Raw genomic sequence first — 288358 nt, 5'->3', positions numbered from 1 at the left:
AGAAAAACTTGAAGGAGGCTGTTAAGGTTGCTCAGAAAATGGGATGGTGTGGAGAGCAGGCCCTTGAGTCTAAGGCCTTAGTATCCTGGTGGGCAACTTCTACTAAAGTGACCAACCATGTCCAGCTAGAACCAAACATGAGGTCGTTTCCACAGTTCCCCGGAGTAGCAACGAGGATCTCAAAGGCCCCGTTATGAATACAGTGTAACCTTCTGTGGACTGCATAGAAAATATTATTTCTGGGTTTTATGGTCTTGCCACTTAGATCCTCAACTGTATATCTCCTTGGTTGTTTACTGACCCTTCTCTGACTTCACAAAAACCCACACAGAGGCTCTTCACTCTATCCAAATGCCCAAAGTCAGGTCTACCACCTTTAGCATAGCTCAAGTATCCTTAATCATATAAAACATCAACTGTATGGCAAAAATAGTCTTGCCCAGGCAAGAGGCCCTCAATTGATTATTCAATGCTAAGTTGTCAGCCCTGAAATTTTATACATGCAACATTAGACAATTTGAGTCTGAGAGAGAGAGGGTGGTGTGGGTGGGACACATGAAGAGAGTTGAAGGGAGGAAAGAGACAACGAAGTGATATAATCTTACTTTAATTCCATAAGAAATGCTCACAAAAATAAAAGTGAAAACAAAATTAAAAGGATTCCATTGCCTGTGGCTAGAATGAAACAGACTTAATGTGAGTCACCGTTGCAGGAGTTTGGATGCAGGCAAGGGGACACAGTCCTCAAAGTACAGGCCCTGTATTCAGATGTCATGGTAGAAGATATCTTTAATAGGTCACTGCACCCAACCCTGCCTCGTCTCATCATCTCTGATCCAGTGAATGGCACCCAGCTTCATGTAAACAGTTTATGGTTGTGTCCAGTAACTGTCCAAGTGCTTACAATAGGGATTACTATTGTGCTGCTTTAACCAGCCTACAGATAATTCTAGAGCGCTCTAGATGAACTCTGACCACTGAAGACCGTTTTCCTTTGCAACACTTTTGACTTCCCTTTTTATGGTGAAGAAAGGTGAAGTAAAGACTTACGTGGTTTGTTCAAGATAATACACAGGACATGATCTGTTCAAAGAAAGTCAGAGAATGACTCAGGCCTCCTGAGGACTTTGAGGGACTTGAGGAAAATCTTTAGGTTTTAAGGCTTGAGAGCACCACCAAGGACTTTGGGAATCTAAACATTTGTATTGCTAAAAAGAACCTGTAATGACTGTAGTAAAGACCTGTTGTTAATTACATTGTAATTCGGAGTTGCGTTTGTTTGTTTGTTTTGTTTCATATTACCTAAAATGCCAATCAAGTTACATAGGAACTGAGGTACCTGTCATTGAATGGCTGTTCTAACAATGGTTAATGTTAGAGAAGGAGAGAGATTCTGAAGACAGTGGGCAGAGAAACTTACAATTCAAAGAAATTAATATAAGGCACATACACTCAGAGACGTGTCTATTAAGAAACCCTCAGAGTTCAGCCTCAATTCTTGCTGACACAGCCAAAGAGAACTGCTGATTTGTGTGAAATAAAAGCACGGTTGGTGGGAACACCTCTGCATGGCCGTCACCAGAGTCCTTGTGTAGACCCTACTACACCAACATCCATATATAGAGGACTGGCTTCGGAAGCCTGTTTCCCTCAGTGGGAGCAAAGTGTGTTCTAATTACCACGATCCTTAGAAATAGGTTCTTTGCCTCATGCTGAGTTAGTGTTGTTTTGATTCCATTGTCTTCTGCTCTAAGAGACTGGAGTTATTCAAGACATCACTATTTTCTGTTAAAAAACAAACAGCAGATTGGACGTAATTACTGTTCTGTGCCTCCTCAGATTTCTTTCTCAGAATCAGTGTGGAGGTGAGATATTGGGGTTCAGGGCATGGACTCACAGTGCTGCTCTCCTTGGAGAAGTTAGCAAGCCAACCCCTACCCCTACCACATTTGAAGTGGCAGGAGTGACTGATAGTCTCTATGTGAACTAGGTGTCTACGGGTCAAAGGCTCCCAACTCCAGTCTCAAAAAATGGTCAGTTATGTTAAAAATTAGAATATTATATTATTTTAAACAAATACCAAAGAAATTGGCAGACTCAAACAACTGCCTTGGAGTCTCTTATTAATTCTAATTCATCACAGGAACCCAAAGATCTGCTGAAGTTATGCACTGACTGCTCTTCCAGAGGTTCTGAGTTCAATTCCCAGCAACCATATGATGGCTCACAATCATCATATGGGATCTGATGTTCTCTTCTGGTGTGTCTGAAGACAGCCACATTGTACTCTATAAATAAAAAAAAATAAATCTTTAAAAAAAGAAAGGCACACACAGTTTGAGGTGAGGTGATACCTGCCTTAGAAATTATGAACTTGGTAGCACAGCATTTCATTCATGGAGGAGTGAAATGGCTCAATTCCTTTCCATATGCAATGGGTGACAAAGTTTTCAGGATTCATCTATTTTCATGACCAAGGGTAAAGGGGGAGGAGTAACAGAAGAAGAGGTAGTGCTGTTCAAGTGAAGTCAAAGCCTCAAGTCCTACTATCTGATCGGATACCAGTTAGGAAAGAGTTAGATGAAGAAAGGAAGTTTGAGGGGAAGGAAGTATATATTAGATATAAAAGCCAGTTTCAAGCAGTCTCACTGGAATAGTGGTTGTACTGATGTGGTGCATTTAAACTTAGTTGTTGTTAAGGAAACCCAGGGATCCTTATGCTTTCCTATGGTTGAATAGAACACGATTCCAAGTAGTGTTTTTAGCTTGATGCTAGTTTTTACAGGTTAAATTACTACATGGCTTTGTGGCTTTAGATTCCACATGAAATTTGGACAATCAAAATCTTGAGGAAATCTCTCTGTATCTATGAGGACACATACCCATGATCCCAGAGAGTAGTTGCCTTTCTTTGAGCTGGGCTTAAGTCATCAATGACCCCAACATCCTCACTCAGATAGCACCACCAAGCCCTTGACTCAGTATGGCCAGAATACTTAGAATCCACCAAGTTCAAAGTCTCCTGACAACTTTTTAAAGCATTCCTCCAGTCAGACTTGCAGAGCAATTTGTCAAAAACTACAAAAACAAAATTCAATAAAAATATATCTGGATTGTCCTAATTTTAATATGCCTATTAAAATTTCTTGACTATTTATTTCTAATATATACTATATTTTTGTCTATACTATATTTATATATTATTTTTATATTTGTGTATATACTATATGTATATACTATTATTCATAAATATTTATATATCATATAGAATATATAGCTTTATATATAATAAACATATACAATTATATATATTAAAGTGTATATTTAAAAGTGATTGCCTTGTGTATAAGGTTCACAATCTTCAATGCTAAATTAACCACCATGAAGGTGATGGTGCATCTCCAAGGAAGCTCTTTTGCATACGCTTCCACGTCTTTTGAACCTTCAGAATGTTGTCTGACTCTGCTCATTACACACTTATGGACAGTTGGATGCATTTTGGGCTTCATATAAATGGAGTCACCCAGTATGCACTCTTTTCCTTTGTGGCTTCTGTAATCCCACAGTATGGTAGTTGTCCACACTGCCAGTGCATATCAGTGGCTTGCTTATTTTGAGGCTGGATCTGACTCACTGTTATGAATTTACTATGCATTTCTCTCCTGATTTTTCCTGCTGTTGGACTTGCAGGCTGTTGTTATTGTGAGGTATTGTGTCTACAGCTGCTCTATACGGAAGTAACAGTGTCTTTACTTCACTGGGCTTTTATTTGTCTGCCTTCTTAGCTATGGGGACATGGTCTAGCCTTTGTAAGCCTACAAAATAGCCCGAGTGAGGTAGATTCCAGGGCTCTCTCTTGTCCACTAGCATAGAAACACCTCCAAGGCTCCTTCTCCAGGGTCCTTGATCCTGATTTGTCCTAAGTAGTCTTCTGTGGCTAGGGGCTTATATACCTAGATACAGCTGTCATGGTTAAAAGAGATTGGTAAGAAATGCAAGATGTATTTTGTTACACTAAAAACAGGGAATTAAGAAAACTCACAATTTAAAATAGTACCTAAACCATAAAAACAATAGTTTTTAGTTACAAAACAACTCAATTTGGAACAGAAACATTGTTTCCTCCATGATCTTAAACATAAATTCTACTTTAAAAAGTTCCTACTTGAGTTAAGAGCCAGGTAGCTGCTCTGTAATTTCTTCGTCCTAAATAAATTCAAATAGGAGTTAGTTTGCCTTATTTGCACGTTTAGAGGAGTATATATAAATTTACACCAATGTGCGTATGTGCATGTATGTATATCTGTGCACGTGTGCATGTGAGTGTGTGTACGCATGTGTACATGTCAAAGGTAACTTACTACACTTAAGTGCACAGGGAACTGGTAGAGCACTGGCAGCTCACTGCTTCCCTGCCGCACTGGATCACTCTTGCCTTGGTAAACTCTTTCCTTGTCCATGAGCTTGGTTTTAGGCTTTCGTTTCTTGCCCACCTTGAGCAGCACACCTGTTTTCCTGCTTCCGGTTGTTCCCCCAGAACTGTGTGTTTCTTCCAGGGTCTGAAATGATCTGTGGGTAGCTTCTTCTTTTGTTCTCCAGGTACTTCAGAAAGTCTATCCAGTACTCCATCCCCAAAGCTCTGGCAGTTGAAAATAGAACCTTGCACACACCTCTATAACCCTGGCCTCCCTCTTCTTTTAAACCAGTTTACACAAGGTTAATCCCGTTTGCTTGAAGGAGTTCTGACAGTCTAAAAGGCAATATTTCTGTGACTATTTCTACATGATCTATTTAACTCAGTGAGTATCTGTTGATTCAGCAGTTCTTTCTCTCTCAATAGATGTACACACGCACACACACACACACACACACACACACACACACACACACACATTTTCCATGGAGGTGGCTCTTAAGGGATAATACGACAGAAGGAGTCTACGTGGAACCTTGACAGTCAGTCCATTTTGTTGCGCACAGTGGTTCTTCACAGCTCTGGAGCAATGTCTCTGCGGGTTGGACATCCATCTGCTGTGTTGCTGTCTAGAAACTGGGGTTAATGGTGGCATTTCTCCTCTAAGAATTTCTTGGGTATTGCGCTAAAGGCTTATGATACCTTGTGCTAGAAATGAATTAACTACTTCTGCTAAACAAGTAAAGCGGTTTTTTCTTTCTTGCTGAATTTCGCTTGCTTCCTATCAGACTGCTGCCAATCTGTAACATCCCTATGCTGGTGAGTCTCCTAATAAAAGATACTTGACAAATTTACCTGATGAAAATCAGCCAAATCGTATAGCAGAGTAGTATGTCAGGACATTCTTTCGGAAAGCTTTATTTAATGAATGTAAAAACGGTGATGATGATGGTGATATTAACAACAACAACACCACCAACAACAATAATAATAAACACATTCTTAACGAATAATCAGAAACTAGTTCAACAATATTTAACTTTGGGATTATGCATGATAGCTTCATATTTAAATAAGGATTTTTCCACCAATCACAAAGCAAATTAACAAAAAATACTCAAGGCCTATATTTGTGTTAGTTTTATTACCTCTTTGAAGAAAACAAAGCACATGATTGATTCTAAAGTGAACACTGTAAAACTGTTCAAAGAAGAAACATCATCTAGGCTAGAGATATTAATGTAATATATACTTCAAAAAGTTCTACCCACAAAGAGGGAGGGCTGTTTATTATTCTGCAGTATGTAACAGCAACTTCCTCACAAACCAGGAAACTTTGCAAGTACTGAATAAACTGAAGGGAGGAGGAGCCAAAGAAGGAAGTAACTGACTAGAAGGAAAAGAGGAACAGTTCTCAGCTGAAAGGGGCTTGATAAAAAGTAACAGAGAGAACTGGACACTCCCAGGCTTCATGTGAGTCTGACCTACTAAAACTGTTTGGGTAATGAAAACAGGTAAGAAATGAATTCATGTTTAACCAAGTAGCAATGTTTTGTTACATCAGAAACAACTTGTTTGCCATTGTTGTTGCCATTGTTGATGGTGGTGGTGATGGTGGTGGTGGTGATGGTGGTGGTGGTGGTGGTGGTGGTGGTGATGGTGGTGGTGGTGATGGTGGTGGTGGTGGTGGTGATGGTGGTGGTGGTGGTGGTGATGGTGGTGGTGATGGTGGTGGTGGTGGTGGTGTTGGTGGTGGTGGTGATGGTGGTGATGGTGGTGTTGGTGATGGTGGTGGTGGAAATGGTGGTGGTGGTGATGGTGGTGATGGTGGTGGTGATGGTGGTGGTGGTGATGGTGGTGGTGGTGATGGTGGTGGTGATGGTGGTGATGATGGTGGTGGTTATGGTGGTGATGGTGGTCGTAATGGTGGTGGTGATGATGGTGGTGATGATGGTGGTGGTGGTGATGGTGGTGGTGATGGTGGTGATGGTGGTGGTGATGGTGGTAATGGTGGTGGTGATGGTGGTGGTGATGATGGTGGTGATGGTGGTGGTGGTAATGGTGATGGTGGTAGTGATGGTGGTGGTGATGGTGGTGATGATGGTGGTGGTGATGATGGTGGTAGTGATGGTGGTGGTGATGATGGTTGGGATGGTGGTGGTGGTGATGGTGGTGATGGTGGTGATGGTGGTGGTGGTAGTGATGGTGGTGGTGATGGTGGTGGTGCTAATGGTGGTGGTGGCCTGTGTGTGTGTGTGTGTGTGTGTGTGTGTGTGTGTGTGTTTAATAGATGATTTTGGCTTAATGATAGGGGGAAAGCAATTTGCAAGTTTTTGATGAAGTTGGCGCACCTAGGGCCATGCTACACTAATCAGCTCTTTCCTTCTACCTGACAGAAATGCATGGTCTACATTCCCAGGTCTTCTCTACAAAGAATGTGTGATCTGAAGACAAGTGAATAGCTTTTAGTCAGTTTGCAGAAACTGTTCCTTTCCAAAATGAAAAGATCTTCTAATCTGGGCAAAGGGAACCGCCTTTATGTATTTTGCTAGAATGTTTCATTACTACTTGAAATATGTTGCTATCTCCCCTTTTTATATCTCAATGTTTCTCCCATAAAGTTAGCTTGAGGACAGGGAAAAGATGTGTCTTTTTTGGCTCAGTGAGTATTCTTTACATGGTTTTTGTATTAAGGATGTGTGCTCTGCATAGAACTAAGATTAAACTCTTTCAGAAAGTAAGAGGGAGCCTCTTCTCTGACCAGCCTAGGGGATGGCGGTCAGTCAAACAGAAAACCTACTTCCATTTACTTGGAGGCCTAGCACATTCTCAAAACACCGATTCTCTCCACTTGATGGTTGAAATCTACTCCGGAAATGTATCCCACACATTCTGGATAACATGTCTGCAATTATGTATGCTACGACATATTAAGATCCATTCTCATCTGTCCACAAAGGAAACGAGGCTCTGTTTCGTAGAAGTCACTAGATAAATGTCTGGATATAGCCTGTGCATCATGTCTGCCCTTGTAAAAGTGGGAGGGCTTCATAGACTACAGCTCTAGTAATTCTCAGTTAGTATATGCGAACATGCATTTCACCGTGACTTTTCATGCCCATATCCTTGCATCTTGCTCATACTTGCTTGCTCTTGCTAACTCCCATCAGTCTGCATGCTACCTGTCTCACTTTAACTGTAGTTTTGACACAGTGCCATTCTGTGTCACATCCAGCCTCAGCTTCCCAGTACCAGGATTACATAGGCAGGAGCCACCATGAACAGCTCAGGCTGTGAACACTACATGGTGACTAGATACTTCTATACTCAGCCCTGATGTACGACCCCACCAGGGACCCCAAGGGACTTGAGAGATATCTGGATTGGTGGTGTTTGGTGCCAAGTAGTTATCAGTGTTTATTATAAACGAACTACGTGCCGTGCTCCATTTTGTTTGTATAAAATGCAAAACTAAACATTTGTGGCACGGTATAGTCAGACCTTGACAGATTTCTAAGAAGTCGACATTAGAAATGTTCTCCCACTGAGGACAGGGGACTGCTTTGTGGGGCTTCCCTTCCCTGTTCACTGTTGTTAGTGTGGCTCGGAATGGATTCCTCCATCTACTCGCAGATAGTGTATTAGCTCGCCTGTGCTCAGTACTGGTGCTGGAGCCTAGGGGATAAATGTGGCTAACTCACTCTTGGGAGTTAAGATCTAGAATCTTCCATTGTGTCTTCCATAATGTGAGGCTAGCAATAGTACCCCATGTGAGAGCTGTAGGGTTAAGTTCCACAATCCACAAGAACGTGCCTGACAGCTGATTTAAAGTATGCCCCCAACTAAATACCACTGATGACGATGCTCTGGGGCAACGGTTAGTAGTGTGGTCACTACTGAACTGTCAGTATTCCTGTGTCGCACTTGAAATGTATAGTAAGAATACTTTGTGGACACAATCGCCTTAGAAAATTCTGTCTGATGGAATGCTTTGCGTTTCCCTCCTTGACACTTTAAAAGTTTCAAAAGAATACTTGGAACACCACTTCATTATGTGAAAAATCATTTGCTACATCCGTGGTTAAAAATGTTCAGAAAGACACGTTTCCTCCCTTAAGAAGATCTCCTTAAGACTTCAGAATTATCTGTGTGCCCTTTAAAACCTTCCCTCTTACAGTGCCAGTTTAGAAGTCAGTTGCTTTATTTGGGAGTCACTTAAAAATGCCCTTTTTATTCAGTTAAATCCTGACGGGGTTCGTTTTCTGTGCTAGGTGTTCCGATTCGCTCTAGGAATCTAACGATGGAAAGAGCTGACCCCTGCTCCCCTTTAGACCAGGTAGGAGGAAAGAAATTCTTGCCTTAGGGAGCCACCCTCTGTGAGAGAACGGGCTAATTAATGGAAGAGTCGAGAGGGAGGCATGACTAGGGAGTAGACAGAGCTTCCGTCCACTCCAGTGGAGGAATGATGGCTTCACAGAGAGGCAGGAAGCAATGGGCAGAGCGCACGTGGATGGCTTTATCATCTTCCTCCTAATGCTGGAAGAACTCATTGACCAACGCAAGCAACTAGACGCGGGCAGGGGTAGACGCCTCACTCTCGTTTCAAAACAGCTTATGTTATATTCAATATTAAAAGCAAGAACTGACAACACAGGAATGTTGAACACACTTGGTAGATGTGGTAAACTTAGAATCTCAGCAGGTACTAAGAGTATGGTTAACATGTTTCTAATTTATATCAGGTCTCTGGATGGCACCTCCTTTTTCTTGAGCTTTCTACTGGGCTGTTTATTGTCGGCTCAACCACAGCTTTGCTTTGTGATCAGCCAAGAGAAAAGGAAGTGGAAAGGATTAAAATCTCCCCAATTCAGCACCAGAGTTCTGGGACGGTGAGACAGTAAATAGTCACCTTCAGAGACTAAGTTTGTTCAGTCTCACCTCCAGTTGCCTCGGGATTTAGTCAGCCATGTCCTTTGCGACCTGGAGAAGAAATGCCTGAAGGAGCCTTCCAGCTCTGTTTTGAACGGCAACCACAACAGGCGACCAGACTCTGCCTCTGCGTGTGATTGTGGACTGGCTAAACCACACCAAGCTGCTGAACCACACTGTGCTGAAATGCTGAAAAGCTTTGTGAGTTCTCCCGTGGGTGTGGCTGCGGCCGTTTGCCTCCTAGTACTTTTGCTGGCCTGCGGGATTGGATGCGCTTGGCACTGGAATCGCCGGGAGGCCACATCATTTACCTTATCGAAGTTTATGCAGAGGAGAAGCAACAGGAACAAAGACCTCGTGAAAACCGTCGGCTTGAGTGCCTACGTGACTGGCCCAAGCACTAAAACCTCAGTGGAAAGCAAAGGCCACAAATCTACTGCCAAGAGAAATACGATGCCTGGCAACTATGAAAATGTGGACGTGTGTGCTCCCTGCACAGAAGGGACGACTGAGAAAGCACTGTACGAAAACACGCAGCCGTCTAATCTCGAGGATCATGTCTACGGGAATCAAACAGACTCCCTCTATTATAACTTCCAGAAACCTAGTCCTCCTCCTCCTCAAGATGAAGACATATACATCCTTCCAGATTGCGACTAGCTTTTCAACAGAGACTTGTTGCTGGAGGACAAAGGACTGCCAGGCCCCGGAGTGGAGTGACGTCATCATGATCAAATTATTCTGATGAAATCAGTGGTCTCTTTCCTTTCGCCACCCTTATAAATCCTCACCAAGAGAACCAGTGTAGACAAGTTCTAGAACACCCTCCCCGCGTGTGCCCTGCCGTTAATTAAATCTGTGCTGTATTCTAGTCATTTTTCTTTTTAAATGTTTCCTGTAACAGCTTTCCTTCGCTTCTTTCTCTACCCTCTTTGAGGCTCAGCATGATCACAGTCTCCTAACAGATTGTCCTTCTCCTGTGCTGAGGGCTAACCCAAGGCCATTCACATACGAGGTAAGCACTCAGCCACTGAGCCATAGCTCTAGCCTGGTCTTCTGAGTCACATCCAATCAATAACCTACAACGTAGCAGGTTGATCTCCCCAAAATCTTCTAGGTGGTCATATCATTACTTTGCCAAAAAAATAATTTATGTTGTTTGCAAAGACATAAAGCTCAAAATTCTAATTCCAGGCCTCATGATTTTTCAGTTACAACTTCCTTTGCAAGTTATTTTCCATAACCCCCACTTCTTTGCTTGCATCTAAGTTATCTCAAAACTGCCAACCCCCTCTGCTTCACGGTTTACTTGTCTGCTCCTCAAGCCTGCCTCGGATCACAGTTTCTTCCAGCATCCTCATTTCAAACCTACATTTCCTGTTATTGATCCTGCTGCCTGTTTAATTCCTTGAGCATTTAAAGCTATGAATGTTTTCTGTGCATTCTTTTACTAATATCATAAGAGGATGTCTTCGGTTGCAGTTAAACAGAAATGAACTTGTTCCTAGTGATACTTTTAGACCCAATGACATCATATGAGGAACTAAAAGTTTGGTTAACTGAAAAAGATAGGAATCTTACAGTTTGTCAAGTAGTTTTATGAAAAACTAATAAATTTACTAATTTTAAGTCTTAATGAATTTTTGTTGAATGTTTTCTATTGTGTGTGGTGTGTGTGTGTGTGTGTGTGTGTGTGTGTGTGTGTTATTGCACTGGGAAATTGGGAGATAAGAAGAGGAACTGCAAGCAAGCAAGGAAAGAGAAAGATAGAGGGAGAGGAGAAAGAGAGGAGGGGGCGTGAAAGGAGAAAGAGACACGGAGGGAGACAAATCCTGAATATATACTTCCTACACAAAAGGAAAGACAATAGACAAATACTATGTTATGAGTCTCTAAATACAGGCTCTAAATAGGAAGCTCTGGGTTACTTGGCTCGGTACCCAGCCAACTGCTACTTTTGCCAAGTAAATCTTTACTGAGCTATGATGACAGGAAGTTTTCATAGAACAGAAGTCAGAAGGAATTTGTTCTTTCTTGTCATCTCTGCAGAACAAAGTGCAAAATTGTGACTGACTCCAGCATCCCCAACTGTTGGCAGTTTCTAGTTTCTCCTAGCTTTATCCTCTATTAGGGATTCTTCAGAACCAGAGGACCAGCTCTCAGATTCTACTGGGTATCACCAGTAGGCAAGAGCCATTCTGAGTTCTAGGTACCAGCTCTGTGGGGCTCTGAAATTCATATCTTAGTTCAAAGTTTATAAATATCTGCAGTTACCATCTCTATGTGCTGAGGCATATGGTATTTCATCGAGTTATCCACACCTGTATAAGTGTGTGAGTATTGTGTGTGTGTGCATGCACATGTGTGTATGTGTATGTATGTGAACATGTGCATATATATTCTTGTGTCTGTGTGTGTATGTGTATTTGTGTGTGTGCAAGCATGTGTCTGTGTGAGTGAGAGTATGTGTGTATAGATTTGTATGTGTGAACAGTACTTGTTCAATTATGTATATTACATTATCTCTGATAAATCAAAAATGTTCCTTCCCCAACTAGACTCCACTATCAACATTTCTTTGTGTAGGGCTATCTAATAAGAATTCCAAACACCAGGCATAAATTCATTCTTTAAAATAATATTTCTGAAACATTTTAAACCTTGAAACTTAAAACATTCATCCATGACAGATAAAGATAATAAAGTTGTTTACATCTATGTGGGACAAAATTTTTCAATTGTCGTATACTATTAGAAGATACAATTGCCTACTACAATACAAGAGAAAAGAAGCTAGGGCAGAGGAGAAGACTAGCTGAAGCAAATACACCTGGTGTGATTTAGCTGTGGACTTTCAGCACATGAAGGTGTAGTGACATCCTGTGACTTACAACAATCATCAGTTAAAGTCTGGTTCCAGCATCTAGCAACAGTGATCATATGGCTTATAGACCTTTCTCTCTGCTCTGTATCTTACTTCCTAACTCATTATTGATCCCTGTCACAAGGAAAGCCTTGCTTATCCCCCACCTCGGATTACAGCCTCCGATTATTGCTTCGCTAGAGAGTAAGGCTAAGGACCACTACTTAAGCCAAGGTGACAGTTGAGATAGTTGTCTCCTTGCAAAATAGGAAAGGGAAAGAAGCCAAGGAGAAGATGATTTATTCACATTGTAATGGTCCAGAGAAGTTCTCAACCTTCTTACTGCTGTAACCATTTGATACAGTTTCTTATGTTGTGCTGTCCCCAGACCATAAAATTATTTTCATTGCCACTTTATAGCTGTAATTTTGCTACTGTTATGAATTGCAGTGTAAGCACCTGTATTTTCTGATAGTCTTAAATGACCTTGTGAAGGTGTAATTCAACCATGAAAGGGGTTGCAACCCACGAGTTGAAAACCTCTAGCCTAGACATTTGTACTTCTTTAAAAGTATGCTGAAACTGTACATCCAATACCATGGAGTTTGGAGGTGAGCCCTTTGGGCCATGATTGACTTTAGATGTGGTTAGATGAGAAGGGAGTCCTCTGGTTAGAACAACGCCTTTACAAGAAGATACCAGAGAGCTGCTGACTTGTCTCAGGGGCAGTGCTTGCCTGACATATGGATGCTGGGTGCTCAGTCCCCAGTATGAATGGAGATGGTGAACAAGAAAGTGGAGGAAGAAGGATGAGGAAGATGATGAGAAATGAATGGAGGAGAATCTTCTACCTCCTTTCACACATCTCTTCTCTCTATCATGAGAGAATATTGGGAGGTAGAAATTTCTTGTCAATAATAATGCTTTGATACTGAATGTCTCAGCTTCCATGACTGTGAGAAGTACCTCTGTGTCTTAGCCCTCCATCCTGTGACATTTTGCTTTAACTATATAAGCAGACATTTTGGAGACATCTATGCCATAACAATTAGCCATTTTTTAACCTTTTTAAAAAAATTCAGTGCATAGGGTAAGCATCTATTTTTAGTGCCTATTTTATCCTAAGGCCTGGGGTCATTGTTCTTTTGATCTCTGTGCTTCTCTTCCAGGGTTTCTTTTATACATCTTACAAGCATTCTAAGTGGCACTTTATGAGTTTCCCTTTGTTTCTGGCCCTTTCCATAAGGATAGGTATTCCTTTTGCTTCTAGTTGGTGCTTTTCAAACATCTGAAACTCAATAAGATGCAAACTAGTAGGTGTATGGATTACACTCAGAGATAGTTACGCATGTACTTGGGATGGAAGACAAAGAGAGGAAAGAAAGGTATCCACTACCCTGGTTACTTGCTAATGGCTAAAAAATCTAACAGTCAAAAGTGTTTCAATGTCAAAACACCTGAAACATGTCATGATAAGAACATGTCATCTGCTCAGTCTGTGTCTTCAACAGCAATATTTGACTCAAAGGGAAATAAGACCTTTTGGCTTACTAATCCCCAGACACGAACCAAGAAAATTGTATAGTGTGTCTCTTGTTTTGTTGCCTCTGAGTGAAAAGGTCTGAGCTGCATGACAGTGGGAATGTTAGAGTCAGAGCTCATGAAGCATTTGGCTAAAAGACTTGTTTGAAAACAGATGCCTGACATGGCCCTGTGGTTTCTATAACTTCCTTCAACGCTTTAATTTACAACATACTTAACTCTTCCTTAGAATAGCTACACTGAGGTGGACTTAAAAATCAACTGTACAGAATAAATGGTTTGAAAAGAACTGTATCAGGAATTTAAGAATTTCCAAATACACAGTGAGTCATTATTAACTTGCATTTTCCTGAAGGACAAGATAACATCTTGAATAGATTATATCTTAGTTGTAATTACATTTTCAATGAAGGGCCCTTTGTATTCCTCCGTTGGTTAGACATGAAGTTATTGAACATCGAAGTCATGCATATTCTAAATGACTTTATTGACCACATAGGATGAAGGAATAGAGTAAATATCAGTCAAGTGTCTAAGCCCTGGAAGGGATCTGGAGCGTCAATAGTGGGGAAGTATGGGTAAACAGATAATGCCTCAGCAGTCGCATGGCTCGTAAATGACAAATGTATTCCTAAACCAAAGCTATTAAAAGGTCTCATGATGAAGCATGTGGGGTAATGGGAGACTGGAGCCAGGTTTGAGTTAGGAAAGGACAAGACAGGACAAGTCAGAGATAAGCTCTCAGAGACTGAGGAAGTGATGTCAGTCACCTGAGCTAGATCATATGGTGTCAGAAGTTGCTCTAAACCTGCCAAGGCAAGATATCACCAGTGGTGCAATGGAGGTACTTATATGTTTGGAGCAAACAGCAGCTGTCTAGTTAGATACAAATCCCACTCAATTAGAGGGAGTCCATGCCTAGTAGTAAAATTCAAGCCACAAACCTGTTGTTGAAGATGTCATAGACCCTAGAAAAGTATTGCTGCCACCATATTTCTACAGCAACATGGTTTACATCTGCCCTCTAAATATTCATCTGTTTGTCCATAGATAAGCACAGATCTCACAGCTCATCAAAGATACTTTCTTTTTTGGCAGGAAGAGACTATTACAACCACAACTGGCCACAGTGCAGAAAATAAGTGACCATGGAGTCCCGAGCCAAGACAGAATACCTGTAACACTTATAGCTCAGAGAAAGGCAGGAAAGGAGGGGCTAGGCAGAAAACAATGTAACAGTCTGGGGAGCATCATGGCAGGAAAGGAGGGGTGAGGCAGAAAACAATGTAACAGTCTGGGGAGCATAATGGCTGTTGCATCATAAGGTTCTTTTAGACAGGACAGAGATGCTGTTCACATAAACTCTCAACATTATGATTCTCTGAAAATGATCTGGAATGGCCAAAAACGATGCACCAATGTGGACAGAGGGAAATGCCACAAGATTCCACACCTGGATCAAGCACTACAGGCAGTCAGCGGTGGCTCACAGAGAGGAAACAAGTTTGATTTTTTTTTCTATTTTTTAATTTTTTCTAAGAGATGAGACTTTAATCCTAAGGAGTCAACCTTAGAAGCACACAAAGAAGAGCAACGCTAACTGGACTCAGTAAGACAGACAGACATATAGATGGATGGATGGATGGAGGGATGGATGGATGGATGGATGAATGGATGGATGGATGGATAGACATACAGACAGCTAATAGTCAGATGATGATGGATGGTAGATAGATTATAAAAAGATATCCCAAAAATTAATATAGAAGAAGAGTCATGTGTTCAAATGGGGATAGTTGTGGCCACATGGGAGGACTTAGAGAAAGGATATACATACTTACACTCCAAAGTCTCAAATTAAAAAACAAAGCAAAACAAAAACAATGAAAAAAAAAAACAAAATAAGACAGATTGGCATATGCAGGCTGGGGGCAGAAAATATCTGAAGAATCCAGAAGAAGAGGAGCAGTGCTGTAGAAGGTGAAAGGGAGGGGAAGAGGGGACAAAGCAAAAGCCACAAGTAGCTGTCTGATAACTCACAAATGGATGTTAACCTAACACATCTGTTACCGCTATTGGTAAAAGGCAGTATTGAAGGCAGAAGTGACACGGGTTTTAAACTGTTTTTAAAACAAACAAACAAACAAACAAACAAATAGCATATGATATTATGAACAAAAGCATTTAAACTTTAGTGCAATAAGAAAGATTCTATTTGAGTGTGTGGGACTTAATTTCTCACAGCACAGACCTAAGCCTTAGAAGATGAACAGGGTTCCTGGATGTTTGAATAACACCTGCAGTTTTTAATCTAAATTCAGCTCCCCTGATGGTTGCCATTTGAGGATTCCTAGAGATAGGATTTAAGCAAATGAGAGATGCACAAACAAAAGGGGGCACAGAGGATGGTAAATTGCCAACCAATCAAGCCAGATGGAGGTGTGACTGCAGCTATTGACCTCCAGTGTTGCCATGGAAACCACAGCTCTTCTGTGCTGATGTGGTTTCTCTTTTGAAGGCCAGATTGGCTATAGTGAATAGTTATGGCTGGAAATGAAGGAAGTTAAACCATCTTTTTGACAAATGTTCTCTAAATCCTTGTTAGTAACAGAGATTGAGGTCTGAGATTCCCAGAATCCCAATACCCGTCCAAAGCTCAAGATTGAAACTCAGTAAATGGCTGTGTTTTAGACCCACTTCTCAGGCGTCACCCTGTGATGGGCTTGTATTTTAACTCTAGGCAACAGCTAGAATTTGATTGGGAAAATAAGTTTCACACACTGGCATAAGATCTTTTAAAGTGTATCGGGATATTTGAAAACCCATTAAACAAATATATATATAAATATTTTTGGTGTGTCTGGCTTTTCTCAGTAGGCATTTCTGAGAAGACTCTAGACCATATCAGAGAGATGCCCAGTATCTGTGTGGCTTCTCTGCATTCACACCAACGTAAGTGACTTTTCTTCACTTATCACAACTGTGACTCTAAAACTCTTACAATTCCCTGTTTACAGACAATGTGATTGACAACTAAGAGAATGAAATTTTAACCAAAGATCACAGAATTAGTGAAATCAGTAGAGGCAGAATTGAAACCTGTTGTCCAGGTGGGAGCACCTTACTCAGAATATTTTGTTAAAGTAGTCTCAGTAGATGATAATACACTCCACTGTGGCATCATAGATTTAAAAACAAAATCAAAAACAAAAAAAAAAAAAAAAAAACAAAAAAAAACTACTTTGATGCTGTTTGAAAAGAACTTTCCCATTCAAGCTTAGAAACTTTATTTACCTTCCCTATTGTTTCACACAATCAACAATCAATCAGGACCAGAATTCAGGGCTCTGAGCTCCCCTGTGATTTTCAGCATGCTTTGTTACTTTTCTACTGGCTTGAAATTACATTATACCTTCATATTTTAATGGGTGTGTGTGTTTTGCCTGAATGTGTACCTGCCTACCCCCTGCATACCAGGGATCTACAAAGGCCAGAAACAGGAATGGATCCCCTGGAACTGGAGTTACAGAGGGCTGTGAGCTTCCATGTGGGTTCTAGGAATCAAAGTCTGATCCTCTACCAGTGAGTGCTCTGCGAGCATCAAGCCAATCTCTCCAGCCCCTTGTTTGAGTTTTTTAATTCCAGTGTTCCTCGAAGTACCACCTTCCTTAGGAAATGATTGAGCTAGTAAACAATTCCTTGAACCAGTGTGGATTTTCTGTGGTTACCAGAGGAGCAGGAGTGAGGGGCTAGTCACACGGAGCAAGGGTAATTCAAAAGCAGCTGCATCACCAGAAGGCACACCCCAACATGGGTCACAGCTTCCCCGAAACTGCAGTCCTACTCTCCACAAGGCTTGGAGGCAAGTGACAGCACAGTCTGTGTTTCTGCCACCCGGTTGCTCAGTCACTTCCGCAGCAGCTCTTTTCTCCTCTTATCCATGTGAGCAAAGCTCAAGGATCTTTCGAGTCTCTGTTCTCCCAGGTGTGCGACCTTCTCCTTTCCTCGTGTCTATAACTTGAGCTGCCTCCCTCCTGGAGCAAATGTAATGACCTGGAGGGAATGCTGAGGGACAACGATTGACAAGACAGGCAAAGACAGACTTAAGAGCAAATTACATAGATTTCCTTTTCCCCCTTTCCTTTTCTGCTCCAAACCTATCCATATATACCTTCTTATTCTCTTTCAAATTCTTAATCACGGCCACTTATGTTCCTGGAGATTAGTCATGAAGACAGTCAAGAAGGGAATGGTGCACAACATGTCCTGTTCTGGCCATTATTTCTTACACCACAACCTTTTGACATTCTTGTCCCATCTGTCAGGATTTGTCTAGCCCATGTCTACTTCCACTCAATTATCTGAAAAGAAGCATAACCAAGAGTACTGTTCTTAACGAGAGCAGAGACATCAGGAGGAAGCACGGTGCTTACGACAGCAGCATTTTAACAAGAACACTAAGAAAAGATTTGAATGAAGAACAGCCAATAACCATCTCATCCTCCCCTCAGGGTCAGCACAGGAAGAGCCTAGAAGCTAATTTTGCTCTCTTTTGTTCTGGAAGATCCAGGAAACATATTGTGAAGTATCCAATACAGGAAGGACTGATGTGACATTTAAAATTAAAGGATGAAAAGAAAAAGCAATAGCCAAACAAGAAGAATAAGAAATATTAACTTGTTAGCAGACCCAGCTAAAGCTTAGAATAAAGGCTTAAGAGAGTTCTGGAAAAGTGCACCAGGAAAAGAAGTTTTAGTCAGAAAAGGAAAATAAAGAGATATATAATTTCGATAGATTTATATGATTTTCTCTGTGTAACTAAAAGAGAATATTATGTATACAGTGGAAATGGTGGTATCCATTACAAAGGGGGGCCCATAGTCCTGAACTAGATATGGGGGAAATAAAAGGAGTTGGACAATGAGTCCTTACACTGAACAGGCGAAGAAGGTTTCTGTCATGTTTCCTTTTCAGATATTAGAACAAAACAAGCATGCCTCTTGGCTAGATGGTGAGGCACAACTCTTATTTCTAATTCCTTATGCAGGTAAGTTAAGTGTGCAAATGTGGATGTATTCAGTGGGGGAAATGTAATTAACATTTTCAGCATGTGAACTGAGATATTACCCCTCCTTCAAAGCCTGGGTTAAATCCTAGCTCATTTGTGAAGCTGTCTTCAATACGAACAATGTGAAATAACTCATCTATTTGTGGATTCCTTACCTTATCCCTCCGTTCATCTCTCTGCCAAATAGCTCCCCAACCCACAGATATTGAGGGTCTATTAACTGCCGGACATTATAATAAGACCTGAGGTTTCAATGATAAATAAAAATATCGAAAACATGAGTAGAGTCTAGATGAAACACTGAATGAGAAACCACATAAGTGAATTCATAGCTAGGAGGAAAAATGAATACTGTGAAGAAAGAAACAAGGTTGTGCTGGCATGAAAGCTTGTAGTAAATTAACGTGCACTTGGCTTATTCAAATAGCCAGATTAGGCCATTGAAACAAGATTACTAATGTACTAATTATATAAAAGAATTTACCTAGGAAGAAAACAAGAATTAGTGACTGCTTTGGTACAAAGGAGACCCATTATTAGAGAACATTAGCATTTGTATTAGTTTGCTTGTTTAAAAGAAAGGGTAAATCTCAAACTGTTCCGAAGGGGTTTATACACTGCTGCTAACATGATTAGAGAGGAATATGAACATCCTGTTGGGCACATTTGCTGTAGGCTGATTTTCTACATAAGTCTGGTCTGAACATGACCATGTCTAGCAATGTCATCCAGAGGCAAGTAAACCATTGCATTGTTTAGTGGACCAGAATTTGATTCACAGCTCGGGTGCCTATGAGCTGTGTGATTTCAAAACATCAGTCATTCTTTTTGAGCTACAAAATCCAAAGCTGAGAAGGAATAGTAACAAGAATTTTCTGAGGTTGCCAGAAAAGGAAATGAGAAATACTTGAAACCATTTCAGACACAAGCATGTGCTGGGGTAGTTAACCGTGGCTGGAAACTTGAAAGCATTTAGGATCACTTGCTTTACAATTTCCCGAGTGTGTCTATGTGGGTGCTTTCAAAGACATTTAACTGAGCAAGGATATCAGCAAAGAGTGGCTTGAGATACCAAGCCAAGCAAAACAGAAAATGGATAGAGCACTGCATACTGCTCTCCGTCCAGTTTCTGACTGTGGATGTAATGTGCCTTCATCACATTTTACATTCATAGCTTCCCCAAAGTGATGTTCAGTACAGTCTACAGCCGGTGGTACCCAGAGCAAGTGCTATCCAGAGTCACAGCAAACGTAAGCAAAGACAAGAAAGTCTAATTCTTTCTGAAACAGCAAAGTAGGTGTCTTCAGAATGACATGCACGTTGAGCTCAGTATGAGAAGTTACATCAGACCCTATTCCTCTGGAATGTACTAGAAACACATACAAATTGCAAACTAGATACATTAGTTTGAATGCAAGAGCAAATTTGAGCATAGCCAAGAGAATGTAAATTCATGCGTGAGTATAGATAAGAATTTTGAGCAATGGAGAGCTAATAAAAGAATGTGTTACAAAGGCATTGGAGGGCTCTGGACCTAAAGAGAGTATCTATACTCAGATGATCAGTAGCTCTAGCAACTCACCCCCTTTCAATTATATCAGCACATATTCATTGTACAGATGAACAGGATTCACTGTGACAGTCCAAACACATGGATACCCTGCTTTGATCATATTCATTCAATTCGATATCTATACTTTTTATTTTTTTAAATTGTTTTGCTGATTTATTTGGGTTTGTTTGACTGGATGTGAGAGAATTCAGCTGCAGGACAGAGGTACAAGTTGCTGTCTTTTCAATCATTCTCTCCATTAATATTTTTATTTACTTTTCCTTAAAATATTTTCCAAACAAGATACTTGATCACATTTCCCCTCCCCAACTTCTACTCACTTCTCTACCCATTCAACTTCATGTCCTTTCTGCCTCTGTGTCTCTCTGCCCCCCTAAATAAATAAAATAAATAAATAGATAGATAGATAGATAGATAGATAGATAGTACATATAAGTTCAAATCAGGCAAAAATCTCAGCAGGTAGTTAAGGAAATGGACACAAGTTCCACTCCTACATAAGAAGCTATTTGCAGTTGATTTCTACTAGGAAAAAAAAATCAACGTTCCCCAATGGAATGTCACTAGATCAACCAGCTGCTTTCTAAGGCAGACACCATGTCCAGGGGTAAAGTCTGCATGCTATTTTTTGAAAAAGGGTTTCTCCCTGAATCTGGAGTTCACTCGCTGAGAACCCAGGAAGCTTCTGTCTCCCTAGGCTTGGGATTTCAGCACTCACAACCACTCCTAGCTTTTCACACGGGCACTGGAGATCTGAACTCTTAGCTCTTCACGCTCGTGCACTGGTCCCATTACCAACAGAACTTTCTCCTCAAGCTTCCCGCTTGCTCTTTCTACATCCCTAATGTCTCCTTTCGCGTTTCTTCCCTCCTCTCTGAATCTCATTCCTTTCTGTTCAGCAAGGGCTGGAACAAAGAAGGCAGAACGGCCAGGAGCCCACGAGAGCCACAAACTGCCTGGTGAAACGGGACTGTGTGAGCAGGAGCCCAGGAAGCCACATTCGCAGCCACCACTGTTGAGCCATAACCACACGAGTTTTCACAGAAGACCGAACTAAAGTCTTCTGATTTTATCCCATGGTTTGATCAAACCAGAAAGCTGCTGGCAAGGTTGTTTGAGAAATACGAAGGTTTCCGCCCAGGAAGTGCAGTGGAGAACAGATGGAGAACAGTGGACAGAGACCCGCTGACTCCGGGCTTAGTCTCTCCACACATGTCCTCTCTTAAGGAGCTCTTACCCAAGACTGAGGGAATGGCCACTCAGTAATCAGCCCAACTTGAGACCCATTCCATGGACAAGCGTCTGTCCCTGACGCTATTAATGATACTCTGTTATGCTTGCAACCAGGAGCGAGTTGTCCTCTGAGAGGCTCCACCCAGCAGCTGACTCAGACAGATGCTGACACTCACAGCCAAACAATGGATGGAGCTTGGGGACTCAGAACAGGAGGAAGGATTGCAGGCCCCAAAGGGGACAGGAACCCCACAAGACCAACAGAGTCAACAAACCTGGACCCTTGGGGCTGTCAGAATTTGAACCGCCAACCAAAGAACACTTTCAGGCTGAACCTAGGCTTCCACACACATATGTAGCAGATGTGCAGGTCTTCATGTCGGGCCCGACTGAACAACTGGAGCCAGGGGCTGTCCCCAAAGCTGCTGCCTGTCTGTGGGATGTGCTCTTCTAGCTGCTCTTCCTTGTCTGGCCTCAGTGGGAGAGGAAGTGCTGTGACTTAAAGAGCAAGGGGTGTACAGGGGGATACCCAGGGGCCCCCATCTGCTCAAAGGAGGGGAGGGAGGAGGGGAGAGGGAAAGAATTGTGAAAGAGGGTGACCAGGAGGGAGGAAGTGAGCAGGATGTAAAGTGAATAAGTAAAATAATAATAATAATAATAATAATAATTTTTAATTAAATTAAATTAATTTTTTTCTAAAAAGAGGCTCTTGCCCCATTCCTGCTAACATCTTCCTCTTTCATCATCACTAGCAACGACTATGTATTAGAAATAAATACTAAGAGAAAATGTAAATGTACAGGAATAATAGAGATTAAAGAATAAATCTTTTTAAATGATAAAATCTAATCCTAATTTATTTCAGAAGAACAATATTCTCATTTATTCTCAATCTCTTTATTCACCAACACAAATACAACGTACACCCTTTCTTGATAAATTTATGTTTTAAAACTGTTTTTAAGTAGTTCCTTGTCTCTCGCCATTGAGAATTTTGAGAAGTGGCATATATTTTCTCAAGCCAATGATTGTTCCTAGTGAAATACGGGCAAGGTAAATCTAAAACAGCCTGTTATTCAGGCTGCCCAAATATGCTTTATTGTACACAACTGTGAAACCATTTGTTTCAAGGGTAGATTGAATGGATAAAGACAAGAGAATAATAAAACAGAAAACAAAATTAGAAATAGAAGAAGGGAAGGCTTAAAGATTTGTAAATATGACTTAGAAAAAACTTATAATTAAAAAATCAGTTAAGGGGGCTGGAGAGATGGCTCAGCGGTTATGAGCACTGGCTCCTTTTCCAGGGGTCCTGGGTTTGATTCTTAGCACTCGAATGGAAGCTTGCAGCAGACAGTAACTTCTGTTTTGGGGTATCTGACACATTCACATAAAGACATACGCCAACAAAACACCAATTACACATAGAATTCATATACACATTTTAAAAATAATTAAATAATTGGATCTTTTGCTGCTTGACAGATTAAATTAAGAAAGCATAAAAAAAGCTAAGCCCAGCAAAAAAGTAATTTACACTTCGGCTTTTTTGTGTATCTGTTATTTTCATTGTAACATTTTTTAAGACAGTCTTTTTATTGGGTATTTTTTATTTGAATTTCAAATGTTATTCTCTTACCTCATTTACCCTCCAGAATTACACCATCCCCCTGCCTCTGTGAGGGTGCTCCCCACCCACCCACCCACCCCCTCTTACCTCCCTGTCCTGCCATTCACCTATACTGGGGCATTGACCCTTGGTAGAACCAAGGACTTTTCCTCCCATTGATACCCAACAAGGCCATCCTCTGCTACATATGCATCTGGAGTCATGGGTCTGTCCATGTGAACTCTCTAGATGGTGGTTTAGTCCCTGGGAGCCCTGGTTGGTAGATATTGTTTTTTATGAGGTTGCAAACCCCTTCAGATCCTTCAGTCTTTTCTCTAACTCTTTCATTGGGGACCTGTTCTTAGTTCAGTGTTTGGCTGCCAGCACCTGCCTCTGTATTTGTCAGGCTCTGGTAGAGCCTCTTAAATAATACTCTTACAATGGCCTCCCAAGTTGAGAGATTACAGACATGAGCCAGCAGGTAACTGAAACATTCCTTTTAAAATTCATATTCACATGTGACACACAACTACACAGTGTGCTTTAGTGTACATTTTCTTTATTGATTTATTTTTGCTTTCTCATTGTATATCAATGTATGGTTTTGAACTGATTTTTTTTTATGTGTCAGAGAAATGGTTTGATGAGAGAAACTCCCGACTGTGCATAATTACTTTAACTGTCATATTTAAGACATATACACTTACATTTTGAGCTGAAGTAGTAGAATGTGACATAAAAATTACCAAAATTTATTATGTAAATGTATAAAACTGTCAAACAGTTTTAAAAGACATGAGAAAAATAAGGATATAAAATATCTGGTTTAAAAGGAGCATGGTGTGTGTGTGTGTGTGTGTGTGTATTGTGTGAATATATGTGTGTGTGCATGTGTGTATGTGTGTGCATGTGTGTATGTGTGCATGTGTGTATGTGTGTGTGCGAGAGTGTATAGCAATAGCAGTGTGAGTTAAGCCAGAGTCACAAGGATATTGATAGATGCTGTATCATTATGTAAGGAGAAATAGCAAAAAATCATCAGGCTCGGGAGGTAGCTCAGTGGTGAAGCATTCACCATGCAAGCCCGAGGACCTGAGTTTGGGTTCTGAAAGGCCAGATGCTATTGCACATCTGCAATTCCTGCTCATCTATGAATAAATGGAAGGAGGATGCAGAAGAAACCCCAAGAACTTGTGGGACATCTAGTATAAACTATGCAACAGTGACCAAGGTCCACTTTGTCCCAGGGTAGGAAATGAAGACTGATGCCAAGTGTTGACCTCTGACCCCTACCGTGCATGGTGGGACACACTCACATATACATTGAATAGTGGGATTTTAGAAAGAACAAAGATAAACAATAAATGGATGGTTTAAGTTCTTATTAACTTAAAACACACTTTTCTGTGATAAATTTGTTTGAATTCTTCAAAAACCCTAAAATGAGAATACACAGACACATTTCATACATGCACACACACACACACACACACACATGCACACACACACACTTATCATATTTGTTAACTTCCTAGCTCTCAATAAAATTTTATAGCTTCAATATTGTGGGTTTAAATCACTTCGCTGTTTAACACTCTCTGTTAGTATCTTTTATGAATATTGCTACAATCTTTTTGTTATCTACTATGAGCTACAGTAATATTATTCTGATAACTTCTGGGAATGAAGCAATAATTCGAGATCCAAAAGAAAGAAATGTACCTTTCTCTAATTATCCAAGGGATAATTTATTATTATTACTATCATCATCGCTATCAATAAATGAAACAGAGAAGTTGGCTACTTTCCCCAGTGAGATTTCTTTTTGAATGGCCATGTTTTAGTTGCTATTTTGCCAACTCATTTCCTGTCCCTTTTCCTTGTTACTGTCATTATTGACAATATTATTATTATTGTCATTTGCCTCCTGGTATCTTACTCTAGACATATTGTACTTTTCAACACTCAATTTGCTAACATTACACAGTCTGAAGTCTTGCCATTATTATATGTTGACTTAGCATGTACATATTATTAAAAATCGATGCTTATTAGAACCTTGTTATCATTAGAGCAGTGATACGACATATGGACTTCCTGTCCCAGGACACACAGGATAAGCTCCAGTTAGTCAGCGTTGCTCCTTAAGGGAACCAGCTCACTAATGAGGGTCTCCCTCTTTAACTGCTCATTTGTGGACATTACTGTTGATGATTCACAAGTACCACTTCCCCCTTCATTCAGTCCTGGTGTGGGTTCAGTTTGTTTCTTTTGTTTCTGTGGTGTGTGTGTGTGTGTGTGTGTGTGTGTGTGTGTGTGTGTACATGTGTGTATCTATGTGTGTGCATGTACATATGGGTGTCTCTGTGTGTGCATGTGTGTGTCTGTCTATGTGTGCCTGTGTTTGCATGCATGCATGCATATCTCTGCATGTGGTGTGTGTGCCTGTGTGAGCATTAATGTGTGTGTTCCTAGCAGTTCTTGGCTTTCTTTAGGCTTTTCTTTTGATTTTTTTCTGTTATGCACAGATGAAAGCAAAATAAACTTTATAAACATATAAGCAGGTATATGGTAGACAAATATATAAGAAACTAAACACCCTTTTTATATATAGTATCTTCCACACCTTTGAAAATGAGTATAAATCCAAAGACATTCTTATTAATCACCTTTCTTCTATACTCCTTACAAGGTTTACACAAACCATCTTTTCTGGAGTGGCACTAAATACAACTTTTACAGGCAACCATGTTCAAATTAACAGTACACCATCTATTCTAATTGCTTGAAGTTCAATCCATCACCATCAGCCCAATGAGACTCTTCCAGCAAGATTTTTATGCTTTTCATATTTTTCAAATTTAGGGTAATAATTAGATATATCCAAATAGTTTTCTTTGTTAGACATAGAATTGATAATTTTCAATAGAAGTCTTGTCTTCCTGAAATTTGTGTGTGGACCTCACAAAAGTGTTGACAAGCTGAAGTACTTCTGCATTTAGTTCACTTGAACCTGTGTGAGTGTGTGTGTGTCTGTGTCATGTGCTCGAGCACCTGGTGCCTATGTATATTTGCTCTTTTTAATAGTTACTATTGTTTTTTAAAAACCTGGATCTGTACTTATGTGATGACCCAGTGTATGGGAATGCCAGGGCAGGGAGACAGATAGAGTGTGTGGGTGGGTATGGCAGTACCCTCATAGAAGGTCATAGAAGCAGGGTGAGGGGGAATGGAATACGGGGTTTCTGGGGGTGGGAACCAGGAAAGGGGGTAATATATGAAATGTGAATAAAGAACACATCTAATAAATGAACAAAGAAAAAAACCCAAACAAACTTAAGGCCCTGGTTTCCTTAGCTCATGTAAGGAGCAGGGAAACCTTTACAAATTCGTTTTTTTTTTTTTTTTAAATCCCAATTATTTTTAATATCCTACCTGCCCTTCAAAACCTATATAAAATGATTTTTCATGAAAAAAAAACCACGAGATTATAACCATTTGACTAATCCTAACAGTCTTCCAAGAGACTTAAATCTGTAGGTTTTTGAGATTCTCTGCAGACTGAACCGAAATCCCTCCGTGTGAAATAATGACATTTACAGTTTCAAAAAATCTCATTTTGTTTAGTTTTCTTTAACTTGTTGAGTAAAACCTTCATTAAACTGTTAACATTTATAATGTAGGAGGTCGTGCTGCCAATCAGGACAATTTTATTAGAAAAAACTGCTCATGTTTGGTGAGAGTCCCAGCAGCCACCCACAGGAGTTGGGGGAAAAGGAATGCCTTTTAAAAATTTTGTGTTTTAAAATTGTGCCTTAGTCAGGGTTTCATAGCTGTGAAAAGACACCATACCCAAGGCAACTCTTATAAATAAAAATATTTAATTGTGGCTGCCTTATGGTTTCAGAGGTTTAGTCCATTATCCCCATGATGGGAAGCATGGCAGCATCCAGGCAGACATGGTGATGGAGAAAGAGCTGAGAGTTCTACATTTGATCTTTAGGCAATAGAAGGGAACTGAGTTCTATGCTAGGGGAAGCTTGAGCATTGGAGACCTCAAAGCCTGTGCTCACAGTGACACACTTCCTCCAACAAGGCTACACCTCCTAATAGTGTCAATCCCTATGAGCCAAGCATTCAAACAAGTCTGTTGATGTTATACCATTCCAACAACCACAAACAGCACAAATTACACACACAACACACACACACACACACACACACACACACACATTTATGTTTTTAATTATAGAACGATACCACTTTCTCCTCCCTTTTCTCCCTCCAGCCCTTTCCGGGCAACCTTCCTTTGGTGTCAACCATCTTGAATTGGTTGTCTTTTATTTATTTTACTTTTTGTTTAGTCATGGAAGAGAAAGAGAGACAGTTTATCAAGAAAAGACAAAGCATTTCTATGAATGGATGTGGGTAAGTGAGTTGAGAAAGAGCCCAAAGCCTGAATCTTCATGTTAATCTAGTAGAATAAAACTAAACATTGTGACTCAAGCCAAAGTGTTGGAGAAAATAATTGGCATACCTTCATCTGATGAAGGTCACCATCTTAATTTTATAATTAACTTGGAGCTCTTAAAAAGATGAAAATCCCAACTGAAATGGCAAGACATTTAAAGAAATGCTCAGGTGTCAAAGAAGCATACAAATAGCCTCTCGACAGTCCTTGTCACTAGAGAAATACAACTTCAGACAAGGTACCACAAGCCTGGCTTCTCACACTGACTCTGTTCAAGGCGCTGCACACCCAGGTCTGGCTGGGCTGCTGAACTGGGTCTCTGTACATTGGAGGGATGTGAAGTGGTACATGACTTTTTAGAAAGATTTGCCACAGACCTCCTAAAAGTTTAATATATATTTACTAGAAGATGCAACAATATGTTTACCCAAAACAAAAATATTAAGACCAGCTGTGGAGTTAAAGTCCAGGTACTGAGTCAAAGCTATGTGGGAAGCAATGCTGGCTGGTTTTATGTCTACGTTCTCCAATTAAGAAAAATTTCCCTCCAGACCGGGTAGTAGACAAAGCTTATGAGGCATTTTCTTGATTGATATTTGATGTGAGAGAGCCCAACTCACTGTAATTGGTGCCATCCCTGGGCTGGTGGTCCTATAGAAAAGAAGGCTGAGCAAGCCATGGCGATCAAGCCAGTAAGCAATACTACTCCATGGCTCTGCATTAGCTCCTGCCTCCACATTACTGCCTCGTTTGAGTTCCTGCCCTGGCTTCTCTCAGTAATGGACTGCACTGTGGAAGTGCAAGCTTAAATAATACCTCCCAACTCAAAACAAAACAAAAGTATATTCATACTCTGTATGTGAGCATTTTCGATGTTTGGTTTATAAAAGTAAACCATTTGAAATGTCTCAAACATCTACTGTTTTATGTCATCATGTTGCTCTAGCAGAGTACCCGTTGCTGGGTACTTAATGGGAAGAAGTTTATTCAGCTCAGAGCTATAGAAGCTGAAAGCCTGAGATGGAGGGAATCTATGTAGCCTCTGGTGAGGCCGGCTGGCTGCAGCATGGAATAGAAGAAAAACCTGTGAGGTGCCTTTGCTTTGAAACAACTCACTCTCCCAAGAACTAACTTGCTTCATGGGATCATCTAAAACTTCTGTGGGGCAGTGCCTTCCTGACCTAATTACCTTACACTGAGCCTCAACTCTTAGAGGCTCTGCCACCTCCGTACCACCATGCTGGGGTGCGGTCTCTAACACATGAACCTTTAGAGGGCAGCCCCTAATACCTCAGCATCTACTACCCACTCAATGGACTAAAAATCTGTGTCACCTCAGCATCTACCGCCACACAACAGTTCAAGCCACTGGCTGAGACAGTAACACAAACAAACTTTAGTATCATGTGAAGAGAAGACAATGTATTCTGTCCTCTATATGACCTTCTGGAATATTTTTCAACTTTTCAGTTGCTCTGAGCATCATCTAATTAAGAGTTAAATGAAAATGGTCCTATTTTACTTTATTGTTGACCAAGATTATTTTGCCCCCCTTTCATTACTCAATCCCATAGTACATCCCAGGAATAGAATCAGGCATTCACATTTTATTATAAATTTTTACACAAGATACACAATTTATTTTCAAGTAGAGGTTATCTCTCTGTGTCTTACCTTTGGAACATAGGTCTAGGTGACCCAGCTCTGAATATTTATTTACTTGCCTCAGGAGAATAGAAACTCAAAAACAGACAGCAGAATTGGAGATCCCTACATTTGAGTTTACTGCAGGCTGTTGTTTAAAAGTCAAGTACTTCTTCCAGGAGGAAATATTGTGTAAAATATTTTAATGCATGTTTGCTTTGACTATGACAAACTCATTACTTACTATACACCCAAGGGCAAGTCATGCAGCTGGCTCCATGCATGTTCTTTAAATAGGTACTATGAATTATTAATAGTGTTTTCCAAGTTTATTAACTTTTGTGTTTCTGGTTCTTGGTTACCATACTCAGAATAATTATTTCCAGCTCTATCCAATCACCTGTAAATTTCAGAGGTTCAGTCCATTATTATCAAGGTGGGAAAAAAGCAGCATCTAAACAGGCATGGTGTAGGCAGAGCTGAGAATTCTATATCTTCATCTGAAGGCTGCTAATGGAAGACTGATTTCCAGGCAGCTAGAATGAGGGTCTTAGAGCCCCACCCACAGTGACACACCTACTCCAACAAGGCCACAACTTCTAATAATGCCAATCCCTGGGCCAAGCATATTCAAACCATAGAGGGACACCCAGGGGGACCCCCCAACCTCTCAAGGAGAAGAGAATGAGGGAAATGGAAGGAATGTGGAAGGGAGTGACTGAGAGGAGGTCAGTGAGTGGGATGTAAAGTGAATATATAAAATTAATTAATTAAAATTATTTTTTTAAAGTGGCATTATCTAGCTACACAAATTGTGGTTTCTATAAATTCTTAGCTTATTCACATATCTGGGAAAGCTGTCCTGCCTTTATGTTTGTATTTACGTTAAGCCTGGTTTTCTTGGGGAACTGTATTCTTGATACATTTTTTTTTCCTACCCAAAATGTTACCTTTACTATTTTCCAGGGTCATACAACTTGAAAACACAAATTGTGTTACTTTATAGCCTTGCCCGATTTTATTAGGGGAAGCTGTGAAATGAAGCAAGCAATGTTAACGTTTGTCTGTGGAGGGTTGGCCCTGTGCCCAGCAGTGTATGGCTGGCACAAAATGAGCTCAGTGGTGTTTTTGTAAACTTCCATTTTACATCATTTTGTTTGGTTGTGTGTGTGTGTGTGTGTGTGTGTGTGTGTGTGTGTGTGTGTGTGTGTGTGTGATGCACTTAAACGTGTGGATGTATGTTAAGTGTGATTGAAGCGTCTAGATTAGAACACAAAGGTTACTGACTACATGACTTGACTTGTACTACTCCCCAATTCTCTCTAGTAAATGCTTAATTACATCCCTAAACAATGAGGTTTTGCTTCATGTGATAGCATATGTACTATGTGGAGCCTGAGTCCAAAGCAAGAAGGCAACCCAGAGTCTGCTTTCTCTTGGGCCTGGCTGGGTAAATTGTGTCTAGGTCTTCTTTCTGTTGCTGTGGCAAAGGCAAAGGGAGTGGGAGGACAAAGTGTTCATTTTAATTTACAATTCCAGGGTGCATTTTTATTGTGAAGAAGTCAAGGTATTGGGAACATGAATTAGCTGGTCACAGCCTCAGTCAAGTATAGACAGAGAATTGATGCATGCTTGCGAGTGTTCGGCCGACCCTCCCCCTCACTCAGTCTAACTCCCAGCCTTTGAAATGATACTGCATACATTCAGGGTATTTTCTCCCATATGAGTTAACTCAGTCAAGAAAACATCTCATAGGAATGCCCAGAGGCTTACCCAATCCTAATAGTTTTTCACCCAGACTCTCCTCCCAAACGATTCAAGATTATAGCAAATTAACTATATAGAATGACTAACCATCATATGTAGACATTTTCAGTTCAGCCAGTTTAGTTGGTATTTCAGATAAGGATAATTTCTATCATGTTTGGTTTAGAGAGACTATCAACATTTCAATATTTATTACTGTCATGTAAGCCTTAACTTTTTAAAATAATTTTTATTAGATATTCTGTATTTACATTTGAGGTGTTACCCCTTTACCCCGCCTTAACTTTTATTCTACGGTTATTTGGGTATTTGTTTTCAAAATAACTGTTTCGACGGTTGCTTTCCTATGTTCTCAAAATGTGGCCATTGTAAAGAAGTGAACATTTGTGCTTTCTGAAATATTTAAGCATCACATGGCCACCGTGTCCCATTAACCTATTTTAAGTATTAACATGATGCCAATTTATTTAATCAGCTATTCTCTGCCTTTGAGCTTTTATAATCTAGTGAAGTTCCCAAAAGATAGGAATTATATCTCTATCAATTATTCATCATCACAGTGCCATCATCAGAGGAGTCAATGATTCTTAAGTATGAATAATCACATGGTTAAAAAATACTAATTTCCTGTCATCTTTCATCTAAGTTCTTTGCTGTGCTTCTTTCTCTTAAACAACTATTCTTTCTTGTGAAAGTTCCTCTGACACTACAGGCTTTCTGGTTTTGTATAATTTCCTGCTATAAATTTGTGGGCTAGGATGTAATCCTTTTCTATTTCTTTCTACATCATCGAATCTCTTATAGACTTTCTAGACTTGAAATGCAGCAACAAAGAGGGCCAGAGTTTCTGTCAGAGGAAAAGGATTGGGTCTAAAATATGTGTTGTAATGCTTTAAAATGCCGGCTTATACAAATAAAAAATTCAAGGTACCTAAGAAGTTAGCTTATACAAAACAGCTTACACTAAAAGCAGAACAGAACAAAACAAAATAGAAATAATGAGTCATGGATATGTCTAGCCCCATATCTCTTTCTTACAGTTTTAACTTCTACATTTTAAAATATTTTATAGACATTTCCCCTTGCCCCTTTAGTATGGTCACGGCATGAGTTATTGGCCTTCAGTATAATAGATATGATGCTACTTGAGTTGTAATCTCCCGCAATCTCCTTTCCACTTCCTTCCACAATTGGATGGATTTTCCACTTGTTACTATTGTAAGATTAGATGATAGGACACACTTTTACACTTTATACTTCACCAGCAAATTGTACTTCTCTGCCTTGTAAACTGTCATCGTGTCCTTCAGACATGGGACCAGCTAAGAGTACACACAGCATTTTTGTGTAAACGAGGAGCAGATGTTCTTGAATGGATCACAGGACCAGGAGCTCCTGATCACAGAGAACACCTGTCTGGTATCCCAGGTGAGAGAACAGCTGTCTGGTATCCCAGGTGAGAGAACAGCTGTCTGGTATCCCAGGTGTTGGCTCTCAGTCCTCCTGGTGCTGATACCTGGGCACTGTCATGCAGTGAAATCTGTATCATGTATTGAACCCTGACCTGAACCCCCTCCCTCCTCTATTGCAGTCCATTTGCCTTTTACTTTTCAATCTTCTTTACATTTTATTTTGTAACAGCAATATTCTGTACTTTGTATACAGATTGAATAGCAAAGAATTATTTTATGATGCTACTGTTTAATTTCATGCGTACATTTTCTTTTTGTTGTATACCCTTTAATTTTCCTGACATTGCTATTTTTCATTTTTATTCTTGTCCCGAGTCCATTTCTCCTCATCGGACATCATCCAGCCCTTGCTCCAAACCAGACTAATTGATCTTGGCACCTGCTGTGCATGCGAGCTTTTCTAATTGTTTTCTTGGGTTGGAGCCATCATTTCCTGGACTCCTGCATCTAACATATATTTATTTATTTCTCTGATTTGCCTTTGCCAGGTTGGAGCACAGACTTTAGGAACTACTTACAAGACAAGTTAGCTTTGTTTCCTACATATCTGAGCTGTCTTTTCATTGCCTTCAAATGTCATTTGACTTCTAGCAAATCAGAAGACCACTTCTCAGATCTTTAGCTATGTCTCTAGAACTAAACAATAAAGGAGATGTCTGACCTTTTTTTTAGCCAGATTTCAAGTTGAGCATTTGAGAAATTCTTCATCAATTAAGAGTCTTTGTTACTTTTCCAGAGGACCCAAGTTCACCTCCCAGGACCCACTTCAGATAGCTCAGATGCTCCAGGTGATCAGACACACCCTTCTGACATTAACAGCAGTAGAAATGAAAGAAAAGCAATCAATAGTTCTACTCAGCCGTAAGGTCCATGACTCACAATAACTAACATGGCAGGGTAGCCCCATCATACAATAGTGCTGCTTATATATGAGGGGCAACCAACAGTTGTCTAATTATAGTCAAGGAGGTTGTCTAATTGTAATTGTGACTAATAGAGAATTCATTCCTGGTGTTGTAACCTAGCCAGTTACATTTGTCTGGTGAGATCACAGCCCCTGGAAGACAACATGATACCACTACTTTCCTAAATAAATATAATTTCTGTGAACAAATTATAATTATAACAATTATAGTTCTGATTTCATTCTAAAAGCTTAACCTTACAACTATAGATAAGTGTATTTAAGGCCCCTAATTAAAGAAGCTTCTCTTTACAGCAGATTGAGACTATGATAGACACCTACAATGTGTCAAAATGCAGAGGATTCCCAATACTAGCTAGTAAATCTATAATGTAACCCCTATGCCTAAGACGCAGAGACCATTATGGAAAAGGAGACAGAAAATTATAATAGCCCAAAGTATATGCTGCAAGATACTGTCTTCTACACATAATGAGGAAGCTCATGAAACATGAAACAAATAATTGTCTGAACAAGACCTAAACAATGACAATAGCAGCTGACATGGTAACATGAATAGAGAACTTTTTCAGGGCCCCAACACTAAAGAAGGAGCTACAGACTAGTTAATGGCTACTGGGAGAAGGGGGAAGGCAATCTTCTCAAGAGAGGGGTCCCAACTGCTCAGTCTTCAACACATATGTATGAGATGAACAATAAATGAACTCAACAGCTTTTGCATGTATGTATGTATGTGTGTGCGTGTGTGTGTGTGTGTGTGTGTGTGTGTGCACGTGTGTAACAATAATAAGATGCCATGAATTTAAGAAGGAGGGGGACTTGGGATGAGTTGCAGAAAAAAGAAATGGCAGAAATTATGTGAGTGTAGCATGTGTATAAGAAAGTCTAAAATTTAAAAAGAAAATTCTGTGTTCTTGTTTTCCTTGAAAGTCAAGAGTATGTTGTTGTAGGTGTTGTATTAGATGTTTCTCTCATTGTTCATGCCTTGTGGACACCAGCAAATTTTACCATGTTGACTTTATGCCATATTCAGCCTCTTTCATGGCACGCCCAGGAAACTATAATTCTCAGGATATTGGTAATGTTCCTACTTTTACTATTTACTCTTGTTTCTAATCTCACTTGCCCAAGGGTTCATCTCAGTTCACTGTCTTATGATAATAGCTAAAAGTAAAAGAACGTTTTAGAAGAACCATCCCATGATGTGGGGAGCACAGTTAACCCCAAGAAACAAGTTGACTTTGAAATTTTTTATTACCTAATTGGGAACAAAATGCTTTGAAAACCTTTAGTGTACGAGACAGAGGAGGCTAAGTCTCTCTCAATGTACAGTTTCATTCTGGAGGCTTCCTGACTCAGACAGGTCTGGTCAGTACTGGGTGGAGTACTTCTCAGCAGAACACACCTCCAGATCTCATTGTCTAGTCCAAAGTACAGTCTCCAGGAAGAGTCAAACAGAAAGGGCTTGGTGCATTTGGCTCTCCAGCCCAATACCTGCATTGTTATTTGCTATCTATTTTTATGGAGCCCCTTTAAGTGGGTGACCACTGAGAAGCAGATGGAACCCTAGAAAACGAAGAGTGCTTAAACTTTGAGGAATATCGCCCCCCCCCCCCATTTTAAAGTGGATGATGAGAGGCAGGTAAATTTCACTTCCGGGAATAGAGTACTTGCCTGCCTCTTTTTTGTTTTTATCATGGAACGTCTTGTACTAATTCAATAGCACGTAGAACCAGATTAGGAGAGCCAACGTTGTTGTTTTCTGATTACAGGCTTGGCTCACCAGATTGTCACTCCAAAGCTTCCTAACTGTCACAAAATGGGTCAACCTTAGAACTTTTCCAGTTTAAGCTCTGTGTATAAGTTTCCTCAGTTGACACGGCAGCTGTTCACTCTCCTCTTAATGAGGCTGGCTGCAGCCACTAGAGGCCCTTCAAGTCCAGACTCAAGCATGGAAGTAGAATGCTAAGCAGTTCTGGGCAGCACAGACAACCTGCAGCTAAGTGTCAATTACTCATTCCACAACACATATTTGTCTGTCACCAACAGAACTGGCATATCAAAGACCTGCTGTCTGTTCAATAAAAGGAGGCTTCTTTTCTGTAGGGCACCGTGCAAAACCAACAACGACTTCTGTGTTCATTTGTTTACTTTTTATGGCTCTCCTGAAATACTTATATGGATAGTCAGTCTTCGGCTTAAAAACTAACTTGCCGTGTCCCCTGTCTTGGGAAGGACGTCACACACTGACAAAGATGGCAGTGCTCCTTTGCTGTGAGTGGCACTGGTGGCTGTTCCAGAGAGGATCTGGTGAATAGGAATGTTGAGCCGAGCTAAGCCCCATGATGCTCTAGATGCATAATGGTGGTTGAGGCTTACAGTCCTGGGCCACGCTTCTGTAGCCTGCCTTGTGTATGGCTGTGTGTTCTGGGATTCTGAACTAGTTTAGAACAGAACTCAGTGTTTTGTCTGGTCCTCTACCTGGACTCTAGGGAAGGAATCACATTTGTGTGGGTTGGATCCTTCAAAGCTTACAAGCCAAACAACCCGTTGAAGGTACTGATATGGCACAAGTGTGGGGCATGAGAAATCTTTCAACTCAAAATTTCTCAGACCCAAGAAGGAAGAACTAAAACCTTCCTGCTCCGAACCATCTCAACACTGAGTGTTAACAGTACCAGTGCTTTCCTCAGTGACCTTCATCCTCCTTCCAGAACAGCTGAGAACAACACAGATCCCTAGATTCCAACTTCTCTTTCCATCCTTATTGCCCGTGACTTCACATTATCTTCCTTTATCAGCGGTTAAGAGCACTGGCTGCTCTTCCAGAGGTCCAGAGTTCAATTTCCAGCAACCACATGGTGGCTCACAACCATCTGTAATAAGATCCGATTCCCTCTTCTGGTGTATCTGAAGACAGCTACAGTGTACTCATATACATAAAATAAACAAATCTTTTTAAAAACATCATTAATATGACGTTCTTTTGTTCCCTGACCCTGTCCTGTAATCTATTATCACTTAATGAAGTTCAGTCACCTTCATCATATGTTAGTCAAAGGTTCACCATTGCTTTCTTTCCAACCACAGCTCTCCTAGAATATTTTCCACTTCTCTCTTCTCTAGCCTTTCTGAAAAAAAAAAGCTCATTGCCTCTGATTCTGTTCACCTATGTGAAATTATCCCAGCAGTTCTCAGCCTTCCTAATAATGCAACCCTTTATCACAGTTCTTCATGGTGTGGTGAACCCCAACCATAAAGTTATTTTCGTTGCTCCTTTATAACTGTAATTTTGCTACTGTTATTCATCTGATATAAGTATAGGATATGGATGCAGGGTATCTGGTATGTGATTCTTCCAGGGGTTGTGACCCACAGATCAAGAACCACCACTTCTGCAGTAAGGACTGTAGTTGCTTAGAGAGGCTCAATGTTCGTCATATTCTCTGAGTTTCCTTTGGTATGGGGAATAAAACCTAACACGCAGGAGCAACTTTTCTTTCTTTTTTATTAGTTATTTTGTTTATTTACATTTTAAATGTTGTCCCTGGTCCTGATCTTCCCTCCACAAACCACCCACCCCACCTCCCTCAATTTTTCCTCTAAAAGGGTGCCCCTCCTCCCACCCACCCACTCCTACCACACCACTCTAGTATCTCCTTATTCTGGGGCATCAAGCCTCCACAGGATTAAGGGCTTCCCCTTCCACTGATGCCAGATAAGGCCATTCTCTGTTACGTTTGTAGCTGGAGCCATGAATGGACTCATTTATGTATACTTTTTTGTTGATGGTTTAGTACTTGGGAGCTCTGGTTGGTCTGGTTAGTTGATATTGTTGTTCTTCCTATAGGGTTGCAATCTCCTTTGGCTCCTTCAGTCCTCCCCCCTAACTCTTTCAATGGGGTCCCCTAGCTCAGTCTGATGGTTGTCTGTGAGTATATGTCTCTGTATTTGTCAGGTGCTGACAGAACCTGTCAGGGACATCTATTCCAGGCTCCTGTCAGCACTTCTTGGCATCAGCAATAGTACCAGCTATGGTGTCTGCATATGGGATGGTTCCCTAGGTGGGGCAGTCTGTGACTGGCCTTTCCTTCAGTATCTGCTCCCGTTTTTGTTTTTTTTTTTGTTTTTTTGTTTTGTTTTGTTTTGTTTTGTTTTTGACCCTGAGTTTTCCTTACACAGGAACAATTCTAGGATAACAATTTTGAGATGGGTGGGTGGACCCATCCCGCCACTTTTTATCCTTATAAGTCATCCTTGCTCCCTTCTCTTCCCTTCTAAGGCTCAAGAATCTCTGAGGACCACAAATGAACTCTGTAACTGGGAAGTTAGGCTGATGTATCTACTTGTTCATCCTTTGCAAGACACGCTAGAGCTTGTAGTTATTGCCACAGAGGAGTACGATACTTCATATTTACTATCAAGAAATCCCTTTATTAACCATTTGCTTTAGTCTCCGTAATTTGAACGTGATTGCAAGAATTTACAATTTCACTAGCAGGTAACTTTCTTCCCATTACCTAGACAAATTAATTAAAAAATTAAATAAATTATTATGCTGATTTTTGGGTCTTACCTGCTGCTCATGTCACTTGACAAAACAGTATGTCCATAATTCTGTAATATTCAGACATGAATAAGTCTGAAATTCTGTTCTTGACACTTACACTTTGTCCTTAGAAAGAGCTTTTGGGAGTATCTGGTTCATTGTATCTTAAGCTTTCTGTGGTGTTCGAAACAGTGATGTGTAGGAAAAGGGTTGGGATGAAAAGAAGGAGGGCATATGCTGAGGGATAAGTAACACCAATAACCTTGGAAAAAGTCATATGGGAGCCTACTACCTTATGTGCTTTCTAAAACATACATGTGTAAACATACATGTATAAAACATACATGTATAAAAATGTATTTAAATAGAGCTACCCAATAATGGAGACTGCACCATTCCCAGGCAGCATAAGCTATCAAACAAAAAGCCCTACTTCCATATGTGGGTTGTTGTTCAGTGAGGTCCCATAGACTTCTAAATGGACATGAAGAAATCAAGCTAGTGCTAATCTGGAAACTTCATCCATATTGGCCAGCTTTAATAGTGCTGGGCAGGTCTATATGCTACAGGAGAGAAAAGCAATTAACAGTCATTCAGTTGTAAAGCTGCAGTATCTACTGGCCTTGCAAAAAAAGCCCACCAGTGCAAGAATGGGATGAATGGTTTGAGAATAATCAATTTCTTTCAGCATTGTTCCAAAAGGCTTTTGCTTCCTCAACACGCGAATAATCCTTTACTTGTCTCCACAGCTAAGATGTATAAAATTTAAAGGAGCTTCTCCCCAAAAGGTTAAAAGAGCAAGGTTTGTGTTGTATACATAACCACACCACAAATACATATATGTTTTTTAAGTATCTAGAGGGCATCTCTGCAAACAGCTTGGTGCATTGACACATGGCTGTCATCCTCGTACTTATAAAAAAAAGGTAAAGCATTGTGAAGAGACATAGGTGGACCCTCTACCACAAAAGGAAGAGAAAAGAAAGAAATAGAAAATGAAAGGAAAATAAAGAAACAAGAAAAGACAATCAAGAAGGAGGAGGAGGAGAAGGAGGAGGAGGAGGAGGAGGAGGAGGAGGAAGAGGAGGAAGAGGCGGAGGAGGAGGAGGAGGAGGAGGAGGAGGAGGAGAAGGAGGAGGAGGAGGAGGAGGAGGAGAAGGAGGAGAAGGAGGAGGAGGAGGAGGAGAAGGAGGAGGAGGAGGAGGAGGAGGAGGAGGAGGAGAAGGAGGAGGAGGAGGAGGAGGAGGAAAGACAAACAACCTTACCTTCCCTCCCAATGATGTGATTTGATTGCTCTGTGTGAAAGGCCCACAGCCTACTCAACATTCTATAGGACCAGTTGCCTGCGGGTTGTTAACCATGACTCTTATTGACAGCCATTTTCCTTGTAAGTTATGCTACAAGTCACTGCTTTAGAAAGCCCCAAACTGTTCTGTTCCATCACTGCCTGATCTGATACCATCACCTGCTCCTCATTACTACACTTCTATCCACTGTCCATTGTTAAACTCCACGAATGTCGAAGGCTCTGTTGCCTTCATAGTAAATGTTCATTACTAATTGGAATGATGGCCAAATAACTTAAATAATAAAGACAGATAAAAGAATAGTATAAATCTGTATTCTTAGGGCTAGAGACAAATCCATACTTGGAAAACTATGAGCTTGTGCCTGTGTAATGTACAGCTTTCTGTTGTGGGTCATGTCCAGATGTGAAGTCTCAACATCAAAACATCATTTCTTCATGCTGAAGAAATAGATATAATTAAATGTAAATATTCACAAGAGAATGGTCTGATGGTACAGTTTTTTTGGTTTATTTTATTTTATTTTATTTTTTAATTGAACAACTTTATTTTTAAAAAACAAAGATAAATGTACAGATTTTAAAAGCATTTCTTGCATAACAGTACATAAATACAGTTTTGTCAGTACTTGTTTTTTTTTTTTTTTTTTAAGATTTGATAGTATGCCTTAAATTGTTACTAGTTACAATGAGCATAAAGTACATGTAAAACAAGATGTAACCTGGAATTAGTCAAAGTTTTCTTGGTGTGTAAAGATTAAGCATAATGGTTTTTCCATTTTCTTTTTTTTTTTCTGAACTGACTGTATCTTTGGTTCATGAATAGGTCACAATAAAGGGACAATAAAAATACTCCGTGTCTGCCATTCACTGCCTTTGTCGGGGTGATGCTTGAAATGGACGCACATTAACACTGACCGGTGGCGAGGTGGACTGGGACATGCCGTGGCCTGAGAGAACCACAGAGCAGTAGGCAGTGCTGTTCTCCCACTGGCTTGTATTTCTTTTGCTCAGGGGACTGTGCAAATCAGATAAATGTCAAACTCCTGATTCACCCAGACACGCCTTTTACTGCAGTGAGGCCAATCTAATTATCGCAGAGCAGGGACAGTGAGAGGAGAGATGAGGCAACTTTCCAGAGGGAAAACAAGCTAAAGAAACACAGAGCTCCCCAGCATTGTCTCTGGCGTGAGTACATGGGTCCCAGGCGACCTACTGTCTAACTCCTGTCTCCAAGCCCAAAGCTGCCTCTTGCAAAATGACAAGACCAGCTTCCTGCTAGAGCTAGACCGAGCTTCGAGTGAATTAAGATGCATGTTTTTTTCTTACTTCATTTTATGATTCAGAGAACGGAACCGAGGACTCTACCCGTACTTGGCATGTGCCCTGTCACCTGCCCAGTATATTCTCATCCCATGTTTGGCTTGCTGTTTTGAAACAGGACCTCACTAAGTTCCTCATGCTGGCCCCAAGGTTACTCTGTGGCCCAGGGAGGACTTCAATTTGCAATCCTCCTGCCTCAGTCTCCTGTGCAGCTGGGGTTTTAGAACTGTACCACCAGGCCTGGCTCTATGCTAAATTTTTACTGAAAACGAGGTCTTCCCAGGTATCAGAGCAGCTCCAAGACTAACAGACAGCCACTGCTGTGAGCAACTTATGATTCTGAACACTTACTAGTCAATATTCAATCTGTCCACCCAATTATATCCTTTCTATGTCTAACACAGAGAATAAGAAGCTCAATCTAGTTACACAGCTAATTAGTCTGGGACACTCGAAAGCCAAGCTTTTTTTTACAGCCACGTTGTATTTTGCGAAAATGGCTTGTATAAACCTGACGAGATAGAACAATACTTTATCTTCTTCATGGCAAGAAATGAATGAGCTGAAGAGGCAAAAATAACCAAGAGAGGAAAGAAATTGGGGAATGACTCATGAAGAGTGGGGCCCACTGCGGCTCCACCCTTACAGTAGAATATGACTCGGTGAGAAAAGGCAGCACACACCTGACCCCAACATTGCCACAAGGATGAAGTCTCAAGTGCTGAGTGACAAGCGATAGAAGCCAGCCACAGAGGCCGCACAATGTAATTGACATGACAGTCGGGAGAGAGCAAACCGTAGAGAACGGTGGCTTCTAGACTTGGGGTTACGGGTAGGGGCAACTATAGAGTTGTCTGAAAAAACAGGGGGTGTGGGTTTTACATGTATTGTCAGAAATCTTAGCTAACACATTAAAAAGAGGGAACTTTACTTCTCGTAATTTAAACTTTAAGAGAATTCAGATCATGAAACACAACAACTGGATAACTCTACTTCCTTTGTTTGGAATCAAATTTCTGTGCAGCTTTTCTATGAACACCATGTTTATGATGCGTAGTCAGATAAGGGTTGCTTTCATTTGACCTGAAGTTGGTTATGATGGATAGGCAGAGAAGGGTTGCTTTCCTTTAACCTGGAGTTAGTTGGGAATTTACTTCAGATCATGCCTTGAAAAATTAGTTCTAACTGGGCTTGGTAGTACAGGACTCTAATCCCAGCTACCTCAGGGGACTAAGTATAGAGGATCACAAGTTCAAGGCCCTTCCAAGTCTAAAGAGTGAATTCGAGGCCTGCCTAGGCATCTTAGCAAAGCCCTGTCTCAGAACAGTATTTATATCTGTACCTGTGGTTGTGTCATCTATCTCTAATGATATAAAAACACACATGTAATAAACATGTCTGTCTATCATAGATATGTGTCTGGGTATATAGCTCAGTTGTAGTAAGGCTCTTGCTTAGAAGCACAAGGCCCTAGGTTTCAATCTCTAATTCCAGGGGGAGGGAAAAATTTAATTCTCCATCAATAGATTATAACCCATTAGAAACTTACATTGATATCTAATACATTAATATCTGAAGGAACAGAGAAAGTCATTCTGTACAGTAGGTTACAATTTATGACAGCTGACTTGTCAACCTGACTTGGAGGCCTGTCTGTGAGAGCTCTGTAGAGAGAGGGTTAGCATAGAAGAGAGGAGCCCCTCTAAAGTAGCAGAAACTTTCAGCCAGCAGCCTGGACAAAGCAGTCTGAGTTTGTCAGCTGTTGTTTCTTCTTTCTGAATGTGTGTGTGTGTGTGTGTGTGTGTGTGTGTGTGTGTGTGTGTATGTGTGTGTGGGGGTGTGTGTGTATGTGTGTGTGTGTATATGTATGTGTGTGTGTGTGTGTGTGTGTGTGTGTGTGAGTGCATGCATGTCTTACTACTGCTACCCTCTGCTGATATCAACCTCTACCCACCTGTCCTTTAGAATGCAGACTCAATGCCAGTGATTCTCCCAGGGCTCCCCGGCTTTCAGCACTCAGGTAGGACTGCTGGAGCATTATAGCTTTGTGCGATGAGAACTTACCCAATTCTCTGCCCCTGCAGCCTGTAGACAGCCATAGCTGGATCACTCAGACCTATAGTGGAAGCTAATCTCTTTAAGTAATGTGTATACTTTCCACTCTCTTTCTCTGGACTGAGACTTAGTAAACTTTCTCCACTTTGACCCCTCTGTGCCTAAGACATTTTTTAGTGCAACTCCAGGTATATACAGGTACACAGAACAAATACTGTTAACAAATAACACATTAAATACACATTACCAGTTATTAGAGACAAAACAAAATTCCATGCTAATGGGGTGGGTTCTTATGTTAATTTCTACATAAAAAATTAAATCCTGGCTGGATATTTGATACCAGAGGATGTAAATCATCGTCAGTGGTTTTCACAGTTGATCAGATTTTCAGTTTTCTAATCTGTAAGGCTGAGAAAGTCACTTCACCCTAAGTACATAGCCCAAAATGGCAGAAGCTTGTTTAGAGACATTTCAGAGATGGTTGGAAATTCTGTCGTAATCCCAAGTCAAACTGCATTTAACAACTTTAAAATTACAATTTAATTTGTGTGTGTGTGAGTGTGTGTGTGTGTGTGTGTGTGTGAGAGAGAGAGAGAGAGAGAGAGAGAGAGAGAGAGAGAGAGAGAGAGAGAGAGAGAGAGAGAGAGAGAGAGAGAGAGGCTATTTGCTGTGGTGCTTATGTGGACATTAAAGGAGAACATTCTGGACTTGGTTCTTTAATTCTGTCCTTCCTCCACATGAGGCTTGAGGATAGAATCGTAGTCAGGATAAGCAGTGAGCTGCTTTGGCCACTGAACTATTTAGTGGATCCCTTTAGATTTCTTTTAAAAGAAACTTGAATCAGCAAATCGAGCATTATAAACTCACCATTATAACATGATACCATCTGAAGACACACTAATCAGTAGGTTCCAAACAAGTAGGTCAGAATAGCCCTACATGCTTCTCAATGTGCTCACTGCTTTTAGTAAGGGCTAGAGAGAGAAAAAAGACATAGGTAGAAACTTGAAGGAATAAACATGGTTACTAACATCCACAGTGCTGAGATAAATTGACATTGCATGCTCCCTGGTGTAATATGATATGCCAAGTCCATCTTACCAGGTCCTGTTTCTGCCAAGAATGCATAAACTACAACTGAGCAACTGAATCTAATTGTGAGAAAAAAAGTGGACAAAATAAAGCCGAGGACCATTTTATAAACTGGGCTGTGCTTGTCTAGAATGTCAGATCACAGAAAGTTAATGAACCCAGTACCAGAAAATGAAGGAGAAATGACAACTGCATACCGTATAGGAGCCTCATGATTAGGCCTGATACTGAGGGAAAGAGCAGTGAAGAACATCACTGGAGCAGTTGATGAATTCTGAAAACGTCCTGTCAATCAGGCAAGAGAATTTCTGTCGGGGACCAGCCACAGCTGAGGGCAGAGCTTGGAGTGGGTGGAAGCCAGAGCAGCAGGGGAGAGTCAGACACAGGACATCATCAGTGTCTTCATGAGAGACATCTCAGAATAGCCTGACCTACTCTGACAGCCTGTGTCTCTCACAGGCTTTATTTACACATCATTTCCTCAGAAGCCGTTCATTGATTACACAGGTTTATTTTTTAATTGAACAACTTTATTTTTAAAAAACAAAGATAAATGTGCAGGTTTTAAGCATTTTTGCATAAAGGTATATGAATACATTTTTGTCAGTATTTGATTTTTTAAAGGTTTGATAGTTTGCATTAAAATCTTACTAGTTACAATGAGCATAAAGTACATGTAAAACAAGATGTAACCTGGAAATAGTCAAAGTTTTCTTGGTGTGTAAAGATTAAGCATAATAGTTTTTCATTTTCTTTCCCTTTTTTTTGGCCTTTGTTTTTTCTTGAACTTCATATGGTCTGTGAGTTGTTTCTGAGGTGTTCAGATCTTTCTGGGGTTAGTATCCAATTATCAGTGACTGCATATTATGTCTGTTCTTTTGTGACTGGGTTATCTCACTCAGGATGATAGACTCGATTACACAGCTTTTAAAGCTGTATTTTCTTCTGAAGTCTTCCTCGATTACACAGGAATCCTGAGAGAGGAACAAGGCAAAGTAACAGCACATCCAGGAGAACTAAACACTAACATTATGGTAAACTCAATTTTCTTCTACTCAGTTTCTAGTCTCCCTATGCTCGGTGTCGTAAAGCCGTGCAGATACAGACATGTTAGACAGGATGACTCTCTTTGAATGTGATTCTGATTCACTTTGGCACAGAACTGATAGATCAAAAGGTATTCCCCAAAGCTCTGTACAGCAAAGGACAAAACGGCAGCCCACAGATTGGGAAAAGATCTTTACCAACCCTAGATCACATAAAGGGCTAATATCCAAAATATATAAAGAACTCAAGAAGTTAGACTCCAGAAAACCAAATTACCCTATTTAAACGTGGAGTGCATTGTATCTTGGGTATTCCAAACTTTTAGGCTGATATCCATTTATCAGTGAGTGCATACTATGTGAGTTCTTTTGTGATAGTGTTACCTCAGTCAGGGTGATATTTTTTAGTTCCATCCATTTGCCTAAGAATTTTATGAAGTCTGTATTTAATAGCTCAGTAGTACTTCCCTGAGTAAACATACCACATTTTCTGTATCCATTCCTCTGTTAAAGGACATCTGGGTTCTTTCCAGCTTCTGGCTATTATAAATAAGGCTGCTATAAGCATGGTGGAGTATGTGTTCTTATTAGAGTATCTTTTGGGTATATGCCCAGGGGTGGTATATCTGGGTCCTCAGGTAGTACTATGCCCAGTTTTCTGACAAACCACCAGACTGAGTTCCAGAGTGGTTATACAAGTTTGCAGTCCCACCAAAACTGGAAGAGTGTTCCCCTTTCTCCACATCCTTGCCAGCATTTGCTGTCACTTGAGTTTTTTATCTCAGCCATTCTGACTGGTATAATGTGGAATCTCAGGGTTGTTTTGATTTTCATCTTGATGATTAAGGATGACAAACATTTCTTTATGTGCTTCCCAGCCATTCAATATTCCTCAGTTGAGAATTCTTTGTTTAACTCTGTACCCCATTTTTAATAGGGTTTTTGATTCTCTGGAGTCTAACTTCGCGAGCTCTTTGTGTATATTGGATATTAGCTCTCTATGAAGCCCAAGAAGAAGGAAGACCAAAGTGTGGGTCAAAGTCCTTCTTACAGAAGAGAACAATATGGAGAAAATATAGAGACAAAGTGTGGAGCAGATACTGAAGGAAAGGCCATCCAGAGACTGTCTCACCTGGGGATCCATCCCATATATAATCACCAAACCCAGACAATATTGTGCATGCCAAGATGTGCATGCTTACAGGAGCCTGATATAGTTGTTTCCTGAGAGGCTTTGCCAGAGCCTGACAAATACAGAGGGGGCTGCTTACAGCGAACCATTGGACTGAGAACAGTGTCCCCAATGAAGGAGTTAGAGAAAGGATTAAAGGAGCTGAAGAAGTTTGTGACTCTATAGGAAGAACAACAATATCAATCAACCAGACCTCTCAGAAGTCCCATGAACTAAACCACCAATCAGAGAGTACACATGGAGTAACCCATGGCTCCAGCCTCATATGTAGCAGAGGATGGCTATATAGGGCATCAATGGGAGGAGAGACCCTTGATTCTTTGGAGGCTCTATGCCTCAGTGTAGGAGAATGCCAAGGCAGGGAGGTGTGAGGGAATGGTTGTGTGGGTGAGAGAAGCACCCTCATAGAGGCAGGGGGAGGGGGTATGGGACAGGGGAATTCTGGAGGGGAAACCAGGAAAGGGGATAACATTTAAAATGTAAATAAAAAATATCCAATTAAAAAGAGGAAAAATTGGAGCACAGAGCTAAACAGAGAATTCTCAACCAAGGATTCTCCAATGGCTGAGACATACTTAAAGAAATGTTCAACATCATTAGTCATCAGGAAAATGCAAATCAGAATGACCCTGAAATCCCCCCTTACACCAATCAGAATGGCTAAGATCAAAAATGCAGGTGACAGCAGTTGTGAATGCTTGGAGGCAATCCTCAGACTGAGCTCAGGGACCCTATGGGGGAGCTGCAGAAGGACTGGAGGAGCAGAGAGGGATTGCAACCCCATAGGAAGAGCAACAGCAAAGGTGCCCAACAGAAAAACCTCTGTGCTGATGACAAAAGGTAAAGAGGCATGTGGAACAAAGGGAGGAGATTAGAAGAGAATGCTAAATCTGATGCATCCTTAACTTGGGTAGCTCAGGAGGAACAACATGGAAATAAGCCAGGGTTAGTTACATCACGACGGCCTTGTGACTTGAGTTTTATTGCTTGGCATAGAGAAGGTCATTTTAAAAATTGAAGAATAGAAATGAAAAACAATTGGATTTTTTTGAAAGATCATTTAACATGCATTGTGGGTAACATGAAGGTGAGGGAAAGTCCATAACACTAGAGACCGATGGGGTTGAGTTAGTGAGGGTGGAAGCAGTGGGAGTCAGCGGAGACTTGGTTAGGTGAATTTGAGGAATGATAGCAGCTGAAAGCCATCAAGCCAAAACCTTTGTGGCAAAAACATTTGTGAATGATGGGATCATTCCCATAGAAGAGGGACACAGAAAAGGAGCACATGTGGAATGAGGGAGGACTGTGTATGACCTGCTGTATTACCCATGAGCACACAGATGGGGCTAGCCAGTCAGCCATGGGTTGTAGATAAGCTTGCATATGGAGACTGTATAGAAATGACAGGAAGGAGAATAATTTAATCCAGAATAACCCTAATATACTTGTTGAGGGGAAGGAATAAAGTTTTCCACGCAACAGACACTAGCCTTAAAACCAAGATTAAAAATCATTTAAATTAAGACCTTCCTGAAGCTTTCCATCATAGTTGATGTGATTAGGAAGTCAAGTGAAAACATAGCCACCAAATGAGATAGTTGTACATATTCTCCTTTTCTATAATGTTAGGCTCTGGGTAGCATGAGGTTTGACTGCTGAGAGAATTTTCACATCGATGCATCTTTTCCTTAAATCTGAGGAAAGGGGCTGCAATGAGATATTGTTCTAATTCAGATGAGGACACAGACTTAGAGAAGCTAACAGCTAGCTCAAGCTCACTCAACTATGACTCATCATCACTGATCATCAAATACAGTGAGAGTTACTGTTCTTTATGGGGAGCTGCAGTCACAAACAGTCCTGAAACCACATTGACCATGAATTACAGACAGAAAAAGAGAGTCAGGGCTTGAGAGATAATTATTGTTTCTTACTCTTTCAATAGATAGGCTGAACTTTCATTCTGATCTATGGATGCTGTACAATCAACATTCAATGCCTGCTGACACAGAGGAAGTGGGTACTCAATTTACTGAGTATAATTTTATGGTAAGTAACTTAATGATGTTTTGATTTCATTATATTAGTTTGTCTAAGCATAAAATATGCTCTTGATCTTTCCCACCAAGTGTCATGATTTTCTAAGAACACACATTTTCCAGAAGGTGTAAATTTCTTCTAAAAATAAGGTTCTACATAAACATTAACCAACATGATTATTCCTCTCTCTCTGTGTGTTCCAGAGTTTCTGATGCTACCGAGTTACAATGTGGGTGTGCTATTTTAGAATTTTCAAATTATTAATTTTTATCAAGAAGTTTCTATCAGCTAGTGGCAAAGGAATTGATGAGAAATTGCAATATAATTCAGAAGCTAACACAATAATGAGTGTCAAGAAATCCTTGAGATTTTTATGTATAAACTTATTCAAGGAAGAACCCACTTATAAATATCTTGTGGGTCTATTCTTCAACAAAGAAGGACAAGATGGAATTAACAACAGTGGGTCTTCCACCTAAAACATTGTTTCGATAATCACTGATAAGTCTTAATCAACAAAAGTAATTTCAAAATGGCAAATAATCCCGTAAGAGAGCATCATTATCTTTTTATTGATGAGAACAACCAGAATTCTACATTAGCTTGCCAAGATCCCCTTGCCAGAGTATGTAATTATGCTAAAACCTTCTTCATGAGAGGTAATATTTTATCAAATGAGTCCTATCAATTCTAGTGTTGAGGAAGATAATATACAGATTCAGGGCTCAATACAGAAGGTCGATGCTGTCAGGACAACAGCCTTGGAGTTTTGGTGAATGCTTGTGGTTTAATAACTGATTTTCTTTTAGTGGTGACATTTATTACTTTAAGGTTCTAACTGCTCAGTTCCCATAGCAACACAAGTGCTGAAGTGATGACCCAGCTAGTCACCTTGCATTTCTCTGGATGGTTATTATGTTCCATGGAATTTATTGATTCTTTTATAAAACTGAGTTTCAACTTGGGGTATTTCACTTATCTGATGTGTAGCCTATGCCACTTTTCACCTTTGGTTTGTCTCCTCAGCTATCTAATGGAAAAAATTGAAAATTTTATAATGTAGTTGCTAGGAAAGTATCAGAATGAAATAACCACATTAGTTTTCTTAATATTTATATATGCCCAACTTGAAATGAATGATTCTAATGAAATATCACAGAATATAAAAGGACAGTAGTTTATTTGGCCATAAAAAACAAAATGCAATAAAAGGAATATATGAGTTACATTTTTAAGACCATGAATATAACGAATCCTAAAATTGCATACTTTCTTTCATATGAAGATGCTATCCTATAATGTATACATGTAGGTTTCTTATGTGAGCATCCATAAGTATTAATATACTGCAACATTTAAAGAAGAGAATTTTAAAAAGTGATTGTTGGGTGATGCGGAAGAATGGAATGTAGACAAAAGGACACATAATTAATGAAAGATGTCATAAAGCTAATTGGCTCTTCTGCTTTCAATTCTAAATTTAATGCTTTTAATTTTGTGGTGGATAAATTCATAGATAGTGATAGATAGTGAACGTATGAATCCCAAATGAACCCTATGATGGCCATTCTAGCTTTACAGAGTTCACTGAGATGCCCAGAGTTTGGATCCACATGTTTGTTTGAATAGGTGTCTTAATTTAGCTCTGGATGTTTTTGTTTTTCAACTCATTACAAAAATTACAAGCTTCTTTCTTTCTTTAAAATTCTTATCTCACTGTTTCTATCTTTGCAAGATATCATTATAGGAATTAGGATTGAGATTCTTGAGCAAAAAAGCTACCAGATTTGATTTCTGAACATACACTTAATTAGGACATTTGGCAATTTGTGCAGGCATATCATGCTTTCTTTTTTTTAATTCAGAAACTTGGAAATTCTGAAGTTGAAAAGCAAAATATCACACCTACTGAACTGTTGTTACACTCTTGTTGTTATTGTTATAGTCCAGGAAATTCAAAGGCCATTTTTGCAACCATTTCTTTTAATAAAAAGTCAGTGATATTTGTTCTCATCTGTGGCCTGAGGCAAAGTAAGTATGATGTCCTTCTGAAGTAGAGAACTGGATTTGACTCTTTATGTTTGTTTACAAACACATATTTTTTTAAATTTTATTCCATTTTACTTTACCCGTGAGTGTGTGTACATCTAGCACACGACTTATCATCCACAGAAGCATTAGAGGGCATCAGATCTGCTAGAGCTGGAATTGTGAGGCTCCTGCCTTGTCTGGGATCTGAAATTGGGTCCTCTAAAGAGTATCAAGTGCTTACTCATGAAATAGAACCACTTGCCTAGTTCTTCAAACAAACACATTAAGAATGATATGCAATAGCTGATTTAATCACCTTGTCTTACTTTTCTATCACTTTGGTAAAATATCATGACCAAAAGTAACTTGGAGATTTACTTTTGGTAAAAGTAGATTTCCGATTACAGACATAGTCCATCATGAAGGGAAGTTAGGGCAGGAACTCAAGGCAGAAATCCAGAGGCAAAACCTGAACTAGAGGGACACTGTTTATTGGCTTGTTTAGCCTGTTTTCTTACAGCATCTGAGACAGGCTGCCCAGGGGTCACACCACCCACAGAGGTCTGTCTGAAACCTCCCATTGCAATCACCAACGAAGAAAATGCCCCACACATTTGCCAACAAGCCAATCTAGGTAGGGCATTTTCTCATTTGAGGTTCTTGCTACCCAAATAATTCTAGCTTGTTTCAAGTTGACGTAAAACAAACAAACAAAACACTACCTAACTCTTAATTAAATATTATCATATTATTGTGGACTTCATATGAAAAGAAAATTATTAAAATAGCATATATTAAAAACCTTTCCAAATCCTTTTAGAAGGCCAATTGTTCAACTCATCACTTAGCTGATATGTGAATGGAATCTATAGGATTAAGTCAACTACTAAACTAACATCCAGGGCTCCAGTTATTCACCAATACATGGCCTATACTGTAAACAGGGAATATGTTTCTTTGTGTATCCTTATTTCTGATGTTCTAGAAAATCATTTGAGCAACCTGAATTAAATTTATAATTGTTTTATAGATTCCTAGCTATTGAAGATAATATCTATTCTAGCTTTGTTATACTGGACTCCTTGTAGCATTACAGAGATTCCACTGACTTCATAGTCGGAATAAGAAAATCAATTCCTCAAAATTTCATATGTCTTTCATCTTTCCACCAACTCCACCATCTACTTTTTCTGCAGACAGAAATGAAGAATTCAATAAGAAAATAATGGAGTGCATTGAACTGAAATTCAATTCACTTTGGTTCAATTCAAATAACACTAAAGTCCTTGAATCTGAATGATGTCTTCCAACCCAGTATGTCCCTCTTGATGGGTGATTCTTCATGAAGTAGCTTCTGAGAGTTAAAAGCAACAAAGCAACAACTACAGAACACTCTACAAAAATCCACCTGTAAAGAAATATCTAAAGGGGAAACATTCCTACTTGAAAATTCTTACAGTCTTTTATATGGCAAGGCATGAAGTCTGACTCTGAGAGAACCAATTATTGCAGTATGCTGAAAGCAACATAAATTGACATTCTCAGATCTCACAGCCTCAGCTGGCTGCTATTCACAGGATGAGTGCTTTCCTACTAACACATAATGTTCCATTAGCCAAGAGATAAAACACACACACACACACACACACACACACGATAAGAAGTTTTATTGTGAAACACTTGTATAATGCCAGGTTGACTCTCAGACATAGAGCAGTCTGCAGAAAAAGCTTAGGATTTTTATTTTCCCACCAGGTGGCATCAACTCAGCCCTTGTGAACATTCGGCACTCAAAACTCTCAATTCCAAAGACTCCAGTGTCGCTGATTATTTTATTTTCAAAACCAAGTTAGTCCTGTCTGTAGCTATATAAATGCAAGGTAATTTTCAGAATTCTTAATGCCATTTCTCCAGAAGACATCCTCTTCAGTTTAAAGTGCAGTGTTGGAGGGGAGGAATATTATATTTATAAAATAGCCTAAAACTCTGAATGCTATTAATATCATATGATTTTTGTTTTAACCCCAAATGACAACACAATTCTACCAATGAGGAGCCTGAGAAATAACGTGCTAGAAGGATTGGTGACTTCCTTTCCCTGCTGATTCTATGTTCAACAGAACCTATGTTCTCTGCCTCCAATAAATTCTCTTTTCCTGGTGATGACCTTCTGAGTTAAATATCTCACTGGCCTCTTTTTCTGTCGAGAACTAGGGCACAGCTTCTCTTGTTACCTCCGGGAAGCTCTTCCCATGGTTCAGTAATATATCCCTTTAAAACTCTGAATGAATTACTGTTTTACTGTTCCATTTTTCTTACCATCAACACTGAAATCAGTCATATTCATCTTTGATACTGTGAATATAAAATTAACATATGTTAATGATTTACCACCATTCCTACTGTGACACAAGTACTGGATAAATTCAAATTTAGCCTTCCCGTACACCATCAGGGTTTCCTTAAGACATAGTGCCTAGCAATGATAACAAAATATGTGTTGTGTAACTTTAATAGTTTGATAAACATATTCTTCAATGATGCTTTATAATTATACAGAAAATTTTTGTTTATTTAAAAAGTCATTTTTAAATAAAATCAAAAACTTGTACCTTGGAAAAGTCACAGCAGAATAAAACAAACTGTTCTTCAGCTCTAATTTAAGTTGCACCTAGAACAGAATGAATTCACTGTAGTGATCTGCTTTTCTGACTGGAACACACTTAGACTTGGACAGGAAAATCACATGGAAAGACAGAAGAAAGGTAATTTGTGAAAGAGCAGATCTACTTGAATAAATATATGTGTGGGGACAAAAGGCTGATTACAACTTATTTCAGAAATGACAATTAATATTTTATGGTCAAGTTCCTTATAAACTTTGCCAGAAGGATGTATGTTAGAGTTTTCTTCTCTATTGTAAAATACCTTACAAGTTACTAGAAGAAAGATGTATTTCAGCTCAGGACTATTTATTTCTTATTACCATGGTAGGCAAAGAAGAAGAAGAAGAAGGAGGAGGAGGAGGAGGAGGAGGAGGAGTAGGAGGAGGAGGAGGAGGAGAAGAAGAAGAAGGAGAAGGAGAAGAAGAAGAAGAAGAACGAGAAGGAGAAGGAGAAGGAAAAGAAGGAGAAGAAGAAGAAGAACGAGAAGGAGAAGGAGAAGGAGAAGAAAAGGGCAGAGTCAAGTCAAGGCGTTTCCTTCTAAGAAAATAGTCTCTGTAACTTAGTTCCTCTTCCTTCTAATGACACATAGGTAAGGCTGGTACTTACTCTCTTAGACTGTGGCCTCTCAATAGCACCACCAGCTGGGATGAGCTTTCAACACATTCTTTCCTTTGGGGGATGTTTCATATCCAATTCACAACACACTTCTGGCTCACTAAAGCTTTCCGTTCAAATTGTAACGCACAATGCTGTATTACTCAAAGCAGTACTCAAAGTTGTAATACACTTAATTATTCCAACAGTGTTCAAAAGTTCAAGACCATACATTCCTTCAAGACTCAAGACATAATAGCGCAGACTAAAAAATTCTACTCTAATGCTATCTCAGTATCTTTGTGGCTTAGGAAGAATGAAGCTACCTGTGCCTAGATGGATGGGTCATACATACCTGGCCAGGAGCTGCTAAGCATGTACAGAGCACCCAGGACCCATCATTTTCTCCCTTGCCAACTTATAAGTTCTTATGAAATCCATAAAAGAAGAAGAGTTTATTCTTGGCAAATTAGTCAACAGTAGACATTATGACTATCTTAATATGCGGGCAGCTAGGTTAACTGTAACTCAATATAACCTTGTGTTCTGTAGCCGAATTAATGTTTAAACTCATAATAAAATTGAAAATGTCTTCAGCCCTTATTTGAAGGCAAAAACATTATACTTTAGCAATTCTTGTTTTTCAGCCAGCAAAGAAGAGCTAAATATCAGGCCCCTTATTCCTTTAAATCGTTAGTGAGGTTTTATCCAGTGAGTAGTATTGCATAATTTTAAAGTGATAGTGTGGTCAAGTTGTGAGAAAGCAATCGCATGTTAACCACAAGACAGCGATGTTGTATATTAAATTGAATATAGACTTGAAATCCCATGAGTTGCATGCTAGTGTTGACTAGATTATTAACTAGTGTGATATTAGATGGGGCATAATTCACCTTTGGGCTTTATTCTATTTGCAAACCTAGAAAGAGAAACCAAATAACAGTCGTGATGCTCGCTTGAAGTTCTCCTGCGTCTCCCTTTCTGGTCTGGCAGTTGGATGACCTGCTGAGTTTACTTCACAGTGTTCCCCCAGCTGAGTTCTATTTCAAACACTCCTGTAAGGCAGTTGTTAATAAGCTGAGTGTCGGGCACTGCTGTTACTTTTGAAGCTGATGTCTATGGTAACTATCCCTTGCTTGTTTAGGTACTGAGCTTCTTTGGAGGGAGTTTGGTTTTGACTGTTGTCTTTAAATCATTCAATTAGTTTGTTTTATGCATATGAGTGTATGTCTGTGTAGCACTTGTGTGCTCTGTGTCTGTGGAAGCCAAGAGAGGGCATTGAATCTCTCGGTGCTAAGCTTACAGGTGGTTGTGAGTCACCATATGAATGCTTAGAATTGAACCTGACTCCCCTGGAAGAGCAGCCAATGTTTAACCACTGAGCCATCTCTCTGTCCCTGATTCTACACTTTAAGCTATGAGTCATAAATCTAAAGTGTTTGAATGAATGTTGCTGATAGTCATAAAAGTTATGTATATTAGCAAATCATAGCAGTGCTGAAGATAAGTGCATCTCCCCTAATGTACCGAATGGCATCAGATGACCTGTGGTATGCTAAGCTTGTAATTGTACATTTTAGGAATCTAATTCTTATCTTTATGAACTAAAGGGTTGAGTTATCTTATTGACCACACTCTTCCTAGTGTGCCATTCTGTGATTTTGTTAATTATATGGAATTTCAGAAAAGTTATATCAGGAGAGTCATATTTTTTTAACCTAGACTTGGTTCTGAAGCTTGGCTTAGATTATAAATAAAAAACTCTAGGCTCCCGTTCTTCTGAAGGCATGTAGGATGCCTGTCACAAATATTCTGGGTGGTGGCCAACAGCATGCCATTCCTTCTTCCTTCATCAAGCCCATGCTGTGTCAAGTGTTCTGGAACATTTTGCCTAGGGCTTCTCTCCGCTCAGAGACTGGGTGTTGAGTTGCCTAATCTGCCATCAGATCAACCATCTGCAGGAAAGCTTAACATCGGAAGTTTGCACAGTTAAGTCAGATCTTAACAATAAAACTTCCCAACGTGTCTAAAGGTATCAGGAGATTATGAGAGCAATGGTTTTTAAAGTTAATAATAAATCTCTGGTGGAGGTGTCTTAAGAACTAATAAAGATGTGGGACACGCATGCTCTTTTAAAGATAGTGATCTAAACCCTTTTACTGAGTAAGTCCTTGGAGTAAAATGTGAGCATTGGTTTTTAATACTTCTCTGATTTTCTTCTAATGCTTAATGCTCACTATTTTCGATGAGCTGGAAATATAGTTACGATACAATATTTAGTTAAAGATCCACATTTAATTAAGTTACATAAAATATTTTCAGAAGATCAAATAGGTTGACATGTGACAGAACAGGTCGGTTGATAGTTGCTTCCTTTTGCCTCTGTGGCTAAATATTTGAGAAAAGTAACTCGAGGGAAGAAGGTTTATTTGGACTCACAGAAGGAGGAAAGAAATCTCTTATGGTGGGTAAGGCATGACAGTGATCAGAGAGAGGGGAGAGGCAGGAATAGCTGTATTTCTCCTCTTTTTTTTTTTTAACTTGGTTTTCAACCCATGAATGGCTCATCCTCTGCTTTGGTCAAGCCTGTCTAGAAACACACTTTCCAGACAAACACAATCATGTTGATTATGAAAATTAACCAATTACAACATTTTTCTAATTTAAAAAATGCATTAAAAGTTTAAAATAGGGGCTGGAAAGGTAAGTCAATGAGTAAGAACATTGGCTGTGCTTCCAAAGGATCTGAGTTCAGTTCCCACACGGCAGCTCACAGCTGTCTGTGACTCCAGCTCCAGGGCATCCGATACCCACGTGCACATAGGCATGTAGGCAAAACACCAATGTATGTGAAGTAAACATAAACAACCCATAAAAAGCTATATAAAATAAAATACTTATTAAAGCTTTAAGTAACCATACAATTTCATAGAAATGTTATAAACTATTTTTTGATCCCAACCAAACAAGACCAAAGCCTGCCCAAACTTCTAAGAGATTGTGAAATTTGGCTGTTTAAAATATTAACTCTTCTGAGAAAAACTAAGGTTAAAAATCTGGGTTTAGGATCAAATAAGTCTAAATTTTAAAGCCTGGAGCAAATCATTCTAGCCAGTGTCTTTAAACAAAATCCATATCCTCTCTTAACTGTAAAATGAGATTGTAACATTTCCTTCTGGATGTATTGACAATTAAATGGAATAATATAGACAAAGTGCCTGCCACAAGGCTACTAAAGCCTTGGTATTCTTTAAAGGGCAGCCATTGCAAATAGTATCTATATTATGGGGAGAAAACATTGTTTCTATATCCACTTAGAGGGCAGTTTATTTATATGGATTATGTATAATGTTGGAAACTTCATGAGCAGAAATGGGTTAAAATAATTCTTCTTTTAATTTTGAACAGATCAATAGTGCCTCGGGGATACTTAACTTCTTCTACAGGAAACATGAGAGAATCAATAGCATTTTGTTGTGTGGATGCTTCATAGATTGGAAGCAAAGCCAGCTCACGATGGCCCAGACAGGCAGAGGTAATAGCACCCAAGCAGAAAAGTCTCCCACCTATTTATATATGGTCCCAATCACGATTGAGGTTAGACACTCGGGTACAGCATCAGACTATAGATTCAAGTTAGACTTAGGTGATGGAGATAGTAAGTTGTAAAGAAGTCCAAGCCTCACTGAATCTTAACTGGGATGTCATAAAAGTGGTGCTAATAAAATGTGATTTCTTAAACAGCCGATAGCACCGTTATTATTAGCTTAGCTCTCGGCTCCTTTTAGCAGAGAGATTAAACAACAGGGCTCATGTGAGATAGGAAAGATAGCAATGAATGAATAATACATATATTTTATCTATACAAATGTCAGTTGTGAATACTATTAAACATCATGGTAGAAAAATCCCGGAACTGCGTGGTCGGGTGAAGCAGTACAAAGAAACCTGTAGCTAAGGCAAGAACGTAAGTGCTCTCACCTTGTCCATCCTGTGAATGCACTGTGCAGTCTCTGGGGTGTCACTTAGTGTCTCTGGGCCTTCAATCTTTCAGGCCTCCCCACACACATTAGCATTAGCATCTCATGCCACACAATTTTGTTATTCTCTGCTGGGTCCTTTTCTTCTCCTAACTATATTCAGACTAATTTTTCTAAAAACAGATTTATTTATCTGTTTCATATGTGTATGTGTGCATGAGTGCATGTGTGTGTGTGTGTGTGTGTGTGTGTGTGTGTTTGTAGCTCGAGTGTATGCCTTGCACTAGGTGCATGCAGTCACTCACAGAGGTCAGAAGAAGCTGTCCCATCTCCTGGAAATGGAATTACAGATGGTTGTGAGACACTCACTGTGGTTGCTAGGAACCACACTCCAGTCCTCTGGAGGAGCGCAAACTGCGCTGACATGCTAAGCCTTCTCTCCTGCCATCTTAACATATTTCAATACTGACTCATAACCTCAGATTCAAATGTAAGTGGGATAGACTTCCTTTTTATATTTTCTGACTCTAAACAAGAACAACATTTCAACTTTGAGAAATTTCTTGCTTTTAAGGTTTTGGTGCCTGTTAAGTTACACAGATCCCTGGGAATGACTGTGTTTTATATCATACACTCACTTTTTGGTACAAATACAGAAGAAAGCAGCACATGGATGGTTAAAGTCACCCAGATGCCCAGCTGTTCTATCAACGACCTGCAGATCTGGTGTAAAACTCTCAGCTACCGCTCCAACACTGTCTGTCTGCTTCCTGCTCTGATGCTCATAGATTAACCCCATGAAGCTGTAAGCAAGCCAACAATAAAACCCTTACTTTTCTAAAAATTGCATTGGCATGGTGTTCCTTCACAGCAACAGAACAGAAACTAAAACTATAATTTTTCATTACATGTTATTTATCTATTTACTTATTTATTTTGGGTTTGTGTACGTGAAGTCAAGAGTATGCCCCCAAACATATGAAGTCAAAGGATAAGTCAAAGGATAATAACTCGCGTCATCGGGCTTGGCAAAAGACACCTTTACACACTGAACTGTCTCAGTGACCCTGCCTTCAGTTTTTATGTTAATTTTCTCTAGTTGTCACATAACTCACGTAAGAGGTGATGATTTTAAAATGTTCTTTTGAGTTGATAGGAAAAGCATTCACTTAAGTGATCAAAGATTAGAAAAATTAAAAAATTAAAAAAAAAATCTCACATTTTTGAGAAAAAAAAAAGAGAAACGTGTATGTATGTGTGTTACTGCATCAGATATATATTACATTGCTGTTGCATAAACAGAGTTTAGAGCGAAATTCTGAGGTATGTATCTTTGGAGAAAAATACTTCATATAAATCCTTTAAAAGCAGTGTTTTTGTTGTTGTTTTTGTTCTCTTGTCTTTTGTGAGTTACAGCAAAGTAATTTCTTGCATAAGAATGGTGGGGAAGGTGTTGGAAATGTAGATCCCCAGACCTTTTGCCAGTAGACTATCTAGCATGGGAGCTGGGAATATGAAAGATAATTGTTACTCCCAAGAGATGTTTCCAACACATTTAATTTCCAGAACGTCCTTTCTGCTGATCTCTCCAAGGAAATGAAGTTTAAAGCTTACTTGAATTAATCTTTGCATGACTGTAGGTGAATATCATGAGGGTTTCATCTTTTACTCAGCCTCTGCCATAAATCTGACATCCTGGAAAGGTGGGGGTCACAGAAAGATGAAGAGCTTACATTCTGAAGGGGAGAAGACTTGTTTCAGCGACATACGGCACAGTCCTCTCACACATTAGAAGTTGACAAAAGAAAAATAAATGTCTAGTTCAGAGACTTGAAGATCACGTTCTGAACCATTTCTGGAGGAGAGTGATTGTGATATCAGTGAAGAGCTGCACATTATAGAAAGCAGCGGCTAACTTAATCGAGGTCTCCGATCTCATTCCGTCAAGGTGCTCCTGGGCTCTGGTGATGAATGTGTTCATTTTGTGTGGCTTGCTTTGGGTAAATAACCCAGTGCCCTATCATCTCTGCAGCCCTCAGGTGGTGTGTGTGCTGGGAGGACCGGGGAGGGGATGCCTGGCGCGGGTGCCCTGGCACTTCCTAGGAGAATCACAGCCCCTTCTTTGCAGCTGTCACTAGAAGACTTCTGGGCCTCCCTCTGGAAGAAACCCTCCTATCTAAACCGCTGTCCATTCCGTCCCGCATTCGCTCTCTGCAAGCAGCTCCTCCAAGCCTTTCCATTGTGCTCTGCCGCCTGCAGAAGACCTGCACCTCCTTTGTAGTGAGCAGACTTACTAGAGGCTATCCGGAACCTCTGGCTGCAATGGAGCTGTACGGAAAGGTAAACAAAAAGGAGTGCCTGGCGGGATCAGTCAGAAATCTAGCTTTTGTGGGCGTGTATGTGCTTGTGCGTGTGCGTGTGTCTCTGTGTGTCTGTGTGTTCGCTCTTGCTTGTGTGCCGATCTTGTCAATTCAGATGAACCGCTTTTCTTATGTGTGTGCCACCCATCGTCGTTTTCCCGCGTGAGTGTTGAATAAGACTGTAAAACTACTCCACTCAGGGTACGTATAAACTTTCCGGATTCAGGACAGAGATAAGGTAAAGCGCGTTTTCATTGGAAATTAGAACAAAGTGCTACGTTTTCTAGCCAGAGATACAGTCTAGCTTCCAAAAACGATAATGTGAAGAGAACGACCTTGTTTGGGATGAACTGGCGTTATTTTCACTAGTGCGCTTTGAGGAAATGGTTAGGCAAGCTGAGAGCTATAACAACCTGTGTAACTGGAAAGAAGGGAGGGTTTCCACCGCCCAGTGCAGCTGGAGGGGCTTGCCCGAGGGAAACATACTGGGTCTCTGGGAGTTGTAGTTTACAATTTTCCCATTTGAGTATTTGCCTCATAAGATTAAACTACAAGTCCCAGAAGCTCACGGGGTTCATGGCCAGAACGCCTGTGCGGAGTCAGGAGTGGACAGCTCCGGTGCTGATGTTGGAGCGGGCTACAGAGCCCAAGGCGTTCAGAGTGTTGCTGGGAGCGCGCAGGCTGTGCACGCTTGACCAGGCTCGGGGACCAGCGCTGTCCTAGCAAGAGAGAAAGGACATTTGCCTACAATGAGACACGAGGCGCCCATGCAGGTGGGTCTACAAAGAAAGAATGGTCTCAGAGAAACTGAGAGGGTTTCTCCAATCGCTCAGGGGACTTGATGAAAGATAGATAGGGTTGTTCATTTTCTTTCCCAGCTCCTTAAGGATGCTGAGTGTGGAAAATGATAACCTGAGCTAACAAAGTGAGGACAGCCCATCTCTTATTGGCTTTGATGGTTTTGGCTTCCTAGGTTAATGATAGCGATGTGAACTGGAGAATTTTCTGTCACATCAATTTACTGAGAGTTCTCCACTGCGACCGGGTAGAGCAAATTCAGCTTCCTTAAAGCCATTAAGAAAGAAAGGCCAGTGCCAGTACCCACCCCCCAAAGTAGTCTAGATAAAAAGAAGAAGAAAGAAAGAAAGAAAAGAAAGAAAAGAAAAAGAAAAAATATTAGGGTTTTAGCATCAGCGGTAAAGAGCAAGACCCATTTTCAGTTATCTCAGAGCTATGCCATCCTTGATCTATGTCTACTTAACTGGCTGGCTCATTTTTAAGGACCCTCTCTTCCCCAGTATTCCTGGAGAGAGGTGGCCATTCACTGTACCATCAGAGTCCCCCTTTTAACTACATCCTTCAGGGTTGCTTCTTTCAGAAATGAAAAGTACCCTTGTTGGATCTGGTCACCCAAGTTATGCTTTTAAGTAAAGACTAGTTTTGTTTCTCCTCTCTGTGTACAACTGGTTAGGGCTAAACCTAAGTCTATGTTTGTTAACGAACCTAAATGGGCCCATTGCATAACAGAGAGGCGTTTTTTGAATGGGATGAGAAGAGAACATTCCATTTGGAGTGTATGGCTTCCCTTCAGAATCCACCTCTGTTGGTAAACTCAGCAACATAAATATTTGACTATCCAGCCTCAAACATTTCCTGTGGATTCCTCATGAATCAAGGACTTTATACATCAGTGTTCATTTACTTTTAATTTGTTTTACAAGCTATATATATTAAGGAATCCTAGCTGGATGGTTAAATGAAAACACCATAGAATTTCATTGTTTTCTGGAGTATTATATAATGGAAGACCTCAAATTACATTAAGAGTTATTGAAAAATTGATTTGTGCCGGGGAATACTGGGCCCTTTGTGTGACATCGAGTATTTCGGTTTGTGAGCTGGCTTTTTATTATAGACCTTGGGCAAAATGAGTGTGGACAGACAATAAAGACTGTTGATATCAAGGTCTATTAGCTTATGATAATTTCCCTTTCTGGAGGTGTTGCTAAGAGACACTAGCTGAATTAATAATATTGGATGAAAGTATATATTGGCAGTTGCCTTTAAAACTGGGTTTCCATACTCCACTGTGCACATTCATATGAAAATATCATATTATGACCCCTAAATTTATGGCTTTCCAATATTTTTCATTAAAAAATGAAAAATAATAATGTACATTAGAATTTAAAGTTGATGCTCTGAAATCTTTCTGTCAAATGACAAATAAAATAGCTGTTGCATATTGATAATATTTTTCTGTGTTGCTTAGACTGTTAAGAAAGGTAATTAAATGTAACAGAACTGTGTGAAGTTATTACTTTAGGACATATCTTAAATCATTGTGGGCATGTCCACTAGATATATACTAGATATTGTAAAAGGTATATTCCAGTGGAAACTCTAATGGCGAATAAATGTAAAAGTTAGATAATGTGGAAATAACTTTCTGATGGATACAGGTACTTTCTTATTCATGCTACATTTTAATACACTGAATTATATCTTTAGAATTTAATATATAACCTCCCCAAAGATATTGTGATTATGTCAGATTTGTAAATAGTGTACTTAATCCAAGAAGACACAGTCATTTAAATAGATTATTGTTATAGATACGTCTATCATTTTAATATTTTTTAAATTATATAATAATTCCAAAAATAAATGTAATTTAGCTTTTCTTGAGTAGTAATTACTCTTTCAGGGTCCATTTTCTAAACTATAATCATATTCCATGTAATGTTGAAGCACAAATATGCAACATGAGAAATACTGGATATTTCTTTTTTCCTCTCAAAGAATAAGTTCTACCATCATTCTAAACATATTCCCCAAATATTTAACTTACATCTACAAAGAATGAATCATAAGGCAAGCTTCATTTTATACTTCCCTTATCTCAGAGTTTTTCTCCATTTTAAAGTATTTAGTTCAGATGCTGAGACAAAACAAAGTAAGCTTTTAGTTCATTGTCTAGCCTCCTAAATAATATAATTTTTTCTGAAATAAATTTATTTGGAAAAGTATGCAATGTCCATTATAAAGCATTTGCCGTTCTTAAGTAGATGGCTTTGTGTTTAGCTCATTGTATTTGTAGTTGACACATGAATATTTTCTGCAGAACATTCCACCCTAAGTTGATAGAAAATAAGGCAATACTTGTTCCTTGAAGTTACTGCTGCAACAATGTGCAGTGATAGCCTTGGGTTCTTGTATTGTCTTTCTAAGTAGATAATCAAGGATAGCACTTAGAAAATATGATGAGCTGAAAGCATTCATACAGGAGATGGTCATTTCAGAGAACAACTTTGACGCAGGAGCCAACTGAAAAACAGCCCCAGCCTAGCCAGTGCTTGCCTGTGCTGACCAGTGTGCTTTGCACTCAGATGCCACTTGTACGTATGTATAAAACACTCAAACGCATTATATATGTGGGTCAAAATAAAAAAATAAGTTGTAAAATTCTACAATTCACTATTGCCAACTAGATTGATTACTAGAGCTTATGAAGATTCAACAGCTTCTCTTATATGGAAGAGTTCAGATTCTTCCAAAGATTTCTGCCTAAAAAACCTCTTGTCGTTCCTCCTATTATTTTAATTTCTCCTGAAGGGATAAATGAATGGTGTGAAGAGTGAGAACAACTGGATAAGTGTTATTCACTCATCTGATTGGGAAGAAAGAAAAATTTATTGGCTCTATTTTATGTTTATAAAAAAAGCTTGTATAAAACTAAGCTAAATATTTGAGGAAGGTCACTGTGTTATGAGTTTTGCTGTCTTTCTTCTTTGTAATTTCCATTTGTCTTTCACATCTTGCATTTAGCTTGGTCCTAGGTTTCTCTGATAAAAACAGAGCCTTCATGTTGATAAAGGAACTTCAAATAAAACTATATTCTGGAGCAATGGGACAGATGGGAACGAACTGGCTAAACATAAGCAGAAGTGAGAAAAGAATGTAGATACAGACCAAAGGCAACTCTGAAATGGAAGCAGTAAGACATACATTCAACACAGGCCTGTTCTGCACAAACCAAGTAATAGCTAATTAGTGTCAAAGTATTATTACTCTTGTGTTGGCTGTGGAAAAGTTGTGATAGCCCTGCACTTTATTATTCATGAATGTCTCACCATTTTTATCCCCTGCAACCACCCATCTCTTTTGGGCAATGGACACTTAGTTCTTATCTTTTACAACACCAAAAATTTGTTGCAGATGTTGGGGAGACAGTCTTCCCTATTTCCTTTTGGCTTGTCACTTAGGCATCATAGTTACAAAGAGTAGGAAGCTAAGAGAATTAACTTAATCAGCAAATAACTTTGGGTGCCACTAGGATGGGTTTTCATCTTTACTGGTTTATGTTCAATAACTTTTGGATTTATTATGAAGTCACTTCTCAGGTGAGGAGTGAGAAATTCAGTAATCTATGGGTAAAGAAAGTAGTGGTTAGAAGGGAGTTGGTATGATGTCTATTTAACAAGATAATAGTAGACTCATGCCCAGAGCTCCCCACGTGCAGCTTCTTGGCCAGATGTGATGTACAGTACTAATCATGAGTTCACTGCAATGAACTAAACTTCAAAGCCAATACCAGAAAGCAACTGGTTACAGCCATAACATTCACACCGTTACTACATTCAGAGGTGCATCTTGCCAGACCATTTTTGTGATTTGTAGAATTCACAGATGTGTGAGATTGCTGATGACTTTCTTTCACCAGTATCCCGAACAGCATCTTCCAGTAGAGTGAACACTAACAGGCAGGTGGAAGCTGCCAATCAGGATCAGCTTCTAAGTCCTTATAAAAGTTTGGCATCTTCAGCAACAAGTGTCTTACCATTGGCTCCTTATGGAAATGGAAGAGCAATGCTAATGGTCTGTATTGTTTTGGGAGTCCCTGGGACTGATCACATGACCAGTTAGTTGAAGGGATGTGTGGCAATCCTTGGGAAGACCAAGATCTCACTATATAACCCAGAGACACCTTGAACTTGAAGCGATTCTTCATGAGCCTTGGGATCCATAGTGTTGGCTGTGTTTGTTATTCTTCCTGGATAATTCCTAGTGTTACTGATATTTTCTCAGAAAAGCCTTTAGCCCTTTCTCTTATTTTGTATTTTACTGATTTGGGCTTAAAAACAAACTCATGTTTATTATACTTACATTACTAGAAAGTTAGCTTTTTTTAGGGTAGAACTAACATCACTGAATTTGGTTATTTTTTTTCTGCTGATGAATATAAGCATTTAAAATGATAAACATTTCTCTACAGATTGCTATGAGCTAACTCACAGGTTTCTGAATATATTGTTTGGCTGTATATCACTTCAAACTCTGCTCATTTCCTTAGAATGTTTTGATGACAAGTTTGTATATTCAGATCTTGCATTAGTATTGAAAATTCATTAGATTTTACTTATATATCATGTGGAGGACATTTTTTAAGTAATGTAATCTTTTGAAAAAATCAGCCTATTTTAGATCAGAATGAGAAATAATGTGAACATTCTCTGTCTTTCTGTGGGCTACAGTTGTGAAGTGTAGTGTCTAAATTCCAATCTGGTCATCTTTGGTGTCATGAAGATCTTAGATGTTCTTAGTGAGTTGAAATATACTTAGCATATCAATTCCTGAGAAATATATTTTTCAATTTTCAAACACAGTAATGTTTCTCTCCTTTTTGGTTTGGTTTCACTTTTAATGTATACTGAGCCTTTGTTACTAAGTATACCAAGGTTTGTAATTGGTATCTTCTTAAAGAATTTCTCTATTTCTATCCCATAACCTTTTTTATTTTTATTAATACTCCTTATTGTTTCATATTGTCAGTACAGGTTTTATTGCTTTTATGGTGTTTTTATGGTATTTTTATTAACTGATCCTTATACAGCCCTCCACTCCTATTCTGATAATGCTTACAGTGACTTAAAGCATCAATGCACAGCAGGTTCTGACTATTACAGAACATAGATGATTGAAGGAGAAGACATTTCCCAGAATCAGCTTGTCTAGAGAAGCTTGGCACTGTAGGGTGCTGAGCATCCTCTGACACAGTCCGTGTTAAAATAGTGGAATGTCACTGTCACCAGAAGGGGTAACTGTTCAAGACAGAAGATGGTAGGAGCCTTTGGAGTCATATTCCCGTGGTCCTAGAGAGCTCAGGTTAAATGCCAGTTTACTCAGTATCATTTTTGTGCAGATGCATGAGAACTTGACCACATGGACCTGCCCAGGCGTCTGTATGAAGGCTTTTGCAAATGGGTTGCACATTGGATTGATGAAAAGAACTATGCTGGGGGTCTTAGAGATGATCTCTTCCTGGCCCCACCCTGAATATCTTAATTCTACATAAATTAGGGTTCATTTAGACACATCTGTTGCTCTTAAATCTAGTGTAGCCTATAAAGGTTTAAATTTATATCCCAATATTAAAATATATAAAATAAGATAAATATGTACTTGAAAACACAGCATTGGATGTGCTGCCAAGGAATGATAAGAAAACTTACATGAATTCCATATCTACAAGGAACCTTTCCATGTTCCCTCTACCCTTTGCTGCAGGAAAGCATTTTCATTTTTAGGAATTGATAACTGTGTATAGAAAATAAAAATATGGAGATTAATTGAGGAATTTCTCTTTTGTTAAACTTTCTATTCCTCTGTCAAAGCTGCATATAAGGAGGATAGTTCTCTGGCTCTTAGGAAGAATTTGGAGTTTGGCATCACAACATCTCTTTTGTTTTATGTCAAACACAATTGGGGTGATTAGTTATGTGCTGAGCTTGGTAATGCTAGCACAAAAATAAAACAAAACATAAATCAACCGACTAACCAAACAAACAAAAAACCAACTTTGCTGCATGTGACAAAAGCCTTGGGCTATAGGTAATCATGGTCATTAAGGCCACACCACAAAACAATATTGTAAAAATATATATTATGTAGAAAGCATATTTTAAGTTTTGACTTATTCTTGGACTAGTAATATTAGTATGAGGTGTTATGGTCATATGATACTAATCAACAGCATCCTTGCTCCCTTTTAGCCACATAAATCTGAAGGTAAACAGCTGATGTGCAATATACTATGCTCACTGGGTAGGTCTGGTTTATTACATGGATTTTTCAACCTAACTATAATTTAAACTGATGATGTGTTTATCAGTATACACCCCACTGTACTGTGTAGGGCACATCCTCATTTGTATAATATACTGTGCGTGTACAATATTTGAGTTTTTTTTTTGAAAATGTACTCGATGTTTTTTTTTTTTTCAGGAGAAGTTCACTTACCTCTTCCAATATTCTTTATCATTTAAATTTTGGTTTGATTTGGTAAGGATAAAATTAACTAGCTGAGCCTGTAATATTGTTAACTCTTGAAAGGCACATTTGGTCCAGGCAGTAAGGACTCAACACTCAGGCTGAGAAGTTAAGATATCCTATATTATGTAGTTGCTTTCACTTGGCCTTCTTTTTCACATCTTAACTTTATTTTCAAAATTGGAATGGTAATTTCTGCTACTGCAGGGAAGAAGCTTGGATATCATTCTTGTCTTTATACCACAACAACCAAGTTGACTTGCATTAGTCAGGGTTCTCTAGAGAAACAGAACTGATAGAATAAATGAATGAATGAATGAATATTTGTACATTCAAATATATATGTGTACATATTCATACATAGTATTTATTAGAGTGATTTACAGGTTGTAATCCATCTGGTCCAACAATGGCTATATACCAAAGAAAAATCCAAGAATCTAGAAGTTGTTTAGTCTACAATCCTGCATGTCTCAGCTGACATTTTGTATACACTGGGATCCCAAAGAAGTAGGCTCTAATGCCAGTGAGGGAATGGACTTGCCATCAAGACCAAGATAAGAAGATAAAGAACAAATGCTTCCTTCTCCCTGTTCTTTACGTAGGCTTCCATGAGAAGGTGTGGCCCAGATTAAAGGTTTCTCTTCTGTCCTCAAGTAATAGGGATTTAAGAGGGGTCTTCCTACCTCAAATGACTCAATTAACTAAAAAGCCCTCATAGATGTGCCCAACATCTTGGGTTTTTGGTTAATTCCAGGGGTTAGTCAAGTTGACATCTGAAAATATGGATAACAGTACTAAAAATCATTAGTAATAAGTAAATTACCACGTACAGTGGGAAGATAGAGAAACAGTGATCATAACAGTTAACAACATTACAGAAAAGAGTGCAGTGTACTTCAGGAGACTTTGCTGAAATGTGTGATGGACAGGATGTAATACTCTCATTGTACTGTGTGAATACACAAAATAAATATTGGGAACATTCGGCTGATCCTGGGACTGCACAAGGGAGCCAGACAATCTACAGTAAAGTCAGTTTTAATCAAGTAGGATATGTGGGATTTTTCAGGTCTGTCCTGGAGTAGGAAGAGGAGCAAACAGAGCTGAAATTATCAAGCAATGCCTTAGTTAGTGTTTCCATTACTGTGAAGAGACACTGTGACCAAGGCAACGCTTATAAGGACAACATTTAATTGGAGCTGGCTTACAGGTTCAGGAGTTGAGTCCATTATCATCAAGGCAGAAAGTATGGCAGCCTTCAGGCAGGGGTAGTCTAGGAGAAGTTGAGAGTTTTACATCTTCATCTGAAGGCTACTAGGAGAAGACTGACTCCCAGGCAGCTAGGTGGAAGGTCCCAAAGCCCATCCCCACAGTGGTCAACAAGACCATACCTCCAACAAGGACACACCTACTCCAATGAGGCCATGCCTCCTTACAGGTTGCTCCCTGGGCCAAGCATACTCAAACCACCACAAGCAGGAAGAAGAAAAACACATAGAATGAGTTTCTTAACCCCCTCAAATTCCCTCAGGTGCAAAATAAACTGACTCCTAATTCTTAGGCATGGTCTAAAAACCCTGAGGCAGAGGCCATAGGGAGATGTGTTTTAGCTCAAAACAAAGAAGAATTTCAGCGTGTGGAGCTGTTTTGCAGCACAGCAGACTATCACAGTGGCCCTACTGTGTGCAGTGTGTGGCTAGGACACTGACTGGATGACTGGAGATGTAAAGAGAGCACAGAAGGGTCTCATGGCATTAGGGGTGCACAGTCCTGTGCTGCAGGGTCGTTGTAACCCCACAATTCTTTCTTGTTTTTCAACTTCAAAATCAATGTTTTTGTGGCATTAATTTATGTTTTATGAAAATTGGATTGCTGTCTAATAGATAACTCCCTTCCTATCCATGTTTTCAAGTTTCAGTTCCATTCTTCCATAAAATGTCTAGAACATCTACATAGCTTAGTATTTAGAAATGTCAGTAAATTCACATTGCGACTGTGGCTAAGCCCCAGTGACATTCAAATGCAGCTGTAGATTGATCAAATGAACGTTTGTTCTTAGCAAGTTTAAAAATGTCTCGTTCTCCAGGATCCCTGGTGGAGGAGTTAGAGAAAGGATTTAAGGAGCTGAAGGGGTTTGCAACCCCATTAGAACAATACCAACCAACCAACCAGAGCTCCCAGGGACTAAACCACTATCTGAAGAGTACACATAGTTGGAACTGTGGCTCCAGCTGCATATATAGCAGAGGATGGCCTTGTTGGGCATCAACGGGAAGAGAATCTCTTGGTCTTGGCAAGGCTTGATGCCCCAGTGTAGGAGAATATCAGGGTGGGGAGGTGGGAAGAGGCGGGAAAAACTGAAAAGGGGATATAACATTTGAAATGTAAATAAAGTATATCCAATTATAAGAAAACAGAAGATGGCTCATTCTCATCTTTTGAGCCAGGATTTATTTCATTAGTGTGAAGTTGTAGAAAACACACTTCTGTTTGCTGTGCCCATATTGAACCCCTTCCCATCCTGTGATTCACTTCCAAACCACAGCTATATTAACCCTTGAATGTACATCTGGAGCTTCCCAGATAAATCTTATGACCGCAACTAAATCCTCATAATTACATTTAAAACTCTATGTTCGTGATGCTTAGATTGCTCCAATTTTTGAATCAATAAACCTTATTACTAGTGGTAGCTTGCACCATACTTTCTTTTAAGGCATTCTGAGGAACACACTATCCTGTTAGTACACCTCCTTACTGCTATAGGCTGAAGAATGTGGTAAACTAATAGGCCAAGCAGTCCTGTGAACTTCAAATTTAAATTAAACTTTTGTGATACACACAGAAATTCCCTTTGTGTTACTTTTATACAATGATTGCACTTTCCTGCAGGCATTAAATACGTGGAGAAAGGCAGTGTGTTCTCTTAGTATCTCATTCCCCATTTTCTGCTGTGAATTCCTCCTTAGCTCTGTCTCTCCTGGCTTCAGGCAATTAGTATCATCCTCTCTAGGTGACTTAGATGAGCTCAAGTATTATTTATGGTTTTGGCAGTCTACCCCCCCCAACTGAAGCTTCTTTTGTACCTTCTTCTAGGATTATTCTATTTTCTGTTTTGCCACAAAATACCTGTGCTGGATACTTTATAAAGAGACAGGACATATCTAGCTCACAATTTAGAGGTTCAAGTACATGCTGTCACCCACTGTAGGCTCTCTAGGGATGCTCTCCTAGTTCTTTCACGGAATGTGGGATGGCATCATCCTGTGAGTATATGTAAGATTCTGATAACTGGGTGAGATAGGAAGCCAGAAATATTCAAGGTCACGTTTGTTTTTGTGGTAACACATTGCTGTGGAAATTAAGCAAGGTTCCTTGAGAGTTTGCATTATTCTCTTCCGAGAGTGGGGTTCACAGTGACTTGTTTCATACCGGGTTCCATCTTTAAAAGCCTTTCCACCTCAGATGAGGAACCAAGTTTTCATATCAGAAACCCCAAACCACACTGAACTCATAGCGTTTCTCAAGAGGAGATACGATGGATATTATCCGGCTTTTATGGGATGATAGACTGCCTAGCCTGGCATTTCAGCAGAACTTGCAGCAATGGTTCCATTGTTTTTTATATCACCATCCAGTACACCAGCTGCTGAGTATGTGTGGTGGGTTTTCACTCTCCAGTACGCCAGCTTCTGAGTATGTGTGGTGCATTTTATGCTTGAAATGTATCTCGTGTGATTTTAAAAACTACATTTTAAATTCTGCTTAATTTTAGTATAAATCACCGTATGTTCTTTGTGGCTAGCACATTGATTAACAGAGCAATTGCCAAATAATTAATAGCAAAAGCAAGATTCTGAAGCAAGAGGGCTCACTGTTCTAAATGCTTCCTTTCTCTTCTGGGCCAGACTGGTACTTAGAAATGATACAATACTGCTCAGATAAATAGTAAAATTCTCAAGAAAACAAAAACAAATAAATGTCTATTTAAGGCATCTATACTTAACAGCAAACTAATCTTGACTCTACCAAGTTACAAATCTGATTTACAAAAGTAGTTCTTCTATGACCTCCATGAGCACTCTGGGTAGGTACTGTGTCAGTTTCATTGCATGTGATATTGGAAACTATAGGGTATCAATTAAAATAAGTTCACAAGATATATTATGCTCATGTACATGTTCTTATACAGTAAAAGAACTATACAATGAAAAAATGAAAATCAATAAAGTTCACAGCGATAGTAAGTATTGGAATCAGTGAGACCAGATATGGTTCACCGTGCTCCTGTCTAATAATGCCTCCCACATGGCCTTTTGGATTACTGTGCTTATTATATAGATGTCATGGGAAATAGGGCAGAGGTCAGGAACTATTCCCTGGCCCCAATTGCCTTCACACATTACTTACAGTGTGAATAAACTTGAGTGCAACATCTCATAGCGCTCTAGCTCATTGTAGTAGGGATAAGGTACCTACCTCCGATTTAACCTTCACATGAGGGTTAAGTCAGTGAGCAACGCCTGGTACGTTTGGAACCATATAAATGTATTGTTATCATTAATTTTAATCTTAAGGACACTGATATGTAAGTTGGAATGCTGATTGGATGAAATAGAGATAAGCTTAGATTTTTTTTTTCTAGGAAAGACTGATAATCACATTTTTTGGAAGAGAAGCCCTGTTTAGTTAGTTTGAGTCCTCCTAACTGAGATGACAAAGCTTCAGAGACCTCATACCCTGCAAATTCCTCCTGGCTTTGCTTTTCATGTTACTGTGAGAGATGGTGCCTTTGGTGCCTTTGATTGCCTGTGAATGCTGGAGAGTGACACACACCAACACAGCTGGAAAGAGCTGTGAAACTTGCTATTCTGTTTTCCAGCTGGGAATCATTGCCATGGATACCAGCATCAGAGGGGATTGGGGAGTGCTTTATATTGCTCCCCAAGTCTCTGACATCTGTTTCTGGCAAGGGCGATAATGAGTCTGCTTCATAACAAATAGGAAACTGATCTAAACTCACTTTCCCCACAGATGGCCTCTGCACAAGATGCCAGGTTGGGTCAGAAAGACTCTTCTGACCAGAACTTCGACTACATGTTCAAGTTGCTGATCATTGGTAATAGCAGTGTGGGAAAAACATCGTTCCTGTTCCGTTATGCTGATGACTCCTTCACATCTGCATTCGTCAGCACAGTCGGCATCGATTTCAAAGTAAAAACTGTATTCAAGAATGAAAAGAGAATCAAGCTTCAGATTTGGGTAAGTGACTTTGAACTGACATCGTCCTTCACTGTGGGGGGGAGTGTTGGGGAGTCTGCAGGGGAAAAATTCTACTTTGTCAGGTCTCCATGGGGTCCACAAGCTTTGATTTCTAGCCTTTTTTGCTGGAGAACATTGTGTTCCAGAGAGTGAGGTGATGCTTTTGAAGGTATGGGCCCTGACATACTTATTGTCACAAGATGCTGTTCAGCAATCTTTAGAAGAGAAAAAAAAAATCTAAGCTCCTGTGCTTGGGGGAGAGGCACTCAATGAGAGTTTGGCTCTGCCTTGATCTGTGTGACCTTGAGAAAGTCTGGAAGTCCTTCTGTGGTTCATTTTAAAATATGTACTTAAATAGATAGTGAATATATATCTGGTCTTTCAGAGGACAGGGGTCAGACTGACTTGGGCATTGCACAAGCGAAGATGATAGAATAGAGGGGAAAGGGCTACTTCCTAGGAAGTCCTCAGCCTAACTTTGAGAGTAATCTTTATATACTTAACAATATTGGTGTTTCGAATGTTTGTATACTCAAATAACAGAAATCACAAGAAACAAAATGCATAAAAAGAAGGTTCCTTACATAATTCTGAAACCAGTTGACTAGTTTTCTGACCTTCCCAGTGTCTGAAGTCCAAGGGCTTCTTAACTGAATTGTTGGCATAAATTTAGAAAAATAGAGAGTGAGAAGCAAGAAAAGTAACAGCCCCAAGTAATACACTAAGATACTGGATTTTATCACACAAATTCTACATAGTATATGCCTTATAAAGAACCCAGTGTTCCTAAGTTCATAGATGGAATGGTTTACTAGTCCGTTTGGACCCCCTTCTGTCACTCAAACTGATTGAAGCAATAGACAAGTATTTTCCCAGGAGGTGTTGTCTGCCTCCTGTGGACACAGTATCATTTGGTGTTTGTTGATAGAAGACTGATCCACAGGGCTCATGCCTCTTCAGTTAAATATAGAAAGTTAAATAGAGACAAGTCCCAGACTGTAGCATTTAGATCTTAAAAAAAATAGAGCAACCCATATTATAATGTTTATATAAACTGCATGAACTTTAACCATCTTAAAGGTCTTAGGGATAAAATTTTAAAATGCAAAGATTCGGGAATATACATAGACAACTGTCTAACAGAAGATTGACCATTTGACTTATGTTAATTCTGGAATCTTCTATGTCTAACTAGAACTCCTGTAAAAGCTTGGGGTAGTTTAGCTCCAGGTTTAGCTTCTTTCCGAAGTCATTAGAGGACAATGATTGTGTGTGGGTACTTGTTTAGGAACTTGCATTCAGTTGATGGTCACATACCCTCAGTGCATGCAGACAGAAAGATGGAATTCATGGCTTCACATTCAGGGCCTGTTTTATTCTCTACCTTTGTAGCCTTGAGCAATCAGAGTCATAGGATACGTTTCATATTCAAGCTTAAGAATGCTATTTTGATTTCCAGGGGCTTTTGTGGGTTGATAAAAAGAAGGTAATCTGGTTACCATATATCTTTAAATATCGTCTTAGTATACTCCCTGCTCATCAGAAAGAGCAGCCATTTTCCAGTCAGAGAATCCTAATGTTCTCTTCTTTGTCTTTTAGAGATATTTAAAAACAATCTTTGTAGACAGCACACTAGCATTGCATGTTAGATTGCCCTTGTAGTTATTACTGATTTTCTAAATCTAGGATGCTGACATAATCACTTGTGGAGATATAACATTTTTTGTCCTTAATACAAAGCTGATATATCTCAAAAATAAAAATGATTATTTTTATACTTACATAGGTATTTTTCTTAAAATACTGCTGCTTCTAGGCCAGAGCTAACTTTTTGTCTGTTCTTGGACACTAAGGCTTGGCTCCTTCTGTGTTTTCTTACTTTGGGGTGATGCTGTACCACATAGAGCTGGCAGAGGCCAGCTCAGGTTCTGCATCCCTCCTACCCTCTCTAACCTCATGCGTCCCACTTCCTGTGACCTCTGTGTAGCTTTTGACGGCATTTTTCTTGGACTTTTCCAGATAATGTGCCACTGTTTGTGAAGCTGCCTTGTGTTCCCAGGGGCAGTCCAACATTCTGTTTCATTTCAGAAACTCCACTAACTTATCCTAGAGACACCCCTACTCCCAAAACCAGCCACCCAAAGCTCTTCACCTTTCCTTCTCCTTATTCCTGACACTAGTTTATTCTTCATCTATATTTTCAGAATTAAAACATAATTTTGTCTGTCATGGGAACATACCTGGGAGGACAACGGCAGTAGGGTTGTGAGTTTGAGACCATCTTCAACTACAATGTATAGTGAATATCTCTTTAGAAGAAAAAAAATCAAAAAACTATAACTCCCAAATCTCCCTAAGCCAAGCAACTAACAAAAGCACCATCCCCTTTCTTCTTGTTTGGCTATACTAGGGGCTTTCGATACACTTATGATTTTAGGGTGTTAAAATTAGTTTTGCACAGATAGAGCATCTAGAATACTGAATAGGAAATATTCAGAAGTACTTTTGAAAGATTTTGTGCTTTTGAAGGTGCACTATAGAGAATTCAAGACACATCCAGAAATTAAACACTTCTATTAAGCAAATACTGCACAGGGTAAATATAAATATCAGTTGTTGGGTGAGAATTGTTTATGTCTTTTCTCTTTAGTGTCCTGATGATTCCACTTCAAGTTTTTTATCTTCCCTAATGAATCTAAAAATAACATATGCTAAATAGCTACCTCGGGGTCACACATGGGGGATGCCTAAGAGGATTTTCAGATTTGGTCTATTATCTTCTCCTCTTGCACTTGTTGAACCTCCCTGCTGTGGTAGACTTTCTTGACAATGACTGATAGTCTTGGACTACACATCCTGCTATACTGAGGACAATTGGAGAGGAGTTTGATTGTCATATTGGGGAGAGGTTATGAAAAGGAGTAACATGGTCTACACTTCAGTGTACATGTTCCTATGATAAGTTCAGGAATTCTTGTCCAATGCAGTAAGTGCACTGGTAAATATCACAGTATATATAGTTACTGCTGCTTAGTAACACCTTCAATTTCTTTGTGACTATATTTAATACAATGGGTTGACACATCTTGGCCATTTAAAAAATTTAATGTCCTTCAGAGCCCCTTTTATGCACTTATGCTAATGTCTAATTAATTTACTAAAACAACACCAATAACAAAACATATCATCTCTATTATATATTTCAAACAATAGGAGGGGAGGAGTTTCACAGTTTGGGAGCCATTGAGGATTCATCCTCTATACTACACCCTTTTCCAAGACAGGCTGAAAAGACTGTGGTTTTATGAGGAAAATACCCTGAAGTGTTCAGGCAGTGACGTGGCCATCCAGAGCTGAAGACTGTACACATTGGACAAGGGCACCAGCCAACAGCAACTGAGGCATCTTTTCAGTCAAACCCCTGTCAGTATTTAATTTCCAATGAAGACACCTAGTTAGGAAACAAGATCTGACAAACTTCATATCTGATTGTCAGTGAAATATACTAGATACAGACAAATCAAAAGAAGCCAGATTTCAGATAACATTCTATGTCGAGAGGTCAGAAATTTCATGGGAAGGGGCACAGGAAAGCTTCCTGCTCTTTCACTGTGGTGGTTTGCTTTATCTTCATGTGCTTTTTGAGATTTCATTTCTCTACAAACTGCCTGCTGGATTGTCAACAGCTGACCATGTAAATAAAACCCTTCTCATTTTAGCCTTTAAATAACAGCTATGAGAAACATGGGCCGCTCTTTCTGGACATTTTATACTTCTACTGTACAGACCTTACCACTTTGGATATACTTGTTGAGAGACATGTCATCCTTCAGTTCTATTTACTTATAAAGTTTAGATATATTAGCATATTAAATTCCCTTTATTCTTAATCACATTAACCTTGCTTTTTTGCAATTAGAATTCTTTTATTTCTTGTTTTATTGGATATTTTTTAAATTTGAATCTCAAATATTATCTCCTTTCCCATTTTCCCCTCCAGAAGTTCCCCTATCCCATCTCCCTCCCATTGCTTCTGTGAGGGTGCTCCACTGCCCACTGCCCACCAACCCACATCCTCCCACCTCCGCGACCTGACCTTCCCCTACACGGGGGCATCTAGAATTGATAGGACCAAGGGCTTCTCCTCCCACTAAAGTCCAACAAGGCCATCCTCTGCTACATATAGCTTGGAGTTGTGGGTATATCCATGTTTGCTCTTTTCTTGGTGGTTTAGTCCCTGAGAAATCTGGGGGATCTGGTTGGTTAATGTTGTTCTTATGGAGTTGCAAAGCTTCTTCAGTCTTTTCTCTAACTCTTTCATTGGGGACCCCATTCTCAGTGCAATGGTTGGCTAAAAGCATCTGCCTCTGTATTTGGCAGACTTTGGCAACTATATCAGGCTGCTGTCAGCAAGCACTTCTTGGCATCCAAAATAGTGTATGGGTTTTGTGTCTGTATATGGGATGTATCTCCAGGTGGAACAGTCTCTGGATGGCCTTTCCTTCAGTCTCTGCTCCAAAATTTGTCTCTGTATTTTCTCCTGTGAATACTTTGTTCCCCTTCTAAGAAGGACCGAAGCATCCATACTTTTGTTTTTTATTTTTGAGCTTCAAGTGGTCTGTGAATTATATCTTGGGCATTCAGAGCTTTTGGAGTAATATCTACTTATCAGTGAGTGCATACCATGTGTCTTAGTCATGGTTTCTATTCCTGCACAAAACATCATGACCAAGAAGCAAGTTGGGAAGGAAAAGGTTTATTCAGCTTACACTTCCATATCTCTGTTCATCACCAGAGGAATTCAGAACTGGAACTCAAACAGGTCAAGAAGCAGGAGCTGATGCAGAGGCCATGGAGGGATGTCACTTACTGGCTTGCTTCCCCTGGCTTGCTAAGCCTGCTTTTTTTTAGAACCCAGGTCTACCAGCCCAGGAATGGCACCACCCACAATGGGCTGGGTCCTCTGCCCTTGATCATTAGTTGAGAAAATGCCTTAAAGCTGGATTTCATGGAGGCATTTTCCCAACTGAGTCTTCTTTCTCTTTGGTTAACTCCAGCTTGTGTCAAATTGACAGAAAACCAGCCAGTACACCATGTGTGTTCTTCTGTAACTGGGTTACCTCACTCAGGATGATATTTTCTAGTTCTGTCCATTTGCCTAAGAATTTTATGAAGTCATTATTTATATAATAGCTGAGTAGTAAATGTGCCACAATTTCTGTGTCCATTCCTCCTTTGAAGGACATCTGGGTTCTTTTTAGCTTCAGGCTATTATAAAAAGGGCTGCTGTGAACATAGTGGAGCATGTGTCCTTGTTCTATGTTGTAGCATCTTTTGGGTCAGGAGTGGTATGGCTGGGTACTCAGGTAATACTATGTCTAATTTTCTGAAGAATGTCCAGACTGACTTCCACAGTGGTTGTACCAGCCTACAATCCCACCAACAATGGAGGAGTGTTCCTTTTTCTTCATAACCTCACAGCATCTACAGTCACCTGAGTTCTTTAATCTTAGCAGTTCTGACTGGTGTGACATGGAATCTCAGGGTTGTTTTGATCTGAATTTCCCTGATGACCAAGGAGGTTGAACATTTCTTTTTTTCTTTTTTTAAAATTAGATATTCTCTGTATTTAGATTTCAGATGTTATTCCCTTTCCACCAATCCTAATGCCCCTCCTTCTCCCATTGCCTCCATGAAGGTGATCCCTCTCCCAACCTCCCTCTCCAAATTCAGCACCTTGGCATTCCCTTACACTGGGAAAATGAGCCTTTCCTGGACCAAAGTCCTCTCCTCTCATTGATGCCAGAGAACACTGTCTGCTGCTGCAAATGCACCCAGAGCCGTGGGTCTCTCCATGTCAACTCATTGATCAGTGTTTTAGTCCCTGGGAGCTGTGGCGCATTTGGTTAGTTAATAATTTAGTTCTTCCAATGGGGTTGCAGACCCTTTCAGTTCCTTCAGTTCTTTCTCTAGCTCTCTCATTGGGGTTTCTGTATTCAGTCTGATGGTTATCTCCAAGCATCCTCCTCTGTATCAGTATGGCTCTGGCAGAGGCTCTGAAGAGGCATCTTGGGTTTAGTGGCTGCATATAGGATGGATCCCCAGGAGATACAGTCTCTGGATGATCTTTTCTACAATCCCTGCTCTTCTATTTGTCCCACTATTTCTTCCCATGAGTGTTTTGATCTCCTTTCTAAGAAGAACTGAGGCATCCACCTTCTGTCCTTCCTTCTCTTTGAGCTTCATAAGTTCTGTGAATTGTTCCTTGGGTATTCCAAGCTTTTTGGACTAGTATCTGCATATCAGGGAGTACTTAGAAGTACCATACAATTTTTATCACTATTTCTCTGTAATACATATTGAGGTCAGGGATGATGATTCCCCCAAAAGTTCTTTTATTAATGGGAATAGTCTTCAGTATCCTCGATTTTTCATTATTCCAAATGTACTTTCAAATGGCTCTATTTAACATTATGTAGAATCTAGTTGGAGTTTTGATGTGGACTGCATTGAATCTGCAGATTGCCCTTGGCAAGATGACCATTTTTACTTTATTAATCCTGCCAGTACATGAGCATAGGAAATCTTTCCATCTTCTGAGATGTTCTTCAATGTCTTTTTTAAGACTTAAAATGCTTGTCCTACAGATCATTTACTTGCTTGGTTAGAGTCACACCAAGGTATTTTATATTATTTGTGGCTGTTGTGAAGGGTGTCTTTTCTGTAATTTCTTTTTCAGCCTGTTTATCTTTTGAGTAGAGGAAGGCTACTAATTTGTTTGAGTTAACTTTATATCCAGCCACTTTGCTGAAGTTGTTTATGAGCTGTAGGAGTTCTCTGGTGGAATTTTTGTGGTCACTTAAATATACTATCATATCATCTGCAAATAGTGATATTTTGACTTCTTCCTCTTTATTTGTATACCTTTGACCTCCTTTTGTTGTCTAATTGCTCTGGCTAAGACTTTCAGTACTATATTGAATAGTTCTGGAGAAAATGGGTAGCCTTGTATAGTCCCTGATTGTCATGGGATTTCTTCAAGTTTCTCTTCATTAAGTTTGGTGTTGGCTACTGGTTTGCTGTACACTGCTTTCACTATCTTTAGATATGGGCCTTGAATTCCTGATCTTTCCAAGACTCTTAAAATGAAGGGGAGTTGAATTTTGTCAAATGCTTTCTCAGCATCTAATAAAATGATTGTGTGGTTCTTTCTTTGAGTTTGTTTATACAGGGGATTATATTGGATTTCTGTTGATTGACCCATGCCTGTCATCCCTGGGATGAAGCCTACTTTATCATAATGGATAATCATTTTGATGTGTTTTTAATTTTGTTTGTGAGAATTTTATGGAGTACTTTTGCATCAATATTAATAAGAAAAATTAGTCTGAAGCTTTCTTTCTTTTTTGGGTGTTTATGTTGTTTATGTATAAGCATAATTATGGCTTCATACAAAAAAGTTGCTTTCATTGTGTCCCATAAGTATGTTGTGACCTAATCTCATTAAATTATAAAAAGTCTTTAATTTCTTTATATTTTTGTCTTGACCAAGTCATCACTGAGTAGAGCATTGTTCAGTTTCCATGTATATATTGGCTTTCTCTTGCTATTGTTTTTATTGAAGACCAGTCTTAGTCCATGGTGATCTGATAATATGCATAGAATTATTTCAATCTTCTTGTATCTGTTGAGACCTGTTTTGTGATGGATTACATGGTCAAATTTGGAGAAGGTATCATGAGGTGCTGAGAAGAAGGTATATTTTTTATCTTAAAATGGAATGTTCTATAGATATCTGTTAATTCCATTTGGTTCATAACTCCTGTTAGTGTTTTGTTTTAGTTTCTGTTTCCATGACCTGTCCATTGAGCAGAGTAGAGTGTTAAAGTCTCCCATTATTACTGTGTGTGCAGTATATTCTTTGATCTTTATTAAAGTTTCTTTTATGAATGTGAGTGCCCCTGCATTTAGATCATAGATGTTGAGAATTGAGAGTTCATCTTGGTAGATTTTTCCTTTGATGAGTATGAAGTGTCTTTCCTTATCTGTTTTGATAACTTTTGGTTCAAAGTCAATTTTATTTGATATTAGAATGGGTACTCCATCTTGTTCCTTGGGACCAGTTGCTTGGAATTTTTTTTCGGCTTTTACCCTGAGTTAGTTTATGTGTTTGTCACTATTGTGTGTTTCCTGTATGCAGCAAAATTCTGGGTCCTGTTTACATATCCAGTCTATGTCTTTTTATTGGGGAATTGAGTCCAGTGATACCAAGAGGTACTAAGGAAAAGTTATTGTTGCTTTCTGCTATTTTTGTTGTTTGAGGTACAATTATGCTTGTGTTTCTATCATCTTTTTGATTACTTGAAAAAGATTACTTTTTCTAGGGTGTAGTCTCTCTCCTTGTGTTGGAGTTTTCCATCTATTATCCTTTGTAGGGATGGGCTTGTGGAAAGCAATTGTATAAATGTGGTTTTGTCATAGAATACCTTGGTTTTTCTATGTATGTTAACTGAGAGTTTTGCTGGATATAGTAGCCTGGGCTGGCATTCATGTTCTCTTAGGGTCTGTATGACATCTTCTGAGGATCTTTTAGTTTTCATAGTCTCTGTTGAAAAGTCTGATGTAATTCTCATGGGTCTGTTTTATATATTACTTGACATACTTTCCCTTACTGTTTTTAATACTCTTTCTTTGCTTTCTGCATTTGTGATGGGAAAATTTTCTTTTCAGGTGCAATCTATTTGGAGGTCTGTAGGCTTCCTGAACATTTATGGGCATCTCTTTTTGGGGTTTGAAAATTTTTCTTTTATAATTTTGTTGAAGATATTTACTGACACTTTAAGTTGGGAATCTTTGTTCTCTTTTATACCTATTATTCTTAGTTTTGATCTTCTCTTTGTGTCCTGGATTTCTTGGATGTTTTGGGATTAGAACTTTTTGTGTTTTGCATTTTCTTTGACTGTTGTTTTGATGTTTTCTATGGTATCTTCTGTCCCTGAGATTCTTTCTTCTATCTCTTATATTCTGTTGGTAATGTTTTTGTATATGACTTCTGATCTCTTCCCTAGGTTTTCTATCTCCAGGGTTGTTTTTCTTTGTGATTTCTTTATTGTTTTTGTTTCTATTTTTAAATCTTAGATGGTTTTGTTCAATTCCTTCAAGTGTTTGGTTGTATCTGGAATTCTCTATGTGATTTCTGTGTTTCGTTTTTAATAGGCATCTACCTATTTACCTGTGTTTTCCTGTATTTCTTTAAGAGAGTTATTTATGTCTTTCTTAATGCCTCCTAACATTAAGATGTGACTTTAAATCAGTATCTTGCTTTTCCAGTGTTTGGGGGGTTATCCAGGGCTTGCTGTATTGGGAGAACTGGGTTCTAATGATACCAAGTGGCCTTGGTTTCTATTGTTTAGGTACTTGTACTTGCCTCTTGCCATCTGGTTATTTCTGGTGTTAGCTGGTCTTTCTGTCTCTGACAGTGACTTGACCTGCCTGTAAGCCTGTGTGTCAGCAGTTCTGGGAAATCAGCTTTCTCCTGGTATGATCTGGGTACAGAGTGCACAAGGCCAGCTCTGGGCACAGATAGAACCCAAAAGGAACCTGTCCCAGATTTTTTTCTACGTTTGTGTGTCCTGAATGCTTGGGGCTGGTTTCTCTTGGGCCAAGAAACTGAGCAGAAGTGATGGTCTCATCTGTGCTCTCGGGTATGTCAGCACTCCTGGGAGATAAGCTCCTTCCCAGCAGGATCTGCACACAGAGAGCCACTGCCAGCTCCTGGTGCAGATAGAAACTGAAAGGCCACATTAACCTTTCTTATAGCAGTTTCATTCCACCATCCTTTTCATGAGTCTCAAGTTAAAAAAAAAAGAGCATTTTAGAGATTACAAATGTTTAAGTTGGCTTCCCCTTTTCTTAACATATCTTTAATGATACTTGGAATAAACTAGGAATGTACTCACTGCATTTAGTTTAGGTTTCTATAGGTCTATCTGGGGTGAGAATCTTCCCAAGGGAAAGATGAAAAAGTATGTGGTATCCATAACTGAAAAAAACATGACCCATGTTTATTTTCAGGTTCTTAAAATAAGGCAGAAACTTGGAGTATTATTTGTAAGATGAAGAATTCTGGGAGGCTTTGAAATTAGACATCGAAGCAGCCACACTCTGACAGTAGGGTCTTGTGAACAAAGTACAGGTCTGTCTCATTCTGTCTAATTGCTTAAGCCCACAACTCACATGTTGACTTCTAATGGAAGTCTAATTTTCTCAGCTAGAGAATATGGTTCATACACAGGAAGGGACAGGTTGGGAGACAGGGTTACTATTTACTTTTAAACTACTGCAAGCATTCATACCTTCCATTCTTCATGGCATTCTCAGTGTTCCCAACTCCGGTAAGGTTTTGCTTATTTGTTTGTTTTAGTTAGTTGATTCGTTTTGCTTTATTTTTCTTGTTTTGCTTGTTTGAGTTGGTTTGGTATGTGTCTTTTTTGTCTCCCTTGAGCCCTTTACCTCTCCATATTTGTATTATTTTGAACCAGGAAAGTCTCTCATAAATATCTGGACACTTATACCCCAGTTGGCAATAATATTTGGGAAGATTATGGAGGGTATAGAATATGGGGACTTGCTGGAGAAACCGCTCCGGGTAGCCTTGGGAGGTTGAAGTTTGCTTCAGTTCCAGTTTATTCTGCCTGCATTATTTTGAAAATGTGTCCAATTCCATACTATAGCTGTCTGCTGTTATGCTTTCTTGCCATTATGGACTCCTCCCTCCTGAAACCATAAGCCAAAATAAACTCTTCTAGAAGCTGCTTTTTTGATAATAGTACTTTATCATACCAAGGAAAAGCAAACTAAAATGCTAGTTATGATATCTGGACTGTTGTTTGTTATTAGAACACATGTTTTGAATTTTGGATATCAGGCTACCCTCCAGGGCAGAGGAGGACATTACAAACTGGCAAGGAGAACCTTGAGGGAACTTCATGTTGACACCTGATGCTTTTGCTCAAATCTAGTATGTTTCCAGAGAGGTTGATGCTACTATTACAAAGGTACTGTCTGTCATTTATCTGCTATTCAGCAAGCGATGATGGTGGTCCTGCTTCTGACTAAAGGTCAGACAAAATGACATTCATTATTTAAATGTTACAAGGTCAAAAAATGAAAAGATGGCTCTGTCATTAAAGAGATAGTTTGTTGTAGCCAATGATTACAAGACAATGGCACTTTGATTCTGGGAAGGAGAAGCAGATAGTCAAGAGAAGGAGGATGAGGAGCTATCAGCAACATCTTTACTGAAGAGTTCTGCCAGATAAATGAATGGAAAAATAGTTTCTGAAGTGGCTGTTTAGGATCATGTCTGCAGTCTCTGTGGTAACCCTAATGGTCTGGCATGCAATACACATGTATAGAGGCTGAGATCCACATATAGGAGGTAGATGTGCAGTGAGCTCTGAACTGGTTGACTTGTTGTTTTAAAGCTTTATTCAATAAGTTCTTGGCCTCAGTGTTGACTTACCTAGAGAAGAACAACCTCTCTGAGAGGAGTAAGGCCTCAGAATGAAAGGGAAATGAATGAAATACATGGGTAATACAGAGGAAGATATTCACTCTGACAGAGGCTGGAATTCTAAATAGTCTCACCCATGCTCCATATACTTCTGGGTCTTGGTGTTTGTGGACCTGAAAAGCTAGATCAGAAAAAGATATTGCAAACTGTTGTCATTCATACTAATAGTATTACTGAGAGCAACATTTTTGAGCCCAGCACTGACCACTGAGCTATACAATAAGACACAAACATGCACATACACATACACACATGGACATATGTACATTTGAATTACATAATAACACAGGCTTTTGTTTTGAATTTCTGCTTAGACTGGAACTCCCTATGTAACCTCAGTGATGCTTAAACTCCTAAGCACTAGGATTACAGCTATTTGTTATAATGACCACTCTAGGTTCTTTCTTTTTGATATAACCCAGTGGAGAAGGGTAGCATGATAGTCCTATTCCATAGATAAGGTAAAATAAAGCCACAAAAATAATGGCATTTGCCCAAGGACACAGGTGAGATATGCCAGCAGCCATCTCTCACCCTTGGTACTACATTCTCAGCCCAGGTATTTGACCATACTGTATAAATGAGGTCTGCAAGCAAAATAAAATATGTTTGACTCCTTAGGACATCTAATATTAGATCTTGTATGGCTTAATCCCCAGTGACTATTTTTCTACACTGCAAAATTGCTTATTATCTTCCTTACTTGTTTCAAGAAAATTATAGTTCTGGAGATGGAGGGAATCAGTTATTTTGCTTAGAATTTACTGTGAGCCAGAGTGCACAGATATGTAAGCACAACAGGACAAACTGGAACACAGGTGGCTTCATTTTTTGCTACTTCTGGGGAGCATGTATGGCATCAGGAGTGTGTGCAGAGCAGAGTGTGAGCAAGATGGAGTTGGTGCTACAATAGCCCTGCCCCTAGCTTTTCATAAGGTGCTTGTTTAGGCCAGTCCTTCTGCTCATTGACTCGAGGCTGGTCTTAGAGTCTTCTAGTTTATTCTGAAGAGCCAACACACTTTGTTCAGACAAGGTCTTTAAGAGAATGGAAAACACTGGTAACGGCTGCCAGGGCCGTCCTTGCTGTTGTCATTTGTAGGGACATCCTTGCTGTTGTCATTTGTCTGCTCCTCTCCCCACCATGATGCTTTTAACTTGGCACTTGCTCTTCCTCAGAGGCTGAGAGAGGGCAGCTTTCATTTTTCTCTCTAGAGAAAGCTGGTGTTGCCTGTGAAATGTCAAGACGCGTGAAGCCACTCACTCTGTTGGTGGCTGAAAGCAACATCCTTGTATCCCACTGTGTTGAAACCAATTTCCAGCTCTGACAAGGTACAGAAGGTGGCAAGGACTCTGCTCTGCCCTAATCAGGTCTGCCTGATACATGGAAAACAACTGAGGTAGAAACGGTGGCCTGGTGCGATCAGTAACTGGTTTTGGCAACGAAGATGGAATGGTCCAATGAATGGCAGGAGTGGGGATTCTGGAGTTTAGTAAATCCAGGTTCTAAATTCTTCTTAATTCTTCGCAGATGGACTTCAAGTCCTGAGTTCTTTTTGTCTCCATTTCATTTCCGAAATGGTGTGGCATACACACAGCCCTCAAGTGCCAAATGTCAGAGCCCATAAACATCTGTGCTTCAATCTAAGCATAAAATACGTACTTAATAGATGTTACTGTGCTTCATTTCTAAAAGCGATATACCTCCACTGAAATGTACGTAACTGATACAGTAATTTTATGTTATGGAATACTTCTTGAGTACCTACTGTGTACCTATCTTAGTTAGGGTTTTATTGCTGTGAACAGATACTATGACCGAGGCAAGTCTTATAAATGACAACATGTAATTGGGGCTGGCTTACAGGTTCAATGGTTCAGTCCATAATCATCAAGGTGAGACCATGGCAGCATCCAGGCAGGCCTAGTGCAGGAGGAGATGAGAGGCCTACATTTTTGTCCAAAGGAAGCCAGGAACAGACTGAGCATCCTCAGGCCGCTAGAAAGCATGTCTCCAAGTCCACCCCACAGTGACACACTTCCTCCAACAAGGCCACACCTTCTAATAGTGCCACTCCTTGGGCCAAGCATATGCAATCCATCACAGTACCACAGCAGATTCTAGGAGTACATTAGTGAAGGGTTTCCAGGAGCCATTACAGAGGCCATCCATCTGACAGGGTTGTAGATATGATCTGATACTACGCAGAGCAGGTAATATGCTTGACCTAGTCTTGGAGATTCTGAAAACCTTTACTGTACCTGAAGTGACAACTGAGAAGTGAAACAAAAAGAATCATTTATTTATTCATGAATTCAGTGGCATTTATTCCATGTTTCAATGCCTTTATAATATGGACTTGAGAAGGGACTTGGAACTGATGCTAAATACACAAAAATATCAATTACAGTAAATACATAGGGAGAAATGGAGCACTGTGAAATTGTAAAAACACAATGGGGGTAGAGCTTTTAGGTAATTTCATAGGGGATGGAGAGTTTATATAAAAAGATTCCTACACTGAGGCCTGGAGGTAGTTAGAGCAGGAATAAGCTTTTAATTTGAAAAGGGGGACAGAATTTTTTTTCTATCATAGCTTCACTTAGCATATTCATGTCTACTTCCTGTTTATTAAATACTGACTTCCTTTGATCTTGTCTTCCATCCGAGTAATGGTGAATGTAGATGACTGAAATATGAGGCTCTGGCATTCAAGGGAAAATAAACAAAAATAATAACTGATATTCAATAGTTTCTTATGTGCTAGTTGGAGTTATATGTGGTAAGTGTCCTAATATTCACAAAAGTGTGTAAGATAAAAATAACAAGAGCAGAAAGTAAAAACCTCACCCAACTTTATTGATATCGTCTTGACATGATGTCTCTTTCAAAAGTCTTGTGGGTCAAAGGTTTGATTCTCAGCTAAAGTTTCCATTTAGAGGGGACTGGATCTTGAGGGTAACAACTGCACCAATAGATGATTCCATTGATAGGTTCATAGCTGGATGGACTGTTAGGTAGTGCCTAGTCACTAGAGGTATCTTTTAAGGAAGAGTGTGTACTGTCTATGAGCCTTCCTTTCTTGCTGTCTCTACTTCCTGCCAACCATAAGGTGAGCTTCTTAGTTTGCCACACACCATACTTGTGCCTACATTTTCACAAGCCCCAAATCCTTTGAGCCAGTTAATGTAGAGTGCAACCTTTAAAGATGGAGCTAAAATAAGTTTCTCCCCCTCTGTGTGGTTTTTCTCATAGTCATAAAAGCAACAAATGGGTTACAGTGTTTTCTCTCAACCTCTTCTTCTATATCCTTTCTTTCAAACCATTGATCTCAAATCATCTCTGGTCCACACAATATAGCTTTTATTCTTGATACCTATAATAAACACAATGAAATGATGCTGTGGACACTGGTCCTTGGAAAGCAAACTAAACCTCAGAGCAGGCAAGTGATTTTCTCCAGGTCATAGAATTCTTGCTGTGACATCAAACATTATGTGGATTAACAAAGAAAGGCCAGGAAGCATAAACAATCAATGGCAGAAAGAAATTAATACTGTACCCACCAGATTGGTGTCCCCCATGATGCTTCAGCCAATGTCCCATAACACTTTTCTCCCAAGGCTACTTGGTGGCTCACACATCTTCTAACAATCGACAGACACCTTCCATAGGAGAGGCAATTCTGAATAACTGGTTTCAGATAAAAGAGGTTTCAAATGATCAAACTTGGAAAAATCAAAACTTGAATAGAAATCTTTTTATGAAACCATAGGTAGGAATGAGAAGGGGAAAGAAAAGGAAGAATGTGAAGGATAAGCATTTGACCAGCAGAATCATCAGAAGGCTCTGGAAAGAATCCCCCAGTTCCTGGTGGCAAGGTGATGTTTTCTGTGGTCTTGGGTCTACCTACACTTCCTTTTTCCTTTTACAGTGGCAGACTGCTCCCTGAATGTCTCCTCAGCATATATCTCTCATTACATTTTCCCCCTGCTTTGGTTATAATTCTTTCCTATAAAGAAATCTTATCTTGGCAACCAGATGGTAAGGAAGTGTCTCAGGGTGAGCATGGCTACTGTTGATGTGTGTGGACTCTGATGTCTAAATACTGTACAGAGACCCCCTCCCTCCTCTTTGCTACTGTATTATAGGGATTGTGAATTTACCAACAAAAAATGTTGAGGCTATCTGGACACACTGGCTAGCTTGACTAGAATTCTGTTCTAGATTTACATGGGTCCAAATTCCCCTAAAACAATAGTACCATGCAATCCTTTTGTGATAAAAAATATTCTTCAAAATCAGCTCTCAGAAATTTTAAATCTTTGTTCATTAACTTCGACAAGTTGATCAAGTTTTTCATATCTCAGTTTTTCCAACTGTAAAACCGGGAAACCATTAATACTTTAGCTATAGTCTTACTGTCAAGAATAAGTAGAATTTTTACAAAGTTCTTACCATAATTCTTCTATAAGTTTGCAATTTTAAAAGTCATTATTCCTTACAGCCTTTACCGTAACATCATGAACCTCAGGCACCATGTTATTTTCTGGGTCAGACATTTTCAGTTCTGAAACATATAGGCAATGATATGAATAGCTTAATTTTGATGTTCTGGTGTGTAATAAGACAGAAAAGATGTAAAAATGTTTCTGAGTAAGAGTGAAGTGACCCAGTCACAAAAGAACACACATGGTATGCACTCACTGGTAATCGGATACTAGTCCCAGAAAGCTCTGAATACCCAGGAAACAATTCACAGACCTTATGAAGCTCAAAAAGAAGGAAGGTCAAGATAGGTATGCCTCAGTCCTTCTTAGAAGGGAGAACAAAACACTCACAATAGAAAATATAAGGTCAAATAGAGGAAGAGGGATTGAAGAAAAGATCATTCAGAGTCTGTCTCACCTGGGGGTCTACCCCATATACAGCCACCAAACCCAAGCATTGTTGCTGATGCTAAGGAGTGCTTACTGGCAGAAACCAGACAGAGATGCCCCCTCTGCCAGAGTAATACAGATACAACTGAGCATGTTTGCAGCTAACTATCGGACTGAACACGGGGACCCCAATAAAGGTGCTAAAGAAAGTACCTAAGGAGCTGAAAGGAGTTGCAACCTCATGGAAGAACAACATTATCAACCAACCAAACCTTCCAAAACTCCCATATGGACTAAAACACCAACCTTTGTGCACACATTGGGACCTATGGCTTCAGATGCTTATGTAGCTGAAGATAGCAGTGTCTGGCATCAATGTGAAAAGAGGTCTTTGGTCCAGGGAGGACATGTTTTTCCAATGTAAGGGAATGCCAAGACAATGGGGTGGAGAGGGGGATTAGGAGGGAGTGCACCTTTGTGAAGAGATGTGGATAGGGGGGATGGAAGCAGGGTGGGGGAGGGGATAACATTTCAAATGTAAATACAGAGAGTATCTAACAAAAAATGGAGAGAAAAAAAAAATCCCCAGGACAATGGTGTTTCTCTCTTTCCTCTCTGTCTCCCCCCACACACTGGTAAATTGTAATCTACCCAAATACAGTCTGCTGCACTGTTGATATATGTCCTGGTGCTTTTGAGACATTCATACATTTAGAGAACCATTAGCTACACAGAGAAGTCAAACTCATATACGACTTGTTTATTTAATGCCTATAAAATTGACGTCCTACCCCAGAGCAAAACAACTATACATCAGTAGGTTCATAGAAAAATGTAATTAAAATCCTGAGATGTACTTTCTTCTCAGTACTGCCTGGTGACTTTGGCAGTGTTTTATCTAATATTTGAAAGGAGTTGTGTCTATGTCACTTAACCACCTGTTGGTATTTTTCTACCTGGTTCATTTAAAGTTATACAGGATTTACTATCATTAAACACAGTTCAAACTATGGTACAAGTTAAACATTTAATTACCCAATATATTTCTCTAGACATATTTAAGGAAAAAGCACATACTGTCCTTAATGGATAGTAGTTAATTTTATTGAAGCAATATTTTTCCCTTCTGTCATTACTTCCATAAAACTAATTCCACTGACTCTCATTGTGGTGGCTTGAGATGAAGGAGATAGAAAATCAGGATGAGTGGAAAGCCAGCCCATGCAAATTATTCTGCTCTATATGCCAATGAGTCTGAAGGAATAGAAGGAAGGTCAGTTACGGTTTGTACTTTTGGCCAACTTGACACACACGTAGATATGCTTAGAAAGAGGGAATCTCCATTGAAGAATTACCTTCATCAGATAGGTGTTTGAGGCCATTTGTGGAATATATTCTTGCTTCCAGATTGATGTGGGAGGGCATAGCCCACTGTGGATGGTTCTATTCCTGAGCAGATGGTCCTGTTTGTGAAGGAAAGGTAGCTGAGCACACCAGGAAGTAAGCCAGTAAGTGGCACTTTGATCTCTGTTTTAGTTTCTCCCTCCAGGCCTTGAGTTCCTGCCTTAGCTTTCATAGATGATGCCTCTATTAATCAAACAATGTGTTTTTATTTTCCACAAAACTAACCTATTACATTTCAAGACCTATTTTAAATTTAGACAGACACTATTCAGGTTCCTTAATTGTTTCCTCTCTTCTTCGTAATACCTTTAAAGTCAGGAGACTGAAGCAAGCAGGTGTCTGATTTCAAGGTCAGCCTGGGACAAAGAAAATTCCAGATCCAAGCATGGTGGTTCACACCTTTATTCTGAGCCACACCTTTCGCTGAAAACCTACATAGGACATCAGAAGAAGGAAGACCCATTATTCTTCACCTGCTTGCACTTACTTGCCAGTACTTCTGTTGGAACCTACTTCTTCAGGATCCTAGTTATATAGAAGACCAAGTGAGACACCTAGACTGAGCAACTATTAGATTATTTTTTTTTTTGATTTTTCCATTCACAGATGCGCATTGTTGAGTTAGTTGGACTACAGACTGTACGGCAGTCCAATAAATTCCCTTAATGTATAGAGACAGTCCATAAGTTCTGTGACTCTAGAGAACCCTGACTAATACAACCAGTAATTAAGTCCAGATCCATTTGGTTGCTTGATGAAGCTCTTGTCCAGCTTTCTAGACTATCACTTGATCAAATAGTTTGGTTTCCTTCAAGTCTGGCCTGCAGCTGACTTGGAGATTATCACAGATAAAGAGGACAATTTCATTGTCAGGTTGATACAAATCATGGACTAAAGTCTGTGTTTACATTTGGTCTGGTGTTCATTTGTTTATATATTAAGTCCCCCACAGTGTGCCAAACACAAGGGTAATTCAAGAGCAACAGGAAGAAGAACACAAAGAAATGCAGTGAGTCCTATGAGTCATATAGTTTGATTTTAGACAATGGAGCTGTGATAGGCTTTGTTTTGATTTCCTACAAAATAAGGATACTGCATTTTTTTTTGTAGAACTGTTTTGAGAAATAACATGACAAGTACAATGTACCTTTTTGAGTGGTCTTATGCTCTTTAGACCCAAATATAACCATAAAATCTATCCAAGGCCCAGAAGAATTTATATGTACCTGAATCATACCTATAGTTACACCCATTGTTGCAGCTGCATAGGAAATTAAGCCTGAATAATACTTAAAATATCTATTAATTCATCATTAAAATGCTCAGCATACACCCTTCATATCTCCCCACTAGCAACAAGGTAATTGTTAGTCTTAAGAATTAGAGAGCTGGCCTCCTATCCTTGTCACTCAAATGCAATTACCAGGAGCAACATTCTCCCCAGTTCACACAAGCAAGGAAGGTAGTGCGCATGACAAGTTCTTCACCATCTTCAGCCTCTCCTTGGCACCACTAGTTTCCTCCATTGGGATGTCTGGGAAAGTTCTGAAATGAGCCCAGATAATAAAAGAAAACTCCTGGATCCTGACATTTGTAGGCATAATTTTTTTGCCATCTACTTTTAATAAGTGTTCATCCCTTATTAATAAGACTCTCCTCTAGCCCATTACTCAGCAGAGGTAGTGGATGAGAAAAGTTATTAGGACATGGGGGAAGTGACCTGTTCAGCAGTAGTTCTTTGGGGGTTAGCTTGATCTTCTTTGGCAGCAGTTTAGTCTTGCAGCAGACACCAAATATGAATCAGCAGCTGCAGACAGCACACCAGCTGGCAACTGCACACCAGTCCTTTAGGTGGTCGATACCAGGTATGAACCAGCAGCTGTAGTTCAATCCTGAAGGAATCATGAGGCTCTCCAGCTGGACTGAGGTGAAGCTGCACAAACCAACCAAAGGTTGAAAGTGATGATTAGAGGAGAAAGGCTTCATGTTCAGGCACTGGTAGAAATGATGTAAGGTTTGCAGAGGGCTTCTTTTGGAGTGAGTGGGACATACAGGGAACAGAGGAATGAAGAGTCTTAGAAGACAAACTTATTTCATGGGGTGTGTGAGCACCTATGTTTTTCCAAGGGGATAGTCTAATCTATGACTTCAGCATAGATCACGGTCTTCCCAATCATGGTCTTCCCAATCCCAACCCTTCTCTGAGGGTTTTGTTTCAAATGCAGATTTTAAGCCACCTTCCATGTTTACCAATTCAGAATTGCTCTTCCAACAGAAGCAAGGTCTCCAGGTTTTTAAAATAACGTTCTAATTTGGTAGCTACCATTCTATAAAGCAGGTACTGGGTGCCCTAACATATTTCTTCTAACACTGTTCCTGATGAACTGGGTATGAACTTGAGTTCTGAAGACCACATAGATCTGGGAAGTGGAGTAGTCTCTTTGCCAAACTCCTCCTGATTTCTGGAGCCAGACAGCAGTCTTAGCTTGGCCTAGATATAGCTGTCAGCTAAAAGCCTTTCATTTGAAAGAGCTTCCGTCAAAGGTTTGTGTGGCTGGAAAAATTGCATCAACATTTCAAGACCCCAGCATAATGTGATAGAAGATCTTGCTGCCTTTTGTCTTTTCTTCTACATGTATCACCATGTCTTCCAAACCTCTGTTTAAGAATACATATAGTCTCTTGCTCTCTTGCTCTCTTGCTTTTCTTGTGCTCTTCTCCTTCCTTCCCCCCTACTCTGTCCATGTGCTCTTGACCAGCCTCTACTTCTCTACCTCTCTACTCTTCTCTCTCTCTGCCTCTACTACCCTATTAACTTCTCCATGACCTGAATAAACTCTGTTCTGTACTTAAAAAAAAAAACAATAAAACATAGATATAGTTTCTTTTCTTGTACGTTACTAACTTTGCTTTTGGTCTTTGCTCTTTTCCCTCCTACTTATGATCCTCTTGGACCTGGACATTTTGAAGGATTTTTCTCTAAACTCCCTTCAGCCTACTTTTCCATTTTGTATCACATGACAGAAAGCAAGCAAGTCCAAATACCATCTCTCCCCATCTCAAGCAAAGAAAGGCTGTTTCTACAAGCTTCTACATTTGCAACAGCTATTCCTACCTTTAAAAAGTCATGTCAGGATGACTTCACAAATCCCAATGAGTAACAAAAGCTGATCTTTTTGGAATCCCAGAACAGCATTCATCCAACTTCTTAATTTTTACCTTAAAAAAGATAGCAACTTAAGTCTAGGAAACTATTGCTCTACCATACTTTTTAGAGCGTGAGTTAAGAAACATAGGTTCACATCTGTCCTTCACTCCTCCAATAAGATGAACCTCCTGGGAGATGGAAAATTTTATGGAGAAATCCCAGGGAATCTTAAAGCTAGATGATACAAAGAAAGGTAGGAGCAACAGAGGTTTAAGACATTACACATACAGTGTCATCAGCCATGACCTGATAACATTTTTCTGAGAAAAAAATAAAATAGTAATTAGTGGCATGAAAAACATTTAACATAGACATTCCTGATAGAAAGGGGGAATGAAGAAGATGACAGCAATAGTTAAGTCTTGACACACCTGAATGGAATCTTGTCATTGACACAGACACATGAATAATCTATCACTTTAATGTTGTCAGTGGAAGCTGCTTCTTCTACTAACTCTGGGCTTCCATAAGCATCATAATAGAGACATGGGAGCCTGTCAGCTAGGTGCTGGCTGTCTGAAGGCATGTACTTGTGTTCAATGGTGTGAGCCTGTGCTCATTTATTCTATAAAGAGTTCGTTGAGAAGTGTGCATAGCTTTCCTCCTAAGGTTTATTCATGCACTTTTAGTTCTCATATTAATTGCCATTCTTTTCTTCCCATTATCTCCATTGTTCAAGTTGATGGCCATTTATTCTTATCTTTGAAAAGCTCAAGAGGAAAGATAGCTTGAAGAATTCACCTCTCAAGAACCAGTGCGGCACTCTGGTTGGATGCCAGACCCTGATGTCAAGCTGCCTGAGTTCAGCTTCTTTGGTAGTTCTACAACCCAACACACTCCTTTCAACTCCAGCTTCTTCAGTCATAACCTAAGCACAAACAGAACACCTACCTTATAGTTATAAAGAGCAATCAGAGGAAAGCCTGTGCCTCTCCGGCATAGATACTCTACTAGTTTTTCTTCTCAGTGTAGCTAGGATCAAGTCATAGGCCAAGTAATGCTTTGCTATTCTGAAACTACTTCCTGCTTGTACAAGTTTTATGAGGCATGGTACCTCACTATCTTCCTGAAGAGATAGAAGCTCTTCCAGCTGCTGGGCACCTTTTAGTTGAGTGAACTCCACACCCCCCGTGACCTGAGTCCACCCTGGCAGTAGAGCTGTGGGGCAAGTGAGAAGGCAGTGTGCGAGCAACATGGTGGAGGCTGTTCCTTCTTTTCTGAAAAAAGACTAGCATTTAAAATAAAGATGTTGGGCTGAAAGAGGATAAAAGAGACAATGAGCACAAGGGTGGAAAATAAGTTATTAAAAAGGGCAAAGTATGTGTAAAAGCTGAATTAAATTCAAGCTTCAGAGTCGTGTGAAGATCTGATGTAGGAACCCTCTAAGAGAGGTGGGAAAGTTTGTTGCCCTGCCAATCAGTTGAATTCCTATTTGCTTTGAAGGAGTACAATACAATACCTTAGCCATCTCTCTTGGAGAAACCACAATGGACTGCATTCGGCAGTCAGTAGCTGAAGGTTCTGCATCTTCAAATTCATTTCCTTGTGCTAGAAAATATCTGAGAAAAAAAAATTAGGTTAGTACTAAACATGCAGGGGGTTTTTTTCGTTATTGTTATCTCCTAAATAACACAGTACACATAGCATTTCGTTTTTATGTGGAATTGGGCATTCTAAGTTACCTGATATAATTTAAGTGTATGGAATAATACGCTTATTAAAAAATAACATTGTATTTTTATATGAGACTTAAACATTAGCAGAGTTTGGGTGCAAACAGGCAGTTGTGGGTACAATCCATCTTGGATCCCACCACTAATGAATGTACTTATTTATACATAGAAATGTTTAATTCTTCTCTTTTCCCTCCAGAGGACAGAATATTAAAGGTATAGAAAGCAAACTTGGTATTTAGTTTATGTTATAGTGAGAACCTGGCCTCTGTTGCCCAACACACCATGGGTGGGGTCTGCAGTCCATCCTTAATGTGAGCTCTATGAATAAAGATGTCTAACCCAGTGGCTCCCTGGGTTTATAGGAACAGTTTCTAGAGAACTGGATATATTTAAGTCAGACAGAGAACTGTTGTCTGGGATCACATTCAGAGTCATTGTGTCTAAACCTGGAAATCTGGGATTCAACTGGTACAAGTGTCTTTATGGACCAGGGTTTGTGTGGCTGTGGATTCTTGCTGGCCTCCCTTTCCAGCCTCTGTGTCTACTCTGAACACTTTGCCTTAAAACAGCTGTCACTTAATGTTTGCTTTCTTTTCTAATGTAGAATATGAAATGAATGACTGGAATCCTAACACGAAGACTTCATTAGATGCTAGGCAGTGGGTAGGTGTTGACATTGGAGTCAGAGAAAGGCCTGAATTTTGTTTGGATTAGCATGTTATCGGATTCTTAGCTAAGTGGTAGCTATTACCTCTTAGGACTGTATTGGAAAAAAAATATATTGAAACTTTCTGTGCATGTTAAAAATGAAATGTTTATCAGTTCTAGAAAATTAGACAGAGAACCAAAGATAACTCATTATGTTAATTTTATTTCTTTGTTTGGTTTCTGACCTGGAAACTCAGTTCAGTTGAAACACCTACTTGATATTCTGGCTGCAGCCAAGCTTGGGTCCTTCTTAAATTCCATGAATATATGAAATCAGAACATTTCTGTCCATACGTGTACATCAATATCCTGATGTTTCTGGTATCTCAGTTTCCAAGGAACTGGCTTGTTATCGTAGACCCAATTCTTTATTCATAGCTTCTACCCTAGCATCTCAGTGCCTTTGAAAACATGGCCCCACACACCAAGTCTGATGATTAATCTCTATATAGTGTAGAGTCCACTTGAGTCTGTATTATACCTTAAACTTTGAGCCCTGTCTTCCCCCTGATGTCCCACTGCAGTGGCAACTTCATTAGCTCTCTTTGATGTGGCACGCTTGTCCCTGCACTTCTTCATTGATCTGCCTACACTCATGCCCCTGAGCTTTCTGATGTGACTCCTCAGTTAAACTCCACAGCTACCAAGCTCTTCGTTCCACCTATTTCCAAGTTTGCTAAATCATCTTGTTGAGTCTTATTTTACTGTTGAAAGGTCAAACAAGCAGAGCGACAACGTGAAGGAGAAAAGCACCCCGTACAGAATATTGAATCGAGGTTCTTGGGACTGTCTCCCTCTATTGCACAGGATCACTGTGACAATGAGCAGGTGAAAGCAGACCACCCAGATGAAAGGAGGCCAGAGATGTCTGCTTGGGATTTGGGCATGTCAACTCCTTCCATGTGCACGTTAAACCCCGCATCTTTGTCTGTTTTTGGTATCTTTAGCATGTATTGTATACAACATTAATATGCTGAGGGTGATGACCACATGGAGTTTAATGGTGTTATTAAGAAAAATGGAATACATCAAAAGAGTTCTGCTATGTAAAGAAAACACTATATTCATTTGCCAATACTTTCTTTTCATTTTTCTTCCTCTATGAACGGCTTTTAATATTTCCCTTCCAGCCAGTTAGCCTGGTGTTGATTTACATGCATAGAGCCATATTTTAAAAAAACACACAGAAGATCTACTCCTTTGTGGCGGTTTTTTTAAGACTCCAATGGAAAGACGAAACAAATATTAAATAAGTGAGCTCTGCCCTGCACTCTCTCCTTCACCTGCACATTTCTTCTTCTTAATGTCTCTCCCTCCCTCTCTCTTTGTTCTTCCACACAGCCTTTATATGCTTAATCTCATTCTCTCTATCTCTCCTTTCTTTCATACTTCATACACACACACACACACACACACACACACACACACACACACACACACACACTTACACAATGTAGTATATGTATTTGGATTTTAGTCTACTGTTCATATATGAAAAAAGTTTAGGATATTTCTTTTTCTGAGTTTGACTTATTTATTTTCTTATAGGGCATTTGGTGTATATATACATATATATATATGTATATATATATTTATATATATGTATGTATGTATTAAAATTAAATGCTTTCAAAAGATAGGACATAATAATAGTAAACCATGGATCAATAAGTATATCTTATCATTTTGAAATTATAAACCACTTTACAACTCAAGTAGGTGTTGCAAATATAAACACTGGTGGGAAACTCTGTGAAGACTAACAACCTGCTAGAACAACAATGTCAGTGTAAGGACAGGATTCAGAATTGAAAATAGTAGGAAGAAGAAATTACACGCCACTCAGGTCTTCAAGTGTTTATCAGTCTTTAAAGGGAGGAAGGTACAACGCTGTTGGATACTGTCAAATCAGTTTAAATCATCCTTTATAAATGTCCTTTCCATATTCTGGAGATGTGGGAGGGAGGCTGTATTTCTGATGCCCTTTCAGACTCTGTAACCTGCTTCTGATGCCCAGACCCTGCAGGAGCTTGTGGTGGGTGACACTAAGTGTCTCCCCTCCCCCAAACAAACCACATAGGCGTTTGTGTCTTCTGCAGAGACTTTCTTGGAAGGCCCAGCTAACTGCATCCATTGAATTCAGGGACATAAATCTCTTCCTGCCAGCCATAGTAGCTCCCAATTCCAAAATAATTGGGGCTATTAGGTAAGTTCTCCAGTCTTTCAAGTTATATAAAATGTCTGTTTGTTTTTAGGAAATTATAGCACCATTGAGACATCTTTATTCACACACACACACACACACACACACACACACACAATTATACACACACAAGGAAAAGACAACACTTACAAATTTATTTTCGTCTGTAACTTTGGTAATTATCTTTATGAACACCCCATGAAACACATCTTTCCATTTCCCTTTTTGTTTCCCTGTTTAATATAACTAGTTTGCTTCTTCTGCCGTGGAAACTACCAGTCTAGGTGCTGGAACAACAGCTGTTTATTCATTCATTTATGTGCTGCTATTCAAGAGGCTTGGAAACCAAAGGTGAAGCATGCATGTGAAATCAGTCCCTCTGGTTGATAGTGAACTCTTCTTGCTGTGTCCCTGCAGAAGGGGAGAAAAAGGGAAACGTGTCAGGAAGGGGTATGGGAGGGGCTTTATGGAGCATGACTACTTTCTCTTTCCATAAGGATGCTAATCTCATTGTGGGGCTACCTACTCACAGTGACCTCTAAACTGATCATGTCCTAGAGGCACCACAACCACATACTGTCAGAGTAAGGATTAAGACTTCAAGACCTACACTGGAGGAGGCATAACCAATCAGGGAATAGTATTACCTTCCATGCCCATCAAATAAGCTACCTTCTCCCCAAATTTCTTTTCAGGCTAGTTGTATAGGATGGGCATGGAAGCACGATATTCTTTTAGTTGTTGGTTTGCCTTTGGTTGTTCAATTTTGGAGCATGGTCTCCCTATGTGTATATGCTGGCCTTGTACAGAATATTATGGCCCAGATATATTGTCCTTGAACTGAAAATCTTGTCTTTATTGCTCGAGTGTTAAGGTCACAGTTCTGTGCCACAAAGTCTGGGTACAGGCTATGTCTTCTTCGTGATATATGTGCTAACCTGACTTGGATAATATGAAATTTTTCTCAAGATCTATGTTGTAACCATAACGTGTGACCTCTTTCTTTCTCAGTTATATTTCATTGTCATGGCTTCCCAGTATCTCCAGTCTGTGTGTCCAATATCCTGTTAAGTAATCAATGGTTTTCATGAGACTGAAACACTGCCAATCGTGTCAAGGGGGCCACATGGGCTTTTTTTAACAAAAGCTAGAGAAACTCTGTACTTATAAGTCATCTCCTGTACTCCCCCAAACAGTAAAAAGCAGTGCAGATGCTTGAGTGTGCAGTGCACTCCTTCTGCAAAGACACAGTCAATCCCTGTTGCCTTCTGTCAATGGGCTTGATCTCTTCCCTGCTCCCTTTTCAGCCAACCAGAACGAGGGAAAACAGGATGCAGATTTCTCAGTCCATTGCCACCATTCAGCTCACTCCTGCTGGAATGAGTGATGCTCCAGCAGCTGGAGCAGAATGTTCTGCCTACCCCGGGCTCTTCTGCCTGTTTCTTGGCCAGAAAGACAAATATCAGGAATTGCGGTTTAGAAAACAGAACTTGCAAGACTGGGCAGCAGCCACTTCTCGCCCCATCCCAAACCTACACCACAAAAATAACTTCAAGCAGAGGATGAGAAAGGAAGACTGGGGCTGACCAGGACATCTCTTCAGACTGTATAATTCCTGCTCAGATAAACATTTATTCCACAGATGGTAGGAGGCTGGCAATCACCGTTCCAGAGAACACTTCATTAAAATGTATGAGCCAACATACCATGAGGAAGTAATTATAAGTAATAATTACTTCCATGGAATTCAGTGCTGCATTTATTTGAGGCTGCTTTGCTTCAGGTGGTGGATAAGACGAGACTGAAATATCTAACACCCCAAATGACTCTCATAAGCACCGAAAGATGCTGAAATGGAAGAAGAAATATAAATCAGGTGTCTTTTGGGTACGGTATTGCCAGATAAGGTGCCTTCTCTAGCAGGATGCTGGTCATACTTCATATTATTATAGGACCATGACAGCAACTGTCTGGCTAGGAATCCAGTGCAGTATTTTAATTATTCTAACTTCACAATGGAGACAAAAGAGGCTTCTAACTTTATAAGAGCCACATTGTTAGTATATTACATCCTGCCTTTGGGAGAGGGTCTTTCACTGAATTTACCTGTCCCACTAAACTAAGCATGCCCCAGTCACATTAACAAATGAGCTGATGTTGCTGCTCCTCTCTCTAACATGTCCACTATTTGTCACTGAAACCAAGTTTACAGACTATGTTGTGACTTACATTTTCATTGACTTCAGTGATAAACAGATAAGCAAAACTTAATAAACAATTGATCCCTTTCAGAATGCAAGGTGGAAATCGGCAGGCTTGGTGGGGGAATCATGCGAACATGGTAGCACTCATTACGAGTTCTCCCCCCTTAAGTGTTTCCTGAGAATGACATCAGTCAACACTTCTAACTTCCTGTAAGTAAACTCAGACAGGACGTCATCTCCGTAGTAATAAAAAGGGGTATGAACCCACATTCTAGTTATTCTTTACTTCTGTGTCATATTCCACAATTAGTCTCAGAATTCCAGGTAAATATCTTCCTCAAATAATACAACAATATTTTGAGAATAAGTTTTATATCTTTCTCTTATGGTTTGTCTTGTAAATGCACAGCAACTTTGAAATTTGCATATATTTTATTTTTAAATGTTACAAAGAATGAGGAGCTTCTGGGTAGATCTACACAACACTATATAATTTATACTTTATATAGAGATAAAATTAGATTTGACAAAAATACACGAGAAAAACAGAATACAGACTGTGCCTTACCTCTCCCCAGTAGTGTGTATGTATGGCAGGTGAACAGTGATTTTACATATATATCTATGACAACATATGCGGTGTATTTCCTAAGGAGCCTTTCTCCTCAATGCTGTTGTAGAAGAAGTCATGGAGCTTAAAGGACAAAGAGAACTGCAAGTAAGTAGCCACAGCTTGCTGGAAGCTGTGGAGAAAGGCACTTGTTTTTGGAGACCTTGGAGAAAGCACATCTGGTTCTGTAATGATAAGTTTTTATCATCTGCTTAACACAATCTCGAATTATGACTGTGACAGATGATTTTGATTACCTTAATTGACAAAGGAAGGCCTGTCCATTTTTAGCAAGAGGTTGTGAACAAGTGTTAGGGTAGAGAAAGTGAGCTGAAAACTAGAATGCATTCATTCATTGCTCTCTTTTCCAAATGTTAATATAGTGAGAATACCTGCGTACTGGTTTTTGGTTAGTGACAGTAACCTGTGCCTTTCCTGTCCAAATCCATGAATGCTGCCTTCTTTATGGATAGTGACTAACTACTATGGCTCACCTTGTACTTGCTCCTTATTTTTATTTAGTTTGGCTTTTATTTCTACCACCAACTGGAACTTCTCACAGTACAGCTGCCAATCATATTGTAATAAGCACAGAAGGCTCATCTACTTTCAAGTACCTTTTCCACAGGCTTATTTTTGTTGTTGTTTAATGGGGGGGTGGAGGCTTTGGATCACTTTAGTTGTCTTCTTTATTCATGTTCCACTTTATTTTTGAGACATAATTTCTCATTAGACCTGGAGCTTTTGAATTAGCTAAACTACCTGGCTAGTGAGGTCTATGGAGCTTCTTGTCTCTACCCTTGTGCCCCAGCGATACAGTTATAGACATGTACAATGCCTGGTTGTTATGTAAGGACCTTGGATCGAACTCTGAACTCTATGCTTGTACATCAGGAATTGTCCCAGCCCATTCCACAGGTTTCCTTTGGGCTTCATGACACTAATTTCACTCTTTCTTCTTTGGCCCTCTGCACATATCTTCTACTTTCAATCATGTATCCCTTTCCTGATAAAACTAAGACTTCCCAACCCTTGTACCCCACTTCACTACGTGATTTTGCTGAGTGACTTTTTTAAAATTTCTTTTGTTGTTGTTATTGTTGTTGTTGCTCAAAATTGTAACGAATCATGTGTGAGACCATATCCACTCGAATCAATTTCTAAAGTGGAACTAAGTTTTATAAAATTTGATAGAGTGCTAATCCCTACTCCTGGATTCCTTGGGTATTAGGATGACTTACCTTCCACTACTGAGCAATAGGCTAGCTTCCTACATTTTCCCACTGAAAACCAGCATCGTGTCCTATAGTCACTGTTAGATTCTCCATAGGGGGTAACCTTACACTTGTTAGTAAGTGGCAGGGCTGTGGTTTGAGTAGAGTTCATAGAATTAATGGTCTGCTGACCTGGTCTGGCATCCATTTACTACCTGGAGTTTTTTCTATCTGTTATTCCACACACCCTTTCCCAGAATATTGGTCATTTGTGGAAAATTAAAATGTATCTGGCTTTGACAATTTAAGCATATTTTATGTGAATGGGATCCATAATGGTTATGTAACTTTCATTTTCTAGACTTATTTACTTTTATGACTCGCTATCAACGTGACCAATCTAAATTGGTTCTTATTTTTTACTTAAAATATTCACCCGTGGGCCACTGTGCTGACTCCATTAGTAAAGGCATTTGCTGATTAACGTTATGACCTGAGTCCATTTTCCCTGAGACCAACATGGCAAAAGGAGAGAACTAACACCAGAAAGTGTCCTTTGACCCCCACACATGCTGTGCTATGTATACAGCTCATAAAGAAATACATGGATGTGATAAATTTCATGCTTTTTCACTAAAAGATGAACCTCTAAAAAAAAGAAAGAGGAGGGCAAAAGGTTATGCTTTATTTGGATCCTAAAAATAACCAGAGCTTCCACCAGAAGTAGAGGAGATGAGTAGTAGGCACAAAAATAAACCTGCCAGTTAAGATCCATGTTATTTATCCTAAACTCACTGAGAAAGGATCATTCTAGATTAAAGGAATATTAGGGGTTATGAGAGGACAGTGATCTTTTAGTGACAAGTATTGCTATTGCTTGGTAGTTTTAGGACTCCTGCCCTGCACTACAGAAGTCTACTGCTACACTTGACAGACAGCAGATTACTAATGATATATAATTGGTACTTGGCTGCACAGGCAGGCACCCAGCAAATGTATCATATTTTCCTTTTGGAAATTCAGACATATTGTACTGGGTTGAAAACATACATTAAAGTCTCTGATTAGGCTTCCAGATTGATGTGTGATTGAAAGTAATGATTTTTGTACCATTCAAGCCATTACACGTGACCCTCTGAATCCTCAGTTGATCTATTTCTGAATTCCTGCCTTCATGTGGCTGCATCAAATAAATTGCTGCACCGATATTGAAAAAGGTTCCCTGTCTTGCTTTTTATAAACTCGTTTATTAGCCTTGCAGGGATTTTTTTACCCCCTGGGATATTGCAAACAAAAGAATGAACTCCCTGAGGGATAACAGTGGGGTTAGAAGAACAATTAGGAAATAAATATCTGGCTTTCAAAATGTTGATTGTGACAAAGAAACCAGTATAGCTATGTTAGGGTCAACAGCACTGTTCTTCTGATAGGCTATGTTTTACTTCCTCTAGGCAAATCGTACCTTAGCTTCCTGCTACAGGAAGATGTAATGTGAAGCTCAAGGCATAATAGCTGCTATTATTTAAAATTGTATTGAGGCTGGGTAGTGAAATAGTCAGCATGAGGTTGTGACAAGGTTTCATGTGTGTTTAATGGAAGAGTTGAGTACGTGTGAGAACAATTCACAGGCTTCATAGCTAAGCAGCCATAGCAAAGAGGAATCTGGTCAGATATCTTGTCTTGGTGCTGCCATATGCAATCTCCTATGCATTATATCAGTCTTCAGAGCTTTGGTTTTACATTCTATTGAACTCTAACGCAAAGCAAAGATTCCTTAAGGCATCATCTAGTTTTAGTATCCCATGATTCCTTAGTGGCTTAAGCTAAACAGTTCACTATTTTGACAACCAACACGTGACTACCACTCAGTACCATCAAGCAAATGAAGTGATTTACTAATAACAAAAATGACTGACAGAAAGAAAAGCTAGCCTCCCTTGGCTGTAACAAGCTTACCACAGGTCTATTGCGTTGCTAGTACTGACCCCATTATGTAGCCCGGAACACCGAGAAACAAAGAGGTTACAATATTTGCCTAAGGGCACCTTGTTGATAAATAAAAAGCCATGATGTGATACCTAGGGTATCTCTACTGTTAATATCCATACTTCTCATAAGCCAGTTGTGATGATCAATGTTGATTGTCAACTTAACAAGATCTAGCATCACCTAGGAGGCAAACCCCTGAACTTGTCTGTGAGGGAACTTGGGTAAATCGAGGTAGGAAAGCCCCAAATGTAGGCAATGAACTATTTGATGAACCAGAATCCCGACCAGAAAATAGAAAAAGTAAGCTGAGCACAAGCACGCTCTTCTGCTCCCTGACGAGAAAGTCACCAAAGTTCCTGCCATCATGACTTTTTCTTTATTCGGAAGATGCTATTCTCAAAGTCAGTTCAAATAAAGCCTTCTGTTTAATAGTTGCTTTTGTCAAAGAACATAAAAAGTAAATAATTCATAAACATTGCCCAGAAAGGTCACAGAATTTTCACAGCATATCTGGCATAAATACCCTTTTACCTAAGTTATCAAAAGTTGGTAAAAAGTCCAAACACTGGACAATTAAAACTTTAAAATATTTATTACTTATATAGGTAAACTTATATAGTGGCTTAGGCATGGAATCTTCAGAGATGGTGAGATGCTTCTCCAAATCACAGATGATATCAATCCTCCAGGGTCTTCTTAAAGCACCGGGTTTTTATGTACACTGCATCCCTGTGGAACAGAGCAGAACACAAGTGATGAAGGATGGTAGTGTATCTGTCTCCTGCATACCAACACTCATCACATGTTACTACGGATATTGTGAGTGAGAAATAGAGATGCCTCAGGTCTTCTCAGCACTGATTAAAAGTCAGAAATTGAGGATAAATTGTCTCCTGTCTTTCTCCTGGCCATTCATATACAACTCTTAATCTTCATGCTATTTCTGATGATAAAATTATTCAGCCTACTTTGGCTTCTATGAAGAGAAATGATTACAACCCACAGGCTTCAGTGCCTCCTTCTGTCTTTGACATCAATAAGAGCCCCGGCAGAAAGGCTGGGAAGGGTTCCTAGGAGCACAGTGAGAAAACGCTGTCTTCAAAATCATATCTACAGAGTATGTGGGAGCTCTGACTTGGGTGTTTGTTTCATAAGCAAACTGGGTAGTTTAGAAATAAAGTTATATTTGTGAAAAGTGATTTATGATCAAAGCCACTGTCATCTGGGAACCATAATTTCTAAGACAGTGATGGAGGCCAGTTCAGTTGGAGACTCTTGCAGTTAACTAGATGACAGCAAGTGGATATATTAGGTGCAGAGGAGAGGCCTCCCTCAGCAGAGGCAACGGTGTGTTAGAAAATGCCGTGAAATTATTATTAACACTGTAGCAAACAAATCAAGAGATTGCTGAATTATAGCTCTGTCATGTAGCTCTTCTAAATAAACATGTAAAACATATATTTCCATGACCAATAATGTGTCTTGCTTCTAATGGAAAAAAAATGCATTTCAGATTTATTCAGATGAGTGAAATACTACAAGCTGGAAGTATGAAAAAAAGAAAGAGCATCAATTATTCTTTAAGCAGAATAATTAGTGGAAGTTCTAGAGACTCTCTAAAGATTACTGAAAAAATGAAACCTCAGCATTTATTCATCCATCTACCCACCTACACACTGTGAATTTAGCCTACAAATGACTGGTACAGGAGAGACACAATAGTTTCTAGGCAATTAGTTCAAACAGTAGGATGATATATATCTGTCTTCCTAAGTCAGACAAGAGTGAAAACATGTGACAATCAACAGTGTAACTTGCAAAGTTTGGAAGTGACCAGGCAGTGGTGGGTGTCAATGGAGCAGAGCCATGGTAGCGGCATGAGGTGATTTTTGAAAGAACTAAAAATTTCTCTAAATTCTGATGTCAAGGAGAAATTAACTGGGTGCTAATGGGTGGATCTCAGGGCATGCCAGAAATTTCAGAATGTGGCCAAGGTGAGTGTGAGACACTCCAGACACTATTGTCAGGCCAGAGTGAAGATGAGGGAACCAAGAAAGAAGAGAATGGCTTTAGAAGCAATCCTCATTCACCTTCACTTGGGCATCTTGTGATTGGTCAGCCTCAGCAGCTCTCTGGGGCTTCTGGACAGCCTACCAGCACAGAGAATCATGAACTGCTGTCTGTTAAGGATTTCACAAGGAAAGAGTCTATTTATTCCTGGACAGGATGCTTGGTTGCTATTTTGGTCTTGTGTTTAAGTGATCACCACTCATATGTGCCCTTAGGCTGATTTATAATAAGGACCACTCTCTGCTCACACACTTTGCCTTACTCTGTCCAACACTGTGCTGCCTGCCATGGGCTTTGGGAAAACCCTTCTTTCTTGATTTCATGAAAGATTGAAGGTTCCCTGTCTCTTTGCAGTTTTAACACCAGGTATGCTATATGGCATGTGTTAGCATTCATTTAAAGTGTTAGCTGTTCTGGTGCATTTTAAAAGAGCAGGTTGCACATGAGGTTTCTTATGAAGAACCTTCTAACCAGAACAAGTAGCACACAAGCAACCTTACAGTACATCAGATGACAGTGTTTTCATGGGTACTCCACAGACTTCTAGACTGCCAGAGTTAGAGAGGGAGAAAAAGGCATAGAACTTTTACTGGTGTGCACTGGGTTCTTACAGATGGATAGAAAATGCTGTGAGCTAGGGCAGAGCATTCTGTAAAAATGGAGATCCTCTAAATCAAATTTGCCTGCATATTACTTTTACCTCTAACCTCTTGTAGCCTTGTCTGTCATCAGGAGTGGGGACAGGGCAAGTTGACCCCCATGCATCATTCACTTGGGCTTTAGGGTGTCCATTAAATAGTGAGATTGTGATCAGTCATGGCTAGCACATTCAATTGGGATGCATGTGAATATTCTCCACAAGCTGTGCTGAGTCAGCTAAAGAGGATAATGTTTAGGCTACATTGTTCATTCTATAGACGAAGGCTCAATGTATGAGCTCCAGGCCATCCACAAAGTATCCACATGCAAGGAAGGAGTGCTTCTTCTGATCCTTAATCCTTTGTAGAAGTTGAATTAAGTCAATCCCAGATTTTCTCTTAGGTTTCCCTTTCCTTCCTTTCCAAGGATGCTGGGAAGTGAAGCTAAGAGATGTACAAGTGCTCTACCATCTGAGGTACAGCTCCTTTTCACAGAGCCTCTATTTTCAACAGATATTGAATAAGGCACTTAAGCCAATTAAAAAGAAACTCATCTCATAGAATGATACAAGCTCTGTACACTAGCTTCATAGTTCTATTTTTTTGATTAACAGAAGAGCAATTTCTTTCCCCACAGAGTTTCCATTCTATACATTGCCTAACACTTTATGCCCAGGCAACCTCAAAGGATTATCTGAAAATGGAAAAAACTGTGTGATAAATAAATACAATTGCATTTTTAATGACATAAGAAAGATATGCCCAATCCTCAGATATAATCTTCCACACAGCCTCATATATACCTGATTGGATGAAACAGGTCTAGAGGTTAGAAGTTGCCATTTCCTCCTGATACTAACTGCCACTTATATAGGTTGAAATAACCTCATATTCTCATCAAAGCAACCTTTCCAGGTTAAACAGGCTTATTTTTATGATTGGAAGATGGAAAACAGCTGAAAATAAACATCCCGCCTGATAGAGTATGTGGATGTAATACTATTCGTGCATTGGTGATAGCCAGAGTTTTATGTATAAGTGTTGGTACAAAATAGCTCCTTGGATGTGAGTTCAGCCTATTATGGGACTCTGTACTCTTGCTAGAGATGAGAAGTAACACATAAAGATATCAGGTGGATGGTTCATGAAGAAGTCTCCATCATGGTTTGAATTATCAAAAGGGTGGTCTCCCTCTCTGCCGTTGAACTTGCTTTCATCAGCACATTGTTTTCCCAGCAGCCATGCTGTCTTGTGTATCATATATACATCATGATAAGTATTGAACCCAGAGTCTCAAGTTTGCTAGTTAAGCATCTATCACAGATGTATACTGTGGCCTGATGCATTAATTTAATCTTTGTTTACCAGTGGTGTTCTGTAGACTGTGTTGTAAAAACAAAGATGAAAATTATCTTGGTTTCTCCCCTTTTAGCAATCAGAGTCTGATCTGTGATTTCTTTGGTATTTAGATCTGTGAACTGAGCTTTTTTACAGATATGGAAGGTTTTCTGTGATATAGGATGAAGCCATACTCTGTATGAAAATGAAGAAAACAACAATGAGAACCACAGGATCTTCTCCTGGTCCTTGAGATTTGATACACAATCCAGACTCTTTAAATATATAGATCATTACCTAAGACTACCAATGGGAAACAAGAGAATTTGGATCAGCAGATCATTTTCACTAATGTGAATCAAACACATTGAATGATGTGTGTGTGTGTGTGTGTGTGTGTGTGTGTGTGTGTGTGTGTGTGTGTGCACGCACGCATGTAGTAGAGGGTTGCCACATGTTTATCAGAATAAATTAGCACAAAAATCCCAAACTTCAGTAAGTTAATGGAATTGAATGTAATTGCTCAGTCATGACATGTCCAATTCTGGCTGTCGTGGGAGCTTCTGAGCATTGCTTACGAGTAATGAAGCAGGTCTCAGGGAACTTCCACTTCACAGCTACTTCATGCCAAAGCCTCAAGCTCCTCCGGATAACAGCAAGGAAATGACTTTACACTGAGTACTCAGTCATCTTCCTTGTGAGCAAAGTCATCTTTTCCTTTAGATTCATTTAGTGAGAACTAAGTACTTGCTCTTGTCTTGCAAAAAAGAGAGGCAGAAATGCCCTGACTTTGTGTCTTCTTCCTAGCACACACCTTATTTATTAGCACTGTGAACACATTAGCTGTCTCCCAAGGTGTCTTTCCACCAGCTGGTTCACTGCACTCTGGAACCTCCCACCAACCCAGAAATTAAAACACCCCAAGGGAGGAGTGTTCTACAACATTGTTTTGTTTTAAAGATAACCTGGCATCACCCCTGAATGTTTGGAACCTATTTGGAACTGGATCCTCACTATTCTGTATCATTTAGTCATCCAAGTGCCTTTTTGTGTTCTTTTTCTCTGACGCTAACTTGTCTAAGTGACCACACTGTCTGGCTTTTGATCTCCTTCTTCACATAGAGCTCCTCTGGATTTAATGATTGACGCCTCCCTGAAATTCTCCATCTTTTGTTGCCAGGATACAAACCTATGTGTCTCAGACTTTCATTTATAATCAAGAATCTACCTTTCATTACATGTCCATGTCCTTCATGTGCCTCCTACCACTAAGTGTCCAACATCCCACAACATATAATCACACTGGCTTTCGGGCTCCCTCACTATCAAGATTCACCCACCGAACCACACCCAGCTCTCAGCCTCTGCATTCTTACCTCTCCCTCCCTGCTGGACTCCTTTCAACAAAGAGATCATTTCATCACCTCCTCTGGATCATTTCCTGGGAACTCTGAACTCTATTAGCTAAAGTAATGAACATGTCTCTGCTAATGTTTTAACGGGCTGCCCAACAATCATTTGCCTGATTGTTGGAGGCAGCAGAAGATGTGAACCTCTGCAGTTCATGCTGTTCTTTGGGAGGTGCAGGTCTGTCAAACTGTGCTATTGCTATTCTTCCATAGTCTGTGACAGCCTCTGATTTATTCTTCCTTTCTGCATTCCTGCCTTTCTGATCTGTTTAGAAATTTGCAATTTATATGCAAAGGATTTTCGGTGTCTGATCACTACAAAGTGTGGGGTAGGGGGCAGGGAAGCCCATGCATAATGTTATCCTTGGAAGTTTAATTACATGGATTCAAAATCTCAGTTCATATAGCCAGGGATGTTTTAAATGAGCAAACATTGTATACTGGATCTTTACCAACTTAGTTTCTTAAAAATGATGTGGGCATGACTAACTCTGGTTCTATTCAGATGTAAGATGTGAGCTGCATCTTGCACTAATGATTTAGTAGGGTTGAGAAGAGAGAAAGATGAAATGAAGGAAAATCAAACAAAAGAGTGGGGGAGGCATGGGAGAGAGGAAGGTATAGGAGAGGAGAAGGCATGGGACAGAAGGTATGGGACAGGAGGCTATTGTAGCTCGGTAAGGAAATAGTGGTCAAGACAAATGAAAGGAACAAGTTATGAGTTTTTAGTTTTTGGATGGAAAACAAGTAAGAATGAAGAGCAGATTTAGCAAGTGATCTAGTAGCTAGGTGGGTAGGGAGCTGCCCTGAGAACTTTGCTTATAATTTTTGTATATTTATTTATTGCTTATTTTTGTGTATAGACCTGTGATTATGGGGTGGCACATGCACTGCCCACAGGTACGGAGATCAAAATTTAGTTTATAGGTCTCTCCTTCCACCATTAGGGTTCTGAAGTTCAAACTCAGGTCATTGATCATGGTGGGAAAGCACAGTTACCTGCTGAGCCTTCTTGCCATCACCTGAGAGCTAGTGATGAGTGATGATTGGCATATGTGTAGTAAGCATCAGCGACTCAACACAGAGAGGCCTTCTGTGCCTTGTTTCATCAGCTTTCCTAATTAAAGTTAGCATTTACAATGAGGGAAACTGATTCTCAGAAAAGGACCACATCTGCTAAACTACTATGGCTGACTCTTTTGTAGCTGTGTTTTTATATATGAAGCACACTAATAACCATGATACCTCAACAAGTTATTGAGAAATGTCCTAGGAAACTATGAGAGTCACTTAGAACACAACTTCCACAATATTCTTGCATATTCTAGTCTAAATAATCCGGTGTTTGAAGGTAAAGAGAAAGCCTGAAATATGGAAGAAGAGTGAGAATTTAGATAATGTATTGTTACTCAGAATCTGGAGAGATTCCCTTCAGTGACCCTCCACTGAACTGGACATTCATTCCTTGGAAGCTACTAATGTCTTTGCTGAATAGCTCACATGCATATTCAGTCAGTAACATCACTGGTATAGGGTTGCTATAGGCAGGCACTGGAGCAGTAGATGAGAGCTACGTTGTGATAGGTGGAGAGAAAGAGTCATGGTCTTGACATGGATTAGACCTCAAAGCCTAACACTCAGAGATACACCTTTTCCAACATGGTCACACCTCCTAATTGTTCTAATCCTTACACTAGTATCAATTCCAAAGCATTCAGCTATGAGTCAACGGAGGATGTTCTTGTTCAAACCAACACAGTCAAATGTTGTATTAAGGTTAGAGCATTGCCCAGAACTTATGGGAAAGCCACAGGGGTGCTGAAGAGTATCCATTTCACCTTGGCATTCCAGAGCTGTGCACCTGCATATATGCCTACACAGAGAGAGTTAAGGGATCTTTTGCATAATAAAAAAGATCAAAAGATAAAATTGTTTAGGGAAATTTATAAAATTTTGCTTATCAAATTCAGATCTAAATAACTAAAAGCTTAAATAAAGGAAATCAAAGGGAATCTTTAATAAAATATAAGTCTCTTTACAAATTCAGTGACTTTTCCCTATAAAAGTTATTTTATTATTATTAAATATTATATAATTATATACTAATTTATAATATATACATTTTATAAATAATAATAATATTTATATTATGCTTGAGATATAATTTCTTGTACTTCATTGTATCAATTTTTTAAACAGGCAGCTTGATCTATAGGTACTTTTTTATTAAAAAAACCTGAGACCTATGCTGAGAGAAATACAAATTAATTAAATTCAAAATGGCCTCTTTTTAACAGCAGTCTACTTAGCCTTCAAAAGTATTTATATTTTTCATGTATTTTGTGAAAACTATGGAAAGAGAATAGTGGCTTTTTATTTTTCTATTTTTAATGAACTCTCAAATATGTCTTAACTTCATTCTTCCATATTAGCTCTATTTATCTTGAAATATCCTTAGAATTTTATACTTATAATAAATACTTATTATCAAAAGATAAAACAATACAGATACAGTCAAACTGTACATGCTTATGAAATGTTACCATTAGTTTTTGTTGCAAAACTTTCTATAATTCTTCATAGGTATTATTTTAGACTTATAGGAATATGCCTGCCATGTTATAGAGTGATACCACTCTATAGAAAACTTTTATATCCAGCATTTTGATCAAATATTGTGAAATCATATGAGTAAATCTATTTTATATGTATTAAGCATTTTACTTCTTGGACATAAGTAATAGCTATTTTCGATAGCACTTTTATGAATCGACTAAAAATCTAGAAATATTTCGAAAGCAATGTATGTCTAACATTTAAAATATACTTAGTCAACTGATCTAGTAATTTTACTCTTGCCTTTACATTTAAATTTTAATTTATATGATACTGCTCTGGGAGAAATGTATGCCTTCAGATTTCTTTGCTCTGAGTTACTATTACTAGCTCATGGTCGAGTTTCATGTTCAACTGATTGAACAATCAATTTCTATTATATTTTGGCTGATGTCCTGCTTCTACTGACATCTCTAATTTGGTTCCACCTATTGTAGCTTTAAAATGTGGTTCAGTATCTGAAAGGATGAAAGGTTCAGTATCTCTCTTTATATGGCTTGTTGTTCGCTGGTACCCTCTCTGACTCATCAAGATAAACTTAAGAAAAAGGCATAGTATTTCCAAAATAGAAATCTGTTGGGGTTTTGTTTTGAGCTCATTGAATTTACAAAGTGATTTATAAAAACACATCAGTAGTTTCACATTATTGTGATGAGACCTTAGTGAGACATTAAGTTGGTGGCTCCTGAATCATATAAGAGAAAAAGAACCAAAACAGATTGATTTCTGCATCATCATTTCTTGGGTGAAAATTGAAGTCAAGCGGTGACCACTTTTAATAGAATGGAAAAAAGCAACAGATTTTGTGTATACTACACCACATAATCTTTACACATGTCATTTACTTCAAGTTCTCATACCCATAGCAGCAGCCTGAAGAACAAAACATTTCAGATATAGCAAGTCTAGAAATTAAGCTCCAACCTATTCATTTCATATTTCTGATAATTAAATGGATATTTTTCTGCCTTAATCCTTCCTACTGTTCTCTTAGTTAAATGAGGTACTTTGATTTAAACATCGAGTTTAAAGCTTATAGCAATTGAAGGGGTTCTGGAGCATCCTCAGGTCCACTTCTGGCCATGACACACCATGGCAACAATAACGGGCTTCTTGTAAAGTGAGTTCACCTAAAGAAAATCCATTTCAGGGCCTATCACAAAAGAACTTTTAATGGTCACAAATTGATATTAAATTTGGGAAGCTTAGCAAGTGGGGATGCATTTTAGTTGGAATACATTTTAAACCCGAAAAATCCAAACTAGGAGGATTTTACTCTATAAGATTTAAAAAGCACCTTTAAAATAATTATTTGGCACCTCATATATGCCTTTAATTGTCATGTTGTAAATATTTATTGTCCCTGAAACTAATACTATTACATAAAGAGAGTACTTATTGAACAGGCTATAAAGAATGGTGAAATTCAAATTGAATTGTCAACCTTAAGAAAACATTTCAAGAAATGCCCATTGTTACAAAAAATAAAAACCACTAAGAAAAAAAATATACAAAGCAAGCAAATAGTCCTGAAATCTGCTTACCATTTCCCCTTCCATTCTCTCCCCTGTCCATCTCTTTCGTCCCAAAATTACATCAGAAATTTTTACAAGTATTTGAAAGATGCTTACACATACTTCACAGTAACTATCAAGAAGCACCTGTCTATTGTCTTATTTTTATTTTATAGAATATTATTATAGCTCACAAAATTTGGTACATAATAATATATGACGAATGACATTTTTTCCTTTTTCTTTTTCTTTCTTTTCTTTTCTAAAGAGGACTGAGGATTTCATATTTTGGCCTTCCTTCTTTTTGAGACTTATATGGTCTGAGAGTTGTTTCTTGGGTATTCAGAGCTTTCTAGGGCTAGTATACAATTTTCAGAGACTGCATATCATGTCTGTTCTTTTGTTCCTAGGTTACTTCACTCAGGATGATATTCTCTAGTTCCATCCATTTGCCTAGAAATTTTGTAAATTTGTTGTTTCTAATAGCTTAGTAATACTCCATTGTGTAAATGCACCCCAATTTCTGTATCCTTTCTTCTACTGAAATACATCTGGGTTCTTTCCAGCTTCTGGCTATTATAAATAAGGCTGCTATGAACATGGTGGAACATGTGTCCTTATCATGCATTGGAGCATCTTTGGGGTATATACACAGAAGTGGAATAACTTGGTCTTTAGGTAGTATACAATTTTCTGAAGAACCACCAGACTGATTTCCAGAGTGGTTGTACCAGCTTACAACCCCTCCAACAGCGGAGGTGTTCCTTTTTCTTCACATCCTTGCCAGCATATGTTGTCATCTGAGTTTTTGATCTTAGCCATTCTGACTGGTGTGAGGTGGAATCTCAGGGTTGTTTTGATTTGCATTTCCCTGATGACTAGGTATGTTGAGCATTTTTTTAGGAGCTTCTCAGCCATTCGGTATTCCTCAGTTGTAAATTCTTTGTTTAAGTCTGTATCTCATTTTTAATGGGATTGTTTAAATCTCTGGAGCCTAACATCTTGAGTTCTTTGTATATATTGGATAGTAGACCTCTATCAGATTTGGAAATGGTAAAGATTGTTTCCCAGTCTTTTGGCTGCCATTTTGTCTTCTTGATAGTATCCTTAGCCTTACAGAACTTTGCAATCCCATAAGGTCCCATTTATTGATTCTTGATCTTAGAGCATAGGCCACTGGTGTTCTGTTCAGGATATTTTCCCCTGTGCCTGTGTTCTAACCTTTTCCCCACTTTGTCTTCTAATAGGTTCAGTGTACCTGGTTTTATATGTAGATCTTTGGTCCACTTGCACTTGAAATTTGTACAAGGAGATAAGAAAGGGTCGACTTGCATTCTTCTGCATGCTGACTGCCAGTTGAGCAAACAGCATTTGTTAAAGAGGCCGTCCTTCTTCCATTGAATGTTTTCGGCTCCTTTGTCAAAGATCAAATGACCATATGTTTGAGTGCTCATTTCTGGGTCTTCAGTTTTGTTCCACTGATCTACCTGCCCATCTCTGTATCAATACCATGTGGTATTTTACACAATTGCTTTGTAATACAGCTTGAGGTCAGGGATGGTGATTCCCACAGAAATTTTCTTGTTGTTGAGAATAGATTTCCCTATCTTAGGTTTTTATTATTCCAGATGAATTTGCAAATTGCTCTTTCCAACTCTATAAAGAATTAAGTTAGAATTTTGATGGGGATTTCACTTAATTTGTAGATTATCTTTGGCAAGATGGCCACTTTTATCATGTTGATACTTCCAATCCATGAGTATGAGAGATCTTTCCATCTTCTGAGATCTTCTATTTTCTTCTTCAGATATTTGAAGTTCTTGTCATACAGGTTCACTTGCTTAGTTAGTGTCACACCAAGGTATTTCATACTGTTTGTGACTATTGTGAAGGGTATCTTTTCCCTTCTTTCTCATGTTCTTTATCCTTTGAGTAGAGGAATGCTACTGATTTGTTTGAGTTAAATTTGTATTTAGCCACTTCGCTGAAGTTGTTTATCAGCTGTAGGATTTCTCTGGTGAAATTTTTACAGTCACTTAAGTATACTATCATGTGATCTACAAATAGTGATATTTTTACTTCTTCCTTTCTGATTTATATCCCTTTGTCTTTCTTTTGCTGCCTAATTGCTCTGTCTAAGACTTCCAGTACAATATAGAATATAGGGACATAGTGGGCAACTTTGCCCAGTCCCTGATTTTAGTGGGATTGCTTTAATTTTCTCACTATTTAATTTGATGTTGGCTACTGGTTTGCTGTATGTTGCCTTTATTATGTTTAGGTATGGGCCTTGAATTCTTGCTCTTTCCAAGACTTTTAAGATGAAGGGATGTTGAATTTGTTAAGTGCTTTCTCAGCATCTAGTGAGATGATCATGTGGTTTTTTTCTTTGAGTTTGTTTATATGATGGACTATGTTGATGGATTTTTATATATTGAACCATCCCTGCATCTCAGGGATGAAGCCTACTTGATCATGTTTAATGGCCATTTTGATGTGTTTTTGGATTTGGTTTGCAAAAATTTTATTGAGTATTTTTGCATCAATATTTATGAGGGAGATTGGTTTAAAGTTCTTTTTCATTGTAGGGATTTTGTGTGATTTAGGAATGAGTAATTGTGGCTTCAAAGAATGAGTTGAGTAATATTCCCTTTTTCTCTATTTTGTGGAATATTTGGGAGATTATTAAGTCTTTTATGAAGGTCTGATAGAATTCTGCACCAAACCCATCTGGTTTTGGCTTTTTTGTTTGGGAGGTTTTGATGACTGCTTCTATTTCTTTAGGGGTTATGTGGGGCTGGTTTATCTAATCCTGATTTAACTTTGATATTTGGTATCTGTCTAGAAAATTGTCCATTTTCTCCAGATTTTTCAGTTTTGCTGAGTACAGGCTTTTGTAGTAGGATCTGATGATTTCTTAAATTACCTCAGTTTCTGTTGTTACATCTCCCCTTACATTTCTGATTTTGTTAATTTTGATACTCTCTTTCTTTGCCCTTTTGTTAGTCTGGCTAAGGGTTTACCAGCCTTGTTGATTTTCTCAAAGAATCAGCTCTTAATTTTGTTAATTCTTTGTATACTTCTTTTTGTTTCTATTTCATTGATTTCAGTTCTGTGTATGATTATTTCCTGCTGTCTATTCCTTTTTTGGTGCATATGCTTCTTTTAGTTCTAATGTGCTGTCAAGCTGTTAGTGTATGCTCTCTCCAGCAATTTTTTTGGAGGCACTCATAGCTATGAGTTTTCCTCTTAGTTTTGCTTTAATTGCTTCCCATAGGCCTGGGTATGTTGTAATTTCCTTTTCTTTAGATTCTAAAAAAATCCTTAATTTTTTCCTCTTTATCTCTTCTTTGACCATGTTATTGTTGAGTAGTGCATTGTACAGCTTCCATGTGTATGTGGACCTTTTGTTGTCTTTGTTGTTATTAAAGACCAGTATTAGTCCATGGTTCCATGGTGATCCAACCAGGCCCTCTCTTATTGTCTTTTTTCATTGCATTCTTCATTTGCTGAGAGTCCAGTGTATCCTAGGTGCTGTCCATGGTGCTGACCGTGGTTTATAAAATACTTAGAGTTTGGTTTTTTATGGTTAAGAAAAATAATTTGTAAATTAAGAAACTATAGTGCTGACAAAGTTTGTGTATGTGTATACTGCCTCTTGTCTTATCTTTCTTTTTTATAGCTGTTAATAAAATTTAAAGAATAAAGAAAACCTGCCAATTCAGTCTTTCTAGGTCTGCATCATCTTCTTGTCTTGGCAAAATATCTAAATTAGTAAAAGTAAATATCCTCTAAAGTGTAAATTTACATTATAATTAAGACTCAGAGATGTAAAACAACTGGAAATATTGGAGTCAAACGTATTACTGTGCTACCAAGTGAAGATGACCCTGATTTAGTCAAGTAATAAGCAAGGCACTGGGGTTCAGTGGTTAGAGCACATACTTAGAATATCAGAGGCACTATGATCAACTCCCATAATACTGATTTTAAAAAACAAATGAAGAAAACTAGTGAGAAGCCTTTGTCAAGAAAATTTCAAGTAGTGCTGATTAAAATTAATTAAAAACAAAGGCGGTGTACAGTCATAGAATGACAGCAATAAAGTGTGTGTGTGTGTGCACGCACGTGTGTAAGCATGTGCACACATGGCATGATATTCATGTGTAGGTCAGAGGACGACTTTCCAGAGACACTCTTTTCCAGCTATTGTTGCAATCTCTCTCCTGTTCAATCCTCCTGCTTCACTGCGTGCTCCAGGCTCGCTTGCCCTTCAGCTTCTTGTCAATCTCTGCCTCCACCTTTCCTCTCAGAGCAGAGTACTGAGGTTGCAGATGTACTCAGCTATGTTGGGTTTTCAATGTGGCTTCAGGAACTGAACTCTGGTGATGAAACTTCCAAGGCTAGCACTTTTGTGCACTGAACTATCCTCCCCCAACACCAGCCCAAGCATTACATGGTTTGATGTAATAGAAATAGAAAGGAGAAATGGAGTAGAAACAGAAAACAATAAACCTCCAGGTTAGCTGATTCCTGCAGTTAAGAACTGGGAGTCAAGAGGATATTTAAAAGCTGCCACAGCAAGCAGTATTAGTCTAAAGAGAACTAAGGCTGGCAAGAAAGGTAAAGAACCAAATAAATGAATGGATGATTAGAACAAAAATGCAAACTGTCCTAATTAAAAGGTTTTTAAGACAAAGAAATATTTTCTTTTCAGAGAAGAAGCATAATAAATAAAATGTCATAGTAGAAACTAGCCCCACGGTTGTGACAGACTTGGGATCCAGCATTTGCATGCCAGTGAACACAGTTGTGTTGCTTACTGGATTAAACCATTTTAGGTTACTGACAAAACAAAAAACGTACTTTTTACATGATTCATAAGAGGCATACAAAACAAAAGGAGTAAAAGAGTCAAAAAACAGAGGAACCCACTGGCAGAGGAAGGCAGATATAGACTAAAGGAAGCATCTGTGACACCTTCACAAAGCAAGCTTTAGGCTCCAAACAACAGAATGAGGTAAAGAAAACACTTGATAATGCTCAAGATTTCCAACTCATAGCAATAGTGACTGTGGTTAATAATAAAATATTGCATGCCTAAAAATTGCTAAGAGCATAGATAGTAAATGTTCTCTCAACAGAGGTAATAATTATGTGGGGTGGCAGGTTTGTGTATTGCCTTGAATTAATTATCCCTCAATGTATACATATATCAAAACACGTTCATTGTATTTTACAACCCATAAACATTTTTGTCAAGAAAAACCAGAAAAAATATACATTTCAAGCACATTTCAAATGGGATGCTAAAGACTATAATTGACAATAAATATGTCATAGCTTCAGTATCTCTTCCTCAAACATCAAACTTTACTTTGTAAAGTAGAAGTGGACAGGAGACACTGGCCGTGCTCTCCACTGAACCTGAGCTGAGCTGTAAAGGAAAGAGCTGCATTATGTATCCTGCCAGCGCAGAGACAGGCAGTGAAGAACTGCCTGTTGAGAAGCTCTGATGCTCATGCATAGATTCGAGCCACAGAAGAACTGGCAGGTTAAAGAGCATCAGCACAGTCCCTCCCAGCTGAGAAAAAGCCTGAGTTGCCACTGAAGCAAGATGCTCAAAAGGTAGTGCTTTTAGATCAAGGTCCCAAGGGAATAGAGTACTAGGAGAGGAAAAGACTGACAGGCCCAGGACATAGCTGGCTTCATACACAGGGGAGAAGTTCAGCTTTCATCTGTGTGACAAGTGGAGTTACCAGACAGTTTCAAGAAGACAGACAGTGTGGTCTCTCAGGTTGCTTTCTTTGAGAGAAGTCATATATTCTGGCTATGCAGTCCTTCTATTTGATGTTTTTCTTTACAGAAGGACTAAACTAAATCACTGGGATAAAATTAGCTAGCCTCTTCTCTTAGCGCTGATGCTTTGGAACTGATCACTCACAGAGGTACACAATAATTCAAACTACAAAGAAAAAGAAAAGTTTGAGTAAAGGGAACTGTTTGGCCTGTGTCTATTACATTGCAATGACAGCAATCAAACAACCTACCTACATTGGCTCACATGGACCAGTTTATTGCCAGCCCTATACAGCTGTATGAGCATGCTTACGTTTCTTCTTCAGAAGAATGTTGAGAAACTCTCCTGTGTGACCCTACCTAAAGTTTAACGCTTCAAGCTGCTTTCATCTTCTAACCCTGCCTCCTCATATTATTTCATTCCTTCCTTTCTTTCATCATTCCTTGCTTTCTTTTGTTTCTTTAACCATTTATTCATTGACATCAAGAGTGAATGAACATGGAGAATAGACTTTTTCCAATATCTACTATGGGATGAACGTAACGCCTCTGTTCTCTCCCATTCTTTTGCTGAGAGTCATGCATAAGTCTATTCAGAGTGGATGCATGGAGGAGCCATTGAGGTTAAGTGACCTATAACCTCCCTGACCTAGAGAAAGAGGTAACAGTATTTTAAACTCTGTCAAAAACATGTCTGCCTGTCTGTTTCTCACAGATTTTGTTTTTCTAAAATAGCCATAATCATTAAAATCTTAATTATTTTTTATTTCTACCAATAAATAGGCAAAATATTTATGAGGATGAACAATGGAATGTTAAACATTCTTTAAATTATATCCAAGTATGAGCCTCTTCCTGCATATTTGCAGCTTATTTTATTATACTCAGTGAAATAGAGGATCTCAGAGATTATAAATGTATGGCCCAGAATTCAGTGTGACATTTCCTACTATGTTGTTATTAGCAAATAGATTTATGAAAATGCTTATGCCATGTTCCTGGAAGAGTTGGTTATCTCTAGTGTATATTTCAATTTCCTGGAACAAAAAAACATTAGATGTCTAGAAATAACTTTTCTGTGGTTATTTTCAAATAACTACAAGCCACTCTACTTGAGGCCTTACAGACTCATTGAGCTAGTGGAGCTGGAGAAAACACATGGATATGAGGAAGATCGTTGATCCAACATCTGAAAGCTGTCTCTCCATCGGTGACATTGCTCTACCACTGTGGATCCAATATATGAACAGGAATGGGCTGTGGTGAGCCAGGCCATTAGGATGTTAATGCAGCAATAGTTTGCTGATTTGACTGGTTCTATTCCAGAGAGCAATTAATTTCTAGTATGGAGTTTTTAGTTCTCCCTCCTATTTCTGTGACCAGTTTTCTCCGAATGAATCCTCGCACTCAAATACCATGGGTACCCATCTTAGCAAGAGATGGGTGGTAAAATAGGAAAAAAACACAGAAACAGGCAAATACCAAATGAAGATTAAAACCCACCATTTTCTAGAATGAAACGGAAATTTGGAAGAAGTGAGTAATCAGAAGAGAATACTTAGCTGTTCCTGCTGATCTTTCTCTTCTCTGATGGAGTCGGGTCAGGAAGGAGGCAGACTCAAAGAGGAAAGAAGCTTTTGAGATTTAGCCTTTAACACTGACCTCTTATGGAACAGCTGCTTGATACTGTAGTTCTTTTTCCCCATTTTCTCTTCTTCTGGGACGTGGAAAAGAGGGCTCTGTGCCCTCTTCATGGGAAATATTAGGAAAATTTTGGAAGTTTTCTTTGAATATGGCAGGGGAGGCAAAGGCATTTTGCCTCAAATTTACTTCAAGCCAAAAAAGACAGGGGATGATCATATAGTCATTCAAAGGAGTGCCATTCAATAAAAGGAGTTAGGACACTGGGGGGGGGGGTTCTTGTGTATGTGTGTTCATGCGTGCATGCACGCTTATAATTTCACTTATAAAACACATTATATTTGAATAACATTTGCAGTAATTTCAAAATTATCTCTTTCTTTCTTAGGTAAGAGGAGATGTGGAATAAAAAGTCTCTAGTGATATAAATCATATTGTTTATGACCATTTGATATAGGTATTGAATAATGTCCCAGAAACCTGGATGATAATTCTCAAAGTATTTCTATGGGTTAATGAGATCATTTTGCAGAGGAGAGAATCAAGGTTACATAATTGGGCCTGTATCATCCTGGATAGGTATGTATATTGCACAGTTATTGAGAGTGAAGCTACATGGGCATACCTGTACTAGCTTATACATTTGTGCCAGTACTCAAGTTTAAAAACTGAGTGGAATATTTAAGACATTTTGTAGAGTGACTAATGCTATAAAAAATTGTACTAAATTATTTCATGGATATGAAATTCTAAAGTGAACAGAAATCTAAGTTACAGAGACAGAAGTCAGGTGAGTGACTTGGCCAAGTGTTGAACTTTGCCACTCCCAAGTCTTGGAGACTGAATCCCAAGGGGCAATGTGTTTCGTTTCTCAGTATTGATTTGTTCTATTTCTTAATTGTCCTTATAGTTAAACAACTGTGTTTGGAAAAGCCCATTGAAAATGTATGGATTTTACTGCAGGCATGGAAACTTTAATGAAATAAGATGATTACTGATACTTGCAACACAGCACACTGCACTCCCTGAGATGCAGCAACAGTTTCTGTCTACATCCTGAGGTAGGGTGGGGGTGGAGAATGTAGTCTCAGGATTCCTTACTACTGAAGAAAGAGCAGTGAAGGTTACTTCATCAAAGCATCCAGATTCGTTAATACTTCTGTGCTTTCTGTTTAACTACTGAATGTTCTTCTGTATTTAATATGGACACTTGTTAAAATCATGTTTATGTATACAGAGTGTGCCAAATGAATAATCCAGGTGTTCCTTTGCTTGTTCATTTTAAAATTAAGAAGAGGCATAATCCAGTAAATTGTTATTCACATTGTTTCTTTAATTTTTAACTGTGTCTATTAAGGTTGTATATATAAAGATAAGGGAATTAGTTGTTGTCTAGTCCTAGCCTGGTAGGAATTATAGTTTATAAATCTCATATCAGTTTTATTCAAAGACATAGAGTTAGTAGAACCTTCTTTGGCATATATAGACTTTCCTGTAGACATGTTACTCAATGAAAAGAATGTGTTTTTCTTCATTTTCCATTTTTTTGAGTGTGTGCATGTATGTGCATGCGTGCATGTGGGGGGGGGGGTTAATGTATGTGTGTGTCCATGCATAGGTGGATATTCATGTACATGGAGACCCCAGAAGTCTATATCCTTAATTCTCCTTGGTTACTTTTTATCTTGTTCAATTTGGCAAAGCCTCTTGATGCAACCCAGAGCTAGCTGATATGGTTATTCTCCATATCTTGATTCCTGCTTCTGTCTTTGAAGGCTGGAGTTACAGGAAAGCCACCATACCCACTGGAATTTACATATGTTCTAGGGATCCAAACTCTACTTCACCTCTTACAGGGTAAAAGCTTTAACTACTGTGCCATCTCCCCAGACTATAGATATGATTATATTTATATTTAATACAAATATTACAGGAAAATATTATAGTGGGGGTAAGGGAAGATGTAGGTAGCAACTACTGTGCAGTGGTGTTTTGTGGATGATATGAGCATACAACTTAAGGTAAAATCCAGTGAAGAATTTTGTTAGTACTTATTCAGTTGCAATACATTTTTTAGCATTTTCCTTAGGCTACTGAAAATTAGGTGCCATGGACTTGTCCTTGATAGAATAGCTTGAACCTTCCATGAAATACAATGCTGTTTATCATTTCCACAAATGGTAGCAGGGATTGTAGGCGGGAGTGGTGTGATTACTAGCTCATTAAAAGTTCTCAAGTCTCTTCATCTTATGGCACTGTCATTTGGTGAATTGATAGATTCTCAAATTGGGAGAGTTGTGCTCCTAGCGCAAGTCTAGGTATTGTTTCCCAGTGAGGTCAGTCAAGCTTCCTTTTCATCTTCTATCTCATGGTACTGTTTTTCTGGGCATGGTATGCAACAGACTTTCCGTGGATGTCTTTCAAAGTAGAAGAATAAATAGAAAAGAACATTGGCTTATGTTTGCATATTTAGGAATAGGGACATTATATACATATAAAAATAATATACATATAAAAGTGTTGCTTTGATATTTATTTATGTAGTGTACAGAGCACTCTAAAGTTTTATTTTTTTATTACTGAGTTTTCATCTGTAATTTGTTTGATGGCTTTTGTACCCACTTCCTCTCCCATACCTCTACCACTTTAGCTTCAACCAATTCCCATCTTTCTACTTTTTCATCAAGTCTTCCCTACCTACCTCACACACACTTTGATTTTGGTTGTATGAAACTCCAAAACATCCTGAAACATTCCACATTTAGAAATTATAAGGTACTGCCAATGGGCAATTCCAATACCTGCGGAGGACCATAGATGCCAGGACCTGTCACTATATTATTCAGGGATTTAAAGAATACACTTTGGGTTCACCTACAGGCAAATTTTCCCGATCCTGGTACAGTGAATTCTTATGAATAGACCATGAGCGGTGCGATATTTGAATTCAGTGCTTCTGGCAGGTTGCAACACACAGGGCCAAGAGGGTGAAACAAAGCACAGTCGGCAAATGAATAAACTACAATTTATTGTCCTCACACAGTAGCATGCTGTGCTGTTAACCTCATTTTATCATGTTTATTATGTTCATGTTTCCCCGAGTCATCTGGCTTTTGTTCCAATATAATTAAACTAAAAGCATTGAAAGTAGTTAGTGCTGGGGCGTACTTGATGGCAAACTCAATGAATTATTCTATGAATGGGTAGCCTAGAATGGGAGCATCTACAGTCTTAATTATTTTCGTCACTGAAAACAGCCAGGAAACTAGAGCTCACCCTTGAGCACAAATAAGAACCTTAGAAAATGTTTGTTAAAATGGGGTATTCCTGGGCTCCACTCCCAGAGATTCTGAATCCAGAAGACCAAGATGGGCACAAGATAACTTATAACATACGACAGACTGTGTCTGGTTGGCATACAAGGACACATAGCTAAACCAAGAGGGCTGCTGGTGCTTCTCTAGGTTATACATAGAGAAAAGCTAGGTGGAGGCTTAAGCCGGGGTTGGAACGAGAAGACCCATCCATGTCTTCTGCAGAAGGGAAGGGTGACTTCTCCTAAGACAGCCAAATGTGAATCTGATTTTGTGTGTGGTGACTCAGAGGATAATGGAGATGATTCATAGAAAATGGTGCTTCAGACGGGAAGAAAGACATGAGAATAATAGGGACAGTGACGTTGGTGGAACGTCAGACCAGAGCCAACAATTTCTTTAATTGCATATGAACCTATAAAAACACTATCCTAGGCAGACAACCAATTGCAATTAGTATTGAAAAACAAAATTATTTGTTGTCTTTAGATAGACTATATGACGTGTAAATGCACACTAGAAATAGTTCTGTAAAACAATTCTGGATGTATGCCTAATTCCCCATCTCACTGACAGAAATACAACACTGTAATAACTAGGGGAAAGGAGAATTAATTTTATGCTCCTGTGGAAATATCAACAGGCCGGATTTTATGATGGTAGCTGTGTACTCTGTGATAAATCTGATTTCTCAAGTTAAAAAATATTTTTATTCTTTACAATTTAATAGGATATATTTTGATCATATTCACACTCTCTTCCCCATACCCTCTAACTTCATGTCCTCATTTTTGTGGAGTTTTTTTGTTTGTTTGCTTGTTTGTTTTTGTTTTGCTTTGTTTTTTGTTTGTTTGACAAAGTAGTGAGTACAATGTGTGAGGCCATCCACTAGAGCATAGGCAGCCTACCAGAAGCCCCATCATGATGAAACCGGATTTTCCTTCCCCAGAGTCTGTAGCCTGTGCATGGGTCCTCAGCTAGGGACAGAGGCTATTGAATCCCTTCCCCGCTGTGCTGTAATATTGGCTGGCTTGATTTTGTTCAGCTAATCAGAGCAGCTCTGAGTTTATAAGTGCGGTACTCCTCTCATGCCTCCCATCCTTCCCACCTTTGGCTCTTACAACCTTCTGCCCCCATTTCTGCTATGGCCTCTAATCCTTGGGAGAGAGGTGGTCTATATGTTTCAATTATGTCTCACCTTCTTATAGTCAATGGCGAGTCATAAGCAAGTTCTAGCAGATGACCCAAGCAGAAGTCTGTTCTGTAGACTCTTGGAGTGTGCTGTTTTCCTGACTCAATGAAATGAAAGGGGAGAATTGAAAGTCTTGGGCATGTCTCTCTAGTTTCCTGGGTGTCTATGAGTTCTGGATGTGTTAAAGTTGACCCAGAAGGCATAGAAACAGTCAATTGGAAAGAAAAGAGGCCCATGGAGCTGCTGGCATCATGGAGTTTCCATATTTGCCCTGGGCTGCCTGCCACAGTTTTGCTGCCTAAAAAAGACCCTACATTTGCTTGGTTAAGCACCTGCTCTTAAGGATTGTTCTATGGAGCCAAATAAGATTCTTAGCAAATGAAATGGATATAGTTGTTTCCTATGTGCCAGAACCTGCTCTGTGACCATTAGTCTGTTGTTTTCTCTTTTAAGAACTTGACATGCATTGTCTTGTTTAAGTCTGACCACAGCCCCATCAGATTCATTATTTGATTTTACTCAAAGCTTCTAAAGAGAAACAGTGGGGATTTTTTAAATGTATTTGTAATTATACAATGGTATGTTTATCCAGATAAAATTAAGTTTTATTCATTCTAACCTGGCTTCACTCCAAGATAATGTTTTGACATCTACTTTCTGGTGATATATGGGAAGTTTACAGTTTGTATGTAGACTCAGGGCAGAGTCTGACTAGAATAGAAAAGGCTACATTGTAGACTGTGTTGGTCTATGGCATTGCTAGTCAATGTATATCTTGTAAACAATGCTGTTTTCCAGTGGTATAGGCAGTATCATTAATTTTTAAATCGTATTTACCCATCTTAAAAACATGTCTGTATTGTATTATCTCTTCTTTAGAGAGAAGTGGTTATGACATTAAGTGTAACTTGACCTAGGTGCTAGAGATAAGTTTGAGAAGAGACAGTTCGCACAGACGTAGTTTTCACTGCCTCGAATCCATTTGATTTCGGGTGTTGTGGTGGAAGGCTGGCATCCTAGAAGGCAAGCTAGAAACCTGGTTTTGAGATAGATATTAATATCCTCACCAACTCTAAGTCCAAACTATCCTCAAAGTGCCTGGAATTTTATTTGTCTTTTATCACCAACTTTCAGCTAATGATTTAATGAATCTCACATCTATGTAGCCTACTGGAAGAACACATGACTTTATAAAAAACACTCTTCTGAATCCACACCAAGTATGTGAGGCATAATCAAGATCAAGTTATAGAGATACTGAACCCTGAAGACCTCTGAGTAGTTTAATATACTAACTTATGAAATTTTTGAAAGTCACTTCTGGCAGTATCTGTACCATGGTTAGAGTTAAGGCATCCCAATTCCAGTTTGAAATTCTTTCTAGTTGCCCATGCCCATGCCTGCCCATGAAACACTTTTGTTAAATCTTTTTCTGCCTCTTAGACAAGATATTAAACTCTACAAGGCTTAAATACCAGTCAATCACTTATTAAAATCTGCAGACTTGAGAGCTCTATTCAGTTCCCTGTGACCAGCATTTTTACTTGGTGACCCATGTCCATCTTCTTGCTGTATTTATATATCGCAATAAGCCAAAGGAATCTGTGACCTTTCTTTCCTATAAAGACATTTATGTCATTGTATGGGTTCTAGCATCATGACTTAACTGCCCCCGCAAAACCACGCCTTCAAATATATTAGTGAAGAGTATGATGAAACATAAATTTTCGAGATGAAATTCAGTCCAAATATATTTCTCTAGTAATTTTTTAAGTTACAAATAGCTCTAGGCATGTATAATTTTTATAATTATAGACTAGCACAACTAATAACCTTCAAATGAATCCTTTTCTCGACGCTAAGTCAAATTTCCACCCCAAATTATAGGAAACATGATTGAATGTGCATTGTGTGATGTGGGCATGGCCCATAAAAAGTTCTTCTATTCATCAGAAATATTGGAGAAACAAAACCTTCCTGAGGTAGGGTTCAGTGGGAGGGCTAACCTTTCTCTAATCTGAGCGTGAATGTTAATGGTATGTGGAGAAACTGTCTACCATAGATTGCAGAGTTCTTGGCCTGAATATTTCTTTCCCACAGAGATTTATTCTACAGCTAAGTCCTTTGTTGTGGTGCATATAATAAACCTGCCTTCATGCTTATCTGTGCATAGTAATCCATCCTCTATATCCAGCACTGTACATTAGCCCTGCCTCCTTGTTTAACTGTATATAATAACCAGGTTGAGAGTCTGGAATGCTTCTGTATGTGAACCAGAACATCCACTTTCCCATATTTCCTGCAGCTCTGTCTGCGTGCCTGTCTTTTCTCCATTCTACTGTTTCCCAAGTTAGGTAAATACCTGGAATTATGACACTAGGCAACCAAATATGTTTGCATGTTATATCGTTCACACTTGACAGACAAGTAGAAATTGCTGCTGAGAAGTAAACTTAGTCCAAGGAACCACTCACACCAGCACATCTGTGTTTATTATACCTGGAAGAGGGTCATCATGGGTGTTGGGCTAATTCACACCCAGCACATTTCCAAAACACTTCCCTTTGCCCCAAATCTGAGATATGTCTGAGGTGAGGATGTGAGCAGATGCATACATCCATGCCGGTGAGACCTACAAGTTTAGGGAACTTGTTTGAGAATTAGTGTAGCTGGAGCCAGGAACCAGCTCTGATGACAACTAGTTTATTTTTTAATTTTAATTTTCTTAAGCAAACAGTTTTTAAATTTACTGTAGTAAGCACCATATCTTTGCTTTTACTTTCTTAAGTCTGTATAATATTAACAATTTGAACTCCACAAAATTGTAAATGGATCAGTTTGTTACCAGACATTTGGAAAAGTCTCTCAGAGTCACACGTTACTGGTTGTCTTAGTTAACTGTTCTATTATTCTGAGGAGACACCATAACCAGGCAGTGTATAGAAGGAGGTATTTAATTAGGGTCTTTATTACTAATTCAGATGGTTAATCTATTATCATAACGTCAAGGAGCATGGCAGCTGACAGCTAGGCATGGTGCTGTAAAAGTAATTGAAAGCTATATCTTGATCCACATGCAAAGAGAAAAAGAATGAGAAGGTAGGTATGAGTATAGACTCTTGAAACTTGAAACCCCATTTCCAGTGATATATCTTCTCCAACAAGGTCATGCCTCCTAATCCTTCCTAAACAGTTTCACCAATCTGGGGTACAAGCATTCAAACATGAACCCATGGAGATTATTCCCATTCAAACTGCAACATTCTACTTCCTGACTCCCATAAGCTTGTAGCTACATCACAATGCAAAATGCACTCAGCCCAATGCCAAAAGTCAGTCTTAACATTGTGTAGAAGTCCAAAGTACGAGGTCCAAAATCTCTTCTGAAACATATGCCAATCCCTTAACTGAAACTCCTATAGAGTCGTATAAAAAGCAGATCACATACTCCCCCCACCCAAAAAATGCAATGGTACAGAATATGCACTACCATTTCAAAAGGGAGGAAAGATATTATAGTAAGAAAATGGACCAAAACAAGTCTGGAACCCAGAAGGACAAAGTCCAAATTCTACGTCTCCATAACTGATGTCAAGGTGTTCTTCAGGAAACCCACACCTTCTAGTTTAATTGGCTACTGCATGCTTCTCTCTCTTGAGCTGGCTTCATGCCTGTTTAGTAGCTCTTTCTGGCAGGTATCTCACATCTCTGGCATGTCCAACATCTTGGTATCTCCAATGTAATCCAGGGTTTACCATAACAGCTTCATGAAATGGTCTCTCTGGGCTTCCATTTAAGGACTCCCCTACCATGTGCCTCAGTAACTTTCCTTAACCACTGACCAAGATTCTGTAACATGCATCCTTCTTGACTTTAAATCTAGAATCACATGCCCAAATGTCAAGTTCTTCTGCTTGTTAGAGCTGGGACCTTGAATTACCTTTGCATATATTTTTTTGTTATTGATGGTTTCTCTTGAAGCTTAAGCTTTCCTTAACTCCTTTTCACAAGTTGGAAGCTTCACTGGGTGGGATCTTGTCCTGAAGTCACTACTCCCTTTTTACCATTTATGATTAAGCTCTCTCTAAGCTTTTCATATGCTTGAGAATAGGATTCGACTAAAATATTACATTATCCTATTCTCTCTTTTCTTCAAAAACTATACTTTTTTTTATTCCTTTTGCCTTGCTTGCTTATTCTCACTAAAAATATTCGTTAGAATGATTACTAATCACCACATGACACAGTCAATGCTAGGCTATCTTGCTATCTTGAAATCTTCTTAGCCAATATAAATAATCCAAAACTCTTCAATTTAGCCTCGGTCAGATTCTCAGGAGAAGGGCAAAAGACCATGAGCTTTGTTAAAATATTGAAAAAAATGGTCTCTAGGCCACTTACTAAGACTCATCCCCTCTGGAACCTTTTGAGTTTGACCCCCCAAAGTTCAAATCACCCTCTTTATTACTGCCTTTCATCTTCTTACTAGTTTAGCTGATTAATCCCTACGTAAAGCATTTGTCTTGAGTAGAATTTTACTGCTGTAAAGAGACATCATTGGCAGCAGTTCTTATAAAAGAAAATATTTAGTTAGGACCAGCTATCCATTTCGGAGGTTTTAGTAGATTATCACAATGGCAGGAAGCATGGCAGTGTCCTGCTGTGTTGGCCTGTTTCCAACTGCTGTCTTATTTACTTTTCTATTGCTGTGAAGAGATACCATGTCCAAAGCAACTCTTACAACAAAAAGGAACTTAATTCGAGGCTTGTTTACAACTTCAAAAGGTTAGTCTCTAAACCACTAACCAAATTGTACATGTGGAGGGACCCATGGCTCCAGTCCCATACATAGCAGAGGATGGCCTTGTTGGACATCAATGGGAGGAGAGGTCCTTGGTCCTGAGAAGGCTCAATGCTTGAGGGTATGGAAATGCCAGGGCTGGGAGTTGAGTGTAGGTGGATGGGAAGAAGAGTACCCTCATAGAAGCAGGAAGAGGGAGCTTGGGTAGTGGGTTTCTGGAGGGGAAAGAGAATAATATTTGAAATGTAAATAAATAAAATATCCAATGAAACAAAGGTTAGTCCCTTATCATACTGTGGAGCATGGCAGGAAGACAGGTATGGTGCTAGAGAAGTAGCTGGACTTCATCCAGAACTACAAGCAACAAATAGAGAAAGAAACTATGAGTTTGGTGGGTAAGCTGCCCTATTTATAATAACCAGAAGCTGGAAAGAACCCACATGGCCTTCAGTAGATGAATGAATACAAAATTGTGGAACATTTACACAATGGAGTACTACTCAGCTATCAGAAGCATTGACTTTATGAAATTCCTAAGTAAATGGATGCATCTAGAGAATATCATCCTGAGTGAGGTAACTCAGTCACAAAAGAACAGACATAATATGAAGTCACTGATAATGGGATACTAACCCTAGAAAGCTCTGAACACCCCAGAAACAACTCACAGTCTATGTGAAGCTCAAGAAAAACAAAGGCCAAAAAAAAAATGAAACCCTCAGTCCTTCTTGGGAAATAATTAAATGTATAGTACCATCACAGAGTGTGGTACACCTGAACCTTAAATAATTAATAATCCAAGAGCTAAGAATATAGCCTTGTGGCAATTTTAGGTATTCACAGATCATTATGCTTAATCTATACTCAACAAGAATTCTGTTTCCATGTTATATTCTGTCCTACATGTACTTTATGCTTATGGTAACTAGTGGTATTTCAATGCATGCTATCAAACCTCTAAAAGAATTAAGTACTGACAAAAATATTCATATAATATTATACCAAAATGCCTTTAAAAATATGTATATGTATCCCTCTTTTTTTAAATAAAGTTGTAAGAAAAAAAAGAAACCTCAAAGCTCCCTCTCAGTGAAACACCTCCTCCAACAAGGCCATATAGCCTCAACATTGCCACATCTCCTAAACCTTTCCAGACAGTTCTACCAATTAGGGACCAAATATTCAAATATTGTTAACCTATGGCACCGTCTTCATTCACACCACCACACTGGAGAAACTAGGATCTTCTCTTGGGGTTCTCAGTCTTATTGAGTAAAGAATAACAAATTAATCAAAGCCTGAGGACAATATTTTTAAGTGTTTAAAGAAAAACTGCAGGACAGGCAAGCTTAAAATTTCCACAGCTTCCCAGAAGCAGAAGATGGAGAAGGGAGAAAACCATGCTGTATGAACTAAGTTGGCATGGAGATTCAGGTACATTGCAGAGAAGTAGACACACAGAAAGGAGAGAAGCTTTAGAAAAAAAGAGTAAGAAATCCCATAGTGCCAGCAAGAGCTTGCTTAAACTTTGGCCATCATCCAGAAGGAAGAGGTAAAAGAAGAAAAGAGGAAAGTCATATCCTTTTAAGTTAGGACCCAATAAGGTGAGCAGACCCAACAGAAGCTTCTGGGTGGTGAGGTGACCACTTCTAGGCGGATCTCTGAAGGGCCTATGGAAGAACCTGACGTAAAGTATTGGGAGTGGATGAGCTGTCAGTCTAGCTGGCCTACACAGGTGTCCAGGACTTCTTGTTTTAAGTCATATAGTATAGACTTTAATCAGAGTCACTTCTTTTGAGATAACCAAGAAACAGGAATAGAACCTAACTATCGTCTAACCTTCCTGGCCTCCAGTGGGGAAGTTGATAAATTTGTTATTCTTTAATAAATGAGTACTGAGAACCCCAAGAGAAGATGCTAGGTTCCCCCAGTGAGGGGGTGTAAATGAAGATGGTCCCACAGGCTCACAGTACTTGAATATTTGGTCCCTAGTTATTGGAATTGTCTGGAAAAGCTTAAAAGGTGTGGCCATTCTCAGAACTGTAGCTTTAGATTCCCTGCTCCACTGGAATAGTCCCTATTTCTCTTTTTATTAAAGGGAATGGATCCGATAACTAAAGTTATATGACAGTAAAGTATCATAGTATTTCCTGAACATTTTCTATGATGGTGGCACTTTTTGTTTTGAAATAATGTGTTTATTAAGTAATAAGCAAAAGAAAATAAATCAGAAGCAAGTGACAGATGGATCAGCAGATAGACAGCAATACACCATCAGATCTGGAATGAATACATCCACCAGAGATAATGCAGCAGCCTACTGAGAGCAAACAAAGGCAACCATCACCAAATCAGGGCTTGAAACTCAGTAGAAATTGACTGGAAAAGTTGAAGCTATCAGCATGAGGTTCCATGGGTCACCTTCCAGCTGTTCTTTCTCACTGCAAGAATTTTTATATTGTGAAATAAATAATAATAATCTCCAGTGGAAATAGTTGCATTTCAGGTATTCTCAGGGTACCAGTGATTCTGACCCACTTAGTTGCTTGATACTTTTTCTTCCTTCACTTGAGAGTCTGATATTCAGCCTGACTCAAGACATAGATTTTGAAGGAAATAGAATGGATATCCTACCTCCAGCGTCTCCATTCAACAACCTAATATAACACATGACAGTTTCCCAATATAATTTATGTCAAATGATTCTAAATCCTACTCATTCAGGCAAATAATAATCAAAAGTCACAGAAAGATAAATTTTTCATACTGGTCAATTCTTCCTCCATCACCTTTTGTTTTAAAGATTTGACAAGGCACTACCCAGCTTTATACTATACATATGAATGGTTTGTTATGTTCAGACCCACTGTTCATGTCTAAGATTTTCTCATTCTCAAAACTGGATTGATTTCAGGGAAATCAAAATAGTACTTAAACTCCAAGAAACTTCGAAACAGCTAGAAGAAAACATATCAAGACCTACCCATAGGGACTGAAAAGAATTCAACAGCTCAGGTTAAAATAGCAAGAGCTGACAAGCAGAATTGCCTAAGATTAATGCTTTTATACAGCCAAGGAAAGAGACAAGTTAAAAGAAAATGGCTGGCAGAATAGGGCAAAGTCTTTATCAGCTAGACTCCTAGCAGGAGGTTAATATCTAGGATCTATAAAGAACTTCAAAATTCAAACACCAGAAACTCAAGCAATCAATTGCTAATGAGTTCATGGCCAAATGAAATGAACAACTACTTCCCAAACTATGAAGTCCAAATGGTCAATGAATATATGAAAAAATGTTCAGTAGCATTAAAGCTGCATTGAGATTCTATCTCACCCTAACAAGAATGGTCGGTGTCCTAAAGGAAATAAATTGAAAATACCAGTGAGCCTATGGCAGAGTAGAATCCTTACTTCTGGTAGAAATGGGGTGGAAGACAATCATATTAAATTAAACAGACAAGACTCGGGCAAATATTGAATGTTTTCCCTCTTTAGTGATACCTAGATTTGAATCTATATTAAATACATAAGACATGAAAGCGGAAGGACACTGTGTGGGAAAATGGAAAGAAATGGTGGGTGAGGGCATGAGAAAGCAACAGAGGGTAGGGAATATGTTCATAGCAGATCCTCTCTCTGAATGAGAACACCTGCTAGAACTAATCACGATGTACAATGAGCACATAGTAATAAGAGAAGAATGTGATAACAACTCTGTTCTGGGGCTCTCCGGAAAGGCAAATAGTGATAAAGCCCTCTATTTTAAGCCTAGGTACACATCTTAAGAACGTGTTTCAAATGGTGGATTGAAACCAGTTTTCAAACGTTGGCTCAGATATAGCTGTAGAAAAAAAATGTGCTATGCCACACAAGGGATTTGTGCTCGGTATCTGAGAAAAAGACAGATTGTTAGCTACCGTTTCTTTTCTGGTGATATTGGACTTCGCAAGCTATGTGAAATGTGATGAGATTTGTTGTTAGCCAAAGCTCATCAGAATGTGCCAAGTCTTCAGTAAAAATTATGTAAGTCTTCATCCCCAACATTACAAGTTAGGGTACATGTGCCTTGAATGGTGAGGTTTTAAGGGAAAACTTGTATTTACCACTTTGAAAATGTAGATGTTAAAACATTTCACTTATTGTCTGAACTGTCTGACCATGACGTAGTTGGTAATTTAAGTAGAGTCCTAATGGGTGCCTCATGGGACAGCTGGGAACTTTGGTTTCATTGATTATATCACAGAGTCTCGTCAACATTAGGTTAGAAGACCGGGAGTTTTGGTCTCATTTCCATTACTAACTTAGTGTGACTTTGCTGACGCATCACAGAATGTTGAGCACCATCCCTGTCAGGGATGACGTGTACGCAATCACACTCATACCAAAGGTTGTGCATGATTCCATGATTGCAGTCAAGAAGGGTGCCTGGATATGTTGGTGGGCCAGTTGGACTGACAGACTAGCAGATCTGGGTTCTTGCTTCTCTTTGATTAAACTGGTTGGGAAACACTGAGGGCTTCATGTCAAACTGCACTGAATCATTTAACTGGTAAGCCAGTGGTTCTCAACCTTCCTAATGCTCTGACCCCTTAGTATAGTTCCTTGTGTAGTGCTGACCCCCAACCATAAAAATTATTTTTGTTGTAATTTTGCTACTGTTAGGAACTGTAATGTAAATATGATTTGAAGATAGAGATTTGCCCTAAGGTCTCATTCAGTGTGTTTATACTTTGTGGCCCATGAGTCTCCTCAGTGGCTGCTTGTCCATTGTCTGCTGATTCTTTTTCTGAGATTTATAAATGTCACACAACTGTTTAAATCTCATGACACTCTTATCATATAGATTCTCTTATTATCAGATGCTAAAAAATGAAGAATGTGCTTATCAGAAGCACCAAGTCACTGTCCAAGATCACTCAGCTGAGAAGAGACAGGGTGTACCTTCAGAATGAAGGCTGTCTGGGGTCTGAAGCCTGAGACATTCCACTTGTTCCTGGTCAGGATTCTCGAGACAAGTTTCCTAGTTTCCATCATGTTTCCTAGAGTCAAGACATTTAGATATACACTGGAATTATAACCACTTAGAAAAATTGTCTTTTTAACTACAACATGATGTGAATTACTCTCCCATAAAGTACACTATACGTTCAGGGAAGTCCTTCCTAGCTCTCCACATCAGTGACAAATGTGCAAGTCAGCACTTTTATCTGCTTTAGTCTGGACAAATTGATATCCAGACTATTCGCTGGCTTCCTTTTCATAAGGAATGGACGGCTCAGGAAGGACAACTGATATGTACAGAGACCGAGAATGATATTCAGCTTCCACTCAAGACTGAGAGATCCAATAAAATCAAAACACACTAAGGTTATGTAAATAAGCAAGTTCTAGAAATAGCTGTGATTATAATTAGATACCACTTATCTACTATCAACCAGGTCTGTTCATTCTTCCAATTTCCTTTGTTATCAACTAGCTGTCATTCTGTAAGGGATTGGTGATACATATGCCATACAACATAAAACCTAAATTAAAAATAGAATGTCTCAGTATTTTTAGGTTAAGTTAGGAACTTGTGTTCTCCACCCACACCATTATCTTCCACATTGGTCTTTCAGCCTTAGTTTATATATTATAAAGGCCAAATATATACTCATCTGGATACTGAAAATATGTAAAAAATTGCAATTCATTGGTTTACATGAAACTGTAAATGTTTGGATGTCAGGATCCCTAACAACAAATGTAAAATTAAATGGCAATTAAATTTGAATCAATTAAACCTTGACCAGATCCTAGAAATTAACACTAGTGTGTATTATTCTTATTCCTGCCTCTGTTTGGAAATCCTGTTACTTTAAAAATATTTTCTAGATGTATGAGATAAAACTAACAAAAGATTGTGTGTGTGTATGTGTGTGGGGTGGTATGTATGTGTGTGTGTATGTGTGTGTTTAAGGTATACAATGTGAATACTTGCTGCACAAATACATTATAAAATAGTCATTCAGAAAAAAAAGTAAAAAACAGACATGGGCATGTAGCAATGTAGAGAACCTTGGTTGTTATCAGTTTCCAAGGTCTGTGGATGCTCTGAGAAGACACAGTTCATTACTGTGATGACACCCTGTGTTTTTCTATTTCTTACTAGACAAGTTTATATGACAGGAAGAGATTTAACTATGTGTAATAATCTTCACTGGTTGGCTTATACTATCCTGAATTTAGATTTTGAAATTCCTATATTGAACAAATAATACAACACATTTAATGTTCATAAAGAACAGCTTTTGGAGTTGGGTTTCTTAGACAGAAGTTTCACTTATATGCTAAGAGGCTCTGCCTCTTTAAAGAACATATTTCTTTGTATTCACCGAGTTCACTCCTACAAGGTGTAGTGGTACAGAAGACAGAAAAGTATGCTGAAAACTCAAGATTCCAGTAAAATTAAGATTAACTGTAGCTTGTTCTTTGTTGTTTCATACAAGTAAACTTCTAAAATTAAAGAAAGCATTGGGGAAAAGTTACCCAGCTATAGTGAAGCAGAGCATAAATCAACTCTGAAGCCAAGCGTGTGAAATTACGTCACCCTTAAGACATAGCAAAGGATGTCTCTTGGGTCTCCTTGCTGGTGTCTGTTAGTCTTTTGGCTTGTGAACATTAAATTCGTCTTCACTTTCCCCCAGTCAGTTCCCATTTTGCTTCTTAGGAATATGCCAGACTTACTGGTTTTACCAGAGTCCCACCCGTTCTGCTTTCATATAGACAATTCTAATTTCATCCAGTACTTTTGTAAATGATCCTATTTTCAAATAAAATAATAGAAGGGACTGTGGGTTCGAATTTAAATGAGAATGCTGAGATGAGACACAGTCAGCCTGTAATTTAATTTGCTGTTTAATATTAACCAGTCTTTATTAAATGAGATTCAAGTAGCTAGTTAGCTTTATATCTGACTGTTTTTGTCTTTCTAATATTTTCTTGTTTTTTTTATTCCTGTCTGTGCTCTGAGTGAAATGGATTTGGTATAAGGGAGGAGATAAGAAGGAAAGAAAAAAACCTAAATGTTTTACTAAAGGGTCTGATCAGTCTTGGCAAAATGCTCAATCAAATGAAACCATTCAATAAATACATTCAAGATTGAGTCTAAACACTGACCATAGAAGTAATTTCTGATTTTTCAATTAGTTGGCATCTGTTTAAACTGATGAAGGTAGAGCTACAAGCCTATTCTTAATTTCTATAGAAATTCTAGAGAAATTATGCAGAAATAGCATGGTTGAAACGATCCAAGAGGATAGTGGCTTTTAAAGACACATTTTCTGTAATTACTGGAGCAAGTGAAAGGAGCTCCTGTGTGCTCTTTGCTTGGCGTTGGACTCTGTAATCCAGACTGACCTTGTAACTCCTCCTGCCTCTTCCTGCACTGCTGGGGTAACAGGCTTGGGGCATGGTGGCTGGCACATGCCTTCACAGCTAGCCTGAAGGATTCAAACAGTGGCCTCGGATAGAGGCCATTCTTCTTACACTTTTTGAGAACTTCATGTACCACTACTACATAAACACATCATTCCCACCTTCCCTCTCTCTCCCACTTTCAAGCCAGATTTGTTTGGAGGTGGTAGATTATTTGGGTAAGAAGTTGGCTTTCTCAGGAAGCCAACAAGAGAAGGAAGTCCAAAGGCAGTTATGCACACTCTGGAGTAGTGGGATGATAATAAAGCATTGTTTCAGTTCTATTTAAATGGTAGGAAGAAACCTCTTCTACAGTGCTAAGTTGATAAATGTTTTCCATTAGATTTCATTCGATTTATTCATTGACTTGATCCTTAATCATATAATCATATGATAATCAATGTAAAAGATTGGAGACTACGATCACTCTGAGAAAACCTGAGTCACTAATTCCTACTCAATTAGGACAGCGTAACTGACTTTTTAGAAAGGTTTTTTTTTTTTTTTAAAGAAGTTATGGGGTAGTTCCAGAGATTTATGACTAGTTTCCTTAAGTAAATATTCTTCATGTAACGAAATGACACAATCAGACATGGACATCATTATGAAAGTAATATATATATTACATATATATATATATATATATATATATATATATATATATATATATATATATATATATATATATGGGGTATTTTATCTCTTTGTATAACATTACATGGATATCTTGTAGAAAACATTAAAATGAAATATTTTGGAAGCAGGTCACATATTTCAGTACTAGCTAGCAATCTTTTCTTTCAAACTCTGAGTAGAAGTTTTATTTTAGACTGCATAAAAATTTAATGCTGCTCTTTGGCTTGGAAATTAAAATCAGAACCAGAGAATCTAAGATTGAGTTAGTCAGCAAACTTGGTGAGTAATTCTTTGCATAGTGAATTAAGGAGAGACAATGTTTCCTTCAGTGAGAGACCAGCAAGCAAACACATCCTTTAAGAAATGGAATGTTTGCATTTGGTACAGAAACGGGCGCTGAGCTCATTCTTTTGGAGTTTTAGTTTGTCAGCAGATTTTTGTGTCATTCAAATTTTTGCTTATTTCTCTGGGAATCTAAATTTGCTCCCTGGACTTTTTAAATAACTGTTGGGAAAAACAACTGACTTAAGGAAGGGAGTAGTCTTGCATACAAGTGGCATTGAAGGCAATATGCCATTAATTGATCAAAGACAAGGAAGGAACTGCTACACTTGTGAACTAGCAATAAGAGGTTTCTCATCCAGAGAAGATACTCCATTTTAGAAACAGCCTCAGTAACTTAGCTATTTATGCATGTGTCTTTGTACTTTCCTTTAAGATTCGAGACCCTGACCAAATGGATGAGTAGATAGACGATAGATAGATAGATAGATAGATAGATAGATAGATAGATAGATAGATAGATAGATAGATGATAGATAGATAGATGACTTTGCCAGGTCATTTGACCATGGAGAAAATTTTTGCTGTGCTTAAAACCACATCAATGACAATTCAGAAAGATTACATTTTTAATGTGGTTGACATTATTGAAATGAATTATGAAAAGAAAATAACCTTGATAATTGTTTTTTTTTTATCAAAATAAAAGCTAGTAAGCAACAACTTAGAAAAAGAATCAGTTTTCCTGTGCTTATTTCCCATTGATATCATAAAGTATTGAATGAGAAAAAGGAGGACATAACTGTTTCTAGGTATGCTGAAGAACATCTCTCATAGATAATCGGGAGAGCATTGCTGATGGGGCAGAGATCTCAGAAGGTCTGGAGTAAACATGACATTGAAGCAGGCCAAGGAGAAGCACAGCGCTCAGTAGCATCATCTTCTCTAAGAACCCAGTGGAAGTTTTTCTCTCTGGTCTCGGGGTCAGAAATGTAAGTGCATCTCATGATTATGGGTTTAGTACAACTCAAACACTGATTCATATGCACCTTTACACCATGTGGGTCTCCTTACATTGACTGTGGAAAAGAAGCAAACCCACTTATTCCTACTCGGACAAGCTTTAGCCCTTAAACATGCAGTTTGGATAATAATGTTCAACTTTTATTTCATCTTTGATTCATATTCCTCTTCCCATTGTTATGCTACATGCCTTGTGAAAACTAGATTCGTCTTTATTATTTGCATTGTAATGAGCAACTTGGAATTATTTGTCACCAGTTGTACATGTCCTCATTTTTGGTTAAATCTGTACAGAAGCAAATTTCATCAGGACAACGTATGCATTTCCCACTGCCACAGTAACAAATTACTGTGACTTTAATAACTTCAACAGTGTCAGCATATGAGATTAGTGCAGTGAGTATCCTGTGACTGTCGTGGGGCTGTGGGGCTGCAATTCTTCTCGTCTCTCGGTAGAAGCGGTAGAAGCGTTTTCATTTTACTTCCTAACATCCAGCTCCCACTTGTGTCCTATGGGTGACAGCTCTCTTCAAAGCCAGCAACATGGTGCCTTCTTTCTTCCTTGAAATTTTGTCTCCTTCATATAAATATTCAGCAATTAGATAGGACCCACGCAGCAAGGCCAAAGCAATTGCATCTGAAAGTTCTTAACTTAATTATGCCTGCAAATGCCTTTAAAAATGGGCAAACCATGCATGGGTTCATGCTTCTGAGGAATATAAAGAACATACATGGGATAAAATATCTCTGAGAAACCATCATTACAGCATCAGTTGCGGCAACTGTTCATCCAGTAACTGATACAATTCTTAAGCATTTGCTGAGTGTCTATCATGATTCTTTGTTCATTTTTTTTGCTTTTGAGTTCAGGAAAGAGGAATGCTATAGTAAAAAAGCTCACTAAATTCTCTCTCCTTAGGGATTTTTGTTCTATTCTGTGGGAAAATAAAAGATGTTTCAGTTATGGGCCGAGTATCACAGGACAGTAACACAATACACACAGCACAGTACAGCAACCATGGGCTTTGCTGCAAAATTTCTGAAGACTTGATCTTCAGAAACTGTCTTGAGAGGAACGTGGAAACATGATTTTATGAAGATGATCTGTGAAAATATGTACAGTTAAAATGTAAATCGGAAAGGAATTGGTTTGTAGTTAAATCCAGATAGGAAAGACTATTTCAGTCCACGTTAGAGTTAATATAGTCTCAATTAACACATAGATGTTAGAGTTAATATAGTCTGAGTTAACACATAGTTAAAGCCAGGTAGGAAAGACTATTTCAGTCCACATTAGAGTTAATATAGTCTGAGTTAACACATAGTTAAAGCCAGGAAGGAAAGACTATTTCAGTCCACGTTAGAGTTAATATAGTCTGAGTTAACACATAGACGTTAGAGTTAATATAGTCTCAATTAACACATAGTTAAAGCCAGGTAGGAAAGACTATTTCAGTCCACGTTAGAGTTAATATAGTCTGAGTTAACACATAGTTAAAGCCAGGTAGGAAAGACTATTTCAGTCCACGTTAGAGTTAATATAGTCTGAGTTAACACGTAGCATGGGGACCATCAAGAACTGGAGTCAGTCAAAGAAGAAGAAAGACATTGCAAATCATCACTGGGGTGGTGAGGCAAGTTTGCCATGTTAAAGTATTGCTGCCAAGCTCAGTGACCTGAGTTTATTGCCCAGACTCCATGTGGTAAAAGTACAGTACCAAGTCCCACAGGTTATCTTCTGACCCCTTCACAAACACACATGGATGTGGCCAACACACACACATACATGCAAACAAATATATAATTATGGTGGTTTTGCAGTGAATATGAGGCATAGTGTCAAAGCAGAAAAGGGCTGGATGAAAGACAAAGACACATTAAAGGACATGACCTAAGAGTTGGAAGTCTGGGGGGGAAACCTAGATGTAGTAGACTATCTGTGTCAACAAACTCAAGAATATAAATGGTCTGACTACAGAGAGCAAGTTTAATTTTAAAAATTCAAATTATGTGCATATAACTTTAAAATGGTCCTGAGACGTGAAACTCAGGTCATTGTCAAGGGTCTGATCAAGTCAATGAAATGGGAGGCTAGGAACTTACATGAGGCTCATCTAAAAACATGACATTCCTAATTTAGAAGTTTCAGGAAAAATATTATTGAGAAATATGAGGGTCAATATGATTGAGGATTCTTAGAATATTGGAACCTTCCTTGAGTGGTATTTTTCATATTATGCCTTTTAAACTTAGTGCATATATTATTGTGATTGATATTACCATACCTTAAGGTTCAAAGGAACAATGCTTGCAGGAAGAAAGGTGGGATGTTGACTTAGAAAACAAAAGCTCAAAGTAGATGGGGTACAGATGGAGCTCCTATTTTTTTTTTTTTTTTTTTTTTTTTTTGTTGAAAGAACATCAAGTTGCCCGCCATCACAGTCACTAATGCTACCCCATCAAAGGCTGGCACAGAGTAAGAGGATATTATATAATAACAACCCCAAAGAACAACAGAAGGTGTACCCACCTGACTCCAAGGAGCAACTGAGTTCACAAGCGTCATAGCAGAGCTTTGGAGCTCCCTGGTTCTTGCTTTGCAAGGTGGGGGAAGATACCAGAGAGCTCCAGGCATGCTACAGACCACACAGAAGTTCCTGGGAGTGCTGATACCACACATCCAGTCTCCTAATGTTCAGTTTTTACCACTTGGCATCGTGGTGTCTGTACATGCCAAGAAAATCATCACTTCTCCATGAAGCCAACTTGGGAAAGTGAACATAAGACGGATAGTTGTGGGAAGAAATGTGATAAAGTGTTAGAGGAACCGGTGACACCATGCAAACAATGGGAGAAGGGAGTAAACTGGGGGGAGAGGCAAGCTGGACATAGTTAGAATCTCTGTTTCTTTTCACCAACACAACAACAACTTTTCCTTTAAGAAACATTATATAATCTGGATACAATTTTAAAGTATGTCTATACTTGTCTTCTTTCAGAAGTCAGAGTCTCTAAAGGTAAATGGAGAAGAGAAAGCCCAGGGACTAGGCAATGAAATAAAGGACTGTGACTGGAGTTGAGACCAGAGAGGAGGCCATGCTTTCCATTGGCATTGGGCAGGCATGGTACATTGTCAAAACCTTAACAGCATCTGGTAAAAGTCCTATTGACATTGAAAATACGTTCCTCAAGTTTGTGTTGTAAGGAATCTATCTAATGTTGATGTTCCTGTATAAAAAGACACTGAATATAGGGTAATTTGGATCCTAAATTTTACTCTCCCTTGATGTGGCTTAAGCAAAGGGATGATTATCCTAGCAACCAGCTTGGCTGCTTTTATGCCAGGACCAGCCATCTTGAATACTCCATGATTTTTTGAGGCAATTATACTAAAAATGATTGCCTGGGCTCCTAAAGGTATAGTCAACAAATGCTTTCTGAAACTCTCTGTACTAGATATTTTTACTGTCATAAAACAGCTGACTGGATGACCGTTTCCACCTTGGCCACATGAAAGCCTTCCCAGTCCTGCTAAGCAAGGCTGTGGCTGTTCGAAACCACCAGCCTTAGTGACATTGATTACTGCTATTAAATATTGTGTGTGTGTGTGTGTGTGTGTGTGTGTGTGTGTGTGTGTGTGTGTGTTATATGATCTGATCTCTCCAAAATAAAAAGTTTTGATTTTTTTCAAAGCAATAGATGTAATTTGTCCAAACATCTCTTCCTGGCCAATGTAGGCAGGACACTTATATTGCCTATATTGAGTTGGGTGGAAAACATTTTTGCACTGCCTCTACTGATGTTGTAATTTCAAGTTCAAGAAAAAGCATTTTTGGAGTGGCCCTTTTTTGCTTACATTCAGTAGTACAAGCTGAAATGGAAACATGAAGAGATAGACCAAAAGGCAAGTAGGAACAACAGCAGGAGAAACTTGATAAGTGACTGACACCTGAAAATTAGGGTAGTAAAAAGAGGCAGATTACTTGGAGGCAGCTTGACATCTGAAGAAGCCAATCAAATGCGTACAAATCTAATAGCTCCTGTCTTCCAATTCCCAAGGCTTCAATCTGGAAGAGCCCTGCCTATATCCAGTGCCTGGTTACAACCTATAGCCCTAACTTCTGAGCACAGTTCATTGACAACTTCTTGGTGACAGATAAAGATCCAGATGTGCAATGCTGGCCTGTCACTGATCTTACCTACCCTGCACCCAGCATTGTCATGCCTGAGTGATTCTGTTATGTCTAGTGGCCAAGTTCCTGAGCTGTCCACTGGTCGTGGGGTGTCCGCTGACATGGTCCTCCTTCCTGTTATACTGACAGTGGTAGGAGTTACAAGTCATGCTGGCAGTCACCATTAAGTTATGGAAGGGATCAGGCATCCCCTTCTGATTGCATTATTTCAGTTGCATGCCTGCAACTGAAGGAGGTCCAGAGCTTCCAGGACAGGAAAAAGAGAGAGAGAGAGAGAGAGAGAGAGAGAGAGAGAGAGAGAGAGAGAGAGAGAGAGAGAGAGAGAGAGAGAGAGAGAGAAGCAAAAGGAGAGAGATGGAAAAGGGAGAGCAGAGAGCTGCCAAAGCCTACAAGGACCCTAAGAAGAAAACCTCCAAGGCCTGATCACCAGACAAGTCTAAGCAAGCAAGCAAGTCTTCAAGGGCAAGGTCTCAGACCTCAGACTGAGATTTGGCCTGTTAACAGTCGTCTCCACCAAGAGCCAAGGGTCCTAATACTCAAAAGGCCTATGCAGGGGATATGCTAGGCCTATAGTTTTAGTGTTTGTAAAGCTAAGCACCGTGATGCCCAGGGCCTGCCAGGGAACTGTGACATTAGGTAGTGCAACGCACCTGTTTCTACTTCCCTCATGGATGCCCCACCCACCCCTGCCTTCTCATTTACACACATAACACACACAATCAAGTTTAATTGCCCAGATGCCCTAATCAGACAATAGCAGAGCAAAGGACATCTGCTAAGATGTTTGACCTGAAAATAAGTGTTTAAGTAGCATGTCACCCCTTGGCTTATCTAATTGTTCAGTAAAGGACAAATACCGCTAAAAGAGTCAATTGGAGGAAGGAAGAGTTTTTAATGTGTGTAAGCTCTTTCCAACAACCACATCAGTTTTGGTGAAAGTCCAATAATCCTCAAAATAGAGTTGGAAAAACAATCTTTCAGTTTTCAGTCTCAAAATAATTTCTAGCTCAGTGGCCAAGAACCCAAAAACTTTTTACACTGCTAACAACCCAAATGGCCCAGCTCCCCAGTGACTGATAATGACATTGTGATCGTCTTGGTTGACTTCAGCAGTTAGTTGGGAAGAGAATCATCCTGTCAGCCTGCGGGAGTGGAAATGATTGTGGTTCATTTGTCCACCCACTAGATATGAAAATAGCCTGCTGTTTTCTCAGAACGTGCATTCGCTCTCCAAATCATATTTTATGCCAAGTTTCAAAGGACAACGAGCCACACCAGGATTGATTTTATACTAAGTCCCATTTTGTATTTCTAGCAGCAGTGTGTGGTAGGCATGTAGATGACAACTGCACCTCAGTTGGCTTCTTCTTTGTCACAGTTCCTTTTCTCATATAATTTAGCTAGACATGAGCTAAATGCAAACTTAACCAAACAGTAGATAGCATCAAAGGTAATTGTCAGAGAATAACTCTCAGCAAAATGGTTTACAGATAATCTGCTTTATGGGGTAGTCAGAGTTTTTTATGGTTAGGAAATGTTAATTATATGAATGCTAGAAAGTGTCTCCTAAGTACTTCTGGCTTATATGAATTTGTTATAAATTGAGATATAATCCCACCTCCAAAAGTACCCAATTCACAGAGAAAGACCAAAACAAAGAAATTCCATGTTCTATAATTGACTTACTTGGGGTGTCAGTGCACTTGATCCTGTACATAAAATTTACTCAGGATACACAAACACTGAGAACATAGCCATTTAGGTGTGTTTGCACACTTTCTAATAACAATACCGGTTGTTCAAGGATAGAGAGAAAATCAGTATGGCAAACTCCCTTGTAGACCTGGTTTTAAAAAAAAATTTAAATCAGATTTTAGATTTAGAGAGGAAGTATGGGGGATTCAGCTCTGGGAGAAGCTATGTCATGGTGAATATATAGTGAAGTTAGTTTTTGTTTATTTTTTAAGCAAACAGAAGGTTCTTCTTTCAAATAGGGAAATCCCTAAAAACCAGAGAATATTGGGGAGTCACCAACACAGGCTGCTGCTTGCTGAATAGTAAATAATAAAATCCACAGGAAAAGGAAATGGTACCAAGGAAGGTAGAATATGTTTCTCTTGTCATCATGTCCTATACATGGGGACCAAAGCAAGGCACGCTTGTTCCAGTGCTTTCCCATGAAGCAAGGACTATGCGGAATGTGTGGTCTTGTTCTTTACCCCTGAATCTGGCTCATTCTTTTTGAAGAATGTGATACTGTTTGGAAGATTCCTGGACTCAGACACATTTTAGATTAGAAATCACAGACTAAGCTGTAGCTACAGCAATCAATAATATTTCGTTAAGGTCGGAACACCTAAGAATAAGTAGGCATATTGCACGATTCCCATTTTATGGATTTATCTGCTATAGATGGCATGAACCTGTCTCCAAAAAGGTTGAAGATTTAAAATTAAAATTGCATGTAACCTAATAATGAGTGTCAAGTGAAGTTCTATTTGTAATTTAATTATATTCCTGAATGCAGACCTTTGTCTATTTATTTCAGTGTCATAAAACATAGCTAATAGAATATTCAACATTTTCTTAAACATATATATATATATATATTTGTGAAAAATCAACATGTTGTTATGTGAGCCATCTAAACTGTGAAAACACTCTTACCAAAATAAAATAATATTTAGGGAAAAACAAATAGTAAATTAATCTCATTTGTAAGTCAACAAGTGGAGGTCAAGAGTTTCATTTAGATGTTAAGCAACAGGTTTAGCTACCTAGAGCTTTATAATGCAAATATCACACACCAGTAGAACTGACTGCATTGAAAATGATGCCATTTATACAATAAAGCAATCAACAACTTGTAAGCAGAGAATAGTTTAGGTGACCATCTCCAAAGAGCATAAAATAAAACAGAGAAGACCTGAGTTGCCTATTTTTATTTGCTGCTGTGTTTTGTTCCGTATCTAATACTTCTTTACAGAGTAACATTGAGGTGACAATGGCATTGAATTCCAACAGAAGCAAGATTAAATAACCCCAAAAGACTGTCACCTTATCATCACCAAACAAGTTTGATGAGATTGCTTTGAGACAACTTTTCTGACACTACTCTTCCATTTTTTTTTCTTTTCAACTGTACTAACAGAAAGTCCTTTGGAATTTAGTCAAATGTCCCTTAGAGCCTCTTTCATTACACTTTAGTTAATTTAGCCCTTCTCTCCAGAATATTGCTGTTGTGTCTTTTAAAACTCACTCTTTAGCTTTTAGTTTGCTTCTAGAAAGTGGATTCTTATAGACTGTATATTAGTTGTATAGCTGTAAGAGATTAATCCCATTTCAATGTCTTTAATTACTAAACCTTATCATATTGACTATTTGAAGATAGGGAATCCAAGTTGGACATGCAAGTATGTGTTTCTTCTGGGAGATCCAAGGAGAATGCCATTGCCAGACACCAACCTGCTTTCCAGGGCTGTTGGACTCTTCCCTAAAGTTTTCAGAGCATGGCACCTTCAAGACTGGTCCTCCCCTTCATTTGTATGATTGCCACATGTCTGGCTCTCATGCCTGCCCCCTTCCTTTGGAGGACCTTTGTTATATCCCAATGAGCTGAGACTCCTCAGTGGCCCTGAATGATGTCCCTATCTAGATATGCCTAAGAAAATTCCACTTGTAAACTCCCTCTGCTCACGTAGTCCATTCAGAGTTCTGTGGATTGCAGCATGCACTTGGCAGAAACCAGTCACAGAGTAAGAGTTTTCTCTTTTTCTAGTATAGAAATCAGTCTGGCCTTTGTTCTGACCAGAAATATAATATATATTGATATATTGAACTAAATCAACTTACACACACACACACACACACACACACACACACACGCACACACACACACACACACACACACACACACACACAGAGAGAGAGAGAGAGAGAGAGAGAGAGAGAGCGAGAGACAGAGATCCTTAAAAAATAATAGCTATGTATAGTACACTGTGATATTTTCTTTCCAATTCTGTTACTTTAAAGAATGCTGCTGCTAATGCATTTCGCTCAATTCTTGACAGCTTATATGGTTCCTAATCACAGTTCCAATGTTACCACCGTACAGGCAAATTGTGCACTATCCAAGCAAACCACCTGTAGACGCCAGAGACCATATCTCATCATGTGTCCTGCAAAGGGGACTCACTTATCTTCATCTATAGCTCAGGAGGCCGCACCGACATAGATTGTGTAACTTTCCAGCCTACTATGATGTCTCTGTTGGAGCACTTCCTACATAGTCCGTCCTCTTCATCTCTCTGCTCAAGTGCATGTCTCTGTTTTCCCTTCCTCCCTTCTTTCTCCCCTCCCATTTCTTGCCCTTCTCCCTCTTTCTTTCCTTCTTGCTGTCTCTCCTTTCTGCCTCCAATTTTCCTCTCACTCCTCTTTTCACTGATCTCTTTTCCCACCTCTTCCTCCGCTCTGGTTTCTCCCCATGCCCCTCTCTTACTCACAGGCCTGTCACTCTTTCTTCACAGGACATGTACCAACTGCAAATCTGTCTCCTTTCTATCTCCTTCCTTTTCCTACTTTCCTCTCACTTTTCTTTGTTCTCTTTTTAAAGAGACCATCATGGTAGAACCTAATACTTTCATTAATAACAAAGAAGACTTATAGGAATAAGCATAAACTCCCATGAGAAACCCTGTAGAAATGAACATTAATATTCACATATTCTTTTCCAATATACAGTTTTATATATTTGATAATACTAAGTGTTTGTACTATAGAACTTCCTACATTGCTTTGGTCTTAGAGGTCAATAAGGGTTACAAAACAGGAATTCTTAACAGAAAATGAAATTCAGGACAACCTTCTTGGTGTTTTAATAAGTGTTCACTAAAGGTGAGATTCTATGAGGAATGTAAAGAATCTTTAAGAAAAAAAGAACGAAAGAGGGAGAGAGAGAGAAAAAGAAATAACTTAGAAATAATAAAATAATAAGTGGTCTTCAAATTGAGTACTCCTGATGTACACCGAGTTTATTGTTTTGTAGAGACATTTGTATTTGGGTTGATCATTGTGACTTAACATCCAGTATCTTAGAGAAATTGCTTAGTTTTTTTCAAGCCACTAGTGTGGTCTAAAGAGGGAGGTTCCCTAAAGGGCCTGCTTTGTCGGTCTGCGTCCTCAATACCCCTGGGAGTTCGCGCTTATCCCACTCTGCCTGGCACGTGCCAGGCTGTATGCAAGCACCGAGACGCCGTGCCAGGGTGGGAATGCAGTCTGAGATATGGAAAATCTGCCTGAGGAGGGCAGAAAGGGGTAAGAAGGAACTCTGCTTGTCCCAGCAGGTGATTGTCCTAGGCTGGAGGCAGGCTTGGTGGTTATTGTGGCTGGGAGCACAGAGAAGCCTTCTACAGGAGAATAAAGATATAAAGAATAAAGCTCTGTAGACAACGGACTTCCTCAGATTCCTCACAGCAGATCTTGATGAAAAGAGGCAGTCTCTGATCTAAATAGTTTATTGTCCTGGTGGAAAATAGCTTTATAAGACCATACCCAGCTTTTCAGAGTGGGCCCAAGATTAAAAAACCTTTAGCAGATAGGAATATCTGGGAAGGGGAGGTAATTGGCTAAGCCCTTTGGGCCTCTAGGTTCCTCATTAGCATGGAGAACTGTTGCGCCCCACTTCCTGCCAGCAAGAATAGGCGTGCAACAACAGGATTCTTCTGCGAACAACCTTTATTGTACAATACTCTGAGCAGGGGACCCCATGTGGAAGAAAAATACACTGCTTATATATGCCCAGGAGACTCATGTCGCTACCTGATTGGTGCGCCCTCCAGTAACTCATTAGCATGCCCCGAGAGCGGGCTGTGATGTCTGTGGCACATGTGTGCTATGTCTCTTGGGCTCTGTTTGCTGAGTCATCGGCAGGAAGCCGGCGCCATGTTTGGGTGCGGCACAAACGGCTCTCAACAGAGAACTCTGCTTTGGGCCTATGTAATCATAAGACACATTTCTTTTTTGTAAGAAACATGGCATGTGTTCCAAGTCATAAGTCTGGCAGGGGGCTGGGAGTCGCCTAAGGCTCAAGTGTGTGCCCACCAAGTCTCCTAGTCTCAACCTGCTCTTCCTTACCAAACTTTTTGGCATGGTTTTATGTCCCATACCTGCTGTAAAGTTTCTTAGAGGAATCCAGCAATTATAAGTATTCAACACTATTGCAGCCTGCTCGGTCAGTCATCACTGGGGGTTGTAGGGATTGCCACTTTAAAGATGTTCCCAAGCTTACTAAAGCCTGCTAATCATTGCCCAGAAATTAAGACCTTTAAAAGTGAATCCACCAGAAGAACCCTGCAGGGACCCAATAGTATCGATGTCAATTCTTCCCGGAGATCTATTCCTTTAAAAAGCCTTGACCACAAGAATTCTCTAGATGTCATGGACAGAGAGCTGGAAATATGCACCACTCAACCATACCTTTTCACAATCAAGGAACCTGACAAGATGGAGTAACCACATTTAACATCTGGTTTTGGGAGGATTTGAGCTTGGGGAAAGTAGTTCTTGGTACCCAGACCACAGCCTTCCCTGCCCTTCTCCTTCATGACTTTCTGCTCTACTTTATCTGAACTGCCCATTTCAAGCCATTGCTTCCTCATGATCAATGATGTTTTAATCCTCGCTACTTTACTTTTAGTAGACACATCTTGAAATCACCATCTTTATAAAAGCATATTTTGGTATTTTAAGAGAAACAAACTCAGCTAAGGGGTAAATGTTCAAACTCCAGAGTAATGGGACCTCCTTGGCTAACTGCATATGCCTTGGGGTCTGCATGTAATTTGTGGCCTATAGTGCATATGTGTGCCTGCTGAATATTCTAATAAGAGAAAGTAGCAAAACCTCCAAATTGAAATACCATGGACAAAAATGAACACCGTAGCCATCTATAGCTCTTGAATTGGGAAGAATTCTTCTTATTTAGAGAAGGGGTTATAGAGATGAGTAAAATCTTACATACAAAGCTCTGAAAGATGCTGAGAGTTTGGTAGTAAAAGATACATAGAAAATTAAGACACTCTCTCCTGGGTATGTTTGCTCCTGACCTTTTCTCATTTTATTTTCAACATTTTTTTAAGTCTAGAAAAAGTGAAGAGCCAGTAGAAAGGCCCTGTCTTTCCCTGAATATTTTGGTTGTAATATTTTCAGATATCTAAAGGGGAGATGACGTCTTTGTTGTTGTGACCTGTGTTCACTCTCTGACTTGACGCCTGTCCCAGTTCGAATGAGGGGCATCCATTATATTCACCCCATGTTGTGCTCCCTACAAATTAGTGAAGCAACCCCCCAGAACTAGAGCTGCCAAGTAAGAGAAACCAATGGTTAGAAATCCATTGCAGATTTTCTTTTACTGCATCCCCTGGAAAATAAAACAAGTTACAGGGCAATGTCACATACAGAACAGTACTGCTCTTCACAATGATTTAAATACTTCTCTCTAGATCTTGCACAGTTTTTACATCATCTGATTATTTAGAAATTCATACTATATGGTACATTAAAATGAATTTCAAGGCACTTTTCCAGGGAATTTTGGCTCTCACAATTCTCCAAGTAGAAATATATAATAGCTTACCTGTGTATAATAGGATTATTGCTTACCATTCTCATTCTACAAGCAGGTAAAGCAAGCTTCATTATTACAAAAAATAGCTTCTCATTTTTCTGAATTTCATTATAACAATTGTAGGCACATGTCCAGTGCACTCAGAACTAGATTCTTTTGGCTGGTTTCTGATCTGGAATTTTACAGTGCCCATGCTAGCTGGAATCTTCAGACACCTAAAAAAGAGTTAATTACTTTCCATAAACTACATTGATGACAAATTTTATACCATAAAATCTGGATACTTTTATCAGAATAGGAGGTAAGATCCATTTTAGTTTAATATCTGTGGTTTTAAAAAAAGCATATTTTAATATGCATTCATAGTTGTCAGTAAAGCTAATAGAAGTCATCTTGTAAAGGAAAATTAAGGCTCATACAGCTGGACTTGAATGATAGAGCTTGACAATACCTACTTTAGCATTAGGATCCATGACATAATTTATCCCAAAGCACTGTTATTCCCCAATGGTCTCTGTATGTTCCCTCCTCTGTCCCTTCTTCTCTTTGGAAAGGAGCCCCGTGACTCCTAAATTAATTAACTTGTATCTGGTTGGGGACAAATTAAATTTTCCATGTCTCTGTCCTGATGCATGAGAAGCTGTTTTCCGGTCCCTTGGCTGTGTTTGGCCCCGTTGTTCAATCCACCTCTTTTTGCTATCATGTTGTTTGCTTCCTGTGTGGTGCAGTTAATAATGGAGGGGGTGTGAAAGCAAAATTCAGTGTGTCCCTCAGACATGGGAGAGGCTTAAAAAGACTCTTAAGACAGTTCTAAGGCAATTTTGGTAACTTAGAAATTTAAATAACAATTGTCAGATGCCAGCAATATTGGATTGTCTAGACAAGCACATAAATAAGAAACCAAGTGTAGAAGCCTCTTGTGTTTGGGGGTAGCTCATATTGGTCATATTTAATGATAAACATTAATATTACACTAATTGAGGCTAGAAATCAGTCAGACCTAACTCCATATTTTGGAATGATAGCCTTAAACTTGCTTTGAATAGCTTTGCTTTGAGCATCCAGCTCAAACGTATACCTTTTATTTAGAAATAAATGGCTGATCTTTCTTATTTTCTATATCACCTTATAAGGTAAAAAAAAAAGCAAAAGCAGAAAGAAAGAAAAAAAGAAAGGAAGAAAGAAAGAAGAATGATATGATATTTCTATTTCTTTTCTTATATTATTAATTTCAGAACTTTTATGCCTGAAAGTTCTTACCTAGCTCCCAAAATTAAAATCACTATCCTTCGACCTTGTCCTTACATATAAGTTTAATATCTAATGCAATTCTTAATAGTTATCTGCAACATTAACCTTTCAATACTCTATTGTTTTATCAGTCAATATTATCAATAATTTACATCTTATAGTCTATGAAAAACTTATAGAATACAAAACTTTCTTTTTAAACAAGTTATTGGTTCACTGAATGCTACACTTTTTAAGTTTCAGATTTTCAGTCAGTGACCTCTGTAATTATTGTCATTACTGGGGGAAATGGTTTTCATTTCTTTGTAAAGGCTGGCTTGGAGAAGGTTCCAGAGACCTGCCCTGCCATCTTTGTCTGTCTTTTCCCATTGCAACCCTTTCCTTTTATTTGTCTGTGTACCTTTTCACAAGTAGGTTTTCTTCGAAAGAACTTTTAAAACATACCAACTTTTAGCAAAAAGGTCAACCATAACCACACTTCTTGCTTTATTTAAGAAAAGCAGTGATATTTTAGGAAAGCATAGATAGCCATTTATAAAACATCTTTATTTCCATCTCTGCCATCTTTCAAACAGGAATCATTGCTAGTGATTGATAGCCATATCTTGCAAAACTAATTCCAAAATTAGATTCCACATTAATATATTAATTATTCTATGAACTGTCAAAGAATTTAAAAATTGTAAACCATGTACAATAAAAAAGATAGAGGAAACTAAAGAGCATGTGGGAGGTGATGGGCATGTGCCATTTCTCCTGGGGGCCTGGGCTAACTGAGTTACTGTGACAGCATGTTGAGTTGTCATAATTTTCTATTTTTTTAAATTATTTATTTATTGTAGATGTGCATGCACTGCTCTATTTCCATAAACACCTGTGCCATCAGATCTCATTACAGATGGTTGTGAGCCACCATGTGGTTGCTGGGAATTGAACTCAGAACCTCTGGAGGAGCAGCCAGTGCTCTTAACTTCTGAGCCATCTCTCTAACCCATAACTTTCTATTTTAAAAGCTTCCATTGTTGGTTGAAGGAACAAAAATGGGGAGAAGTTGCTTCTTTTGCCCAAAGTCACCAGCTCAGACCATGGGGATGAACTATTATCACAATTCATTTAGTCCCACAGTGTCCTTTATTACCCAACTCTGGTAACTGTCAGCCTTGGGATGGCACTTAGAGAAAATGAAGGTTCACAGATTCACTGGCCAAGCCCATTCAGGAAGAACTTCTGAGACTGCCCCCACCACGCTTCAAATGCAATTTATAATAAAGCTGTGAGTCGTCTCCTAATCTTTTCCTGCAAAGCAGAGGTAAGAGGAGATGGGAATTTAGTGATGGATTGCAAAAGAAAAGAGAACTTTCTTCTTCTCCCATTCTTCAGCAGCTTGTAACATCTTTAGGTGTCAAGATCCATCCTTCATCCTTCTATGAAGGATGAAGAATTTAACCAAATCCAGCTTTTACACTCTTGCCCATCTGCTTGCCTCTCAAACTGTGAGATAAATCAGCAGGTTGAGCTTGTAACCTGTCTTGGAGCAGAGGGAAAAGAACACTGGGGTCACAGTCTTGCCTTATTAGCACAGAGGGATCCTTCTGCTGGGGTAGCCAGCCAGAGTGGTACCCAGCTGGAGATGCCTGGATGTTTACTGCAGAGGGTCCTTAGGTTTCAGTTACTCAGCTCTGATTCCTTAATCAAGCTATGCAAGCAGCAGGGCCTGTTTACAGAGTAAGAAAAACACATTGTCTGGCACACACGCTCTAAAAAGACATTTTGCATGAAAACAGCAATTGGAATGATAGAAAGCTAACAGAGCTCCTGGCTTCACAATCCACCCATCATGTTGACAGTAAAGCTGAAATGTGAGAAAGTGCTTTTCTAGGCTGCTAGATGTTTCCTGAAATGGTTCATGCTGATTTATTCTATTGGCAATGCTGTGGTTTTATGGGGTAACTTTTCTCTATAAAAACCTGTTAAAATACCTAAACTTTTGCTTATACATATGCCTTTTATTCCCCATAACAAATAACTTTCCATGTCCTAGATAACCTTTCTTCTTTCTTATTTCAAGTTTCAAGGTATTCTGTTGCATGATTTTACTCTTAGGAGGTCAAGGCCATCCTGGTCTACATAATGAGTTTAAGCAGCAACCAAGGCTAACTTTAGATGTTTTTCATATATAACCAATATTCAAAGACAAAAGTTAGGATTTGTCATCTAATTATCTGTGCCACATTGAAGTCTCATTTGAAATTTTTCTTAAAGGACCACAGGTCTCTTCATTCCTTGTAAAGTTTGCTATTATATTCTCTTATACAAAACTTTCAAATCATATTAGTCCCATGAGAGCATCTCCCAGGCTGCCTGAGTCATGCTTGGTCTGCATGCTTCTCTTTTACACGTTTTACAACTTAAAAACTTAGAAGAGACTCCTAAACAATTTAAAATTGCCTTCGGTGTTTATACCTTTTAATTTGGCTATCATGTAACCTCAATATATTTTTTGAATAATATAAGTGGAAAGATTTCTTTAAAAGAAATGAAGAGTTGAAGCCACTCATAAACATAATTATATATATAATGCGTTATTACATATATATGTGTATATTCATGTCTGCACATAAACATATGTGAATAAATATACACATGTGATTGGTGGTGTCATCAAATGCTCAGCACTTTACAGACTACGGCAGGCCTCTCACTTGAGCACATAGCTCATCAATTTTATAGACAAGAGTAGCTAACTTGATCCATGTTTCCCCATGTCTTTGCTTCCAGAGTGTTGGAGTCACCGGCAGGACTCTAAGACTATCTAACTTTCAAGTAGATGTTAAGAATCTAAACCACGTTCTCATATTACCCACTGAGTCATTTTCTCAGACTTGTCATTGTTAGTACTTAGTCTGGCTAGTATTGTTTCAACTTGATCCAGGATGAAGTATTTGGGAAGAGAGTCTCTCAATTGAGAAAATCGACCTATAAGATCTGCCTGTAGGCAAGTGTGTAGTACATTTTCTTGATAATTAATGGTTGGTATGGAAGTGTCCTTGACACACAGGATGGTGCCACAACTGGCCTGGTGGTCCTGGATGGCATAAGGAAGAAGATGCAAAGGGAGAAAGCCAGTAAGCAGCAGGCTTTTAAATCCTCTGCTTCAGTTCCTGCCTTGAGTACCCGCTCTGACTTCCATCAGCAATAAACTACAGTCTCAGAGTTGGAAGCTAAAATGAACCCTTTTCTTTCTAAGTTGTTTTGGGTCATGTTTTTCTATCATAGACATAGAAACATTAACCAAGACAGCAGTAATATTATTTCTGAGTCATGCTAAGAATCTCTCATCAGCAGATGCTTCTCAGATTGCTCTTTTGCCTGGCTTTCTAGTGTGCCTCCCAGATGATCCTGTTAACCTCATGTTGCTCACATCTGCCTCACAGACAGCTTCCTGCTGTGAGCTCCACCCTCCTGTGTGCTGTACATAATGAGATGCTGAGGATGCTTCTGTTTCTCTAGCATTCCATTTCTCCGTGCTCATTCCCCACCGTCTCTTTATATTTTAGAGATTTCATCCATCAGACGTAGCTTATTTTTAAGTTTTTCTTCTCAGCCAAAGTGGTTTGACATATGGAAATTCTACTTTAATCTTGAACTCATTTAACCTATCAGGTTCTCCGTTTCATTAAACATCACAGTAGTCACTGAAATAAAACTGGGCAGATATCCTTAGAGAGATCAATGACCAGTACCAGCTGATCGTCATGGTAGCAGCTTAACTGTACATTTCATCTCTGAACACTGTCCTCTTTTTTTATGGCAGGGCAGATGGAAAGAGAGGAAAGGGCATGTAGATATTTGATGTTCCCAAAGAACAAATCCCTTTTATTTCTCTCCTCCTCTAGGGGGTGGATGAGTAAGGAATAATGTTCTAGTGATTCATCCTGTTTTATATTTCCTGCTGGGCTCTGGCCCCCTGGATTCACTTCTTTGCTCTTATTAAGATGGCTGCTAATGATTATATTTTATCATCTTATACTTTACAAAAAATTATTCTTATTTACTGCTCATGATTATACTTAGAATAAGGTGTTATTTATTTGTTTGTTTTTACATCAAGAAAGCTGTTCCAAGGGGTCAAAGGACATTTATAAAGCCACCTTGCCTGTGCATCCAAAAGCACAAAAGGATTCCAGTTATTCTGACTACCAAGCTGTGCTCTTCCTGATGCTGAGCCTGGGGCACTTCCCATTTATTGAGCACTTGATACACATAAGAAGCCTTTATGGTAATATATGCTTTTTAATTATCCCAGAAACCTTGAGAAGGTAAGCAGTATCATTAATTCATCAGAAAGTGAAAACTCATAAGGATTTAACTACCTGAGACCATGTAGCTGGTATAAAGTCATGAAGTGAATATTTTTTCTTCCATTCCAGATTGTGAAGTCTGCTCTAGCATAAACAAGAATTTGCCCTCAGTGTCTTTCATTTGTTCATAGAATGATAATAGAATAACAGTGGGGTTGGGTTTATATTGCTTCTTCTCAGAAGCTGTTGAAATTTTTTTGAAATGCCAGGCAAAGTCTTTGCACTGTTTTAACACTGAGTTCCTTTAGACTAAAGTTTAGGGAGACCATGAGAGGGAAATATACAAAGGACAAGCATCTGTCAATGTGCTCCCTCCCTGACCCTTGTCACTGTGTGTCACTACACAGCACAACGTTCTACCCAACTACCTATGCCCATTCCTGAGCCATGATCTGAATATATCTCATAGGTTTCTCTTACATTTAAAACAGGATCAGGCAGAGTGGAAAACATGTTTAAGGTCATGATACATGTAGACACATATCATTACAGGTGTGTCCCATAGGTTCTATAACATCACATGCGACTCTAAGATCATATGGACTGAGTGACATGATGTTCACTGATTGAGGGGTGCTCATAGTGGGGGTACTGGGCATGTGTGGGAAAGGAGGCATACTGAGTTTCTCTATATACCCTTTGCTCAATTTTGCTGAGAACCTCCAACTTCTATTAAAGTGAAAAATGATGTCCATTTAAAAACAAAAACTCCTCAACCATTTGAATGTTGGTGAGGATATGGAGAAAGAAAAACACTCGTCCACTGTTGGTGGGAGTGTAAGCTGGTGCAATCACTCTGAAAATCAGTCTGGCGGTTCCTCAGAAAATTGGACATGATACTGCTGTGGTGCTTATGTGGTATTTATTGTTTCAGGGGAAACTCGTGGAATATATCCATAATGCTAACCCATGGGGATCTCTTTCTCCTGTCTCCCGCTCCTTACATCTGCTCTCCCCCACGTAACAACCAGTCCTGTTCAATGCAGATCAATAGCCCTACTGCTTGAGTAGGTACCACCCATCCAACCAGGCTCTGGGCTTTTGTGAATGAAAGACCTCATCTTTTATGAGGAGTCGCTTTGCATTTTAGTGGTCAAATTGGGGTTAAAGTGTCACAGAAAAGCCACATTGTGCTGTAACTGTTGAACATTTGATCTGGCCCTAGCCTTGTGTGCTGTGTGTTCTGAGAAGAAGGAGAATCAGCTACCTTGAATGAAAGCTCAAACTTATATTTATATATTTATGCCTTGGGATTTCAAAAAGATTGAACACAATCAAATCTTACTGGGAAGAAGTATGTCAAAAAAGATTAATTAGGAAGCAAGTAAAACTAGAGTCTCCCTGTCTTTGTGGTAAATGATCATAGAAAACAAGACAAAAACAAAATTGTTACATGGAATGAGGGAAAAATGACTTTATATAGCTTGAGTTGTAGATTTTATTAAAATCATAGAGTGAGCTTACATGAGTATTTAAGTCATGCTTACTTAAGAAAAAATATCTCTGAGCTCCATAAGCAGAAATGTGGGATAGGGAGCTATGTCAGGGTTTTACTGACAGCAGAGTCAAAGACCCCTCTATAAAAGAGCTATATATGGCTGTTTCTCTCTCCCAGGAAAGATGAATTGCCATGGCAACACTACCATGAAATAATAGGTCAAGTTTTATCCTTCTGCCCCAAGCTGAATTTATTAGGCTTTACTTTGAAGTAGATGCCATTGTAAAATGAAGGTTTTGGTATTTCAGAGCTAAATATTATAGCAATCTAAATCTGATCAATAAGATCCCCATAGTTGGTTAAGAGAACACTTAGATTGATTAAATATGTATTTAGAGACTAGTTTATTGCTGTTCCTTTCTAAAATGTGGGTTCACTTTACAGATGTGTGTGTAACAAAATATATATAAATGGATTCACACCAATTGTTTGTACAAGGTCAGTAAGGGGAAGTGGTTTGTAAATTTTCTTTTAACGGATGATTAACTGTGATAAAGGAAAAGTTCATATTTCATTCCCCGAATAAGTATTCAGCAAGAAAGCATAAAATATTTAAGACTCCTATTATTGTTGGCTATTTTCATAAGATGAAATTGAATGCGGCTTCATGCCTATTTGTAGGAAGGAAAAATTAAGTACAACTTGGGGAAAATTGCATATTATAAAGTAATATGTGTAATCATTATTTTGCAATTTGAGAGAACTCTGTCCCTCAATATCCACAGCTGTGACACTGTCTCTTTTTAAACAATTTCTCAGTCATTTAGGAATAAATTGCTAACATGAAGGGACACATAATTTTTGTGATATCAAAGAACATTGTTCCATTTTCTAATAGAACGTGTAAGTACTAAAATAGGTAGGTAAAATGTCCAGTTTTTATCAAGAGCAGGACATACCAAATCAGCTCTTTAAATGATTATTTTTTTCTAAGTAGAATATGATACTGTAGTTTAGCATCATATCTTTCCTAATGTCACAGGAAGAGTATGTTTAGACGTCTCTGTAAGTCTACCTTTAATTGTCTTTAATTCTTTTCTGCAGTAACTTAAAGGTTGTGTCGATGACTGAATTTTATACTGCCTTCACGCTGGTCACAAAGATGGGAAATCGGAACCAGTGGCTGAATTCATTTCCCAGTGCAGCCTATTGACAAGTCACAAATGGTGTGGGCAAATCTGGCTTTTCTGCCCAGGCAGGGCCTTGCTCTCAGTTATCTAGGACAATCTTCCCCGCCTGTCCTGTACCCTCTAGAGAGTGCCGGCAATGCTTGACATACCTCTCTTGTATATGCACTATTCCAATCCCATTCTTACCCTTTATAGCTTTCTTGCTTATGTGTACTGTGTCCTGTCTCTCCTTTTGTTTTAATCTTTTAATTATGTTGACTATGTATGTGTACACATGTGAATGTGTATAGGAGGTGGTATGTGCATACATAGGCTAGAGCTATCATATCTTTCTGGAACTAGAATTCTAGGCATTTTTGAGCTGTGCATCATGGGTATGAGGAACTGAACAGGTCCTCTGCAAGAGCAGAATATCCACTTAAGGAAATGAGCCATCTCTTCAGTCCCTTTGTCTTCTCATTTTATGAACAATTTAGTCACAGGAGTAAAATGTACCGAATCCTGTAGGACATCATATATGTGTGACTGCATGTGCAAAGAACTTTTTCTCAAATAAGTCCACATTCACAGAGTCTAGAGTGAAAACTTCAATGCACTCCATCGATAACAGTCACAGAATCAAATTTTTCAGTAAACTCTCCATCACAATTTTAAATCACTGTGATGCCTAGAGCTTTGCAAATATTTTCACAATTTCAGTCTTTTTAATTTCTGGAACAATAGTGTTCTGCTTAATAACATCCTTTAATGGGTAAAAAATTTTAATTTTCCCATTTTTGCTTCTTACTTACCTACTTTGGTAAAATGTATTGTTCTCACTGAATGATTTAGTGATAAATACTTTCAGTTGAATTGTTTTTCTGGAATCAGAGATCTGGCCCCCTGCTGTGTGTGACTTAAGTTTTATCCAAAAGCTCCTTTCTTCTTCTTTTCTTTTTTTTCTTAAAAGCTGTTTTTCTGTTTGTCCCTTTCCCAATTTTGATATGTAATGGTGACTCAATCCTGTGGTTTCTAGCATCTTCCTGTAACATTTCAATTACAGTATAATGGTATCATGTGTTGCTCTCTCTCAATGATTAAAAGATGCCACAATGTGAAATTGATGCATTTTAGGGCAGTACAGTGTCTTTCCCATCGCAATAAAGTTAACATTCTGTGAGAAGGAGACCCCATCGCCAGCAGAGGCAGGAGAGTTAGCCCAGTCTTTTCAACATGTTTATCAGCTGGCTATGCTGGAGACATGGTTGGCAGGGGTCTTGATCACCTTTCTCAGTGTCTCCAGTATTTCAATGTTTTCCTCTATGGCAAATGAGATAAGAACTGTGTGTTGTGCAGGGAAGAAAGCAGGCATGGAACTCTCAGCCTACACCAGTGGTATTCAGTCTATGCCAAGAGTGTTTAAAGGTCCTTGACAGTGGATGGAGTAAGAGTAAGCAGCTCTCATGCTCATCTTCCTAACAAGATGGAGTCCAGAAGAAAGTGGAAAAGGCTTTAAATAATCTGACTAGTAACAAGAGGTTCTGCTTCCCAGAGGGACACATCATTTTACCATATCCTTGACTATCCCTTGCTGTTTTAAGCATGATCACTGGGAATTTGGCTCTGGAATTATATATGTGTTCTCTTCTTTGTTTCATGGCTATTAGTACTCTTAACCAAATTAAGTTCATGATTTTCTGAGAACACACAAAAGACTCAATATTAGATTCTTTCTGTTCAGTTTCTATGTTGTTCCAATTATATACAGTTGATATCCTAGGCATCTACATTTTCATAACTTTTATGAAACATTAAGCAAAATGCAATAAAATATTTGCATAATTGCCAAGAAACCCTTATATTAGAATGTAATTGGGGAGTTTTGATTTCTATTATTATGGTTAGAATGTGACTTCTTACTTATTAGTCACTTAGAATTTACATTTTCTAATGATTTTAATACTACTTTTCCGATAAAGATGTTAATGGCACAGTACAAACATATTTCCCAATATGCTTTTCTTCTGCCACTGGAAGTATGTTTTTAAAAGCTTCATTATCGTGTTTCCTTAATTGCTGTGTATTTGAACATTAATATTTGTTTCATCCCAACTCTGAATCCTTATTCTCTCTAATACTATCTTTAATCTGGCCATTCTAATCCTTTGCCAGAGAAGCATGTGTTCTTGTTGGCTTTATGAAGTCACACTCTTGGCTAAGATGATCCTAGTTGCCCTGATGTTTACTCTCTGAGCTCAGCTTCTTTGATTCTCTCCTCCCTACACCTGTAGTGGCAGAAGAATATAGTCTCCAAAGAGAGTGGTAAAGGGGAAAACTGAAGTGTGTGTGCATTAGAAACAATGTTTTTCATCCTGAAAGAATGAAAGAGTACTCATAGGTTGAACCACAGAACCAGTTCTTCGGGTTGATAATAGTTAGCAGAGTTCTTTACCTCATTTGTGTGCTGTGAAGTTCTGATTTCACTGCTACATGTCATGGCTTTTGCAGAGACAACTCTCTGCATTTATTTTTGTCTCTTATCTACAATCTTAAGTAGTTAGCTCTGACATCTCGGGACAATACCATTTAAGCTCTTGGTTTTATCTTTGATGCATCAGGAGCTCTGGAACCCCAATACTTTGGCTTAGCTTTAGAAGGGTTCTATTTAGAAAGGTTAGATACTTACATGACCATGATCCACAACCACATAATAGAGGAGCAAGAACTCAAGCACTCATTTGCTAATACAACTCGTACATTAAAAGAAGGCACTTTATTGTCATCATATAGCTGATTAAACTGACATTGAACTGCAACCTCCTTAAAAGTAGTAACATGTTCCTTTTGTCCTTACACCAGCTAGTATTTATGCACAGACAATAAAGGCATAGTGAGGGGGCTTTAAAGTATGTCATGAGACAAAATTTCAGGTTAGATAATCTTTTCTTTCTTTCTTTTTTTAAAGCTTTAAGCTGGTTTGTATTTATTCATGAAAGGAGGAAGGAACGAAGGAAGGGAGGAAGGAAGGAGGGAGGGAGGGAGGGAGGGAAGGAACGAAGGACTTTCTCAGAGTACTACAGAGCTGACATGTGAACATCAGTAGAAAAAACAAAACAAAACAAGGAAGAAAAGACATCTGTGTGCCCGACACACCTTTTCCAATGATGTTGTCCTGTGCTGCAGATTATCAATCTCTCCCTCAATGTGTTTTCCCTCATTTATGAGATATCACTGTTTTATCTTTTTTTTTAGGACACAGCAGGCCAGGAAAGATACAGGACCATCACCACAGCCTATTATCGAGGGGCCATGGGCTTCATTTTAATGTATGACATCACAAACGAAGAATCCTTCAATGCTGTACAAGATTGGTAAGTTTGGGCAAATATTGCCATAATAAACTGTGATAGCTTCTCTTTCGACAACCTAGTTTTCCATAGCAGAGGTCATGGAGCAGTGTCTGATATATGTTCACCATGTACTACAATCTCACGTGCGCTCTGAGCTAAGGAAAAGCTGGTCATGCTCAGAACCATTGCCAGGGTGTTGGCAAGAAGTCACATTGGTGACTTTCCTTCAATGTGTTCATTTCAGGGCTATGCATCTCTTGACTCTTCCTTCCTTAGAGTTGAGTGTGCTGCTACTGACTTTTTAAAAATTTAAATAATGATTTGGAAGTTTATTGATCTAATGTAGGGATCTAGAAAATAAGACTGGTGATCCATGCTTGGCTTGCAACATGTTTATTAAATAAACTTCATTGGAGCACAGTTGGGGTTCTTTTTAAAAAATAAAAATAAATCTGTGATGCTTTCACAACCACAAAATGTAAGTAACTGCAGCAGGAACCACATGGCCTGCAGAACCTAAAACATCTCTCTCTCTGGACATTTGGGAGAAATCTTTGTTTCTTCTCTCTCTAGTTTTGGTAAATAGGTTTTTCAGGCTAGAACACTGGAAAGGACTTGGTACAAAAGCAGGGTTACTGGCAGGACCTTTGTGACTTGTAGCTACATAAAACCCTGTGGAATACTTGTATCCATGATGACTGTGATATGCAGTGGGGAGGGGCTTTCTGCTGTGTGTCTCTTTCCTAGTTTCCCAGAACAGCAGGAGTCTAGAGCATGGCCATGAATTCCAGCACAGGGCTGAAAAGGTTTCTCTTTTACAAAATTTCCAGAATGAATCTTCGACTGGTAGTGACCACGGGTGGCTGGTGGAGTAGTTAACACATTTAAAAAGTAAAGAGTCATAGCACTTCTCTTATATGAAGTGTCACACGGGCATTATACTGCAAAACCAAATTTATTTCTATTTTCTATACTAGAATTATCCATTGATTCTATAAGCATAAAAGAATCTGAGTTTAGAAACTTATTATTCTTCTGGGAAGACATCGATATCTACCACATACATCTACACACAAGCATGTGTACAATAAACATATACATACATGTATGTACACTTATACACATATATACATACATGATACGTATGTGTGCACAAACACAAACACATATGCACACATCTACTCACATATATACACATGCACACTTTCTATGTATGTGATAATACCATTGACAACAGCAACTCAAAAGAAAAGCATTATAAATTGTTAAAAGTCAAATTTGGAACCTGTATGAAAAGTAGTTATCTTTCACTGAAAGATATAGGATAAGGCTTACAAGACCTCCTTATAGTGCAGTGACTCTTATAAAAATAAAAAATTTCCAATTAGCCCATAAATTCAAGGTAGGCCAGATTAAATACCAGAAAAATGGAACAGGATAAGAAGTCAGACACAAACACATCTGTGTGTGGATTTTGTTTCTGATAGAAGCAGCATTGATATTGGTGTTCCCAGAGAACCATTCTGTTAACAGACACATGCTATTTGCCTAATTACCATTCATGGCTGTGGTCCATACATTGTCCTGCAAAACAATAATTTCAATATTGACTACTCTACTAAACCTGCTGAGACCCATGCAAGGATGCAGAAAGGATTCAGACTTACAATTTCATACAGTGGTGTTCTGGTGCTGTTTGTACACAGCTCCACTTACACAGTTGCTTCAGTGAAATTCACCCCCCACCCCGAGTGAGCATACAGTGATATATTGAGCTCATTAAAAAGAAATGCCAGTAGCGGCACCAGGAGCCACGCAGTCAGCCTTGCTGGCTTGACAATGAAGGTGATACAGAAATGGTCAGCCTCTGCCTGCTTAAGCATCTCTCTGTGGTCCAGTCAGTTGAGCTTCACCACACTGAGTCTTATGCTGCCTCGTGTATCCACAGACCCATCTGGCTCCCCTCAGCCTGCCTCTACCTCAGACTCTCTAGAGAACTCCAGTTCCTCCTGCTATCCTTCTGAGGTTCTAGTCCCTGTCTTCTGAATGGCACATTTTCCAAATTATTCTTTTTTCTCTGATCTCTCTTCTTACTCTTTCTGGGTACCAGTGACATTTTCCTGTGTCCTGTCCATGGCCAACTTCTTCACATCCACAGATTCATTTATCCCTTAAAGCAGGTGTCTCCCAGATCTAAATCTCTGGCCTTGTTTTGTAAATGGCTGCTGCATTACCAGATACTCAAAATATATATCCCATCCAGATTCCCACCCAGTAACTAGAAGTTATTTATCAGCACCTGAGACCTCTTGACTTCCTGACATAATTATTGCTCATCGAAAAAGACTGCATCATTTGAGTTAACCATGAATCCACCTCTGGCTTTCACCATCTGAATCATGACCAGGGCGTGCGTATTCATTTATTTAACCCATATATTCCTTGACATGTGCCCTGCCTTTCCCTTCCTTCTTTGTCCACCTTTGTTTAGTTTCTCATTGTTGTATTCTGTTCCTACCCTAATTGGAACCTTCTAAGTTTCTTGACTTAATTTTTTTTTATTCTCAATCCATCCTACCCCTTGGCAGCTTTCAATGACCCTGATGTTCCCAGAAGACCCTGTCCTAAAGCCATAGTTCACCATTGCCTCCTGAGTTGGAACTTCCCAGCTTGTCTCTCAGACACCCTGCATCATGATATTGCTGTAACTTTGTAACACTATTTTTCTGTCTTCTAGAGGAAAGCAGAAACCATTGGCTCTAAAACCTAGCCCCAACATTTCCAACTCTTAGCATTTTCTTATGCCTTATTTGTTTTGGCATATTATTTTCCTGTAGCTCTAGGTTCTATCTGTCTCTGGGCATCTAGATTTCTCCAATGCTGGAGTAAGAAAGTTTATCTGGAAAACCACTGCTATTCATTTGTCTTTTGACCAATTATGTAACTATTAGTGTGTTGGGGATTCTAATTAGTATCCACTGAGCCAGTAGGTCCTTCATATCTCTCCTGACAGCTGAAGGCGAGACATGAATTATGCCTACATTTTCTGTGTTACTGGATCTGCCATCACCGGGTTAAATGAGTCATTCTGACTTTCTGAATATCTCACAGATACAGTCCTCTCCTTTCTCTCTACTCTCATCGACTTAATTCAAATGTCCTTCGGAGAATTTCTATCTTGTCTCTGTTTCTCTCATATGCCACGTGGCAGCAAACTGTGGACGCTCAAGTCAATCCCTGTGAAGGATTAGCAAGTATTAGTTCAGGCTCCATGCTGGGGGCTCTAAACCAAAATCACCCATGAGGTATTTTCCTAAAGGCGACTTGGGGTGCATTTCTCACTGAGACCATTGTTTTTTAATGAAATCCAAAGTCTACTCCTCTGGTATCATCTCTTATCCTGCTTCTCCATGTATTTTATCCTTTCCTAGGAGGGTTCACCAGAGTTTCAACCTTTTACTATGCCTGTTCTGCCCAGACTGTCTTCACTCAAAGCAGTCTGAATGTTTTTATCATCTCAGCCAAGCCCACGTGGTACTTCCCTACAGCTTTACAATACAGCTCTACCCACTTCTAGCCCCATCTCCACTCCTGGTGGACAGCAATACTGTCAGCCCCATCTCTGTAGCCCTTCTTCCAACATCAAATATCACACAATGTAATGTTTTGGTAGAGTTTTCTAACATGTAAATTGTGGCAAAATTTGTATGCCAAAAGTTCACCATCTTAATTATTTTGCAGTTGCATTAAATCATCTACAAAATTCTATCCGAGAGAGCTGGGGGGGGGGGGCAGATAGTATGGAGAGATAAGTGTTAGCTTTTCAGTTGAAATGACTTTTGGAGATGTAGAAAGTCTCTTTAATTTGGCAAGTTCCCCAGTTCTGTGGCACGGATATAGAATAAAATTCACTCTAAGCTCACATATTAAATTATGTAGCGTTTACAAAGTTTCAAAACTGACACAATAAACAGAGGATGTTTGCAATACAGTTGATGAAATGGGTCCGTGGTTCCTAAGCGCTGAGAGAGAATGTGTGTTCCGGTTGTACCTTAGACACTGGGAAGGAGAGCCTGTGTGCTAATGCTTCACTAGGGTAGGGGAAAGGGAGTTCAGCAGAAGCAGGAGACGGCTGTTCAGTCGCACTGCAAGAACGAAGACTTTCCAGTAAAAATGTGTGCAATACAGTCAGAACACTGCAGGAGCCTGGATCCCCTTGCTCATGCCTGCAATTCGTTAAGTGGAAGAGACAAAAGCATACAGTGGCACTGTGGCATTAGAAATAAAACGGTTTTTAGAGAATGCATTCTACTTTGAAATGTAAATAAAATAAATCCAATTTTTTAAAAAAGAAAGTATAGTTAATAAACTAACAAGTGATATGTAAAATTAACAGGACCCAGTAGGTTAAACAGTTCCAGAAAAGTAAGGTCCGCCATTGAACCCCCCCCCCCCAACCCTTGGGAGAGCTTTTCATATGTCTTGTTCTCAGAGCATCCTCTGGGTCTCAGTTTGGTTTTGACCCCCAAACCTAGACTGTCCATAAGCTCCCAGGCTCTTACAGAATTCTAGCACGGTGGCTTTCGGCACCTGCACATATCACTGTGCATTTTATTTTGACTTAGAAATCTGTCTCTACTGTGACTTCACATCTTTCTATTCAAAGTGTGACATGGGCCACCGACTGCTGTATTCTCCCTTAGAAGATGTCATTGCTGGCAACTCCCACCCCCGGCTTGTTTATTTACAGTTCTTGTTTGATGGCACCGGGAAGGACTATAAATATAAAGTTCTTTCTAAGGCTAGAAGTCTGGAGAAAAGATTGGTTTGCTCAACACCGGTCTGGGGATAAAAGTCTAACAGCCTCATCCCACCAGTTTGAAAGAATTCTTCCTGTGACATTCGGGTACCACTGCGTATGTGGCAAAGCTAGGCTGCAATGTCACCTTCAAATTCTCTCTTCCTCTGTGGTTTTCTCTTTCCTTCGCCATCCTAACATATTTAGCAACCAGTCTTAAGGGGATCTTGTGTTAATAAAAAAAAAAATATTTTAACTTAAAATCACAACTGAGATCCGGTGAGCAGCTGCTAGGGCTTTTTGTTGTTGTTTTGATTTTTTTGGTCTTGTTTGTTTTGCTTTGTTTCCAGAACTTCTTGAGTGATCTTTACAACCTTTCAAATCATTTTTGTCACAACCCAGGGGAACAGTGGCAGGGCTGGAAAGGTAGCCATCTGACCTGCGACTTTCATCAGAGCCCACACTAGACCCCAAGCTGCCTATTCTTCCTCTATGAATAGTAATAATAGCAGCCACCATGGCTACCTTTTTCTTGTTGACCTGACTTGTCTGTAGCACATTCTTCTTATGCACACAACCCCCCTTAAACTCAAGTTGTACTCAGAAGGTAAACAGCCGCCTAGTCAATCCATGGCCCTTTCCAGATCAAACAGCAACAAAGCCCAAGGAAGCATTTCCTAAGTTGTCATCTGCATGTTAATTAACACCTGCTAAAACTTCCCCATTTCATCCTGACTTCTCATTTTCTCAGGTCTTATATTTGGCCCTTCAAAAGAATGAACGTTTGTGCATCTTACACTGAAGTTTGAGGTGCTATCTTTTTTCTTTACTCAAAATTATTCCGTATAAACTTGCTATAAATGTTGAATTATAACTGAACCATTTCAAAACAGTATCATCCTGGTGGAATCCTGAATTCCATGTCTTAGCATTTTTTCTGAGTGATTATTTACCATGGATCATATGTTTTTTCTGCCGAAAGACATTTTCTTTAATATACACTGCTGCTATGCGAACATTGATATCCTGACCAATGAATGTGCTTGCTGTGACTCAGGCCTGGAAGAACCTCATCTAGCATATGTATTTTCTCTGTGCTTTCTGTGACTCGCGGAGAGAACCATCACATAATCGTGCTCATAAATCCCAGGGACTATTTCAGCAATAATCTTGAAGACCACTTTAGACAGTAACGTCATACAAGCAAGGACACTCAAAGTCACACAAACAAAGTGTAAATCGTGGCAACAAATATGTGTGTTTTCATTTATATTACAAGAGCTCAAACAAAAAAACCATGTGGCCACACTTGCTGTAAGCTAAAAATGTGTGCAACAAATGGCTTAGAGCATGCTGGCCACCATCTCAAAGCCACAAGTAATGACAACCAGTAAGGTTTACAAACATCTTTATACTTTGTACCTTTCCTGCAGATGACTAGGGGCTGGAACAGGATACTAAAAAAGAAGTGTGTTAAAAAAAATAAAATGAAATGTGTTTGATAATATTTCCAGTATGTTCACCGGTCATCCGATAATGGTGACTCTGTTTGGAGAGGTTGTGGAAGTGAGAACTCGCTGAGAATCACGTGGGACAAGAACTGAAAGTATCTTCTCCTTTGCTGCTTTCTGTCTCACTTTATGCTTCATGGTTAGATGTGAAGTGAATCACTTTCCTCTGCTACAAGCTCCTGACTCCAACATGTTCTCCCATGTAACCGTGTACTGAGCACCCTGAAGCCATTAGCAAAAATAAATCACTCTGTCTTTGTGTCTCTGTGTCTGTCTGTCTTTCTGTCTGTCTCTGTGTGTGTCTCTCTCTGTGTGTGTGAGTGTGTATGTGTGTGTGTGTGTATGTGTGTGTGTGTAGGAGGATGTATGTGTGTCTCTATTTCTGTGTCTCTCTCAGGTGTTTTGTCTATCCCTCCCTCCCTCTCTCCCTCCTTCCTTCCTTCCCTCCCTTCCTCTCTCCATCTTACCTATCTGCATTTTAAAAAGTCATAGGCTTCTTAAAGTGGAGCCACATTAATGGCATCATGTTAATTTGATCGTTTATAAATACTGTTTTTAATGTAAATTTATTCACAGGTATTGAGAGAGTAACTTGCTCATCATTTGGGGGGGGTTCAGTAGAAAAACACTTTAACTCCCAATGCACTGTTGCCCCTGACTACGCCCTCATCTGTTCCTGCCTGGGGTCATAAACCATCTTCCCAAACTCCTTGTTTCTGCTGTCCAGTCTCCAGAATGTTCCCAGAAGAGCAACTTCAATGAGACTTCCCAAACATAAATGAAATAAAGCCATTCCTCTAATCCAATCTTCATACTGTCTCCTCTCTTCATCATTAAAGCCAAAGTCTTTATCAAGGCCACAAGTCCCCACACAGTTTTCACACTGTTCCTCTAACTTTTCCACCAACTACTTTCCCTGTCTGGAAGTTTGTCTACCCTTATTCTTTTCTGGAATAGAAAAAGGATGTCTGTGTCTCAGAGCATTTACATCTGCTATGGCACAACCGGAAGTCTCTTTCCCAAATAGCGGCATGAACCCCTTTGCCTTAATTACACTCACTGTCCCATTTCCTTCTCGGGGAAGTCTTTCAGTCTCCTCACCCAGTTTCACACTGTGACCTTCTGCAGAACTACCCACCACGTCTCTCTGCTTCTCATTTTTTCTAATCTTCTATACCATTTACAATTGACTTGCTTGCCATGTTTATTAACTGTATCCTCATTGTGTATGAAAGAATCACAGGACAGGAATCTTTCTTTCTCTTATTTAGCATTGTATTTTCTGCATTTATGTACTTCCTGGAATATACACAATGGATGTTGGAGAAATACTGGTTAAGTGGATGGGCCCATGACTGTATCTTAACCACATTATGTCTCCATAGGATAGTCCAGATACAGAAATGTGAATGATGTGTTTTCTAAGCATAGTTGATGACAGAGGATGGAAATAGTATCAGTGTACTATGAAGAAAACAAACTAATGCCCTCAGGTCAAACCACATTAGGAGGTAATGTATAGTTTGCCATACCTTCACCTCACACATTGAGACTCCTGCTTCTTCCAAAATATGCATAGAGTATTTGAATTTCACTGCCTTATAAATTTTGTTATTAAGGTTATTATTATTATTATTTAATTTCCCTAAATATTGATGCTAAGATGAAGACTAGAAGCTAAATTTTGGTGTGGGTCTAACAATTGACACAGCCATGTCCTAGCTAGGCAATATAATGAAATTTAAAGATTAAACCTAGACTTGAGCTCCTGAGTGTAGGTTATAACATAAACATGATAGATATTCTGCTTCCCTTATAATTCAAAAATATACTTCCTGAAAATGCTAACATCTTTTAGATGCAGGTTTGTGTCATATTTACTATAAATACCAATGTTTTCTGATTCCCTCAGGCTCTTTTTATTATAGTATATCTTCTTTAAAATGTGCTGTCTACATTTCAAAATATCTCAAAATACAATAACTGTACCTGTGATAAAATCACCAGAGAGGGAGTTGTAATAAAGCCCATTTTCAGCTCTGAATCTTCAGCTTGTTTTGTGGATGTTCTTGCTATTGGTTGTCTCTTACAGTAAATATTAAAAAATAAAATGATGGTTCATTTGTTTACCGACCCCGAGGTCTCACTCCTCAGGCCCGGTTTAAGTTTGGAGCCACTCGCACCTCTGGTGCCCGGTCTGAGCCACCACCATGGCACAACTTGTCTGTGCAACTCCCTTTTCTACCGCCTACTCTCCACCTCTGTCCCGGGGTATTTCTGTACGCCAAAATCCCACACAAACACAACTCTACAGCTGATAGCTTTTCATACAGGTTTATATATTCAACTCTCAATCCACAAGTCCTCTACACAAGACTGCATCAAATAAATAAAGATGCAAACTGCCCCTCTATAGGAGACATTAGACCTGTAAAATCCTTAATGTTCATAGTTTTTTAACACCAATAAATCCCACCTGGATCCAGCTGGTCCTTGGGAAGCTCCATGTTGCCAGGATCTCTAACCCTGTCCTCTGACCTCCTCGGAGCTCTCAGCCCTCTCCACCTCTCTCGCCCCGCCCAGTCACTGGCTTTCCTTTATTTTACTAATTAAAATGGGAAGGTTCAGCTGGAGTCATATGACTAGGCAGCACTTCTTGGGGAAGTGGGATTAACATTAAAATACAAACAGCTTCAGGACAATCTACAGTTGTCATTTAAGCCCATTCTCTGAGGTTAATCAACATGCCTAGAAACCTGTATTTGAGATGCAACTAAGAATGGTTCAGGATTCACCTGTGACTTACTTGAACCTTTCTGGAAGCTTTATGTTCATTGTGGACACATTTTTCCCCCAATTTGCTTCCTAGCCTCAGGGAAGGTGTTTTGTATTGCCTGGAACATTTCATTGACCCTCATTTTTATTGGCCCAACCATAAGTATATGAGCAGCTACTGCAATAAGCAATCAATATAAACACCCAGTCTTCTTCAGCCCAGGTTCTTCTTTCTGCCTTCAAATCTGTAGGACTGTTTGCTAACTGTAGGACCACTTTTTCTAAGTGGAGAATTCTGGATCCCACTTGATCCTCTATTGTTGAGGTAGATTTGGTCTATTCTTTGCTGTGCAGTTAATTAAGATAGCTACCCTAATTGACAATTATATAAGCTAGCCCATTCCTTATCAACTCACTGCAGAAAGAGAAAATAAATTAAGCCTATTCAAAAGAAAAATTAAAACAGCACATTAATTGTAGGTGGATTGCTTGCTCAGCACAAATGAAATGCTGTGTGATACATGTTCCCATTCCTTTCACACAGAGCTAATAGTGGATATTTTTCCCATAATCATCAAATTTCAAGGAAGAATCAAGAATCAGGCTGCATATTAAAAAATGGGGTACAGAGCTAAACAAAACATTCTCAATTGAAGAATATCGAATGGCTGAGAAACATCTAAGGAAGTGCTTGACATCCTTAGACATCAGGGAAATGCAAATCAAAACAACCCTGAGATTCCACCTCACACCAGTCAGATTGGCCAAGATCCAAAACTCAGATGACAGCAGATGCTGGTGAGGTTGCGGAGAAAGAGGAACACTTCTCCACTGTAGGTGGGGTTGTAAACTGATACAACCACTCTGGAAATCAGTCTGGCGATACCTCAGAAAATTGGACATAGTACTACCTGAATTCCCAGCTATTCCACTTCTGGGTGTATACCCCAGAGACACTTTAATATACAACAAAGATACATGCACCACAATGTTCATAGCAGCTCTATTTATAATAGCCAGAAGCTGGAAAGAACCCAGATGTCCTTCAGTAGATGAATGGATACAAAAATTGTGGTACATTTACACAATGGAATACTACTCAGCCATCAGAAACAATGACTTAACCAAATTCTTAAGAAAATGGCTGCATTTAGAGAATATCATCCTGAGTGAGATAACCCAGTCACAAAAGAACAGACATAATATGTAAGCCAGCCAGTTTAATTTTGTTCTTAATAAAAAAAAAAAGAAAGAAAGAAAAGAAGTGAAATACTAAAAACTTTATATAGAAGTAATTGATCAAATGCATAGTCTAGTCTTGAATCCTTTATATGTACATTTGTGGCTGACACAAGATACAAACAAACTGTCTTAAGTTACAACCTGTTTTTACATGTACTCTATGCCCATTGTAACTGGTAAGATCGTAATGCACACTATCAAACATTTAAAAAAAAAAAAAAACACAAGCACTGACAAAAATGTATTCATATACTTTTATGCAAAAATGCTTAAAATTTGTACATTTATCTTTTTTTTTAAATAAAGTTGTTTTAAAAAAAAAGAATCAGGCTGCAGTAAGAGAAGTTATAAGCAGCTTAACCACATACTGTCTCTACCTTCTCAAGTGTAGTCCACTGAGACCCATCACCTACTTCTACTCTATCAACATCATAATCACTGTCAAGATAGTTTTCCCTCTTCTAGCATAGTAAAAGGGAAGACGGATCTGAGGTCCCAATGCTTTCCAGGGTGATTTTCAGACATATTTTTGGCTTGATATCATTAGCAAGTCAAAACCTGGATCTCCTCAGAGTTGACTAAAATAAGGGCACATGCTCAGTTTTCCACAGTGTGACCTCACTTCAGACATCAGTCACTGTAGATCTGCCCTTGCTTCTGACTGTCTTGCTAGACATTTGGAGTTCATATGATTTAGCTTTAATAATTCCCTAGCATGGTTTCAGGAACCTGGGAAAATGGTAGGCTTCTTACTGATTTGTCATTGGGAACAGATATAAATCGGAACCAGCCAAAGAGAGATGTGGACACAGAGATCCAGAAAGTTTCAAACACAAAGCTTTTGAGGTCCTCAGGGGTTTACACATTGTAATATACTGTGTATGGCAATATTCAGAGTGCTGACAACCCAGGAGTTTCAGCAAAGCCTTAATGTCTGGTGATTTTGAGTTTCATAATGTTTGCACAGTGGGTGAGTCAAGAACCATGTGGTTGAAATCCATTTCAAATTCACCTTACCTGTTCACAACTATATGCAATTTCACACAACTAAACAAACTAAACAACTCCAGCTATTTATATAATTGGCCTTCCTGGCATGGTCAGCTCCCCTGCTGGGTCTCACTGGGATTGGAGTTGTCAGCAACTACCAAGCAAAATTCTTTGTGCGTCAATGTCTACTTATTTATTGATATAAAATAGATATGTTCTGTCAGTTTATGAGGAACATTATAACAATTAGAAAAAATCATTTTTTAAATATTTAAAAATTTAAATATATTTTTTAAAAAAATCTTAAATGTTCTTAAGAAATAAGTGAAAACGGGGAATGGTTGCTTTCAACTCATTTGTGAAATACCACTTTGCAGAAAACTGCCTTGAACAGCTCCTCCAAGGAGCTGTGTGAGGCTAACATAAATGTAGCAACTGCAGCCAAAGCCTGCCTAGTGGCCTCTCTCCATTAACTCCCATATGTCTTGCCCCTGACTTTCCTTCCCACTCTCACCCCTGTTGCTGTCCCAGATTTTGCCACTCAGATCACTGGCTTCATTGCTACTGAACTGAAGCAGAGTCCTAAGCCAGTGGGACAGGGTCATTCTAATGCACCCTCTTCAAAAAATTTAGGTTGAAATGTCATGATAGGCCCTCTACACATTGTACAGTAAATATTTTGACCCTCTCTTCCATTCATCACCCCAGCTCTGACCAAACCCATTCTTTCACCTGCAACCCTGAATTCTGCAAGGCTTGGTTAAGCATGACACTTTTTTGACTTATTTCAGCAGTGGAGAGTAATAAAAACTAGTTGTGCCCCCACAAACTCATATCCAACACTTGCTAACTGCATGTCATATACGGGAGCAACTTGAAAACAGAAGGCTTGCTACAGTTTAACGTTTTTTTATCATTCCATTTCTGATAAATTGTGAATTTTAAATGTGCGCATTAATATGGTAATTTATGTAAATCCCTGCATTCCTGTTTTATATTCAAGACTTGAGTCCTTTCAAAACTGATAGAGCAGAATTCCATATCTATCACCTTATAATACTCATTTGAGGCGTACCAAATATGACTTAATTTATGCAGCTAGATAAGGCAGCTTATCTTAGAAAAAATTTCCCTTCAGCCACAGGGAAGTTCTTTTCTTCTTTAATTTCGAATTTTGAAACCAACAATGACAGAGAGGAAGGGTGATAAGAAGAGGAGAAAGAAGGAAGTCCTGGTGAGGACAGAGTTGTTTGATGAAGCTCCTTTTAAAGAAGGAAAAGGTGAATGGTACCAGCATGAGCACTGGATCTGTGCAGAAAAACTGGGAGCTTCAGTGTGGCACAAACTTCCCTTGCCTGCGAATTAGGAAAACAAAAAACAGAAAGCCCAAAAGCTGTGTTCTTTGGGAATCTGACAGTATCTAACCTTTCCCACCCCTATTGATACAATTAAAAGTGGGACAGAGTTCCTGACCTACAGAACACCTGCAGGGAATACAGAGAAGAATCTAATGGAGCAACAAATGGCTGCTTAACACAGACCTTCACAGAGGAGCACCTGGCTAGCAGTTGAAGACATGGCTGTTTTCTGCCATCTCAGTCACCAGCTCTTCATGTGCAACTCTAGCCTACGGACACTTAGAAATATCTTTCCAAGTCACTATAATGAGGAGTCCCACTGTGAGTGAGAACTTCTCCCAAGGCAAGTTAGGGTCAAGGGTAGCTGGAGTTGGGACTCATGTATCATGGTTAATAATCTAGACCTGTGTGGGACCTGAGCCTCCTGTATAGCCAGATGCTATTTAACACTTAGTCTGTCCACCTCTACAGCCAATGCATTCCATTAGGACTGACTCTTACCACTAAATGTTTGTCAGTATTTTCTAGGCAGTCTGTGACTCACAAAGACACTTGTCATAGAGTTTGAACAAAGACCAGATCTTTAAACCAGTCTATGTCTATATGGGGCAGCAGAATTTACAAATAATCAGTATATAGCTAACATCAAATGCAGGACCAACTACTGGGGTCCTCATATTCTATACCCAACATGAGAAAATAATGTGGTGCGGTCCGGGGGCAGAATCAAGTAACTGTCAGAAAAAACATGCAATGGTGAGAATTAAGTTATTCTAATAAAGAATTTGCACAGTATCACTGAGGCAAAGCCTCCAGATTCTAGTGACTGTTTTAAAATTATGTCTTAATTAATGTCTTCATTAATAAAAATGAAGAGAGAAAGTTGATAGAGAAAATACTTCTACATGCCTGGAATGCATACCAGCAAACAGACATAGTCATATGATTTACAGCATCTCCAGACTTAAACCTGGGATGAGATTTTCTTTAGTCTCAGTGGTGCCTGGTAGCTCATTTTGAAATGAGGGTGAACACAGTACCTGCTGCAGAGCTTGCCATCCTCTCTGGTGATAAATGTAGAAGTGGCAAGGACTAAGTTCTTGAACTTTGGGTGGAGAGAGAGGTGGTCACATTTCTGGCATACTAAGTATTTTGAAACATGAACATGAAAGCTGTTGTCCACTGAATATAGCAACAAGGATTCATTCAAGTCTCAGAGTCATCTTCTTTAAACCTCTGATCCATCTTATTGCCACCACAAGTGATATGAAAATGGATGGTATCCTGATCTCTGGGACCTCATAGTCTCTCATGGGAAGACGACCTGTTGCTTCTTCAGCCTGTCAGCTCCCCCATCTTTCCTTCTGCCCCCTCTCATGCCAAGGTTCTATGCCACTCTCTTTCAAAGCTTGCACTGCCACCTACTATTTAGGAAGTCGGTGCATTATAATGACCCCGTGTGCCTTTGAGAGGATGGCCAAGCCAGCCAACAGCTATCACTCAAAATGATGACAGCTGTCTGAGTTATATCGTTTTCCAATTAGAATGTGGCCTCCTTCTCACCTCTGGACTCTTTCCTATCAACTAATGTGCACTTCCTGTGTCTCCTTCCTCCATAATGTGAGTGACGTCTAAGGCTATGCATGAGGCAGGTATTTCTTAAATACCCTTCTTTTCTGTCGTCAAAATCAGGGGCTCCTTATCGTTCTCTTAACAATGTCCCCTATATATCATGCCTACTTATGTCATTCGGTCTGATGTGGCCATTGTTTCTTCAAATCAATGTATCCATACTGCTGGATGGATAGGAATACGATTTATCTCTGTACCCCAGCACCTCTCAACTACGACTTAGTAGGCAGTCGGTTTTAGTTCAATAAATGATGAATAACTGAATGAATATAAAAGTGTCTGTATCCAACCTCACCCATCTTTTCTCTTTATTTAAACAACATGTTTTAGCTTATTGTTTCACTACCTTCCAGGGAGTAAGTTAAAACAATTCTCAAGGTAGAATCATTTGTGATTGATTTGATAAAATAGATAGGAACATGGCATTTTAAAATCCCTAAACTAATATCCAATGCCTAATGGGTTTAGATATTTAACGTTTTTGCTCCTAGCTGAGGTTAGGAGGAAAATCAAAAATGTGCATCTTCGTGTTAGGCAAATGGCCATCCCCCTGTCACTCCTCAGTGTCCCTGGAAAACCTGCAGAAGCTGGACTTTGTGACATTCTCAGACAGTTCACCCCTTCCTCACATTCCCCAGAGCTCTGCCTATATGTGAGGCTTTTAGGAAAACAAAGGCACCCTGAAGGGAAAAGACAGGTTCTCTTCTGAATATTTTAACGGAAGTTTGGGAAGCAACTATCTGAAATGGCCATTGCAAATGTATGCATACACACACAGCTAGACTTTCAAGAAAACTGTTCATGACAGCTTGAGCTGAGCATTAAGGAGCTTGATTTATGACTTCTCATTAGCAGCCACTACAAATCCATGCACTCCAGCACCATCCTGCATAATAATTAACTCATCCATAAAGTGCTTGTCCCAGATCTACTAGGCTGAGCAAGCAACACTCGCAGCTGCAGAGGTAATTCACACTTGAGTTGAGACCAAGAATCCCCTAGTGTGGTGTTGAAATAGAAAAGTCTCCATCAAGATGTTTCAGGAGTCAGATATGCTAACAGTTTCGGAAAAGATTTCAAAACTGCAGTGCTGCAAATATAGAGGTATTCATGACGTAAGAGTTCCTGTTGATGTTCATCTTGTTGATTTATGCCTGCCGATGGGAGAGCTGTCTGGTGGCTTTGTTTCACTCGACTGTTAAATTGCCCTCCAAGAGACTCATATTAGTAGTGGTAAAGGAAGGAAGGAGCTTGATGATGGCGACCTTTTTGGCATTAGTAAGTACTCTGAGAGGAACGTGGAGTACTCTACTTTCTCTCCGGAAGTAAACACACTCAGAGTACAAAGAACTCTCATTATCCAGTATCAACGATGAGCTAGCTCCATTAACTTCTTAACCATTGTTTAGACGGACCTGTTCTAGGGGCAGTTTCTGAGAGTAATAAGCACATGGTGTAATATCTTACAGATATTTCAACAACATTGCCAACACTACAAAGTCAAAACTCAAACTAAAATTCAATGAAATTTCAGAAAAATAACAAATAAGTTTTTAACATCTTTTGCTTTCGTTGGGAAATGATTACTTAAGAAAATATTCACCTGAGCTCTGGATTTAACTAGATAGTCTGTGCTTTATTTGGTAATTCTAGTTTATAGAGACCTATGAGACCTATAGATAATATGAGCATAGTGAAAACCTTTTGAAAGCACGCAATATTTCAGATTTCTGTATAAGCTTCTCTTTCTCATTCCATACTACAAAATTTTCTACTATTCATCAAAATATTTAATAACTCTGGAAACAGAATATGCATTTCTGAATACTACAATAGAAAAGGTATCACAGAGAAAATGGCATAATGTGAATTAATTTTCTTTATGCACCAAGGCCCCAATTCTTCTCTTTCCCCTGTCCTCTCCCATTCACTCCCCTCTCCTCCCTCTCCTTTCTCTCTTTTGTTCATAAGTAGATGTAATTGTGTGTGTGTGTGTGTGTCTTCATCTGTATTTCTCTCTTGTTCCCAGTACAATTCTAAAAATCTTTAGCTTAGAATAGCAAAGTTAAAACTTTAAAATCCTAGCAATACTCAGCACTGAGCCATTCATGTTGTAAATGTTTAGCAATTAAAAAAATATTTATGGCTTTTGGAGATTTGCTTTTGCTCTGAAGATAGGCAAGCTCTAAATTCACAAACCACCTGCTCATCAGTCTAAATGTTGAGGTCAAAACCATTTGTCTCTGTGCTTGGATAAATGTGATATTCATTTTAGATGCCAGCAAACAGTACAATGGAGACCTTTAAATAGAAATTATAAGATTTAAATAGCTCCAAGGGGAATTTGATATTGCCTATTTCTAATGCTAATCCTAATTTAAGAGACCATGTTTGATTCTGACATCTACAGAGTACATCTAGAATCTACTTGGATAAGGGAGGAGGTTGACCACAGTCAGAGCATGGGCTGTGATATTAACTGCATTATCAGCAACAGGATGGAACAAAGAAAACATGGAAAGAATTGGAGAACTCGACTCTTGTCTTTTCTCCACCAGGCTCCATGCTCATTGATAACACAGTGGACGTGAATGAATCCTATTCTACATTATAAGAAAGACTTCAACTGGGAAAAACTCTGTTAACTCAGTGAGAGTGATGGGAAATCACAGTCAGACAGAGAACTAACCCTGCCAAGGATTGAGTCTTGGATGCTTTGCCACTGTGCTTTTATGATTTCCACTCCACTAAGCTGAGCATTCCCAAGATGCCACACACACCTTTCCTCACTGCAGAGTGTCACCACTGTAAGAATGTGCATTGATCCTCAGAGACACTCCAACATACAACAAAGACACGTGCACCACAATGTTCATAGCATCTCTATTTATAATAGCCAGAAGCTGGAAAAAACCCAGATGTCCTTCAGTAGATGAATGGATACAAAAATTGTGGTACATTTACACAGTGGAGTACTACTCAGCTATCAGAAACAATGACCTTATGAAATTCTTAAGAAAATGGCTGCATCTAGAGAATATCATCCTGAGCGAGATAACCCAGTCACAAAAGAACAGACTTAATATGCAGTCACTGATAATTGGATACTAACCTCAGAAAGCTCTGAACACCCCAGAAACAACTCACCGACTGTGTGAAGTTCAAGAAAAAAAAAAGAAATAAAAAAACCATTATGTTTAATCCTTACACACCAAGAAAACTTTGACTAATTTGGTTACATCCTGTTTTACATGTACTTCATGCTCATTGTAACTAGTAAGATCTTAATGCACATCATCAAACCTTAAAAAAAAAAAAGCCAAGCAATGACAAAAATGTATTCATATACTTTTATGCAAAAATGCTTAAAATTTGTACATTTATCTTTGTTTTTTTTAAATAAAGTTCTTCAATAAAAAAAGAGAATGTGCATTGATTACTAGCGGCTGACAGTCATTGTTGGAAAGTTGCCTGTTACCAGATCAGGAAGCAGGTACAACTATTGGTCCCTACATTTAGAAAGAAGCATAGCTCTAAGTTTAATCATCTTTTTTTTTTTTTTTTTTTTACTTTTTCTAGTGATCATGTTGTAAGTGTGCCTGTCTTCCGGGTACTTACATTTCTTGCTTGGAAATAGTATGCTCCAGACATTTATTTAAGAGTCAACAGAATTTTTCTTAGGAATCATTATCTAACTGTTCATCAAAGTGAAGCTCCCCATTGTAGAACAGTCTAGATTTTATAGTCTGTATTCCCTGCTGTTTCACTCCTCCAAGGCTAACTCGATCAGTTATCCCTTCCACCGAACAGAGGGGAAAGGAATATAAGCTTGTACCTTCATTCTTTATTATCTTTTACTCTAATTGCCACAAAATCTTCAATTCAATACAGTCAAAATTTTAGGGCCGGATGATAAAAGGGACCAGGACTCTCCTCGTGTATCGGTTCAGAAACACTCATTCAAGACAGTAGGGAAGGACACTTCTACCATGGCTGTTTGCTCTGAAAATGCTCTTATTCCCAGTATTATCTTCCTTCCATTCCACACTCATCCACCTCATTCTCCCCACCCATTCATGTCCCCTTCCATTGTGTCCTTTCTAAAAGCCAGAGTGGAGGACAACTGTTAGCATGTGTCATTTCCCAGAGTTTTGAAACGTTCTCTATTTGACCAATTGTAACTCTTAAATGATTTTAGAGTGGGTGGTTCTGTATGAGTTTTCATTTCAGTTAGCAAACAATGATCTAATACCTGTTATACAGAACACATATACTGAGACCGTGGAAATAGAGGCATTAGTTGATGGGTTTACGAAAGAAGCAGGCATATAGGGACAAATGATAGGGGATTCATTGAAAATACAGCAATGTGAATAAGTCACTCAGAGCAAGGAGCAGATATTGCTTTCTTCACACAAAGAAGAAGAGTAGGGCATTCTAGAAGAGGCATCATGTGAGGTCACATGGGATGGATGTGAGGTTTGTTAAAGCTATGAAGAACTGTTTTTACCTTCTAGTCATTTGCACAAGGGGAGAGACCATTGGATTGTTGCTGTTGTATTTTTGGTTTTGTTTGTTTTTTTTTTTTGAAGGGACTGTGCTATTGCATGAAAGTCTTGTCAGTCATTAGAAATAACTTTCCAATATTTTACTTGAAGCATTTGTAAATAAAATTTCAGTTAAGTTTCTCACCAATAATTTACTCTTCCATTCCTATTACTGTATCTGCATTCACACTCCTGTAAAGGTTTCAAACACACAGTTCTTTGGTCCACCTGGAGTTAGAGTTTGCACATGAGAACATATTATTTCCATAGGTTATGAGCTTATGCTTACTAATCAGCATTTATTTGTTCATGAGCTTATTTCATACAGTGTCATAAAATATTAAACTGTGCATCATGAGCCACAGTTTTGACAACTAGTACTGAGCACAAAATGAGCTCCATAGTCGTTGTCTCTCCTCTGTATTCTCAACACAATGCTCTTTCACGAACCAGTTCCCCAGAGTGTAAAGTTAATGGAACAGAATTAAAGGATTCATGAAAAGTAGCAAGCCACGTAGCTAATGACTTCTACTTCAGAAAAAGCTTGAAGGACAGCCATCTCATTGTGCTGTATAACTCTAAGACTAATAATTCATATATATATATATATATATATATATATATATATATGTGTGTGTGTGTGTGTGTGTGTGTGAATTATTCTCAGACCATTCTCTACATATCAGTAACCTTAAGACTGAACTAGTAAAGAGTTTCCTTCAGTAACTGCTCACAGGAGTTATTTAAAAGTTAATAAACATTTATCAGAAATCATTAAAATTCTTAAGCTAAAAGGTTTAAAAAGAAGAAAAAATATGGGTCTGTCTCTCTTTTAAAGAGGCTGGGTCTAAGATTCCACTCTGGAGACTTTTAATATATATATGGAAATTATTCTATCAATATAGTCTTCTTAATCAACTTGTAAGCCTTTCATTTTTTACTTCATGTACCTTATCATAACTCATGCATTCATGCTAAAAATTTAAATTAGTTTAAGATATCAAAATGGTATCTACATTTATTCAAATGTTTAAAATGGATGACCTCATTTATAGACATTGGGAATTACTGTTTGTGGTGTTGTGACCAAAAACATATAGAACCAAAAGGAAAACAAAATGAAATCATATTTGGGACATAAATCAGCACGTCCAGACTGAATTGTGTCTACAATAGCTCTAGTAACAGCTCATGCTTGGAGACACACAGTAGGCCCTTCTCTTTCAAATGGTTGGAAATAGTATCAAGCATGAGCTACAGACAGCAAAGGAGCTCACAAGAGACCATGAGTCTAAGTCAGGGAGACTATGGGGGTCCGGAATAGAAGCTTCTGCAGTAGAAGCTTGTGCGCTATACAGAGGAGAGACATGTGAGGGAAACTGACTCCTCAGCTTTATACTTTGTCCAATATAACCACTGCTTGGCAAACAAACAGGCACTTGAAATTCTCCAAGTTCTTCTGAAACCTACAGGCCATTTTGGAAAGTGCATTGAAAACACTGCACACTTCACTTGAGGAAACTATATACACGTTAGTCATAATCTAAGCTACTGGCGTTATTTTTACTCACCTGACCTTGCATTCGGTGAATGGTGCCTTTCATTGTTTCTCAAAATGAAAACTACCACTTCAGTAATTTTATACAAAGCTGTAGGTTAGTGATTGAAATACCTGTCATCGGATAATTGTTGGGTTTTCTTCCTTTGATGCCTCTAAAGCCTTTTCAGTTCTCTGCCTATTCAGTGCCACGTCAAACAAAAGGACCTGGGTTTTAATAACAATAGAGTGCAAGAGAAGATATAAAAATAAGCTCTCAGAATAGGGTATTTTTAATCAGGAAGCAGTTAAATTTATTTACAACTCTAGAATTATTTTAAGCTGATGATAAAACTGTTTGCAGATATTAAATTTTCCTTCTTGAACTCAAACTACGGCATGTTTTTAAAAGATAAATTCTGGATAACTGTGTGCTGGAAATCATTTCTTGAATTTCCTCAGTAATGTTCAATTTCCTGAACTGCGTAAATATTTGATAAGAAAACCGTTGACTAAGCAATGTCCCCTACTGGGAGAAATGTCTGTCTCAGTTCTCAAAATATTATTGCTACAGTGTAATAAGAAATCTGTAATTCAGTGCTTGGAAGGAGCATGGTATTGACCCTTAATTATGCACAAGGGACTTGGGGGCACAGCCAAATATGAAAGCAAACAGAACTGCTTCTCAATGGAATACCCTTGATCTGAGATTGTGTTGGGGCAGACTCAGTCTAGGAACACATTGCAGAAAATGCACTGAATAAACCGAAGGAAAGAAAGGTATTTGTAAACACAAAGGCATGCGCAGTTGTGTGCTTGTTATGACTTCTTACCAATTATGCCAGGTAATGGAGATTCTCAATGATCATCCCTTTTGCCTGGCCACAAATTGTTAATGTGATTACTGAGGGCCTGTCTCCAGCCATTGGGTTAAATGCCAGGTAAGAAAAATAATTATAGCTTTGGGAGAACATACAAAGCTCTGAAATTTCTATAACTAAAGTTCTCAATTTTATTATTTTTTTCATCCACTGCTTAAAATGTAAATGTATTCATAAATTTAAAATATAGTACATTATTTGAATAATGTAATCATATACAAGGTTACCAGAAGATTAAATTATGGAAATTCACCCCGAATCTGAAAACAGAGTTATTGATAATATAACCACCTATGGAGATTTAGACTAAGTGTTTCATGACTGTTGAAATATGATTCATAATTTTAAGATGTCAGGCACTGTTGGGTTTAACAAGGTCCTTTAAATGTAAAAATTAAAAAAAAAATTAAAGATACAGAAAAAATACATTGCTGCTGAAAAAGCAGATACTAGGATGTTTTGAGCCCATAAACTTTCTCAAAGGTTCATAAATATTCATTGACTCAATTAGTTATTTGAAGCTTAAGCTGCTCCTGCTGAAGGAAAATAATTATCTGCTAAGGTGGGTGTCCTGTCTAGAGGCTGCATTTATTTTGAAATATGCAAAAGAGATTAATGGGTACTATCAGTGTGATTTTTCTCTGTGTGTGGAGGCACGTTGAACTGAATTACAGATTTAATTTTTTTTTCTATTTTAAAAGAGAGAAAAGAGAAAAATGGGGCATAAGCATTTCAGAAGATAGTTTTACTGGAGACATTAGCTTCCCTCTGAAGGCTCGAATCCAGTGGAAATTTTCCACTGTCAGCTACCCTCCCCATCACGAGTCTTCGTGTAAGGAGACAAGAAAGCCCTGGATGGGCATGAGGAAGGCAACAGGGTAAACATCTGAGACCAGCTGGAAGGATTTGTTTCTAGTGACCCCAGCAGCTGCCTCTAGTAAAAGAGGGAGCAAGGAAACCCCTGAAAACCTGCATGTAGGCAGGAAGCTGGAGGGAAGTACTCAGCGACAAGAGCAGTCCCACGCTGAGCAGGCAGCAATCTGTAGCATGTCGTGATGGGGATGTAGTGACTGTCCTGGGTAGCATGGCTGATCCTGAGAACATGGAAGACAGACTACCTAGCTCACAAGTAGAACCTATAACTTAACCTACCTTTACCCATAGCTCTAACTTTGGTCCAGGGAGATAGCTTAGCTGGTCAAAGTGCTTGTAATAGCCTGGAAGTCTAAGTTTGATACCCAGAATCCACAGAAAGGTAGAGAGAACCAGCTCCTTAGAGTTGCCCTTAGCTCTATATGGATTGCCATAAACACACACACACCGTCATTATCCTCATCATCATAATCATCATCACTGTCATCATCAAAATTTAAAAATGGAAATGTTTCAGCTTTTCATAAAGAAGACAGAAAGAATAAATATTCCACTGGTGGGCCAGGACTGACCATTTTGACTGCTGGGGTCTTCGAAATGAGAAAAGTCTTAAGTGGAGATGAAAAATTCTCTCTTTAGAAGGCATCTATCACAAAAGGTTTAAGTTCTGGCACTTACAAGTTTGCTTTAACCTCTTCTCTCCGGTACTGAAACATGGGCTGTACAATGTCCTCTATTTCTTCCACACTGATACTTGACTGTATAAAGCAATATCTTTGTCATCATAACCATCTTGAGACAGGGACTTACTGTGTTTGTATTACTCCTGGGTTAAAGTAATCTTGCCTCAAGCCCCATTTAGGACTAAAGATGTGTACAACCAGGCTCAGCTACATAATTAGCAGCTATCTGTGCCTTTATTGAAAGTTACATGGAAACTGTCAGTCTTAGAGGCACAAGTCATAGCACCAGACACTTAGGGGCTGAGGACAGAGGATAACAAGTCCAATGAATGTGAGGCTTTCAGAGTGAGCTTAAGGCAGGCCTGAGCATTAGTGTGGTTCTGTCTCAATTTTTAGGAGAAAGAAGGTGTGGGGGAGAAAAATGGGGAGGGGTGAAGGAGAGAACAGATGGTCACTTAATTATTTATGGTGATTGTGATCTAGATATAATTAGTAGAGAGAAAATGCTTTTTATTGTGGACTTTGATGGCATTTCTGATTTGGCCTTTTTTCCATTTTTAAATTTATTTTACTTTTGAGTGTGTGTGTGTGTGTGTGTGTGTGTGTGTGTGTTTGTGTGCAGGTACCCAAGGAGAACAAGAACAGAGGTGTCCTCTCTCACTGAACTAGTGCTACAGGTGTTTGTGAGCCACTCAAAGTGAAAGCTTAGAAATGAACTTGACTGCTGAGAATTCTTTGTTTAGCTCTGTACCCCATTTTTAATAGGATTATTTGAAAATATAAAGTCTAGCTTCCTGAGTTCCTTGTGTATATTGGATACTAGCCCTCTATCAGATGTAGGATTGGTAAAGATCCTTTCCCAATCTGTTGGTCGTCATTTTGTTGTCTTAACAGTGTCCTTACCCTTACAGAAACTGCAATTTCATGAGGTCCCATTTGTCGATTCTTGATCTTAGAGTATAAGCCATTGGTGTTCTGTTCAGGAAATTTTCCCCTGTGCCTATGTGTTCTAAGCTCTTCCCTGCTTTCTTTTTTTAATAGTTTCAGTGTACCTGGTTTTATCTGGAGGTCTTTGATCCACTTGGACTTGAGCTTTGTACATGGAGATAGGAAAGGGTTGATTTGCTCTCTTCTGCATGATAACTGCCAGTTGAACCAACACCATTTGTTGAAGAGGCTGTCCTTTTTCCATTGAATGATTTTAGCTCCTTCATCAAAGATCAAGTGACCATAGGGGTGTGGGTTCATTTCTGGCTCTTCAATTCTGTTCCATTGATCTATCTGCCTATCTCTGTACCAGTACCATGCAGTTTTTATCACAATTGCTTTGTATATATAGCTTGAGATCAGGAATGGTGATTCCCCCAAAAGTCTTTTTTTTCTTGAGAATAGATTTTGCTATTCTAGGTTTTTTGTTATTCCATATAAATTTGCAAATTGTTTTTTTGAACTCTATGAAGAATTGAGTTGGAAATTTGAATGGGATTGCACTGAATCTGTAGATTGCTATTGACAAGATGGCCATTTTACAATGTTGATCCTTCCAATCCATGATCTTGCTTTAGTTCCTGCTTGCAGATTCCTGCCATGAGTTCCTACCCTGCCTTTCCTTAGTGATAAATTAAAACCTAAGAGTTATAAGGGAAGTATAACTTTTTTCCTCATCAATGAGTCATGAGTGTTTTATCACAACAACAGAAAACACACTAGGACAAAAAAAAAAAAAAGAAATCAACTTGAGTCCTTTGTAAGGGCAATATGAACTCTTAACATCTTATCTCCCAAGCCATCTCTCAGCCCTATTTTGGTTTTTGTTAGCCTAGGCACTTTACATATGTTGGGTTCTAGATAGATACTTGGCAGCAGGTAGAGAGGTAATGGACAGTTTCTCTGTCAGCATGAATATACCTAGAGCCTAATAGCCATTTTGATAAAGAAGAGACCAGGTGTGTAAAATGTTACCTCTTCAGGGAACCTACACTGAGCATGGTAATAACCAAGTATAGATGGGCAAAACCTACACGCAACTGTGCCAGCTACGGAGCTGCAGCAACAAGAGAAACCATGAGTTGAAAGCATGTCATGGTCGATATATTGACATCATGCTCCCTCTTAAAATACAGGAGACTGTGCACAAAAAGAAAGAGTAGTGAATTGTATAATAAATATCTAGCATTTATTGTGAGACCCTCTTCCTTTACTCCCTCCCAGTCTTGGGCCACTCAGCATCCACACAGCTAAGTTAAAAGCCTTTGCTCCATTTTCTTATCAGATTGATTTTCTTCCTCCTAAGTCAACAAAGTCTTTTTTTTTTTGTCAGCCTCACTTAAATTGAAGGAACAGGGCGGGGGGAGAGAAGCCAAAATGAAAATCATCAACAACAAGTCAAGACTGCTTCAAAATATTGAACAGAAGTTAAACAATAGGAACCCGAGTCCTTTCCTGACCATGCACACAACTTTAGAGGAATGGCAGGTACGCAAAGGTGTGACCAAGAGCCTGGGTCCCCAAGGAGACAAAGCATGTGGGTGATATTCAGAGATGACACTGTTCCTTTCTGACTTCTTTCTCTGGAACAATGCATTTGTTGTCCTTTTTGGAGGTCGTGAGAAGCCTGAACCAATCTGACAAAATAAATGCTTAATTGACTGCTTGAAATTCACATTTCCCTTTAGTCTGGTGATGTTTTTAGTCTGACCTGGGTTATTGTTCCATAAGGCACAATATGCCAGTATACCATATCGTGACTGGTGTTTGTGCTTTGGGTACAACTATAGACTGTAAGTTAATCCTAATAAGCATTCTGAATATAGAAGTGACTCTCTGTTTGGGGTTCCAGGCAGAGTTTTGTGTGGCTTGGGATCAGGTCAGGCCTGGGTTAGACTTGCAGTCTGGCAGCACTGGACCACAGCTGAGAAAAACAGAAATTGTCACACTGCGTAGGAAACTATGTACTGTGGAGAGAGAGAAAGCTGCCGGCTTCTCTGGTGATGGTTTTGTCCTGGCAGGGCATCTGGGCAACACCCCTCTAGTCTTTCCCACTGGGCAGCTCTGAACAGCACCTTGGAACCCAAGGACTGCTAGGTTTATGGGCTGCTAGATATCATGGTATGGTTTGCAAGCTTTGGTAGAACCAATTTTATTTTACTGTGACCCTTCAACAGAAGCTAGCTGTTAGGGTGCCAGGACACTCTTAAAATTTAGAAGACAAATGAAAATTTCAGCCTTAACCATATGAAATAGTAATACTGATATATAGGTATGTTTATAAAGTGGGATGTAAAATATGTATTGATACAGTTTGACATATTTATAGCTTTTGTACTTAAATGTTAAAAAAAAATCATTTATCTTTTACCCAGAAAAACTTGATAGAACTCCTGTCTTTAAGATCCATTTCCTTCCCTACCTTCTTTTACACACACACACACACACACACACACACACACACACACACACACACACAATGCATTGTATCATTAAACTGTCAGTAGTAAGTCACATTTATTATGGACCTTAATCTCCAACTGCAGTGCATAGTTCCCCAAAACGCAGATATTCCCCTACTTGGCTTCAGTAGAGTTAGTATTTTAGACAGCAATAACGTATCTGTCTTTCACAGTTCAGTGCCATTGCAATCAGAGCCAGTGGCATCCTTTGTAGCATTCTTTCCTCTGGGACGGGGCTCGGTCTGGACTCAGTTATTATAATTGTTTCCATGCTCTTTTAGCCTAATTCAACACACATTTCTCCATCTTTTCTCTCACTTTTCCAACACTGACATCTCAGAAGTAAAGTCCCAATTTCCTTGCAGATTTTCCTCATATAAATAGTCCTCAACTGGGTTTTGGACTCTGTGGGAAAGAGGCAGCCATGTGGCCATGTCCTTTAGCATGTCATGTGTGGGTGTGCACAATGTCCCTCTGCCCAGCATTGGTGATAACTATCACCACCAGCCAACAGACCTTGGATTTTCCTCACCATTGATCCCCTGAAACTAATAAATAGTCTGTGGGAGACGGGCGAAAGTCATGCCAATGCCAAGTGACTTACTGACTTTTCCCTTTAGCCTCGCTTGATAAATCTCCTCTAATGCCATCGTCAGTAAAACTTGAAAAACAATGCTATCTCCATTCCAACAACTCTCCACTTACCTCAGCTCTCAGTTTCCCTGCGTGCAAAATCTCCTTGGAGTGTTTGTTAGCTAATATCTATATAGATGTAAAATTTTCCTCTTTCAAATGTGTACCGGGCAACAAAGATTTTAAGTAAATGATATTTATTTACTCACTCATTCAGTGAATATTTATTGAGTTTCTAGATATCCTAAAAACTATATACTGTATTCTGAAATACAATAGTGAGTAACAAAAAAAATTAGAGCACATGCTTCCTTGCATGGAGATGTATCTCTTCACTTGTATATAAATATGCAAAGGCAGCCACAATCCAATTATTCCTTTTTATGTTTCATTGGAAAGCTCTGTTTTTTTTCCATAACCTTCTTCCAACTGAATTACAGTAACATCATGACCAGGATGAGAGCCCATTCCTGCTATTGCTTCCTTTATGGGTCCCATGTTTGGATCTGACAAGTTCAACCCAGTGATTCCATGCAAATAGCTTCAACCCTGAGATATAAAAGACAAAACAGCTAAATAAAGAAAGTCTATACTAAATACCACACTCTTTCTTGTTGAATGACAAGACTACACCACGGGACAGGCTGCGGAAAAAATAATGGCAGGCAAGATCTGCACTTCCTGTCATCAGCGTAGGGGCGTGAATGGACAGAAGCAAATGTTTGGAAGGTACCATGATTTCTGCTGCCACACCACTCACTGCACAGTTCTGCGGGACACTAAAAGGAGGTTCTCAGGAGTGATAGAAACAAGGCAAACAGGCAGAAAAGGCTTTCTAGGAGTAAAGCAGAACCGGAAAGAATACCTAAAGTTGCTTAGAGCCCACAAGCTCGCCCCAAGCATCCCAATGCAGCATTGGCAAAGTCCTAAGGGAACTGGGCAAACAAACCTTGATTCCATAATTCACCCCATACCTCAATAACTGATTCACAGTTGTCATTCAGTGAGTATTTAGTCAAGAGTGTGTTTGTGCATGTCTAAAGACATATTCCCTCACAACAAAAGATATTCTTAAGAAAATTCAATTATCAAATTCTTTGCACCATTTGTTCTGTGAAGCTTTACTGTACAGCGTGACTTTAAATAAATGTTGAAGACTGCCATTTTAATGTCCTACAATATTCAAATATCTTTGCTGATGCCTTTAAATTTCAAAGCACATTATTTATGCCCAGAAGATCCACCTCCTCACCCATTAGATTTTTTCTAATTAACTGAAAGCCAGATTAACTTGGCTTGGGTTCATACTTACAGTCCAAATTTCACATCATGGGTATTGATTAATTAGTGATGAGTCATTTAGCTTAAAACATAAACCACATGATGGCAAATTTCCAGGATGTAAATTAGGTCAGAGAGGAGCTCTGCTCCTTATTAAAATGGCACTGCTAGGGTGGAGCTAATCAAAACAGCTGAAGGAACCGAAGAGCTAGTATCTCCCTCCTCTGTCTGTCTGTCTGTCTGTCTGTCTCTCTCTCTCTGTCTCTCTCTCTCTCTCCCTCCCTCCCTCCCTCCCTCCCTCCCTCCCTCCCTCCCTTTCTCTCTCTCTCTCTCTCTCTCTCTCTCTCTCTCTCTCTCTCTCTCTCTCTCTCTCTCTCTCTCTCTCTCTCTCGTCTACACAAGAAACTATATTATGACTTAATGCCCAGCTCTCTTCCTCCTTATGTGTTACCCATCTGTGAGTGGACTATTTCCATTCAGTAGCTACAACCCTTTAACAAAAAGGATAATAATGCACAGGATTATGCATCTAGAGAATTGGGTGTTTGTTGTCTACAGTGACTAAACAGAAAAGCCCAATGTAACTTCCTAATGTAACATGAATCACAAGGTCAAGACGCCTGTACTCAGTTCCCAGTATGCTTGGAAATATATCACCACCCTCCCCCACATTTCTGCCTCCCTGTCTCCTTAGAGAAGAGGATGCCCCTGATGGGTACCAACTAGCCCTGGCATATCAAGTCAGAGCAGGACTAAGTACATCCTCTCCCATGGAGGCCAGACAAGACAGCCCAGCTAGAGGAAAGGGCTCCAAAGGCACGCAACAGAGTCAGACAGCTCTTGCTTCAGTTGTTAAGGGACCCACATAAAGACCAAGCTGCACATATGTTACATATGTGTAGGGGGCCTAGATTCAGCACATGCATGCTCTTCTGGTAGTCCTTTAGTCTCTGAAGTATCATCATTCTTTAAAAAGGGATTTTCAAAAGTCCCACACTAAACAAAATGGTGTCTCTGACTGTCCATACCTATTTGTGTGAGCATTTCTGTTAAGCAAGCAGTTAGTCTGTGCTCCCTTTTTTCTTGGTATTTGGGACCTAGAATATGTTGTATAATTGGTTAGTAAACACAGTTTACAAACAAGAAATGTTAGTTACCGAGAAAGCATTTTTGCAACCCGTGTATGGCTTTTCTCTGTTAGGTGACTGGCATACTTAATGTGGCCTCATTTCTGACTCCTGTGTTCTTCAGGCTAGCTAATAGAGACACATCATGGACACTGGTATCCAGCAACTTCACCACAGCAGGTCAAATCAGCATGACAGGGAGTGGGAGCTGTATGTTGGGGTCAACACTCCCAGTCAGAGAGATGTATTAATTAAGCATTTTAGTTTTACCGAGAGAGACAGCATCCATGGTGTTTTAAGACAGGGTTCAGAGCAGCAAGTATTACAGACACTGTGCCTTTAACTCTCTGCCAAGGGATACTGAAGGAAGGAGGTTGCTTTCTTCATTTTTTCCTTTAGACTTCCTTACTGATTAAATGCTTTACAATTGTCAATATTTTTTAACCTGAAAAATAAATGAAACAATCTCTTTTGAATCTTTGGGGAAAGCAGACAGATGGCTCAGCATTTCAGATCACTTGGACCTCTTGCAGAGAACTGAGGTCAGGTTCAAAACTGACTGAAAACCTCTTCTGTATCAAGCATGTGCAGGGGTGCCCATACATACATGCACGTAAATACTCATACACATAAAACAAAAAAAAAAATCTTTAAAGGTGTTTTTCAAGATAACCTCATGGATAAGCTCAAGTTAACCTCAGATTAATTCTTTACCTATTGGTTTTATAAATTGTCCTTTCATTACAAACAAAAAAATTATATACCTTAGTTACTATATCCAGAAATACCAATTGGCTAAGCTGGGAGTGACAAACACTTGAAGTGGGTGCTACTTGCTCTGAAAAATAAAGTAAGTCAATTTAAAGAATCTTGTTAGATGTAAAAATTAATACCTTTGTTTCCAAGGTAACCAATCATCTCTCTAGAAAGCCTAGCTAAGCTCCACCTCTTTTATTCTTTTAGAGGTTTATTTTGCTCTTTTTCATTTCCTCATGGAAACCTTGAACTGCACACACACCCCCACACACACATACACACTAGAACACTCACACTTGTTCTCACATGCACATGTGCACATATGTCACTGTTTACCTACCATCAAGGACAAAAGGTAAAAGGTACAAAGTGAGAGCATCTGCTGCGGCTGTTTCATTATCTACTCTGCCTTTATGTACTATAAATGATGAAAAGTTATTGTCCTGTTATTGTTCATCAGAGCAAACATTAATTTTATATGAATTCCCAGGTAACTGCTTATGACCTTTCTTTGTTTCTGTTTATTTTGTTGTTTTTAAGCATAAATTTTGAAGACCAGCTGTATGTCAACAATACTTAATAAAATAGTAATATCTTTTTATTTTACATGCTGAATAAAACATTCGATACATACACAATATTTTATTATATACTCAAAGACAAACAAATAAAATTTATTTGAAATAAATTTTACTTAAACTGATCTACCCTAAAATATTATTATTTTAACATGTAATTAATATAAAAGTATTTGAATATTATATACTTTATTTTGTCGTGATTGTAGAAATCTGGTGTGTGCTGATACACAGCTGGTAGTTGGGGCCAGCAACAGTGTATATCCTCAAAGCAGACAAACAAAGGGTGACCATCTTGGACAGTGGAGAGCTCAGTGTGGTTCTTCTTCAGAACTGTTACTACAGATCTACTCCTGGGACACTTGAAGATGTAAAATATCATTTTATAATGTGTCTTTCCTCCCCGAACTATAGTTCATAAATACCATTCTAGTAGACTTAAGTAGAAAATCTTGTTTTTAAATTTTATGTAAATGATTTATTCTTTGATGTCGTTTCCAAGCCCCCTGCCCCCCAAATAAGACACCTGAAGAGATTATGATATATCCTTCTTATTTACTGAATCATAAAATAGAGTTTTGCAAGAAAAGGTGAATTCATGGTTTCCAAAGAGATATAAAAGACTAAGTACATACTAGGGTATTTATTACTTTGGTATGAGAAAACCACGTAGGCATTAGACTACTTTAAAGGAAAAGTCAAATGAACATGAACTTATATGTTGAGACAAATTAAACGTTATAACAAAGATTTTTTTCTGCCTGGGGAAATAAATCTATCAAACTATAGCTAGGTGAATCCGACCTTAAAGTCCTACTGGTTGCATATAACTTACAAATAGTTCAAAAGAAAAAAAGTAGGTAGATCTCTAATCCCAGAGCACAACGGATGTTGTAGGCAATACATGGCTTCCCAGTGAAACAGAAAATTTGTTTGTACATGTTGTGGTAAACCTTTTAAATTTACTTTGTACATAGTCTGGTTGTTCATATGCACAACCATGGGTTGCCACTGTGATGGTTTATATAAGACAGAAGTTGGTACCAGGAGTGAGGTATTGCTGGGATAGTCCTGACCACGCTTTTGTTTGGAAGAATGTGGGTTTGTGGTCTCCAGATTTTGAAAGCAGTATAATACTTTAAATGGGATTTAATGGGTTATCCTACTAGAAATATGGAAGACTTTATTGCTGAAAGTAATTTGAACTATGCTGACCTGGCCCAAGAGGCTTCAGAGGAGAAGAATTTCCTCTGAAATGTGGCATAAAGACTGTTTTTTGTGCTATTTTGGTGAAGAATGTTGCTACTTTTTGCCCTTGTCTGAAAAATCTGCCTGAGGCTAAGGTGAAGAAACTCAGGTTAATTGCATTGACAAAGGAAGACTCAGGAACACCCATCATAGACTTTGTTTTCTGGTTAAGTCTCATGAAGAGCATTTTAAAGAAGCATAGCAAGCTTAGAAAGGAAAAATATAAAATATATGGTTCTAGTATTAATAAGATACCAGGAAATGAAATGGAGATGAATATTATGTTCTAAGAGATAAGAGATTAAGGGATTTGGGGGGTAAGATCCTATTCAGCTAAACTTAAAACCAGGCTTGGTGGGCCACACCTTTAATCCCAGTGCTTAGGAGACAGGCATGCAGATCTCTGAGTTCCAGCCAGCCTGGGACAGAACAACTTCTAGGGGAAGAAAATCTTAAATGGTGGTATATACCCTTTATCCCTAGAGACAGGCATGCAGATCTCTGAGTTCGAGCCAGCCTGGGACAGAACAACTTCTAGGGGAAGAAAATCTTAAATGGTGGTATATACCGTTTATCCCTGGAGACAGGCATGCAGATCTTTGAGTTTAAGGTCAATCTACAGATCACATTCCAGGACAGCTAAACTTAGGCAGTGAAGGAGTTGGAAAACAGAAAGCTAGTGATAGTGTAATAAACCAAGAGGGCCTTGTTCCAAGTCTTACAAGCTAAGTTCTGCTGCTTGTAGCTTTAGAGTCAAGAGAAGAATGAGGCTACTGGGACAATTGATGCTGGTTACCTGCACTAAGAAATATGTGGTGATTAAGAAGTAATCAGCATCACTGAGGTGATATCTTCTGGGAAGTGCTATCAGAGAGCACAAAGATGCTGTGTTCCAGAGATAGTTAAGGTTGTACCTGTGCAGCAGCTGTCCTTGGTAATGTGTAAGAGTCACCCAGATGGTATTGGTTTTGGAGGTATGTATCATGAAGAACAGCTGAGGTTTTGCACTGTGAGAGGCCAGGAGAGGCCATTGGTGAAAGTGCAGCCTCAGTTGCAGTTGATGACCTAGGAGTAAAGAAGTCATGCAAAGGAGTTTAGGCTTGGCACCATGTTGAGAACCCAGGAGAAGCTATTGGTAAAGCCCAGTTGGTCTAGTGTGTTGAATGTGCCAGAATCAAGAACAGCTGAGGTAGTGGAGTGGATCAACCTAAACTTAGAGTGCTGCAGAGGGCAGAACTGGAGAAGTGATGGCCGCTCTTTGGAGGAGCCCAGATGATCATGCCTGGATCCCAAATAGTGAAACAAGAAACTATAACACTGAAGTTGTCTTAGAGACTCCAAAATGTCTAAGATACCTGAGCCATGGGTTATCTGCTAAGGAAAGCTGCTAACAGGGAGTGGAACCAACCCATGAGAAAGAAGTTAGTAGCAGTCAACGAAGATGAAAAAGGAGTTGAAAATCTGAAAACTGCTTTGACATCAGCCTTGGAGATGCAGAGTTTGGAATTTGCCAATCTGGTTTCCTGTCTTGTTTTAAGAATTACATTTAAGTTACTGATAAATCTCAGAAGAAGCTTTAAACTTTGGACTTTAAACATTATTGAGACTACTATAGACCATAGGGACTTTAGAAGGTGGCTTAATTGTATTTTACATTATGTTATGTTTAGGTATGGACCCCATAGACTTATGTGTAAAGAAGCCCATGTGGGCCATGGAGTGGAATGTGATAGTTTGTATATGTCCAACTCAGGAAGTGGCAGGACTAGGAGGTGTGGTCTTGTTAGAGTAGCTCTGTCACTGTGGGCGTGGGCGTAAGACCCTCACCCTAGCTGACTTGTAGTCAGTCTTCCACTAGCTGCCTTCAGATAAAGATGTAGAACTCCAGCTTCTCCTGCACAATGCCTGCCTGGATACTCCCATGTTTCTTCTTTGGTGATAATGGACTAAACCTCTGAACCTATTGATTAATCAAATAGTATTAATTAATTAAAAGTTGTCCTTATAACAGTTGCCTTGATCATGGTATCAGCTCACAACAGTATGACTCTAACTAAGATAGTCACTCAAGCATCAGGCCATGACTTTCCCTCAGGAATATAGAATAACCTCATCAGAAAGGAACCTTGTTTTTCATTTTTGGCCACTGACACACCACAGAATACAACTGCAGGCTCTCTAGGTCTCTTTTTAGTAAAATTAATCTTGGAAAGGAATTTCTCCAAAAGCATGTTTTTTTTTTTAACCTGGCCTCCTGCCCCATTGATACAGAAGCAACAGGAAACTCAGAAACTCACATGCACACCCAATGTTGTAGAAGGACAGAGTGACCTGGTTCCTCACACATTCCTGTGTTTACATTCTGTATGTGCTTCCTGAATAGTTCCAACTGCCCTGGTTTGTCAGATAAACATAAAATGATTTTCCCTTCCCTCAACTTCGAAAACCATAATGAGTTCCAATAAAAAAGCATTTGTTTCCATCCTATTGAACAGGATAGCTAATGTAGAAAAGATGGCTAACCCCATCATTACAGAACACAGAGAAGTTCTGAGAAATGCTTATTTTAATTTCCTTTGAAAGTAGAAAGAAAAAATGGGTGGCATTAAAAGTGAGCTGATATTTTGACCTTGACAATTTGGTAGAACCTGACTCCCAAGTTCATACCAAAAGGATGCAAATGTATCCTTCCAGGAGCCAAAGAGCATCCTACTTCTTTAGGCTGTTCCTTCAGCCAGAAGACTAGAGGACCCAGGCATGTAGACAGCAGTCACTCTGCATGGGCAGAACCTTATGCTAATAGCAAGCAACGTGGGACTAGCTTCCCTCCATGGGGAGTAACAGGCAGAGGGAGGACGATCTTGTTTTCTTCAGAGTAAGCTCTTCCTAATAAAAGATGTCACTGCCAAGTACGAACTGCCCTCAGTTATGTAGGAGATTAAAATGATATTCAGAAAACTCTACCATAGAGATTAAAGAGTCATGAGAACTAGAAAGATGTTCTGAGGAAAGGTATACAAACGTCCATTGTTTTCAGTAACTATGAACCTTAGTCTGTCAATCTTAGCAGCATCTACTTCATTCTGTCTGGCTCTTCTCGGCCTTTCACAAGCATTTCACACTAGCCTGCATAAGTATGTCGTATCAGAGGCAAGCTCCAGAATCTAGATCCTCAGTTTGGAGACTTTCAGGGTAAACTTTTTCCAAGAATTTACTGATTTGTTAAACAAACAAACAAACAAACAAATAAAAAACCCAAAAAACATAAAACAAAGCAACAACAGCAACAACAAAACAAACCTAATGATCCCTGCCCCCCCCCCCCATGCTAAAAGAAATGCTGGCTTGAAGGCTTCTTTTTTCTCTGATACATTATCCCAGCTGGTGCCTTTAAGAGAAGAAAAAACAGAGGCATCTCCATGATTTATACAATTTCTACAAGAGGCAACCCCTTTGCAAAGAGCATGAGCAGCTATGCCTTAAGCTGAACCGAGAAAGGCAAACAGACTTCAGAACATTGGCCACAGTGGTTCCTCTGATAATTCCCAGCTTTGCAAGCTGGGCTGAGAGGTTGCCAAGCACTCTGGCTTTATTCTCTTATTCAGCTCTGGCAGGCAACCAGTCACCCAACCCTGAGCTTTGTCCTAGATACAGGTTTTGTTCATTCATCCTGCCAATAAATAGTCAATGGGCACCTGCTGTAGGTCTCAAAGGGATGCATGCAGCATGGGCCTGTGAATTTCAAATAGGGAAATCATGGCTTGAGGTAACTATACGGGAATAAAGCCACATAGATACTGGAGTTAACACTGACAAATTTCCTGTTTTGTTTTTTTTGTGAGGAAACTTCCTGAGCATGTGAGAAATCAGTAGCCGACTTAGGGGCTGAAGAAGTCTATTGCTCCTGTTTTGACACACACTTCTTATTTATTCAGTGGATTCAAAGCATGATGGTAAACAAACACTCATTTCTACCAAGCGTTCACTATATCTCAGGCATGGTTCCAGACCCTGGAGGCAACAGCGGGAACAAAGAGAGATGTTGAATCCATCTCATAGCTTAGTAATAAGAGTGGGAAAAATACATAGAAAAGCAGTGTGGATGGGGACAGACATGCAGAAACAGAAATGACAGTGTCACGGTAGAGTGCACCAATGCTGCTGCAGATAAGGTTGCCTTGCATAACCTCTGCGGAAGACTAACATTTAAGCAGAGGTTCAAAGGACAAATGGAGACAACCACTGGGACAGAGGACTCCAACTTAGAGTATATGCGAGATCCACATGGTAAAATCCTAATCCATGAACCTGCAGTCCAGTAGAAGAATACGGCTGAAGTAGATGGGCCAGGATCAGGCTGGAAGCAGACACAGGGGACGAAAGGGGCTCTGTCCTGATCATAGTAACTTGTAAAACATCTAAAGAGCTTGCAGTGAGGTGAGGAACTAGGGAGCAAGCAAGGTTCTGCAGCTCACTTAGGTGCTCAAAGTAAAAGAAGGGACTTTCTGTCATCTCTGGGCCGTGTATCCTAAAACATCCCAGTGGCACCACAGGAGAAAGTTTAAATCCTGTATCTGGTTTTATAAAGGTGCTCCCTATATTTCTGTATAGAAACTAGGTCTTTTAATCATTCATTGAATAAAAATTGCTAAGTTTCTTCAGTCCCCTTGGCACAAATGTCTACCTGGGAGAGTATTTGACAAATAAAGAGATAGATAGGTGATAGATAAATCAATGACAGTTAGTTGGATAATAGATAGATAGATGATAGATAGATGATAGATAGATAGATGATAGATAGATAGATAGATAGATGATAGATAAATGATAGATAGACAGACAGACAGACAGACAGACAGACAGACAGAAAGATAGATAGATAGATAGATAAATGATAGATAGATAGATGATAGATAGATAGATAGATAAATGATAGATAGATGATAGATAAATGATAGATAGACAGACAGACAGATAGATAAATGATAGATAGATAGATAGATAGATAAATGATAGATAGATGATAGATAAGTGATAGATAGATAGATAGACAGACAGACAGACAGATAGACAGATAGATAGATAGATAATTGATGGATACACACAGAGAGATAGAGAAATAACACAGTACCCATTGGCAATGAATACTCCACAGAAAATAAGATTGAATAAAATCATACTTAGAGACCGTTTTAAACAGGGTACATATGTTTTCTTGAGCCATGGTGACAAGCAGCTGGACTTGTGAAGATGGCAAATGATTGGGAAGAGCCTTCCAGGAAAAGGGAATAACAGGAGTAAGATGCAGAGCTAACTCTGAGCTTCTAAGCTCAAGAGCTACAGGAGCATACATATGTGACTGGTAGGTAGCAACCAGAACATGTTATCCAAGGCTATAAGGATTGGCTCATAGGGTTCCAAGAACTAGGTTAGCCTTTTAACTACCTTTTTCTGTTTATAAGGAATGTCAAGTGTCTGAGATCTTTTTCTGATGCTGTAACAGAATATATAAGGCTGGATAATTTATAATGAAAAGAAAGTTACATGCCCACAGCTCTGGGGGCTGTGGCATCTTGGGTCAAGGCACTGGTCTCAGGTCAGGGCCTTGTAGTTTCATTAGCACAGGGTGAAAGGCAAAGGAATGAGTGCAAGTAAGGAAAGCTGTACATGCAGGTGTTTAGTGTGATGGTGTGAGCATATTAGAAGGGTGAAGTCTTCTACCTGGACACCTCATTATCCCTCCACTTCCCAACATAGTCACACAGGAACTAAGTTTCCAACATATGGATTCTGGGAGACAATATAAATCCTAACTAACAATTGTATTTTGATGAGCTCATCTGCACTTCTTTGAGAATAAAATGTGGAAGTCCAAGGGGTACAGGGAAATCAAGAAGCCAATGAAGAGGTACCAACTCTAGCTGAGCATGATGTGGTGGCCTTTAGACCATATCGGTTGTACTGGAGGAAGAGAAGGGAGTCTGCAAACTGTGAGTTGAGAGTGAGTGAGACAAGACTGAGAACTCCAAGATCAAGGCAGAAGGTGGTGCTATGATGATCCTGGGCGTGTGGTGGGGACATTCTGTAAGGGGAAGGCGGAGAGGAGATAGAAACCTATGACCATGTGAGGCTCAAAGTTGAGGTGGCATTTCAGGGTATGTCTTGGGCAGCTCACAGTTTACAGTCTCAGATGAATGATCCAGGCACATGTTGAGGTTGGCACTTAGAGTGTACAGTTTAGGAAGAAGTCAGGCTGAGAGATCCAATGTGGGAGTCATCTGCTGTAAAGAATGTGCACACTGGGGCCTCCTCCAACTAAAACAGGTTGTCCAGCATTTCTTTGTGCTTCGTGCCCATTCACCTCTGGAAGAGTCGATGAAAGCTACATATGACTAAAAGAGAAATAGACAACCCTCACAATAATGTCTTTAAGGAAAACAAATAAACAAACAGGAGAAATGGAGAAAGGGGGAGGGAGAGAGAGAACAGAGAAAGAGAACATCATATAATTTGACTCGATCCAAGGAAGTTTCTAAAATTTTAATTTAATCTTTTGGCACACAATTTTATTAGATTTAGACCATTATTTCTTTATACTCTTATGACCCTGCTATCCAATTTGGCCCTGATGTATCTTTAAGCAGAAAGAATGGTGGTTAATACATATCCCCTTTAGAAAATTCTAATCATCTACAAATTCTTTAAAATATGAATTTACATTTAATAGTCTCCATGTGGTAATACTAGTAAGACACAAAGTTTTGATCAGGCAATTTTTAATAAGATATGAATCTCTAAAGTGTATTAAAGAAAAATAGAAACTACATCACATTCTCTTACATCTTAAAATTTATTCCAGGAGAATAAATCTTGACACATCTGTTTTTGAAAATCACTGGGTATTATAAAAGTGCAATATAGACACATTGTGAGGATTATCACTGTCCTGATGTTGTTTTATGCCACTTAATTATTCACTTCAACATAGACAATATTATTAAAGAATTAAGATGATAATTATTAATGTGTTCCCCACGGGTGAACTACCCTAATTATAACTTCATGGATATCTCATGCATAGATGAGGAATACATATTTGTTAGGCATCATCTTGCGATAATACATTTTCTAAATCATCATATCAACTAGTGTACAGTAGAAGTACTTGTTTGTAACTGAAAAATGATATTGTCAAAGAATGTAAATAATCAATAGAGCATTTTGGAATCATGTTGATTTCAGCAGACTGGCAAAATGCATATTATCAAACTGGCTCTTTGGGGCTCCATGTAAGGCTTGAGTTTTCTCTGAAATAGGTGGCTTCTTTTCTCAGATGTTTCTTATTTTTGAGGAATTGGGAAAAATAAAGTTTACTGAACCAATTTAAGAGAAAAGGCTTAATGAGTGGTATTTAGTTAAAGTTTTTGAAGGCATGACGTCTCCCCGACCTTTAGCAGGAACGGTGGAATTGCAAGGTTACCACGTGCTCTACTGTGCTCTGCTGTCAAGCCAGAATATGATTCATAATTGATGTTAACTGGATAGTGAACCACAATTGTTTCATACTGTAAATGTATCATTTCATTTCTTGGTATTTATATCATTCTCACAGAAAGTTGCTAAAAATAAAACTCAAATGCTTCAGAAGGCATCGCCTTCTGAAGAACCCTTGCAAACATTTGCATCACCAAATTATGCATTCACATTTGTGTTATGATTCAAAAACATTTAAAAATACTTCAAGTACTTTCATTATATAGTGAGCAACAACGGCTTCTGTGTTCTATCTAAATGTGCATAGGCAGACTTCAAGAATCTTGAACCACCGACAGGGTCAGTCAGACATGGCCTTGTGTTCTATAGCAACAGTGAGGAGGACAGTTAGAAAGGTTACCTGATAACTGCTGATGGGAGAGGGAACAGTGCTAGAGCATGATGTATGTTTACACTGAAGTATCTATTTAATAATCCATATAAACATATTTACACATATATAACAATCCATGCACTCAAAGAGATTCCATTCATCAGGGAAGATAAATTAAACTAAACTCAGTTCATTCATGTACAAAATTCTTAGTTTGAATTAATTCACAAATTAAAGGTTAGAATTTGGGCTGTGGAGATGACACAGTAGCTAAAAGTGCTCAGTGCTTTTCCAAAAAACCCAAGATTGGTTTCCAGCACCACCCAGCAGTTTCAGGTAATTCAGTACCTTCTTCTGGCTCTGAAAGCACACACACACACACACACACACACACACACACACACACACACACACACAGTTTGTAAACCTACATATAAATACAAACTAAATAGATAGATAGATAGATGATAGATAGATAGATAGATAGATAGATAGATGATAGATAGATAGATAGATAGATGATAGATAGATAGATACATAGATAGATGATAGATAGATAGATGATAGATAGATAGATAGATGATAGATAGATAGATAGATAGATAGATGATAGATAGATCGATGATAGATAGATAGATAGATAGATAGATGATAGATAGATAGATGATAGATAGATAGATAGATAGATAGATAGATAGATAGATAGATAGATAGATAGATAGATAGATAGATAGATAGATGGAACAAGCACCAAAAAAATTTAGGACTTGGTGATAAATTCCGGAATCTATGTATTCACTTAACAATATGATTAAAGATTCTATTTGCAAAGACTGGTTTTAAAGTTGTAGAAATCAGTGGAGAATGATGATGTTTAAGACAGGCATGTGAGCAGACATTAGGGTTGTTCATGTGAATGTCTCAAGCTCAGAATTCTTCCTTAAGAAACAAAATAGTTGGAACATCGGAGTGCTTCCTAGGGCTGGCTGTGTCTGTTCATAGTCAGGATGACAGAGCAGTCAGAAGAGAGCAAACTTCTTCAGGTATTGCCTCATTCCTTAACATCCCGTGAAAGCACACTTCAGCATATGCCCTTGGACTTCTACTATTCCATATACCTCAGTTTCCATAGCAGGAGGAAAGGCCTTAGGCTAACTGTATGCTTCCAAATATAAAGAAAGGTCAGTGAGTATTCACAGAGCTGGGGTGACCACATCAGGTTCATTTTAGGACGGAAGGCAACTGAGGCAGGCATTTTAAATTTCATGCATCTCCTTATCAATCCTGAATTTCATAAACATATATAATTCCCTCTTCCCTCCCCTAAGAGAACACTACACACCTGGGCAAGTGGAGATTATATATAGGCCAAGAGGGTCAGGCCAATGTGGAACACATTCGTCCTGGCTCATCTCAGTGGCATTGCACAAACTTGGAAAAGAGAAGTCATGGGGAGTGAAAAGGAAGCCAATGAGTACATAACATTTCTTGATAGCTGAAGTGGGTGTAGCAATTCATACAGGACACAGTTCATTTCAGAGTCTTGGGGGTTTTGCAGCTAGTAGACAGGCAGCCAATGGCAAGGAGAGATGGCAGAGGGCTGTGCAGTTTAGGGGATGGGCACTTGAGTCCCCCTCTCTGTAGTGCTCCGACCACATACTTGCCTAACAATCCTCAGGACCAATTTATTCCAGCCATCTGCTTTTTCCTGTCTACCCCCAGGCTGCAAATGGTGCTAGGGAGAATTGGATCCCTGTGCCAACTGGCACAGGGACAGACTCAGCTGCCCCTCCACGCTATTCTGCCGTCTTTCTGGTTGCTTTAACCACCTTTCATTTACAGTGTCTACAACAGCTGTTCACAGTCTTTCAGCTTCCCACAAGCTTCCTGCAGCTCTCCTATCTGCTTGCTCCCAGCCACCCACCTTTCTACTGCTGGAGAGAAACTAGAGGGCAAGACCTCTGGCCCTGAGTACCCACGACACAAAGGGATGAGTCATTAAGGGTTTTCTGAACCTGGCAGTAAGCCTTCACCGTGTTTTCTTTACACCTAAGAGAAATCTCTTTCTGCCAGCACATTCTTCATTCCTCCTATTTTTTTTTTGATCCCTTCTTTTGAAGCATTAAGCTCTGTCTGTTTTGTATACCTCTAGTTCTGTACCTCTCTTTTCATTTCTATACTACTGCCGATGCCTGCTGTGTCTATTCCAGATTCTACAGCTGCTCACTAGCGTGTGCCATGGACTCCTCTCTGCATTACAGGAGGATTAGGAGTAGACCTAAGATGCCTGCTTTTAAACAAGGGGATGGCATCTCATATACTAAAGGGAGGAGCATCAACATAAATGCATGTGTATCAACACCTTAGAGGAGAAAATGAACCAAGAGTGCGGTAAAATGTACTAGGGAGGGAGTGAAGACCCGACTTTCAGATAGGAATGACATTTAAACTATGGTCTAAAGGAACAAAAGTTGTACTCAACTGGAAGGACTGCAGTGACGTCAAAGGAACAGCCACCGTGAAGGTGGCAGAGGAGCAAGGTCTCAGTGTCACTCTCAGACAGCAAGGACCCCATGATATTAAAGCACAGTGCAGAGGCATGAGCCCTGTGGACCACTTTAAAGAAACCCTTTACTTCTGCTCTGGACATGTTGATAAGCCTTCATTTTTTCTCTAGAGATACGGATAAACTCGTAAGAAGGCTTGTTCAGGAAAATGGTATGTCCTGAGAGATGGCAGAGATTCCCCCTAGTTCATGTGCTCCGAATTAGCCAAGTGGTATAAAAAAAGATACAGGGATTTTAGCAGGAGGTGACCCCAGTCTTCAAGAGAAGGTTTGTGCCATGTCTCAACTGCTACATTTCTCAGCCTTATTTTTTATTTGATCCAATCTATTTCTTTCTCATTTCCACCCTCCTTCCATTACTTCTCTTCCTTTCTCTTTCTCCTTCTCTAGGGACTACCCAGTTTCTTTCTTTACTACCCTCCTGAAGATACTCTAGGCTAAGATTACAAATGGCCTAACCACCAGACAGAATGTATAAGAATTTGAGGCTCCTTTATGATAGAGCAAGCCCTCTTGTATTTTTCTTGGCCTGTTAAAAGTACCACTGAGCAGGAAGCTGACACCTGGCAGGTTCTGTGATCATGACAACCATGGAGGCTTCATCTCTCCAGCAGCCCTTCCTTTCCACAGGGTTTGGAAACTCCAGCCCCACAAGGCTGGAGGTTATGAGAATGAGTGAAGGCAGCTGCCAAGAAATGGAGCCAGGTTGAGCCGGCTGAGGGTTAGATCCTCTTACCTACACCTCACAGGTGCCATGTGGAGTGATGGCTCGGGGCTTCTGGGCCTCCTGATTATTTGAGAAAAGCTTGAACCCTAAATGCAGTTATATGCAGTACCTCTAGTTTTAAATGGCAGCAACTAAGATTTAAAAATGCTTATGGAGGGGGAGACATTGTTAATGTTAACACTACCCATCCCTGAGCATGAGAGATCTTTCCATCTTTTGACATGTTCTCCAATTTCTTTCTTCAAAGACTTGAAGCCATTGTCACACACGTTTTATGTTTGCTTGGTTAAACTTACCCCCGTGACATTGTGTATTGTTTGTGCTTATTTTGCCTGCGCTTGGGACACTTTTCCTTCTCCTACTGGGCTGCCTCATTCAGCCTTGATATGAGATTCTGTGAATTCTTTTATGACTTCCTGTCCAACATTCAGTTGATCCTCTGGGAGGCCCGCTTTGTTTCTGAGGGAACACTATGGTGGCTTGACTGTGAACGGTCCCCATAGACTCGTGTGTTTGAGTATTTGGATATAGGGAGTAAACCAACTAGGAGGCATGACCTTGTTAGAGTACATGTGGCCTTTTTGGAGGAACAGTGTCACTAGAGCTGGGCTTTGAGATCATATGCTCAAGCTAAGCCTAGTGTGGCCTTTTTCTTTCTGCTGCCTCTGCATCAAGATTTAGATCTCTCAGCTCTAGCACCATGTCTGCCTGCATGCCACCAAGCTTCCCACCATGGTGATAATGGACTGAACTTAGAAAACTGAAAGCCAGCTCCAATTTAATGTTTTGTTTTTCATAAGAGTTGCCATTGTCATGGTATCTCTTCACGGCAATAATAACCTAACTAAGAGAAAACAGAGGAGGGATAGGGAGAGGGGAAGGTAGTGATGAGGAGGAACTGGGAGGATCAGTGGTAGGGAAAACTGCTATCAAGATATAATATATAAGAATATTTTAAAAAACACACACACACACACACACACACACACACACACACACACTGTATTTATGCCTATGGAGCAAATGAATCGTATTTCGATGGTTTCACCTGGCTGCCTTTGCTAAGTGCTGGTGTTATGTTGTCATCTCCCGTTTCAGGGCTTAAACACTCTGCATTGATTACATTGTGGTCCTTCCATTTCCAGATCCTGTTTTTGTGTTGATTGCTTGGCATGGCTCTGTCAGCTTATAACTTTGTGGATTGATACCCACATGGATTTTTCTGCCTGTTGTGCCCCAGCTGGATCTACTTCACTACTTCTGCTCACCCCATTCCCTGCCCCTACCCCAACTACACCAGGTGATTGCTGGCTCTTTCTGTGCAGCACCTTGTTCCTTCAACCACTGTTTGGGTCATTTATGCTGTTATCGGAGCAGAGAAGGCTGTATTCAAATCCTCATTCTCAAGTTGATGACAGGTACCTTTAAAGATAATATGTTCTCACCATGCCTCAGTTTCCTCATTTCTAAGAGTGTCTGTTCCACTAGATTCCAGCTGACATGCCTACATCTGTTTGTGAAAGGAAGTACTGTCTCCTCGGCTTGGCACAAAAAAAAAAAAAAAAAAAAAAACTCTGAAATGAAAGGTATTTGTTTCTGCTTCACCCCACAAGCCACCATTCTCTTCCAAAGTGTCCACAATCTGCCTCTTCTTTATACACCGTAAGCATTGGTACATTGGTATAGAATCTGGATTGGTGCTTTTGTGTGGTCATCTCAGCATATCTAACCCACAGGGAGCTCTTACCTCGCTAACTTCAAAGGAGGGACTTCTAGAGCTCAGAAGACAGCTCAGTCAATGAGGACACTTCCCATGCAAGGATGAAGACCACAGAATACCAGGAATGGTGATAGGAGACTAATCTAAGAAACACTCAGGAGATAGGTGGGGTGAGCAGGCTAGCTAGACTGGTCAAATGGATGACATCAGGGTTTATTGAGAGGTCCTGCATCAATTAGAAAGGTGGGGATGAATCGAGGCAGACACTTGATACTGACTTCTGAACCCTGTGCACATGCACATGAGCAAGCACACATACATGCATACATACATACATACACACATACATGCACACTCCCCCCCCACATACACACCCCCCCACACAGAGAGAGAGAGCTTCTGAATTTAACATATCTACCCTGTTCTGATTAATTTCATATCAACTTGACACAAACTAGAATTATCTGAAAGAAAATGCTTCCATATGATTTGACTGTAGGGCATTTTCTTCATTAGTGATTGATGAAGGGAGGGCCCAGCTATATATACCATCCTTGTGCTGGTGGCCATGAGTTTTGGAAGACAGCTGGCTGAGTAAGCCACGATGAGCAACTCAGTATTAACACCCCACCATGACCAGTGCATCAGCTCCTGCCTCCAGCGTCTTGTCCTGTTTGAGTTCCTGTCTGGACCTCCTTCCATGATGAACTGTGATATGGAAGTGTGAGCTAAATAAACTCTTCCTGCCAAACTTGCTTTAGTCGTGGTGTTTTACCACAGCAATAGACTAGTAGCTAAGACATAGTCTTTACTGCTTTATCAAGCTTTTATCATTAATATCCTGAGTGCCTTGGGGGCCCAGCACTTACCTCAGATTCAATATAGATAAAAAAAGGCTGAGGTTTTTTCTCTAAATTGTCAGTCTTGTGCACACCAATATCCTTTTCTGTTCTCAGTGTTGCTCACAGTAGTAAGGCTGTGAGATAGCTGGTACACAGAGCATCGTCAATCTTCCTACATAGACCTGTCTGCTCCTTTCTCTCCTTTGTATATCCCAATGCCCTGCAGTCCTGCAAGGTTTTGAAGCACAGGCAGTTTTCCTTAATCAAATCCCTCCCTTTGATATGGCCATTCTTAGAGTCTCCTGTAGTAGAAAGGAGAGGGGAAGGAGAGGGGAAGGAGAGGGGAAGGAGAGGGGGTGCTTAAATTGTGCTATTATGTATGTATATGTTGCTATTTCCCACACTCTGTTGGGCAAGACTCAAATGTATGGTTCCAACTCCCTGCAGAAGCTTAGGAGATGATTCTTAGCTTTGGTATTGCTGGGTGCTCTGTTATTCCAGCCTTTGAAGGCAGAGGTAGAAAGATGCTGAGTTCAAGGACAACTTGAACATAGGAAAACTTGTTTCAGAGAATGAGAGTGAGGGTGATTAAATATGGGGGCAAGGGAGGCCATTGGCCACAGTCAAAATTCTTAGCTATGTGGTCTTTCCATCTGCGGTAGAAACAGAGCAACCTCAACTTTGTTACATCTTCATCAGCCTGCTTCAGAAAATCCCAGAATTCTCTCCTCAAGATCTTCTTACTCATCAGTGCCAACGCCTGTTTGCTCACTCCCTTCTGCTTGGTCCAGGGTAAGGACCACTTTTGCTAATAGAAGCAGAGACTTCTGCACATCCCTTCTTTAATCCCCTCTATGACTTACTTGATGTGTATGCCAAAATTCCATTTTCCTCCACGTTTTACATGTCCCCACACTGTCTTTGCCTAGAGTCCTCAGCCTCTACAACCACAAAAGGCTTCTTAGAGAATCAAGACTGATCTTCAAGAAATATTACATTTTCTAAGAAGCTATACAAAATGTTGTACAAAAATCTGTATTATTGTATCTGTATATTAAAGAGAAATTTGTGTATACTATTCCATTTTAGGATGTGTAACTGTAGCTAATTTTATTTGTGTGTAGCTCTCAAAGACCAGAAATTTCTTGAAGCAAAGGACAATATCTTATGAATAATTCTATTGAGTTTAAAATCCCTTATTTTTTGCTCGAAGCCTCTATGTTGTGGTGGCTTAATTGGTGCTTATTGCATAAATGAATCAATATAATGCAAATTAGAATTATGTATTCCCTATATTTAGAAAAGTCTTAAGTCATCATTTTTCTGACTGCCAGAGTTTTATTATCTGTTCCCTCCAAACCTCTGAGGGATTAAGGAGAAAGATTAACAGCAACATTTTCCATTAGCTAAGTTAGCAGACATTTTCTCTGAAGGTTATATAGAATCTTGCAATAATTCCTCAGCTGCCTCACAACTGATGAAACTCACCAGCATTGTGCATTTCCCGAGTGATCAGCTTTACAAACTGCAAATCATAAATCAGATGCAGCCTTTGGAAAGAGAACCATCTCTTCAGGTTATCTGGGAATTGGTCATTTCCTCTTCTTCCTCTTGCATGGAGACATGCCCTGTGAAAAGCCAATAAAGGCCAGTACAAGCTGGATGTACTGGCTGGTTTTGTGTCAACTTGGCACAAGCTGGAGTTATCACAGAGAAAGGAGCCTCAGTTGAGAAAATGCCTCCATGAGACCCAGCTGTAAGGCATTCTTTCAACTAGTGATTAAGGGGAGAGGGCCTAGCCCATTGTGGGTGGTGCCATCCCTGGGCTGGTAGACCTGGGTTCTATAAGAAAGAAAGCTGAGCAAATCAGAGAAAGCAAACCAGTAAGTAACATCCCTCCATGCCCTCTGCATCAGCTCCTGCTTCCTGACCTGCTTGAGTTCCAGTCCTGACTTCCTTTGGTGATGAACAGCATCAGGGAAGTATAAGATGAATAAACCCTTTCCTCCTCAACTTGCTTCTTGGTAGTGATGTTTGTGCAGGAATAGAAACCCTGACTAAGACACTGGGAGTCTCAACTAATCCAACTATGCCTGAGTCCTAAAGGCTAAAGACTAGGACAAGCTCTGGAGAGGCCTAAAGACTTCAGATTTCTTTTTATGTCCTGTCCCACTCTTGTGAAAAATCAAAGATGCACTTCAACATAAGAAATGGTGTTGGGAACACAGTCTTGCTGGCCACTGTCTCTACCATTCATACCCAGCCAGAGCTTCAAGACAGTGCCCAACCCATGTTTCCCTATATCTTACACTGAGACTTCACACCCACGTTCCCTGTGTCTGCTGGGCTCCTGGCATTTTTGCTCAGATGATTCACAAAGATCTCTCAATCAGCACATCTAAAAACAAGTTAATCATTCTCACTTCGAGTCTCTTGTGATTCCTCTCTTGCTTGCTTAGTTCATTGTACCATCATTCTCCCCTTTAGGCAGGTTCGAAGCCAGGATCATCACTGCCTCTCATCAGCAGAGGTCATGTAGTGACCTGTGCTCATGTCCTCTGCTAAAGCACTAAGAGGACCTCCTGCATGTTTAAATTTTTGTTTCACATTTTACTTCATCCAGTGATTTTGGGTTCTTACAATCCTTTATGGTACTTGGTAAATTCTCAAGCAAATAAATAAATCAATAAATAAAAGGTTGTGAGTGCATCATTTTTCACTTCCATTTCCTCCCTTCAAACCACAATCTATGGCTTCCTGTCCTTTATTCTTGATATATATCAACATACACATATTATATATGCATATATTATAAATACCACATATGCCATATATGAATATGTAACATATATGCAGCATCTCCCATTCATATAGTATTACATGTATATGTGTGTTTCCAGTGTTGACCATTTGCATTTTTTTAAAGAAATTCATATAACCTAGAAGTGGGTACTCATACACTTGAAAAAGAATGTCATCTTAGTGCTAACAGTTACAAAGACAAGCATGCCTCCTATTGGTTAGTTTTTCTTTTAAAAGATTTATTCCTATTATTTTTAAGTGTGGGGGTTAGGGGTATTGCTGGACACATACTCACAGAGTGCAAAGGTGTCAGATCATACTGGATCTAGAGTTAAAGGCAATTGTCAGACACCAGATGTGGTCCCTATGAACAATGGAGTATCCCACAAGAGCAGTAGCTCTGTTACCTTGGAGACCTCCTGTCAATCCTCCTTTCTTGCTCTTAACCTCTTTATCACTTAGTGTGTCAGTCATCAGGTCCAAACCCTTATAAAACCAAACTTAAAGCCAAGTAATTATAAAACTAAACTTGAATTAACTCTGCAACTCAAGAATTTGGGACATCAACCACAATGAACTTTAGCCTCATCAAGAATGAACCTCTCGATTCTTGATCAAGCTTCTGTAAGGATAAAGACACTGTTAAGAAGACAAAACAGCAGCCAACAGATTGAAAAAGGACCTTTACCAATCCTACATCTGATAGAGGGCTAATATCCAATATATACAAAGAAGCCAGGAAGCTAGACTCTAGAGAATCAAATATTCCTATTTTAAAAAATGGGGTACAGAGCTAAACAAAGAATTCTCAACCAAGGAACATCAAATGGCTGACAAGCACCTAAAGAAATCCTCAACATCCCCAGTCATCAGGGAAATGCAAGTCAAAACAACACTGAAATTCCACCTCACACCAGTTAGAATGGCTAAGATCAAAAACTCAGGTGACAGCACATGCTGGCGAGGATGTGGAGAAAGAGGAACAATCCTCCACTCTTGGTGGGGTTGTTAGCTGGTACAACCACTCTGGAAATCAGTCTGGCGGTTCCTCAGAAAAATTGTGACATAGTACTACCCGAAAACCCAGCTATTTCACTTCTGGGCATATACCCCAGAGACACTTTAATACACAACAAAGATATATGCACCACAATGTTCATAGCGGCTCTATTTTTAATAGCCAGAAGCTGGAAGGAACCCAGATGTCCTTCAGAAGATGAATGGATACAAAAATTGTGGTACATATACACAATGGAATACTACTCAGCCACCAGAAACAATGACTTAACCAAATTCTTAAGAAAATGGCTGCATCTAGAGAATATCATCCTCAGTGAGATAACCCAGTCTCAAAAGAACAGACATAATATGCAGTCACTGATAGTGGGATGCTAACCCCAGAGGCTTGCACTCCCCCAGAAACAACTCACAGACTGTATGAGGTCCAAGAAATAAAGAAAACAAAAAAAAATATATATATATATTTACAAAACAAGAAGACTTTGACTATTTCCATGTTGCATTTTGTTTTGCATATACTTTACGCTTATTGTAACTATTAGGTTTTCAATGCATACTGTCAAGCCCTTGAAAAAAATCAAGTACTAACTAAAAAATATATTCACATGGTTTTATGTAAAAATTATTTTAATGTCTGAAAAAACAGTACTGACAAAAATGTATAATTTTAAGCAAAAAAATGTTTAAAATCTTTACATTTATCTTTGTTTTGTAAAATAAAGTCATTTAAAAAAAATAAGAGTGACTGCGGTCAAGGTGTCTCTTTATAGCAATAAAGCCCTACTTTAATTTCTAAAAAAAAAAAAAAAAAAAACCACACACACACACATGGCATACTAGCCCCAGAAAGCTCTAAATACCTAAGAAACAGTTCACAGACATAATGAAGCTCAAAAAGAAGGAAGGCCAAAATAGGGATGCCTCAGTCCTTCTTAGAAAGGAGAACAAAACACTCACAGGAGGAAATGCAAGGTCAAATAGAGGAACAGGGATTGAAGAAAAGATCACTCTGAAGCTGCCTCACCCGGGGATTCACAATATATACAGCCACCAAATCCAAGCACCATAGCTGATCCCAAGAAGTACTTACTGGCAGGAACCAGATAGAGATGCCTCCTCAGGAATTATGTTAGAGTCATATAGATAAAATTGAGCATGCTTACAGCTAACCATCGGACTGAACTCGGGGACCCCAATGAGGTTGCTAAAGAAAGGACCTAAGGAGCTGAAAGGGGTTGCAACCTCATGGGAAGAACAACATTATCAACCAACCAAACCCTCCAAAACTTCCATGAACTAAAATACCAACTTTTGTGTACACATTGAGAGACCTATTGATCCAGGTCCATGGTTAACTGAAGATACCAGTGTCTGGCATCAATCTGAGAAGAGGCTTTGGCCCAGGAAGGAATGTTTTCCCAATGTAGGGGAATGCTAAGGCAATGGGGTGGAGAGAGTGATTAGGAGAGAGTGCACCTTTGTGAAGGCAAATGGAGGGGAAGAGGGGGAGGGGGGATGGTAGTGGGGCAGGAAGGGGGAGGGATAACATTTCAAATGTAAATACAGAGTATCTAATTAAAAAAAAATGAACCTCTCTGTCTGGCTTCTGGGTTTCTTTCTAGTTTTCCAATCCACACTTGGACTCAGCTTCCTGATGCACTTTCAGATCAGACTTCAGCAAGGTTCAAAAGGAGATAATACTTTTTCAATGAGTGACGTCCTTGTGATGGTTTGTATATGCTTGGCACATGCAGTGGCACTACTAGGAGGTATAGCCTTGTTGAAGTAAGTATGTCACTGTGGATGTGGGCTTTTAGACCCTCATTCTTGCTGCCTGGAAGTCGATCTTCCATTAGCAGCCTTCAGATAAAGATGTAGAACACTAAGCTATGCCTGCACCTTGCCTGTCTAGACACTGCTGTGCCTTGATGATTATGAACTAAATCTCTGAAACTATAAACCATCCCCGATTTAATGTTGCCCTTTATAAGACTTGCCTTGGTCAAGGTACTTGTTCACAACAGTAAAACCTTAACTAAGATGGTCCTTTACCTACACATTTGTATAATAACTGAGATAGTATAATGAAGAAATGCCATTCAAAATTTCTAAGCTCCCCACTTTCCCTATAGTGCCAATGCAAACTATCAATTGTAGGTTTTACCTAAAATTTCTTAGTGCCTGGCTTACTACATTTTATGCACCATTTAAGAAGCAATTTCAAATGTATGCCCACTATACCCCTCTTACTTTATACGTTGTCCCTAGCCTTTGACAGAGAATGTTAAAAATATAGTCCTGTACTTGAGTGCACTATATCCTTTTTAGTGAATATTATAAGCTGTTCTTCCCTAAGTCAGCACAAACATGAATACTGAGCATTATTTTTCTTGCTTGGAAGTCATTTCAATGATAATAGCAATCTTAAACTTGGCTTTTCTAAAGCAATTTATAGTTAAGCACTCTGGAGTATTGTGGGAGAGGGTGCCATACAGAGGACAAAATAATGAACATTGGAGTATGAGGTCTACAAGGGGACAGCATTCACAGCCTGAGCAAAGCTAGGGGAAGCTTTCTCAAAAGCATTCTTCTGCATTTGCCTTTCAAATGTAAAATGGGAAGGTTTGTCCTTATAAAAGACCTTGACTTGATTAAGCCCTGAGAAGCTATTTATTTCAGTTGTCTCAGTTTTTCCTGGACTTCCAAGAGAGGACACTATTGACCAGCAGTCCCCCATGTTCATGATTATTCTGTTTGATTCAGATACATGTGTCTACACAGGTAACCCTGGCATGTCCACATATGTCTCCCTCCCTTAGTCTACCTTCTCTTGGTTAGAATAAATTTAGTGAGAACTCAGAGCGCATGCTCACATGCTTATAAAGCAGACATTCCTCCAATCAAATCTACAACAACACAGGATTTGAAGAAAACTTCCTATGAGGCACCCATTAAGGAAATATATATAATTATTTCAGAGTACATACATGTAGATTCAAGTTTCTATATGTTGAAAAAACTCAAATTGCCATTTAAGTCACTCAAAATGATGCATAGCAAAAGCACATGAACACAGAATACAAGTATTCAGCATTTAAAACAAAAAGATCTGTCAGCTATTTAAAAAAGATTTTGTATATTCTTTTCACATATTCTTTTTATCTAAACATATTCTGGTTTGGTTGAGTAATATTTTTGCGACTGTAAAGCTAAGATAAGAATACAATGATAGGTAGATAGATGATAGATAGACAGACAGACAGACAGACAGACAGGTAGTATTGCTCTCACAGAGGCTTAAGAGAGCCAAGGCTAACTATGCAGGACAAGCCCTAGGTAAGATGCCCTTCAAGTAAATATTCTCCTGAGGTGCTGTGATTTATGGCATCTGCCCTATGGGCATGTGTGAGTGTGTGTGTGTGTGTGTGTGTGTGTGTGTGTGTGTGCTGGGGAGGGGTGGAAATGCACTAGGAGGTTAAACCTCAAAAACACCTCCTTTGTCCTGCCATTTCACTTTATTGTGTAAAAATAAGATCCTTAGATGTCATGAGCACACCAGGAGTCTTGAGAAATTATTTTCTCTGACTAAATGACTTTTTTTCCTATGAGAAATACAGAATTTAAACATAAAATAAAATTATCTTAACAAAGACCCAAAATAGAGACGGGAGCTGCCTTCTGCTGGGTCAGGAGTCTGGGAACAACCATGAAAGGAACATGAAAGGAATATTTATACGTAGTTGCCGGGGACATTGTGCCTGGTTCTCATTCCCAGGTAATAGTTGAGGAATGTTCAGGCTTTACTGTAACAGGTACACCTAGATTCAGCCCCAAGAACTCTAGTGAGGTTCTGTCCATCTGTTTCTTGTTTGAAAATATTTCTTAACAATAAACTAGTTTAAAAGCCTTACCTACTTTAAACACAAAAACTATGATACATAATCAATTACGATTGATATCATTCAAAACTCAATCCCAGCCTATTATGTTATTTTGGAAGGTAGATTTGGAAGGTGGTATCTACTGAAAAGAAGTTGTGTCATTGGTTGTGTGTTCTGAACAGAAATTTCTGTACACTGCAGAACAATAATTTAGAATGATCTATGTAAGTGCAGAAGAACCAGTCACCTCAGGACCTTGTTAAGTGAAGGTCTGATGCCTTAGGTCTTGAGTATCTTCTCAAGGTTCAGGTATCTGTTGCTACTGCTGGTACCTGAACCATATACACAATGAACAGAGATGCATCAAAAGATGCAAGGGATTACTTAAGGTAACATTTTTTTTAATGTAAAGATTTTTAAAGTCTGACAGAGACATCACATGAGGAAACAGGAAGTGATGTCAGAATTGAAACCTCAGTTCTTCCTAATCCCATTTTACCTCCAATCTGATCACAATTTCAGAGTTCAAAGAGATATCCAAATATCTTAGCTGGGTAGAAGGGCCTTGCTTACCATCCTCCTTTTCCTTGTGGCCTTTCTAAAGATGTCTGGCAACTCCCAGAATGGAAAGAATCCCCAATCTCTCCACGCCCTTCCCTTTCCAAGAACATGGTCCAGGAGAATTTCTGGTGCCTCTGCTCTTATCAGCCTAGGCCTCCCCAAGACTCTCCGTGTAGATCTCTCTCATTTCCCTAGAGTCTCTGAAGATTTAGGTTTTGGAAAACAAACCAGACAAAAGCACATCTCATTTGTCTCTTTTCGAGACCATGTAACTCCACTGAAGCATTGAGCCCGGAGTGAGGGTTGGGGGAAAGGAAAAAGGCCCAATTCAGAGAGCATGCATGAGTTCACGTGTTAAAATGAGATCAACTTATGTGTGAGAAATAAACAGTGAGATTTATTTTATGCCCACACCCTAAATAGCAACTATCCCACAGATTTTTACAAAAGAAGTCTTTAGAAGACAGAGAAAAATTAGCAAAGATCATCAAGATGAAAGTGAAATTATGGTTAATTTTTTTCTGTATTTCCAAGTTGCCTAGAAGAATGTTCTGTTGATTTATTTTTAGAGTATGTTTTTAATTATTGAAGAACTGAATTTCTTTGCCATGGACTAGCAGGGGTAAAAACTGGGAAAAGCAGTCCCACCAACCTTGGGGAGCTGTATCTGCCATTCAGTGAGCAAAGACTCAAACGGCCACTGTGTGCCATGAACAACATGTGCAATAACAGATGAACGGAGTGACTAAAGAACAGATACTTTCTCCTTATATTCTTTGATGGACATAACTGACCATCCATCAGCAAAAACTGATCCTTTGTCATTCAATGCTAGTTGCTGGGCACAGAGTGCTGAACACTTCACCCCACTGCTGTCCAGCAGGGAATCCAGACATCCAACCTTTCATCTCTTAATTTAAATTTTTTATTATTATAATGTGTGTATGTATGTTTAAGTTGTGTGTGTGTGTGTGTTCAGGAATAGATTCTCTCTTTGTACCATGAATTTCAGAGACTGATGAACAGTTTTACCTTCTGAGCCATCACACTAGCCCAAGCCTTTATCTCTCTGTACAATAATCAGAGTTGGGGTACAGAGAGCAGAGGAAAGGTTGAATCAGGACAAAGCCGTTCCCACCTGACCGCTGCCAGCTCCACGTTACGGGTCACTATTTGTGTCTTTACCAGGCCTGCTGCTAGCAGCAGGTCAGAGAGCTTTGATCTTAAAGGATGCGCATAATGCAGGCTGTTCACTTGATGTGCACATTCAATCCAGCTTGTTCTGCACGGTGCTCCAGCCTGGCATTTTTCCATATAAGGAGTTCACAGCATCGTTCTGCTGCACTCCTGCCTCTGTCTTGAAAGCAGTCCGAGATGGCTTGGTTTCATGCACGTGTTGTAGGCTGAACACCTCGGCAGCAGAGCTGCCAGCTTGCCTTCAGTCCCGCCAGGTAAGTCCGGTTTATCCCATGGCTGCTTCACAATGTAAGTGAACTAGTTACAGTCTTTTCGAATGATGTTTGCCGGTCTCCTTATATCAGAACAAACAAATGCCTATGTGTGGTTGTTATTTTCTCTTTGTGACAGCGTTGCTAGACTCTGCTTTGGGTGTGACTTTAGATGGCATTGGTGAACACTTCAGATGCTTGTTTCGTGGGAATATGCCCTTTGGTAGATGAGCAGTCTGGTGTGGAATAATGCATGGAGGAGTGAGGAGGGGTGTCTCAACCTTGGGTATAGCGGTCTCTTCCAAATAAATACCACCCAAGCCTGTCTATAACAGCAGTCTCATTGAAAGGAGCTGCCACTTTAAGTGGATGGCTGTATTTGGAGGTATTAGTTCAAATAAGCAACTCTCAGCAGAGAAATCTCATAGGGCGAATGGGTGAGGAGATTGAAAAGCAGGGTCTGGTTTTACAAACCAACATGAGGCACATAAAGGGTAGGGTGAGAGAACCTAAGAGCCTGCAGCCTGGGGGAAAGAAAGAGTCACTGGAGGGCATGAAAGAGGGAGGTGGCATTATTGGGAACATGACCTTTAGGTACTATGGCAAACCTTGTCTAGAAAAGGCAAGAAGCAGCATCTTGTTTGCTGTCTCCTATCCTTATCCAGCTTTGGGCACCATATGCCTCACTTAGGATCCATTCTTTGTACATTGGCCAGGGGGAGCATATTACAAACCCCTGACAGTGGATGACATTGTGTGTATGTCTACCCAAGGATAGAAGAAGCCCCAGAACAGATACTCTTAAGACATTATCCTAAAGTGCATTTAATACATGTGACTCTGTATCTTATTTCATCAGTCAAAGCAGCACGTTGAAAAGCTCCCAAGAGGTTGCATATTCAGTGACTTATTTGAATTATCTTGCTTATTGCCTATCTTCTTCGAAAGTTATGTTATTCTAATTTTTACAAATGAAAATACAAAATACACACACAGCTAACTAAATGGAGGAAGCAGACTTTGAACTCAGGTCTATCTTAAAAGTCCATGTTCTGCCTACTTTGAGGCAGCCTCTTCATTCAATTGAAATTATTAATCAAGGATAGAAAAAATGAACAAGGAGATAAATGATTAAGATAATATTTACTTTTGAAAAGTTGAGAATCTCACTTGAAGTCCAAAGTGTTTTTTATTCAGTGCCTGGATTTTTGAGTAGTTAAGACCTTGCCAGACACACTGGATTTTGATCCTCTTTGTTAGTTTCTCGTTGTAGCAATCTGGGAGAATTAAAAACATACCGATTTCTCATCGCCACTCCCTGAACTTCTTATTAAATTTGTATGAGATGGGGGTCAGGACAAATGTTTTGTTAAGCTTGCCAGGTGATACTTAATGTGTGAGCATTTCTGTTCACAGCCTCTCCTAAAGCCCAGTGTCCTTTATTCAACATTCAACTGACTCCCAACTTTCTGTGACTTTATGTTATTCTGGCATCTCAAAAGGGTCTGAAGCAAAACCTTTCTGACTTTTCTCTCAAATTTAGCCCTCTTCTTGTTATTTGTTATTTTAGACAAAAATGCTAAGCACTGTTTATGGTGTTGAGTGAAATAAACTTACTAATCAAATTTATTCACTTAAAAAAACAATCTCAGACTGGGAGAGGAGTCTCTTTGTCCTGTGGAGGCTCAATGACCCAGGTTAGGGGAATGCTAGGGTACTGAAATAGGATTGGGTAGGTGGGTGGGGGAGCACTCTCTCAGAGGCAGGAAAGAGGAAGGGGGATAGGAGATTTGTGGAGGGGAAACTGGAAATGAGGATAACATTTGAAATGTCAATAAATAAATAAATAAATAAATAAATAAATAAATAAATAACCAACAAAAAATGGAAAAAAAATCTTAGCTAGAAAAAAAAATCTCAGTCTAAAATGAAATACAAGGTTAACCTATGAATAGATACTTTGTAAACCCAGAGTTTGACCTTAGGGGGTTCAAAGTCTAGCCAGTTCAAACACTTGCCAACTTCTTACTCTAAAATTTTTAGACACAGTGAGTATTGTAATAAAATTAAAAGTAACTTTCTGCAAAGGTTCCAGAAGCCACTTCAGCCCAGTCCCTTAGGCAGTTACTTACCAAGCCTTTTACACATACATCTCATTCCATGGGCCCCTTCACTGGAATTGTTTGCTCCAGCTGACTCTCAGCCATCCCTTTTTCACACTGCCCTCCACAACCCGGTAAACACATGACTCAACAATCAATAACTTATCAAACAGGCTGATATGTTAAACTCTCAGTTCACAATCCTTCTACACAATAAGCTTACAATTAGTTGACAAAGATATATACCACACTACTCTTCCCCATAATTTAAACTAGTTATTCAAGCAATGTATACTTTTAAATGGTAGAGATAATATTGGATGATAATACAATGTCTATTAATAGTGTTGTAAGTAGCAATTGCGATTAGGTAGCTGGATAAGGTCTGTAAATACTATGCACTGTGCAAATAAGTGTGAGAGAGTATTAGTGTACAGTTTTGGAAATCATATCTTCTGTGAAGAAATTAGGTGATAATGGTAGAGCCTTTTATTGCAAACTAGCTCTATCTAATGTTCATTAAACTCACAACAGAACTTCTTACAATAATTTAGCATCATAAATATTGTTCTGTAACTGCTTACTGCAGAAATAGATTTAAGGGTGGGAACTTCTACACCTGGAATAGCACTAGGAATCAAGGAAGGGCAGGGCAGAGTAGCCCTAAGCAAGCAGCAGCAGCTAAGTACTGTGAAAGCCTAAGAGGATTTCTCTATCATGATGTGAACAAGGAGGATTCTGAACCTGGTGTGGTGGCTCATGTCTATGCCTATGATCCCAGGACTGAGGTAGAGGCAGGGAGATCATGACTTTGAGGCCAACCTGAGGGAGTAGGTTCTAAGCCAACCAGAGTCAAGACAAAACAAAACAAACAAACAAAACAAACAAAGAAAACACCCAGGAACTTATTTGGAAAAGTCTGTGGTAACTGAATAAATGAGCATTCTCACAGACTGATAGGGGAGATTAGAGGAAGCATCTGAGCATACTGGAGAAAGCCAGATAGGAGAAAGCCAGAACTTGAAGATAAGGAAAGAGGGAAGTGGGAATGTAAGAAGGAAGGACAACACAAGAGAGTAGATTGGCTTCAGATCCACTGGTCACAACCATGACCCATGAACCCACCGACTGGTGAGGAGCAAAGGGGACACTAGTGACCCTATGTATGTCACATTACATCAGTGTGGTCTGTTTCCTAGGTACACTTCCTGTGCCACGGAAGTATTCTCATTGTCACGGATGATGAATAAACAATTAGAACCAGACATATACTTGGTAAAAATGTTTATTATATTGACCATTGTATTTAAATAAAATGATAATTATAATAATAATAATAATAACAACAATAATAATGATGATAATGATGATATCATCTTCAATAGAAACATTCTAGTAAATACTAAATTGTTCAGTAAATGAAGTAATTGAATTGACGTGTATATGAAAGAAAGAAGGTTTGTGATATTTGTTTTTCTGAGACTGGCTTTTTCCCTTTAATATGATGACTTATTGCTTATTCTTGAGAATGTCTCCTCTCATATGAAAAGACAATCCATGGTCTAAACAGAAAAATACTTCTAGTACTCTATAGACCAGAGATACATGGCCTCAAGTTCATCAGCAGGCCTCTGAGGCTTTGATAAATGTTTCTTCCATACTGAACAAGCACTTAAGTTTACCTACTGGCTTCCTAAATCCCTTGGAGCTCTGGTTATACAACACTAAAGAGATTTTCTTGTATATTCACATGTAGAGAGTTAGTGTCTCCTGTTTTCAACTATAAAAGTTAAAGGTTTCATTTTTGCCTTTTGGCATTGCCAAACTTTAGAACACATGAATACACATACCTATGCTAATATACACATATAAACAGACATATATGGGCCATGTATGTTTATATATTAATTCTTCCCAAACAAGAGGTTGTTGCCTCTAGAGTGATTTCATCAGAGAATCTAGATGGAACTTCAGTATCCATACACCTTAATTTTTATCTATTTATTTATGTACTTATTTAGCACAGTGAAGGGGCATACAAATGCACACATTCCATGGTGCGTGTCTAAACCAGAGTACAACCATGAATATCAGTCATCACTTTGCTTATGCTGCCTTGCAAGTTTCCATATATTCTCCAGTCCCCACCTCCCACATTGAAAGAACACAAGTGAATTATACCAGTTTTATGTGGGATCTGAGGACCTTACTTGTGCATAGCAAGTACTTCACCAAATAAGCCACCTCCCCCACCCAATAACCTATGGATTTAAAACTTTTGTTGATGCAGGTCCAGAGTAAAGGATTGCAAGTGGCAACGATACATTTTTCTAGTTTTATGCTCATACTTTGTGACTTTCTACTAAGCTTCTGTGATCTTGATTGGCATCCCATATTGTCAATTTACTCTTTGAATTCTTTTCTAATCTTGGGGATATATGGAATTTGATTCTTAAGAGAGGCCAAGTCTACCCATGTCCTGAAGCCATAATTTCCTCCCAAGTGTACATGCAGAGTACGGATAAGGTTTGTGAGGCCATAAATTAGGTGTCAGACACAAAGCAGGGTGTAGACTAAAGTGTAAGATGGTCTATTCTCTCAAAGGGGTCACTGGAGAATCCTCCACACCAGCAATGTAGTTATAAATAATGTGCTTTTCCCACTCTTGTGTGCAGTTCTTAATCCAAACAGCTTACAAGACATCAACTAAGGTAATTTCCTCTTCTTTGTTTTTATGGCCTTCATGAAAAATTGAAAATTCTGAAGGAAGGATTAATTTAAGCATGCAAAATGTAAAATAAAATAAAACAACAGGGACTTCAGGGAAGCACAATTCTTAGCTGATTTTGCTAACTGCAGATCAGGAGGAAGCAAAGGACAAATCAGCAGTGTTGTGGGTTTCTAGATGCTCTGCTAACATAGCATGCTCCAACATGAGTTGCAGATGTTTTCATTAATCGGGATTTAAAAGTCAATTTTTGCTCTCTATGTCCTTACTATCAAATGATAGCCAACACAACTGTTAACTGATATGTGATTCTTTCATATAATAAATGGGGGGTAACTTTCATTTAAAGCATTCTAGACAGTTCTCTCTGTTACAGATGAAATAAATATCTCTGAGAATTTTCTTAAATGAGTTAGCTCACAAGGTGGTTCTTGGGCTGTAGGTTCAAAAGAACTTCCCCTGAAAATCTTCAGGGAATACCGGTGCCTCCTCGGGTGATCCTTTGATGGGTCAAGGCAGCTTGAGGCTCAAAACAATTTGGTGGGCCTGTTGCTCATGTGACACTGGGGAATGGCTGGGGTATAAGTCTCACACAGCACCACAACTCAAAGTTTAGGGAATAGCGAATCTCTTCAGACTTTGTTCTTTCTATATATCTCTTAAACTCCATTCCCACAGAATTCAGACTGTAGAAACCCTTTCCCCATACTACCACTCTGACCTTCTAGGTAGCTTCCAACCAGAAATCTTAATTAGAATTCCTTGAATCCAAACAGAAGCTTATCAGGTGTACATGGAATAATGCATTTAGATGAAAGACTAAAAAGCTACTGTGATATTTTCGGAGTGTCTGGTAAGACAGCTTAGTGGATAAAAGCACGTGAGCCTACACACTCACAAATAAGCATTACACTCTCACATACACACTATGGCCCCCACTGGCACATGTATTGACATGCTTAGTTTCTAGTCAAAGAACTGGGGGATTGTGGGTATGACCTGTTAACGTAGGTGTGTCCTTGTTGGACTAGATGTTTTCTTATTGGAGTGGGTGTGGCCTTGTTGGAAGAGGTGTATCACTGGCAGTGCTTTTTGAGGTTTCAAAAGCCCTTACTGGACCCTGTGCTTTCTCGCTCCCTACAGATCAAAGGATGTAAAGCTCTCAGTTTCTGCTCCAGTACCATACCTGTTTGCATGCTGCCCACCATGATGAGAATATACAAAACCTCTGAAAGTATAAGCAAACTCCCTATCAAATGTCTTTTTTAAAAGATTTATTTATTTTATAAATATGAATATACTATAACTATCTTCAGACACACCAGAAGAGGGCATCAGACTCCTTTATGGATGGTCATGAGCCACCACGTGGTTGCTGGGAATTGAACTCAGGACCTCTGAAAGAACAGTCATTGGCTTTAACTGTTGAGCTGTCTCTCCAGCCCTTCAACTGACTTTTTTTTTTCTTTTTTAAATAAAAGGTGCCTTGATTTGGTATCTCTTTACTGCAATAGAACAGTAACTAAGACACAGACACACACCATAAAGACACCAGAAGGAAAAAAAAGAGGAGGGGGAAGGAGGGGGGAGAGGGAAGGGGGAGAAGTAAAGGGAGAGACAAACAAATGAAAACAGTTTGAGTTTAAAAAATAAAAATAAAAAAACTCCTCAAAGAAAAAAAGAAAAAGAAAGAAAAAAAAAGAAAGAAAGGCGTGGCTCGTTCTACTATTCTTTCCTCTGCAGTATCTGGTGGTTTTTGTTGAATAGGACTCTAACATACAGTGACATTAGCACAAAAATGAAAGATCAGCAGGGATGATAATAGTAATTGTAGGGAAAGTACGGGAATAAGGGAACAGGAGTGAGACATAAAGGGACTAGAAGGAGAGAAGAGAAACAGAAGTGAATGCTATGGAGAAGGGAAACTGACCACCGTAAGACTGGGTACCAGACTATGGCTGTTCTTGATAGAACATTTCCATCAACCAGATATCTCACTATCCTTTTATGCCTTCTGAGGAGACTGAAAGTTAAGTCCAGAAAACAAACAAACAACGACAATAAAAAAAATCTCTTCTCAGGTCTGTATCTTTTCCAGTCAGGTTCAATGATATCATGGTTTTTTCAATGAAATGTCTTTTCTGTGTCTAAGAGGTAAACTTAGAGGAAATAGGAATGCCTAATTGCTTGGGGATATGGCTCAGATGGTACAGTGCTTGCCGTTCAAGCAGAAAGCTTCATGTTTGTTCCCCACAGTGACCATAAAAACCAGGTGTAATGGCAACACACTTGTAATCTCAGCACTGTGCAGGTGCAGGTTGGAGGATCAGAAATCCAGGGCCTTTTCCAAGTTCTACTAAGGGAGCTCAAGGCCAAGCTGTGTTACATGATACTTTACCTCAAAAATAAAATAAAATAAAATAAAACAAACACAATCTAAAAGCCTGAAAGGGACTAGAGAATACTAAAACTTACAGTGTAAGATTAATGTGTCTTTGTTCCAAGCAGCACAAATACCTTTAGGCAAGTCCTCATGTATGAGACTAAATCTCCATGAATTACTTATAAAGAGTTAATGAATTACAGACATGTGTGCACTGTGTGGCACACTAGAGGGATGTTGGCAACCCCTCTCACTGGGAAGATACAGGATACATGGTGATTCTCACCAGTCAGTTCCCTGATTCAGTTTACCCATGTATACTGGGACAGTTATGACCACTGCACAGAGTGTAGGGAAAGAATACATCAATAAACCTGTACAGAACATTACAGATGGTGGGGGTGTAAGGATGTTGCAGGGTCCTGGCAGTATAGACAGTCTATGCAGAAAAAGAGACTTTCTGTAGAGATTGCTTACAAGAGTGTTGGCAGAGATAAGGCAGTGGAAATTGGGGGTACCAGCAAGCTGTCACTGTTGGAAATTATGACTTCCCTGAAGCTGAATAGAAAGGAAACCGTTTCTTCTATGATCAGCTACAGGAGAATATAGGGAGAACAACCCATAAGAGCTTCATTATAGAGCAATTCTCTGCCATCTGACAAACAAGAGGGTCATACCTCTGTTTCTGCAATTTGAGCTCCTAATGAAGTTTCTCATTGCCAGACTCACAGGGGAGGGACATTCAGAATCCAGTTCCCTGAAACACAGCAAGATAGAGATAGGTAGTGATGAATAGAAAATATGGAAGAGTTCAAGTGGTCCTGAGCAGAGTGGTTTGTGTGCCTCGTCCCTGATTTACCACCCCCTCTCTTCTTTATGTTTTTAAATAAAATTATGTGTGTGAAGTTCAGAGAAATAGTTTCTGTCTAGCTAACAATGCCAACAGTGACTACTTGCCAAGTCCTATAGACATTGCTTTTAGTCACCTCAAATTCCAGGCTACTCATGGTTATGTACTGCAAGAAATATTAACTCTTTTACTCAAATCCTGTCTCTTTGGTACTAAACTATTCTGTACATGCTTAAGGGAATCTACGTTCTTCCCCAAAGACTTTTTTTTAGTAACCTACTTCCAAAGGCAGAATTTAGCACTAATGATACCGGACTTTCAAGAAGACCACAAAAAAAAAAAAAAAAAAAAAAAAAAAAAAAACCTGAAGAATGAGCAAGCAGCTTCATATGTTATGTCTGCCCTGTCTTTTGTATTATTGCTCTTCTCCAAGTCTGCATGTTTAGGTAATGACCTTCAGTCATTAAGCTGCTAAAAAAGTTCAGCATCTCCCTTATTCCACAGAGGAAGAAAATAATCGGAGGATCTAGGTTGCATCTGCAGGAACTAGCAAAGGAGGTTCATGCTCTGAATCTTGAAATGGAAGCAAAGCTTATAAGAAAGTGGGAAGCTATGAGACATTTGGCTCGTGTTGTGCTGCTATAATTTCAATATGAAACTTGATCTCAGATGCCCACGTGTTTGACAGTTGTCATACTCTCCTTCTGTTGCTGTGACAGAAGTGTTCACACAGTATCAGAGCATCATGTTACATGTTGGTCACTAATGAGGAAACAAAAATGGTGTCTCTGCAATAGAAAGATATGCCTGACACTGCATCGGTGAGCGGCGAGCTTTTGGGCATAGTTGTCATGGCCAGCTCTAAGATAGACTCACACTATGTATTATGTGAAATGTGAAATGCTTAATCTAAAAGTACATACTAGAAAACAGACAGTTTAAATCTAGGGACATTTACAACTAGCCACAACTAATAGAGGCTATCAAAAGCTGATAGTATCGTCAATACCAAAAAAAGTTATGGAGAGTATTCTAAATTAGCATAGACTATATGCAAAAAAGTGGACCTCCACTGGTTAGAGAACATTACTGGGGCAACTGGGGCAGTCTGGATGAAGAGTACACCTCAGTATTTTTAGTAGAGGTATTATATTTATCAGTTGATTTAATAGAATTGTCTGCAGTGCCTGCAGAAATGTCTGCAAAGTATTGAAATGCCACTAGGTCTACGACCTACATTGAACAAGTTTGGCAGCCACCATGGCATGTGAGAAAAGGTCAAGTAGCTATGCCAAAATGCCAGTAGCTGACAAAAGATGGGAAGACTACATATGTGCAATTTCTGTGCATGTGCTTAGAATTGTTCTTAAAAATAAAGGTGTGGGGGGAAAAGGGTGTTTTTCTACTGACCCCACTTTCTCAGAAATGGAACCTGAGACCCATCGGAAGTGGTCAAACTCAGGCCTTTCTGCTCTTCTGACTTCCTCCAGCTTCACACTTACTTTTCTTAGAACTGTTACAGAAAGTGTCTTGAATTCTCTCAGTGTCACTGATGAGGGACCAAAGTAAATTCTTGATGATTGCTGAATTTAAACAAATTGTGAGTTTTCATCACATGTAGAAAAAAATCTGCAGCCTGTATAAGATCTGTGTACATGTCTGTGTCTCTCAGGGCCCTGTACATCCAGGACAAGTGTTCTATTATTGAACTGCGTCATCAGTACTAGAAGATAACTTTGAAGAGAACTTTAATAAAGACCAGATTCATAAAGTGTTATTATAAGATCATTTACACTTATGACATGTGAATGCAAAACCAATGACAAGGGAGACAGATCTTCAAGCCATTGGGCCCCTTTCTTCAAAGAAACAAGCTATTTATGAAATAGATGAGTGTACTATATACTATATATTAGGTGATTGTTCATATGATAATGTCCTTTATTGGATTTGAAAGCATTTGTCTTAGATAATGACTGCTCCATATCTCTGGTTACACATAAGGCTGCCTGAACTCCTCGTAAATGATGTTTGGAAGTTTCAACTCCCTTTATAGCTCATGTTGCAGCACAATGGCATACTCTCGTGGCACTTGAATGAATAATCTTCTCATTTAAATGCCTTCAGTCAGTATAACCAGAAAAGAAAGGAAACCCAGGAGCCCATTTCTCACACTGTGCATGGGTTCCCTCAGTGTACCTCATATGCATCTGTGGATTCGGGAAAGTGCAGCAAGGAGTCAGGTCTGACTTGGTGGAGCAGGTGTTGAAGGACAGGAACGATCACGGTTGGTGGTATCATTAGTAATTTTGTTCTTCACAGGAGAATATAATCAGGATTGTTAAGCTATTAACTCTGTAGCTTCCCTGTCACTGGACAAGGTTTATTTTCTGAAGACGGGTATCTTTTTAAGGTTTAAGCAAACTCCTGCTGTGTCTTTGTCTGCAGAGGTGCAGAGGAGCAGGGCATCGTGCACAAGGCAGGACCGCTGCCTCTCAGCTGCCGTGGAGGGTGAACGGCAAAGGAGAACCACATTCGGAAGTACTGTCCACATTGTTTTCTTAAGTGGAGTTCTTTGGAGGCTTGAAAAATGGAGGAAAGAAAAACTGGGGACATTGAATCTATGTGCTTCATTTTTTATTAGCTCTGAGTGACCTTTCCAGGGGTCTATCATCACCTTATGAACCTTAGGAATTCAACTGTAGAGAATTTAGGCGTGCCTCAGCCAGTCTTCAAGACCGTACAATTTTACCCATCAGTTTGGAGTCCATTTTTCATAACATGCTTAGTAGTTCAGCACTTCATTTGCATTAAGTCAATCTCTGAGCCTTGTTTAACAGTAAACTATCAGTGCAAGCACAGAACCCCCTGACAACCCGGGGAATAGAGTACTTCCATAAGAACTTTGGGTGTTTGCCTCTCACTGGGGCTCTCTATCCTCTAGGGTTGGGATCATTTTCCCCTTTGGGGTTCTATCAAAGAAAAACACAAATTCATGACTGAAATGGGTAGAAATACTAGGAGTGGAATCACGCCAAGGATTGCTTTCCATGAGCATACTGTCATAAAACCATGGATGATGAGATGAGAAATCACAGTGGCATGCGGTATTGGTATGCACGTATCCAAGATATGAGCAGTATCATCAGGGAACCCACTGATGGTTGTATGAAACAACTGGTCCTGTGGTATCACTATAGAATAGGAATTGGCACCAGAACCTGTCTAAGGAACCTCACAGGCAAGGTTATATAGATACAGTAGTGGTAACATGTGTTCCCTGGTGCAAAGAGGAGATATATGGTGATTTACCACTGGCACACATTTTTCTTCTTGAATGAAGGATTGCAGAAGTATCTCCCTGCAGATCATCAGAATCATAAAAACAAGAAAATATAACATAAATTTAGAACATTTTAAATCTAAGCAAGGAAAGATTCTGTATTTGAAAGGAAAAACACATAGGTATACAAAGTCAACCTGATGTTCATCCACAGAAAGAAACCCCATTAGCCTATTGTCTTAGTCAGGGTATTTTTTTCCTGCACAAACATCATGACCAAAAAGCAAGTTGGGAAGGAAAGGGTTTATTCAGCTTACACTTCTTGTTTCTTACATTGCTGTTCATCACCAAAGGAAGTCAGGACTGGACCTTAAGCATGTCAGGAAGCAGGAGCTGATGGAGGAGGTTATGGGGGGATGTTGCTTATTGGTTTGCTTCCCTTGGCTTGCTCAGCTTGCTTTATTATAGAACCCAGGTCTACCAGTCTAGGGATGGCATAGCCCACAATAGGCTGGGCCTTCTCCCCTCTTCCCCCCCCCCCTTGATCACTAGTTGAAAAACTGCCTTACAGCTGGATCTCATGAAGGCCTTTTCTCAACCAAGGCTCCTTTTTCTGTGATAACTCTAGCTTGTGTCAAGTTGACATAAAACTAGCCAGTATACCCACTGATAAATGGACCTTCCATTCCTTACTAATGAGACAGCACTGGCCATATTCCTTCACTGGAGCTTTCTTTGTTGATGTATTTGTAAGAAAATGCGTTTTATAAACCCAGTGATTATATGTTCACTCTCCCTAAATACAAGGATTTATATAGAAACTACACACAGGAAATGAGTGGGAAAGTTGCTGCGGACCTGGCTACTGACATGAGATGAAGACAGTCAGTCACACTGATGCATTGCAGAAATCACAGCCAGATTAGAACTGAGTTATTAATTGCTTGGTTTTATCTGATGCTGAAAAATAGACCCAAAAATTTATTGTCTGGCCTTAAGTGTCCTACAAATCTGTGCAAAGCGAATAATCCAGGAAAGGAAAATGCAGTATGAACGTGCTGACCTATATGAAAATGACCTATGTATCATAAAGGATTGATGGAAATCTTGAATCAGATAATATAAAGGCCAATAAGCTATAGCAAAACAGACCCAAGTACAAATGAAGAAGACAGAAGACACTGTTGTCTGTCATATTTATAGCATGAACAGACCAACTAGGAGACTTTCCATAATATCTTTAGGGACACATTACTTCTAACTTGCTACCAAAGTCTTCACAAGGGCACTAATCTCACCAGTATTCCCTAAGCCTAGTCACAGCCTCAGCCATAGTTCTACAAATGGGGCACACGGGGCAGTTGAAAACATGCACTTTCTTTATAGGTAGGTGACACCATAGTTGGGCCTTCTATTTTCTACGCATCCATTGCCCAAACATAAGTCATATTGTCATGTGTAGTTGTGAGGAGGCTTGGACATGGTGTTTACATGGCCACATCCCATGGAAGGGTAGAGGAGCAGGAGTAGGGCATGGATTTAGAAGAGACAAATCCTAATTTTGTGTTTGATTTGTGGTTCTGACTGGGTCTTATTGGCATTATTCTCAAATACATGACTCATGCCCAAAGCATTAAGCAAGGAAGTTCTGTTTCTGGGAAAAATTGCTAGTGAAGTAAAACTGATTATCTACACTGGGATGTTATTAGGTTGTGACATTTCTCTAATGAGGTTAAGAACGCTTTTTCATTTTCATTTCTAAGGCTGTCAAAAGTGGAAAATGACTTCGAATATGCAGGAGTCAGCTGTGTATCCACTGAGGTGTGCAAAATCTTACCCCATCAGCATATGCTCTTCACGGTCAGAAATTATTGGGTTTTTTTTACGAAACCAGCTCTATAGTCACAAAAATAAAAACAGATTTTGATCACCTGTTAGTCTAGTTTTATGATTGCTCTGCTCCGATACATCATTCAGAGCTTTGTATAGTATCCCCTGCAAGGTCTTAGGGCAGAGTTACTCACTGGGAAAAGAACTAGTAACAGGTAGGTGAGTCTTCTCCACACAGCAAGCTTTGAAAGCATTCAGTCTGTTCTCTGGCATTCTGGAAAATATGAGGTTATGATGAAGTATCCAGGTCTTAAGCTGACTGGCTGTTCTCTGGCTCTAATACGGTTGTATGTCAGAGATTTCTTGAGCAGAAATGGTTGAACGTGTCTAAGGCAACCACTTTCCCCTTCATCTCTAAGGCGAGTGGGAAAAAATACTGACCAGTCTTCCTCTGTCTACACCGACTGTCAGGAACTGGGTTTTAGACCTGGGATGTTCCATTTCTTGTGTTTCCATACCACCACTGCCTGCGGTAGGCCTCTGAGATGGCAGAGTCCCCAGGACTTCTGCTCTCTTCATATTCTCTCTGTGCGGATGGTCTTCAGGACAGGGCAGGGAACAGCAAGCTACCAAAACCAAACCACATAGCACCATAGTTGCTCTTTTACACCCAGAGTTTCGGTCTTATTTAGCACAGGGGTGACATATCTCTAACACTGTATCTACAATAATAGCAAGTTTGGGGGGAAAGTGGTTTGGGAGGATTGTTGTTTTTGTTTTTGTTATTTGTTTGTTTTGTTTGGTGTAAAAGCTGTGTTTTTCACAAATGTCAGAAAAGACTCTATACACTATGTTGTATATAGGTACATATAATCTCATGTGCCAATAAGTGCCAGCTGCCTTTTGCTTCAGGACAATATTTATACACAGCACTCACACTGGTAACCCTTCTTAAAGAAAGTACTAAGAAGGTGTGTTAGCTATGGTTGAGCGTCCAGAAAATGATGGAAAACTATATTTTATCACTGTAGTTGCAATAAACACATAAGCTGGGAAGTGATGGTACACACCTTTAATCTCAGCACCTGGGAAGCAGAGGCAGGGGAAGATCTCTGAGCTCGAGGCCAGCCTGTTCTACAGATTACATGGGTGAAAGCAGGCTTTAACTTTCTATGGAGAGGTCTCATAGCCCATTTATTCTATTTCTGAGCTGCCAGTGAACTCTGTTGGGATAGCACCAGGTGCTTTGTCCATGCTTTCCTGAAGCCATAAGCCAAAATAAACCATTTCTCCAGAAAGTTGCTTTTGCCAGGCTATTTTACCGCAATAGAGAAAAGTAACTGAAAAAAAAAATTCATTTTAGAGCATGAGTGGGGTAGAGAGACCCAGAGAACACCTGATTATCTTGGATATGTTACATGGAGTAAAATATATATTTAAGATCCACAGTACAAAATTAAGCTTGTCCTACTTAGCTGCAGACCTTATCTCTCAAGAAATAGAAGTGACCAGCTACCCTACCATTGTTGAGGTTTATATGAAAGTGTCATTATCTCAGGATCATCTAACCTGGAAGTTTATTATCTATGACACATTTCAAAGAGTCCCTTTTTAAAGTGAGGTGTGTGTGTGTGTGTGTGTGTGTGTGTGTGTGTGCATAGTTAAGGCCAATTAGAGCAATTAGACAGTTGAAAAAAACTCCCTCATGTGGATGCTAGGAACTTAACTCAGGCCTTCAGTAAAGCAACAATCACTCCCTTTCTAATCTCTCAAGATCTTGATGATACAAAACCACAGAGTAATGCATGTGTGTTGCTTGCTGCTTTGTGCTTCTTCAGAGAACTAGAAGTAGCTATCCCGATTTCATATGTGAAAGCCACACTCCGCTACTCCACACTGCTACTCTATAGTAAAACACAGCTCCCTTGGTTTTGAATACCTAGCCACTTAGGAAAAGAAATCCCAGCCAGGCATGTTGGCATGTGCCTGTAATTTTAGCTACTCAGAAGTCATAGGATCACTTGAGACCAGGAATTCTCACTATGGGCAACAAAGGGAGACTGAGTCTCCATAAAATTAAAAGGAAGAAAGAAGGAGAGGAAGAAAAAGAAAAGAAGAGGAGGAAGAAAAACAGGGATAAATAGGGAGAGAGGAAAAGAGGGAGGTAGAGATGGACAGAAAGAAAGGAGCAAAGAAGGAAGGAGAAAAGGGAGGAAAAAGGAAGGAAGGAAAGAAGGAAGGAAGGAAGGAAAGAAGGAAGGAAGGAAGGAAGGAAGGAAGGAAGGAAGGAAGAAAGGAAATGGATATGGTCTTAAATCTATCGGAACTGAGTTTCTAAACTGTGGCTCTGGGGACAGGTTTTATACAATAATTTTAGCAGTATTCGTGGCCTGTGTCCACTGCACACCAGGAACCTTTCATTGCTTCCTGTCATCCAGATAATACCAAATGTTACCTTAGTGACAACATTCACACTGGTGAAGATCTGTTGAATTAAAGCTGTTAGATGGAAACTGTTGATTGCTTGTGCTTCTCAACAAGAAGATAAAGTACACCAGGAGCACCACCACAATGGGCCCAGAGGTCAGAAACCAACTACCAGTAGTAATGACAGGTGTGGTGGTCTGAATATGCTTGGGCCAGGGGATGGCACTACTAGGAGGTGTGGCCTTGTTGGAGGAAGTGTCATTGTGGGGGTAGGCTCTGAGACCGTCCTCCTAGCTTCCTGGAAGTCAGTCTTCTCCTAGCTACATTTCGAATATGAAGTAGAACCCTCAGCTGCTCTAGCATCAAGCTTGCCTAGATGCCATGCCTGCCATATTGATACTGAACCTCTGAACCTATAAGTAAGCCCCAATAAAATGTTGTTCTTTATAAGAGTTGCGGTGGTCATGGTGTCTGTGAAGAGACTGAACTAAGTCAACAGGCACAGAAGACACGAGCAGGATATGTTTGAGAAGAAGCATTGTGACTTAGGGAGATCTAAGCTGTAGTGTTTAACCAAGATTGGTCTGGTACTATCACCATCATTGCCTCTTGTCCATTGCATAATAAAGGAGTGAAGGCATTGGATGTTTGACTTTAGCATAGCCATTTATTTTTATGAATCATTACTTGGATTTTTACCTAATGGTACCAAGTATATCAGGCATGTGAATTTATAAGGTACTTGCTGCTTTGTGGTTTTATTCTGCTGTGTTTTTTTTTTATTAGTTTCATTTGTCTCTATAAATCTCTATTTTTGTGCCACAAATGTGCAGTGGCTATAGCATGACTTTAAATCAGGTATGATGATACCTCCAGTGGCTTGGTTAATAAACACTTATGGCTTTTCCTGCTGAAATACTGATGATGGGAAAGACTGAGTCATTGTCCTCACTTAGTTGTATGAGTCCACTTAAGCTCCAGTGAGTAAATCCAAACCTATGGACACATAGGTAGCCTTTGCTAAATTCCATGTCTCTCCCATGCCTTCTCAAGTTCATGGATTTAATTATAATTAAATTTAATTATAGTTAATCATTATTGGCATGTGTACATGCACTCACATGCACACACACATGCATGCATGCATACACACATACAACATGCTAAGATTATGTTATGTTGCTAATATGTGTTTAGGGCTGACCTCTTGAGATTAGTTAAAGTATCAGAGGAATTGATCTTGGAGAACATTCATTCCCCATCTCTCAGTAACTATTAATTTCCTATACCTCTTCTTATGAGTAAGGTCATGTAAGAATCCTTCTGTCTACATTGTTATCAACTGATGGTATGGTTTTTCTCTAGGTCTTATATAGGCATTTCTTGGGTGAAACTTCTCTGTCATATATAGAAGACACTTACTGACAGTTGTCTCTTCCTGGTTCTCTGGCTCTCTGGCTGTGTCTTAATTGACCCCCTACAGTCAGTTCTCAGTATTTTTGACCTGCTTTGACTTTCCATTATGGTGTCCATCTATTGAAAAAATAAATAAAACAGAGCCTCTTTGGTGAGAGGTATGCTGTACTATCTGCGAGCACAAGGATAAGTATTTAGAATTAAGATAGAAGTTATTCTGGTTTAGTGACATAGCAGTAGTTGGTGCTCCTCTTGGGTCTATCCTGGGTAGTGGATATACTGACCCAGCCTACCCATGAATATAAGTGCCACCATTACACATTTGAAAAATACCTTTCTGTGAGTGTCACTGTTGTGGTCAATAAGCACCACAGTTGAATATACTAATGCTTGCTTTTCTCCATCGGGTGTTTGAATAGTTTCTCCTAGTATTGGGGGTTTTGTAGTCTTCCTGCAAAAGCATCAGATTGCATGCCAATGTAACACATTTCAGATTCAAACCAGAGCAGATACCAACTCTGCAGCGGTGCTAATCACAACATAGCCTTATCTAAGCCTAATTATCTCTTAAGGAACTCACCTTCACACAGAATAGCATTGAGAATTACAAATTCACCATATGACTATAGGAAGTCAGGAGATCCAATGCTCAGCATGGTGGGTAATTTACAGTGAATTCAAAAGAAAAAAAACTAGGCCTGAAAAAAATATATTTCCTTTACTAAGAAATAAACAGTAGTGAATGTAAAGAAACAGACTCTTTTAATTTATTTATTCAAAATTCTAAACTCTAGCATTCACCAAGATAATTGAAATTGTCTTAGCTGGCTTTGGGCAGAATAAGTAAATTGGGAAATAGCAAATATCTTGAGCACTTGACACAATCCTCAGAGGAAATCTGCAAAATGAACAATTGTTCTTGTAACTCCCCAGGAAAAAGCCACGCATGCAGAGGTGAAATTAGAGATGAGAAAATGAAATCTTTGTCCCAAGAAATAAAACTAACAATTCTCAATAAAATCATTGAAGTATCCCTCTTCCTCATTCTTTCAGATTGTTCTGGTAAGTAGACCCATAGGGCATATCTTACGCTGGCAGGTAGCTAGATTAAGAGGCCTAAGACTCCTTTGAAATTTCTACTTCCTTGGACTTATAACATGATTAAGTAATGTACAATGTGATAACTAGTATGCCTACTTCGGGACTTTTTTTCCTTGAGACGTAGTCTCATGTAGCCTAGGCTAGTCTTGAACTTCTGATCCTCCTCCCTCCAGCTCTCAAACGCTGGGATTGCAAGCATTCCCTGCCACATCTCCTGAAGAATAGAATTACCTTGGAGGACTGCTTCTCACATTTGCATCTGATTCAGACTCGGCCTATCTATTCTGAAAAGTTCTAGGCTCAATCGTATCTGTTCAGTCTGATATGCTTATATTTGGACTATTATTATCATTATTATTTAAACATACTTAGCCATAACTACTGTGGCTTCCCCTAATGTCTGCAATGACAAGATACAGGGAGGTCAACACTTTAGCTGAAGTTGGGTGACACACTTTTCCACTGGGTAATAAAGTGTGTCAGTGAAGTGCTGGTTTGGGTAAGCAGAGCCTAATGATGGATGCATTGCAGATTGCATCATTTGATGGAAAATCTGAAGCGTTGAATAGCAATTACTCCCTACAGCCAAGGGCAAATGGCATCTGCTGGCCTTGGCCTTTTTACATTTTCTTCTTTCCTGAGGCCAGAGTTCTCTACAATGACAAAACTCTTTGCTCTGGTTCATTTGAAAACCCCTGTCATTTTAAAGGTTACTGGGGGATGGTGGATCTAACAATCTGTAGGACTAGACTTCAAAAACCTTTAATAGGAGGAATTATAAAGGCAAGCATCCTACTGAAAGGGGAAAAAATAGTTGTGGTTCTTTCTGATCTCTTTTGCCAAAATCCGAGAGCCAGAGAAGGAACAGAGACCCCCTCCCCCCTCATCGATTGCCCCTGAGTTCATCTTTTCTTGCCTCTCTGCATACATAACTGTCTTTCCCCTCTCTTTATCAGTGCTCAGAGCTGGTGAGTAGCCTGGTACCCATGCCCCACCCTTCCCTCTTACCTACCCCAAGACAGTACTGGCTAAAGTTATAAAAGGAATGGTGGCTTTAAGAACAAATCTCTCGAGCCACCCTCCTTTCAAATGTTCCCACTATCACTGCCTGGCACCGTGCTCTTTCAGCCTCATTGTTTTCTTTATCTCTTCACTCTAGACACCTCAGGTTCACTTGAGAACCCACCAGTCTCCAGATCCTAGCAAAAGAACCTCTGGCTTCAGGTGGAAAGGATGCCCTACTTACCTATACCGCTTCTTCAACTTTCCAAGCCAGACCTTATCGCTATAGTGAACTTAGTTGTGTGACTACAGTACTTACAGTACCTACAGTACCAACGTGTGGCCTGATCATCAGCCAGAGCCATCAGGAGTACTCTCCCATCACCCCAGGCTTTCTGATTCAGAACATCCAGGCAATTCTAATGCTTGCTACTTTTTAAAAGCAATAGCATATGCTGTAGACTCTCATGGCTTATGCAAAGTAGTTCCATCAGAAGCACTTGATGGTTTTAGTATATTTGAAAAACCTATATAAGGAAACAGCCATCAAGCTCCTCTTGAGAAGAGACCAATCTTCATGGCTGTGTCTCTAGCTTCTTGCCCAAAGTCTGGCAACATATTTTTGAGTTGAAATAGAGACAGGTAGTTTTTTTTTTCTACTGTGACCTTTATAGTTAGACATTAAAAAAATACCAAGTCAAAATGGAAATTGCCTAGAGAAGAAGTTTGCAACATTATGTCAGTGTCATGTGGGCAATTCATGAATAATTAATACTAGTTTCTTCTATTTATGTAACCCTCGGTGGTTCAAAACTCTACATTAGGTAACCAATAAGGTTGCTCATTCCCTGGAGACAGTAATTTTCCTTCTCCCTGGAATCAATTGTTTCCTGTAATTCTTTATCCATGAGGGGGCCCTGCAAAATTTCTTTGTCTTCCATATTACCTTGTCCATTGATATTGCCAATGTTCTGGTCTTGTTCATGCAGCCATTCTGAGGAGAGACAGTTTCACAGCAGACTTCCCTGGAGTCTGACTCTTACAAAGCCTTTTCACCCTTTTTCTGCAATGTTTCCTGTGTCTGACAAGGAAGCTGTGGTGTAGATGGATCTGTTGGGGATGGGCTCTCAATGATCCACTGATCTCTGCATTGTATCCATTTGTGGTTTTCTGTCATGGTCTCCATTTGCTGCAAAGAGAAGATTCTTTGATGAGAGTTGGTAGTTACAATTGCTAGTGGGTATAAGGATAGGATTTAGAATGTTGGAAGGAATTGGATTGCTTTAGCAAAGCGGTGATAGTAAATTCTTTTCTGAAGCCCATGACCTCACCAGCGCTAAAAATCTGGCTAGGTTTCCAGAACCAATCACAATTTCCTTCCTGTTGAGCAGGTGTTAAGTCCAACCAGACAGACATCCTAAACATCATTCAACAGACTAATGGACAATGAAAATGTGGTCCATATACACAAATGTAATACTACTCGGCTGGAAACAAAAATAAAATTTGTAGGTAAATGGATAGACCTAGAAAAGATTCTATTGAGTCAGATAACCTAGATCCAGAAAGATAAAGGCTTCAAGTTCTTTCTCATCTCTGGTTCCCAGTTCCAAATCCTCAGACATGAGTATACAACCAAGACTGACCACCTAAACCAGGAGAATATAAAGAGTGCGTATGTTCTTGGGTGGGATTATCTTGGGAGGGGACTAGAAGGATACAGGTGATATCAAGTGGAAAATGCAATAACAGGAAGGGGCTCCAACTGCACAGGAAGGGGAAAGAAATCACCAGGGTTATTTGGTAGTTCCTCAAAGAGTCTTATCATTTTATACTTACCTAAAATTTTAATAACTGGAGTTATTAAAGAATCTTAAGCCATTTATGCTGACTGTACACCCACAGGAACCTATAGACTAAAAAACAACCCCAGTACCAGACACAAGAAACCTCCTTTCTAAGGGTTGGACAAGGTAATCCAAGTGACTATGAAAATGAAATTGGTTATCTGTGAAACCTGTGGTTGCAGTTCAGGGCTTGAGGGTGGCCCTTTATTGCTGAAGACACCGTACACTTGGGACACAGGACTCAGATGACTTGAGGTCAAGGCTTCTTTCTTCAGCCCAGCTTTCATGGTTCCAGAAAATACTAGGCAAGCTGTCAAGAGAGAGAGAGTTCATATGTTAAATATCTAATTATCTTTTCTTTTTTTTTAATTATTTTATTGGATGTTCTCTGTATTTACATTTCAAATATTACCCCTTTCCCCCCATTTCCCCCCCTCCTCCAGTTGCTTCTATGAAGGTGCTCCTCTCCCAACAGATTATCTTTTCATAACAACAGCAACAAAATGGTTTCAGGAGACATCTCCACAGGTCTGGATACGAACAATGGAAATCAACAATTCCTTCCAGCTACAATGCCTGTGAACCACAACAGTTATTAGCAGGCCACAGTATGCACAAAGTTGTAGTAAGTGCATTCTTCACACACCAGTGGCAATTAAGAGTTGTGCAATTGGACTTCATGCCTTTTCTCACTTCACATTGATTGCGTTGAGCATTTTGTCACAGTAGCAGAACACAGCAAGTAGCACATCATCTCCATCATCTCCGTACATTCTCCTTTACCTGAAGCTCCCATGGCAAAGCCTTACAAACTGACTGGTATCTCACTTCTTCTCCTTGGATGAGCTTCTTTCGGAGAAGAGGAAGTTCTCTTCTCCTTGGCTTTATCTTACTATCTTTCTGCCTCGGTGTCCGGGGTCAGATGTATGTATATTAAGTATACCCATAAGTAGTGTAGAAGTTGACAGGAACGTTCTAGCACCCAGCTGAGGGCAGGACAGGTTCTCAGCTCAGATTTTCCCTTTAGTGAGCCCTGACCTTTAGCCTTCAAAGCAAGCACATCTTGTCAAAGACCGTTTATTCTTTCCAGGACACCATGATATTGAAAGCCTATGAATCTGGTATTTTTAACATGACTTTGTCCTTGTTGCATGCAAAAAAAAAAAAAAAAAAAAAAAAAGCCAGACTTTTTTCTACTGACAAATATCTTCCTTGGTCATACTGCCTTAGGTCCAGCTTCCATTCCTGTCTTTGTTGTCCAAAAGGACAACCTTTGCTACACAGAGTTATTTCTATTTCTCTCCTAGGAAAGAAATGTTCAATTTTCGCACTATACATATTATTTTAAAAATAGACTTTGACATTTTATGAGATCAAGATAAGGTCAGAAGGCTGGGATGTGGTCGACTTGATTGAGGGTTTGCCTGGCATGCAGGGAGGCATTGGTTTGATTCCTAGCACTGCATGAAAAAACACACAAAAAAGAGGACGAACAGAAAGTCAAGCTCCTTCTTTGCTACACAGTGAGCTCTAGACTATCTTGGGGTCATAAGACTCTGCTCCCAACAGGGGAAAACAAAAACTCATAAAACCAAAATTGATAAGGCAGACATTGTGAGAAAGCTTAAAAAAAAAAAAAAAAAAAAGCATGCAGAAGAGAGCCAAAGGCTACATTTAGATTACAAAATTTAGACTATCAGATAGGCTGAACTGCATCCCAGTATCAGCTTTCAGTAGCAGAATTGTGGCAGATAAACAGGTCAGACATAGCTATTCAGGCACATCCAATTCTGTTCAGTTCTACACCCAAATGCAGAACACTCTTGTTTGTTCAGAGATCCAGGGATGTGGGGATATCTCCAGGAAACGTTCTGTTTCTGTTGTTGCTATAAAAAGATAATCAGATAGTTCGCATATGGATTTTTTCCCTCCATGATGGAAGCAGTCTTCCAAGAGAATTCTTGGGAGACTTGTGTTATAAACCACAGCGGGCCCTGAGCAGCTGTACCACTTTGGTCAAGTTACTTCACATCTGTAGTCTTAGCTTTATCTCTAAACTGAAGAAGATGGACTAGGGCCCAATGAATCCATAGTTTGAAGTAGTCCCTGACGTGGCCCTGACTATTAGTTCTGAGTCAGAAAGGAAATGTGTCCCTTCCCAGACTAGAATAAAAAGCTAATCAAGTCTGAAAGGGGCCAGCACTAGCCTTCTAGTACCATGAGCCTCACAGGATTTAACAAGCTATAAAAGAACTCTGTCCACTATGCATCCTAAAATGGATGAAGTAGGCACTTATCACAGGAAATGATGATTTCCTTCCTGTTTCTGCTGGCTTTGCGCTTATATTTGAAATCCCAGACTTCTTAGGCATACTCCATACTCAGACTGTTTGCTCATTCCTTCCATCACTAATTTGCCTTTACTGTTTGAGCTCCTTGTCTGTGTTAGAAAGATGGTTGAATGCAGAGTCATGGCAGTGAATATTCAGTGGGGGATCTTTCGCCTCTCTAACAGTGGCTACAACATACAGTCATGTACATAAGTGACAGTTATGGTGAGTGATATCCAGGGCTTCTATGTGCCCTCATTATAGCACCAGACCCAAGGAGATATAAGTAATAAGACTGTATGCAAGACAGTGAGAGGGACTGACAGATGATAAATTCATTTAAGAGAGGTGGTGGCAAACAGCTTTCTTACTAATAAAGTCAAAACTCAATGATAACCTGAAACTGAATCCTTCAGAAATGGGAAGCAGTTAGCAGCCATTACTTTGAAGGCTGCAGCATTAGTCAGGCTGAAGAAAACAGTTTAAGGGAGGATGGATTTATCTCTGCTCACAGTTTCAATGGCACCAGTGCTGCTGGGCCCATGAGCGTCATGCTGGGAATTGTACGGAAGATGGCAATGGTTCACATCGTGTTGAACAGGACACAAAGACACGGGAGGCAAAACAAGACACAGGGAAGGAAAGAAGGCATATCTTCCCTGTGATGTTATCTACAATAGGTTTCTCCTTCTGCATCTTCACCACCTCCTAAAAATGATATTAAATAATGAATGCACCACTACCTTAATCATTGCTTTTATCAGCATCTTTTTGATTTGAACATTTCCCAAAAGCCCCTCAAAGGGAGTCTTAGTAATTTGTAGTTACTTGGTTGCTGTAATAAAGAGCCAATGACCAAAGCAACTTTTAGAACGGAGGGTGTCTTCGGGGCCTATGGTTCCAGAAAGATAAGCATCCATCACTGGAAAAATAGGGAAGAGTGGTCGCAAGCAGGCAGTGTGGGAGGAACAGCTGCGAGTTTAAAACAAGCCAGCAGAAAAGCAGAAAACTGGGTATGGCTGAGGTTTTTTTGAAAACTCAAAGCCCATCCTCTAGCGAGACAACACCTCCTAGTCCCCCTCATCAAAATAGTACTACCAACTAGATATCAAGTGTTCAAATGCCCCACTATGGGAGACATCTCATTCAAGCCACCCTTATCACCTAATAAAACCTTTAACACTCACGGGCACATTTACCCCTTCATCTCTAAACCCTACTTCCAGCACTGTCAACTTCAGAACAGTTTGAAACTTTTGGGCCTTTTTCTAGAAGGAATACTCTTAGCATGCCTTTGTGGGATTTCCTCAGAATCAGGGTGTAAGGTAGAAGTTTTAAGACAGAAATTTCCAAATTAGTACGTTTGGAAACACCTAACAGTGCTGGAGAAGTGAGCCGCGAAGGGGGCAGGACCAACAGATGGTATGTTTTCAAGCCAGCAACTGTTATGGGTGTCTAGAGCTTTTCCTGTTTACAAATTTGGGAATAAGAATGGTAGCAATCTGGGGAGAAAGGGAGCTTGGATATTAGACAGCAATTCCTATCAGTCTTTGGCTGAGGTCTGCTCCTGGTGTGTTATTTCCTTGTTATTTATTTATTTATTTATTTATTTATTTAGCCTTCTCTGCTGGGCAAAATGCCCTTCTGTTGCCTTATAGGAAACTGTAAAGGAAAGAGAAGCAGATACAGGCAGCTGGAAGTCAGCCAGCAAGCACCAAAGCTATGGGTCCTAGGGGAGAGGGACAGAGTACTGAGAACATCTGCTACAAAATGCCCTGTATCTAATGCGATGCTTGCAATCCACATTTTGTCTTAAATGAGCTCTTGGTCCTGTGTTAATTTTAAGCAACACAAACCTGAAACTTCCCAGAGTGGCCATAGTTTTCAGTTGCTTAGAATGCGGCATGTGTGGGCACATGAAAACATATTAACGTGTTCCTGCTGGAGACGGAAGGAAGGGAGATGGCAAAGGGTAAGGAAAGGCACTCAAGGCCACAGAAGGATGCTGAGTGAAAGTGGGGACACTAGTCAGAATGTCCGTTGCAGTGATAAATACCTGATGCACATGACTTAAGGGGGAAAAGGCTGTACTTCTCTCTAATGGTTTCACAGGTCCTAGTTCACGATTCCCTGAACCTTTGGGCCCAACACTGCGGGAGCGCATGACAGAGGATAACATCTACCTCCTGGTGACCAGGAACTAAAGAGGGTAAATGACAGACAGTGCATGAAAAATTTTGAAACAAATTATCACCTCAAAGTGACATACTTTCCCGAACGAGGTCCCACTTCCTACTTTTCAACACTACCCAATGACAAAATCATATGACAGATCCATCAATGGATTCATCTATTGATTAAGTCAGAGCTCAGAGAACCAGTCACTTCTGCCGAAGTTCATCAGTTGGAAGCCACACCACCAAACCAGAAGCCTGTGAGGGACATTTCACATTCAAACTGTGACAGTGGATGAAGATGTGTTGATGTCTGAGCTCAGTGGGCTGCTTATGCGTCACATCCTGGGACTGTGTAAGGCACAGTGGGCTGGTTCCAGGAAGAACATACTACTGGCCTCTGGAGAGATGGCTCAGCCCTTTAGATCACTGACTGCTTCCAGAAGCCTTGGGCTTGATTCCCAGCATCTGTGCAGTGGCTGATAACTGTTTATAAATCCAGTTCCAGCAGCTCCAGCACCCTCCTCTGGCCTCTGTGACTACCAGGCTTGCACACTAAATACACTCAAATAATTTATACACATAAAATAATAAAATATTATTTCTTTTAAAAACCACACTGATGGAACCAAAGCATGCCTCCTTTTGACTGTCTACAGGGGCATGAAATGAATAATCACCACTGGCCAAAGTGACTCACTTATTCAGTTGTACTGCCTTCTGGACAGAGAAACCCAATCTGCCGACACAGGAGGAAGAAATGAAAAGTGAGAAATATCTCTGTGACTGTGTCATCACCAGAGAGCTCAGTGTGAAGATGAAAGCTAAGGATGGGATTTTTAACAGCAGCTACTTTACTTTTATCTAACATCTCACGCTAATATACCAATTTCACCATGTAAAACCAGTTCATTCAGCAATAGTAAGTGATATCAGCATCACAAGGCAGTAATTTAATACTGTGATTTTTCTTTGAAATCTTCCTAAAGAACGTGTTATTATGTTTATAAAAGGCCCATCTCCTCACCTTCATAAACCATTTTCATATTTATCCCCCACATCAACAATATTCTGTTATCTCCATATTTCTGTTCCCTTACTAAGATTCTCTCAATTGCAGAGTTTCTTTGTTTTATGCACATCTGTGTGAGCCACCTATAAATGAACAGTGGTATTGTATGTGAAATAAGTAAATCAGTCATTTATAAACAAACAGAAAAGTGTAAGTAAAAAAAAAAATTCCATAAATTCCCTGTCCTTAGTACATAACTAAATAATAAGTATTCTAATAGTTCATCCGGTGCTAATAATGTCTGACTTTACTGGTCTTAAAAAAATCTGGAGAAATGTTTTTTAATATGTCTGATGAAGTCCCTGAAGGTCCTACATTATTTTATTACCGTTTTTCAGGTGTGTGTGTGTGTGTGCCAGTGTGGATGTTGGAAGACAACTTGCAAGAGTCAGTCTTTTCCTTCACCTGTGAGTTTTCAAATCAACCTTGAACCATCTTGCCAGCCTAAAATTCTGATTTCATTGTTCTGAGTTGGAACAAGGTTCCAGGGCGCTCCAAAAGTTTAAATAAATAATCAAATAAATAAATAAGAATAAATGGGATGAAAGAAACCAATAACAGGGCTGTCTTCCCCTCGTGGCACACACTAGTAGTGAGGGTGTTTCTCCCTGACAATAAGCTGGTCCTGGCTGATGCTGAACAGAGTAATAGTTACACCTGAGAGCTCCCCAGATTAAGCACGGTGTGAGAGAACTATCTGCCTGAGCTCTACTGACCAAGGAGTAGCAGAGTAACATTCTCTGTGTCCCTTATTTTCCTACTACAGTCCTAATCACTTATAGTCACTTGGGACACCTATTGTCCATTGTTTTTTTTTTTTTTTTTTTTTTAAATCTTGAATAGCAAGAACCAGTAATTCTTCAAAAGAAGACAAGGACTCCACAAGAAATCAGTGTGATACACAGAAGATTATCAAAGAATCAATACTGTAGGAATCTGCTGTTCTTCATTTGTAAATTATTTTATTCTGCCCAGAGTTCACCTGTACCTAAAATGTTATAAAATATCAAAGACTCTTTGCTCTTAGCTTTCTAGAAGCTCACTTTTTCTTTTTTCTTTTCTCTTACATTTTGGTAAGACCTGAAAGGAAGGAAGTATGTCCCAACCAATGTTGTGTAAATGTGTGGAAGGGAGGTTTGAAGTGCTTCTCTTCTGTTCTTGCTGAATGGTAGATTAGAGTTTTTGTTCTAATTGTTTCATCCTGTGCTGGTAAGGTCCCAGTTAACTGAACTTGGAAGAGTAACCATGGCGACTAGCATATGGTTTCTGATTCCATTAATCTTGTTGAGATTAACAGAAAATCCCCCCGGGGAACATTTGCAGGGATTCGGAAATAAATCATCTTTTCATGTGTATATTGTTTGGTGACAGCTATTCTCTTTAAATATGCATCTTCCCAACAAAGGAACTGCACAGGTCTTCTAATTCCGTGATTAGAAATTTATTCCACAAATTGAAAATTTTACAAAATATAGCAAGTAACCAAAACCTGTAAGTAAATCCCGCGAAAAACAGACACACTAGAGGAAGCTTATTTACTCTCGGGTAAAATTTTACCAGTGGGGAGTCTGGGCGTGGTTCTGTGATAGACTGTGCCTAGTGTGTATAAACCTCTCAGTTCAATCCTCAGAGATACCCCCAGGAGAAATTACTCATGTGGGACCTCAGCATGTAGAGGGGAACTAAAAATAAAATTTGAGGTTTTTCCATGAAAAACTCTAATTATCATTTAAATGATAGAATGAAATGGATGAGTTGAGTGGGGTTTAAGAAGGGGACACTGCTCTGATCACTTCCTGCCTCCAAAGCTGTGGCCTTTATACACTGGTGGCAGGGAGAAAGAGCAAAGGCAACCAGAGGCATCTATGGGACATTTACAACCTGGTTGTAGGTGTAAAATCATCCAATTCTACTGGCTTAGCCAACATTTGCTCTCCTTGGCACAAATGCCACAGATTACTATTTTTATTTCCTTTTAAAGGATACCATATGCTTCCAATATTTTTAAGTTAATCATCTTTTCTAATTATAGAATAATTACAGAAAATATTCATTTCATACCTCTTTTGAGTATTGTAGAGCACATAAAAATTTTAAAAATTATTACAAAACAACCCATAGGAATGAGGATAGTTCTGATAACCAGACACAAAATATGTTCTTGTTTTAGCATTGTTACAAAATGAGAACTGTTAGAGTGTATATAAATGGATAATCTAAAGTGGTTTTTTGTGATCCTGCAGGATACTCAGTAGCAGAAGAAAGGTACTCAGGTGTGTTTAATTATAGAAACGAGCATTCTGTCGCCTGACTGAAAAAGATCAGTGGGTACTGAGCTCAATACTTCATGACCTAGTCAAGATCTCAACCCCAACCTCAGCTGAATTTACACAGTTAACACTGTGGCCTATGAGTGCCCAAGGCACAGGAGTGAAGCTCAGCTCACATGGTTCACACTGTGGAATGATTACTCAGAGCAGACTTCAAGTAGAGACTGGTTCTCAACAAACTCAAGTCATGCTGTTGACCATCCTGGCCCTCAGCCCTTTCCAACACAGTCATGACAATCTCTGATGAGCCTCAAGCACCTAATCGCCCCCCTTCAGTGTCTGATTTTTAACTATACTATCAGGATTAGACCATGCCCTATTAAGGTGAAGACTCAAACTAGAGCCTTTCCAGGTATTGGCTCATGTTGGTTTTCAATACATTAAAAAAAAAAAAAAAAAATCAGATTAAGTCTCTAAAAATACCTCAGGAAGTTGGTCATATTTTAGGTTCTCTGAAAGAAAATATTAACTCTCTTAGCAAAAATATGTCAATGAGGTGAGCAAGGTGATGCCATCTTGTCCTGACCTTCCCCTCATTCCAGGTCCTGTTTGCTAAAGGCACTTTTCAACCCATATCCCAATGAACAGCCTCTTTCTTGGTAACATATCCTGGACTCTCCATGATCCAGACCATGATGCAGCTATATAACCAAAATGTATAATTAAAACAAATGTTACCAGGTTCCCTGACCTATACTAGACAATGATATTACTGTAATTATTATATGATATTTTATTTATAAATGCTGCATCCCTAAGCTTCACTTCCAAGAGATCTTTGTGGCAGGAGCCACCAGCTTAAATAAAAGACTCTTATTTGATCTTATATGCACAGGGATCTGTAAGTTCTCTTTTGAACAATAACATTAGTACCTGAGTTATGACATGTGTTCACATGTGTGAGGTTTTTAAACTTTAGTACATGCTGAGGATGTCAGTTTTCAAATTTTCTGTACATAATACAGTGAAGGAAAAAGCATAGTATTTAGAGCTTATGTCTTTATATACGCAGTACATTGGGTGTTTTAATCACCCTTCAGTTGCTGTAAAGAAACACTAAACACCAACACAACACTTAGAAAAGAAAGCATTTAACTTGGGATTGGCTTGCCGGTTCAGACTTTAGTCCTCTATTGTCATGGTGGAATGGTGGAAGCATGGAGCAGTAGCTGAGAGCTGCATTCTAGTCTACAGGCAGAGAGAGAGAGAGAGAGAGAGAGAGAGAGAGAGAGAAGAGCTGACTTCCAGTGACACACTTCCTTCAGCAAGTCCACATCTCCCCATCCTTCTAATTCTCAAACAATGTCATCCTCCTCAGTGATCAAACATTCAAAAAAAAAAATGGTCCTATGGAGGTCATCTTTATCAAACCTTATTGTGGAAATGTACTTCTAACATGTCAGGATTTAAGTGGTCATTCCCAGCCACATTTTTCGGATAATCTACACTATGCCTCTATGCTGTCTGGGTGAAATCAAAATTGTATTAATCTCACTTGAAAACTTGAGCTTGAACCAGAAGAATTCTGAAATGAAACCCCATTGGCCTCTGCGCCTCTTCCTAGGAAGGGGAAAGCTGGATCATGGCTCATAGAAAGCTCCTTCTCCCCTCTCCTCCAGCTGAGAACAGCTCATCTCTGTATTGTATTCAATCACTCCAAAGGATTTAACAATTGTCAGCAAAAGCACCAGTGCTCTCCTGGCACTTCACAAAATCTATCCTCTAGGAGTTTAATTATTTATTGAGCTTTTCAGGATCCTGGCGTCTCTCCCCTGCTACCTGCTAGAGACAGGTATCCCACAGATTTTATCTTTCTATTCTTACATAGAAGAAACGAAGAAAATTAAAGGCCATGGATTACTTCTCAAACTTTTAATGAATACCTGGAAGTGAAGACATCTTTAGGGTCCCAGTGTTGAGACTATGCCACTTTAGAAGCTGTGTGATCTAAAACAAATTATTTAACCTCTCTGTGCCTCATTTTCTTCCACTGTGAACTAATACAACAGCTTCTCCTTAAACTAATTTATGAATTAAATGTGTTGGGTATAAGCAAAGCACTTAGACTTACCATGCTGCAAATGTCAACTACCACAATTATTATCTAAGCTACAAAACCAAGAGTTGTTTGTTCTGTGACATATACTGAGGCCTGATCTGAATTCAAGAAGTTTGTTCAAAGCGAATGAAAGTGCCAGCTTGCTATATTGTTGTTTTATAGGAACATGTGACATGTTTAACAATGAGGTGTGAGCATAATAGTTTTATGACTCTTATTTAAAAATGATGGTTTCCTCTGTGTGTGACCAAGGGAAGTGATGTTTTTATTTCCCCTTGTAAGACTGTCTGTCAGTGAGGCAGCTGTCATTAGAAAAACCATCCAAAACAGTGTCTGGATCTGAGAGGGTTCTAGAGACACAGGACTTTTATTGCTCAAGCTAAGAAGGTCCTTGCCAGCTCAGCTTCCCAGATGTTTCATAGCCAATGAAGATCTGCGAGAAAGGGGTGTGATAGGGCTCATCTCAAGAATACAGAATAGATCCTGATGCAACACGTATTGCCTTGACTCTCCCTCTCCAGAGCTGGGGTCAAACACAAAGCCTAGCACGTGCTATAGCCTCATGTGTCCTGCCACTGACAGACACACTGAGCTCTGACTTTTTACCCTATCAATTCGTTGTAAGAATCTAAGGATTGCCACTGCACTGGAATAATTAATTCTAAATGTCAAGTGTCTGCTGTCTGGGATTCGTTTTTACTGTGCTTGTGCATTCTGAGGGATTTTTTTTTTCTTTTTGATTCCCTCTGATCATTTTTGTACTTGTTGTTGTTTTTCCTTTAGGTCAACTCAAATCAAAACATACTCTTGGGATAATGCCCAGGTTATCCTGGCTGGAAACAAATGTGACATGGAAGACGAACGGGTTGTCTCAACCGAGAGAGGCCAGCGCTTAGGAGAACAGCTTGGTAAGACACAAGTCAAAAAGCAAAAACGCTTGGTGGCTGTCATACTGATCAAAGTCACAGGGATGTGTGTGTGTGTGAGTGTGTGTGTACATGTGTGGTGTGTGGGTTGTACAGTGTGTGTATAGTATATGAGGAAGGATATGTATGACTGTAGTGTATGTAGTGTATGAGGGATGGTAAGCATGTGTGTGTGGGGTGTGTATGTGTGCATGTGTGTGGTGAGTACTGGGTATGTGTGTACATGTGTGTGGTGTCTGGGTTGTGTGCATGTGTGTGGTATGTCCGATGTGTATTGTATGTGTGTACCCGTGTATGGTGTTGTGGTGTATGTATGTGTATGCATGTGTGTGGTATGGGTGTAGTATGTGTGGTGTGTGTATGCATATGTGTCTGTATGTGTGTATGTGCATGTGTGGTGTCCTGTATATAGAGTGTGTGTGTGTGTATATACCTGTGTGTGATATGTGTGTGGTCTGTGTGTGTTTCAAGAGATATTGACAAATGACAGGCCTTCAACAAGCCCTGAATGTATTCACTTTCATTTACTGTGGCACTGTCTGAGTTCAGACAATTAGAAACAAAGGTGATGGCAAGACCTTTGGTGTGAGCTCAAAAACATCCCAATTATTATTTCATTATGACCCCAGTCCTGCTGTCCTTGTTCCCTTATTGTGATATGTGTTTGTCCACACATATCATTCTGCATGGAGCTGAGTACTCCATTGTGATCATGATTGTTCTCAGGTTCCTGTTAAGGACGGTAATGGCAAAGAACAGGTTCTGTTCTAGATTCTCGACTTCAGAACATCAGTGATGAGCCATGGTACAGTGAAAGAAAAGTTCTTAGGGGCCAAACTCCTTCTGAGAATGTACCTTAAACAAAGAGCCCTTCGAGATAACATCCAATGAGATGACATAGCGGAGCACTAGAAATAGCATGGCCATCTCAAACACAAAACCTCCCTGAAGGTAAAAATATCACAGTGAGATGGGGGAGTTTCAGGAGAGACCAGTGTCTGATTCAAGACAATTCTACTCAACACGTCTTAGGTGGCTTGTGTCAAACATTATAGAGGAAGCAAATAACAGTGATAACTCGTAATCATATGGAAATATCAAGGGTGCATATAATACAGAAAAAATAAGGAAACAAAAATGGGCTGCTGAGGAGCTGATGATGGAGATGGTAGAGACAATAGGTGAGCATGGGGGGTGGGTGCAGAGACGGGTACAGGGAGAAGGCTGCCAGGAGGGACTAAGAGAGCGAGAGTGGGTGGGAGCAGGATACCCAAGGAGAGACTGTGCCTGCAGGAATGATGGGTAGGGTTGGGAGAGAGAGAGTGGGTGGGAGCAGAGGATACCCAAGGAGAGACTGTTCCTGCAGGAATGATGGGTAGGGTTGGGAGAGAGAGAGTGGGTGGGAGCAGAGGATACCCAAGGAGAGACTGTGCCTGCAGGAATGATGGGTAGGGTTGGGAGAGAGAGAGTGGGGTGGGAGCAGAGGATACCCAAGGAGAGACTGTGCCTGCAGGAATGATGGGTAGGGTTGGACAGTGCTACTTGGAGGAGGCAGTTGATGCGAGAAGATGGGTTAAGTAGCAAGATACATTTTCCTAGAGAAGGAAAAACATTAAAACCAGTAAAACAGGATGGGGTGCTTGGGTGAGGGCCACAGCAGAGCACAGACACTGGAAACAGGGAAGATGAGTGGACGGTGAGCAGAAAACATACAATCTGGGGCCAATATGTGAATTGATTTGGAGGACAATTCCAGTCCCGCCACATAGTGTAGACACACATAGGGGGAAGATGAACAAGAGGGTTGCAAAGCAGCTTGGCCCCAGAAGACACCTCACTCTGATCAGCTTCTCACCTCTTACCCTGGCTATGATGATGGCCTCAGCTAACAGTTGATCCTAATAATGAGGCAAAACCCAAAATCTAATGGGTAGTGGGTAATCTGAGCTTCACTATATTATTGGAAGCAAGGGCTGTCAGCCCAGCCCTTCCCCATGGGTCAGTCTGCCATTGGAAAAATCTCAATAGCTGAGCAGAGCCCGTTCCCCAAACTTTATTATTTCCTTGTGAGATCAACTAGCTCATTACACTGAAGCTTGTCACTGAATGACCATTGAAACCATGGAAACCAGTCCATGAGCCCTCCCTGCAACCAGTGATGAAAACATTACCGGGGGGATCTGATGCCCACTGTGCCTGAAGACAGAGAGAGTGCATTCACATACATAAAATAAGTAAATAAATCTTAAAAAAACAAAACATTACTAGTTTTGCTAGTAATTATTACTAGTTAAATAACAAACTAATATTTAACCTTGATATTTAACTCATAAATGCTCCTTAGCCTCTGTATTCTCCGTCATGGAACCGCCCCCATTCCATCAGCACAGAAGAGTCTTAGGAGATGGATGACATTTCCTAGTACCTCAGGAAGATAGAAGTGGAGACAAGTAGGTCCTCTGTGTAAAAGCAAAGAGGAACCTTGGAGGGTGTTCCATAAGGCTTCCCCTGGCTCCTTTCCCTGTCCCTGGATTTAGCATCTAGCTAGACATATCCACCTGAGAGGAGAAAGTCTCCACAGAAGCAGGCTGTCTTTATAAGGAAAGCTAAAAATATTGTTTGGCTCCATGAACAATAGAGTAACATCAAGAAAAAGTCAATGTCATTGTCAAAAAGAGACAGGTGATAGCTTTATCTTTTAACAATTTAATAAACGACTTGGCTGTTGATAGGATCAGATTTGGATGAGAAGCTAGAATAATCAAAGTATTTCTACAGATATTCTCTCTCGCCCTTTCCCTCTTTCCCTCCTCCCCTCCCCTCGCCCCTTTTGAGTGTGTGCACATACACACACAGAGAGATGCACATGCAAATGAGAACACATTATCCTGACGCACACACCCTCTCAATTCACTGCACACAAGTGGGATTGCTTCTCAATTTGAGAGACAGACCGATTTAATGCTCCTCTGCAGTCTCTTCCAATAGTCTCTAATTGTTTTTTTTTTTTTCTTTTTGCTATTTAGTCAATAAGACTCAGCAGTTGTCATAGCAACCAACAAATGTGCCTACTTGGAGATCATTGACCTCCCATGTGATTCATTCTCCTCATGACTACACACCCTCTACAAATGATCAGGCGAGAAAATTCTAAAAGCTAATAACTCTCCATCTAAATTACAAGATTTTTGAGAGGTTTTACTTTTTAAAACAATTAGCAGTAAAATTCATTTCTGGGAGATTAGGCATTCCTTTTCTAAAGGTTATTACCACATCTTGGAAGATGGCTCAAAACAACTGCTTTATTATCTGTTTATGATTAACTCTCCATTCTTGATAGTTATTTCTATATATCATTTGCTCATTCAAATAAGGGGACTGGAGGAAACCATACAATAGCTGACGAAAGCTGAGGCTGAGGATTTGGAATTCCTGTAGGGATGGTGTTCTTGTCAATCTGATTTATTCCTTAGGCCACAAAGCAAATGTTTATTAAGCATTTACAGTATTCTGAGTACTTGGCATGCAGTTTGACAGTTGACTTTACCTTATAAATACAACAACCACAAAGCCTGTGAGTGCTGAAATTGACAAGGGACATGTCCCTGCCAGCCCTCTCCTGGATGTTATATTCCATCTGGCCCTGAGAAGCGGTTCCTCATGATTACTCATTCCTCCAGCCTGTTCACCACCTTACTGTGTTCTATCTCCCACGTAGACACCAACGTCCTCTTCCCACTGTTTCTTACATGCCTAGCTTACCACACTCCTCCCTACATACTTTCTTAGAAGTGCACATTTGCCCTGAAGTTTTAACTCTATCGAATAACAGAAAAATCATGTCTTCTGTGAACTCTGGTACTGATTTCCAGTTGACTTAGCTGGGCTTTCAGATGAATTTATCAACACCAGCACAGACTGGCTGCCAACCCTCAAGTGTTCAGAGTTAAACCCTAGGAAGCTATATTATACGCAAAAACATTTGTAGTATCATACAATACTAACATTTAGTATTACACCATGCTAATTTCCATGAGCAGAGTGTCTGAAGAGAGTGAATTACTGCTAAAGCTGAACATGACCCTGTGGCTAACATTATCAACAGTTTAACACTTAGTCTGCTACAGCACAGCCTATAGCAACATAGGAAATGCTTTGCCTTTTTAATTTACATAGTTAAGTTTTGTCAATTATAAAAAGACTCTGACAAAAGGTCAACTTGTGTATCTGTGATTTCTAAGCCACGTATATTTAGTCAATAATTCCTGATTTAGACAATTTGCTTAAGGCAATCATCTCTTAAAACAGGGAAAGGTAAAGCCATAGAATGGGAGACTGTTTCACACAGTGGAATTTCTGGATGTGTGAGGTGCCACAGAAAGAGCATGTCATTGTTTTCCAGAAGATATAGATAAATCAGTGTAAGCAGATCCAAAGGCTGAAAGTTGGGGCTTGCCTCTATGAACTGTTTCTCTAACATCAAAAACAAGAGTTAGTCACACTGGCCATGGGGCTCGAGTGTTTTTGGAGAAAGAGAACTACAGAATATGAAGCATCATTAACACCCCGATGAGAAAATCTACCTCTGGACTTCAGCAACCCTGATTCTGGCTGTAGCTAAGCTGGGATGACCCCCATGGTTCTGATTTTGACTTTAGCATCCTCAAATATGTTCCTGAAAACCTGGGCTCCCATCACTAGCCGAGGTAGGAAAGAGAAGGAAGGAGCTAAATATGTGTTGAACCTGTGGGTTCTCTGAGCTTTGGGGATCCCTTGGCTAACCCCATGGAACCCCCACCAGGGAAAACTATCACAGAAATCTATCCGTAGGGCTGTTCTCCTCCAGACAATGACCTTGAAATAACCTTGAATTATCGAATAGCTTTTTACTGAACTTAGTTTTATCTTAAAATCCAGGAGGGAATTCAGGTGTGTGTGGCTGGTAAGCCTCCGTAAACTCTCCTGGGTTCTGTGATCTTCCAGTGATCCCATAATCCCAGGAAAGAAGCCAGGTTTTGCTGTTGCTAAGAAAGAATTCTCCTAAATACAATCTCATTCATGCCCAATTTTTTTTCCTTCAAATTGGTGCAGACATTTTCAAGGAGACTTGGGAGATCCAAAAATGAGATTGCGGACAGAGATTTGTCTGGTAAGGATGCAGAGAAATCCACTGGGACTTGGTTAAAATCCATCAAACAAGAATCAGTAAGCAAGGGTTCTTTCTACACTGCCATTAGAGTCACACTATAAGGCTGATTCTTGATGAGCACAGGAGATAGATGCTTCTCAATGAAATCTAGGAACGTGATACAGAATTATTCTCATTTATTCATTCATTCAACCTTTCGGTCTTCCATTCAGTGTTGCCAAACACTCATCATTAGAAGATTCTAGACTCTAAGAGGACACACACACAATCACTTTACTTTTTTTTTTATTTATTCACTTTGCATCCTGTTCCCTGCCTCCTCCCAGTCACCCCCTCCCACAATCATTTCCCCACACTCCCAAACCTCCCCTTCTCTTCTAAGAGGGCGGAAGCACCCCTGGATATCAAGTCTCTGACACATCAAGTCTCTGCAGGACTAGGCGCATCCTCTCCCACTGAGACCAGACAAGGCAGCCCAGTAGAAGAACACATCCCAAAGACCAGCCACAGCTTTTGAGATAGCCTCAACTCCAATACACAGTGATAATTTTTATTAGATAGTTTATGTATTTGCATTTCAAATGTTATCCCCTTTCCCACTTCCTCCCCCAACCATCCCCTTTCCTCTGCTTCTATGAGGATGTTCCCCCTTCCACTTCAACACCGTGGCATTTCCCTTCGCTGGGGAAGCTAGCCTTCACAGGACCAAGGACTTTTCCTCCTACTGATGCCAGACAATGCCATCCTCTGCTACATATTCAGCTGAATCCGTGGGTCCCCGCCCCCCGACATGTATACTTTTTGGTTGGTGGTTTAGTTCCTGGGAGCTCTGGGGAGGTCTGTTTGGTTGATATTGTTGTTCTTCCTATGAGGTTGCCAATCCCTTCAGCTCCTTCATTCCTTTCTCTGACTCCTGCATTGGGGACGCCATGCTCAGTCTGATAAGCCAGTCTAGGGGTCTCCAGCAGAATTGAAGACTAGCTTTAGAGTTGATCAGGAGATTGACAACGGAGGTGTGGAGGAAGGCCACATGGACAACACTTACAGCAGGCTTGAAGAAAGAAAATAGAACTTTTATGGGTAGGCAAAGAGGGGGCAGCACCTTTGTGAAGAAGAACCTGTGTGCTGAAGAGGTCTAAACTCACAAAACATAAGAAATGACACATCACTGAGAGGCCATTTACCACACTGAAGAGACTGGGATTGGCTCTACTTCTCAAGAGCCAGTGACAAAATATAAAGAATAAAGTGGCAAGACTTGACTTCATTTCAGAGGAAGTACAGAGGTCCTAAAAATGGGGTGTGTAAAATCAGGCAGCGGATAGGAAGAGAGCATTATACACACTCCCTTGTACCTCAGCATCAACTTTTCAGTGCCTCGATATGTTGTTCCAACAGTATACTATATAAAACTAAGAAAACTAATCTTCGTGTATTAGAATAGTGCTGAATCTTCTAAAACCTGGGTTATATAATAGTAAATACTCTGCTGAAGCCACTAGTTTAAAAACAGATTGGAAGTGATGGACTGGAAGCCTGGGGTCCAACAGGAGTGGCTTATGGAACAGGAACATGGCCAGGGCAGAAATCAGGACAACAGCATTACTCCAGGGACATTAAAGAATCAGGCCAGCTCTCTCCCTCTGTCCTCCCTTTCTTTCCCTCCCTACCCCCCCCCCCACACACACACCAGAATAATCAGAGTCTCTGAAAATGGAGAATATTCTGGTTTGCTTTCTGTTGCTGTGATAAACCCCATGACCTAAAGCAGCTTGAGGAAGAGTTTATTTGGCTTTGCAGTTACAGTCAAGGGAAGCAGAGGCAGAAACCTAAGGCAGGAACTGAAGCAGAGGCCATGTCGGCTGACACACTGCCATGCTTCCTCTGGCTTGTTCAGATACCTCTTGCGTTCAACCCACACCAGCCTACCTAGTGGAGTACTGGCCACCACCTTGGGCTGGGTCTTCCAGGTCACTTAACAATCAAGAAGATGTTCCCATGCCATACCCAGAGACCAGTCTGATGGAAGGAATTGTTCAAATGAGATTCTCCTTTATCAAGTGCACCTACATTTCTGTCCAGTTGACAACAGCTGTGAGATACCATTCCTTGTAAACTGAACACACAAACACATCTCTAAAGCTAGAGAAATGTATGCAGCCCTGATGCTGTACTCCCTCCAAGAGAATAGTCAGGTGGGGTCTAGAGGTTTTATGGCTTTGAGAGTTTCAGGATGATGGTCGCTTTAGCAGGATGAGGACCTTGTGTATTGCATGGTGTAAGTAGCCACCCAGTTCTTTCCTATTAAATTCAACTAACCTTTAAAAAGTTGACTCCATTAAATCTATTTTTGTATGACATATGAAATGTATATGAAAAAGTAAAGCAAATATTAAGAATTAGTCACCAAGTCTTTCTGTACTCACATTGTTAACTTTTTCTACACACACACACACACACACACACACACACACACACACACACACTCGAATTTCACAGGCATCAGCTTCTCATTACAGTGTAAGTTCTACATGCCAAAGGCCATTTAGTAACCCCAGCACCAAAACCAACGGAGCATAAGATGCCTATGACAGCCTTGTTCCTCATTGGTCATTTTTCAGGCCTGAACCATACCATTGCCTCCAGGCACTCCAGCTTCCTGAAGGATGATTAGATTTTTTTCTTCATTTAAAAAAAATTATTTTCTCCTTGCCCCTGCAAAAAACAACCCAGTGCGAAAACAGGTCGAATTGTCAGCAACTCTAATGAGAATACAGCATCACCCCAATGCCTATATTTAAAACTCAAACCACCTGCTCCACATTTGCACTGACTGCTCTTCAGCAGTTTTTAAAGATTTATTTAAATCTTAATTGCGGTGTTTATGAAAGAACAGGGATTGCCAACTTCTGGATTTGGCAAGAAGTTGCAGCAATGCTATTTAAATGCTCTAAGTACCTGGCTGCACAGAGCTTCTGTGAGAACTTGCAGACAGCCTACCATTATTTCCCCTGGCTCACATTCCTTCTGGCTAAGATTTTCCCAGGAGGTAGAAAACAGATCAAGGGTATCCTAATGTGTTTGGTATATTTAGATGTTCTTACATCCGTGGATTAAAAAGGGATGGTGCCTCCATCCACCTTATCCTAGTCCTTTGAGTTTGCTCTATCTCACTAGCTCCTGGTCTATGTTTTATAACTCTCTGTCCTTTTTATTGGTGCTGGGATTTATTCCTCAGAAAACACTCATTATAAATGGAGAGGCCATATGTCCCGTGCATCCCATGTTGCTTGGGATGGTCCAATGGATGCTCACTCATTTCCCAGTAGACATCGAGAGCACTCAGTTCAAGCTCCAAGTGACTCACTCCGAATGAAAGACGCTATGGTAGCTTGGCTGAGGACACCACACCCTGTAATACCCAATCAGCTTTTTTCTGTCAGGCCTCAAGCACTTACACTCCCCACTGAATGCCCAAGACTTTGGCAAGTCCCTGTTCTAATGGTCATTGATTTACTCAACAAAATCAACCTGGAAGCCTTTTCTGGGGAAAAAGAATCTCACTACAGAACTCTACCAATATTTGACCCCTAGAAAGCCACCATTCCCTCCAAGAACCACAGAGTAGAAAACTGTACTTTTGCTTAAAAGATTCCAGTCTCTCACCCCACTTAGCCCAGCTCACAAAACTTCCAATTCTCTTGTTTTCTTACTTGAAACTCACTCAGGGCCCACCTTTGCTCCTTATCTTGGGGTAATCTGACGGCTGTGCATTTCTCAACCCTATGCAGTCTCATATCTAACCTGGGCAGCACTTAACATGTGAATGAATGAATCCAGTTCCAGGTTGTAAAGGTCTGTGTAAACTACCGATCTGATGTTTCTTTTTTCTAACCACACAAAAGTGTTAAGAACGATGTTAAAATTTTAAAGTTGAACATAAGAATTGTAAACTGCCTCATTTTAATTACCAGCACCAAAAAAAAAAAAAAAAGAAAAGAAAAGAAAAGCAAAGAAATATACAAGCAAGACTCATCTAAATCAGTTTGACGTGTTCACTGTTTCTGTTCTGGAACTTGTAAGGGCTCAAATCCACAAAGGGTTGAGAGAGCAAGCAGCCGTCCAGATCTGTTTATTAGCTTTGCACACTTGCCGGTATGATTTTCCTTTCCTCGTGGTAAAGCTCTCATAAATGAGAGCAGCAGATAATAAACCCCACCAACTAAACTCACAGGGGACTGATTTCTAATTTAAAACGCTTATTATTATTTGCACCCAAGAAATGTAAATGGCTGACACTTGTAAATACAGATGTCTTTGACTTAACCATGGTATTAAGTCCCCAGTAAACCTACCAGTAATTTGAAAACATCGGAGGCTACAAATGCATTCAATATACTTAGCCTACAAACATCACACCTCCTCCTTCGATATATTTAGTGCCCTTAAATCAGCCTGCATCCAACATAAATCCTAGTCTATATTAATCTTGGATCTCACATGTAATTTACTGACTACTGTTCTGACATTTAAAAATAGCACCAATTTTTTACAAATGTTTAAACAAATTGTCAACCAAGCCATCCCAGTGATGGCTTCTCACATATTTCTTATTCTAGTGCTTGCTTTTAGTGACAGGTTCATGACATTGGGAGAATGCTGTCAAGCAGGACGAGCTCATTCGTCCTCTCAAGCACAGAGACAAAGCTGAGTGTCCATCCATGTAGTTTCATCCAGCCCCCATCTCCACTCCTCTTTACTCCCTTTTCCCCCTTCCCCTTTGGCAGTTCAGCTCCATTATCCTCTGATGGTCTCACCTTGGAAAGTCGTGGCTTGTTAGATGTTGGGAACTTAAGAGATGCATCATTCCTTTATGGACCCGTGAAAGGGCCCCGGTCTCAGCAGAAGTTGTGTGTTAATGTTGTATGGGGAGAGGTGCTGTGTGCAGAACGTTAACCCTGTGCCATTTATTAACTTTGTTCCCAACAGGGGACTTTCTCTGGTCTCTCAAACCCAAGTGCCAGCACTAAGCTCTGTTTGAAGTTGCCATAGGCTTCATCCCCTATGCACACAGAAGCCATGGTATTTCATCTGTGAAAGCCATTCAAGCAACCTCCTCACTCCATAGACAGCACACCCTATCCTGGCTTGCTCTTCTGCCCTTAACTGTAGTTAGTTTCCAATCACCTGAATTGTCTTTCTCTAACAAGAAAGCAATTGTTTGTTTAAAAGAAGAATTCTAAAGACTGCAGATTTTTATTAACATCTCCTCTGCTCTTTAAGACCAAAGACCAAATCATTTGCTTCTGGATAAAAAAAAAAAGAAAATCCTAAAGACAAACCATCAAGAGAACATATGAATTAATAGCAATTTTCAGGATTTATCATCATAAAAAATTTATTTAATTTACACTTCATGTGACTTTCTGTATCTGCTCAGGACAGGTGAAACTGCCTGTAAATGGAGCTAGATTCAGACTTTCTGAGGAATTTTCTGACTTTTAGGAATTGCAATTATGGTAAATTTGGTTAAAATACCAGATACGGTTGCACCACAAATGTCTTTATGGAAGACATTACTTTGTAAAATAAATTTATACGAAATAGTAATTATTGATCATTAACGCTAACAGTCACCACAACTATTTTTATGAAGCCAACAGAGATTACCAGTCATCTTCGGGCCTAAGCCTGCCAGAAGACATAAGGTAGACATTAGGAACGTCCTGGAGGAAAGAGCATGGGGTGGAGCCAGACTCTAATCTTGGCCTTGGTTTTCTATATGTGCAAAATATCTACTTTTCACTAGCATAAAAATGGATATTTTAAAGGTGCTAATTCACAATGCAGTCTGGATCCAAAGCAAAGGAAACCAATGTAAACAGCACAGCACAGTAACCTTTACAATGGTGCTCCACGGAGATGGTCCATCTGTGGATGTCATGATGAAACTTCATTTGTTTGGGCCCTGATACTTGAAAATGTATTTCAATAGCTGCTCTGTTTCATAGACATCTCTCACAGCAAATGTAACCTGCTGGTTGATTATGCACATGCAATTAAAATTGAAAATCTTATACAAAGAACAGTTATTAATGTTTACGTTGACAATTCATTAACAGGCAATGGTGGAAATTATCTCCTTTATCATTTAATGCCTAATGCAATGATAAGAAGTTACAAAGGAAATGTCTCCTGGATTTAAAGGAACTAACTCCCCTTGGAAAATACTTGTCACTTTTGTGCACACATTGGCTCTTGCATTGAGAGTGACACTTATCTCTCTGAAATCTCAGAACATCTTGACTTTCCTACCCTTTCAGAGTTTTTAAATTTTGAAGCAAAGTAAAAGTTATTAGTGGGAGTTGAACAATTCTATACTTCTTCATTGTTCAGAAATGCCTTTCCTCATGGGTAAATAGGACTGCTTTGATTTGGTTTCGATATGACAAATTTCCCACAGGGCAAATCTGAAATGCTATGATATGGAATTCCATGCTTGGTAAACTCCATCTAGAGATGATGCAGCTGACAGATGACTTGTAAGTTCAGTCACTTCATAACCAAGAACAAAGGGATAAGTGAGTCTCCTCCCCCTTGCATTTTCATCTATCAGCTTCTCCCAACCAATTAATAGCAATCAATCCTGTAATTAGCCAACATCTGCTGGGCACCTGCTTCTACTAGATGCTGTTTCCGGGATAGGGGGAAGCCCATATGGGATGCACAATTTAACTGGAGAGCAAAATGGACCTAGTAGAAGGGACTGGCAGAAATAGAGAGTGGTTGGATCTATGGAGAAAGACTTTGCTTCTGGGAATCATGAAGATGTTTCAGAATTGGGTTCTAGTTTTCATACAGCATGTTATCCAATGGTCTGTGAATTATATGCTTCAAAATAGCTAGAATGCTGAATTTTACATTTGTAGCTGCCGTAAAATTGTAACAAATCCAAAATATATACTTGAAAATAATCACTAGAGAACTGGAAATGTTCAGGCTGGGAAGTTAAGCATGCAAGAACTTAGAGATATTTTTTTCTGAAAGACTTCAAACTAAAATAGCCATAAGAGATGAGCAGGTGATATAAATAATTTAAAAAATAAAGCAGCCAGGTGTGAAATTTAAATATGTTTTGTTTGTTTATTGGATACCTAGGGAATAATGGTTTTACAAATTTTAGTGGATGCTTTTGCCTTTCTCTTAACAACTCCCACCTACTCACTAATGGTACAGATGTGGATGCCAAGGATAACAGACAATGCAAACATGGATCTCATGTCAGGGACAAAAAGAAGGGCAGAGAGAGCAGTCTGTCTCCAGAGAGCAGCTCCATCAAGTATGTCAGAAACAGGCTCACTGGGTTGAAAACTTCAAGTTTTATGATATTCCCCAAGCTTAAATATATATAGTATTGAAGACCAACACTTGCAATATGTTCAGCAATCCAATAGTAAGATGTGGGGTCAGCAGCAATATAAAGCAGGCAATATAAAGCAAGCTCCAACAAGGTCCAGCAAGCAATCCCCAGCAACTTCACACATACACATAAACACATACTTACATACATACATACTTACACACACACACACACACACACACACACACACACACACACACACACACGGAGCAAAGCTCCAACCACTTCACATACATACACATTCATGTTTTTGGTGAATGGAGTAAAATTCAATGAGATGCTTTCAACCACTTTACATACATACATATATACACACTTACATATTGAGTGGATGAAGCAAATGCCAATGAGTAGGCTCCAGCAACTTTATTTTGTCTCCCACATGTATATATCCCAACAAAATCTTTCAAGCAGTATAAAAAGTACAGTATAATTACATTCTAGTTTCTTTTAGTGAATGGTTGTGAAAAAAAATCATTTCTTAGTACAAGTAAAGAAAACAAATTTGTAGGGGTCCAGGAGTCACCTCACAAACCAGAGGAACACCGATCTCAGTCAGACAGGGACAGTTATTGAGCATGCTCACCAGGACTGATTGATCAGCGATATAGACCAGACGTGGGAGCTGTGACATTGAGTTCAGATCCTACAGGGATTTTAAGTCTGAAATCTACAAACACCTGTGCCAGGTTATTCAACCAATCAGGATTCAGGGATAGAGTATTTTCTTGAGAACTTGTCTTTGTTGTATACTTGTCCTGCCCCAATTAGTTGGGGTATTCGGCTGTGGCAGGAGACTTACGTGGCCTAACCTTCATGTCTTAACTTCCCAATCAAACTGTCACTTACTCATGTGCATGTGTCCTCCTGCCAAGCAGAATGTAAGTTCTCAGGAGGCCTTGGGAAATTAAACTTACTCCATTCCTACTCAAACTGGAAGTCTTATTCCAAAGAGATCCTTATATTGTAGCAGGTGTCTCTCTTATGCTTTATAAAGGCAAAAACTATACAAGCTTAGACATAACATCCTAGTAACAACAGTAACAACACATGAGAAAGTTTCCTTGTTACATTAGTAACAGAACAAAATGCCAGGATAGAAAGGTAACAGTTACCTAGGCCTTAACAAAATTATTCCCAAAAATCTACATACATTCCTAACTTAGCAACTTGTTATAAATTAACAAAATGTGAGCAAGCCAGGTAATTTTCTTAGCCAGTTTCTCCTACTGGCAGGCAACAATGTCTAGTTACAAAAAAAAATGATCAATTGTTTTCTTATTTACCGTAAACAACAATCTTACAAAATTTTAATAATCACAAATATAAACTTTTATAGAAAAACAATGAGCTGTTTCTACTTTAAATCCTCAGATTTCACATCTACTCACCAGAAATGTTTTTATTAAATCATATCAGGAAGCTAAGGGCAAGGATGGATACAAGAAATGAGTTATCACCTAACTCAGTCTAGCCTTAGTAAGAGTCACATCAGCCAGTGCTAGTTAGACTGCCATTGTTCCTGTTCCTTGACCTCAAAAAGTCCCTGGCACAATTAATTAGAGCATATTTTTCTGGTTCCCTAAGATTTTCTGTGTCAAAGCCACTAACAAAAAAAGTCTTAACCTAGCTTCACTAACAATTTGCTTTTCCAAATGTTTCCTAAGTGTGTTAGTCTTTACTGATGATCAAAATGTCTAAGTTCCTTCCTAGAGTGGTGATTGAATTATTAATCTGCTCCAGCAGCTATGTCTGGAAGAGATCAAGAACTATTACTGTGAGTGCCAATGGGACTGCCCAGTGAGGGGCTGGAAGCTCCTTTAGAGTTTTCGTCCACGTCTTAGATTAAGAGGGATGTGAAGGCAATAAGCAGAGCAGAGCTCCACAGCAGTACAAAGTCCTTGGAGCACGTAGCCCTCAGGGATCTCTGCCTCTTCAAGGCACACCCATCTTGCTTGTGCTAACTGGTGGGCCACATCCCATAACTCCTAAAGCTTTGTTTTACCTCCCGCATGGTCTTCGACAATACAGAGAAAATCCTGATTAAGAGTTCGGCCATCTTGGGAGTAGATGTAACACTCAGCAAACACTATTTTGACTGGGAAGAGAAGATATAGGGTGGGGTTCCTTGGGGAGACTGATGGGAAGAGCTGCAGTGGGGGGTGCCCTTCATGTCACTTAGCAGATGTTGAAGAGGCAAGCATGGTAGACTAGAGGACTGAATGTGTAGGTACAAGTCTAAAAGCTTGGGGAAGTCTAAGAGTTGGGGACTGAATGCCAAGCTATGTAACTTGAATTTCACTCAGTGGAGAGGGAAGACTTCCTGTAGCCTCAACTCCAGTAAACTCAGGCACCCTCCTCTTTGTGGTAAGACTAAACTAGGGTCTGTAAGTCTATGGGCAGGGTGAAGGCTCCCTGTGTGGGGACCAGCGTTCACCAACGCTCTAAGATGACTCTTAAACAAGTTCTTAATCCTGCCATCAGCTTAAGCCTGGCTGACACAAGGAACTTGGAGCCTGAAAGACTTGTCCTTTCTATTGTCTATTTATATCAACTTTAGCCTTGGGCTGAGCCCCTGGTCCAGCTTCCGGCTGCTTTCTTTGGCCATTCTTCAGGGAAGTGGGTCAAATCCTCATCCCTCCCACTCCTAAAATCTGTTTCATGGCTGGGTCCCCAACATGGGACTAGCTATAGTGACAGTTGGTCCTGCTGCTTGGAAGTCCTTACTTCTAGCCCAACTGTCACCTGCTTGGCACCATGATGACCTTTCCCCCACAGCTCTGGTTCATCTGTTTCCACTGGGAAATTGAAGAGGGAACTCTGTAGTCAAAACTCAAATGAAGAAAGAGGCCACTTGAAATACAAAAGACAGCAAGAAAGTAAACGATTAACAGCTAGGAATGAAATGGCGTACTAAAATAGTTTGGGGAGTTCTGGGGGATGGGGGCACACTTATTTCAAATTTAAAAGGTCAGAGAGCCCAAACAGTGCCCAAGACTTCTTTCCTGGGGTGAATACAAAGATTAAAAAAAAAAAAAAAAACTACTGTAGTAAAGAACTTTACTATATAATATAAACATTAGCATGTAGGAAGAAATTTAGTATCATTACAAAACTGAAGAAGTTCACTGGATAAAGGGGCTGAGAAAGAGATTTTTCAGTACTCAATATTGAAGCCGTAATTATTATTGCTAACACAAGATAATCATGAGTGGGGTGCTGTGACATTTCAGTACTCCTCGTGACAAAGTGACAGCCTAGAGCCTTCTACCTTCAGTGAGCAGCATGCTTTTTGGCTCATGGCCTCGCTTGCTTCCCTGTGTGGAAGAGTCTGGAAAGGTTCCAGGCTTCTGTGGGCTTTGTTCTGAGGACATTTAAGGAACAGGTAAAGAGCCATGCCAGCAAGCCAGACCTGTGTCACTCCACACAAGACCCAGGGTTTGGGATGTCCCTGCTAACCAGTGGAAGTCCTTCCAGGTAGTCAGCAGCTCTTCTACTTCTACAGAGGCCACACAAATAGTTGAACCTAAACCGTGTCTGCGTATGCTTGCCGTGGGTTTTCGAAAGGGCAGGAGTTGCTCTTTCTAGGTCATGTCTGGAGAACCCCAAGGCAGGAATGCGATGGCTGGGGCATGTGTTCTTGGAACAGGGCTGCTTCTGCCAGAGAGCAGTTGGAAAGAATGAGAAAGGAGAGCTGGATCATTCATGTTTTACTGAGCATGTCCATCGCTCACCTGATAAAGACACATGCGTGTTGACGCTCCTAATTACAGATCATGCAGCAGAAGGGGCAGGTGTTCAGTGTAAGAAGCTAAAGTGGTAGGTAAGCTGCCAGGGGATCTGTCAGACTCCATAGTCAGCTTGCTCGTGACCTTGGTCCACTTCTTTGATCCTGACAAACTGCCCTCTCCCCTCATTGAATTGCAAACAATCTCCAGGATTTTATAAGACTGGGCGGCTTCTTTGGTGAGACACCTGGCTTCTGATAATGGTGCGCATGGATGTGAGGGTGAGGTTTTCTGAGAACGAGCTGTTAGGTTCAAGTAACTAAGGTCTGAAGAACAAGATACTGAGATGGAGAATAAAGGCTCCAGTGTTTGTATCCATGGCTGTAAGTCAGGCCATGATTTTAAACACGCTTGGACACAGGTATGGGACATGAGTCACTTCAGACTGAGAGGTTTCACCTTTGTGATTCAAATTGACACAGAACTCTGGGGTGCATAATAGGCTCCCATTCCCCAGATCTAAGCAACTCAATGAGACGATACTAAAGGCTGTGACTTTTACCTTGTGTTCCCACTATTCCAATTCCCTCTGTGCTTTATGATAGACAGATTCAGGCTGTTGGTCACTGAAAAACAGTTTCATTTTCAGAACCTCTTATATCTGTGCTTCTCTAGTTCATATGGAGATATGGCTTTTGTAATCCCACTGCGTATTTTAAACTCTTAAACAACTATATTGTTTGGTTGGCCGACAGTCTTACGTCCAATTAATCACCTTTGAATTATTCAAAATAGTGAAAGTTAAGTGTGTGTGAATTAATAATTACTCATTACCCTAGAACTGATCATTTAACTGTGAGAAAAATCATAGTTTCCTTCTTCAGGGTACAAAGGCTTCACCGTCTGTAGGTGGCTAACTCTCCCTCTGCCATTTCCCAGCCAACCAAAGGAAGGTTTAAAAGAAAATCACTCACCCATTTTCTACGTTCATTTCCTTACCTGTAAACTAGACAAATTAATGGCGCCTGCTCATGGACAAAGTGAGTTAAAAGTGCTCCAAGTGCTCTCAATATTCTCTGTGATGTGCTCGGCACTAGACTATGCAAACGCCAGCGTGTGGCCACTAAGGCTGCTGTCCTCACACTTTCCAGTTTGTCTGGCACCTTTGCCCTCGTCTTCCCATTTGAGAGTCAGGATAATGCTGTAAGACAGGCAAAGCAAATTCCAGAAATTACGAAAGTGAGCACGGAAGCCATAAGTTGCTCGTGGCGACAGATCTAGTATGTCAGACCAGGAAGGTAGCTCAGTGCATAAAGGAGCCTGCTGCAAGCCCTATGCCCTGAGTTCAATCCCCACACCCACTCAGTAGGAAAAAAACCCAGATTCTTGCTTACCATTCTGTATCTTCCACACATGTGCTCCATACATGCACACTTACATACATACATGACCACATACAATATAAAAACAATAAACAAGCAAACAAACAAACATAAGGAACCAATGAAGACTTAAAAAAAAAATCTAGCATGTTAACAGCGGGCTGCCAGGGTACTTGGGCCAGTAAGCCTCCGCACTCTTCCCATAACACAGGCTCCTCACCATTCTGGGGAAAGAGTGTTATCACAGTGTGCAGGTCTCCCAGATGCTCTCTCTTCAGTGACCACATATCCCCAGGATCCCACAGTAAGGAATGGAAATTCAGAACACTTTAGATTTTATGGTCAGAGAGTATGTTATTGTTCCCAACCTACGAAGCAGCAGCAGCAGCGTACGGCAACCTAATGCCCAGATAAAGGAGTCACCTTTGATAAAGAGGGACAGAAGCCCGTATAGGTCAGCAATGGCTTAGTGCTTCAAGTTCTGCCTTTTCCCAAATGCTCCCATGTAAAAGAAGCGCTGGGTGAAATGCCAAAAGAACTGGAACTTGTCCCAGCTTCGTCCCAAATGTCATGATTATTTTTCTCCAAAGTTTCATCCAATGGTTTCACATCCCCAGTGTGGCTTTGGAATATTCTAAAATGATGTCCATCCCCATTAATTCTGGGACGTTAACACCAGTACCTAGAAAAGCAAAGAGCTCTGGTAATTAGGTAACAATATCAATCAGAGGGTGCCCGTCCTGCCTTGGTCAGGGTCCATCGGGAAAGTGACTGATCCAGCGTTAGGGATTTCAGCGATGTTAGAAAAATCAGCATTGTCCACACCACCTGGCTTTGCCTATAGAAAAAGAAATGTCTAAGAGAACATCATGATCACCGAGCAGACATAAAACAATAAAGAAGAAATGTAAACCAAAGGTGGACTGAAATACCTTGCACTGTTTCCTAGAACATTAATCTCACGATTAGCCTCCCGAGTCTGGCTGTTACTCAGATCCTGAGAGCAGCAGTCAAAGTGTAACAGGTTTAATCATCCGATCAAATAGTGGTGTCTAGAAATTAGAAATTTTCACATAAAAATCATGTATTTTTTTCCCAATTCTCTTCAAAAAAAACTAGTAATTTTCTTAGTTATTAAAGGGATTTGGACATGGATACAAAATAGTGGGCCTTTCTTTTTATTTTTTGTTTTTTGTTTTTCATTTGGGTCCCAGGAGCTAGGCATTCACTGGATTTAATCATTTTGGATCTTTGTGTCTCCTCTGAGATAGGGCCAGATGTAACCAGAAGGATTTATAGGGTGTAAAATTGAGAATGGATTAGAAAAGGCTCTCTGTGTTCTGCCCAACACATCCTAAATCAACATCCCCCCCCAGTGGACCAGACCAATCTCTGTCTGGCCAAGTGGGGCAGTTGCCATAGCAACTGACTGGCAAGCACAGCTAGTAGAGTGTGAATTCGAACAATGGAATGATAACATTGTGTGCAGAGCTGCATTCTGAGACTGCTTCCAGACAGCCACATCCCGGATGTGGGGTTTGCTCACCCCTTTTCCCCATAGTTCCCACCTTCTTGTAGGAATTAAAACTTATTGTTTCCTTTCTCACTCAGAAACTTTACGGCCATAAACAGTACCGCTGAGAAGGAAATCTACCCCCACCAGATAGTTGAAACGGCATTGCAAAGACTGCAGTTACTGGGTCAAATATCCAGAAGTTGAAAGAGGTTTACGGAAACTCCTGTGATTCTTTAGCGCCACCTTGTGTCATGTTAGATTACTGCTTCGTTCCATGACTGGGCTACCACTGGACCGGGAAAAAGTTACAACAGGATTCTATAGAAGCTTCATAGTCCCTCTTTTGGCAAAATATACACAGGGTCTTTTCTAAATATTTCACTTTAAAAAAGGTAATGACTTTGACATAATACAAGAATGACAGAAGAACAGAGCCGATGTCAGTTTTAGAGATGACTTTAAAGAACACCACATGACCGCCAGACAGAAAATCCTAAGGGATCGCACTTTTCTCTGCAGAGTCAGCCTTGTCCCTGAGCACAGTTCACAGAGGTGGCCAGGAAACGGAACAAGCGATAACTTAGGAAAAGACAGACCCAAGGACAGCTCCAGTAACAGACTCACACCAACTAATCCCCATCCCAACTGCTTGCTGCCTAGCAATAATGTCATCAAGGGCTTGATTTGTGGATTAAGTCGGACTTCACACCATCTAGTTATATCTTGAAAAGCGGTCACAGACACACCCAGTTTTTTGCTCTTAATCCAGCCTAGTCAACAAAGACTTATGGTCACACCAGAGGCAGGAGCTGTTGGTGGAAGAGGACTGGCTGGTGAGGGTTCTTAATGATACTATTGTTAACTCTTGAATTCCTTTCGGAAATTCTCTCTGCCCTTGCAGACCCAGACCAAGTGACTGAGTCAGTAGAGACAAAGTGAGCGTCATCAATTCCTCTTTACAACGCTCTGCTCTGGTCAGTGGGTGGCATTTCTTGTCACCCTGGTCTAAATCATAGTCATTTCCCACCGCCGCCTTCCTCCGTCCCACCAACACTCAAGACCACAACTGAGTCAGTCCATCGGACTTCAGGGGCGCTAAAATGACCGACCTGTTTCTGTGTGTTTCTGTGTCTCCTCCAGGGTTTGAGTTCTTTGAAACCAGTGCCAAGGATAACATCAACGTGAAGCAAACCTTCGAGCGCCTCGTAGATATCATCTGTGACAAAATGTCAGAGAGCTTGGAGACCGACCCAGCCATCACGGCCGCAAAGCAGAGCACGAGGCTCAAGGAAACCCCGCCCCCACCGCAGCCCAACTGTGGCTGCTAATGTCACCCACGCAGGAGCTCCAAGGGGCTTCAGAGCAGCCAAGAAACAGCGTTGATAAATGGTCTATTAGCCTTCAATTATACTGCCTAATAATTATTCGAAGGAAGTCTTTGATGTCAGTGGCTCATATACGCATTCAAAGCGTGAGCAATTTCCTGCATTAATATGTGGCAAATTTGCTCTTATATTTGTAAAGGATCTTTCATCTATAAACACCTGCTACTTGCATGTAACTTATCACTTATTTGTCTTTTATAATTTTTTGCAAGTTTTTTCTCAATTAAGCTATTACAGAATCCCCAGACTATAATCTTACTGAGAACAACTTTTGTGCCACGGATTCAAAACATGCTTCTCACATGTATGGATGATAACCTAGGGACGTGTGTGTGTGTGTGTGTGTGTGTGTGTGTGTGTGTGTGTGTGTGTGTGTGTGCTAAGAGCAAGGGAAGATGTCAGGAAACTTAGTTTTGCCTTCGTCTAAAAAGAAAGCGGGACTTTTGCTCTTGATTGGAGGCCCCATCACAGGTCTGGGCGGTCTACTATTAGGAAATGTATGTGTATTGCACTTTCATTAATAATATCTGAAGGGTGTGTTGACTTTAAAAAACATTGAGGGGTTGGGTGCAGGGTCACTTTAGACTTAGACTGAGGCAGAAGAATAATGAGTAAAGCAGCCTGGGCTATAAATCATAAAACTCTATCATGGGATAAGGAAAAAGAAAAGAAACTGAAATTCAGGCCCTTGCAAGTTTTCTTGAACCACATAAACACTAAGCGAGGTCTGCATACCCTACTGCGTGATTCTTGCCAAGGATTCTTTCTGCGCATCTGGGCAAGCGTAAGAGTGATGACTCAGACGTCTACTTAGCTTCAGCTGCACAACAAGCCAAAGAGTGCTGTGAGTAGCTGAGGAATTCCATGACCGGAGTGGCCTCCATCCCTTGACGATTGTCCCACACCACAAAACACAACCATGGCTCTCTGGAACCAGCACCATTTTTGAACTAGAAATTGACTTGAAGTTTTGTTAATGCCTCTTTTTCCATAAAAGGTAGGCCAGCATCTCAACCGATGCTCTCTGCGCCAACTTCAGCTAAACTTTCCCACCTACCTAAGAGACAATTAGGTAACTTTCCCATGAGTGCTGCATTGAGAAAAAAGATCATTTTTATAACCATAATTTTCAGAGGATTAATAATTCTAAAGCATGCTCTCCTTACATAAGTCTCTAAATATGCTCAAGTTAAACAGAAGATGTCAGAGCCGAACAGTTCAGAAAATTGATGAGCCATGGCAGTTTAAGAGAGGAGTGAGACACTTGAACATCAGTCTTTTCTTCTAGGTTTCCTGATGACCATATAGAAATAATACACAAAAGCCTGGTGGGTGTGGTACCTATTTTTAATCCCAGCAAAGTGGAGGCAGAGGTAGGCAGATCTCTGGGTTTTCTGGCCAGAATGTTCTACAGAGTGAGTTCTAGGATAGTGAAGGCAACCCAACAAAACCTGCTATAGGACAGAAGAGAAAGAAGATGAAGACAAAAAAAGAGAAGAGGATGAGGAAGAAAAGAAAGAAATGATACAGAAGCAACAACTCTTCACCTTTGTGCCAGATGCTGAGAGAAATCTCTCTTCCTTCCAGAAGTCCTGAGACAAGGATCTTATGAAGGCACCAGTTTGAAGAACAAGACAATTTTGTTAGTAGACTTATTTTTTTTTTTTTTTGATGGTTGTGTAAAAGATCCACCCTTCTCTTCAAGTATAGAGAAATATCACCTGAAAGTATTTAGCACAAGCTTTTTGGGCAAGGCTGTTGACAGTATAGTATGTGGATGTTTTCTTCTCCTGTGCTTAGCTTCAAATTTATAAATTAGTGGTAAATTCCCAATTGACACTCAGGGGAGCAAGTATTGGCTCACCAGAGATAAGAAGACTGATCACTTTTTAAATTTTAATTAAGCCTAAATTCAAGAATCATAAAAATTAGCATGAAGGGAAGGAGAGAAGCAAGGGACATAAAGAAGGGTTTCTTTGCAAGTCATGTTCATATGACCTCATCCTATTTCTATGACCTGGGCCATAATGTGGCCATATTTAATACTATAGCTGTCAATTCTAATTAAAAACAATGAAGTTAGGAAGTCTGAGCTTTGTTCCCTGCATGCTTGCAATGAGTGTAAAAGGCCTCATTCAGGTACTTTGAACGGCTTCTTCAGAAGGATGTTGGCATGTGTGTGTTATAAAGAGAGAAAAAGGAAAACAACCATGTTTGCTCATATGAAAATTCCCTGAAGAACTGGTTGCTATTAGTTGACTGAAGCCAAGTGCCCATATATATGCTCTGTCGAGAACTCCAAAGTTAAGACCACGATGTGCTAGTCAGTAGAGAGAGGAGCCACAGTATCCCTAATGTCACTGCCCCAGAACATTCCGTACTTCCTATTTTCCAAACTCCCATGGAAACACAGTTGTCCCAATTGAAAGTTATAAAGTTCCCAACTTGCTATATATTTTATTCCAAATAATTCAGGGAGCATTTCCAGAGAGACATGTCACTCCCAGAAGAGGGAAGAGTTGGTGTTACGAATATCATCAAGATGCCTTGGTTGTAAAATCAAATTTGGCAAATGGAAACGAGCTAATAGAACATCTATAATCCTTGGTGTGTGTAGTTTATAAATTCTGACATTTTAATCCTGATATTTGTCAACCTTGGCCACTATATTACATTTGTACAAATACATACTACCCTTCCTATCATCAACGTAAGTAGGAATATGTCCTTCTGACCAACAACCTGGCTAAATTTGTATCTAAAAGGTATTCAAAAAAAACATATTTTGTCTTTCTAGATCTTAGACATCATTTTTGTCTCTAAAAGAATTTAGAATTTCAAGTGTGCCCTTGCCTTCCCCTGTGGTCGTCTGGGTACCCCTGTCCATCCACTGTTTTAAAAACTGAACCCTAACTGCTTTTGAAAATACTCCCAAGAACTCTGGTGTTGAGTCATCTCTTCCCTTTCTTAATGCAAGTGGAAGGTGTTTCGTCTACACAGCCATCCTGCAGTGTAAACGGGTATAGGAGGTTTACAAGGTGTTCTCGGCTTCCAAGATGGCAAGTTAACCATAAGCATCACATCTATGGCTCAAAGAAAGAACTGGTTTAGAGCAATAGCTCAGCTCCCTGTTGTTAACCCCACCAAACAGCATCTACTGCCATCAGGAGCTTCTAATGACTACAAGGAGTAAAAGATTTATGAAGCTCCTTCCTGGGGCCATTTGATATTGCTGCCAGGTAAATAGGTGTTGAAGGTTGTACTGGAAAAGGACATGTAATGATGCTTCAGGAGTGGTCATAAATGTGAAACAGAAATTCTACAAAATTCCAACAACACACCAATGTGCTCAACTAAAGCTGGATTTATTTTGCTTACTTCGCTCGTATCCAAATTCACGTATTCAGCACATTTATCCCCCTTTTTTCAGGAGCCAATTTGACCTTCTATTTTTAATTACATCCGTGACAACAATAATTTTAAGGTAAAATGCATCCCACTATTAACTGAACATCCATTAAGCAGCATCAGCTCCAGAGTATTGACGTTCATAGTGGCTTATTAACAATCTTTATCCACTGGGTATCTTAGTACGTGGCCAAATATGCCCTTTAGTGCTTTCTTTTGTTTCCTTTTGTTGCTGTTGTGTTATTGCATGGCACCTTCGGAACTATAGTCAAAATGTATCCAAACTCTATTGAGTTTCACCAATAGAAGCTACATGTGAAAAAAAAAGGGGGGGGGGGCACATGAATGATCTTTAAAGTGTGACCAAAACTATTCTAGACAGGCAACGTTGTTTTCTGCTGATCTTCATTGTAATTTGGGAATGTTCAATCAGCTATCCTTTGGTGTGATGTGCTTGCAAGCTAACCCATCTGTCTGGGGAGCTGTTTTGGTCTAGATTTTAGTCTTCAGGACAGACCCTGGCAACCTCCTTTGTGAGTACTCACAGTGTGCTATGTGAGGCTGCCCAAAAGGCCTTTCTGCTCACTCTGAATAGTGCACCATCCACAGTTCTGCCACTTAGTGGATGCTACCTAGGCTTTAGTTGTCTGAATGGAGACTCTCCTTTGGCATGCTAAACCCCTAAACAGTAAGATAAGCTTTGAGGTCCTTTATATTTTATGTGATTTCTTTTTATAAAAATCAGATCATACATAAGCCTATTTTATACCCTGGAGTTTAATTAGAACACTATAGTTTAGTGACATATTTACAGCTGAAACATGCTCATACCCCTGTTCCCACCCTAACACACACTTACAAAAACACAATTTTTTTGGTGAAGAGAAAACCCTCATTGTTGCTACTTTCTCTGTGCCTAGAAAAGTGGGCATTTTTTGCTATGTGCCATTTATAATCACTACTTACTTAAAAGTTCAATGCAATGAATGTTTTCACGTGAATTGGCTTATCCGTGGCCATGACTTCTAACACAGAAAGGGTGGAGAGAAAGAGCATCTTGCAAACATTGAAATGAGTTATCTCACAATGACATCTGGGTCAGGAGTATTCAGTAACGTGTAGCTAAGGATGTACTGGGCTTTGTATTCATGTGGTCCTTTCATACTGCCAAATTTTTAAAAACTCATTAAGGATATTGTAAAAATACTATCCTCACAGAATGATATTGCCTCACCATTCAGTTCCCCTCAGCAACTGTGACTGATAGACTTTCCATTGGTCATTCTTGCTGGAATGAGGCTGGGGACTACCTGGCTTTTTCATTCACCCGTGTTCCTCTTTGCTTCATTGTGGACAACTGAGAGTTGCTGTGTCTTTTTTGTGTAGTGGAAATATAACCATGTCCCTGTCACTTGTGGCTCAGGATTGCTTAGGTTCGTGAATGACACATGAGCCACATGTCTACCTGGCCTGTCAGGGATGTGAGCATGACCTGTGTCTTACTAGTGAGTCCATACTCTGTCAAAGTGAAGTCTAGGGGTTGTCTATTGTGTCAATATGATGCCTTCTATGCAGCTTTCATCCTCCCTAGAAAGCATGATGGACAGGAACTGTCCTGTAATCCCTGTTAATATGTTGTTAATGTCAGATGTGACGTGATGCCATTGGACTGTCCAAATGTACAACTGCTTAACGGTGTTCGTAGAACTGAAATGTCGTAAATGTTGCATGAAATATGTTCTAAAAATAGATTTGTTTTCTATTTCTCGACACCTCAGAATTGAGGGTTCATGGGCCAATAAGTGCAATATTTAATGACTTACTCAGTGTATATAAACTAGTGTGGGAGCGACTGGTGAGGGATGTGTGAGATGCTTTGGTAGCCATGTGCTTACTCAAATGATTTCTTGTAGAAGGGTTTGTCCGGTAGTACCATTCATACAGTAAACATTTTACCAGGCATCATGGGAAACTCCTCTGAGCCTACTTAAACATACCTTTGTTTCTCATTTATAAATCATGTAATATCTGAAAACACATGTCTGCTTTGCCTTTTAGAATTGTGGGGTTTGTTTCTAAGAAAGAATGACTGTGAGTTTGCTTTTATAAAAGTATTCACTTCTTTAGTTCAGAATTTTTCCTAATAGCCTTATGAGAGTGTATTAAGCAGCTAATTTAGATACCTAAGAAAAATGTGTGTATCCAGAAGTCACCTTTTCTCCTCAGAAAAGTTGATCGTGTGCTCTGTCTTTGGAGACTCTCCACTCTTATATTGTATGTATATTTTATTGATACTTATATTTGTTCTTTGTTTGCAAGCTCAGCAATGTCAGCCTTAGATTCTCTTAACATTATTGGTGGCATTTTAGTTTGTATATAATGTTATATCTGCTTTCAACTCTCAATTGTCCACACTGCTGATAGGAAGGAAGAAAACCCAGTAAAAATCCCCAATCCATTTTGAAATGCTAACACCTAAACACACACACATGCACAAACACACACACTCACTATGCTCTGAACCACACTCACTATCCTGAAACATCACAAGGTTGTCCCCAGGCTAGTAGTTGGGTTATTGAAAGTCAAACATATTTCTGGATATAAAAATTAAGCTGAATCACCAACTTTAATCTCCAATATGCTATGTCAACTATTAAGGTAAAACCCTGTTTTCATATTGTCCTCATCTTTCCATGTATTCAACAAGCCATTATTCCCTTAGGAAGTAGGAGTACTGAAATCAATGGAGTGCAGTGGGTTCTAGGTGCCATTCTCCCTGCACACAGTACACATCTCTTTATTCTATGTCACTAGACCGGAAGCTAACATTTGAAATGTGCAAATCATATTAAGTGATGTTGGGTTATGTGGCCCAAATGTAGCCATGCCAGGCTGGGAATTGTACACATCTCTCAAAATCCACTGAAGAAGTGGGGTGGAAATGGTGGCTCACGGGGAGAGAGCAAAGAAGCAGTGCCAAATTCAAAGGGAGATAAAAGTGGAGGCAGGTAGCTGGCCACAGAACCATAATGTAAGAGGATAGTCAAATGTTTCATTAGTTGTTATGCGCTCAGTGATTGTCACGTTCTCTGCCCTGTGCCAATCCAACATGGGGGGACTATGGCCAAAGGACATGACATGGTCTAAATGACTCATTATGGTAGATACAGGAACAAAAAGAATGAGACTTATAAGAACTAGAAAAGTCAAGGTTGGCACCTGTGTAGGGGTCAGGCATGATCCCAGGAAGAGACGGTGCCAAGCATATAAAGGCAAAAGCTCCCCACCCCCGCCCAGGTGTTCTCTGTGAATGGAAGGAAGAGCAAGAGAATTAGCAACTATGGAGACCGAAACCCACAGCTTGCCCAACTTAGCTCTCTGCATTCTGATCTACATGGGGAAGGCAAGCTGCTACATCCTTGTATTCCCCTGGACTGAGCAGCCTCAGCTCAGCCACAAAACAGGAATCACTTTCAAGCAGTTAATTTAGACATTTGTCAATGAACCAAACCACAAGACATTGCCTAATCCAACATCACCAGGCTGATATGTACTCAGATTTTTCTGTGGCTCTGGGTTTTGTTTAAGAGCACTGGACAATGCACAAAGAAAGTCTCTACGTTATGCGGAGGTACTTTGGGCTCCTTCTTAGCAATGGCACTGTAGAACTCTCCTTGAGATAATATTTAATGCTTTCTTATTGTGATTGTGATGTTTAGTTGAAAACTACTGCTGCATAGCAAGTCTTGTGACTCTTCCTGTGTCCACAGAAGCTCTTGTCTGAGTTTGAAGCTATAAAGCATATTCACATTGTGAAATCATTATTATTATTATTATTGTTATTATTATTATTATTATTGAAATTAATTGTGTATAAATGGTATGTGCTCTGTTAGGTATTTAGTTTGTGTGTGAATTCTGTATGGAAAGTGGTTTTGTTCTCTGAGTTTATCTTGTTTTATTTTTTGAAGATTACAATAAATATCTAAGAAACTATATTCCTGAAATTCTTAGTCTAATGAATATTATGTTTGGTTTAGTGTGTCTGTCTTTACTTCTTATAACATTTAATACTCCTCACTAGTAATCCCACACATAACATCAAGAATCTGAAATGAGGGTGGAGAGTGAATATGTATTTATATAGGGCTATTTATATCCAATGTGTGAATATAGACCTAAGTACAGGAGTGAGTTCCAATAATTAAGGTAGAAAACATTTTGTCCAACTTGACTATTCTTGAGTTGCCAAAGCTTTTGTACTCTGTGCTATATGCTACATACTATATACTACTATAGGATAAAGATCTGCCAAGACAAAAACTCACCTCTGCTATCTAAAATACACATGTTCCTATGTCAGAACTCTGAAGACCTCATGACAATTTTAACAACTGTTGCTACATTCCACAAGCAATGGCATGTAGATGGAATGTGTTCTAGTTTGCTTCTTCTACTGTGACAAAAATCCATGATCAAAAGCAGCTTGAAAAGGAAAGATTTATTTCAGTTTATAACTTAGTCATAAAGGGAATCTGCACAGAAATTCAAGACATGAACTACAGCAAGGCCATGAAGGGATGCTGCTTACTGGCTTGCTCTCATGGCTTGATCAGCCTGATTCCTTATACAAATATCTGCCCCAGACCATCTTGCCCAGGTGTGGCACCAGCCTCAGTGAGGTTGGCCCTCCACAGCAATCATTAATCAAGAAAATCAATCAAGACATGCAGACTTGCCTACATGCATTCTGCTAGAGGCGTTTCTCAACTGACCTTCCTTTCTCTGGATTATTATAACTTAACCAAAAGCTAGCTAGGAAAAGATGTGAGAGTAAATCACATATCATCTGATCCCAAGATTAATGGTAAGTGGCCATCATCCGATTCCAAAAAGTTTCAGACATTCAGAGTGCACCTCATCTGTAAGCCTTGGGGCATGACACAATTGCTGTACTACTTTACCTGTAGCCCAGCAATCAGTGATGCCTAGATTGATCAGGGATCTTTTGTCATGAGTTGGAGTTAGTTCTACAGATCTACTTCCAACCAGGCCTCTCAGGACCATTTTCAGGACCTCTGCATGGAAAACCAATTGACTGGGTCACAGGAAGATCCACAAGGTCAAATTGACATCCTGTGTTGAACTGGGTGTTGGAGGGACAAACAGAGGTAACAGAAAAGTGTAGGTAAAGTAATAGCATAGGAGAAGTTGAAAGGAAGAATAAGACTAAACTGAGGAATTTGCAATTATATTTTGAATAAATTTTTACAGCATTCTTTCTCTGGTAATTTCTTGCTAGTTATAAAAATATATATGGTAGAATCCTGTCCCTCCATAAGCTTATGAAATTGTAAGGAAGAATATGCTCTTACTATGACTAATATACCATAGTTTGTAAGCTTCATATTCCTAATATAATAGAAATTGAAGTGAATTTCAGAAAACTTTATGTCAGCAGAACTTACAAGGATTCCCTTTGAAATATTGTAAAATATTTGGTTTTATATTCTAATCCAGTGGTTCTTAATTTGTAAATTGCAACTCCTTAGGGGGCCAAACAACCATTCCACAGGGGTTGCTTATCAGATAGTTTACATTATGATTAATAACAGTAGCAAAATTGCAGTTATGAAGTAGCAATGACCATAATTTATGTTTGGGTGTCATCTCAACATGAGAAACTTTATTAAAGGGTCACAGCATTAAAAAAGTTGAGAACCACCGCTCAAGTCCCCTATGTGTCATGAAACTGATACAAACTCTAATAATGGTAAGAATCCAGAAGGACTATATATATTTCTGAGTCATTCTGACATTTTGTTGAATTGAACACAACTGGTTTTAGCAGTGATCCATCTTTATCCTCAAGCCCAGTAATGGCATCCTGGTCTTGACTTTGCTTTAGAAAATGAAGTCATTGCAACATGTTTTTCTCTCAATCACACACAGACATAAGTGTGAAATTGAACAAGTTTATCCCCTACAAAGATGCTCACTCATTCTCTCCTTTGTTTCCTATTGGGCTGGAAAAGAACATTCTAAATAAAATCCATGACTGGACTCTGGCCCTTGAACTCTTCTAGAGGATGCTCCTTCTCTTATTGCTTCTTTAACTTATTTCCTCTTAACCAGGTAATCTAAGGGCTCCTTAGATGACAGAGGAAACTTATAATCTTGTCCCCCTAACCTATTGTCTTGGAGCTTATATTGCTGTGACTAAACACTATGACCAAGACAACGCTTACAAAGGAAGACATTTAATCGGGACTTGCTTACAGGTTCAGTCCATTATCATCATGCTAAGAAGCATGGTAGCATGCACTCATACATGGTACTGGTGGGAGCTGAGAATTCTAAATCTTGATCAGCAGGCATCAAGATACTGTCCCATTGGGAATGACTTGAGCATATATGAGACTCCAAAGACCACCCCAACAGTGACACACTTTTTCCAATAAGGCCACACCTCCTAATAGTGTCAATTCCTATGGGCCAAACACTCAAACACATGAGTCTGTTGGAAGCCAAACCTATTCAAACCACCACACCTATTGATTACTTTTTACTCCCTACCTCTAACCCCCCAACCTATTTGTTAATTCTTAAGTCCCTAAGAGCTATAGTTTCTTACCTGCCTAATAATTCTAAATTTAAACAATTTTGTACTCTATTTTAAGGTACCCCTTCTTAAAGCTGACTTCTGATTAATGAAAAGCAATAGCTATAAAATATAGAAAATGAGAGTATTAGAGGAAAATATGTATTAATATTGCAAAGCAATATCCTCCTAAGTAGAGATTATAATCTAATATGGTAGTATTGATAGGATGTTAAACACAAGCTCCAGTGTTCATAATGATAACCAAAGCCTCCTAAATGGAGATAATGAGATTCACAGGAGTGTCTCACGTGATAGAATAGTTGTCTGGGAACTAGGGTACACCATACTTGTAAGTAAATAAGAAAGGGAGACTCAAAAAAGGGGCGATGCTCTGATTGGAATATAGCTTTCTCCTCCTAAACCCATGTTGAAATTTAATGTTCACTGTGAGATACTAAAAGCATAGAAACCTAACCTCATATCTTGAAGGCAGGCATTTGGTGGTGACTGGGGCTGAATAAAGACAGCAATGTGTAGCCCATGGTTGGATACTAGTGGCTTTATGAAAAGAGATGAAAGATGTGTGTGCTCCCAGCTTCTTCACATTTGATATTTGTCATCCCAAGACTCTCACAATAAACAATCATCAGAAATGGGTTCCCAGTGGTGAAATCAAAGCATCTCTTTATAACTTGTCCAGTCTGTGGTTATTGTCCTATTAGCAAGAGAAAAACAGGCTGAGACAAATGGCCAAAGAAGTGGATGGAGACTCAAGTAAGAGTGGTACAAAGGAAACCAAGAGATGTGAACATCTTGGGGATGTCAAGATTTCTCGGTGGTCAAAGATGCTTGCTACTAAGCCTGATGATGATCTAAGTTCGGCCCCTGTAGTCTATGAGAAAGGAGAGAATCAACTGCCACCTGTTGTCTTCTGACTTTCATTTGCATGATATGGCATGTGCCTTATCCCATACCCCAACATACACACAATATACAAAAATTAAAAATTAAAAATAAAAGTAAACAGGAGAGGTAAAAGCTTTGTAAAGGGAATGATCTACATTTTCATTTAATAAAAAGTGTAAACAGTAGGCATGGTGACACATACCTTAAGTCTCAGCAGAGCCCTCTAGATCTCTGTGAGTTCAAGGCTGGGCTGGTCTACATAGCAAGTCTTATGGTCCTATACTGAACAGTTCTGGTTTAAAAACAAAAAGGCCAATCAATTTGGCAAGAGAGTTTTCGGGTAAGGTAGGTAGGGGAGACAGGCTGCATAAGGTGGGACAGTATATTGGACTGAGAGAAACACTGTAGGGCTTGGAATGGATATTAAATGGTCCTGAGACATCTACACAGTGAAAGCCTAGTCCCAATTGGTCAGTCTGTTAAGAGGGAGGTTAGGGCTGATGGAAATGGGTCATGTAATTGATGTTGATCTCAAAGTAGATTTAGGGAATCCCAGCTCTTCCTTGGTCTCTGCTTCCCTTTGTTACAAAGTGAGCTGCTTTCCTTTGACACAGGCTTGTGTCAAGTGACTGTGGCCCAAAGTGTAGAAATCAATCGGGAGCCAAATCAAATCTTAAGTTCACTTTCCCAGGCATTTTATCATGCTAATGGTAAAGCTAATGAGCATATTGGGTTTTTGTTTGTTTGTTTGTTTGTTTTGTTTTTCAGGTGGTTTGAAAGAAAAGTAAGGGAAGCAGATTGAATGAAATAAGACAGAGTTTTACTGTCAAATGAAAGTCTTATATTCCATTATATGCTAAAGAAAAGGTTAATAAAAAAATTCAAGAAATATAGAAAAACAGTAATAATTTCCATCTGAGTCTCACCCTCCCATTCCTCCCCGTGTCTCCTCTACTTCCTTACCGAACACCAAACAATTTCTGTGCAACTATTTCAAGCTGATTGATTTAGGTTCCTTTGCCTCTCTTTCTTTTTTCACTGGTGCATTTGGCACAGGCACTTTAACAACTATTAACAGTGAAATCACCACTTCCCTTTTTGAGGTTTATATTATAGATATTAAAATTACAGGGTTTTTAAAAATAATGTCCAAGCCAACCCAGACAAGAAATAGCTCAACCCCACAGTGATGCTATATATAGCTGACTCACTAGTAGTCAGGAAGTAGGTTCATCCAGTCAGATGAAGGGCAAACCTAAAACCCAAGGCTACTGATGCCTGGCCCATCATAAATCTGCTTAGAGAAGGGGGCAGGCTGGCCCACGTCTGAAGAGTTGGCAGCTGACCCTTTATCCTCCCCCCCACTGAATTCCACCAGGTGTGATGCAGTCCCTGTGGCCTTTTAAGCACCATAGAGCAAGTATCATTAGCATATCCTTCAGCACCTTTCTGCCCTTGCCTCTATATATAGAACAGAAAGTCAAACGACAAGAGTCACCTAATGAAACAAGCCAAAATTAAAAGGACAGTGAAAATAAACTTTGGAGGGGAAAATGATAGAGACTAATGCAGTTGATGCAGTCATGACAAGAAAAATACAGCAGTTACAGAAGACAGGGGCTAAATAGAAAAGTGGGGCTCACTATGGACGGTGAGAAGGGAGAGGAAATTTTTTTTCTTTTTATGATTTATTTTTATTTGATGTGCAGATTCCCTGGAACTGGAGTTACAGACAGTTGTAACCTACCATATGGGTGCTTGGAATTGAATGTAAGTCCTCTGTAAGGATATCCAATGATATTAACCACTGACTCATCATGTCTCCAGCCCCTGGGAGTCTGGGAATAGGTATTTCATTGTGATAAAGATATGAGAGATGATCAACAAGGCAAAGGTCTGTCTTCCAAAGGATAATAGTAGAGTCACTTATAGGCAGGGATGATGATTTAAGTTCAATCATCAGACCCCATAAGGTAGTAGGAAAGAACTAACTCCTGAATATTGACCTCTAAGTAATTTACATCCAACATTCTCCCCCTCTCTCCTCTTCCTCTGTCTGTCTGTCTGTCTGTCTCTCTGTGTGTGTGTCTCTGTCTCTGTGTCTCTGTCTCTGTGTCTCTGTCTCTGTGTCTCTGTCTCTGTCTCTCTCTCTTTCTCTCTCTCTCTCTCTCTCTCTCTCTCTCTCTCTCACACACACACACACACACACACACTCCATTTAAATGAATGAATGAATAAGTGAATGAATATTTTAGAGGATGGAGAAATGCCTTTAAAAAATACATCTTAGATTTGAGTGTCATGGATTCAAATAATAGAACTAATACAGTTTTAATTAAAGCACTGCTAAAATTTTTGTTTATGAAAAGCTGAATAAAGCATGAAGAAATAAAGAAGATAGTTATAATATTTCTCCTCTTTGATTTCAAATTCAGCCACTCTTGGGGCATCTTTCCATACTTGTTTGCCACACTTCCATGTACACTTTACACTCTCCCAAGATTACTGATGCTCTGTAAAAACATGTCCATTACTCTAAAGTCTAGAAGTGTTTCTCTTAAATGACTGACAAATTAAGTCCACAAGAAAGTACTGCAGAGACTATATAATTTAAACAGTTCAGGTTTACGTGGCTTGTTTTTTCTAGCCCTGTTGGGGCTAGAAAGAGGCTCTTCCAAGGACATTGTGATATTAAAAAGGGTAACAATTCATTGAGATTCATGATCCCTCATTTCCATTTGATCTTCAGGTCAAGGCTATAAATAAAATGATTTTAGTCCAAAGGACATTAACTTTGGATTTGAAATGTAAATTGTTTAAGTCACTCCATGATTCGACTGCTAAAACCAAGAACAGTTAAATGGTATCTCCCATCGTTTCTTCTGGGGAGTCATTGCCTATTATTTCTTTCATCTACTTACTTGGTCGGGAGTAGAGTTTGAAACTGTTCTTGTGTTAGACACATAGTTGATGCCTTGTCATCCTTCCAGTAGGAAGGTTAGCAGATGGTCAGCTTGGTCACTGTAGGGTTAATCATGACCCAACCTGGACCATTCTAAACTTGACCTCCTCTATCTACTTGGAACAAGGATATCAGAGTCTCTGGGTGTGAGAAGTAGTTTTAACATCTTATCAGGTCTTGGTTTTACATTGCTGTAAAAATATAACAGAAAATGTAGCATATTTTAAAATATTCAAAATTGTTTATTGTATGCACATACACAATCAATGAAACAATTCTATCGATAAATATTAACTGTGGGAGGATTTTAATTTCTTGTGAAATGAATAGCGTGCTCCAGCTCTCTGCTTCCTTTCACACAGGAACTAGTCTTCACTCCTATAGAATCTCAGCACCTTACCCACAGTCTGCACTCCTATAGAATCTCTGCACCCTACCCACAGTCTGCACTCCTATAGAATCTCAGCACCTTACCCACACACAGTCTGCACTCCTATAGAATCTCTGCACCCTACCCACAGTCTGCACTCCTATAGAATCTCAGCACCTTACCCACAGTCTGCACTCCTATAGAATCTCTGTGCCTTACCCACAGTCTGCACTCCTATAGAATCTCTGTGCCTTACCCACAGTCTGCACTCCTATAGAATCTCAGCACCTTACCCACAGTCTGCACTCCTATAGAATCTCTGCACCTTACCCACAGTCTGCACTCCTATAGAATCTCTGTGCCTTAACCACAGTCTGCACTCCTATAGAATCTCTGTGCCTTACCCACAGTCTGCACTCCTATAGAATCTCTGTGCCTTACCCACAGTCTGCACTCCTATAGAATCTCTGCACCCTACCCACAGTCTGCACTCCTATAGAATCTCTGCACCCTACCCACAGTCTGCACTCCTATAGAATCTCTGCACCTTACCCACAGTCTGCACTCCTATAGAATCTCTGTGCCTTACCCACAGTCTGCACAGCCCCAAAGGCCTCTCTTCAGGTCTTCAGTATAGTCCTGAGATGTCAGAGTCTAGGGCAGTACCACACTTGGACCCTCACAGCCTTCCCCTTAGGTCACTTGCTACCTACTTTTCATTTCTGACTTCAGCATCTTTTAAGAACCCATGCATTTACTTAATAATTTAAACTAACCTTGCATATTTTACTATAGGTTGAGGTCCATATCTTAGAGGCATTTGTCATGTGATGCAACATTTTACAGGAAACATCTCTGAAGGCATTATTATCACATAGACCTTAAACAGTCACAACTGAATAGAGAACGAACTTATCACATAGAAAGCAACAAGTGTATGGAAACACAAATTGGACCTGGTGATTTTGTTTTGTTTTGTTTTTTAAGGGGGCACAAGGATAAGAGAGTAGACCTGGGAGGAATCGGAAGCAGATGTAATCAGGGTACATTGTGTGAAATTCACAAATAATTAATAAAAATATTATGTTGAGGGAAAAATGATGTCACTTTCCTGATTAACTCATGTCAAGATAGCAACATGCATTGTGGGCACTTTGTCTCCTGCCCTTGCCACTCATGCTGGTGAGGCTGGTGGCCACATGTACTGGGAGACAGGAGGTCAATGGAGGAGATCTTAGACATGACCCAATCAGATAAATGCATTTACAAGTAAATCTATATTGAGTGTATCCTAATTGTATCTGTGTTAGAGATCCTAAGCCTGAAATCCTGAACGAAGTCACAACTAGATTCCTAGCATGAAGAAACCATGAAATAAAGCTTGCCTTTTCAAGCCTGATAAACTGTAGAGCCATTCATTATATAATGATATACATGATCTCCATCTATTATGATAGTGACTCCCGAACTAGCATTTCCTAAAACTAGGACTACCTCGTTCCTCATTATCTGTACAAAGCAATATATGACTGGGTGTTTCTAAAATCTCTCATTGTGAACATTACATACATACTTATTAAACTATAGGACACTGGGCCTATGAGACAGCTCATTAGATAAAGCACAAGTCCCATGTAAATGGGAAAGGAGGGTTCGTAAGTTGCCCTCTTACTCCATAAAGTGAGAAACATCTTGCATACCAGAGCACATACATGCTCCTACACCCACCACACACACATACATATAAATTAAATAAAACAATAAATAACAATAAATGTTATAAATTAAAATATGGACTTATTTAGATGCAACAAAAGTATCTATATTCCATTATTTCCGCATTTCATTCAGAGTACTACATTTTCAAAATAAAGAGAAGAATCTAGATCAAAGGCACCTAGTAAGTCAAAACTTGGGGCACATAAACCCTAGATTTCAGCAAACTGGCTTTTTGCCCATTGAGTAAGGAGGAAAGAGCCGAGGACATAGCATGATTTTGCACAGCAAGGTCGACAGCTCCTCTCTGTTGGTGGTGAAAGCAGGGACCTAAGGAAGATTACGCGGTGTGGTAGCAGAACATTTATTTTAGAATCATCTGGAGTTGGGTAAATTGCAGAGTCCTGTGTCTTCCATGGTAAGAACTCCAGGTAGTAAATATGGCATTCTAATGGGTGTTTTAGCTATTTCTCCTTATGAAAGGTCTGGGAATCGTGGATACAGTAGCTGGGGAAGCCGACTTTGAACAAGGGTGTTTAGGCCTCACTTCTTTCTAACTGAAGACAGGAAACCGAGCAGCTTGTGGAGATGAACCCCCATTGCTTAGAGCTCTGCCTAGCACACCAAAGCTCAGAAAAAAAGGTTGCACAACAAGTGAGTGTCAAGGAAACTGTTTGGATCGCACCCTGATTCTTTGCAGAACAAAATAAAAGCCTGGAGAGCGATTTCTCCTTTTCAGTGCTATTGGCATAACCGAGCAAGTACATGATGCGGTCCAGTGCCTGAAACGCAAACAGGGCTGCCACAACAGGGCCTGGGAACCTCTTTTCCATGGTTGTTATACAGAGGCTTTTGACATGAAAGGACGGAAGAAACCAGTTTTCCTCAGAGATGCCAGAAGTTGAACAATGTGCTCTCCGGGTGCAGAGCATACCAAGAGAGATAAAGTGTGCGAGCTTGAATGAGAAATGGCCCCAGAACCTCATGTAGTAGTCCACTTGGTGCTCAGGTGATGGCGCTGTTTGAGGAAGGCAATGGTACCTTGAGGAAGCATGTGCTTCTTGGAGAAAGTGAGTGCTAATGGACTCCTTAGGGGCTAATGGACTCACCCCACTTCCTGTTCTCTCTAATTCTGATTCCTGGGCATGAATGGAGACGTGATCAGTCAGTTCCCGCCTTCATGATTTCCCCACCTACCGTCATGCCTTATCCTGCATCATGGGCTCTATGATTTGGAACCCTAAGCTAAATTAGCCCCTCATTTCTTTTCATTGCTTTTGGTCATGGCATTTTACCACAGCGACGTAAAATAACTGACACCTTGGGGTAATCAGTCTTAGCTGAGAATGCCTTTTCAGTATTTATGAGAAAGCTGCCTTTCCTTATAAAGTTCAAATGTTCAAGTGTGGCAGTGAAAAGGACCAAAGTGTGACGTCAGGAAACATTGTAGATGCTTTTATCCATCATCTCCCACATCCTTTCCTTTCTTTCC

At 39.5% G+C, this 288358-nt stretch overlaps 2 protein-coding genes across 2 annotated transcripts; both read left to right on the top strand.

Moving 5' to 3' along the window:
- Positions 1-9529: 9529 nt before the first annotated feature.
- GAPT (GRB2 binding adaptor protein, transmembrane) lies at positions 9530-10003 on the top strand (the record flags this gene model as incomplete). The annotated part of the gene is made up of 1 exon (XM_080933836.1): positions 9530-10003. One exon carries the CDS (start codon positions 9530-9532, stop codon positions 10001-10003), a length of 474 nt encoding a protein of 157 aa, XP_080789962.1.
- A 50493-nt stretch (positions 10004-60496) lies between these two features.
- On the top strand, positions 60497-270840 carry RAB3C (RAB3C, member RAS oncogene family; the record flags this gene model as incomplete). The annotated part of the gene is made up of 5 exons (XM_080933581.1): positions 60497-60520; positions 72114-72341; positions 163027-163145; positions 250175-250299; positions 270653-270840. 5 exons carry the CDS (start codon positions 60497-60499, stop codon positions 270838-270840), a joined length of 684 nt encoding a protein of 227 aa, XP_080789707.1.
- Positions 270841-288358: the final 17518 nt, after the last annotated feature.

This window comes from Micromys minutus (assembly GCF_963924665.1).
Source record: "Micromys minutus genome assembly, chromosome: 20".
Taxonomy (NCBI): Eukaryota; Metazoa; Chordata; class Mammalia; order Rodentia; family Muridae; genus Micromys; species Micromys minutus.
This window is presented reverse-complemented; position numbering and strand designations above follow the sequence as displayed.